General features: G+C 37.5%; 2 protein-coding genes and 1 long non-coding RNA gene across 5 annotated transcripts in view; 2 read left to right on the forward strand and 1 right to left on the reverse strand.

Annotated features, from left to right (window-relative positions):
• nalcn (sodium leak channel, non-selective) overlaps positions 1 to 18198 on the forward strand; it is an 828408-nt gene extending 810210 nt beyond the window's left edge. The window contains exons 42-45 of the mRNA XM_039744792.1: positions 5181 to 5331; positions 7078 to 7227; positions 10998 to 11115; positions 16389 to 18198. Of these exons, the coding sequence (XP_039600726.1) occupies positions 5181 to 5331; positions 7078 to 7227; positions 10998 to 11115; positions 16389 to 16531 (562 nt within the window). The 3' untranslated portion in view covers positions 16532 to 18198. The remainder of the gene's footprint in view (positions 1 to 5180; positions 5332 to 7077; positions 7228 to 10997; positions 11116 to 16388) is intronic.
• Positions 18199 to 28829: 10631 nt separating this feature from the next.
• On the reverse strand, positions 28830 to 242111 carry si:ch211-168k14.2 (phospholipase D1). Of its 3 annotated transcripts, XM_039744794.1 has the most exons (28): positions 242015 to 242111; positions 241112 to 241194; positions 193243 to 193417; positions 185402 to 185535; positions 181211 to 181356; positions 168205 to 168325; positions 161142 to 161207; positions 154264 to 154322; positions 146281 to 146373; positions 142873 to 143025; positions 133235 to 133384; positions 133030 to 133113; positions 132733 to 132814; positions 115249 to 115359; positions 103685 to 103894; positions 83324 to 83567; positions 76824 to 76937; positions 75329 to 75454; positions 71512 to 71630; positions 53990 to 54103; positions 50950 to 51060; positions 50636 to 50721; positions 47920 to 48033; positions 42485 to 42534; positions 39724 to 39858; positions 37651 to 37804; positions 34476 to 34593; positions 28830 to 29482 (listed from the first exon to the last, which is right to left on the reverse strand). In XM_039744794.1, exons 3-28 carry the CDS (start codon positions 193343 to 193345, stop codon positions 29258 to 29260), a joined length of 3222 nt encoding a protein of 1073 aa, XP_039600728.1. In that variant the 5' UTR covers positions 193346 to 193417; positions 241112 to 241194; positions 242015 to 242111; the 3' UTR covers positions 28830 to 29257. The 3 variants fall into 3 exon arrangements, with proteins under 3 accessions (XP_039600728.1, XP_039600727.1, XP_039600729.1); XM_039744793.1 differs by lacking the exon at positions 241112 to 241194 and having other exon boundaries at positions 242015 to 242105; XM_039744795.1 differs by lacking the exons at positions 28830 to 29482; positions 34476 to 34593; positions 37651 to 37804; positions 241112 to 241194 and having other exon boundaries at positions 39742 to 39858; positions 42489 to 42534; positions 242015 to 242109.
• LOC120523463 lies at positions 42542 to 85255 on the forward strand. The gene is made up of 3 exons (XR_005632633.1): positions 42542 to 42674; positions 44548 to 44592; positions 85122 to 85255. It is a non-coding gene; the product is annotated as an uncharacterized LOC120523463 (long non-coding RNA).
• Positions 242112 to 288358: the final 46247 nt, after the last annotated feature.

Raw genomic sequence — 288358 nt, forward strand, 5'->3', positions numbered from 1 at the left:
GATTTAGCATTTTGTAATTTTCAGGATAGAACTGAGGGTGTAGATGTGACTGGACCAGTAGGGTGAAGTGACCATAATATAATACAGTTCTCAGTGTTTTTGGTAAAGTGCAGAGGCAAAGACTAAAATTTTTAAGTTTAACTTCAGTAAGGGAATTTTTGAGTAGATTCACCAAAGACTTAAAGGGATAAACTGGGATAAGCTTTTAAGTGTGGAGACAGCTGAGGAGCAGTCAAACAGGTTTAAAAAATGCGTAATGTAATATAGGACAAGTACATCTCAAAATATGAAATTAGTAGAAAATAAAAAAAGTCCACAGTCGGTGAATAAAGAGTTTAAAAAGAAGTTAAGAGTTATAAGACTAATAACTTTAATGCTAATTGTAGGGCATATGAGAGCATGAAGGCAACCATTAAGACGGATATTAAGAAACCTAAAATGCAGTTAGAGTGGCAAAAGATGACCTAAAGAGAGTCTTTCAGTATTTTAGTAGTAAAATAACAGTCAAGGAGGTGGTGAAGTGTATTTGGAATAGTAAAGGGGAATTAAAATGTAAAGACAAATCACTAAGAACAGATAATATTTATCCTCAAGATCTTAAGGAGGTAGGTGAATACATATATAAACCCTTGATGTACTGTATATTTTTACGAAGTTACTGCGCACTGAGGAAGTTCTGAAGTAGTGGAAAATATTATCCCATTTTATAAAAAGGGTGATTGGGCTGATCCAAGAAACTATACTGTAGGCCCGTAAGCATAACAAGCCATCCATCCATTATCCACCGCTTATCCGAGGTTGGGTCGCAGGGGCAGCAGCCTAAGCATGGAAGCCCAGACTTCACTCTCCTCGGCCGCCTCCTCCAGCTCCTCTGGGAGGACCCCAAGGCATTCCAAGGCCAGCCGGGAGATATAATCCCTCCGGTGTGTCCTGGGTCTGCCCCGTGGCTTTCTCCCAGTGGGGCATGCCCAGAACACCTCCCCATTGAGGCATCCAGGTGGCATCCTAACCAGATGCCCAAACCCCTCAACTCAACTGACTCCTCTCAATGCGGAGGTGCAGCGACTCTACTCCAAGTCTCTCCCGGATAACTGAACTCCTCACCCTATCTTTAAGGGAAAGTCCAGCCACCATGCGGAGAAAACTCATTTCGGCCGCTTGTATCCCTTGATCTTGCTCTTTCGGTCACTACCCAAAGCTCTTGGCCATAGATGAGGGTAGGAACGTAGATTGACTGGTAAATTGACAGCCTCGCCTTTTGGCTCAGCTCTCTCTTCACCACGACGGACTGTTGCAGAGCCCGCATTACTGCAGATGCTGCACTGATCCGTATGTCAACCTCCCACTCCATTCTTCCCTCACTCTTGAACAAGACCCCGAGATACTTGAACTCCTCCACTTGAGGCAGTAATGTGTTCCCAACCTGGAGAGCGCATTCCACCCTTTTCCAGCTGAGAACCATGGCCTCGGATTTAGAGGTGCTGACTTTCATCCTGGCCACTTCACACTCGGCTGCAAACCACTTCAGTGAGAGCTGGAGGTCACTGTCCGATGAAGCCAACAGAACCACGTCATCCGCAAATAGCAGAGACGAGATTCTGAGGTCACCACACCAGACCCCCTCTACTCCTTGGCTAGAAATTTTGTCCATATGACTTATGAACAGAATCGGTGACAAAGGGCAGCCCTGGCGGAGTCCAACCTCAACAGGAAACAAGTCTTGACTTATTACGGGCAATGCGGACCAAGCTCCTGTTCCTCCTGTACAGGGACTGAATGGCTCATAACAACGAGCCTTGTGCCTTGTACTCTTGGAGCACATCCTACAGGATGCTTCGAGGGACACGGTCGAATCCCTCCTCCAAATCCACAAAACACATGTGAACTGGTTGGGCAAACTCCCATGCCTCCTCCAGGATCCTGGCCAGGGTGTAGAGCTGGTCCAGTGTTCCACGGCCAGGATGGAATCCGCATTGTTCTTCTTGAATCTGAGACTCGACCATCAACCGAGCTGTCTTCTCCAGCACCCCTAAATAGACCTTACCGGGGAGGCTGAGGAGTGTGATCCCCCTATAGTTGGAGCACATCCTCCAGTTACCCTTCTTAAAAAGGGGGACCACCATCCCGGTTTGCCAATCCAAAGGCACTGCCCCCAATGTCCATGCGATGTTGCAGAGACGTGTCAACCAGGACAGCCCCACAACATCCAGAGCCTTGAGGAACCCAGGGTGAACCTCGTCCACTTCGGAGCTTTTTAACTACTTCAGTGACCTCGGCCCCTGTTATGGACTAGCACCCCCAGGAGTACTCTGACTCTGCTTCCTTTAAGGAAGACATGCTGGTGGGATTGAGAAGATCCTCGAAATATTCTTTCCACCAGTCAACTGAAGAGGTTCCACATGAGACGTTGGGTATCAAACTAAAAGAGTTGGGAGTTCAGGGTGTAGTATGTACAGAATTGGCTCAGATACAGGAAGCAGAGGGTTATGGTAGGAGGAAAATGATCAGAATTGGATGAAGTTAAGAGTGGTGTCCCTCACGGGACAATGCTAGGCCCACTGCATGTTTAATATATATAAATGATTTGGATATTGAATATAATTAACAAGCTGGTTAAGTTTGGAGATGATACCGAGCTAGGTTGATTGGCAGGTAATCTAGAATTTGTTTAGTCATTACAGAGGGACTGACAGCATACAGACTTGGGCAGATTTGTAAGTAAATGTAAAGTAGCAAATAAAAATGTTAGGTTTGAATACACAATGGGAGGTCTAAAACTTGAAAGCACAGCTTATCAGAAGGATTTAGGAGTCATAGTAAGCTTTTCACAATCAACTTCCACAGTGTTTAGAAGTCATTTAGAAGGCTAACAGCATGTTAGGTTATATACTGTAGCATGACGTGTAGAGTCGAATGCGGCTATGCTTAAGCTTTATAATACTCCTCACCTGATGTACTGTGTAACATTTTGCTCTCCAGGCTACAAAAAGACATAGAAGGGTTAGAAAAGGTCCAGGGAAGAGCAGGTAGGGTGATTACAGGACTAAAGGGGATGAGTTATAAAGAAAGATAAAAAGAGCTGAGCCTTTTCACTTTAAGTAAAAGGAGATTAAGAGGTGACATGACTGAAGTGTTTAAAATTCTTTTTTTTTTTTATTTATTTATTTATTTATTAATTTTATTACAATCAATACATAGCAATCAAGTTTTACAAAAAAAAAAGAATTATGCTAAGAACAGATCGATCCCCACCCTTGAGAGAGAGAGCAAGCCAAACGGTGTAAAATTTAAGGCTTTTAAAAATACCTAAATCAACAAATTCTCTATGCTTTATAAAATCATTTCAAAATATTACTGATTAGATCCTGCCATGTTTTGAAAAAAGTCTGCACAGATCCTCTAGTGTTTAAGTGTTTAAAATTCTGAAGGGAATTAGTACAGTGGATTGAGACTTTAAAATAAGTTCATCAAGAGCTCATTGTCACAGAGGGAAACATATTAAGTGTAAATTTTGCACAAAACAGTTCAAAGTATTTCTCCACACAGAGAACCATACATTGGAATAAGTTACCAAGTAGTGTGGTAGACATAAGGACTTTGTGACTTTCAAAACTTGACTTGATGTTATTTTGGAAGAATTTAGTGAATAGGGCTAGTGAGCCTTGTTGTGTTGAATTACCTGCTCTCATTTAAATTTTTCTGTTTCTAATGTTTTATCTGCTGAGACCGGAAGGGGAGCAGATGAAGGCAGGGTAACCTTCAAGTACAGGCTCTTCATGGCTGAGGGCAGAAATACAAGGACAGGCTAGAGATTTTGTTACACCCAAGTCCTTGAAGTGGTTTCCTGTAAGGTACTCCGCATACTTGTTTGTGTGAAAGTACATTGTGAGTAATTACAACTTACAAGGGTCAGCCTATAAAATAAGTACTGCAGAGCTTTGGTAGTGTTTTTAAGAAGCCAACTCCCATTTTTCCTTTTAATATTGAACTTTTCCAAGTGAATTTTAAAGTTTTCAAGATATGTAGAAGGGCAAAACAGTAATGTAAAGGGAAACAGTGACACCTTGGACTCCTAGTCTTCTGTGAGCCGTCTGAATGCTCTAAATGTGTTTACTTCTGTTTTCTCCCAAACTAGCTGATCTGCATCCCATCCAGGGTTTGTTTTTTTGCCTTGTGACTGATATATCTGGTGCTCTTGCACTTTTCATCTTGTACTGGATAGAAGTGTATTGGGTTGAAGATATGTCTGAGCTGCCATGACAATATTAACTTTGGATATCCCATGGCTACCATATGTGGTACACAAATTATAGAATCTGCCTGTCGGTGTGACTGACAGGCTCACAAGTTCACATTGTTTTAATTTCTTTCCTCTGGGCATTTTATCATATTGAGGAAAAAATGTCAGATATTCTCTGCTGTACTAGGCTTCCAGATGTTTTTTCCTTGCTTATTTTATCTCCATCAGTACTTATGAGGCACTTCAGTGCTTTTCCTAAAACAATCCAGCAACAAAGAGAAAGCAATATAATATTGTTATTTTTTTGTTGAATATGTTGTCAGGATTCCCATTAACTATTTTCAGAGAGCTCATAAGCATGCAATATTTGAATAGGATAAAGAGATTTCAGTGTTCTCAGTTACATTAGTCTTCAGAATTCAAGACACATGTTGTCTAGATCATTCTAAATCCTATGTACTGTTGGAAACTAATATACAGCAGCTTTGTAATACTCTCTGACTTTGGCTTCCTGTCAGGCATGTAATAAGCATGATTAAGATGTTCAGTCCTGAGCTGCAATACGCACACAATCATGTAAATATGTCAGTTTGTCATTTCAAATAAACTGGTTTGGAAGATACTCAATTATATTACATTAAAATCTATTAATAACCGAGAATTAGCAATGTTTCATTTACTGTAGCATAAGAAGACTGAATGTTACCAGATATGTCTTTAAAATGTAGAAAATGCATGAGCCGAAATGTTTTCCATTCAAAAATGTGTCACAGTTCTGTCTCTGAAAAAGCATGGAAAAGCAATTAGTATTTTTCTGACAGGCTTACTTTCATTTGAGTCAATTGCCAATCATTTGACAAGCTAATTGCTTCAAGTGCTTTGCACAGTATGTCTTCTTTTGTTTCTGCATGTATTTACTGGCCCTTGAAATCTATTTTAGCATGCTGTCGTACAGATCAGTGGACATCAGGAAAAGCCTTCAGCTGGAAGAGCTGCTTGCCAGGGAACAGCTGGAATACACGATTGAAGAAGAGGTGGCCAAACAGACGATACGCATGTGGCTGAAAAAGTGCTTAAAACGCATCCGGGCAGTGAGTTTTCCTTTTTGTATACCATTTTCTTCCATTGGTTATTCATTTATGATCAAATGCCCATCACAACATTCACAAAATGGCTCAAAATGAAGACCTCAGTGTAGATAATACTGACATTGTTCAAAGCCATGGTTTATAATGTCACGTTTATTTTCTTCTTTATCAAGTGTACTTTATCAGGCCTGACAGGAGTTGCCCAAGGAGAGTTGAGACTATATCAATATCAATGCCATCTTCACCTCGAGCACAAATCTCCTCTGTTAAAGAAAGTCGTTTCCATCAGTGTAACTTTGACTAAGGAAGGAAGTAGTGCTCTTTTGCTCAAGCTGCTGCAAACTAAGTTCTTTCTTGAAAGATTCATAAATTAATTGTTAAGAAAGCTTTGTTTTTTAGAATGATCGTTTGTACATAAAAATATTTTAAAACAAAACTTGACAGGTAGTGGATTTAAATTGTGGGCTTTGGGACATCCATTTATAAATGACCATCAACCTATACTGATTAAGAGATAAATATTAATTGGCATTATAGAGATGACCGCATTTCAACCTACCAAAGTAATGAACTCATTTCTAAAACTCTAATGTCTTATGGGGAATATTTGGAGTGGACGGGTCCTCATTTTTATAAGATTTTACTTTTATTGTTGTTAAGTTGTTTTCAAACTGGATTAAATTAGCGTGACACATTACCACTTTTAAAGGAAAAACATTGAGAATGGGAAACTTCACACATTATAAAAATTAAATGAATGAAAGAATAAAAAGGACAATCCAACATGGTTTAACCTATTCATAGGGGTTTAAAGGATTTTGAATCTTTTATATCTTCCATTTCAGCCCGCTATAAACACAGGCTAACGTGTTCTCTAAGGGAGTTAAGACCCTTGTCGTAACTTACTGAAGGCAGGCAACATAGGAGCTTTTAGTAAATTTATGAAGGTGGACAATTTTCAGAAGTTGTTCCATTAACTTCTTCACTGAAATTCCTCTACCAGTGTTTTTAATGTGTAGAGATGTCTGATTCAGAGAAAAATGCTGCTTTCCCCTTTGCTTAGGAGAAATACCAATGCTTCTTTGACAAAATGGTATAAAGATAGACTCACGCTGCCTGTTGTTGAAGAACAACATGTCAAAATGCTCATTGCTTCTTCCCACCTACATTTCCAGCTGCACCATTGCAAGCAACATTTGTTCATGTAATATGCTACATCCAGCCCTCATATGCTTGTATTTCTTCATATAATTCCTGAACTCATCCTAGTAGCACTAAGTTAGAGGCCAGAACAAGCCTAGGGCAGGGTCCTAATACCTCATAGGACACGCCAACCCACCCAGAAACTCTTACTCACACTGGGCCAATTTAAAGACATCAGTCAACCAAACCAATAGCTTCTTGGGATGTTGTGTGGAAAACTGGTGAACTCATGCAGGGAGAACAAGACAAACTCTACCAAGAACAAGACCAGGATTTGATTACTGTCCCTTGGAACAGTGAAGCAGCACCACTAGCCACTGCATCACAATGCCACCATTATTTTTACATGTGGTGTACATTAGCTCATCTGAATTAATGGTCCATAAAATATCTAAGAGATAGCATATGTTATGGATGGATTTTATAAAATATTTTAAATGAGGAAGGATGTATTCCTAATGTGACTGTTTTCCACAGCTGAAACAAAAATAATGAGTTTACTCCTCCAGTTGCTTATTTGCTACTTTTGTTTCTCTCTATTTACAGAAACAGCAGCAGTCATGCAGCATTATTCACAGTCTTCGGGAAAGCCAGCAGCAGGAACTGAGTCGTTTCCTTAACCCCCCTAGCATTGAAACAACAAAGCCCAGCGAAGATGTCCATGCAAACAATCAAGACAACCCCTCTCAGCCAGAGGTAAGATTTCTAGTCATAATACAAATGCATGTTTAGAGACAGAATGATTCTTCAACCATATTTGTTTGAAACAAAAAGTGAAATCCAATGTACAGGAGATCTGGCACAAAGAAAATCTGACAAGTTCCTGCAGAGATATAGCCAGTTCACTGTCAAGTTTGAACAAAAGTGAACTAATTACAATTGTCAGTCAGTTACAGCTAATTGCTGTGGAACAGTCACTCAGCTAAAAATCAAGGAAGGCAATTTGTCTAGATAAAAAAGAAAGATTATACCTGTATTATCTTAAAGTGATAAAGTGAGAATGATAATTAACAATGAAATAAACATCATGTGATGTGGGCTACTTCTTTGGCTTCTGTGCTGTCTTCTCGCCATTACATATACAGGGTGACACAGAAAAACAGGAACTTTTGAAATGCATAGTGGCAGCCATGTACAGTTGGCAGCACTCCGGAACAGGGACCGTGAGCTATAAACAATCTCGCCATTTAGTAATTTAGTAATCAATTGCAAGGCAATCAATGGCAGCTGTGCAAGAATTGTTCGGTAACCGCGTCATCTCAAGATTCGGTGACATTCCCTGGCCCTCAAGATCACCGGATTTGTCTGTTTGTGATTTTTTCTTGTGGGGCTACCTTAAGAGTCGGGTCTACACGACTCAGCCAAGGACACTGAATGAATTGAAACAAAGAATTCAAGACGAAAGTCGTGGTATCCCAGCTGAGATGTTGCAGCAATCAATGGGGAACCTCAACAGCAGATTGGAAGAATGCATACGTACAGGAGGACGCCACCAACAGGTCATAATTTTCAGACATTGATAATTTGGATTACTGTCTTTTAAAAAGAAAGTTGTAGTGGTTCAATTGCTGTCAATAACATTTTTTTTGTTGGATTTCTTCTATTTCTATTGGGTTTTTCAAAAGTTCCCGTTTTTCTGTGTCACCCTGTACTAGGGTCCCACCTATTTCGTATTTGGAGAATTCTTTTCACTTTTTGCCAGTTTTGCATGAACTCACTCCTACTTCAGTGATTTCTTTGGTATTCCTTCTCAAAATAAGTCACAAAGCACTCTAAAAACTGATTACTTATGGTGGTGTGTGGAGGGGCACTCCAGTTGCCAAAATGGGCTCCCTTCCAGAGGTGTGGACCCTATATAGCTCATCCTCTTTTATGTAGCCCAGCCTACATTCATTTTAAGTTATAAGTCAAAGAGAAAAAAATAGCCATTTACCTCATTTGAAACATTATTAAAACATTATAAGATAGAGGTTGTTCACAATAATATATCTAGAACACATATACTGTGTGTGTGTGTTCATTCTTGATGTTTAATGTTGTAGCAAAAACATTTCGGATCATTACTAGGCAAATAGGCTTAGTATACTCTAGAGAAAAAGAAAAGTTGAAACCTGCATTGGCATGCCCTGACAATCAAGTCAGCATATAAAACCAGGAGCAATAAAGAAAGATTAAGGCAGTGTTGGACCAAAGTAGTTTTCTTGTACTCAACACAGTACAATTCTCAAATAAACTTTTATTCAGTGGAAATATCTGAAACCCTTATAAACTGGCCTAGCTAATTACAGAATTATGGCAGTCACCAGTTCCATGGTTATGAAATGGAATGTGACTACATCCAAAACTGATAGCTTCAGGATGCTAATGGTTACGCTGCAGTGACCTACAATGTGGCCAGCACTTTTAGTCTAGCCACTGTCTCGCTGTGTTGTCTCGTTTTACCTCCTTCATGTTTAGTCTGACAAACAGTTGCATTGAATGACACCTGCATTTATTTCAAATGTGTCGAAATGTTCATTTTGGTTGTATATCTGTTTATACCATGTCAACTGTCTTACTCTACAGAAAATGTAATTGCTACTCTAATTTAGTATAATTCTGCCACACCATCCAGTAATGCAAACAAACTGCTATTTAGCTACGCTGGACAAATTTCTTCCACTATTCTGAAGACAAAATAGATAATAAAAGTTGAAAGGATGATTACCTGACTCTTCATCACATGCCTTGTATGATGAGAATTTAAGTTGGTAATAATATTAAAACTAATGTCCTAAACCTATGATAGATATCCCCATGACACTGTAATCACAGCATAGGAGGAGAAGAAGAGAATAGCAGATAAGCCCAGCAGTGCATCCATCAATACTGCATTTAGCTACTTAAAAAATACATTTAGAAATGCTTATTACACAAGGTTAAATCCAGAACATATCCGTTCAGTCCTACCCTGAAGGTTGTGATGCATACTGCAGTACTTATAGACATTGTCAGCAGTAAAAGAGGGATACAGCAGTTAATTATTGTGAAATATATTTAAGCAGTAAATAATTATAGCTACCATTATACCCTACATGTACACCCACACATGCACCAGAGTACTGTCCTAGAAAATAAATTCTAGTTGCCAATCACCTCTGAAAGAAAAAAATATAACAATACTTCTTAAATTTCTCGGCCTATTCCTTTTAGATTTCCCTTTGCGTTTATTATAGTCATTTTGCCAATGATCTCTGTAAGAAAATGTTGTAAAAGCATGGAGGGCTGCAGAAGAAGAAATTATAGAATCTTAGTCTTTTTTCTGGCCCATATGTGGATTCTTGTTTCTCTTTGAGTAAACCTTTCTATGTTAGCATTACTCCATTGTCAGGTGCCATTCATCAGATCATTTTCTTCTCATTATATCATTTTCGGGTCACCGATAAATCCTTCCTTGTTTTTACCAACTACACTGTTTGTCAAGCATCACTTCTCTTGTGTCACATGCATTCTTCATCATGCTCCACTCTGCTTCATCTCCATGAATTATATGCTATGATTTATTAAGTTTCACTTGACTTCATCCTTATCAGGTGAATTTTGTATTATGCATTTGTCAGCTCCATTGTTGTGCATCTAACCTACTGTTATTTATCAGTTATCCACTTCTCTTTATTTTGCCTATCTGCTCCACTTCAAGCTAGAGTTTAATATCATAAAGCAGAAGTGATTTTTATTTCTGAGACAAATTCAAAAATAATGACCCAATGTGAGTGATTCCTTTTGGGTTTGTGAATATATGATGGCCTGGCATTGTCTCCAAGGCTTTATCCGAGGAAAGCTACCAAGTACAGAAAAGATTTTGTATTATAAACTACTGTAAGTCAGACTTTCTTCACTGAGCTGATCGATCTAGGTACATTCACAAAAAATAAATCTTGTCTATAAACACAATAGGTACATGCAAAAATACTGAACACAATATTTTGTGTACAAGTGCATAAAATGAAAAAATAAGTTACTTCAGGCACCTTGCATCAAATACAAACCTCTCCTTTATTAATGAGAAGTGACTTATGCAACAGCCAACTTTCCGTGACAATGCAGGACGGGCATGCTGTAAATTTTTGTAAATGATTTTATCAACTTATGAAATGGTAAAGGTATTTTAATAATTTTAGTGCAGATCCTCAGGATGCCCTCAATTTACTTAACACAAATTGCAACCTTCATGCCTTTGGGTATAAATTCCACAAGATACAGTATAATAAAATACTATACAAGAATACTGATTTCCGGAGAGTTTTGCTCCTTGGCAGTATTCACTGACATTTATATTCCTAATATGTGGTTGTAATCTCATCTAAATTTTTTTTTTTTTTTTGTGTCATATTTAAGAAAATCACCACGATATCAACTTCATGTTTTTTTTGATGAATATTTAAGTCTTCGCTTGCAAGATTTAGATGCCTCTTCTTTTGCTTCAGACAAGCAGCCAGCAGCAGTTGCTCAGTCCAACACTTTCAGAGAGAGGTGGACATCGCCAGGACTCTACTGAAATGGGTAAACCGCAGAGGAAGTTTGGACAATGGCGTCTTCCGGCTGGTGAGTGAAAGTATAATTCTATTTCACAATGTAAACTAGTGTTTAAGAAATATATTCTAAAAGCATGCTATATATTGTGTTCTTGAAGATATTAATGTGAGACACTTCTGACAAAAGTAATATATGAACTATATTCAATAAAGGTACACAAGAATTAATGAGTACTTACAGAACATAAGAAATAATATGAGTCAAAGCTTCAAATGTGTTTAGACTTATCAATTGTAAACCTTCTAGCCACTGTCTGGAGCTGCTCCAAACCCAGGAGGATTATGTACCCAGAACAGAGACAAACCATTGCCCTTAAACTCTATCCAACTACATAACTACTCTAAATCTACAACAGAACATGTATTGGAAGATAAATAAGGAATGCAAGTTGTAGTCCTCCCACTATGTGATTTGTATGATCTTTCTTGGGTGATCTTGTGTCCTTACTAACATATTGCTGTTCCAGTGGCCATTAGGTATTTACACAACTAATCCAATGCATATTTGCATAAACCATTTGACTACTGATTAACATATTTAACTAAGTTATGACAAATGTTCTAAGATATTTTTTTCAGGTAAGGAGTTATGAGGTAAGATAGTAACGTAAAGGTGACAAAAGTTTCAAGTTGAGATTGTTAAAATAACTATGTGGGGTTGGAGAGTGGCAACATGTTGCATGTTGAATAGCGCATTCAGGTAAGAATCCAACTGCTCTTTGTGCCCATGACAATACTGACCTTATGAATTAGGTAGGGTAAAATGAAAGGTGACCGCAAATAAAAAGAACAAACCATATGCCACTCTGGGCCTTATTTTATTTAGTCATGCTCTTACTAGCACTTCATAATATCCTCTGCTTTGGACTACTTTCTACATTCCATAGCTCATATTAATAATCTGGCCTATTCCCCTTCCTCAATCCACTCTGTGATCCCCTGTCCTTAATTTAATCCCATCTCCAGACTCACCTAGCCTCATAAAGTCTGACCCAGGTAGTACTCCAAATCCATACAGTTAACAATGTAAATGGCATTTCAGTTTGTTTGTTTTTTAAATTTATTTTTACTTACTGTACTTTTACTTACTAAACTATTGTATAAAGGTGGCTGGAAATAAAACCTTCAAAGTAAATTAATATTATTCAAATCATTCTCTTGACTACTTTTTGATGTCTCCTATTCCTGGTTCAATTTCCTGTCTTGCATATGTAGCTATGGACTTTTTCTTTTCTTATTCTGAGAACATCATCCACATGTTTTGTAACCTGAAGCTGATCAGCATTTCTTCACTTTTTTCTTTATAAATATCAACTTAATCATAAACATGAACATACTGTAAGCACGTGGGCTTTTGCCTCTCATTTCCTTGTCATATATAAGGAAAAAATAAGGATTTAAGGGTTATACATCAAGCAGCTCAATTAAAATTAAGGCAAAAAGGTATGTTCCATTAGCAGTAGTTGCTAGTAGCTACAAGAGAAAGTTAATGGAAAACCAGCAGTCATCTTCCAGGATTTGAATTTCAGACTGTCATGTCTTAGCCATGGAATCTGTACTGTACATTCTTGATTCTTTTGTTTATGTTAATGTTACTGGTAACACTTTACTAGGTACCACAAAAATGCATCTCATTTACTATTATGTAACAAGTTCTTAACATACACATCTTTTGGTCCTCATAGACACTTACAAAGCCTCAGTAAAGTGTTCATTCATCTTTGCAATGTGGCCTACTAACAAAACTTTACTCTGATCTGCAGTGGCTTAACTGAGACACATTTCTGTTGATATTACATATTTAGTAAAAGACATGTGCATCCTTCATATTAACAAGTAATTTTACCATCATGTCAATATACCACACTGCACAGAAATGAATAACCTAGCCACTGATGTTTTATTATTGTTATGAAACCAAAAAAAGCATTCGTCAAGGTATTGCTGTATAAGAGTATATGAGTAATTGATGTATTTTTGCAATACCTAAACTAAAGTCTTACCATGTTAGTTTTGTTGATTATGTGATTTATTCTTTGCTTTTGATTTTGACTATGTATGTAGGCTGCCTGTTTTACATTCTATTTGTTTTGATGGTTGCCCCCAAAGAGACTGGGCCAACTGGTATTCACCTCTAGGAACTGCCCTATGCTTAAAATCAGTAGTGTCTCCCACATTTCTGGGTAATTCAATGTGAATGTGCTCTGATATTGGTGATTTCGTGTGCCTTTTGGAATTTTTTTGATTTTCGACCTGTTTGCTTTGATCGTGCTAATCTGTATTGGGACTTGTTTGATTCGGATTGCCTTCTTGATATGGTGATTGGAATACTTATTTGCGAAAAATAAATCTTTAATTTTTAAAGATTCAATGCTAGCCCATATTTCCACTTGGGGTTTGATATTGATATCCCCCTCTAGTGGGCATTGTTGAAAGTGTTTGGGACTACGTGCTTTGGAACTCTTTACAGCGTGAGACTCCTAGTTCATGACAGAGGCAGTTCATTCCACTGAGTCTGTGAGAAACCCTTCAGATTTATAGGAGGGCAGTTCCTAATGGTGATTGGCAGGTTGCCTTGCCTCTTGGGGGTCCAGCAACAAAATACAAGAAAAAAGTAGAAATATTGTTATACGTTATATACACCCAGAAATGATAATTAGAAATAATTTAACTTATTTTAATTAGATGTATTCATGCATCTCTTCAGAAATACAGTTAAAAGATCAATAAATCAATCTTACTTAGACAGACAGTAGTAGTCAAACATATAGCAAGTTTAGGCAAAGATAGTACACAGCACCTCTAAATTATACATTTAAAGCAAGAGTCACTAACCATGATGAACAACTACATTGAAAGGCATGTGACTATTCAAGGACAAGTTAAATACGTGATAGGCAAGGTGTCTCTCTTTCTTTAAACTGATAGCTTTGGTTAACCAATGTGTTTTCAGACAGCATTGCTACTCAGTGTTGTCTGCTAACACTACAGTGAATATTTTAACAAGCAGGAAGTAATCAATCATGATTTACATTAACACTGTGTCATTTCAAATATGTGAACCAGAAGTAGAGGTCTTTAGTTAAAAAATAATAATAATAAACTATTTAAATAAAGCTAAGAATATCTGTCTGTATGTTCACTTGAGAATAGCTCTACTGAATTACAAGAAATTTGTTATGTATATTCATCTTGGGGGTGGCATGGTGGCGCAGTGGTAGTGCTGCTGCCTCGCAGTTAGGAGACCCGGGTTCGCCTCCCGGATCCTCCCTGCAAGGAGTTTGCATGTTCTCCCCGTGTCTGCGTGGGTTTCCCCCCGGGCACTCCAGTTTCCTCCTACAGTCCAAAGACATGCAGGTTAGGTGGATTGGCAATTCTAAATTGGCCCTAGTGTGTTTGTGTGTGTCCTGCGGTGGGTTGGCACCCTGCCTGGGATTAGTTCCTGTGTTGGCTCCAGCAGACCCCTGTGACCCTGTGTTCAGATTCAGCAGGTTGGATAATGGATGGATGGATATTCATTTTGGTCCCTGTCACAGTGTAGGCAAAATTTTTCTGCCTCCAATATACTTTGGTTTAAGATGGGGGTTTGGACTCACTGGCAACTTTTTTGAGAAATCTCTCTATGTGACACATTACTTTAGGGATAAATTTAAGCTAGACCATCTTAAAAAGTAGTGTATGCATTACCTCAGTACTCACTCCAAGGGTGAACTTGCGGACTTTGACACCTAAATGTTTTTATCAAGAGTACATTCTATCGGATCTAGCCATTCACATTTTGAAGAAAATGTCTGATGTGGCATTCTGAAAGCCAACAACAGCAAAACAACCAATTGAAACCTGTGACTACTACAGGGCGCTCCTGTTGTCCAAACCCCGACACAGACAGACACGGACATAAGTTCAGCGCACATGTTTTTTTTTATTTTCCATGTGGGAAACGCTTTCCCTCGTTTCCCACCTTCACAGCACAGTTCCCAGCACAAATACAGTACATAAAGCACACTTCTTTTCTTCTTTTCTTTCCCTCTCCTTTCTTCTTTTCTGTCCACCTCCACTCCTCCTGGCAAGCTATGTCTTCCACCTCCCGACTCGGGCTTCCTTTATAGGGCATACAGAAGTGCTCCAGGTGCTTGATGACCTGCTTCCAGCAGCACTTCTTCCACACCCAGAAGGGCAATTATTTACCTCAGATGACTTTTATATAAAAATGATCATATATTCAAATTATGTAAAAATGAACTTTATTTCATTTTATTTGTAAAAGTTCCATAAATATAATATCAATATGTATTATAAAATGTAATAAGTGTTTATTTATTTAAGAAATTTAATGAAATGCTGTTTGCTGTTCTACAGTTTTTTTAGTAGTAAACTAACCATCCATCATAGATGGGTAACTCAGCTAGTTAAAAATAAAACTGACTTGGACCATGGATACGGTAAACAGTAAAATTGTTGCCAGTGTAGTGCAGAGTTTTTATGCAGTTGTATGGTTGACATTCAGCTGTCTTCATGGAGTTAAATTTTAAAATATCGGAGGAAGAAACAGTATAAAAAGGAATGAAATAGCTGCAAGCAGCATTGTCCACCTACCATTTATCATTATAGTACATCTCACAAGATTACAAAATAAATAAAATAACAGAAAAAATATTACAATGAAGGAACAATCAGGAGAGAGAAAATAGTTTAAATTAGGTTATATATCATGGGAAATGGTGATTGTTACTATGAACTGATTTCTTTTCCGTAGTCAAATATTTTTTGACATTTAAACAGCACTGAGAAACAAAGGTAATTTGGGAATTTTGATAGCATAGCACAAGCTACAGTATGTACAAGGGAATATCATTAAATATGAGGTTATTGTTGAGGTTGTTTGCTTTCCCTCCAATACTTACCTCAGTTCTGTTAAAACTAACTGTGTTCAAAACTAGTGATCTTCCAACAAGATGTCCTAAACTTGCCTGATTTTGTACACATGTGGAATTATCACAGGATTACCAAAAAAAATAAAATAACTGAAAAGTTCATAAAACTTGAAGATAATTAATACATGTTCACCTATATCTGCTTAAGAAGACCTGCATCCCCCAAAACCATTAGCACATTGCATTCTACATACAGCAAGTTGATGAGACAAAGATCAAAGAAATGGACTGCCAACTGGAAAGAACAAAGGGGATATCATTTTAAAATAATGAGTTCTTTTAAAAATACATTTTGTTGCTTTAAGGTAGACAGTACCTTCAACTATTTTCCTTTCTGTTAAATGTGTAGGTCGCAGCAGCATGAGGTCCATTGTGTGCAAGATGAACCCGGTATCTGATGAAGCCTCATCGGGTTCAGAGGTGAAGAAATGGTGGACACGCCAACTGACAGTGGAGAGTGATGAAAGTGGAGATGATCTCCTGGACATTTAAATACAGACATTAATCAAAGATGTACAATATGATGCGATTCAGGAATTAAAGTTATGTAATGCAATATAAGATGACAAAGTTATTATTTTGAATCTATTTTAAAATGTTTATAATATGCCTTTTTTAAAGTGGCTCTAGTCATTAGTAGCAGTTGCTTACCATGTCAGATTATGTTATTTTTTTCATGTAATATTTCACCAATACCCTGCATCGTCTATGGTATCTTAGTGTGTGTGTGTGTGTGTGTATGTTTTCTGTGAGATTATATGTGTCACGCCCAGGGTCAGACAAATCAAGTGCCATCAACCGAGTTTGACCTGGAACTGATACTGACCTACCTCTTATAATCAGAGCTTTCGTGAAATGGCTTCAGTATTACTTTTTAAAGTTTTCATATTGCCCAAAAGTCTTGAGTCTTACATTTATGTCTACTTTGTGTAAATTCATACATACTATGATCTATAGTCACATTTTAATGTTAGCAGTTTTTTCATTTGTTTGACGACAGTAAAAGATCAAGTGTTTATATTATGTCTAACACACTGAGGCTGCTCCAAAATAATCAATTCTGTTAAATTATAAAGTGTATTGTTTAATATGAGTATCCTTTTTAGAATAATGTAAAGGTGTTAAGCCTTGAATTTTCTTCATCCCAAATAAGCCATTAAACTAATACCATCAATAAAAGATAACATTCTTGATTTCATCACACAATCAGTGTTGTATCTAGCCAAACCTTGTTCTGTCACTTAAATGAGGTCCATTCGGGTTTATTCATTGAAGTTCAATATATTAAAACACTTGTTTGTCAAGCTGTTTCAAATAGCTTAGTGTTAAAGTCAGAGACTGCTGAGGCAGTCTTCGTTTCTATCCTATTAGACTTGCAGAGACAGGCGAGTGCACTGCGTTCATGGGCCTTAATCTCCTTATTGCATTTAAGCAGAATGCACATGCCTGTCCAATTCATTTTCTTGTTAATCATGCCTGTTGTTTTATTTATCAGTTTTATCTTGGGTCTCAACTTCAAAACCCTACTTAGTAGCACTCACTCTGCAAGAATTTCATAATAATCTTTTACATCATTTTTATGGATCATTCATGATTTGCTGAAAAAGTGCTGCTGTAAGTAGACCAACTTTAGTACCAGAGCCAGAAAAACTAAAAAAATCATATGCCTATTGAATCTCTCAACACCGGCACAGCTCATAGACTACAGTATGTAAACATGCCTGACTAATAAAACTGCTTCTAAATGCAGAGCTGGAAATAGGCTGCCTATTGTATTATGATATGGTGGGAGAAATTCAAGAACATCCTGATGAAGACACTCGTGCATCCTTAACTCTCATAGCAGTCACTTGACCTTTTTGCAGTGTCACTGTATAAGTATAAAATGAATCTAACTGACCTATGATACTCCAATCTTCAGTGGGTTTCGTGTTCCCCAAGAATGACGCTACATTTTTCATAAATACTGTGCCATTTATAATAAATACTTCGTAATGCAGGGAGGATATTCCCTTATATATGTTGGGGTATCTTTGAGTGTTTATTTCCTCTTAGTGTTTATGCCTTACATAATAATGTTAAACTGAAATGTTATGAGGGCGGCATGGTGGCACAGTGGGTAGCACTGCTGCCTTGCAGTTAGGATACCTGGGTTCGCTTCCCGGGTCCTCCCTGCGTGGAGTTTGCATGTTCTCCCCGTGTCTGCATGGGTTTTTTTCGGGTGCTCCAGTTTCCTCCCACAGTCCAAAGACATGCAGGTTAGGTGCATTGGTGATTCTAAATTGTCCCTAGTGTGTGTGTGCACCCTGCGGTGGACTGGCGCCCTGCCCAGGGATTGTTTACTGCCATGTGCCCTGTGTTGGCTGGGATTGGCTTTAGCAGACCCCCGTGACCCTGTAGTTAGGATATAGCGGGTTGGAAAATGGATGGATGAAATATTATGAGTTACATTTGAAGCAGAGCCTTGAGAAGGAGCAGCAGCTTGTCTTCTACTTGTGATTACCACTTAGTGTGCAAAAAGAGCAGAGAAAACTTTATAGATTTTCATAAGATCACAGAACTGAAACTACATACATTGATTAGTGATGGCACGGGGTTAAATAAGTCCGAGCAAACATGGCAGTTACGCACCTAGGGCTGATTCTTACTTAGCTACACATGTGGTGTGACACTAGAGGGTGCTGACGCTCCTCTGACCTGACAGACAAACATCCAGGACACCAGGTAAAAGCACAAAAAGGTTTTTTAATTCTTTCCGTTGTGCCTGTAAGCACTCCAACCACCATACACAGGCAAGGAATATTAATAAATACAATAATTATTCTGAACAACAATAATTCACTCCTCCACACCTCCCAGCAAACTCTGTCAACTACCTCCCAACTCTGGCTCGCTTGCTGGGTTCTCAACAGTCCTTTATATAGTCCTTGACCGAGAAGTGCTTCCTTTCTTCCTCCAACATGACTTGCCATCACTTCTGGGTCAAATGGAGGGCTTGAGTTGTCTTCAGCCTGGAAGTACTTCGGGGCTTCTTTCCCCATGACATGGGAATACTTCCGGGCTATAAATGGAAGCAAAAATCCCCCTGTGTCCCTGCAGCGTCTCCTGGCAGCACCCACATTACCCATCAGGGCTGTGAAGCTGAACTCCATATCCCATGGTGCCCTGAGGGAATCTGAGGCACCACTCTGCTGCAGGGCAATTGCCATCTAGCATCCGGGGTGAGGTAGAGTCCAAAAGTAGCTTCCTTCCCCCATTATTCCATTCTTTGGGTGTGCCAAGACAGGCGCCAACCTCCATGACACTTAGTTTGATCAAATTAAATGGAGAATGGTAGATTATTTAAAGACTTTTAAAATTACTTTGTCTATTAACATTTTCCAATACAGTGTTGCAGGGATATTCATCTGGCACCAGGATGGCATCTGCTCAATTTAGCCCACCACAAATTCCCATCACCCTAACACATCTTTAAAGAGTGAGAAAACATTGGTGTAGATGATGAATTATAAAATAGATCAACCAATCACATTGATATAAAGAGAGGATGAACAGTGACCTGGCTGTAACATGAAGTTCCTCAATCTGCAGCACCATTAACTTCTGTGCCACCTCCATATTGTCATCTTTTTTTTCACAGGTCTTGTGTAAATAAAGAGGTTTTATCTTTAAAAATAATATCTCCTAAATCTTATCTCCATGTTCATTAATAATTTTAAAGTCTGTAGTTGATGCTGTCACTCCATAATCAGATCTGCGGTTTGTAAACCACCTAAATGCTACGTAAAGCTATTATATTGGAGCTAAATGTCTATATGCAAAAAACGTCCTAGGGCTGGATTACGAAGACCTTATAGTTTTATCTTAAAATTAATTAAAGTAAAATAGAACTATCATATTGGGATGGGACACATTACCATATATACTCACATATAAATCAGGTCTTGAAACCCGAAAAATTTATCATAAAATTAGACCCAACTTATACATCTTCTTGCTTCCTTCAGTCTCGCGTCAGTTTCTCAGACACATCAAATTTTGTTGCAGTAGCGCAATTACCAATTTCTTTCGGTATTTCAACAACGCTTAATTTAAAATGATATTTTTTTTAATTTTAAACATATTTTCTTCTGATTGAACGCTCCATCATGGATAAGGGATGCTTTTATGTTAAAGGTGTATGAGAGTGGGAGATATAAAAAACACAAAACAGTGCAAACGTTGCTTCAGAATAGTTTGTGTATTACCGTGTGGTCACATAGGCACGATAGCGAGATAGAGAGAGGTTAGGAGCACACACTGATACAGCGCATTGCCACACCCACATAAAAAAAAAGGCAGTACGTTTCCATGGTTACTCTCTCAGGTGGGCGTTAGCATATCATACTCCCTTGGACCAATAGCGTGAGTTTTCCACATTTGACTTATGCGACTGACATTTTAAAATACCAGAAATTATACGGTAAAATCAAGTCCTGGCTTATCCGGGGGAGAACTTATCCGGGAGTATATACGGTAACTAAAAAGCTGTCATGAATCACAAAAATCTTGAATGTTCCTCTTCTGCCATATTTTGTAGGGTTCAGTGAACTCTGCCTACTTGAATCATCTACTAGTTGCGCCACTGAGTATATCATTGGTTTCATCTTATTCATCAGTATTTGATATTTTCTCTTATGTCAAAACTGAGAGTGTGTTTTTGTCTTTTCGGTAGCACACTGGTTAGCACAGCTGCTTACAATTTCAGTCTGCTGCAGTCAATTTCCATGTCTGAATCCTGGTCCAGTTACTGTCTGTGTGGAAGCAGCCCATTCTTCCATATCTACCAGGGTCTTTTTTTGAACTTTTGTTTCTTCTCACACTTCATACATTTAAAGGTGACTCTAAAATGGCCAAGCAAGGGTAAGTGTGGGTGTGTGTCTGTGAATGTGCACTGTGGTGGGCTGATGTGCTGTCCAGGTTTGAGTATTAATTTGTAAGCAAAGCTGCCAAGAGGGGCGCTGGCTCCCCGCCACCTTGCAGTTAGGGAAGGCAGGGTGGGAAAAATTGGGTTTCATAAAGATTTTTATTCAGAATTCAGTGCCGCTTTTCTACTTATGTTATTGCAGACCACTTTTATCTAATTGAATCTGTAAATAATCATCTTTAACTACAGTTCCATTTTCGTTAAAGATGGCAATAACTAGATATGTTTTTGTTTTCAAAAATCAGAAATGAGGGTTTGTTTTACCATTTTTAGTGGTAAATTCACTTGTATGTTACTTGGACTTTAAAATGTGGGAACATCTATAGCTGCTGTCCAAAATGTAGGTTTGGCAGCTTTCAAGAAGAAAAATCAATTTTGTAATTTATAGTTAATTTATTTTTGTGTTTGTCAGTAATAAAGTATATTGCAAAAACATTGTTTGATGGACTTTTATTGCCTTAGGGCCAAAACCTTCCTATTGTTGCTGAAAATGTTCTACATTCCAAATTTTGCTTTCATAGCTGTAGACCAGCGGTGTCAGGCTCAGATCTTGGAGGCTGCAGTTTTTCATTCTGACTACTTTCTTCTTCTTGGTAACCAGTCATTGCTGCATACTTTTTCCTTTGATTTTGATTTACTTGTATAATTGTTGTTGGGTTTTTTTTAACTGGAACACAAGCAATAAGGAGCAACAAAGTGGATCAGCAAATGACCAGCTAATACTGGTGGCTCAAACATTCCTGGAGTGCCACCATATTTACTCCAACCAATTATTATTTCATTCTTTGGCTTGCTAGTGCTCTCATTCTTCAACAACAATAATTTCCAAAGCTGATTTTCACTTTTCTGACTTCAGCAGGTCAGTACTTTTCAGACCTTCACCTTTTACTTTTCAGATATTTTTCGAGACAGATATTTTATGATATGTAAATGGGATCTAAGTTAGTCTGCGTAGTGGAGAGCAAAAAACTGGAACACTGCAGCATACAGTATAGGGTGATACATATTTTGTAGTTTGTCTAAATCGATTTCATTTGAACCATATTTTTTAAATTTTGCATTGCAGTTATTTAGCCCTTAGCTGAAATTCCAAAGTAGGAACTGACTAGCTGGTGCTGGGGGGGTTGAAGACTTTGCATCAATTTACAGTGGGATGCAAAAGTTTGGGCAACCTTGTTAATAAGTCATTATTTTCCTGTATAAATCGTTGGTTGTTACGATAAAAAAATGTCAGTTAAATATATCATATAGGAGACACTTTCAATTGTTTTCAGTTTTAAGGATGTGGGGCTGGGGGTTGCATTATATACTGTATATATTATCGTTACTGTGAATTTTTATATTGAAGCCTTTCGCCAGGATGGTACCTCTGCAAGTTCTTATGGTGCATTGTATCACATGTTTTTGTTGCTGTTTCTCCAATGTCAGAGCCTATGTCCTCCTCTGTGCCTCTCTTCACTACTTGCCTACTGCCTCCTCCTATTCTGTTTCTGTCTCTCAACATGTTTTATTGCACCATGAATGATGCCCCAGTGCTTCTTTACACAGTCACTGGCCTGCTGCTTCATGCTCAAATGAAATCAATCTTAAGACCGCAACTTTATACCGACCCTGTCTCTATTTTAATTCCTCTGCTCAAAACACTGTAAGTAGAAGGTAAGGAAGAGTTCACCTGAGTGTAATTCATGCTTCATTCACCCCGAGGAATGTCATTTGCCAGCTGGACAGCATTACATCATACTGCATATAACCTTTGTGGTTCACTGGGCTTTTGTAAACAGTTGTAAAAGACCTCAAAATTCTTGGGAACGGGTAGGCTCAATCAAACTGTGTGGAAGTCTCAAATAAATCAGCAAAAACAAAAGCACTTGAATCTAAAATTATATTGTCACAATAACACAAATTATTTACAATATTTACAATACCCTTTAAATAAATACATAATAAATAAACACCAAAACTGTATTTACAGATACTCAAACAAGTCCAGTACAGTAATCCCTCCTTGATCGCGGGGGTTGCGTTCCAGAACCCCCCGCGATAGATGAAAATCCGCAAAGTACAAACCATATGTTTGTATGGTTATTTTTATATATTTTAAGCCCTTATAAACTCTCCCACACTGTTAACATTATTAGAGCCCTCTAGACATGAAATAACACCTTTAGTCAAAAGTTTAAACTGTGCTCCATGACAAGACAGAGATGACAGTTCTTTCTCACAATTAAAAGAATGCAAATAGATCTTCTCTTCAAAGGAGTGCGCGCGTCAGGAGCAGAGAATTTCAGAGAGAGAGAGCTCTCGCAAAGAAAAGCAAACAATTAAAAAAATCAATGCGTGCTTTTGTGCTTTTAAGTATGCCAAAGCACCGCGATAAAGCAGCATTTTTTAGAGGAGCGTCCATATCCTCTAGGCAAACAGCCTCTGTGCAAACAGCCCCTCTGCTCACACCCCCTCTGTCATGGAGAGAGAGTGAAAGAGACATAGAAAAGCAAACAATCAAGCACCGTGCGGGAAGCATATCGTACGTCCCTTGTATGAAATCAACTGGGCAAAAAAACTGAGGAAGCATGTACCATAAATTAAAAGACCCATTGTCCACAGAAATTTGTGAACCAGCGAAAAATCCGTGATATATATTTAGAAATGCTTACATTTAAAAACCGCGATAGAGTGAAGCCGCGAAAGTCGAAGCGCGATATAGCGAGGGATCACTGTATAACAAAAGAGGATGATCATTGCAGATCTAAATGATAATTAATTACAGATAATGATGATTTGTGTTTCCTCTGCCAAAAAACAGCTTCCCTGAAAAGAAATAACTGACAGTCCTACAAGCTAATTTTGAAGTGTGTCAGTGAGTCAGAGGTTTGCCACCTCCAGAAGATGACCAGTGCCGAACAGCTAAGACAGTAAAACAAATGCGCTCTACTGTCCTTCACTGATGCTGTAGAACTGGATCTTTGGCACTGAAGTACCATTTTCTGGCTAGGAAATCTTCCTTGTTAGTTGAATTTATATCAAGTAAACAATAAAAAAAATATAAACTACCACACCCACAAAACTCCATCATATCCCACAATTCCCAGCTTTGAAAAACCAATTGGACATCTAAAGAAATATAAACCTTGACATGGACATACTGAACACAATAATAAACCTTCTTTGTGGCACCTTTTGGAATAGAAAGGTGGATTTCAACTTGTTTAAGTAATTATCATTTTTTCCTTCGGCAATGCTGGTAATTAATCCAATAATTCGGTAAGGCTCCTACTTTATTTACCTTACTCGAGGGGGTCTCTGGCTTTTAGACTTATAATAAGATAACTAAAGCACACTTGTTTTAAGGAACAGAATAATACAATACATTAATAAACACAAGGATTATAAAATCATTATAACTGCATATATATACATATACAGTATATTGATACTCTGGATGCAGACAGACTAGACAGATGAACATGTAACATAGAGAGGCTGGTTTTTTTATTTCCTATTCAGATTTCAAATTTATCTTGACACAGATAAATAGTTTTACAATAACAAGTCTTTATGGATATCTAATGTTGTGTTGAGTTGTTACTTTGTTGTTTCTCCAGGTTCAAATGGAAGATTCTTCTTACATTGGAGTACACTCTCTCTTTGCTGTATGATCCTTTGTGGTGTGCAGTGCTTCTTTCAGTTAAGCCCTTTGCTCTGTCATCTGCAACTTCACAGGGAACAACAGCTCTCATTCTGGCACAAGTGCTTAGATGCTGAAGTTCCCTTCTTGAAGAATTGGTTGCTGCTGAGACTTCAATTTTTAGCTGAGCAAAATGGATCGCAGCTCTTAGATTCACAAACAGAAGAGTTTGTCAGCTTCAGGTTCCCAAGGAAGAGCTGCTTGTAGCTTTTTAGTTTCAAAGAGCAGGTTTAGAGGTTTTCAGTCATTTTGGAGAGTGAGAGCAGAGGTCTAGTGGGAGTTACCCCAGAGTTCTCTTGAGAAAGTCACCCAAGAGAGCCAGAGTGTGCACCAAGTGCAGTGGGTATTAACAGAATGTATAACTTCTTCTGATTAGATTAAAGTTAATTTCAGTTACAAACTCAGGGTCTCCTCATAGGTGAGTTCTTCTGTCCATCAGAGATGTTATTCATTGATTTATAGGTTTTTATTCTTCCTTGAATCCATTTCACACTTTCTGTTCCATGAACGCTGCAAATGGGCATTTGGACTCTGATTTGCACCTTTGTTAGCAGATGAAGTCCTGGAAGATCCTGGGACAAGCTGGCATTCAGTTACTTAGTTTGGAATGTAGATGAGGGAAGGCATAGCTGGATGTCTGCTAAATGTGCAGCCTTTATAGGCCTGGTGTGCCACTAAAGCCTAGCAGAATGTATAATGCCCAAAGTGTCCTACACAACACTACACACTTTTCTTTGAATATAATTTCAATTATTTTACACTTTGTTGTTTAATACATTTTTACTTATTGCTATATTGTTACGACACATGAAAGCAATGGGAAGATAAGGGGATTGTAAATCATATTGTGACAATGCAGGTTGGTTGCATGCTCCCATCATCTCTCCGGGAGCCCTTGAACTCTAAACCATAAGTAATGTTACAGATGAGCTTAGCAGTGAGGCAACAACATAGCAAGGGGATGGTGTAAAAGTGTCAAGTGCTTTTATTAAAATAATCAACAAAAACAAGTGCTTCAAAGATTCAAATAAATAATCCATAAAAGCAAGTGCGTGAACGTGGAAGTTAAAATCCATTAGAAAAATCTTCTAAGAACAACGAGGTTAAAACACAATCCAAAGCCCGGTATCTTTTACTTGGCGTCTCTCCTGTTTCTCCCATTTGGGCCCCCCAACAAGAGAGCAGCTGACCTTTTTTCCGCTCAACTGGTCTGGAGGCCTCCCGATCCCTGGCTTCAGTCGCGCACTCATCCCAGACCGAGACTTGGTTTCCTCGACGATCAGGACACTCACGTGAAGGACTTCACCAAACTAGCCTCCCGACTCCCGTTGCCTTCACAGCCTTACATAGCCTGTCGTCTTTCAACTGGTCACTCCAGCTCCTTAATTGCTCAGCTGGAGCGACCACTTCCTCCAGCCCCACCGAGTGTCGGGCAAACACTCCCCTCGTGGGCTCACCTCCCAGCTGACTACTTTCACTCATTCGAGCCTGCTCTTGCTCGCTTGCTAGCTCTCCTTCTCCCTCACACCGGCACTCTCTCCCCACGCTGCTTCCTGCCTTCTCTTGCAAACTCCCGTTCTCTTCTTTCTTTCTACTTAGCTGACTTGCACTTATATATATCAAGAGGGCGAGGTAGCTGTGGCAAATCAGCAGCCCCAAGCACAATCACGGATGTGGATGATTTCTCACCTGTGTACTTCTGTGAGAAACGCCCACATCACGATTCATCCCGGGACCCGCTTCAGCCACACTACCACGGCCCCTCGCTAAGCCGCGAGTGCGGTGATTATTTAAAAGTGGCCCTTTTTGCATGAGCTGTAGACCCACTACACCACACATATATGAATTCTTTTATGAGATGTCAATTCTTATCTAGTCGTGTCAGTCACATCCTAAAAATATGCATGGTCATCATGTCGCTTTGTATGAATAAGTGAGTGTATTAGAAGAGATTATGATAAACTGAAATTTTTGTCATCTGTGGAATTGTTTTCTGTGTTTTGTCCACTGTTGTTGGCCACTGTTTTTTGGCTTTACTTACTTTACTTATTTTACTATTTTACTTACTTTTTCTATTACCCAGTACTGCAAACAAAAAAAGTGAATTTCTGTCGTCATAATTCAAGAAGCTCTTATTAAGAATCGTAGAGATAAAAGTACAGTACTGCTGCCTGCTCCCTTAATGACACACTCACTGCTAGACAACTTACTTCTTTTGCACAGACCTTATATTGTTGTTCTGTTGTGGCTCTCATCCTGGTGGTTGTTTTTTGCCTTTTTAGTATTTTGTCATTGTGATTTTTTGAAAATTATTCTATTCTTGTTGTTAATTTTCTATTAATTTCTTCTGTTAGTTCAGATAGTTTTTAATTCTTTTCTGTTGCAATTCTGTCATTCAGCGTTTGCATGTTTTCCTCTGAGGAGGGACAAGGCCCTTGTTGAATTGCAAACTCCAGACTCATCACAGTTCCTCTCGATTATTTTAGGGACCTGAAGTCCCTGCTTTTGTGCAGTAACATTAACTTTGGTTTATGTTAGTCTTCTCTCTTTAGCTTTGTTAAGTGTGGTTTTGTTTTATTTGCAGTCTTATAATTTCTATGTTCACTTTGCATTGTGGAGTTTTGGGCTTTATCTGCTAATGTAACTTTTTGTGGTTATTTTTGAACTATTCTTTGCATTTATATATTTTGCATTTATATTGCTATGCTTATTTATTGCTAATATTTATGTTTGATATCTTTATATGTTCCTCCATTCCTTGTGTTTTGTGGATTGAACCTCAAGAGTTGGGACAACCCTGAAGAACCACCTTCAGCCCTTATAGTGAGATGTGAGAGATGGTCTCAGCAGTGGTTCATTGAATTTGCTGGACTTTGTGGAGTAAGTTCATCATTGAGAGAATCTCTGTAGTGATTTTTGTGAATTTTTGCTACTGGTTATTAGATTTTGCCATTGGATTATGGATTGTCAATTGTTTGCCTAACATTGCCTTTTTTAGGCATATCCTCTGCACCTATATTTTGGATTTCTGATATTTTTTGGGGTTTTCTATGTATCTTTTTAATAAGTTCTCAATTTATAATTATTTGTGCTGGAACATTTTTCATTTAGCCAGAGCTGTTACTTTAACTTTTCCTAGAGGGGCATTTTCATATAGTTTGGTAAATTTAAGGTATTGTGAATTTTAAAACTCAATTTCTCATTTTGAGCCGGAGTAGGGTGAAGGTTCTGACCTGCTTTATGGGACATTTAGAAGGCCTCATACATTTCTCACCATGTTTGTGACTTCATCATATAACAGTTAAGTAGTTGCTTATTTTGTTTGAACTTGTTATTCATTTTCTTTGTGAATTTTTATTTTTTTTAGTTGCATTCCGAAATGTATTTTATATGTTTGCTTTTGAATTGTAGATTTTTATTGTATTTAGAATTCTTCCATTATTTAATTTTACATATAAATGTTTTATTTTTGTGATTAGTGTTTCTTGAGGGGTTTGCTCCGCTTGTCTGCAATAATTTAACATTATTCAATTTCCCTTCATTATTCTCTAGCTTTTACATTTCTTTTTTTTTTTTAACATTTTTCAGCCCAATGTAAAGATTCCATTAAAAAACAATTTTGGGAACTCTAAAACCCCTGAAACTTGACCCTGCCATCATCTGAAAATGAGAAGCACATAGGAATACACGTGTGTGTATGCCAATTCAGTGGGTGCAATAATTGTGTTACTAATGAACAATGCAGAAATGTGTGTGAAAATGCAAAAATGCTTATGCTAAAATTTCACAAATAACCATTTCATAAATAAAGAGTCATACTTTTACAACATCAGTGTGAACAAATTGTCAAGTGAAAACTGAAAAAAATATAGATGAACAAATACGTATTTGAGGCGGCACAGTGGTTCAATGGCAGTGCTGAAGCATTGCATTAAGGACACCCGGGTCCCCCGTGTGTTGGGTTTACATGTTCTCCTTATGTCTGCATGGGTTTCCTCCCACCGTCCAAAGACACACAAGGTTAAATAAATAGGCAACACTATACTGGCCCTAGTATGGCTGCGGTGTGTGTGTTTGCCCTATCCAGGCTTTTTTCCGTTTTGGTCCGTATGCCAGCTAGGATAGACTCCAGGCCACCGTGCATCTATGGTCTGGATTAAGGAGGTTAGAAAATTACATGACATGACATAATGCATATTTGTTTTTTATTATTATGAAATGCAATACATTCAGATTTGAAAAACATGACACAACAATGGAATTCAAGAGTTCTAATACTGCAAAAACAATGCAGCAGAACTGATGAATAAATTTGGTTTGTATCCCCTTGTATTCAGATAAGAACTGGTAAACAGCTACATACCTAGTGACCCCAGCATACTGCTACATAATGCATGTAACATAATCTTATTTGTAAGTGTTTACATATTTGGTTCCTTTGGAGATACAATGATGTCTTTGTTTGCCTTCACCCTTCAAATTTTGTCATATGGAGACTAAGCACACACTTACAAAGTACACAACAACTGTGGAAGTTGGAGTGCTGTTAGTTATTTAACGACCGCACTTAAGTCCAAAGTTCAACAGGCATCATGCCTTCTTTAGAGTTTATTGAAGGGAAGAGGTTCTCCTCTGACAGAAAAGAAAAAGGAAACTGGACCAGAAAGCCACGGATTTTTCTCAGCTCCTCAAAAGCTTGTAGTGGGTCTTCAGCTGCCATTGAAGGCCGAGACATGTACTCCCGCAGTATTTTATTGTTGAGAACAGCATCAGTAGGGACGCATCTGAAAACCTGTAGGTAGAAAATCCTTGTGTTTAGTGAACTCAAATACTGTGATGATTAGAAGATCTGTCCATCCAAATTGCTAATGGAAGCCAGTTTTGGGGTCATGTCATGGTAGCATTGAATGTAAGTCAAGAATCAACCTGGGATGGGAACCAGCACACTTAAATGATCATTATTGAAGGTCAGGGTATTAAGCTCACTTTTTCTTACATATGATGTTGTCCACAGAAGAATATCCACATAAGCCAGTTTCATTCTTTACAAAAGAATATTGTATTGCTGATATCGTTAAATCATCACGGATGCTTTTACCCATGCATCATTCCATTACAGAGTGGTGGGAGCAGACCCTGATATCAGCAGGCGTACTGAAGGTGATAGGGAATAAGCAACACTGTGCTTAACAGTCAAGTACCCCAGTGTCTCAGCCCCACTGCATGCTGATGAATGAAGCAAAGCACAAGGGCCTGGGCATGGCATGACAAAGCCATAACCAACAATGAAGAGGGCACCTCCAAAGCATCCAAAATGGGTTACACGTACAAGGAGGCGTCAGAGGTATTTCTGCCTGGCACTGACATTTCTGCACAAGAAAAGAGCAAGAATAGATGCTGATCTCAAAGGATAAAACAGACAAAATGCAACACTTGCAGTATTTTCTCAAGGGGCTCTCTAAGGTGCCAGAAGGGTGAAGAGGAGTGAGAGATAGCACAAGGGCAAGTGACAGGGCAAGAAGAACATGAAGCGACCAAATTGGCAAAAGTGCATAGTATGGGAATAAAGAACAGAAAGAAATAATAGCAAGTAGAATTTATTTAAGAACCATCAGTCTCCTGCCCAGAATGTTTTTGTGATTTCATATTGATTAAAAATGTAAAGCTTCAGATTCTTTCTTAAGTATACAGTATATAATGTAGTCAGAAAATAACTACAATGAGAAAGTTACTTACATAAAACAAAAAATAACTGGTGGCATTCCAAAGAGAATGAAGAATATACATATTACAATTTGTAGCATTAACTCCACAAAGGGGGGAAATGAGTTAAATATCTTAAAATAGTCTTTTATTCCTGAGCTGTCGACATCTATCAGGTGTCATCATCAGAGGAAAACGATGACGTACAGTAATATATGGTAATATATAGAAAACGAAAGGGTGGAGTTAGGTGTGTTTAAGAGGGGTGGATTGATAAGGTGGGATAGCCACGATTCACCCAGCTATCTGGCACTCTGAATCTCACTTGCACCAGGTCTCAGTTAAACGTGTGTCTGGTTAAACTGGCATGTGCACATATCAGAGACCGTGGATCCATCCTTCAGAGAGCATTGCAAAGTTCTTGTACAGGTATACATCTTGCGAGTGTTTACAATATATAATAAATGGCCGCAACAAATGGAAAAGTTTAAAGAATCTTCATAACGTATAACAGCAATCTGCTGAGCAGAACCATAAAAAAATAACTAAGGGTTTCTTCTCTGATTTACAGTATAAACAAGGATGGTGGGAAATAATATGATTTCACAGAATGCATTGAATATGGGGAGCCAGAGAAAAAAAAGTAAAAAATGAAATATGAGGAAATAAAAACAAGAAGTTCTACACTGTGAAGGATTTTGAAGGAGTATGCTGCAGTTGAAATTAAAAAAAAGGCACCAGGTTAATTTGTGTGAAAGATAAGAACAGACTTTCTATTGAAGATAAAATAAGTATAAATGTCAAAATTACTACCCAGCAGGATAGTATGATGTGAGGAGCCACAATGGTTAGACTGGTGCATTACCGATCAGAGTATTGATTCTCCTGCTCTGTCACTGCCTGTGTAGAGTTTACTGTATATGTTCTGTTTATGTTTATCCTCAGTGCACTCCAGTTTCTTCTCAAATGCCCTAAAATTGTAGGCACGTTAACAGAGGGTTCTAAACTGAATTTGTAGGTGTGTGTGTGTGTTAATGGGTGCTGCAGTGGACTGGTCTTCTGTCCAAGGTTCTTTTTGACCTCATGTCCGATGCTGCTAGAATGGATTTTGGTCCAACACACAACTCTGAATTGGATTAAGCAAGTTTGATGATGCAGTGTTACAATATGATGTGGCAACGCTGTAACTATCATACATAACGTATTCAATTTGAGCTGTATACATATGGTGTCATTTAGTTTAAGATGGATGAACATAGAGCGGTTGGGAGCATGTGTTGGTAGCGCATTGCCGCACTTACCACACAACAAACCACTTGGATTGGGGCCTGAGTGCAGCAAGGGATACCTCAGCACCTCACTGGAATAGTGTGAGGTTTTTTATGATCCTGCCACCAATCCCCATGTTTCTCCTGCCAGTTAGAGGACCTGCTTGCAGGGCTGGATGCAGGTTAACGTCATTCAGAGGACAAAGCAATTGCAGGTTAATGGCCTTGCTCAAGGGCTCAACAGAGCAGAGTCTCTTCTGGCATTTACAAGATTCAAACCGGCAACCTTCTGATTTCCAGCACAGATCCTTAGCCTCAGAGCCACCACTCTACCTGCAATGGATGAAGTATTGTTCTTAATTTTTTTTTTTTTTGAGTACTTGGGTAAAAGCAGGTTTAACTAATCATTTAGTTTGCTTTTCCCACCTCCTCAGCCCAGCAGACTGAGGCTTGAATTGATGGCTGGAGTTACTAACTCAGGCGTGCTGGAGATGCTTTAAAACAAGGGGGAAATCCATCTGAGGACAGAGGGAAAAGAAAGAAAAGAGCTACTCAGTCTCATTCTTCCTTCCTTAGCTACAATTGTTTTCCATTTTGAATCAAAATTACATGTTTTGTAGGCTAATTTGCATTTTTGAGGGAAATTATATTCTAAGTTCTACACCATGGTGAAGACTTTCTTCTTTTCTTGGAAATTGGATTTTTAACATTTTTTTAACTACTGAGATACATAATTTAAACAAAAACACTGACAACTTAAATAAAATGTCTGGGTGAGATACGGGGACAACATAGCTCTTAGCTAACCAAACAAGCCTGATTAACTGAATGTTCTCTTCTTGTTTCATCAAACATCCTAAGCTCTTGTGTTTTACTGTTTGTTTGTGTTTCTAGCGGTTTCTGATGAACCTATCATCATACACCTCACTGACACCACACATAAAGAAGAGATTTAGCCTAAGACTATCCTTTCATGTTACAAAATTCAGGAGCTGATCATATACTTCATGGAGCAGATCATGCATCCATCTAGTGTATATCACGGAAGATGCTGTTGAGAGGTTAAAAAGCTTTACATTTCTTGGAGTGTCTATCATTGATAACCTGAAGTTGACACATGATACCTCAGCTATTTTAAAGTACACTAACCAATGCCTTTAGCTGTCTGTATAACACATGCTGCTTTAAAAGGGCAAACTGTATTATTAAAGAACTCAGCCAGGCTGCATAGTAATGTGTCTTCACCTCTCATTCTGCCAAATAGTACAAAGCCATCGATTGAGGGACAGCCTCAGGTCATAAATGTCCTCAACAGTCACTTTATCAGACATCAGTGTTTTTAGCTATGGTGAGCCAAAATGTAATTTAGAGATATTTTAAATGGGCTTAGATATCTTCAACTGTAATTAAATTAATTTAACATACTTCCATAAACTGGATTTACAGACTTATTAAAATCTGGACTGGAAAGAAACCAACCAAAAGCAATTTCAATTATTTTTGGATTTTTATTATTAATTTTAATTCAGCACTAACAACATCACTCACTAGGAAATTTTTGCAATATTTTGCATGGACCATAAAGGCATTTGAATCTTTCAATGAAATGTCTACCACTGCTCCCATTCTAAGTCATCCTGATATTTCACTTTCATTTGAAGTCAAAGTAGGTGTGCTATTTTTCCAGCATTTTTAGAATACAGGAAAACTACATCCATGTACCTCTCTCTTGAGAAAAAAAACTAACTCATACTGAAGAAAATTAAATGGCGAATCTAGAATTACTCACCATAAAATTAGACTTTGAAGAATGGTGCCTTTAGTCAGAGGGTTTACATTCTTGATGCATTTAAAATTGACAAACCTACTTAATGCTAGACAGGCTCATTGGCTACTGTATTTTAGTAGACTTGACTTTGTAATGCTCCAGCTTTGCATGCTCCTTCAAAAAATGTTAGGCAATATGAAATTTCAGACACAGCTCCAGGTTAAAAAGATATTGTCCTTTCAGAAGTTTTTAAGATTGCACTGACTCAGTTATAGGGCCTCAACACTATGGAATGATTTGTTTGCTTATATAAGAGATGTTCCCTCATTCTAAATCCAAGCTGAAGACTCACTATTTTAGTATAGCATACTCTGATTAGAGCTGCTCAATAGCTGTGCATATTACATCTCTGTTTGTTAGTCATTTGTACAAAAATAGAATTACAATAATTATAAACCATTACTGACACTCCTTTGTTCTGTATCTCTTCATTTAATCCTGATGTGGCACTTGTTACTCCAGCTCAAAGGAAAAGGCCATCAGCAGTAAATGGCAACTTTGAAATCAAAAGGTTGAAAGGATTGTGTCCTCTTTCCTGACAACCCAGCACAGTCTTATTCTCTGGAATGCCGAGTAGGATATGGACAGCCAGTTGCCCTAGGTTTCCAGACGTTTAAGTTTGTCTTTTGACTTTGTTATAACTGACCGTGGACCCCCCATAGATTTGTTTTTTCAAAGAATGCTATTGATTGGAGTTTTAGGTTCCCTCTCCTCTGTTGTCAGCTAGCCATAGCGCATCGATAATGTTAATAGGCAGATATTACTAGGATCCATTTATATTATTCAGTTTGGAATTCCTTTTTTATTGTGTGTTTAAACTAATCTGCATTTTTATGTGTGTGAATTATATGATTTTCATGAAAAGTGAACAATGATTAAAATACAAGTAGTGTAAAATAAAACAAGCACAAGCTGCAGTCTTCCTTTAACCTAAAGATTATTTACACTATTAGTACAGCCTGTTCAAATGAGTACATAATACTTGCCTTATCATAGACACTAGCGTTCCTTGCAGCAGTAACCATCCAGATCTCCTTATAAAACCTGTCACAAATGGGATCACTTACATCCACACAAAAATCTTCAAGTAATCCTAAAACCAACCTGCAAGATAAAAGTGGTTGGATATGTGAGGGCAGTCAAAACCAATGATAGACATTTCTTATGAGTCATTATTTGCATAATGATATATTGCCTGAATGTTAAATAACACATAGTGTGTAGATAGTGTGTGCTCCAATTGTCTTTTCACACATTTTTTAAATAGTTTTCTTTTTTACACTGGTGTTAGCTCATATTTAAAAACTGACTGCTCAGTCATTTTTTAATGACATACAGTGCATCCGGAAAGTATTCACAGCGCATCACTTTTTCCACATTTTGTTATGTTACAGCCTTATTCCAAAATGGATGAAATTATTTTTTTTCCTCAGAATTCTACACACAACACCCCATAATGACAAAGTGAAAAAAGTTTACTTGAGTTTTTTGGAAATTTATTAAAAATAAAAAAATTGAGAAAGCACATGTACATAAGTATTAACAGTCTTTGCCATGAAGCTCAAAATTGAGCTCAGGTCCATCCTGTTTCCCCTGATCATCCTTGAGATGTTTCTGCAGCTTAATTGGAGTCCACCTGAGGTAAATTCAGTTGATTGGACATGATTTGGAAAGGCACACACCTGTCTATATAAGGTCCCACCGTTGACAGTTCATGTCAGAGCACAAACCAAGCATGAAGTCAAAGGAATTGTCTGCAGACTTCCGAGACAGGATTGTCTCGAGGCACAAATCTGGGGAAGGTTACAGAAAAAGTTCTGCTGCTTTGAAGGTCCCAATGAGCACAGTGGCCTCCATCATCTGTAAGTGGAAGAAGTTCGAAACCACCAGGACTCTTCCTAGAGCTGACTGGCCATCTAAACTGAGTGATCAGGGGAGAAGGGCCTTAGTAAGGGAGGTGACCAAGAACCCAATGGTCACTCTGTCAGAGCTCCAGAGGTCCTCTGTGGTGAGAGGAGAACCTTCCAGAAGGACAACCATCTCTGCAGCAATCCACCAATCAGGCCTGTATGGTAGAGTTACTAGACAGAAGCCACTCCTTAGTAAAAGGCACATGGCAGCCCGCCTAGAGTTTGTCAAAAGGCACCTGAAGGATTCCCAGACCATGAGAAACAAAATTCTCTGGTCTGATGAGACAAAGATTGAACTCTTTGGTGTATGCCAGGCGTCATGTTTGGAGGAAACCAGGCAACGCTCATCAGCAGGCCAATACCATCCCTACAGTGAAGCATGCTGGTTGCAGCATCATGCTGTGGGGATGTTTTTCAGCGGCAGGAACTGGGAGACTAGTCAGGATAAAGGAAAAGATGACTGCTGCAATGTACAGAGACATCCTGGATGAAAACCTGCTCCAGAGTGCTCTTGACCTCAGACTGGGGTGACGGTTCATCTTTGAGCAAGACAACGACCCTAAGCACACAGCCAATATATCAAAGGAGTGGCTTCAGGACAACTCTGCGAATGTCCTTGAGTGGCCCAGCCAGAGCCCAGACTTGAATCCGATTGAACATCTCTGGAGAGATCTTAAAATGGCTGTGCACCGACGCTTCCCATCCAACCTGATGGAGCTTGAGTGGTGCTGCAAAGAGGAATGGGCAAAACTGGCCAAGGATACGTGTGCCAAGCTTGTGGCATCATATTCAAAAATACTTGTGGCTGTAATTGCTGCCAAAGGTACATCGACAAAGTATTGAGCAAAGGCTGTGAATACTTATGTATTTCATGTGATTTCTCAGTTTTTTTTTCATTTTTAATAAATTTGCACAAACCTCAAGTAAACTTTTTTACGTTGTCATTATGGAGTGTTGTGTGTAGAATTCTGAGGAAAAAAATGAATTTAATCCATTTTGGAATAAGGCTGTAACATAACAAAATGTGGAAAAAGTGATGCGCTGTGAGTACTTTCCACTGTAATAGCTAAAGGTCATCCACATCTTTTTTGTTTTTTATTCTCTACTCTATTCTGATCATCAAGGATAATGTTATTGTAAAGTGGGTATTATTTATTCATTCTTTTTCCAAACAATTTTAAGCATTTTAATAGCTTATATCATGTCACCTCTTAATTCCTGTTTACTTAAACTGAAAAGACTTGTTTCTAGCTCATACCAAACAACCCCTGTGACAAAGGATGCTATATCAACGCCTGACCCGACACAGACAGACACGGGAGGCACACTGATAAAACAGATAAATCTTTTTCTTTCTCCAGTAGGCAACACCTTTCCCGTTCCCAAAGGCACAACACAGTCCCATAAACACATCACAGTTCTTTTTCCTCTTTATCTCCTCCACTCCTCTTTCCAGCAAGGTTTGTTTCCCTCCTCCCGACTCTGGCTCCCAGAGGGGTGGCTGCTAGCTCCTTTTATAGACCACCCGGAAGTGCTCCAGGTGTTTGATGACTGATTTCCAGCTGTACGTCCGGGTGTGGTGGAAGAACCGCCCACAAGGGCTCAGGTACCACTGCAGCACCCCATGGTGGCACCCCCGAATCCCAACAGGGTCGTAGAGAACTCCATCTCCCATAGAGCCCTGTGGGAATTTGAGGCACCACTGCTACCCAGGGGGGCTCCCATCTAGTGTCCCGGGGAAGATACTGATCAGTACATGCCTCTTCCCCCGGACCATATACAGAATAAAGTATCTATCTATCTATCTAGAAGAGGCATCCCGGCCAGGCAAGGGCCCCGGCCGTCCACCACACCCCATAATCAGTTTATCTCTGCACTTAATCTGGTATTCATTTATTTATTTATTACAGTACGTGATATTCCAGATGTGGTATCAATAGGGCATAAGTACAACTTCCTTTGATTTCTACTTGGCACACAGTTTTATGTAACCCCACATCCTCTTATCTTTTTGAGTAACTTCTGAATATTCTCAGTTTGTGGATGGTGACGACTGCAACTCTGAAGTCTTCCTCATATGTTGAAAGGACTTCACTTACCTCAGCTTCAATTATAAAAATCATATAAATATACTAACAATTACATCATAGATCTTTATAAAACAACCTTGGATGTAGAAAATTAATGTAAACATAAAGGTTATTTGATACTTTGTTTATTCCAAAAGAGGCAAACAAGTTGACAATAATACCTGAAGCACTTGAGTCTTAGTGAAAGAGCAAATCGTCCAGCTTTGTAGTCTTTGCCATCCATTACAGAGGGCACAAATTCTGTGTCTTCAACTATGACAGCTATCTCGCTATCTCTCTTTCCCAGCATGCTTCTATCATTGATGTTGGCAGACCCTGTTGAAAACATTGGTTATAATTAGCATAGGCTGGCTCTTTTTCCTACTGATTATGCTAATATTATGTACGTGATTCAAATATGAGATTTTTCATTACCATGTCCTACACACACTTTCAACAGGCTGACTTTCATGTTTAGATATTGAATTATATAAATGGAAGGATATTTTCACTTTTATACAGGGTGTAATTATTGGCAAAAAAAGATCCTGACTACATATCATACATAACAGAACAGATTTTCCCCTTATCATTTTGTGTGTGGCTCACCTTGCACAGGACTTGCACTTCTAATTTATTCTTTGTGTGGAGTGCCCTCTGCTGGGCTATTAACAGACTTTTTCTTCACAGACTTCATACTTAAATAAAAAATGCCTTTTCTGCACTCTGTAAAAATCTTTTTTAACTATTTTAAAAGTAACAGTATTTTTTTTTACTTTAATAACAAGAAAAAATAAACATTTTAAAAGCGACCACTATTCATACCAATACAAAAAAATAGGTCCTCAAAATGACTCACAGTTTCATAACCTTATGTCACCTAATGCAAACAATTATCCAGCAAAATATTCATGATAGACAGTAGTTATGATTTCATTAAAGGTCAGAGCCTAGCAGGTTTCCATTGCCAATAGCTGTAGGTTAAGCAACAAATTGCTTTTAATCTTTTTCATGTTGAGCATTAGCTTGTCACCTTCTGACATGCGGAAACTCTTATTGCGTATACTGAATTATTTTTGTAATTGTCAAATACAGCAACAAAATTCACTTAATTACTAGAATGTATGATGACAACATGGGAAACACAATATTTTCTGCACTCAAAAGAAAATAATCTATGGAAGCAAATACTTGATCTTGATATTGTGAAGAAAGTAAAGAAAGCCAAAGAAAACTCATGTAAGCCCTGAGCGTCAGTCAATGTTGGTAATGTCTATTTGTTTTTGCCTTCTCTCGTGCATTTACAGTAAAACAAGTGATGAAGGTGTATATTCGTTGCTAAAAAATGCAAATAGAAAAAGAAAGAAGTGAAGAAAATAGTGCCTTAGTGTGTCTCAAGTCTGAATCATTCATTAAACAGTTGGATAGAGAGCATGGCTGTTAGCCAGACTTGGGGTGGTGACTCAAAGAAATAAACTGATATCAAATTACTAACTTGTCTAAAATTTTAACATGATTTCTTTAATGATTACTTCCTAGAAAAATTCCTTTTCTAATTTGTTAGCTTTTGTGCTATTTTTTAACATATGTAAAGCTACAAAGGTTAGTGCCCTGCTTAAACAGAAGGGCTGGCTGATCCACCTGCCACCACAATAATAAAATCCAATCTACCTTACCACCTCCAAGCTCCTTTAGTTCTTAATCTAAGAGGGTTTATTCCTTTTCTAGTTCTACTTAGAATTACATCTAGGTCCGGAATAGATCTACACTTGCACTAGGGGAAACCAAGTCATAACTCCTTCTAGATGCACTTGATGTCACTGCAGCCCTAGACATAGCTTTGTCCTTTAAGGTCCTTTGACTCCATGACAGCCAAATACCTGCCTGTGTATGAAGAACAGCATTATGCATCTGGCACTATATGCCCGCTAGTGTCCTGTTGGAACCTCCTAGGTGACTCCTTACAATGACCTGTGCGGAGCCTGTCTAAGAAATAGCTGGGATCTAGTACAGAGACATAAGAAACACTAAACTAGTAACAAATAAACTGACATAGTAGCACTTACACTGTGAACTGCTGGTAGTCAGCCCATTGCAACAGCTAGAGAGACAGATAAAGTAGTGACTATAGATACAGTAGATAGATAGATAGATAGATAGATAGATAGATAGATAGATAGATAGATAGATAGATAGATAGATAGATAGATAGATAGATAGATTAGTTTTTACGAGTTTTGTGCCCTCCAATTTACCAATTATGACAGTGTTGTCATCCACAATCATCAGTTTGCTGTGTACGTAGATCAATTCTGTAACTAGCTTGCCATCCAATTCAGCATGAGTTCTCAGGCCACAGAATGAGATGTAGTTTATCCAAAAATCTGCCACTGCAGCAAAGAATACAGCAGATGTCACAGCAGGAATAAGGGAATGACACTCAATGACAGTGATGGCAATTACATGAATTTATTTGTCTTTATTTCAAGCACAGAGCAAACAATGGCCAGTAAACTGTGTACAGAAATTACATTCTCCCTGGTACATGGCTGCAAGCTTGAATGTTGGTGGGCATTTAGTTATTTTAATATGAAGTCAGCTTGATACATTTCATATGTTGTCCCTACTTCAATACACTTAAAATTACAATTACAAAGTTAAATGAGTAATCATCTTATAATACAGTACCTCTTAAATGCCTATTCAACATTTAATGCCTATTCAACACTCTAATGCCTTCAGCTCCTAAATTCAGTACAATGGGTGTCTTTGTAGTGGACAGACTGTCCAGCCTCCCAGCAAGACTAGAGAAGAAGCCTTTTTTTTTCTTTTTATAAATCAAGTTGTAAGATAAATATCTGCCAATTATATACTCATGTGATTTATACTGGATTTTTTTTAATAATTTCTTTGCACTTTGGTATTGACAGTTCCTTCATCACTGCTTAACACTGTGTAAGAGTCCATATACATAGTGCTTCTCCAATTCAGTGTTACTAAAATTGTGCTGTATGAAACTTCAGTTTATAATATACAGAACAGATTTTTACTTTTTGTATCAGCAGGCCCGATTGTACACCAGAAACAGAGTTTAATTTTTGTTTTTGGCTAAAAATTCATATGACTTTTACAAATAAATGTACCACTACCATTAAAATTTGGGCATGATTTTAATCAAGCATATACTCATATATAGTGATAGCAGAGATAATAAATGTGCACATAAGTTAATTGGACAAAATCAGTGAAATTGATGTGAATTAAATCAAATCCATTTATGTGCTAATTATTATAGTAATTTTTCAAATCTGCCTTATTATGAAAGTTTGCGTTACTAAAAGAACAATAAAAGCATGATGCTTACCCAATTGTTTAAGCACAAAATATAACTCATTGCATGTGCGGTCCCTTTTATATTAATTTTTGCAATTTTAAATGAAGGGTGCCGATATTTCTGGAGTTGACTGTATATAATACATATCTACTGTTGTTCCATTTTCTATTTTTATTGACTGTTATATCATATAAACAGGCAAGCTAGTTTAAATTGTTTTCAGATTGCATTATTTATTATTTTGCATTTAAACGACAAAAGACAAAGGTTAAAATGTGTGCTCTTTGTCTCATCTTACAGACTGTGGATAATGCCTAAAGCAACTTAGAGAAGCTGCAGTTAAGTCACTGCCTGCTCATCCCTGCCTAAAACAGATCATTTCTCTAGCATTTAGGCTTTCTTGAAAGAGTACTGGCTGGAGAAACACACATTGATCCGATCGACAGCTAGATAAGATGAGGAACTATCGTCAAATCGGAAAAAGGGTCACAAAGTAAAACTCTAGGAACAAGGGACTCATTAATACAATCCCATTTGCAAGGATTCAAGCATGAAAATATGCACACGCCAATAAAATTCCCTAAGCCCGTAAGAGTAGGACATGTCCTACTTATGGTAGTAGACTAATATTCAGTGTCACACTACTGTGTGGAGGAAGTAAAAACAGATAAAGTAAAAGCATGTTGCTCAGTTTTATATATATATATATATATATATATATATATATATATATATATATATATATATATATATATATATATATATATTGTCAGGGATGCCAGGGGCCATGACCCGGCCGGGACGCCAGGAGGGACCAGAAGAGGGTCAGAGCCCTGCCTGGATCACGTGGGGTTTGCCTTCCGGGTTGCTTTGGGGGCCACGGGTCAAGGGCATGGAAGCCCTTCCCTGTAGGGGCCCGTGGTCACCTTGGAGACTTGTTGCCCCAGCACTTCCACCACACCAGGAAGTGCTGGGGGGAAGACCTTTGGTGTTACCCGGAGGGCTGTCAGGAGGACAGCCGGCACTTCCGCCACGCTGGGGCGTGGCCAACGGAGGAATGCCGGGAACACCTGCTGCTCATCCAGGCACTCTATAAAAGGGGCCGTCCTTCATACATTCGAGGCTAGAGTCGGGTGGAAGGAGGACGAGGCAAGAGGAGCTGTGGAGGCAGCCCGAAGACAAGGCATTGTGGCCAGGACTGTGATTGGTTTGGGGTTTGTGCACGTGACTAGGTCTGAGTGACCACTGGACTGGGTCTTTGTGACCATTATATTAATTGTAAAACTGTAAAATAAACGTGTGGTGGTTTTAAGACAACATGTCCACCTGTCTGTGTCCGGCTAAGTTCACAATATATATATATATATATATATATATATATATATATATATATATATATATATATATATATATATATATATATAAAGGGATGTCTCCTATGGTCTTACAGCAGGAGCAAAAGGCATTAGAGCTTTGCTGCAGAATTAGAAAAATAGAAAGAGCAAAGAGACATCTGAGACTTACTGAAAAATTCTCATTGCGTGTTACAATATGTTTAAACTCCACTTTTTCTACTGCCACTCTTGCTACTTGTCTTTCAGGAAACCATATTTAAATAAATAATATTTATGTTTACACAAAACAGAAACAAACTTCTGAGGACAAGATTAAGGTTTACTTACTCACTCTTTTGAGCCTCTCGATGATTGAATTTTCTCCTCTGCACATTGACCTGAGGATATATAAAAATGAGTGTTTATTTCTGAAGCAGTTGAGGTATCTGCAAATATTTCAGCTTCATTACAGTTTGATCTATGATAGCTCTGCTCAGCAACAGAATGGAAAAGACTACCTGACCTCCATGGACAGCAGGTAATAATTCACATTTTTTGAAAGTTGAAATTACAGAGTAAGCGGCTGATGTGTAGAGACCATGTTTAATTTCTTTCTTGCACTTAAAACCTATTATTCTTTCCTTTCCTTAAAAAAGAAAACAATGTCAAGGATAATAGTTTTTGAGTAAATGAGACAGATAAACCCACACCTTTCTTATTCAGTAGGAACCAACAACAGAAAAAGTATTAAAATTGCAACTTTTCAGTTGTCCTCTTCAGATTTCTGTGCAGTGCATTGCAAAGCTGTATACATTAAAGCTTAAGAAATGACTGATAGATAGCACACTTATTATTTTATTAATGGGAGCTTAGTCAATGAAAATGCATTTGAATAAATGCATTACTTGTAGGGTCAGTGGAATCTCTGCAATAATGGCAAGTGGCATACTGCTCCCCAGTCTCCTAGTATAAGAATGTTCTGTAAAAAAAATAAATCATAAACTCTTCTCAATAATATAAGGTACTGTTAAAATTTTTTACAGCAAGCTCAGTCCTCATGTTCAAATTTTTCCGATTTTTCATTATTTGTTCAGTGCAACTTCTTATTTAGAACAGCATTTATTTATTTTGAGTATGTGAAATTCTCTTTATGCCTGATGCCACTGGCTTTTTTTCCTTGTGGTTTAGGCAGGCCCTTGTACCACACAGTATTTCCAGCAGACGTTTGCTCAGGTGTGCAAACATGTAGCCTGAAACTTTAAGTTCTGCCTCTTGGCCTGAATAATAGACCTCTTTAAGTGATGTTTTGTGACACAATTTAAAAGTTGTGTGAACTTGGCATCATTTTTATGTTTATCATGAGTCATGCAGATTTGATTAGATTAGATAAACTTTATTAATCCCAAAGGCAAATTCACATGAACACAGCAGCAGAAACAGAAAGAACAGAGATAAAGACTCACAGGACAAATAATAGAGCCAATCAATCAATCTACTCTCTATATATAAAATCCTAAACCTAAAAGTGCAACGATTTGTGCAACAATTTTATGCAATTTTTTATGTCACTTTTTTTTCACACTTTAAATTGGGCTTATTTTAAAACCTGCATATATATGTTTGGTATAATTCTTTTCAGAATATATTGACCTTTAATGTGATATTGTTAGATTTTCAGATTCTTATTCCAATTTTAAATTATAAATGAAAAAATACCAAGAACTCACGTCCTGCGAGACGAAACTTTGTGCCAAAGGATTTAACCACAGCCAGGGCAAAAAATAAAAGACAAAGAGTAGGAAAGCTGCTGTACAGGCTTTTAAATGTTTGAAGCGGCGCACGAAATACAGATTACACGGTACAGCAGTAAACCAGTAGCTGATCGAGCAAACGGGAGGAAAAAAACACTGTATTTGTTTCCCAGCGACCGCGTCTCCTTGGTGTGTGTTTAGCACCCCTCTTCACAACGTGAGCGGCAGAGACACAAAGTGGCTGGCACATAAGCGCAGGCTGGGGGGGTTGGTGAGCAAAGTGAGCAGGGGGCGAAAACCCTAGTCAATAAATAAAAAAATAAATGATATTTCTAAATGAATTTAAAGAATACATCAGGAATCACTCAATTGCCTGATAGCCATGAGCACAAAAGACCCCCAGAAGAATGACTCAGTGACTAAAAGTGCTCCAAGACTGTGCCTGCTGGGTGGGATGGAGGGGAGGTGATTTTTTTTATGTACAATATGATTTAGCCCTTTCCCTTCAAACAAAAATTGAACATTTTTAAATAAATTTGAAATTCTGCTTTTTGTGTAGAATAGGTGATATTGACACTGAGATATTTTAATACTGTTCTTTGGTTGTTGTACTGTTTGACAAAATAATATGTTGATAGATCTTCTTGTGATTTTTTATAGCAATTTTATCATCACTGGTGCTGTTTGCCTAACACGTCGTGAAAGGTAACGTCTCTCCTCTGCTCCAATATAGGCCTTGTATGTTCTGCTCTTTAAATGGTTCATAATCTCTATGTCTCACACACACAGACCTCTTGCATGACTTCTCAGGATGGATCTGCCCCTTCTCGCTCTCTTTCTTTCTTTCTTTCTTTCTCTCTCTCCACAGTCCTTGTGGCCCCACTAGAATTTTCACAAAAAACGTCACTGTTTAGGTGTGGGAACATTATTTTTGCTTTTATGAAAAAGATCTACACTTGTATCTGGAAGGTTACCAGTTCAAATCCCTGTTACTGCCAAAAGAGATCCTACTCTGCTGGGCCTTTAAGTAAGACCCTTAAGCAGCCCTTGTTCCAGGGGCGCTGTACAATGGCTAACCCTACTCTCTGACCCCAAGGGGTATGCGAAAACTAAAACATTCCTAATACAAGAAATAAAGAACAAAAAAAAAGTAAATATCTCTTGTTCTTTGATGGATAAGCTATTAAATTATATAACATTTTAGGTATATGTCATGGGTAACGTCAATGTAGTGATGATTTTGTTTGGTACAGCAGTCAGAACTGAAATTAGGCAGACACAGCTTTGAAGATCCCTCAGTAAATCAAATGTCTAAGGATGTAGTGGCACAGCCATAGTCTTATAACCATCAAGTATTCTTGAATTGTCAAGTGTTCATGCCCTCATTTTAACAAAAACAATGACCACACATTGACATGTCAGAGTCTTCTAGTTGCACAACACCACAAGTGACAAAAACACAAGGAAAGGAAGCAAACAAAACTCCCAAAATAAACACAAAAATGGCAAAAGATATGCTGACAGAAATGATTATTATTAAAGAGGAAAGGTTGAAATGACAGTGCTAAAATTTGAGACAAAGAAAGGCATTTATAAGTGTGTCAGAGAACTACAGCTCAGCTAAAGCTTTTTGATGGCTCAGACAAGCACCTCTTCTAGTTCTAGTTCTCATTTCTTTACTTTTTAACAGATGCATCAAAAAACAAACAATCCAATTTGAATTCCTTTGAATTCTTAACTAATTTAAAATAACAAAAGAAGTTTTGAGGTTTGCAGTTTGTAGCAATCCAGCAAGCTATCACTGCTGTCATTGCTTCAAAATGTTAACAGCTTTTTATGTTTTCTAATACATTTCATAAAGCAAGCCAGAAAAATTAAAAGTATGATTCTACTTAATTGCTCATAATAGTAATTTTCTACAACACAGAGTGAACTATTTATTTGTGTATTCTTTTTGCAGCTATGTACAAATTTTTCTTTTTTAAAAATTAAGAAAGACCTTATTAATGTTTAATCAGCGAGAAATAGTTATAGAAATATCCACATATTTATTTTCTAAATAATATAATCATTTCAAAGTTACACTGAATTGCATACATTACTAAGTGAACAATAAGACAAGCAGTACTCGATTTTGTTCAGATCAGTGAGCTCTTCCCATGTCCTTCTGGGAAGCAAAGAAATAAAAATATTTCATATGAAATAATCACTCAATGGTACTGAAATATCCAAATGATTTGGAATTATTCAGGATATTCAAATAATAACTAAAACAACAATAAATTCCAGTTAGATTGTATACTTTTCTAAAATTGTTCCTTGCAAAATTATTTTTTTTCTGATATCAATTGTGTTATGATAAGGTGGGTCAGGATTCTTCCAACCCAATGCAGTGTAAGCTATCACCATACATAATTCACTAGGCAGCAACGCCCCACTGGGTATTATTTCACGTTGAGCTGTTAGAGAATTAGGGAGTCCAAGATGGGCTAATAAATGATCAAAAATTAAGAGTCTAAATAGAAGACATTCCCACATATACCCCTCAGAAGTGTGTGTGCTTCATGATCTCTCTCTGGACCCAATACATTTTAGTCTGAGGTGAGACAGATGAGTGTGCTCTGTAGTTCTGAGTCAACTTTGATCATTTCCTTTCACACAGTCTGAGTTTATTTTATCTAGTGCCAACTTCCATCCATTATCTGAAAATGTAATCAATAGTTCTTATTCCCAATCTTTTTTCAGATTGCCTTGAGATGAGTTCTTCTGTAAACACTAACATGGTCTGGATATATTACTGATGTCTTTCACGGCTAGAAAGTATGTCTGTTGTAGATTTTTGAGGGAAAAGTGTCAAAGATGTCCACGTTTCTTATTGAGAATACACTGACTTCTTTGTAGTAAAAGAATTAAAAAAAAGTTTATATTTCAGGCACAGTGGTCCAAAGGATACAACATACTGTCATTAGAGTAGACTCTTAACATCCTAATGCCGAGTGTATGCAATACATTAAACAGTGCCTACTTTTGAGAGTGTAGTTCTACAAGACTACAGTATGTTGTTGAGGTGCAATTGATAGTACGATCTCAGCCTTCAACTATCTTCTGTGTAGGAACCATAACTGATTTCTGAATTTAAACCAGCACATTTCCACTTTGCTTGAACTAATTAATGGTAATTGGTGTGCAGAGCAAAGTGAGGATTTGTTCAGGATTTTCTTTTCCTTGGTTAGCAATGCCATCCAGATTCAATTCTGTTGAATTCCTTCCATTATTTCATAATACATATAACCCTGCAGCAAAACTGATTGTTAGGCAACGTTATGTTCTCTCTGTACTTTTGGTCTCTGAAGGATTAATTATTTTTACCCATTTATTATTAATAAACAAATAATAATAGTAATAATAATAATTGTGTCCATTTTCTTAAAGAAAGGATATTAATTAATCCTTTAATCAATCCTAACATACTGGAATGCACTAGGAAATAGATAAATTGTTTTGAAGAATTTACCTTAAATAAAAGGTTAAGTGTCTGCATGTCTATCTGTGTGTCCGTCCAGTTGTTACGTCTTGGTCATTCTAACAGATGGTACAACACAAACATTATCAGTAGGAAAATGTTTGCATTTGTCATTTCAATAGATGACACTTCATAAACATTAACAACACTGCTTTTACGAATTCCAAATCCCCAAAAGGATATAACAGAGACAAATGTATTGCATGGTGCATCGAAAGTGTTAATGCTGAGGTCTATGTTGATTGCTTAGATTTCATCCCATGTTAGATGGGCAGCATAGCTAGTATTAATTAATTAAAATAATCTTAATTATCACAGTGAATGTAAAATGAAGACATAGTCACGTAATTTGGCCTTGTAAAATTCCATCAGGTTGTGAAAGATATTTTCAATAGCTCTTTAAATTGTTGGGTATCAATGTAAAATGCTATTAGAGAACATGATATGTAGGAGTATTCATAGAAAATGTGTGTTTATTTGTTTTTATAAGCATATTATAATTACAGTACCTGTAATTAAAATGCATTACAGCCTTGATAGCTTGTCCTCCACCTGTCGAGATATCTCCCTCAAAACCAGGCAATAGTGGCAACACGACATAAACACGGAACCTCTTCTTTTCTCTGTAAACATATTCACAGTTAATGAAACTCATTGTCTTTTAATAGTTTTATTACTTTTTTTTCTGGGCTTCCACTTCTAAAAACATTTTTATCCTTATGTTCACAGTAATGGAAAATACATTTGAATATACATCTTCTATATCCTGCAAATAAAGATTGTGTAAATTTGAATATTTTGTCTCTTTGTTTTACATTTATAGAATGCTAGCTACATAAAATATTATTATCTAAGTCACTTTTTCTAAGTATGTTAAAGCTCATATAGGAGGTTATAACTCAGGTAATGAGGATGGTGATGTTAATTTTTTAAATATCATGATATCTTTGTTTGCAACATAAAGTGTTGAGATATTATAGTGAATATTTAAATTTGAGGCTTACTAAAATTGGTAGCATGGAAGCAGAGCAGGTAGTGTTCTCTTCACTGGAGTGTCTTCTGTGTAAAGTCTGCAGGTTCTCTCATTTCTTTGGGAACTGAGATTTCCTCTCACAGCGTAAAGACATTAATGTGGGTTTTTGGCAAACCTGAACTGGCCAGTGTGGTGGAATGTACACTATTTGTGAGAGCAGCCCCCAGTACACAGTTCATTCCGGGCCCTACTCCTCACCTTGACACAGTCATAAAAAGCAGATCCACAAAAATAATGAATGGGTAAATGTCTTCATAAATTATCCAAATCAATATTAAAATGGAAATTTGAACACAGTTTTACCGTGTATATCTCTCTATTATAAAAAAAAAATCTTGGGGAAGCAGAGTAGGGAGACGAGATGTGATCTTCTCAGAAGACAATTTGAAGTCCCACGAGAGACACTTTAACTTGCTCCCAGCTCTTAAAACAATGACTAGCGACAAGCAAAACACGCAGCTCGCAGCAGATGATCCGACCACTTCTCCTTGTGTGCATTCAGCCACCCTAAACACCCCTCTTCATAACACGAGCAGCAGAGACACGAAGTGGCAAAAAGGACAGCGGCTGTACAGGCTTTAAAATAATGGACGGGCAGTTTGACAACAGCTGCCTCCACTTCACAACGCGAGTAGCGTTATACGTCCTGCGAGAAAGAGATTTAACCACACCCAGGGCCGGAAATAAAGGACAAGTATTGTTTTTACAAAAGTTTTTAAAGTAAAAATGAAAATAATGCATATGTAACAATTCCCATGAAAATAACAATCTCTTTAAATTGTATATTGGGTAAACCAAACACTGGGGTGGGCGAGCGAAGCGAGCAGGGAGCGGAGCCCCCTAGTTACACTCACCTAAAGGATTATTAGGAACACCTGTTCAATTTCTCATTAATGCAATTATCTAATCATCCAATCACATGGCAGTTGCTTCAATGCATCTAGGGGTGTGGTCCTGGTCAAGACAATCTCCTGAACTCCAAACTGAATGTCAGAATGGGAAAGAAAGGTGATTTAAGCAATTTTGAGCGTGGCATGGTTGTTGGTGCCAGATGGGCCAGTCTGTGTATTTCACAATCTGCTCAGCTACTGGGATTTTCACGCACAACCATTTCTAGGGTTTACAAGGAATGGTGTGAAAAGGGAAAAACATCCAGTATGCGGCAGTCCTGTGGGCGAAAATGTCTTGTTGATGCTAGAGGTCAGAGGAGAATGGGCCGACTGATTCAAGCTGATAGAAGAGCAACTTTGACTGAAATAACCACTTGTTACAATAGAGGTATGCAGCAAAGCAGTTGTGAAGCCACAACACACTACAACATGGGCTACAACAGCAGAAGACCCCACCGGGTACCACTCATCTCCACTACAAATAGGAAAAAGAGGCTACAATTTGCACAAGCTCACCAAAATTGGACAGTTTAAGACTGGAAAAATGTTGCCTGGTCTGATGAGTCTCGATTTCTAGTTGAGACATTCAAATGGTAGAGTCAGAATTTGGCATAAACAGAATGAGAACATGGATCCATCATGCCTTGTTACCACTGTGCAGGTTGGTGGTGGTTGTGTAATGGTGTGGGGGTATGTTTTCTTGGCACACTTTAGGCCACTTAGTGCCAATTGGGCATTGTTTAAATGCCACGGGCTACCTGAGCATTGTTTCTGACCATGTCCATCCCTTCATGACCACCATGTACCCATCCTCTGATGGCTACTTCCAGCAGGATAATGCACCATGTCACAAAGCTCGAATCATTTCAAATTGGTTTCTTGAACATGACAATGAGTTCACTGTACTAAAATGGCCCCCACAGTCACCAGATTTCAACCCAATAGAGCATCTTTGGGATGTGGTGGAACGGGAGCTTCGTGCCCTGGATGTGCATTCCACAAATCTCCATCAACTGCAAGATGCTATCCTATCAATATGGGCCAACATTTCTAAAGAATGCTTTCAGCACCTTGTTGAATCAATGCCACGTAGAATTAAGGCAGTTCTGAAGGCGAAAGGGGGTCAAACACCGTATTAGTATGGCGTTCCTAATAATCCTTTAGGTGAGTGTATATTGATGTATTAAAGTTGGATGTATAATAAATACTGTATAATACCGATATGTACTGTAGATAGAAGTAGATTGTTAGGTGATCTTTATAGGACCACAATGCACTTCAATATTTTCAGAAATTTTGCACCTGTATGCTTGCAGGATCCTTTCAACGAGTACATCTCCAATGCCATTATGAATTGTTTTATCTGCACAACTGATGAAAAACTGATTCTGTAATTACAGACATTTTAAGTTACTGATCATTTAAATACTGTGTTAGTCACACAACATAAAATAAACAAATATGATCATACTGAACACAGATACATAAAATGCATTATTCAGAACAAAAGAAATGGAAATTCACATTTTAAAAGGTAATCTTTTTGCACACACTCAATATGCCTTTTCAACATTTCCATCTGTAAAGTATCATAGACATTTTCATGGCTGGCTCACCTCTATGTAAATAAAATACTTGCTCTTCTTAATAGCTGAGATATATGCTAGGTGTATCGATTCCTCATGTGTTTTTGTGCCAACTGACCACTGACCAACTGACCTTAGCACCTAAAGGAAATGAAGAAAAAGCAGAGAAATCAAACCTCTGTATCCTGTAGTTCAGACAAGCTTTGGTTAAAAAAATAACACAAAAAGAAATGAAGATGTTTAAATAGTGTTAATTGCTTGACTCTGTGCCTACAGTATACAGAGCTACCCAGAAAAGCTTGTAAAACATTTCCTGTTAAATTTCTAAGATTTTTTAATAGATTAGCTTGGAAAACTAGATGTATATGCTGCACTCCTCATTTTTCTATAACTTCAAATCCCTCAGCCAGCGAAAAACAAGAGCAACAATCTCATATTTGTACCATTCTGACTCCTGCACTTGCAGCTACTTCTTCACCTCTTTAATTATGTCACCATCCCATGAAGGAATACTGGGTCACAGAGGAAAAAAAAATTAGGGACACAATGAAGAAAAAAAGGTATATTTCGTGATTAAAACTTCTACTACTACTACTGACTTCTTCTAACCCACAGGCATTTAATAACATAGCATGGGAAAGGTGTTATATAAATAAAATGTAATATTATTGTTATTATTATTATAACAGCCTGTTTAAAAGTACACCTGCTCATGCACTAGCAAACTGATTGTTTAGAGTCGCTGCAACAGCAAGCAGAGCATGTTAAATTAACAACAGAATGAGCTGCAGACTGTTTCTGTTAATGCTGACTCGTTATATAGTGTTGCAAACCTTTCGAGGAAAATACAACTCCACATTCAGTGCATTTACATGCACACAGATAACAGAGTTCAGCTCCTAGCTCCTTAATAATCCACATTTACATGTGCAAGTAAACTTTAAACGTTTGTCAAAGTGTTCCAGAAACTGCATAAAAAAGAGTTAAACATCAGCAGCCACAGAGAATCAGAAAATAAGCATGACACCTGCAATAATTTTCTTGTATTTTTTAATATGTTTAGTCAAATTGCATTCTGTAAATTCTTTTCTACCTGGCTGTGTGACTGAGCACAGGGCCCATTTACACATAATTCTTGCCTTACACCCAGTGCTGCTGGAATAATAATAACACAGGTATGTTTACAGGTGAGATATGCATTAGGTTACTCGTTACTTTAAAAAGAAATCAGACTACTTAACTCACATTGCTTCAAACATGTTTACCCTACTACTCTCGAGATTCTGCTACTTAGCTTGGTGCTGTAGCTCATCAACACAAATTTAGCTATTTTTGAAATACTGAGACAGACTATTTCAGCCAGAAGAAGGAATAATTATGTAACGGCACAGACAAGTTACATCAGCCAGCAATGAGTCATCGAAGAGTGAGCTGGCATTACATTACCAGTGGCTTTTCCAACTAGGTAGTCCTTTTAAGGACAGCGAGCCACCTCAAAGAACCATGTAAAGAGAAGAGCATCCATCCATTGTGGCACTCAGCACCGATGCTTCAATACAATCACCTGACCATTTTCCCCTGAAAATGTATTTTGTGGATGTTTCTACCCATGGGCAGGGTTGCCAGGTCATGAAAATACTTCCAGCCCAGTGAATAGCTCTGTTGACAACCTTATTGGAGCTTAGGGGGGGTATATTTTGATGCTGTTAGCAACAGAGAGATATTCTAAGTTTTACATCGTACATTAGCTTTATTAAAAAAAAAAAATGACACTGGCATTTTAAATAGTATGGAAGTGGTCTGGACTAGCTCTTCTTCTGTTTCTTGAACCAGCTTTATCAAACAATGTACGTGCAATTCAAGAAACAATCCTCAATGGGAGACCATGCCTTTGCAGATCTCAGTAATGTGTTAGTATCGCTAGTCACACTAACCCCCACATACCTGAGGGTGTGAGATGCTGGTTCACTTATCCTTAGGCCTACTGTAGTTCCATCTGGGCTACTGGGCATGCTGGGCAGCAAGTGTTTTATAAACCTTTTTCTCAACCTTCATGGTTTCTATTTTATACCAATATTTTCAAGTTTTCTTTGAATGTCATGCACCGTCTCTTATCTCCTGATGGTATGCATCTCATTACAGTTTTAGAATTTCTCTGGTCCAAGAGGCATCATGAAATCCTGCAATTGGTTCAGGCTGTTTCTTGGTTAAATCTGCTCTTTGGCAATTCAGTTGTTAAGTGAGTAATTTGGGAAGTGCCCTCATAGATTTTTGTAGGCTCCACTAAACTGTTTCTGCGAAACTTGTGCTGTGTCCTTCTGGGTTTCATCTTCATAAATTACAATTGATAGAATGATGGTATTACAGAGACTGATCTTTATTTTGGTGTCAATTAGAGATGATCAAATCAAATGTAGAAGTGCTGACATTAACAACTGTTTGCAAGTTCAGCAGTTGACATCAGCCTTGGGGTTATTTGAAGTGCTGGGTGTTCTTGAAAATGTAAGACAATGCTTTAGGGAAAGTTTGCTTAGCTATTGCCCTAGATAGCCCTTGATAATGTGTGTGTGTTTTCTCATCTATTTCCCCAGAAGTAACAGGGTTTGTTAAAATGGGTGCAGCCTCGATCCAAAGAGACACACCTTAGGTAACCATATAACTTTCCTCTTCAGAGAAGATGATTTTTATCTGTGTGAAATGGTAAGTCCCTTTTTTTAGAGTAAATTTAGAGCACTCACCTCATCCTAGGCAGTGTGAGGCACTATATAATAAGGAGGATAGGAGTTGTATTCAGAGTAACACATTTCAAAAGAACACTTATCAAAGTTTAACTAAGACAAGAAAAGTAATTTGGTGCACCAGCCTAAATAATAATAGCCTTCTTTGTTTCATCACAGAGTATCTCCAGAGGTTTCAATATATTGGAGAATATTCACACAAGCATATCTTTGAATAACATTGTATGACTGAAATAAAATCCTAGCTTCATAAATCCTTTGGAGTAAGCATTTAAATATACCCAATAAAAAGGCACGATTCTTAGTGATTTCCATCATAAGTAAATAGTTACCTGCACGCTTGCTTGGGTGGACTTGCTGATCTCAAGGGGAAAGGCCAATGGGGCAGAAAGACTCTTCGGCAGCAGAAAAGGATGACCTGCTGCTCCAGAGCGCTTTTTTGCCAGCTGCAGGCAAAGACATCTCAATTATTATTTTTTAAAATGCTATTGTAAAATTAGAAAAATAAATTAAATCAAGCATCTTATTTTTCATCAATAACACACCTCAAAATGAACTAAAGTAAAATCAAACACAATATTACATTGGAAAAGAATTATTTAAAAATCATTCTATGAGGTACATTTTTAAATGTATTTGACACAGTATGAAGTCCTTTAGTTTAAAATCTAATTGAACTATTTACTTTATGAAATAGTCAGAATATTTGTAATTGATACATTTTATTAAATATTTATTTTAAGCACTGGAGATTGGGTTTACCTTAAAACTCAGTATAGCAATATCAATGTCCATTCTTAGCTACAATTATGCATGCTGTACTTTAGCTGTTTTTCTAGGATAAACCATGTTCCAGTACAATGAAGAGCTCACTTAAATTAAAAAAAAAAAAAACTATAAAATACCACAAGTGAAAAAGGCTAAGGCTAATTTGTCAATCAGGAAAATGAGTAATTTTGCATTTATTTCCGAAATTATTTCAATTGTATATTTCTTGGTTGCAGAGAAAGTCATTTTCCTTAAACAGCTAATCAAGTCTATTCATTTATCTTTTGTCCCGGGTCCTATTTTCCCCGTAGATTTTCTTTTTTTAATTATTTTGTGAATGTGCATTACACCCAGTCAGGAATTAAATATTAGCAATGTATTTCATTAAAAATGGTCTTGAACAGATTAAATTACTAAACAATCAAAGAAAAAAAGGCCTCTAATTGCTTTAAAAAGGGAGCAGAAAGCCAGCTGTATTAGAGAATTATAGCTGTGGTGTCCCGAGCAGAAGCTGCTGCTGGCTAACTGCAGGGGGTGCTAAGTCACAGCTTATTCAGTTCATTCAACTCAAAGTGAAATGCACACTTTTAACAATCAAGTTACATTTAATCACAGATACAGATTTACCCAGATGAGCCATTTTTAAGAATTCACAGACAAAATGACGCAAATGACTTTTTATAGCTGTTGTAAGAATTAAAATGAATTGCTGAATTCCACTCTTGATAATAATTTAAACTTGAGAAAATTACATTTGTGCTTTAATCTCTAGCACACACTGCAATAAAAGAAAACCCTATTGTCAATGAACAGAGTATGTAAGAACTGGTCCACTGATAATAATAGCACTAACTAAAAAAATGAGCATATATTTAAGATATTATCTGAAAAATGTAATGGCACTGAAGTAATGTTCACTTAAAAGATTTAATGGTGCACTTAAATAATGATAATAAAGTAAGAAGCTCAATGGCTAATGGTCATCTTACATTTTTTATATTTGCACATGATGAATATGTGACAGTTGTCCTTTCTAAACAAACTTTACATTTGCCACAGCACAGATTTAGCCTGAGGCTCCCATGATTGTTTACTTAATGCTTATATGTGGGCAAAGAGAAGTCAAAATCTGACATTTTGGGTTTATACAAGAAAAGTTCATTCACTAGGGCTACATGGTAATGCAGTGGACAGAGCTGCAACCTCCTGAATATGAATCCAGCATTCTGTGTTTTCATTTCATGCATGATTGTTCATTGCTTGGAATTTGTGCTTTAACTTTGTTAGTGTGGATTAACTTTTGGAAACTCTGGTTTGCTGGTAAATGTCAAAAATAGGGAAAATATGGAGTTTTAACTGGCATCTCTAAATTTGCCCGATATGACTCTGAGGTGGGTGTGCATGAGTGTGCTCTACATTGGGCTTGTAGTTCGTCCGAGAGTTCAGTACCTTTTCCATGCCTGGCACTGTCAGGATAGACTCTGGACACCTTAGCCTTGATTCGGGTTAATTAGGCTTGAGAATATTATATTAAATTTTACTAATTGACTTAAAAATAAATTATGATAATTAAATATGAATCTAATTATTGATTGCTGGCCGGGTCAGCCTGCATGTCAGCTTGTACCCCCATCTTTTCCCAAGGTGCTGCTGTTACTTTCCACATCACAAAGATATTAGTGTTAATTTAACTGGAAATTGCATTTGGCACACTGGCAGTGAATGTGGCTGTGGAAGTGAGCATGGCTAATCCCTGTTTAACACGTGATGGTGCCAGGGTAGACTCTGACTATTCCCTCAACAATATAAGAAAATGCGTGGACAAAAAAGTACTTCTCAATTACCCATGGATCATGACTAACAGTTGAATAACAGTTGATTGAACACTTTTTGTGTTTTTGTAAGCATTTTTTATAATTATTTTGCAACTTTAATTTCCTGTTTTCTGGATTATACTCATACAAATAGTGGGATGTGCATAGTGACTGGCAGTGTACATGTGCTGGAATGTAACATCATGTGCTAGATTCCTCCGTATGAATGTACCCATATTCAGATTTTTTTTTCCTCTTCAGCCCATCTACATTGCATATTGTTCCTTAAGCTGTTTTTTTCTACTTGAATTATTTGTGCTTTGATTTTTGGATACTGTTTATTGTGACCAGAAGGAATTATTCATGTTCAAGGGCATGTCAAATTAAGAAGGAATAAAAGGTCTGGGGGTCAAAAATGTTTTAGCATAACCAGGAAAAAGGATAGTAGATACACATGCTGAAGTTCATTACCAGAGCACAAAAAACAAAAATGCAAGACAAAATAAGAAACCATAGATTTAGTTCCTAACAATAAATAAAATCCTAATTAGTTGAATCCTAACTATAAACTGATTTCACAAACTGCTATTTGTTTTTTATTTGAATCCAAAAACTTGGGCATCAAGGGCTGTGATCATTTTCATTTACACCGTGTAAATGTCATGATGGCTGGAGGGGTGTCCCTGTGGGGTGGGGTGGTTGGCTTTCAGCCAGAAAAGAAGTCTACAATGGAAGGACAATGGAGGTGTCTGCGTCCCAAAGTTATATTCCCCTTATACGCAAGGTGGCAGCATCCCACTGGTGGGGCACCCACAATAATATCCACAGGGCAGGCTAGGAACAGTAGTCCTATGGACAGCTCTGTTGGGGTTCTTGGGTGCCATGAGGTGCAGCTATAAGGCATCAGTATTACCCCTTTTAAATAGACTTCCACCTAACCCGGAACTGCTTCCAGTGTGCAATGATGTGGCACCGGAAGTACTTCTGGTTCTGGTATAAAAGAAGCTGAGCTTCCTATAAGGGTGAGATTCGGGAAGAATGTGGACAAGATTTCAAGGGAGGTGTGGAAGAAGGTTGTTGTGATATATTATTGTGTAAAAGAATTGAATGAACGATGGAGGTAAAGAATAAATAAAATATTTTATTTGAATCCAGGACTGTGCTGTGTGGGTGTGTCTGAGGAGGTTTGGGGTGCTGTTCCACCACCTACTGGTCACAACCATCAAGAAAGGATGTAATGATAAAATGTAAAGGCCAGTCTTGAGAGTATAAACAGCTCATAGAAATGAAAAACAAGATGACTATATATATGAATAAACAAAGTAATGTCATTTAACAAAATGCATACAAGTATTACCCAAATCAGAGTTGTGCAGTCTATGTTATAACACTGTCTAAGCTACTTACTTTAGGCAGACACTCACATTTGAACATATAGGTCAGGCAGCCAAAACAAGACTTTGAAGAGCTCAGTTTTAGTTTCTCCTTCTAGCGTAACCTTAGGGAATACCAGGGTTTACATGACATGAGTTTGCTAAGGACACTATAGGGTGGTAATTGTCCAGTAGGAAGGGAAAAGACAAAAGGCACCAGGGAATAAACAAACAAAGGAAGAGGAAAAATTCATAGTCAGATGCAAAACAAAAATTCTGCGAACCAGAACGATTAACAAATAACAAACCAAAACTCACAACACAAAATTTGTGCTCCACCTAAAAAAGTTTATAAATAAAGAAGTCTAATGCTGTCTGAGGATTCTTACTTCTAACTTACACTAATGTGAGTTTAGTTCTTTTGTTTTATTCACCCATGGTGAGGATATCAGAATAAGATATTGTTGTTAGATATATATAGCTTCCATTAATTATTGTGAGGAAACGAAAGGACCAGGGGCCTCATGCATAACGGCATGCGTAGAATTCATACTAAAACAACACACTAAAAGTGGAAATGTGCGTATGCACTAAAAAATCCAGATGCATAAATCTGTGTGTTCACCAACTTCCACGTTCTTCCGCTACACAAATCCCAGTCAGCATGAAAAGTAACGCACATGCACATGCCTAATGCCCCACCCAAACTCCTCCCAGAATTACACCTCTTTGAATATGCAAATCAATATAAATAGTCCTTAAGCTCAGCGTTCTGTGAAAAGGCAATGGCAAAAGCACAGGGGAAAATAGAAGAATTCCAGCGAATACCAAGTGGAGTCAAGGAAAAACATACTATTTGTTGGTTTAAATAGTGGTATAAACAACAAAAGGAAGTTGATCGAGTGACATAGGTGTCAGAGAAACACACAAAAGCTCAAGTTCACAAAGTCGTACAGTACCTGAAATAAAAGAAGAAGTTGTCAGATATCAAAGTCGCCGTAAAAAGGCGAGTCGTAGCCCACCGTTTGAGTGTCATATGAAAGCTTATTAGGGTACAGAGAAAAGAAAAAAATAGGGACACAGTGAGAAAAAAAGCTTGAAATGTCAATTTTAATCTCGAAATTTCCACTTTAATCACGTAGTTTATTTTGTCATTAAAGTAGAGCATTATAAACTTCATCTTTAAATCATTTAATTTACTAGTTTCTCAGTTCCCATTGTAACTAAAGTAGCACATTAAATACTTTCTTTTTTATGTGTTCTTCTATGTGTTCTTCTGTGTGTGTGAATCACTACATGCTTTGTAAAAGGGCTTTCTCTTCCTCCGACAGGACACAGAATCCATTACATTCGTGATATTACAGCTCTCTGAATAATTAAAATACTGAGATGTATACCTGATATCATTTTAATGATGACAGGAGTTAAAGCATGTTATTAAACATGGGAACATGGTGGCGCAGTGATACTGACGAGCCGGCACCCTGTCCAGAGATTATTCCTGCCTCCCGCAAGATGCTTGCTGCGCCGTGCATGACCTTCAATGAAATAACTTATTGCAGTAGTACTGTCTCTCTCAAATGTACTAACCTACAATTCCTGTCCTTCCTTGTCTTTCTCCAAGGAACCAATCGCTACACAATCAGCTCTGTAATAGATGTTAAGCCATCTGTAAGCTTAGAAACTAATAAACAATATGCGGTTGATTTCAGTGTATTTATAAAGCCGTGTCAGGGATGTGCATCTAAAAAAGAAAGGGAAACCACACTGGAACAAAAGCACTGCTTTGCAAAACTGAGCAGAGAACTTGCATAAGCCAGGGTTTTAGCTAGTGTGAAAATGTGCGTGGCTTTATGCCAAGTTTAGGTTTTATACATTGCGATTCAAGCGTGGAAACGGGCTTGCGCAACATTTTTGTGCATATATACCGTTTATACATGAGATCTCAGGAGATGATATATGTAGGGAAAAGATCAGTGGAAGCCAGATGTCAAAATGATAATGATCCAAACTAAATATGTAACCAGAAACCAAAGGGCAATACATTAATTAAAAGTATAGCTCAAAGGGAAAGTCAAAAGATCCAGATAAACCAGCATTTATATTTTAGGTCTAGGTGTAAGTCCCTCAGGGGTCCATTGAGATATTTGGTGTGAAGACTGATTATCTTGAATATACCTTTTTTTACCTTTCCTTGCCATTATTGTTTACCTTTTGTTTAGTATAAATACATTCTTTATTTGTGAAGGTTCTTCACATGCCTGTGACTTCTCAAACAAGAGGTTTATGGTTATTCTCTCTCTCTTGGTAACCATACCTGGGTATCATGTCTGTTCATTGCAAAGTATGCACTCTCATATTAGTCAATTTAACGTTGGTTAAGAAATACATAACATACAAACAGAATTGCTAAGACTCTAAACAGAGACATTTGATTAGCAGAACTAGATATTTACAATGTTTGAGGTAATGACTAAAAATATTTGGTACTCTCTGATGCCCTATATTTTGTGACAGATGCCTGCTGCATAACTAGAACTGTTTATCAAGCAAATTTTGTATATGATGTGCATTAAGAAATTAGGCCATCAAAAACATTTAATAAACTTAACTTTCACCATCACTTTTATTATCCCGGTGATGGTCACGGTTAAAGGAACTGGACAGATTGTCCACCATAATCTTCCTGATGTTTTCCAGGAACCAACAGGCCAGTTGAGGAATATAATTCTACTAGTGTTTCCTGGATCTGGTCCTAGGTTTTTTTCTCAGTGGGCCATGCCCTGTAACCTATTGATGGGAGGTGCCCAGTGGATATCCTAACTCCATGACCAAATTACCACCATTGGCTTCTCCCAATCAGAAAAAGAAGAGGGTCTATGCGGAGGTCCTCAGGCATCGATGAGTTCCTCACCCTATTAGGGAAACTGAGTCAAGCAACCCTGTGCTGCTATTTTGCCAATTACACTTGTAATCTAATTCTTCTGGTCACTACCCTGAGCATGTAGCAGTATATGAAAATGGGAATGTAAGCTGACCAGTATGTTAAAGGTTTTTACTTCCTTCTTCAAGAACACAGTCCAATACATTGCTTGTAAAACTGCTGCCTCTGCAAAGACTCATGAAGAAGCCCCCAAAGTACTTGAACTCCTGCAATACGTTTGGAGCAGCTTCTCAAACCTTACCTGAAAAGAACAAGCCTCTTGCCACTCATTTTAAGGAGAGTATCATGAACTAAGCTTTGAATGTGCAAATTTTATTCACACTCCATGATCACCACATGCGGTATAGATTACTGTTAGGATTCTTTACATTTTAAACATTTATTTCTCTATAGAAAAAATTTTCTTCCAACTTCTGAAGGTGGTTTTGGGAAGTTTTAAGCCACGGACATTTAAGTCACTTTTAATTTTCATTCCTAGTAGTGTATCTCAAAGTCATTTTTTATTTTCATTTTGTTGGATGTTTACTACATCACCATTTGTTTTTTTTTGTGGGCTCCACCACTTTGTGATGCCATTGTCTAGACATTAAAGATCGTTCCTAGGGGAATGGCACCAGAGGCTAGTTGACGTTACATCACAAACATGACTGTATAAAAGCTGTTATCAAATAATTAGCTTCACCCAAGACTACTGATAACTAAAGTGTATAGTGCATGTAATTTTGTGTATACAGGTATTTAACACTTTTGAAATTCCTCTTCGACTCAGTGTTCAGGCTCTGGTGTCAGTTATTTTGAATTCTTGGTTAACTATTTTAGGTCTGTTTAAAATTCTAAATCTAAGTTTTCTACTAGAAGAACAATTACAATTTAATGAGGCCAAGGTGACACTATCATCTACAATCCAGAGAAATGAAACTGGAAAACTAATTTTTAATAATTTAAAAAACTAAGTTTTTTGGAAAACTGGATGGTCTTCCAGTTTGGGCTAGGTCTTGTGTATGAAAATCATGAATAGAAAGGATGCACACTTGGTCGAGCCAAATGTTTGAATGAACTTGACTTAACTTCAACACAGTTTTGTGTATAAAAATCGTAGGAACTGAATGACAAGCAGAATCAACGTTTGAATATTGCTACACATGTAAGGGCCTCTTCCATATTTTTCAATCTCTGACACAATCTCCAGCTTTTTCCCCACCAGAGCCAGTTTCTACCACCAAGATCTACTATGCCCAGTTCTATCATACTCTTCCATCTCACTATCATCCTTCCCCTTGTGAGTGGTGAACCTCATGGTAGCTTGAAGTGGATATTTTGGAATTAGCCCAACTGGACTAGCTGCATCACTTAAATGGATTGCATATACAAATGAGAGTGCTTGCTTTAAAAGTGAATCATAAACAGCTAACAGTATTACAATCGGTGGTAGTTTTTGTTTCAACGCTTCATTGTACAATTGGATTACAATTACATCCTTTGGATTACAGTTTTCTCTGGATTTATGTTCTTGTCCTGTGCCCACTTGCTCATGTGATTTTGTCTGGGTTGGAAAACTTCTTCATCTGGGAGCTCTCCCAACTTCAAAGAATCTTCACATACTTCAGCATCATAGTAGGACAAAAGTTTACGTAACTTTCAGGTGGCTGTTAACAGGGGAATTCATTTCATAACTACATCACCATTTTCCGCGTCTGCAAAACTGGATTGGGTCGTAAGTGTTTATTATTTTGTGCTTAGTGTTTTGTTGGATTTCTTCTGAATCTTTAATGTTATTCATTTTTGTCCTTTACTACCACAAATATACACACAAATGTATTATATGAGGCAAAACTTTGTAAAAAGTTGCTGTTCACTAAAGAATTCATAATACAATAATTACAATATGTAAACTACATACTTAATCTGGGCGGCACCACACATTTTTGTCTCAGCAGAAAGCCTCAAACATATGATTTGATTACACATAGATTATTCTATTTCATGTTTCTTGTAACTTTTTGCATCTTATTTAGTACAATAAACTTAGAATATACAGTAATCATGGGCTCAAAACTTATTCATAGATTTTCACATTTGTGGGAGTCTTGCAACCCTATCCCCTTCAAATCACAAGGAATTACTGTATTTATCACTGTAGATATGTTTGATAACAACAAAAGCTTCTCACTACTCACTTGACTCAAATATTAAGTTTCAAACTAAGCATAAAGTTGTTACATATTTCTGAAAATAAAAAATCAAAAGTAATTTTGTAAAATACAGAATTAATCGCTGCAGATATTTTTTCATAACTTAATTGCAGAAGCTACTTCATTATCCTCTGTATTCAGTACTTGAGCATTAATCAGCAATAGCCGGATTTGAAGACAAGTGGAAAATCAAATGTATTTTCTCTTCTTATGCAAAATCCAAGAAGTGGAAGAGACAAAAGCATCATGTAGGGCTTTGGCAGAAGTCTGGTAAACATACCTGTGCAGCTTTAAAAAGTCAACAGAGTGACAGTGGTGGCATGCATAAATTTGAGCTACCATCTCTTTTATGAGGTTCTCACATCTTTGGCATCATTTTTAAATTCTTTGTTGATGGCAGTGTGTTATGTCACACTCTTCACAGTTTCTTGGGTCATTATGAGCTGCCTTTCTCCTTTCTAACTACAGGCTAGTGGTTGCAATGCACTGAACTGCACAGATAACTACATCCATTAAACCTCTAATTGTCATTTATATGTTGGGCATCAGTCAGATCTCTTTCCAGACATGATACAGCCACTGAAGATGCATTTTTATGCCAGGTGTAAATGTAATCCAGCTAAGCTGTATATGAATATAATTTATACACAAAATGCATTTTCAAAGGGGTCTTTGAGAAAACTGACTGTCATTGAAGGCAACATGTCTTTAATATAGATTAAGCAATCTGCTTTAAAATTATAACTTTGACATCCATGCTGTAACTTAATTTTAGTGATTTAAGTATTTTGCTGCTATGTATGATTATTTTCTTTGTTCTTACAGCCATCTTATGGTATCTGTGGCCCCTGGATATGAACCATTGCTTTAGACCATTTTGTAATGGGTAACCTTATAAGGAGCACATATCTCCAGATAACATACAGTATGTCTAAGAATCAGACATGCATATACTGTAAGCTCCCCATATGCTAAGATCACGGTACTTGGAGTAGATTTACTGTACAACAAAAAAATAGATAAAAAAAATAAAAAAACAGAGATCTGCAGAAGCTCTTAAAAAAGGGGATTCAGGATATCCATGGAGAATGAAAGGAACAAAGGTCTTGGAATTCAACACTACATGTCCATATTTGCTTTAGTCATTCTTGGGTTCTGTGATTCACATGGCTTCACTCTGGTAGATCTCAGAACTACAGCCCATATCAACCAAGCGGCAGTTTCACTGACACTTTGTATGTCAGGCCATGGTAGATTGAGGTGCTCGAGCTTGAAACAACAAGGGCTTTGACTGAACCAAGAACATGGAAATACATAATATTCAGCTGCTTAGATCTAGTCATCCCAGATCTTGGATTGTATACCTGACAGCTTTTGGTGTTGGACTGATTTGATGGTTAAGCCATTATAGTAAAAGGGTGGATGATGTGACCGGGCATTGAGTTTACAATATCTATGTGTATTTTTACTTTAGTAGTACTACTGTTTTGTATGTTTTATATTTTAAAGATTACAATGCTTGTAAAGCTAGGCAATAAGTGACTGAGTGAGTACATTGTTTTTCCTTACAAAATATTTAATTACAAGAGAAAGCTTTGGCCCTTATTTTATCTATTATTTTCTACTGCTACTGTAATTCACAATAAAAAGGAATGGCTGAGCTGAATAATTGTAAGTGTGCCAGTACATTAAATCTGTATGAATTCTTATTTTCATGCTTTTACATGTTGCTGAGTTTTTTTACATCCAAAGTAACCGTGCACTCTTGACGCATAATGCCACTCAAGCAGAAATACTTAAATCTGGTGCTCATTTATGACCAATGAAGTTTATTTGTGTCTCTGGTGATATCACTTGCTGCTTGCTCAGAGAGTATATCATTGTGATAATAAAGATAAAACATACAAAAGAAAGGCAAAGGACTGAAACTTTCTATTTGAGTTTTGTAACATTGCTAAACTTTAAGAAAAAGGCATCAAAAGAAAAATATTCTCTATAGCATGAAATCAATGACATTGCTCTCAGGCACATGCCACTTTGTTAGTGAATCTGTGGCACAAGAAATCCCTGCAATCAATAATTTCAGTTTTATCATTAAAAAAAATATTTACAAGCCATATGTCAGTTATGACAAACAGTCATGGGCAGTGTGTACAGTATTTCTGCAATGAATTCCTAATTGATTACTGTTTTTGAAGTTATTGTTACATTGTACATAGAGCAGTTTCATCGGAACTTTAAATCTGTTTTAGAAATCTTTTAATTTCAATCCAGGTTAGTCAAATAACCTAGTAAAAAAGTGTAAGGACACAAATTGACAAGTACCATGATGAGCGTGGGAGTTATTTACATTTATCTAAAGGTAAAACCAGGATTTGTTGTTTTTCATGAACTAATATTATAGTCAATTGCTGTTTTTTAATGTACAGTATGCCAGATGCACTGTTGATCACATTGTGTGTTTCTGTATTTAAAATAATCAATGAAGAGACCGATTATACATAAAAGTACCTTTGTTTTGAAACATTGATTGCTTTTTAGTCTGTTTGTGTTTTAATTTAAATTATCTAAAAGAACCAACACATAAACATTGAAAAAATTATTTCCTGATAGTGGAAGCAGTGAAAGTTTAATTTACTACTGCAGTAAATTTCCTTTCGCTTAATTGACACATCCACTTTATTGTATTTCTAATCCAATGATGTAACAATCGAACAATTGCCAGTTTTATCAATGTAATTTTGTGGTGGCCAAACCTTGTTTCAATAAAAAAACTTACTTCTGTACACAGATTGATTTCTTTGTCAAATTATTTGCAGCATATTAACATTTATTATTAAGCTTATTACTACTTTTCTTTCTTTCTACTCTTTTAGGTGGCATGGAGCCCTTAATGCTGGATACAGAGTTCATATGCAATTACTGCATTGGTGGATTTTGCAAATTTTCCACATTTGTAATTAATTTAGATTTTTTTGGCATTGTCTTATTGTTGGCTCTTACATATGGTGGAATACCTTATCACTGTGGATATGGTGGGTTCCCCGGTATGAGGTTATTAAGTACATAAGGGTGGAATTGTCAAGGTTTCATCAAGCATCAAGCACATGCTGCCTAAGCCATCGCAAAAAGCTTCAGAGACTTTCCTGTACAGACCTCGCGGTTCAGAAACAGTTTCATCCCAAGAACTTTAAATGCACTCAATCAATTGCTCCTTGTAGAACTGTCTTTACTTATAAGTACAATCACCTCACTGTAAACTTGCACTACAGTTATAATATTGCACAACCTGCGCCACTTTATAAAGCTCATATTTACATATGATGACAATATCATTATTAAGATGAAATGCAGCAAAATATGTTGATTATATTATACAGGTAAAAATTTAATTTCATTTAAATATTCTGTATTGTTAATGATTAAACATGTGAGGACATGGTGCCGCAGCACTAGCAAGTTGTGAGTGCTGGCGTGACACTGGAAGGATAGACGGACAGAATAATTAAACACGTACTATGAAGATATTTCAATGTTCCTTAAAAGTTTTGAAGAATCATCGTTGTAAGCTTACAGATGGCTTAACGTCTATTACTGAGCTGATTGTGTGGCGATTGGGTATTTGGGTAAAGAAAAGTAAGGACAGGAATTGGAGGTTAGTACGTTTGAAAGAGACAGCACTGGTACAATAAATTATTTCATCGAAGGTCACGCATGGCGCAGCAGCATCTTCTGTGAGACATGAACAATCACTATGCCATTGTGTTCCCATGTTTAATAACATGCTTTTATTCCAATCATTATGAAAATTGTATCACCTATACATCTCAGTATTTTAATTATTCAGAGAGCTGTAATATCATGAATGTAATGGATTCTGTGTCTTGTCGGAGAAAGAGAAAGAACGGAAGCACGTAGTGATTCACACACATAGAGCACATAGAAGATCAAATAAAAATCAAAGCATTTAACGTGCTACTTTAGTTACGATGGGATTTGAGAAACTAGTAAATTAAATGATTTTAAGATGAAGTTTATGATGTTCTACTTTAATGACAAAATAAACTACATGATTAAAGTGGAAATTTCATGATTAAAGTTGACATTTCGTGCTTTTTTCCCACTGTGTGCTTATTTTTTTTCTCTGTACCCTAATAAGCTTTCATATGACACTCAGACAGTGGGCTACAACTCGCCTTTTCACAGTTACTTTGATATGTGACTTCTTTTTTATTTTGGCACTGTGAGACTTTGTGAACTTGAGCTTTCTCCGACACGCTATGTCACTCAATCAACTTCCTTTTGTTGATTATACCACTGTTTAAACCAACAAATAGTATGTTTTTCCTTTGCCTCCACTTGGTGTTTGCTGAAATTCTTATATTTTCCCCCATGCTTTTCCCATTGTCTTTTCACAGAACAATGAGCTTAAGGGTGATTTATATTGATTTGCATATTCAAAGAGGCATAATTCTGGGAGGAATTGGGGCGGAACAGCAGACGCATGCAAGTACGTTACTTTTCACACTGACTGGGATTTATGTAGCGGAAGAACGTGGAAGTTGGAATACGCACAGATTCCTGCATCTGTATTTTTGCTGTGCATAAGTACATTTTAGCTTTTGTGCTTACGTCATGTTATAGTACGAATTCTACGCATGGCGTTATGCATGAGGCCCCAGGCCTCCTTTGTCTATCTGAAAAAGGCCTTACTCGAGTGGGCTTAATCCGAGCTCCACTGGCTGGCCTCAGGCTTCACAGCCTTAATAATGGGACTAAGCCTCAAAATTACACTTAAATATCCGAAACATATAGCAGAAGTTCAAGAAGAAAATGGATGACTACAAACACATTGTTTGTATAAAAGAGGGTAAACAAAGGATCTTTTTAAATAAGGAATTTATTCATAAAAAACAGGAAGTACTTAAATAAGCAAAAAAAAAAATGGAAATCCCTAAAAGGACATTCCACAACAAAAACGACACAATACACAGTCCAGAGGAATCATCCAAGAATAGAAGGCAAGTATAATGGATAACAAAACAAACAAAAAAAAAACAGAAAATCCAACAATAAAACAGTACTCACAAATACTCCAGTGTAAATGAATGATCTCTAGCTCCTGAGCCTTCTCAGCCAGCTTAAATATTCAGAAGGAGGTGGTGAAGTTAAGGATGCCCCTGGGGCCCCACCCACAAACAATAAAGAACATAAGAACATTTAAACTGACTGTACACAATGACAGAATTACAATTGAAATTGACAGAAATAACATAGACACGAAAAACAATAACCCAAAATTAACAAAAGCAAGAACACATCATACAATACACTGAATTCATAATGTTCTGCCCTTACAAAGGCCTCTAGTGTAGTGCTACTAAATTTTGTGTTTTTTTAACCCTTGGTGGTCTCTCTTGATTTTAATATTTTTGCCTTGTGCTATTGGGTGTCTTTGCCTGTAATTGTTTGCCTCATCATTTATTTTACCTCATCAAACCTGCTTTATTGTTGGCTTGACCTGATCAATAATTTACAGAATTTATCATGAACATGTTAGTGTTTGCAGAATTTGAATAGTTACAAATTTATTTCTGAATGCTTAAAAAAATGATTTTCCAGTAATTTTAATAGAGGTGAAATGAACTTTTTGTTTTTGTGCCTTAAGAGCCCTTAAGAGGACCTTAAAGAAAACCATGAGCAGCTTATCATTCTGGTGATGTTAATAAAATACTAGCAAAAACAGCACAAGCATCAACATACAATTGTGATGCAAATAACCCACTTCCATAATAAAATGTATATCATTCCAGTTCCCGAATTTAAGATATCATGGGAGCATCTGGAACCAGTTAAACTTTAAACCAGGGCGGGACAACAGTGCATCTCAGGCACACATACTACATGTCCTCAGTTTGGAGATGGCATCTAAAATAACATGCATTTTTTTGCAGCTTGAGCAGAAACTGGAAATTCCACAAATACATAATCATTCACTGCAGGTCACTGGAGTCTTCTGCAGCACAAAGTTCATAGCCAGTGTCCCACCTTACTTTAAAAGTAAATATTAACCAGTCATAGCCCTGCTTTACATCGTACTATTTTATAGATAATGTAATGGTTATTAACATCAGTTTAAGTGTCTTCTATTTGTGGCAGAGGCCTTCTAGACCACCTGTACTATTCATTACATGCAGGGGAGCATGTAGTGTTCTAACAGTGTTTTGAAAACTTGAGTCATGGATATTGAAGAAAAAAAATGCACAAAATACTTTGTTTTAAATTAGCATGTAAATCTTGTATATTCTCGACAAGGTATGGTAACCAGTTTATAAAAGTGAGCTAAATTAGCAAAGTTTTTGTTTACATGTTACTTGTCACATTACCTTGAGGTGCTTTCATATCCTCATAATAATGCAGGTAAGGGGCAGGGTGTGTTGAGGCTTTGTGGGATATGTTTTTTATAGTTTTTACTAATTAGATTATAGGCTATGGAAAATCCAATGCTTTCAGTAACTGATTTGTCATTATGCCATGTTACCGTGGAAACTAAAGTAATTGTGAAAAAATCACAGCACACAAAAAAACAAAATCTTCTAGTGAACATACAGCCATAATTATTTTGTTTTTATTTTCTTTTTACATTGTTCTAAATGTATTGCAGCAGACCGATAATACAGGCACATTAAGCCCATTTAGAAAAAGAACAGACTGATGAAACTCCAAACATTCTAACTGAAATCTTTTTCCTTTGACTCTTCATTAAATAAATCAGCAACCAATCATAGAAAGGAAAATGCTTGCAAATATTTTATTTCAATTCACTCTCAACACAAAAGGAGAACAATTTGTGTTTACTATGGCTATAGCTAAAAGAAGTCACTATTAAAATTAATGTTCTAGCCAAAAAGTATATATTTTTAAAATATTTCTTATTTTTCATTGTTAATGTCATATTTTTATGCCAAATGCGAATAAGAATGTTTCTAAAAGAAGGGGAGCCTATACCTTTAAAATAATCCGGAGTGCTGTCCCCTTTAGAAGCAGAAATGTTTAGGGCAGATGCCAAATTCCTTTGCTGCCCTGTATGCCATGTAAGAGGGACTGTGACATTATTCTACCCCCAGATCACAGAAGGCATTTGACAAGATGTTAATGAGAGATGATGAGGTGGGCATTGCGAAAGTTACATGTGGATGGATAGTTAGTGGCTGTGGTGATGTCGATGTATGAGGGAACACGAAGAGTGATCCGCACAACAGATAGGGAATAATGAACGATTTCAGAGTAAGGTTGGGCAGCACCACAGATTGGTTCTGAGTCCATTGCTTTTCATGATAGTGATGAAGCAGATGACAAGAGAAGTGCATGAAGTAATGGTATGCAAAATCTTGTATGCCTATGATTTTGTTTTAATAGCAAAAAGTAAAGTGAAATACAAGCACAAGATGTTGAAATGGAAAGCTAGCTAGGATGCAGAATACCTCAAGGTATGTGCAGGAAAGATCAAGGTTATGGTTGAAGAGGAAAGTTTAGAAAGCATGGAAGTGGTGGGTGCATGACCATGTGGCATATATATTAAATGTTCTGACAGAAATGTACTCCAGTGCTCCAATTGAATTAAAAATGTAGTGGCATGAAAGGTAGTCTGTAGGCAGTAAGTGTCACTTTTGCTTGTAGAAAGTGTGTGGGAGGCTGCAGCATCCTGATGTAGCAAGGGTAAATTTAGATATTGGCATTGGTGTTGTTTAGGAGTGCAGACGGAGGTGATGTCACAGAAGAGAATTATCAGAGTGAAGAGAGAGAGAGAATCCAGAGTTGTCCACCATTGTGACTTTGAGGGGAGCATCTCTTACATGGATGGGTGAAATTTATGAAAGGTGTCTATGGAGTAGTATGCTGTATTGGGTTGTGATTTTATCAATGAAAGTGAAACATAAAATAAAGCTGGAAAACTGTGATGAGGATGATAAGGTGGATGTGTGGTGTGTAATTAGGTAATAGGAAGATAAATCCTTAAGAGAAAGTTTTGGCATGGAGGTGTGTTATGCTGAGGAGAAACTTACTAAGGTAGCGTTAGGTATGGTGAGTGAAAGGCCTTGATTGATTGAATAAAGAGGTTCACCAAGATGTAGATAAAGGGGTTGTACCACTGAGGGAAGCCAAAAAAATATGGTAGGAGTGATGTCAGATGATATAAAAACTCTGGGTCTTGATGTAAAGGATGGGTCAGGGTGGTGGAGAAAAAGAAGTCTGTAAGCAACAGACTAATCTGCATAAAACCTGGAAAATGACCATTAAACTAGTAATGATGATGATGTTGATGATAATAATGTTACCCCTAATTGAGGCTTTACATTTTTGGAATCAACTAATGTTACCCCACATGGCGATGCGATTATCAACCTATTTTTGCCGCCCTCTTTATCCATTAAAGTCACAAAATGCTTTTTTCTACCCAGACCATTTTGGTCAGAGGATAGTATGCAACACTAGATGAAACTTTAGTTCAAAGCAGGACACACTCACAAACATCCCCATGCTGGCTTACTTTATGGTCAGCCTAATATAAATGCCTTTGGAATATGGAAGGAACAAAAAGTACATCAAGAAAATTCACATGGATACTGTGAGAACTTATAAATTATGTGATTCAAGCTCCATTCGTTGGAGCTGTAAAATAACAGGTTTAAAAACAGAGCCACCCTGTCACATCACAGTGATACTATGTAACAGTCAAATTATACCATTGTGTTTTCTTACCTTGGTGAAGTTCCAGCGCTGAATAAAATGCCTTGCAACATCTCTGGCTGCTTTGCCATGTACCACCACTCCAATGTCATGCCATGGCATTCGTGGAGTTTTATACCTATCAATAAAATCTTGGAGAGAAAACAGACCCATTCAAGTAATTCATCAACAGTATTAAGGTTTGGACTTTCCAAGCTTCAATATAACATTTTGTAGCACAGAAAAATCAACTGTAATTGGTTCAAAATGTTAAGGTTTGAGTTTTCTACATTGAACACAATTTGATTAATTTGCTGAAGTGTCTATATGGTGATGTACCTGGTGTTGTTTTGACTTCATGTCTATGGCACAAATAGCTTTACTAACTGATCAAGATCAAATTTGTTGATTTTATTACAGTCTATGAACTATTTTAATTTTAAACAAAACTTGTTCAGAGTAACTTAAGATTTGATGAACACAAACATTATATTTCAGCCATGGTTCCTCCCATGGATGGTGTTCAGATGCTTGTCTTCTTCTGTTCATTTTTGGATTCTTTTGTTGTATTATTTTGATGTTTCTTCATCTGCATTATTCTTAGTATTTGATTTTGTCTATTTATGTATGCCTCGATTACATTCCTTGTGTTTTGTGGGTGGTTCCTCAAGAGGTGGGGCCACCAGTTAATCACTGCAAGGTACTGTCTCAGTCCTATAAGCAGCTTATTCAAATGCGCTTTTGAGTTTGTGAGCCTTTTTTATTTCTACTGTTCTTTCTGTGATTATTGGATTTTTGACTTCATGCTCTGTTTTTGACTTTGTTTCTGGATTCTGTATTGAGATTTTGATAACTTGGATTACCTTACATTTCAGGCAACTTGTACTCCTCAGAGCTTGTTCTTTTTTTCAGAGCATTCTTGTAAGAAATAAATCTTTTTATTTTAGAAAGATTCTATATTTATCCTCATTGCTAGCTGGGATTTAACAGTAATATTCCTGTTAAGTGGGCATTTTTGGAGGTTTTTGGGACGTTCAAGAATCATAATAACATGTGTTTTTATTACAATAAGTGGCCATTAAAATGCCTGCTGCAAATATGCTATCAAAAGTTTAAAATAAATTACACATTATCTTTGAAGTTTCCAATTGCTTTTGGACTTCCTCCATTTATCACCGAGAAATATTCTGCCAGGTACAGCTCTGTTGACTATTTTGTGGATAAAACTATTCAAATAAACGTGGTTAAGAAAAAAAAAGTTTTTTGAATTTTAAACTACTTTTGACCACATAGAAAATAATCATATCAGCAGTGAGAAGACCTGGCACAACCCCTTCACAATACAGCATCTACTGTATTTCTTAAAGTTATAGACATTTATTACTTTTGTCAACTGAGCAGAAGCTCTTTTGCTATTCGTAAACTTGAATTATGGAATGGATGTGATGACAAGTACAGATAAGTCAGCATGAACCCTGATTTATTTTATCTTACACATGTATGTGAGGAGTTTATAAATTATCCCTGGCTTTGCTAGTTCTTGATTTAACAAAAATTGAAATGTTATATTGTTTTGCTTGTTGACTTTTCAATTTTTAATCTAATTTAGCATTAATGTGAATTATCTTCTGCATAACCAAGGATATGTATGTTCTCTCTGCAATAAGCTAGTGCTTTACAGTCTAAAAGATTCTGCCTTGCTGCCATGATTCACTCTGTTTTACTGGGTATACGCTAAGGGCATTGAGGGAGTAAGGAGAGCAGATTGATTTATCACATTTTATTATTATTACCTTTGCTAAGATAAGGGCCATAAAATACTTATTCCAAAATAACTACATGAAACCACGGATTTGGTGAGTGGGTGGTTTCAGTGGGTGCAAATCCAGTTTTTATTTTCATTGTTTCTTTTTTTGGTTCATTTGTTGACAATGTGGGCATTATTATTCTGCATTTATTTTTGTTAATCCTTCATTTTTTTGCTCAATGTCAATTAGAAATTGATCATGAAAAAAAGGAACAATAGACTTTAGCACAATTTTTGACAACCTGTCACCCTACCTGCTGCAAATGTTATTTGGCCTATTGTATTGTATATATGTAAACCAGCTTTAGTTGTGAGTGTTGTGACTAGGTGTTTGTGGTGGTCTGCTCAGATATTAAGGGATTAGGTTGCTTGATTTTGTAAAGTGAGAACAGACTGCATGTAGATGAATTAGTAATCATGGACCACAGTGGATAAGAGGGAAATCTTCACTGTGTAAGAGGATCTTTGAAAAAGTGGTTGAACTTCATGAAGGAGAAGGCAAATCCCTGCATCTAGCACCCTTGCCTTCCTATCCTGCTTGGTGGATCAACCATCAGGCTGTCTTGGCTCCCTTTCAGATATGCAACAGCTTGCTGTCCTCCTTGTGAGGTCTGAAAGCTAGGGCTTGTACAACGATCTCAGGATGCCTCATGATGTGTCTTTGATTTCTGTTACGGATGGTCTAGAAGACAGCATGAAGTAACCACACATAGGAAGTTGCCTGATAATGTCTAACTAAATGATACACCCTATGAGGTCTTCAAGAATCAAACTAAAACAGTTGTTTCTGGTCAGATGACTCAAAAGAGACCTTTAAAAGGGTCTACTGAAAGAAAGATTGCGAGTTGTTGTTCAGATGTAACCAAGGAATGACACCTAATTTGTTTACAATGGAACTAAGCCCACAGGGCAAAATAATTGGAAATGGAAACTTTCCATTAAAAAAAACTATTTGAATTGCGTTACAATAACATGATAAACACCAAGAAAGCCATTTTCTTTTATCTCTGAAATGCCGAGGCTGCAATCATTCAAACACTAGGATACTGACTGCCACCATCTCTTCTAAGCAGAATGAGATGACCAATAGTGAGAGAGTGGTGTTAACCACTGCACTACCATTCCCCCTTCTGTATTAATAATAATTAATAAATAATTGCATTTTTGCAATGTAGCAAAAGCATTTTTTGATATATTTTGCATACTGGAGTGTTAATCAGCAACATATCAAAGAGACGGGTATATCATTTGTTATACTGCTAGATTATAACGTATGTTTTCTAAGATTTTTCCGGCAAGGAAGACAGAAGTTTCAAAGTAGTTATACTTACTAATTAAGATGCCTGAGAATTAAGACATGTTACACATAACAACCCTATAAACCTACCATTCTCTTTTGTCGGTGTTTGGTGTGGCCTCTAGCAGTCACACTATTATATGAGAGTCTGTCTGCGGGCTGAAACATGCAGGGTCTGTCTTGTCTTGTTTATTATGTTACAAAGTCGTTGATTTGGACTGGAGTGTGAGAATACAGTCACTTTCTATGAACACCTTACCTGGCCTTTATGGTGGCATCGACAAACGATTATGACATTGAGTATTTTTTGATGAATGATTGGAGAATAGATATATGTGGAATATGTTCTGTGTTTTTCTCCTGATGGCTGTTATGTTAGTGTGATTCTGAATGGAGTGAAACGGTCTAAGTTCATGTTGAAAAAAAAGTAAAATGTTAAATAATTAAAAAAATGTTTAATAAGAATGCATTATCTTTTATTCTAATTTGATTTGCATCCTAATGTTACACAAAAATTGTTAGAACCATATTATACTATATATTCTTCACACTAAGTAATCTCCTTTTTTGAATGGACAAACTCACCTAGATAACTACAGCTAGCAGGACTTAGAAGCTAGCTAGTATCCTTTTACAAATGGAATTATGAGACTCAACAGATACCAAATCTCTTTCCAGATTCCAAAAAGTTTGGTTATTTTAGTTTTGTAGCTAAGCTTTACAAATATCAATAAAAATTACCATACCATCAAAAGGTTTATTCAGCTCCACCCAGTCTTTGAGAATGAAGTTACAATAGTCTTTGCCGTGCCAGATTCTTGCCTCCCCAAACAACTCCTTGTTGCTTATATGACTTCTTATGGAGCTGTTATCTAAAAAGAAATGTTATAGTTCAAAGGTGAGCCATGTCTGAAAAGACTTTTTTTCATTTCAGACTTTTCAAGCAGCAGGCTAGCTGGTGTCAAGGACCAATACTGACTGAGTACACAAAATGGCACCATAATTTGTACTGTAAAGCTTAATAAACTCACATCCTGACTGACATTAAAATGCTACATGGTTTGAATAATTTGAGTAGTGCTAATATCACAGCAGGCTCTTGAAATGGAATAAAGAGAAAAACAATGCTTTTAAAATAAAAGCCAAGACTGTCATTTCATTTTTAATAAAGTGTGATGATATGACCTATGATTTTGCTGTCTTAATACAATGATGTACTGTATAAAGTATATAAAGTTTTTTAAACTCTCATTTGAAGTATCAAATAAAATTTTCACTTTTTTAGGTATTTATGAATTAGAATTCTTCATTGATAATCTCTTTATTTTTTGGTGTCTATTCAGCATATGCTCCCTCACAAACACAGCAACAACCATCCACAGTGGGTCAACTGTGAGCCCCCCTGTTAAGCCACCATTCGTGTTTTGGTGATGTTGAAAGAAACTATAGACAGAGGACAGTGACACTCTCAAAACTGAATGCCTTTCCAGGAAAAAAATGACCATTTCATAATACAGGCAATGTTAAAAATTGTTCTTGTACATATCACATTGGATAAATAAATGGTAATTAAGACGTTAGAATAAGAATTAACATGTTGTGAAGATATAAAGTATTTAGTTTGGGTTTGTCTGTTTCTTCCTAATTATTAATTGCAATATTAAAGAGCCAGGCAAATAAGAGATTTTTTTTTAGCTTCTAAGTAAAAACAAAACTGTATTTCAGATATAATGGCACACCTTTGCAGTTTCAAATGACTGTTTAGAATTTGTATGTCCTCACTGTGTGTATATAGTTCTCTTTGGGAATGCTAGCATTATCTCTCATCCAAGACACACACAGGTTAGTTTGACTGGCAGCTTTAAACTAGCAGTAAGGGGTGCAAGGGTGGATGAGCCCTGTTATGGGCTGGCATCCTGCCTGTGGTTGGTTGATGTTCTGTACCAGAAACTGCCAGCCAGGGATCAGGTCCCTTATGACACTACAACCAAATATGTCTGTGCAGACAATGGATAAAGTAATAGATATATTCATTTGTAAATTATGTGGAAAGACTGTAAATATTTAACTACCCAACAGCAATTTTTAAATGGATAGCATTTCATTATCAATATAACCTTCTTAAACCCCATTGAGCATTAGGTGGGAATCAACCCTATGTGGAGCGCAAGTACATCAACCTTTCTTTATTTTATAATTTTAAGTTACACCTTTTAGGCTTAAACATTTGATGTTACTTACCATGAGGCAGAGTCAATGAACACTGAGTTTGAAAGGAACCTGAGTCACTGGATAGGTAAGAAAGGCTCTTAGTGCGAAATTCATGCTGATGTGATTTACCAGCGCTGCAAGGATCTGAACACAAAAATAAAACATGCATTTTAGAATTTAATGTTGTAAGTATATTTTAATATCATACTGAAAATATGAAATTCATTAAGAGCTGAAGCACACATCTGCAGAAAACTTGATCAGCGATAAATGCATAAATGTGTAATAATAAATGCATAATATGTATAATAAATGCATAATGTGTAAAAAAAATGCATAATGTGTATAATAAAAGCATAATTTCCACTGCTGTCCTCAAGTAAGTGATTCACCCTTTACCTGAAAAAATGTTGCTGGATCTACTTTATCAATGCCTTTAAGGATTTTAAATACCTGGATTAGGTCCCCATGCAGTCTACTCTGCTTGAGACTCAAGGGTCATTTTGTTACTGCTGCCCTTCACAAATTTCCTGCCATGATACAAACAATTCTAAGCTTATTTTTGGTTGTATGGCTATGAACTAGCTGTGCTACCCATCTAAGATGGGTTGAAATCTATGTCGTCGGCAAAGACCTCGGTGTTAACATTTGCATTGCACCATGCAATGTGTACACCTCTGTTATATGCCATTTGATACAGGATTTGTAAAAACAGTGTTAATGTTTGTGATGTGACATCTATTGAAATAACAACTGCCAGGAAGATATGGAAAAAGATGATCCACTGTGGCAACCCCTAACGGGAGCAGTCGATTGAAGAAGAAGAATGCATTTTACAGTATTACTAAAAATGCTTGCAATGCGCCACCTGTTGGAATGACAGAGATATAGCAACTGGACAGACACACAAACATTTATCCTTTTATTATGTTGGAAAATGTGATACTTCTTAAATGGCTAGAATACAAATGATATAAGCTAGGTGGCATGATTGCTTTAACTGAAGAAGACTGCATTAAATCAGTGACTTAAGTGTTGTGTAGTGAACAGAAAATTGTATGTATTAGCACAGTTGAAGATTTTAGCATACATTCCAGCTGTGGTTGTGATCTTCCGGCATACAGTTATACACTTCATTTTATGGAGGGCCATAAACCCCATTATCACAGCATTGAGGACACATATCAGCAGACCAAAAACCATCATGAACACCAGACAGACAGTGTTAGCTAGCCAAGGCTGCATAGCCACCAAACCAGATGAACTAGGTCTTAATTTTTCCTGGTTCTTTTTGCGGTATATAGTATCTAAGTTTACTTTAAAATGTATGTGTTATTATCAGTGGTTAACAACCAAATACATCTGATTATAACATGTGTGAGAATGTTTACATTGTTTCTCATAAATGAAATGTAATTACATAAATGTAATTACTTAAATATACACAAAAACTGCTGACGTATATACACAAAAGCGTACAATATAATGCATTTCAAGAGGAGCAACTGATCATGATGGCATGCTCAAAGTATCAAGTGTATGAGGAAAATACAACATTCTGTGCTGGCTTTTTATTATATACTACTGGCAGTACAAAGCATAGTTCTCAGATGCACTTACTGAAACCGAAATTGCACAGAAGAAGGAATGGATCTGTGGAGCATGCTCATTAAAAGCTTCTTCATACAATCATTTTATTAACACACTTGTTCTGCTTTGTTACAATGTGTGCAGGGGCTTATCACTGGAGATTCTGTGCAAGATGTCAACCAAGGGCATAGTCATGGTCGCACACACTCACAATCGCACTTACTCTACTTTAAATAGACCTGCTGTACCTAGTAATCTGTCCGGTATTAGGCTTAATCTGTGGCCAAATACTTTTATTCTCTTTCTTGTTGAAAATGCAATAACCACCTGCTGAGTGCATTTACAGTTGTTTGACTAGATGTTGAAGTTTATTCACAAGATGGTCAATAGTTTGCTCATTCCTAAGGTATTTTTATGTAATGCAGTATAAAGGGTAAGGCTCTACACTTTATATCACAAGGTATTCAGTTCAACTACTGCCTTGAGTAACCCTTAGCACATTTACCATCCAAATGTTAACACTTATATTTTATCCTGATCCTGTAAGTGATACTGGGCAAAGGTGTTAGCTAAAAATATACAACCAAAGTACCATTTATTCCAAGAGGTGTCTATTATGTGTTTTTGGGCACTGCATATGTTTCAAACTGATTAAAGCAGATTTTCAGGACCTTTGACACCTTCCTTTCAAGCATTTGTGTGTTGCAAATATTTCACAATTTCTAAGAATGAGAATGTATTTTTATTTACTTTCTTTTTTTTTCCCCCATCAGAGTTCAAATTTTCCATTGGCCTAGTTACTGGTTATTAACCCTTTGTTAGGTGACTTGAAATTTCCAACAGCGTTCAGAATAAAAGGAAGCTTACAATATCGATTTTCTGCCAATTTGATTATAATACTATTTAATGTGTAAAACTGTTTCTATGATTTTGATCTTAGAGATACAACACGCCAAGAGTCATGCCATAAGAAAGTCAAATTCTATCACCCTAGGATGTGAATGAAGTGACAGGTGTTCATTCTTTAGTTTGTTTTTTCACTGAAATGCAGCTATACTACACAGTCAAATGCAACTTCAGGTTTTTGTTGTTGTCCTTGTCCCTATTCATCTTCTATATTCACTTTATTATATTTTCATATCTGTTTAAGGAAGATACTGTAAAAGTAGGTGTCTCACACTACAATGGAAAGTCAACTTTACCTATTTTCCTAATTCTTAATTTAAAGCATTTATTATTTTTCAGTTCCACAATGTCTGACTTCCTTCATCCTTAATGTATGGATTTTGATTTTGTCTCAGTTAATTTCAATTGATTTTGCTCACCTCACATGTATGACATTTCCTTCATTAATCTAGACCCAGTTCATCAATATGAGATTGATACATACTCTTTAGACACACTGTATATAGAGGTCAATGCTCTGATTTGTTATTTCTTTGTTTTTACTATTCTTAACTTCCACCTTATATGAACAATCAGGTCTATAGATGAAAAACTCAAAGGTCTAATGATCCTTAAATGGTAACTTCTAATAATCCAAAGGTGGCAGTGTAGTTGTACATTGTCCTGGGTGCAATGTTCAGTCGCTTTTAAATTGAAGTGTTCTCTTTTCACACTGAAGAATCTATTTCCTTCTTATATGGTTTTTCCCTATAATGCATAACTATGGCTTGAAGCAACAATAATTTTTATTTTGAACAGGTTTCCTCCCTTTTAATTGCGTTTTCAGTCATTTTTAGGTGAGTTTGCACATAGTGGACAAAAGCACATATTGTAAAAGCCCCTGTCTGGCTGTTTCTCTGTTTTCATGAAGCAACTTTGCCACCCATAGACCAATTTTGTTGAGATTTAGCATAATTATTTTTCAAAGAAATTTGTCAAGACAGTTCGATTTTTTGCTTTGATATCTTGAACAGATCGCACTTTGTGAAGTTTTACAACTTTATAATTTCCCACTGGAAAGCATTGGTGAATTTGCAAACTTGTCCATCTTAAAATTGAATTTTCAATTTTAGACCCAGATAAACTCTAACAACAGCGGTGGGCTGGTGCCCTACCCGGGATTTGTTTCTGCCTTGTGTTGGCTGGGATTGGCTCCAGCAGACCCCCGTGACCCTGTATTAGGATATAGCAGGTTGGATAATGACTGACTCACTGACTAAACTGTAATAAATGCAGCAAGCCCCTGATGTTCTTGCCCATCATATACCATTTGCATTCCCATTATAAAATAAATTAGTTCCTTTCCAAGTTCGCACTTATGTATAGAATTTTAACAGGTGAGTGTGTTTTAACTAATATTAATAGCTAGACAGGGAACTTATTTCAGTTCATTTTCTCCATTCATAGGTTAATATTGATACTGAGTTTATCCTAGTATTGTTCATTTTGTATTAATAGATATTTTCCAATTGCTAATTATTATGAGATACTACTCTATTGGATATAATTTTTAAAATTCTATGTTTAAGAAAATTGAACAGCAGTCACAGTCCCTTCACCATTAACTCACATCAATCAATATCATTTTCACATCACTTGAATTGCAGTCTGTTGTATATGAAAGCTATTCAGCCACCACAAGCCTATTTGTGCTCTGTTTTTAACTTTAATGTGTAAAGTGCTGTTAAAAAGCTCATATAGTCTACTAACACATGTAATTGTATTATATTAGCTCTGTTACTTTTGGATATGGTTACAAAACTATTTCATAAACAAAAATGTAATAACTGACTCTTGGATGAAGTAAATAAAAATTTGAAATGCTCCAACTCCAACTTACATACCAGATAAAGAACTCACCGAACAGACATGAATGTTAAGCCATGCATATATTGCCTAACTTGCCTAACATGAAGATTACTGAGTTCAAAACCTAAAAAAAAAAAATTCATTTTAATAGATGCTTATAAAATCTAAAGATGACTTAAATTACTGCAAACCTAAAATAGTGTTCACTTGAGGTGTTCATTCAGTTAGACCACTGCTTGACACAGTAGAATTCAGAATGACAGAAAAAGAGCTCATCAAATTCCGTTTTCATTATTTCACGACTAATGAGCTAATGCAAATTAGTTGATTTCATTTATTTAATTTAATTATGTAAGACAAAAATGAAAAACCTTAGTAGCAGTAGTAGCAGTAGAATTGTCACAATTACAGTCAGTACACATTTGACTAACATGCAGAAAAGTGTCAGAAGAAAGAAGAATGTATTGGAATACAGAAAATTCATTTTATAGAAAAGCTGGACCCTTTAAGAGTAACCACCTTTTTTACAGAGGAAAAAACTTGGTCAGTAGGTCAGAATCTCCAGCTATTTAGTAGATTTTTTTTTACAGTTTGGTACATATATATATATATATACCAGTAATGGTGCACTGCACGGAATACACTTGACTTGAGCTTTCATAGTTTTCATCCTCCCTCTCTGTTTGCTCAGAGGTTGTTGCTCTTGCTGCTTCCTAAGTAGCTCTTCTTTTCTCCACCCTAGTGGCCCACTTCTTCTCTTCTTTCGTTGGCATATGTTTTCACGTTAAAACTGATTAAGTCAGTTTTTGTGTTTCAATTACTTAGTACATTTTCCTTAATTTTTCACTTCAGTCATTCTGCCTCAAGAATGATTTAAGATAAGAAGAGGTAGAAGAAGTGATGTCTGCCCTGCTGGCCACTGCTACAATAAAATAAAAATAAAAAGAGGAATAACCATGGAGGTCAATCATCACCACGAAAGCGGATAGTAGACGTCACGTAGTATATGTGTACCAAACTTCAGGTCAATAGATCAAATGGTTTGTGAGAGGTAGAGGTGATTTAACATCCTGGACAGACAAACGAACAGCCACAGTAGAGTATTATACGTATATAAAGATATATATATGTACATTCTCTGTATTTTTAAATGAAAATGTAGCAGTGTGGGCAGACAGTGTGGACCATACTATTTTTCATGTTTGTTTGTTACCTTTCCTGTTTTAATATGAAGAGTTCCTCCTAAAAACTAGGTCCAGTACCAGCAGTACTAGCTATCATATTAGGATCACGGCATAGACTTCTAGCCTGACTACTGTAAGATTGTCATGCAGCATTTCATAATTGCAGCTACAGAGATCCAGTGTGTCAAGTTCAAATTCCACGTCTGGTCATTATCTGCGTGTGGAATCTACATGATCTCTCTGTGTCTGTCTGGGTTTTCCATACATTCCTTTGTGAATGTTGGTATGTACATGAGTGGAGCAGTAAGGCCAGATCTACAATAAGAGTGGTTTGGGTATGAATCCTGGGGCCCCTGCTCGCTAAGGCAACTTTGCCTATGCAAGGGGGAAAAAACACCTAAAAACAAGAAAAGTTAATGTTTTCACTAACAGGTACTCACAGCAACATGCTGTGCAGCACCCACCTCTACCCCACTTTGATCATCATGATTATAAACCTTTAAATTTAATAAATCTTTATTAAAATATTTAATAAATATTTATAAAGATACAATATATACTATATTAACTTATTGGCGTAGAATTATATTTCTCATCATTTTGATTGTACATTTTATTTTCTCTGGCTCTGTTTTCATCAAGGTAGGATGCAAGAGAAGCCCACACACATCATAAAAGAACAAACACACATAAAGGTAATGAGTACTAGAAAAACTGTACCAGTTGGAATATATCCTATATAGATATAGATATACAGTACATTGATATGTAAACACATTTTCTGCAAAATAGGCTTTTGTCTGAGTGATCACAAGAAAAAATATAAGAATCACAATCCTAGTGAATCATATCTAGGTTTACATAAATTAAAGAATAAATAATTTAAACACTGTACTGGTATTACTGGAACAAAAATACTTCAGGATTCTACATGGACTGAAAGTCCAATCAGTCATGCAGCAGTAATGTTCTTACAGACTAAATAATGGAGTGTAGACTTACTAGATTCAGGAATGCTGGAGCTAAAACTATAATTCTCTTCTGTACTGTTTTCCTCAGAATGCTTGGTTTGAAACTTGTGTCTCTGTAGATTATGATTGCAGCTTTCTTCTTTCAAGGATTTGTCATTGTCTCTTGTGATTCTATCAGATCGTTTTGTGTTGTTCCATCTCACTAGATCTTTGAGTTCATAGTTGCTCTCAGCATCAAGTCCTCCTTCTTCTTCTTCAACTATAACTGCTGATTGCTGTTGAAAATCATTATGGCATTCCAAGTTATATAACAGTTGAAGATAGGTATGTGACAAAATCTTAAGTATAGAATATTTTTTAAATTATTGATTGTACTGATTAATAAAGACAGCACCACATTTTTGTCACTGCCATGTTGTACATGAAATGTTTCTATTGGCCTTCAGGTAAAGTGTGCAATGCTATATTGTTTTTGCCTTGATAATGTTTGGTTTTATTATGAAGGTAGGCTGTTGGATTTGCCTAAATTATCCTAAATGTAGGGAATAACATGTGCACTCCCACAAGATGATTTGATAGGGGCGCCTTTTAACTCATATTTCAGAATCAGGCATTAGTCAGGAAAGCTTGACAGAGCACCAGCGCATGACAGGCCAGACTTCAGCACACACTCACAAATGCTCACGCCAGACCAGTTTAGGGATAACAGTCAGCCTACCCATAAGCCTTTGCACAAACAAAAAATAAAGCAGCTATGGAAAACGCTTTAACATACAGATGAAAAAATTCACATTTTTAAAATAAGGCACCATGAAAATCCCAGCACTGTTAGGCAGAAACTCTCTACCATGGTAATTTATCTCTGTGTGTCAAACCTGAATATTAATAAACCCTATAATCCCCAAATACATTTCACCTGCATTTACTCTTCTCCTATTGTGCCTATGTTGGCTTCTATTAAAAATTATACTGTATTTTATCACTAAACATGAAATTCATGCATACCATAATAGGAATGCAATTACAGCCAATGTATCTTTATGTCACATTTGTTCAAACTTTGAATTCTTAATGGGAACTCTTATCTGTCAACTTTCCACATATTCTCATACAAAACTATTTGAATGCTTGTTAAGTATCATGATCAAGTCTTAATAAAAAAAAAACAGAAAGCTTTTCAGTCAAAAGTTTTAATATAATAAATAATTTTCTCATCTAAGTTAATCTGCTTACAGTCACATCAGAGAACATTAATTAGAGGTTTTATACACAGCATTGTACCAGCACACTTTGTTGCATTCCCACCTTGCTTGAACATCTATTTACAGAAAGGCCCTGATGGTACCTTCTAGCAGTCCCAAGATTCACCTACTATATGGTTATCTTTTTCTAATAAAACCACTTGTTAAAATCATAATTTTCAAAAATATTTTAGGAGATACCCTCCTGATCGCAGCTAAGGCCCACTGTTATAATTTTCGCTTCAGATACTACCCCATGCACATTGACCGGAATGGTAATAGATAGATAGATCTTTATTTGTCGCCAGGGGAAATTTGGCTTTTTACAGACACTCTTTAACTAAATAAATATCTACTTTCAATTGATAAAAATAAGGGAATCTAATTAACAAAATAAATGCCCTTTGTTATGGTTAAGCCTAACCTTAAGTTTAGTTTTTGTTCATTTGATATTTGAGTTGTTTGTCGTGTTTCTTGTTTTTATTTAATTTTTGTGGTTATTGCATTTTTAAAAAATTGCTTAATTATGTTTTGTATTTCACTTTGAAAGCATTCATTGTGTTTTGTGTGTGTAACCCCAACTGGCAGGGCCACAGCTAAAGGACCACCCTGAGCTTATATATTGTGAGGCAGAGGAACAGATCCTTCAGTGGTTCATTGAAGTTCTCAAAGTGTATTTGTAAGTATTTGATTTTTTCTGGTTTCTTGGATTTTTTTTTCACTTTTGTTCTTGGCTTTGATTTTTGGATTATGTTTTTTGTCTTGTCTGCCCTGAGTTGCCTTTTAGGCAAATCCCTTTTGTATTATTTTCTTGCCCTTTGACATTTTGTGCTTTTTTGTGACTTACAAAGAAATATTTTTATCTAAAAGGATTATTATTTGCGTTGTCCTTAAGTGAGACATTTGTATGGTTCCTCTCTCTTGAAGGGCATTTTTGATATATTGAGATCCAGGACTACATTTTAGGCTTGTGCAGATCAAAGCCTGCCTATTGAATCTGAGGCCTAGTTGCAGAATTGAGGCCTGGTTCTGGGCCTTTTAGGGGCCTCATATCCTTTTTGCAATACTATTTTGTTCAAGACAATGACATTAATATTTATTCATGCATCTTTCCAATGTTATATTTCAGCCAAGATTCCTCCCCTGGCTGGGGTTAAAAGTCTTGTTTGATGTCTTTTTTGTTTATTTTTGTGCCATTTATTTGTGTTAATGTTGCTTTTGTTGATTATGTGCATAGTTCATTGTTTTTGATATTGTCTATAAGCCTCCTGTGTAGTGTTCAATGTGCTTTGTGGGTAGTCCTGCGCCACCACCACCTACTCAAAGCATCATGATGCTCCAACATTGATGGACTGAAAGCCAGAAGTCTACGTGACCATCATCATCAAATCCTTCCATGAAAACTCTAAATACAAAGAGGACTGTTTCATTTATGTTAGGTAGATTGCCCAGAGGGGACTGGGCGGTCTCATGGTCTGGAATCCCTGCAGATTTTATTTTTTTTCTCCAGCCGTCTGGAGTTTTTTTTGTTTTTTACGTCCACCCTGGCCATCGGACCTTACTTATTCTATGTTAATTAATGTTGACTTATTTTATTTTCTTACTGTGTCTTTTATTTTTCTATTCATTTTGTAAAGCACTTTGAGCTACATTTTTTGTATGAAAATGTGCTCTATAAATAAATGTTATTGTTGTTGTCCTCCTAGAGGCAGGGCCAACTGCTAATCACCACCGGGAACTTCCCTCTGCCCTGTAAATTCGTAGGGTCTTCTTCAGTTCCTGGCAGTTCATTTTGTAGGTGCTAGGGTGTTGATGAATTTACTTATGTTTCACTGAATTATTAAGTTTCTGGATTTTTTAACCTTGTTGCTCTGTTTTAACTATGTTTCCGAATATTATAATTGAAACTTGTTTGCAACGGATTGCCTTAGTGTTTTGGGGCAATTCCTTTGCTTCTTGTGCACCACAGAGCTTCTTTGTTATTGAAGAGCATTTTGTAAATAAAGTTTTACTTTTATAAAGATTTGGTACTGGCCCTTATTACTAGCCTGGGTTTGACAGTACTATCCCTCCTCTCTAGTGGGTATTTCTCGGAGTGTTTTTTGGGACTTATTGGGATGTATGTATCCATAAATATTCTGCATGATTAAAAAATGAATGAAATTTCAGCAAAGCATTTATAGAACACATGAAAGCTGCTCATATACACACAGGCGAACCCAGGAAAGTAAAGGTCTACTATAATTCTCAGAAATGAAGTCAGTTAACCAAATGTTAAAGTAAAGCTACAAAATTGCTAGTTAATCTTGCAAATGTCATACTGGCCTGAAGTACAAGGTGTCCATGTTAATGCTAATGAAACAATTACAAGATCCTCAGGCAACTAGGTTGATTATTACACAGAACTTTGTTTTGCAATGTTAGCTATTTGAAAGGTTTTGGAAATTGTCCATATTCTGAAACATGGAAACTCCTACAATCAGGGAATTCAGACCTTTCCCTGGTGATTTGTGTAAAAGAGGTTTATGTAGACAAGTGAGGATGAATCATAGATTTGTGGCTGGTTCCTGGTTAGTCTGCTGATGCTAGTACTGTCACTGTCAACATGAGACAAAAGAATTTGAAAAAGTGTACTTAGTTTGATATAATGAGCGGCATCCTAAACATAGAGTCATCAAACTACAGTATTATTAATTTACAGCATATGCTAATGCCAGTTTCCCATTTTGTACTGTAACTTGCTACTTATTTTTTTAGTTATGTGCAGCTACACCTTTCAATCAATGCATGTTATGTGTTCTCTGTGTGATAAAGAAAATGCCAAAAGAAGGAAAGGAAGCTTACAAAGCTAAAGTAGAAAACAAACTCAGAATAACATGAAGGATGTCTGGAATGGACTGGACATAATTATTGGACTCAAGCAATCCAGGGCTTAGGTGCTAGAAGGGGCTGTGGACAAAGTTAATACCCTGAACCAATTTTTAATAGATTTTCCCACCAACTGTCACTTTCTTTCAATTGGCCAGTCTGCTTGCACCATCCCTACTACATCAACATTTGTCAACTGGAATAGCCAGTGACAAGCCCACCAGTAACCATCAATGTGGACTGTCCATAACTGAAGGTTAAATAAGGAGACAACTGAGGAAGCTACACACAGGAAAAGATGCGAGATCGGAAGAGTCAGTACTTGAGTTCTTAAGGCCTGTGCTGACCAGCTTTGTGGTTTCCCCTATCACCTATTCAGTTTCTCCTTAAGGCTTCAGAAATCGCAACTGCTATGGAAAAAATTTTGCACTGTTCCAATTTCAAAGGAGGCATGTACCTCTTCACCTATTGACCACAGACCAGTGGCACTTGCATCTCACATCACGACGACCTTTGAGAGACTTGTCCTGGACTATATGAGTCCTCATGTAGTAGACCACCCGGACCCACTGCAGTTTGCCTATTGGACAAAGATTGGAGTGGAGGTTGCAATTATCTGTCTGCTCCACAAAGCTTATTCTCACCTGAGCAAAGCCAGCAGCACTGTGAAGGTAATCTTTTTTGTTTTATTCAGTGCCTTTAATACCATCCAGCCATCCCTGTTAAGAGGTAAGGTCAGAGATATGCAGGTGGCTGAGCCTATGGTGTTCTGGATAATGAAGTATCTGTCAGGTAGACTGCAGTTTGTGAGACTCAAGGACTGTGTTTCTGATACAGATGTGAGCAACACTGGAGCACCACAAGGAACAGTTCTGTCTCCATTTCTCTTCACTCTGTACACTTCTGACTATAAATACAGTATAAAACCAGGTCATGTCACTTATGGGGTGTATTGATAAAAGGGATAAGACAGAGTATAGGAGTCAGATGGAGAACTTTGTTTACTGGTGTAAAGAGAATTGTCTGGATCTTAACATCAGCAAAACCAAGGAACTGGTTATTGACTTTCACCATACCAAGAGCCTCTATGTCTGCTCACTATTCAAGAAGTGAAAGTAGAGGTGGTCCACACCTTCAAGTACTTAGAGGTACACATTAAAAAATAGGTTGGACTGCTCTCAGAACACATATAAGAAAGGGCAGAGCAGGCTCTTTTTCTTAAGGAGACTGTGTTCCTTTAATGTAGGAAGTGACATCCACCACATCTTCTGTAACTCTGTGACGTCCAGTGCGATTTTTTTACTCTGTAGTGTGCTGGACTGGTAACATCACTTCAAGAGAGTCCCATTAAAACAACAGGCAAGCTCAGTTATACAACACTCTCTGGGCTCCCTGGAGGTCATAGCAGAGGAGAGAATTAAAACAAAACTGAGAACACACTAACCCTGAGGACTTTAAGCCAATGAATTATTCGGCAGAAATGTATCAAGAAAGGCTAATGGGGCTCCTTTACATCAACAGCAATACACCTACTTAATGCTTCACTGTGACTGTGACAACCAAGTCAGAACTTTTCTTTCTTTTTAATTTTCTTGCTTTATACTTATTTTGGTGTGTGCTCAGACCAACATGTGTGTGCGTATGTGTGCGTATTTATTTATTTATTTGCTTACTTATTTATCTACCTATTCATTATTTATTTTTTTATTTAAACAGCTTCAGTAAAAAGCCAACTTTCCCCCTGGGGACTAGTAAACTAGTCTATCTATCTATGCACTTAGATAATGTTAAGCTGTGTCCTCTAACACAAAAGAACAATAGATTGAAGCAAAATTCAACATTAGAAAAAAAAAACAGGTGTCAAATTTCTGTAAGAAGCTGTACATAAAAGAATTAATTTATCATGAGGGCCAGAGCCTATGTGGGAGGCTTTGGGTGCAAGACAGGAACTGACCCATGATGGGACAACAGTCATCACGGGACACAATTATGTTTGCGTACCCTCACATTTACTCATACGTAGATGGCTAGTAGCCTATGTAGTCAACAGTGCCTCCTTTTAACTTTTAAACTCTGGACTCTAAATCCCATTTTAAACACACACTTGTGTATATTTCTAAATGACTGTTACAGACTAATTTTACTCTACTTTTACTGACTTGAACCTTTTATCTTTTAGATCATTCTTTTACAATCTTAAAAACAGATTGTTACAAATGTTTTTTTTTTATTTTTTATTTATTAGACCTGGGCTAATTAGGATAATAATGGACAATCAGCCTGAGAATTATTCTGGTAATTATTGCCAATTCCACACAAAGTGAGTAAGTATGGGATGCATGCTGCACATAAAAGTAAGAGCAGAGCAAGGAGAGCAGAGAAGAGAACAATAAAATGAGAACCCAAAGAAACTGGCAAACCTTTGTAGACTGAACAACAGTCTGAAGCAACTCTCCACCTAGGCCTGAAAGACTTATCTTCCATTAGCTGTATTTTCTACATCAGTATTTTTTAATAAGCCTTTTTTCCAATGAACTTCATAACCTTATAAGTCTCTTTACAAACAGATTTTTTTATTTTTGCTACCATCAGTTTTATTGTGTTTTTAATAATTTTATTTCATAATACAGTATTCATTTTATACTGTTTGATTGGGTCAAGGTATGTTGTTGAGATCACCTGGTGTTGGTGATTGCCATAATCCCACAGAAGTTAGCAGCTGAGGAAAAGACATTTTCCAACAGTAGCAGTGCAGTGAGCGGGCACCTGCTTTGATGATTGGCATAAGTGTAACTTAAGTGTCTGATCTGCTTGTGCTAAACTAATAAGTCTCTTTGCTTAAAGCAGCTGTCTACATGCAGTTACGGTTGTATACATGGGACGCTACATAACAGCTAAGGCAAATTTCCACAACTATACTTCAACAAGCACATACTAGACAGCAAAGAAAAAAACACAAAGACACAGGGAGAATATTTCAATTTTGTACTTTAAATTATAGAACATGAAATATTTACACATCTTACTGATAGTGTGTACAGTTCGCATAAAGTTTTGTTTCTCTTTGATTCCTTACCAGAACTTTTCATGTAGCTGTGAGGTGGCAGTATTGTCCAATTCCCTATTATACACATCTTAGAAAAGTAAAAACTGATCTTACCTGCAGACTAATTCATTCATTGATTCAAACACCACAAGACTTATCTATTAGTACCTGTATTTATGATAACTAATGTGTAATGGTTCATAGAAGATCACAGCTTCTATTTGAAAATGGCAAATGTCAAAACAGTATCCTCCTGATATGCATAATTTAATTATGTCAAAGATCACTATGCTTCTTAAGAGAATTTTAAAGGTTATCCTGATTGCTGTAACTGTTTCATGTAAATTACAACTGAAAGTACTGGGCTGTTTTAACAGAAGAGCATGAAAGTATTGAATATAATTAGATATTTCTAATTAATTACAGAAAACAAGTACCAAGAAATATATAAGAAAGTTTATGGAAATACAAAGTAATTTACATGTGGGTCTTTAGGCAATTAGCAAACTCACTCATCCATTAAGAAAGTTCATGTTTAATATAATCCTTGGAGTATCACAATTCTCACATGACACTATCCAGAATTTTAACCAGCAAAAAAAAAAAAAAAATCAATAAATAAATAGTGCATTTGTTTGTTTGTATTTAAGCAATATTTCGTTTGTTTTGCATTAAATCTATTATAATTTTCTTCTGAAAATGCACATTTCTAATAAAAGTTAAATTCCACTATATGTTTTAAATGGTTAATATGGTTTAGGATCACATTAGCCAAAGCCCCAGTACAGCTATTAAAGAGATATTGTAGTGAATGTCTAGTGTCTGGCCTTAGACATTATGTTTGCTCATTTCAGTTTGCTGGATGTGAAGATGATACAATGAGACTCCAAGTGCTTTCCTTAAAACATTAAATACCACTAGAAATGGAAAACCCATTTTAATTTGCTGTGGTTCCAAAAGTAGATTAGTGTACCTTTGTGGAATTAGAAAGACACAAAATGCCACAGTACTTGATTGAGCAGTGCCTATGGGAACTGAAAGTTTATCCATCTTTTTTGAAAGCAGTTGAACAACACCCACATAATGGATGACAAGCAGTTCTGAATCAATTGTACCTTACTTTTGCTCTCGCTGTGATACTTTGTGCTCTCCATCTTCAGGAGAACAGCATTTCTGGATCATTTGTATACAGAATGTTAAAAAGAGCAGCACTAGATACCAAGAGAAAAGTACCTTTAACATTGCCAAACTCCTACTTTGTACGCCTGCACTTTATCTGTTCTGCTCAATCTTTCCTTTAATGATTGCTTCTATTAATTTACCTGTGCTACACATGATATTTGCTGGCCTATAGTTACTAGGGTTGTTATAATCATCTTTTTCATACTATGGGACAAATCTGCTAGCTTCCTGTCTTTATGGATTTGAGCAGCATCCAGTGATCTATGAACGATACATCTTGTTTATATATTTAATCACTAACTTTCTTAAGAACTTTAAGATTAAATGGTATCTATTTATAGAGATGTACTTATTTTTTTTATTATTTAGTATATTAAATATGTTACATCTATGTTGCTTTATTTTAACAATATATCTGTGGCATCATTTTAGCATTATTTTATAGTTCATTTCTCTTGTGCACACTTCTGTTTCCCTATGCTGTGGTCATGTTGCTTATTGTTGTTGCCAGTCACATGGTTGAGTATTGTCAATACACACAACGCCATCACAGATTTTCTATATGTTTATGTTTTGTTTAATTTGCGATTACCCATTCTTATCATTAGTTTTTTTATTGGGAAATCAATTTAAGAGTTTCTTAAAATGTAGAATGTAGTGATGGTAATTATTTTGTACAACTGTACCTGTAGTAGTTTAATAGTTGAAATATTTTCATTTCTTTTAAATCAGTATATCCTTTAAACTGTATATGTTGCAACAGGCACTGCTGAGCTTGGTTGGCCAGAGCTGCACAGCATGTGATGTCAGTTTTTTCATTCTGCGCCACACATTTCCTGGTCCTCAAAGCTTGCAAAGAATTTAAACAAAACTATCTTTGTTGGTGTTATATTTCTTTGTGATTTCTAGTATTAGACTCCTTGCTTTGTTTTCTGACTAAGATTCCTGGTTAACGTTTTCATTACAATTGACAGTCCGACTGATTTCCCATTTCCAACTTTTGGCTTAGTACATGTCTATCTCCTTGTCAACTCTATCCTGTTTTCAGCTTTCTTTTGATCGCAGTACAATATACAAGATGGAGTCACACATTTCCAGGTATCCAAGCTTGTGTATTAGTGAATAAAAAAGCAAATATCTTCAGCAGTATTAGTTTTTTTTAGGGATGTACTTTTAAATTATGGTTACAAATTTTGCTCTTGCTTTTTGATTAACGTTCTGTTTTTGCTCTCTGGAATTTTTATCCTTTTTTGCTTCAGAACCTCTTGCTTTATTCCTTTTCCTTAAACACTTTGAAACATCACCTGGTCAATATCTCTTCTTAAAAAGTTGACCCCTGGACAGAATGGATACATCTAGGCATTAGAGATTTCATTAAGATGAATACAAAAGATCTTGTGGAAAGATTTTTTTATATTTGCATTACTCTGCACCATAGGAAAATGGTGGACGAATAATCCTTTAAATGCCCCTTGTTGAATTTTCTCGCTCTGAGAGTGAGTGCACAGTTTTGTTCTGATGCGATTTACAGAAGATTTTACCAATTTTGTGCACATAGACTAGATGCATCTTACTGTTAAACACATGTTGAAACCTTTATCTTCACATAATGTCATAAGACAGAAGTATACCGAGTCAATATCATCAGAAAGTATTAAGAACGTATATCTGCAGAATGTTGTCAAGTGCAAGGATTAAACCTTGAAGATGCAAAGTATTGCCCTAGAAAAAGTAACACATTTGTGAAATAACACAGTCATAACTGTAAAATTTGGGAACTGAAATTAAAAAAACATACATTGTGGAAATAAGCTTTAGTTGTACTATGGGAAAACAAAACTTATTAATAAGAACAATAGTATGTGGCTCATACTAAGCTGGGGAATTTATCGTTCTAGGTTTTGCAAGAAGTAATTCACCAGCTGGTGGTTAATTTTGGAACTGCAAGAGCTGTAAAAAAGGACACTTAAAAAATAAGGTGCCATGCCATTACTTCGGTTTGGGGGTTGAGGTGTGCATTTATGAGGTAAGAAGCAATTAAAAAATGCCACATGAATGTATGACAACTGTATTAGTGGCACTGTAGTGATAAATAGAAGGAAGTGACAAAGTGAACCTATTCAATGTCCCAGCGTTGGGCCTTGCACAGCTTTTAAATAGGTACTCAAATTGGTGGTAGGCCCATTAGCTACACCTTTGCAAAATTATAATGGTAGCACTGGAATGCAACTAAGTTTAAAGGAATGACGATAAGAGGAGTCATTAAAACGCAAGAGATAAAGACCAGGGTCGTCATGTATAAATGGTGTATACAAACAAAAATGTTGTGTATGCCTGTTTCTACGCTCACATCACAATGTATAAAAACGAAACCTGCCGTAAAGCCATGTACATTCTCACGGCAGCACAATCTATTGCATATGCATGTTTTCTGCAAGGTTTTACAAACTGACATCTCCCAGCATTAAAGCAGTGCTATTGCTCCTGTGTGGTTTCCTTTCTTTTTTAGATTCACATCCCTGACACGGCTTTGTCAAATACACTGAAATTAACCGCATATCGTTTATAAATTTAAGGCATCTGATTGTAATCAACCTGCAACAACATAATAGACCACGGAATGGCCAAACTATTCCAAATACCATAGCTGCTTTAGCGTTGTTACTCTCAGTGCACCACTCAGAGTATGTTAACCCACTGTTTCTGAGTGTGGAATCACAGCTGTACAGTAGCTGGTCGGAAAGCTTTATGGCAGATTGTGTCGAGAGCGCAGAGGATTACTGGGATTCAGCATTTAGCCCTGGAGAACATTTATAGTACACGCTGCCTCAGCCATGCCACAGTCTATTTGAACCTCTTCCAGTCAGCAAAGACTTCAGAGCCTTTGCTGTAGGGACCTCGCAGTTCAGAAACAGTTTCATCCCAAGAGCTATAAATGCACTTAGTCAGTCCATCAAGTGCTCCTGGTAGAACTGTTTGTACTCAGAATTACAATTACCTCACTGTAAACTTGCACTACAGTTGTAATATTGCACAACCTGAGCCACTTTATGAACCATTTGAACTATCTGCACTATATGTACATGTATATTGTACTTATGCTTTCATATTGTATTTTTTCATTTTTAATCATATTATTATTATTATTAGTTATTATTATTAGTTTATGGAGGATTTGCATATTGAATCTCATTGTACCATACAATAACAATTGTAACAATACAATTCAATTCAATAAAAGTTTCTTAAGTCGATTTAGCTTCCCAAGTACTATATTCTTGGAGCTCTTGATATCATTTTTAAGATGAAATGCATTAAAGTATGTATATTACATTATACAGATAAAATGTAGCTTAATTTTTAATAAAGTATACTGTTAATAATTAAACATGTGGGCAAGGTTGCACAGCAATAGCGATGAGCTGGCACCCCTTCCAGGGATTGGTCCTGCCTAGCGCTGTATGCTTGCTGGGACTGGTGCAAAATGAAAAAAAAAATGCAACATTTAGATTGGAATATGTCAAACTGAGATAATATGGTCTTTATACTGTTACATAATTTATGTAAGCTACAAAGTTTCCAGGATTGCTATCCATGGCAATTGTCAATGGAAAAAGTCTACCACAGAACCCAAGGTGGCAACAGAAATAAATTAACTATGAATTAATTTATAAATAAATAAAAACACAAAGACAATCACATTATAACACCACTCCTTTTGTCTTGGCATCACAAGGGAAAGGAATGAAGTGAAACAAAGAACAATTATAAAATCAGTAAAAGAAAGCAGGCCATGGCCTTCACCTGACTGCTGCTTATGTATTTTTACTGCTTGCTTTGTGAGCCTAAGAACAGTGCAATAACTTTAAAAATGTTTATATATGTTCACCTGCTTCTCTACGTTTTTTCTGTTCACTACACCACATGACCATGTCTTAAAGCCAAGATGCTGTTTTCCTCCCTATTAATACTTTAGTCTTTTGTGTTTTGTTTCGCAAATGCCACTGTCCAAACTGTATTTAGTTAAATTACCTTACTTATTAGAATATGTGTTTTGTCATTGTTCCCTTTCAGAATAAAAGTTTTCACATTTTTTTATACTTATTTTAATTAAATTAATGATAAAGATTCAACTTTATTGCCATTGTACAGGTACAATGCAATGCAGTTAACACATGCCCCTTGAGGTCAGAGCATAGAGTCAGCTATTGTACAGTGCCCCTGGAGAAGTTGCCGTTAAGTAGTGAGGACACTGATGAATTACTTACAACTTATGCCTGGCCAGATATATCCATCTCTCCCTGCACTGCCACCTTCTGAACACACTTTAAAGAAAATACAAATTCCTTCTGCCTTCTGCCAACTCTCACCCCTTTACATGCTCAAAATTGATACAATGAAACTGGAAAAAAAGATGAAAAAATTCTGAAAAAAGTATTATACTTCCCATACTGGCTGCCAAAACAAAGTTTGAAGAGCAAATACTGCAAATAAAATGTAAACTTGCATGAAGGCAAGAAAAGCACAAGCATAAACTTTCCAAAATCAATAAAGAAGAACATTCTGTATCTCACCCAAGGCAACAGTCAATAGCCAAAAGTCAGTGTTCAATAGCCAAAAACATACCAACTAGCTACATCACTACCTGGAATTACAACTGCACTCTACAGATAAAGGTTAAAATAGTTCAATCATTGGTTAAGCTAAGCTTTAACAATGCAGAACATTTACGAGAAGAAATACCTTATGATAGTACTTTCTGTCATCTCAGTTAGCACAAACCACATGGATGGAACCCGAGCAAAACCATGACACCTCATTTACTACTCTACTATTCATCAGATAACATTGTAGCATTCAGTGTTGCCATGATAGTTGTAGCACTCGAGGAACCTGTTTATTATTTATTACATTTCTTTGGGATGTTTGTTAAGATTGTTTATTTAATTTAACTCTTTCCACTTATTTAACCATTTTGTGAAGCTTGGGTAGCAGCAGTTACATTGTTGTTAACAAAAGCATCTCTTAGGCACTTGTGATGTCATTGCCAGAAAAATCTGTCTGTTCTCCAGTGCTACATACGTCTGCAAGTGCAGACACAGTGTTGTAATGTGGACTAGTGAAAATGCACTTTTTCAAAAAAATATTACTTGATTGGGTCCTGTTCATTACATCGTCCCATTACCCGAATGGTCACCCTTCGTGGATGAAAGGCCATATTCCATCATAGTGGATACAGAAGAATTTCTTTCCATGTTGCCTGTTTTGTTGCTTACCTGTATGTATCTGAATTGCATTTTTTACAATTTTAATTCTGCATAATGTGCTAAAGGCAAATAATTTATCATTCTCTACAGTTTTGTGATAAATCCTGTGGCTACCACCTCTTCAGAATTTTTCTGCCAATGCATGTATGACCAGTGGGATGAAGTCTGTTTTACATGTGTAAATACAAAGGGAGAATGTGGAGTTGACATTGCAGCTTTGGCATTGGTTTGTTTTTGCTTTGTGACTCTGTTTTGTGTAAATATCCTGCTTTTGACTTCTGCTTTATTTATATAGATCTGTTTTTGGTTTGTTGTGTATTAGATGTGTTTATTATTTTTATGTTTTATTTTATTTTTACAGGTATTTTTGCTCTTTTGTTCTTGCCCTTCTTTTTCTGTGTTCTTCAAATAAATCCTTAATTATAAAGAAACTTTGTATTATTTGCCTTGCATTAGAGGTTTTCAAGAGTTTTCCTCTTATCCATTCTGGACATTTTTAAAAGCCTTAGCTTATGCAGGCTGTATGCCTGGCATTTGAGTTTGGGGTTAGGCTGCTAGTGGTAGGCTTACTTGGGGGTCAAGATCTGCAAAGAGTCTATTTCTAGCTTTTATTTTTTTAAGGCTTGTATCACCTTTTTGAAATCTGTGTGTGTGGCAGGTTCATAACAATTATAGAATATATTCAATTATGTGAAATATGTAACAGGAATATACTGTATATATATAACAGGAAAAAAGGCAGAGAAGCAGGTGAAGGTCTATAAACGTATCGTTTACAATGGATACCACCCCATGACAGACCCTGGAGTGATGGTTCAATGGATCTTATAACCAACCTCTCAACTTGACAATGAAAAACAATATTAATAATTGTTAATAGACTTTCTTAGGTTGCTTCTTTTATTCCATTGACAAAACCACTCTCAGTTATAGTTTTTTTCTTGCTATATACTGGTGATGACCAAAACTTTTGACATTTGAATGTCAGTACAGGTTCAAGCTCTTGTCTAATACATCACCTCACACTCCATTACTTGGAACATTTACACAATCTTAAAAGCAAAGTGGAGATTAGTGAGGAGAAAGGTTTTTAAGGCTATAGACTTCCAACAAAAATATTCTTATAGAAAAGTTTCTTCAGACTTTACGGTGAGTCAAAATATGTGGCTTGCTATATGGAATGTCCATCTGAGAGTTCCATCCAAAACTTACGAAATTGTCTCTTCTCAGTCACTTTAAAATCAACCCCATTTTCCATGTGTCTATGTTTAAAGTCCATATCCAATCACCACCATCCACTACTATATTATTAACTCTGCTGTTTGAGACTTGCAATATACATGGTGAGTCAAAATTATGTTAACATTTTAATGGCAGAAACAATTTGTTCACAAAGCATACTTGATATGTTCAAGATGATTTACAGGAATGTCTCAACCTGTTGGGCATCATGTTTAACACATGTACCATATGTGGCACATAAATTGTCTACAAAAATCTCTATATATAATCTTCATTTGGATCTTGATCTTTGTTTGTCCGCGAATGAAATAGAAGAAGAAGCACTTGATGGCAGTAGAGAGACAGCTAAAACATAGGCATTGCATTAAGAATCTCCTCCAGGCTTATACTACTGAAGACTGCAGTACTCCAGTCACACCTCAAAACACAGACATTCAAACTAAACAAATTGTTGTGCTTTAACTAAAGAGATCTTCATTTAGATCTTGATCTTTGTTTGTCCGCGAATTCCACGCATGCGTAGACCACCTTCCAGTTTAGTACGTTGTTGTTACTCACAGATATCAACAATGTGCTGGAATAACGAAAGAGGTGGTGGACAGTGTTACGCTGGTTAGCTCCTGAGGCCAGGTTAGAAAATTAGATTGCCGAAGATAAAAGGTACGTGCCTACGTAACATATGAATGAAAGAAAGACAGTGGGTAAAATGAATGACAACGTAACAGCACGTTCCGGAAATTATTATTGTTACGTTGTAGCCGACGAGTGTCGCGCGTCTCACAGTTGTACCGTGGCTTGCTCACATGTCAGTGAAGTGATCCCTATTTATGCTTTAAAGAGCCTGGATACCTATGTGCCCCCCTTTTATAACAATTGCTCCGTGTATATTGCCTTACTCTTTGGATTGCCACAAAGCAACCTGCGAGATTGGAGAAAGGTTGAGAAGAGATCGTGAGAAGAAACGACAGCGTCGTGAAAATGAGACGGACTGTGAACGGACAGAAGCAGAAATGCTCCTACACCACCACATAATTACGATTCGGACAGTGATTCCGAGTAGGCCGTTCCTATCGAATCAATATCCAAGGATTTTCTTTTGTAATTTTGTTTCCCTTATAAAAAATCATAATGATGTGCGATGAAGGGCCCAGTTCACGACTGGCAGCCTCGTTTAAACAGGGAGACCTTCACAGACAACTTTAACACGCGCAACGTAGTTGGGCGCACATGGCTAGTTGTATAAAAGTATATACATTGCAGTACCATTAGTGCTAACATAATTTTTACTCACACTGTATATAATTTATATATAATATATAATTTATTACACTGGAAAGGATTTGGTCTAAATTAACATTATTATTCGATAATAGACACAGCTGTTCATGCTCCTTGTGCTATTTTTCATAAAGTAAAGGAAGAAAAGGGGAAAAGTGAATCCCAACACAGGCTTAAATAAAGTTTAATTGATTTCTTGGCTAATATATTAATTCTACAATACAACAAAAAATACTGGGCAAAATTCTTTAAACAATAAAAAAAAGACTAGGCCAAGAAATTCAAAAATGCAATTAGGGCTAAAAATCCAAGAATGCCCAAAATAACAAACGTTTTAAAATACAAGAAACAAAAACTCCAATATAAAAAAGCAAATACTTGCTGAAAGCCAGGAATTGCGAAATGTTAAAATACATAAGGCCTAAAAGTTCAACACTCTTGCATAGAAAAGACCCAAAACACTATAGACCAAAATAAAAACAAAGAATTTGTGGAATAAAAAATGTTTTTCACAGAATATGTGGAATAAGTGCATATGAACAACTAGCTAAATTAAGTTAAATCAATAGCTCAATAATTATTCAGCAACTATAGATGGCTACAACAAGCCCCATTTCTTAACAGGATGCACCTTTTATTTCAAATATAAATGTATCCATTATATTGCACTTTCCATGCCAAGTTAAATTTCACTAAATCAGCAAACACTTTACCAACTTTGAAGAGTAACAAAAAAAATAAGGGACGTCTTGCAGGACAATTCAAACTTCATCACAAAACACACTTATACCCTAAAAAAATTGGGAATAAATCCAACATTTTTCTATAAGCCAATCTTGTCAGTATTCAGCAAGGGCCAAAGTTAAGGCTGACCATCTCCACTTCTTATAGAGCTGCAAATCTGGTCTTTAATGTATGACATCAAATGTTGAGAATTTTATATTCAGTAATTAAAGAAAAACACATCTTTAATTGTCAAGTTATATAGCTGATAGTGTTTTATTCCACTCTTTGTGAATTTATAATTATTTTCTTGTTATTTTATTTGCTTATAATTGTTTTTTTGGGTCCAACATGGCCAATTCCTCCTAACAGCTTGTTGTGATGTGATGCATGGCTGTGCGCACATGGTGTACTTTTGACAACTGGGGCAGTGTGTCAGTGATTCACTGAGAAAACCAAAGACACATGGAATAAGTTACTAATAAGTTATTAACTTACTAAGATGTGTGTCAGACTGGAGAACTTTAGGGACCTTCAAACCTCATCTTGATGTTATTTTAGAAGAATTAAGTGGATAGGACTGGCAAACTTTGGTTGGCTAAATAGCCTGTTCTTGTCTAAATTGTTCTTATGTTCCAGTGTGGTGTTGGCAGCCATTTTGGAACCCTAAAAGTAATCTTGTATGGTGAATTTGTCAGATTTATTTTGGGAAATATAAGTTTAATTGCCTGTTATTGGGATTATTCTTTCATAATTACAAAAGCGGAAATAACAGGAATTTATACTTTTTTTATTTTTCTGCTGCTTGATATTGGTATCCTAACAGTCTCTAAATGACCCTATATATAAAAGCTCAGCTCTGTCTGTCCGTAACACATATCATCATATCCTTGTCATATTTTATACTTTATGATTCATTTGTACTAAAAGGAAGATCATAGACATGCCAGTTAAGTGAACTGGTGATAATAAATTGGCCCAAGTGTGTGGTTGGAGTGTGTGTCTGCATGTGTGTGTATGTGTGTTTGCCCTCCGATGGATCTGTGCCCTGTCCAGAGTCTGATCCTGCCTTGCATCTTATGCTAGTTTGAATAGGCTTCAGTAACCCCTACAGCCCTTTTGAGGACTAAGTGGGTTAGAAAATGACTAACTGACTAAATGGAAGATAGCAAAAATGAGTGCCAAGAACAAACAATTCAGTATGTTGCAACATTTAAGCAAATATGCCATTTAAGAGGTGACAAATAATAAAAGATATTTAACACCTAATACAGTATACATATTTTTTAAAAAGGCACAATTTTGGTAATTTAAAAAACTGTTTCTTCAGTAACCTAAAATATAAATAATGTAAAAGTTTGTTATTTATTGCCAGATCAGACATCTACAGATTAATTGGTATTTTTGATCTGAACTGGTGTGATTGAGTATGGGTGTGCTGTCATATCATCCAGCATGAATTACTGCAATGCACCTGATGCTGCTGGGGTGAGTTCCAGCCCCCTGTGATGCTATAATAGAGAACAAGACTTTAACAAAAGCAATATAAATGGATGGCATCACTTTATTGCAGTGTATAACTATTACCTGCCATCACAGGGTGAATGGATCGTAATAATGAAATCTTTATGCCTTAAACAGTATGTACAGCAGTGTTTTTACTTCATGAAGAGCTGCTGTTCACTTCCTAAGCTCTGACTTGCTAAAAAGAATTAATTGGAAGTCTTGCATCTGCACTTGATTACTGTATATATAATATGTATTCATTATATTCCGCAGTACATTTGAGGTGTTTGTAAAAATATATTATATATAGGTATAGATATATTAAAATATAGATATAGATAGATAGATAGATAGATAGATAGATAGATAGATAGATAGATAGATAGATAGATAGATATTTAGAAATGACATGTCATTTTTGTTTAATATCTGTAGAAACAATTACCCTTTTCAGAATGCAGATTTCACTTTCATTACAAAAACTAATTCTTCCTTGCTGAACAATATTTTAAAAATATATATATTTTAGACTCAACATTCAGACAAACAGCAGCTCTTCCCAAGGTCCCTCCAGATTTTGGACATCTATGCATGACTCATGACCCTCTCACTAGATAAAGCCTTGGATTTATGTTGTCACCAATAGAAGGGTTAAAGAGGCAATTGTGCTTAAAGTTACCAATAAAACCCCATTGGTGCTCAATTAAGAAAGGCAAGTGTCTCTTTTCTGGCACAGAAATACTGGTTCCAGGCTCTGAAGCCAAAAGAGTTATGAGTCACCAGGATCATTGATGTATTTAGTCTGACCTAGCTCATCTCCAAATGGCCACCGGGAAATGAAGAGTGGAAGCTGTGACACTTGCCAGATGGGCGACACATGAGTGTCAGATGGGTCACATGACAGAGAAACACACATTAGCTATGCAAAATGAATGTACCAAACCTTATACTATGAAGGTGTTCATAAAAAATGACTTGTAGCCATTTTTTATGTCTTACGATTAGGTTCACTCTAACATCTGGTATACAAAATAGGTACATTTATCACATTGCTTTTTTATTTATATTTCTGTTACTTTTTCTTATTTTTTAAAGTTGCAGTACTTGGATTAACCACATAATGGCAGCAAATGATAAGAGCTAAACCTCTTTTTATATATGATTTCACTGAACTTAGTGAACTATGCACTAGGTGTGTTCACACACACCATGCATAGCAGTAGATTTGACACATGTAATGTTGTGCCTGGCACGAAAAAGTGTTGTTTGGGCTAGTCAGGTCTGTTAAGTGGCAAGCGTCAGAAGCCAAAATGTTGAAACACTCACAGTGCTTACTGAAAATCAATTCAAAATGCCATGTGAGTACAAAGATTTTGCAACTGAACAGTAAGGCCTAGAAATATTACGAGTTTCTCAGAAGTAGATTTTCTAAGGGTATCAGAAAAAGTGGCACAGAAGCTTACAGGATTCCCAAAATCTTAACAGTATCAGCTGGTGATCAAAATAAAGATTATGGTATAGATGAGGCCCTTCTACGTAGCAGAGATCAGAACATCCAGATGCACTATGGACACCTACCCCTTTAAGGGTGATGGTCAGGCTGTGGTTATCAGAGGGCATTGTGAGTAAGCTGACTTGGAAAGCAAATCCAAACTATTGGTTAAAAGGTTCTTAGCCAGTTTAGAGACAGAATGTGAATTTGGCAAAGTTATGCTGGCAGGAAATTGTATAAGCAGAGAAATGTGAAAGACCAAATCTAAGGTGAACCATACCACTTGAGAAAAAGTACACAAAGCACCAGATATTAAAAAGAATACTGCTTAGTTTTTTGATAATTTGGTGCTTTGCATGTTACTGGCTTTGTTCATTTTTCTTCTGTTTTATTAGTTTAATGAAACTTTTATTTTAATATTTAAAATTCTTGTAGGCTGCAAATATTTTGAAGCTGAAATGACTTCTGTTCTTCTGCACATAGTAAGTAAATGTTAATTATTCCTACTAACATCAAAAAATACACGGTGACGATTAAAATGACCAACCCTGGTAAGTTTAGGCGAGAGTACAGGACTGGGCTGTGGACTTCTCCGAACACTGCCAACATCAGTGAGACGGTGCTGATGATCATCCCATCTGCCATAAGCAAGGTCAATGCCTCCAAGAAAAGCGATTGACTGGTCAATTATGACTGTTTTCTCATGATGAGCCCACAGTAATGCTGTAGATGGGACATGATCAGGGTGTCGGATTACCTATAAGAGAAATGGTGAGATCATTAACATGTAATCAATGTTACATTAAGAAATGACAAATGTTAAAAATGCTTTTTATGCATTACAAAATGATTTAACAATATATATATATATATAATAATTGAAACAAAGTCCTCAATAACTGTTGCTAAACTTTCAAGGCCAAAATAGATGTCTGTGCTTCTTTCTACCTGTTTGAGTTTTGGGATCTCTGCTTCCAATTTTTGCATATTCTATACATTCATGGATTTTTTTACACACATCTTAATAGATTTTATCATTATAACAGTGACATAATGATGGTGCAATCTTGTTATTTGGTTTTGTCACGGACAACATTTTTTGTGCTAGTTTATCATGACTATGGCCTTATTTTTCATGGCAATGACATCCATTGCTAGTTTCAGACATCATCTTTATGCGTGACTTCATCACGCAATTCCTATTTAAGATGGTTTTACAGCATTTACTTTATTCTTGTAATTGTAACTTTTCTAAACAGTTTCTTGGTCTCTACAAATACTTCAGGGTTTTGGAGGCCAGGAATCCAGTTGTTAAGTTTATTACTTGTTTTATTATGTTTTTAACAATGTTAAAAATCAAATGTATTCTCCATTATTGCCACCTTGTTTTACTTATTGCCACCACTATTTTGAGACGTTTCTGTTGATGATCGCCATGCTGTTGCTAAGTAAGGTCAACCTGGAGCATATGGTTTCTCACATTACCTTGTCAAATGTATAAATAATCCATAAAACTTTGGTATGAGTACCTGGACAGTAAGAGTGTTTTTCTGTCTACCAGTATAAGGCCTCTGTCAGCCTCTATGGTTATTACCTGTCCTTTTTTGGTGCCATCTCCTAATCGCATTGCCTCCTTCAATAACCTAATATCATGATATTGTCATAAATTATTTCTAATAATTTGCACATCAGCAACCAACCTGTCAGTGAGTGGAAGGGCAGGTCCACAGCTTAAGAAACAGGGGCCCGTTTTTGAATGAATAAATCATGGATCCACTCACACTGCGGAGGTGTGAGCAATCTGTTGAGAAGACAGCTTGTATCTGGGTTGGTGCGAGGCGGTCAACTGTCCATGTGTTGCCTTGCCCAATTGTTTCATTATCAGCAGCAATCAGATGATCACACCAGCAACCGCTCTCCAGCATATAAAAGGGGAGCACAGGATCAGAAAGGGATCGGAAATCAAAAGAAATGAAACGAAAACAAAAGGAGGTTGAAGATGGAGAGAGGGAAGGCCAGAGATGGAGAGATCCAGTGCGAGTGAGCGGATGAGAGGTGGAGAAGGCAGGCAGCAGGCAGCCGGGAGGAAAGTCCCTAGGGGAGCGTGTGACCAGCACTTGTGGGCTGATGGCTACTTCAGCTGGGACCTGACAGCTGGCCAGCAGAAGTGTTGCTCGGTTGGAGCGACTCACCAAAGAGTGGCAGCACAAGTTGCAGGTGATTGAGAGGCCAAGAGAGGAGTCCTGTGGGTGGTGCCATAGAATGAAGGAGCGCAAGCCTGACAGCGGGAGTCGTATGCTTGATGTAGTGCCCTGCCAGGAGCCAGAGAAGGCTACTAGGAGCAGCATAGAAGGGTGTCTGAACAGCAGATTAGGCACCACCTTGGCTTCAAGGACCCATTAAAGTTAAGCCAAGAAGCCGTCAGCTTTTTAAGGAGTGGACCCGGGCTCTTGGTTTTTAAGGACAGTTTCCTGCCATGTTTTAACCTCATTTTAAAGGATTATTTAATGTATTGTTTTAACCTCCACTTATCACCTCCTTTCTATGGATTATTTTTTATTGAACTTTTTGAAACGGAACAATTTTTGAACACTATTTTTTTTTTATTTGTTTAAACATAAAAGCACTGGAGCACTTTTTACACCTTCCCCTTGCTTGGTGTGATGTCCTCATTTGCCTGGCTCATCCGGTCATGTCTCTCAACAGTGTTGGACTCAATAGGCTCCTGGTGCAATCAGGTAGTGTGGAGCCAAAATTCACCATCACATTTGGTGGCAGCTGTGGGATGAGCCGAGGCAGTGAGGACTGAAGAAGGAAACGGCAAGAGGGACAGGTGCCTGTCTGTAAAGAACCCATGGGACTCAAGCCAGAAGAGTACTTTAAGAACTGAACTTTTTAATGGACATTTATTTATTGTTGATTTTTAGTTCTTGTTTCTTTTAATGTCTTGGTTTTTAAATGGAACCTTTGGTTTTATGAATGGGTTTTAGTGCCTTTATTTTTAGAGCAGTGTAGGGCCAAGCCCGCAGACCTGTGTCACCAGTTGCAGTGGGTTGTTTAAGGCATGGAGTCTTTCAGTGCAGCTGGTGGTTAAAGGGGGAGGGTATGTGGTATAGTGGATCTGCGGCTTAGAAAACGAGGGCTCTTTTAATAAACATGTTAAGTGCTTTTATGCTTTCTTGCTGTGGATTGAAGTTTCGAGGAGTAAATGTACTGAACTGTAAAAATACTTTCACTTGATGTGTGTTGTCTATTTCCCACAAAAAGTGAGAATCATAGAAAATAAAACTGACTTAAACAAGAAAAGCAAGTGTTTAAAATAGTGCTCATGGAAACAATATTTTGACAACAGTGTTGTAGTTTGTGTAACAATACGGGAGAAATCCAATTCATGAGTCTGATGGCTGACCCAGAAAAAACACAGGAGCAAAACCAAAACAGTCACTTAAGGTATAGATTACATATATTAGGCAGAAACCAAGAAAGCCTTCAAATTTTACAACTGGAAAAAGACTAAATATATGTAACCACAAAGTAGCTACAGAAAATAACATTATAATGACGATTTACATATATACAATTGAAAAGTTGCTTAATCCTTCTGAAAATCATGAAGACCTTGGGCCTCATGTATAAACGGTGCATATGCACAAAAATGTTACTTACAAGCGTTTTCACGCTCAAATTGCGATGTATAAAACCTAAACTTGGCGTAAATCCACGTACATTTCTACGGTAGCTCATACCCTGGAGTATGCAAGTTCTGCGCTCGGTTTTGCAGATTGGCAGCACCCAGCGTCAAAGCATTGCAACTATTCCAGTGTGGTTTCCCTTTCTTTTTTAAATCTACATCCCTGACGTGGCTTTATGAATACACTGAAATTAACCGCATATTGTTTATTACTTTAATGCATCTGATTGTAATTAACCTGTAACAATATAATGGTCCACAGAATTGTGAAACTATTTTAAATACAATAGCTGCTTTAGCGATTTTACTCTCACTGCACCTTCTTCTTCTTTCAGCTACTCCTGTTAGGGGTTGCCACAGCGGATCATCTTATTCCATATTACTCACTGCACCACTGTATCTGAGTGGGGAATCACAGCCGTACAGCAGCTGATTGGAAATAGAATTATCGGTATACAGCATCAAGCACATGCTGCCTCAGCCATGCTGTCTATTGAACTGCTCTTTTACGGCAAACGCTTCAGAGCCTTTCTTCTCGGTTCAGAAACAGTTTCATAACAAGAACTATAAACGCACTCAATCAGTCCATCAAGTGCTCCTTGTAGAACTGTTTGTACTTATAAGTACAATTACCTCACTGTAAACTTGTGATACAGTTATAATATTGCACAACCTGAGCCACTTTATAAAACGTGTATTTACATATGATGACTATATCATTTTTAAGATGAAATACAGGAAAATAAAACTTAACTAACTTAATTTAAATAATCTATATTGTTAATAATTAAACATGTGAGGACACAGTGTCGCAGTGCCCATTCACGGATTGTTCCAGCCTCACACTGTATTCTTCTTGGGACTGGTGCGACACTGGATGGATAGAATAATTTAACATGTAATACGAAGATATTTCAATGCTCCTTAAAAGTTTTGAAGAATAGGCGTTCTAAGCTTACAGATGGCTTAACGTTACATAGCTGATTGTGTGGTGATTGGGTATTTGGTGAGAGAAAAGTAAAGGATGCCTATTCTTCAAAACTTTTAAGGAACATTGAAATATCTTCGTATTACATGTTAAATTATTCTATATAAGTTAGTGCATTTGAAAGAGACAGTACTGTGGCAATAAATTATTTCATCGAAGGTAGCACACGGCACAGCAAGCATCTTGTGTGAGACATGAACTATCACTGCGCCACCGTGTTCCCATGTTTAATAACATGCTTTAACTCCTATCATCATGAAAATATCAAGTATACATCTCAGTATTTCAATTATTCAGAGAGCTGTAATATTACGAATGTAATGGATTCTGTGTCCTGTCGGAGGAAGAGAAAGCTAGTTTAAGAAGCACGTAGTGATTCACACACATAGAGCACAAAGAAGATCAAATACAAAACAAAGCCATACTCAGTGTGATCCTCCTTCCATGTTCTTTTTTTTTGCAACTAGCCATGATTACATGAACGGTAAAAAAGTAAGAGCGAAGCGAGGGTGACATATTCAGTCAGGCAGGCGACAGCTCAATAGCTCAAATTTGGATATAAGTAGGTTCTATTTAGTCGACAGAAATATCTTTGGTAGGAATGTAAGTTGAATTTACTCTTTAAATTTCTATTATGAAGAAAAATTTATGCAATGCTGACTAAATTTACCTTTCAATCCTACCAAAAATATTTCTGTCGACTAAATAAAAATTACTTGTATTTAAAATTTAAAAAGAACTTGAAGAGATACGATAGTTCATAATACCCACGCAGCACTACAGTAAGTGCACGTAAGAGCAGGAGTCATCCGTTTTTTTTTCCATTTTTCTTCCTCAATGGATTCTGGCACCCCCAGTAACAGCTGCTCGCACCCCAAAGGAGTTATATATCAGTTGATGGAACTGAGGCGCACGGATAATCCGTATGACAGAGTGATTGAACTGTTTTTGAGGAAAGAGAGGAGGATGGGTTTTGTTTACAAATAATCCACATTTTTGGTGAGCTAAATGTTGTGATTCTATTTGCGATGCAGCGGCTCTTTATACTGTATTTCTGCATATTAAGATGGTTTTTATAACCATAAATTAGTTTTTGAGGGGCGAGTTGATTCAGACGGAGCAGTACTGAAGGTCTAGGTGTGAGATGCGCGGTCCGCCAATGGACCAGATGATACGTAAATTTAATGAACATTACAACCCGAAAATAAACAAAACTGTAGAGAGGCCCATGATTAAATTAACGGTAAAAAAGTAAGAGCGAAGTGACGGTGACTTATTGAGGCAGGCATGCTAGAGCACAATAGCACAGGGCTCGATGTAGTGCACGTTAAGTCGATCTAAAATGCGTGCTCAGATTCGAAAAAATATATCTTTTCAAGTTCTATTTGGATATAAGTAGGTTCTATTTAGTCGACAGAAATATCTTTGATAGGAATGTAAGTTGAATTTAGCCTTTACATTTCTATGGTGAAGAAAAATTTCTGCAATGATAACTAAATTTAACTTACATTCCTACCAAAGATATTTCTGTCGACTAAATAAAAATTACTTATATTTAAAATTTAAATTGAACTTGAACAGATACGATAGTTCATAATGGCCACGCAGCACTAAGTGCACATAAGAGCGGAAGTCATCTGTTTTAACAAGCAGCGTATTGCACTGATACAAAATAGCCTGCCCATTTAATTATTTAGGAATGGATAGATAAATTAAGAATTTGTACAAATAATGGTTTTCTGTTTTCTTCCTCGATGGATTCTGGCACCCCCAGCAACAGCTGCTCACACCCCAAAGGGTGTAATATATATATGTGTGTGTGTATATGTATGTGTGAATATATGTGGATATATACAGTGGTACCTTGGTATACTTCCTTAATCCATTCCAGATCCTTGGACTTATACCAAACAGGACTTATACCAAACAAATTTTTCCCATAAGAAATAATGGGAAAATTATTACTTCGTTCCCATGAAAAAAAAATCCTATTGTTATTGGCATATTATACATTGATGGGGTTGTATAAAATAATTTAAACACTGCTTAATACTAAAATACATAAATACAAAAGCAATTAGATGAAATAAATAAAAATGACTTGTCCGATAACAATGAGTTTAATTTTACTGCACAACAAAGGAGAGCGTTACAGCTCTTCCAAAGGAGCCTCTTCAGGCAAATGTGAAGCACTGCCGTTGTTCTTCTTCTGGCAGTCTTCAATCGAAATCCCTAAAGCAGATTCTATCCAGACTACGGCCTTATTACATCCACTTACAACTCGCTTTGCACCCTGGTTAAAAGGACACTGCGGTCGTAGATCTTATATTCCTTTCCTACTTTTTAAATAAAAAGAATCGTAGCCTTCAACAAATCCAAAACGTTTACCTTTTCGGCAATCATTAACATCTTCTGTTTGCGCTTGGGCATGGCCCCTGAAGCAGTAGCAGATCGTTTTGGAGCCATAATGAATGGCTTGACTATGCACAAAGATAAACACAAAAGAGCACAAAAGTTAACTCTTTACACAGCGAAACACGTTGATGCTGAATGAGCGAGACGAGACTTCCTGGTTAACACTGCATTCAGCACGCAGGAACTTAACTGTGTGCTCTGATTGGTTAGCTTCTCAGTCAGGAGAAATTAACTGCATGCTCTGATTGGTTAGCTTCTCAGTCATCCGCCAATAGCATCCCTTGTATGAAATCAACTGGGCAAACCAACTGAGGAAGTATGTACAGGAAGTAAAAAGACACATTGTCCACAGAACCCGCGAAGCAGCGAAAAATCCGCGTTATATATGTAGTTATGCTTTCATATAAAATCCACGATAGAGTGAAGCTGCGAAAGTCGAAGCGCGATATAGTGCGGGATTACTGTACAGGTTAAAACTTTTTTTTTTGAAGGCGCGCGCCCGGTATACACACGTGTTGTTCTAGCACACGAGTCGTATTCCAAACAAAGGTCGTATACCAAGCAAAATATTTCACCTCTAAACATGACGTATACCAAGTTGGACTTATTCCAAAGCAGTTGTATACCGAGGTACCACTGTGTGTATATAGTATATATATATATATATATATATATATATATGTATATATGTATCTGTGTATATATATATATATATATATATAATCTACATATATACATATACATATATATATATATATACACAGATACATGTATACATATATATATATATACACATATATTCACACATACATATACACACACACACACACATATATATATATACAGTGGTGTGAAAAACTACTTGCCCCTTTCCTGATTTCTTATTCTTTTGCATGTTTGTCACAAAAATGTTTCTGATCATCAAACACATTTAACCATTAGTCAAATATAACACAAGTAAACACAAAATGCAGTTTTTAAATGATGGTTTTTATTATTTAGGGAGAAAAAATCCAAACCTATATGGCCCTGTGTGAAAAGTAATTGCCCCTGAACCTAATAACAGGTTGGGCCACCCTTAGCAGCAATAACTGCAATCAAGTGTTTGCGATAACTTGCAATGAGTCTTTTACAGCTCTGGAGGAATTTTGGCCCACTCATCTTTGCAGAATTGTTGTAATTCAGCTTTATTTGAGGGTTTTCTAGCATGAACTGCCTTTTTAAGGTCATGCCATAGCATGTCAATTGGATTCAGGTGAGGACTTTGACTAGGCCACTCCAAAGTCTTCATTTTGATTTTCTTCAGCCATTCAGAGGTGGATTTGCTGGTGTGTTTTGGGTCATTGTCCTGTTGCAGTACCCAAGATCACTTCAGCTTGAGTTGACGAAAAGATGGCCGGACAGTCTCCTTTTTTGGTAGACAGTAGAATTCATGGTTCCATCTATCACAGCAAGCCTTCCAGGTCCTGAAGCAGCAAAACAACCCCAGACCATCACACTACCACCACCATATTTTACTGTTGGTATGATGTTCTTTTTCTGAAATGCTGCGTTCCTTTTACACCAGATGTAACGGGACATTTGCCTTCCAAAAAGTTCAACTTTTGTCTCATCAGTCCACAAGGTATTTTCCCAAAAGTCTTGGCAATCATTGAGATGTTTCTTAGCAAAATTGAGACGAGCCCTAATGTTCTTTTTGCTTAACAGTGGTTTGCGTCTTGGAAATCTGCCATGCAGGCCGTTTTTTCCCAGTCTTTTCTTATGGTGGAGTCGTGAACACTGACCTTAATTGAGGCAAGTGAGGCCTGCAGTTCTTTAGACGTTGTCCTGGGGTCTTTTGCGACCTCTCGGATGAGTCGTCTCTGCGCTCTTGGGGTAATTTTGGTCGGCCGGCCACTCCTGGGAAGGTTCACCACTGTTCCATGTTTTTGCCATTTGTGGATCATGGCTCTCACTGTGGTTCACTGGAGTCCCAAAGCTTTAGAAATGGCTTTATAACCTTTACCAGACTGATAGATCTCAATTACTTCTGTTCTCATTTGTTCCTGAATTTCTTTGGATCTTGGCATGATGTCTAGCTTTTGAGGTGCTTTTGGTCTACTTCTCTGTGTCAGGCAGCTCCTATTTAAATGATTTCTTGATTGAAACAGGTGTGGCAGTAATCAGGCCTGGGGGTGGCTACGGAAATTGAACTCAGGTGTGATACACCACAGTTAGGTTATTTTTTAACAAGGGGGCAATTACTTTTTCACACAGGGCCATGTAGGTTTGGATTTTTTTTCTCCCTAAATAATAAAAACCATCATTTAAAAACTGCATTTTGTGTTTACTTGTGTTATATTTGACTAATGGTTAAATGTGTTTGATGATCAGAAACATTTGGTGTGACAAACATGCAAAAGAATAAGAAATCAGGAAGGGGGCAAATAGTTTTTCACACCACTGTATATATGGTTCACCGACAAAAGCGCGATAGACATATGAGCGCCGACAAAACCGCTAACTGGTTTTCGACAAAGGCCAAGAGAGTTGGATGCGTACGTGTGCATTATGTACACATTATGTGCTAGGTTATAACTGTTATAACTGCTGATGGCATGCCGCGAACAGATAACTCAGTCGAGGGTTGGCATAACGCGTCGTATATAAAGCGGAATTACCAGCAGTCAGGCAGCCAGCAAGTCTAAATACACTCAACTATCAAGACGTCTAGCTTCAATTCTTAGAGATTAAAGTTGACATTTCATGATTTTTTTCACACTGTATGCCAATTTTTTTTTCTCTGTACCCTAACAAGCTTTCATGACATTCAGACGGTGGGCTACGACTCGCCTTTTCACGCCGACTTTGATATGTGACAACTTCTTTTTTATTTTGGGCACTGTGCGACTTTGTGAACTTGAGCTTTTGAGTTTCTTTAGTTGTTTATACCACTGTTTAAACCAAGAGTTCCCAAACTTTTTTCGGCCGCAGACCCCTTCACCAAAAACTTTTAAAACTGTCGAACCCCTAGTCATTTACTTTACTTACTCAAATTAATAAATTTGTACAGTACTCAATATTAAATATTTCACTAGATATCAAACTTTTCATTTTAATCACTTGTAATTAATGATTAAAAAAAAAGATAAAACGACTACAGAAATGGCATTATCTTGTGCAACATTTAATATCAAAACCTGCACTAACGAAAATTAAAGCAAAAAAATACAAGCAGAGTTTTTTTTACATTTTTGACATTTATGAAATAAATATGTACGACTATATGTAAGACTATATGACCATGAGACATCATGTGCAGCTATATATATCAATGCAAGGCATTACAGCAACAGAAGTACAAAATGTTACAAGTGGTGACATCACTGAGAAAAACATAAAAATAAGAAATGGCAAAATTACAAAATGGTACACCAAACTTCTAATCTAATTCCAGACAGTGCTCTCTCCTATGCTGTAGAACCTAAATACGTGTTTTAGGTTTTCTCTGGATAGCAACTAACCAGCATACTGCCTAAAAATAAAGTTTTGATAGGTCCAGATTCAGAAGTATCTATATTTATATACATTTCGGCCTTTTCTGCCTTTCATTACGAAAAAGCTAATGTATGATCCTGGAAACAATCCTGAATATATATATTGCAACCAGTGATTAATATGTGAGTAGCACTCAAAAAACAGAAAATTGTATCCAGTATGTAATCCAGAATGGTAGCGCTAACTAGAAGTAAGTGTATTTAAGACAGATTACAAAAAATGTTTCTTTAGACAGGAAGAAGTTTGAATCTGAAGAAGAATCTGTCATCTTGTTAATGTAAGTTACCTTTTATTATGTGGCACATTAACAAGTTAGTAAGCCTGGTGAAATTCTAGTACACATTTATTCACAAATCTTTCATTTTTATAGTATCTGGTGAAATCTGTCTAGACATAAGCAGAGGTTTCTTAATGATGGATGGTAAAGAACATAATTTAAGTTCTGGTATTGGCAATATTTGACTTGAAGCTCGTTCATCTTCTTAACCAAAGTCAATAGTATTCTAAGTATAATGTTGCCGATTAGATACACAAACTGAGAGTATCTAGTTGCAAACATTGAATGGAGCATTTCCAAAGCAGAACAATAGCAGAACTTTGCCAATGGACATTTCAAACACAAATTTGCCAAAACATTATGCTATGAATAAAAGTGCAGAAAATCAGCCAGCTATAAGGCAAAAACACTAATTCAAGCAGAGGTTTCAGATCAGAATCTACTTTCCCTGAGGTAGTACATGTTGATCCAAATATTCCTCACCTAAGAAACACCTAAGCCAAACGTTCACACAGCGATGCTTATGGATAGAATTATGAAACTGAATAAAGTTTCTAATAGTGCTGAGAGAGAACAGGGCAATTATCACATACAAGCACTTCTAGGATACTAGAAAATACAATTTTTTCACTGACTTCATAAAGTGATGCCCTGAGAAGTACTGCTCCCAGTATCAGGACACAGTCATATTTTTTTTTAATTTCTTCAACAATAATAGGTTAGCGCAGATGGGATTAAGTTAATGGTAAATTTCAAATAAATAGTAGAAATTATTTCTTTAATCAGAAGATCACAGTTATAGCACATGTAATGAGTTTACCTAATAGTCTGGTGGAAAATACCTTAAACATCTTAAAATCTTAATAAAGAATTATTTAAAAAATAAAGACAAAACAGACTGTGAAATTCTTATTTCCATTTGTCATCACTAATGGATATTGTCTGCAGGTGTTTCAAACATTTCCAAACTGCCAAAACATAGAACTGTATAGCCTCAAATAAGCATACCAGATGCACCATCCTCCCACACCACCATCTTTAGGTGACTGCAATATACACATTTTACATAAAGTAGCTTAAATATAAAGTTTATGGGGAGCCAGTGACGCTCCTGCCAGTTCTTCTCACCTCCCACTATACAAAGAACACGTACAGCCAAGTCTGAGAGAGACAGATTCATAAAATTAAAGGAAAAAAACACACCTTAATATTAGGATGAAGTCCCATGAGGGTTTTCTTAGTGTATTCACTATTGAGACCAAGAACAACTTCGACTTCTTTATACAAAAGAACAAATATTCGTACACCCTGTTCCTGTTAAAAATAAATAAAAAACAAAACATGGCATATCAGTTAAATGTATGTTGTATTAACTGATAAAACCAATCTTTACAATGTGTACATAATAGTAATATTAAAATGAACATAATTGTGTTTGATTTCCTGTTGGTAGTGTTAAACCAAATAATGCAACATTTTTTGTTTGAAAAATAAACACAGTACATATTCTATTTACATGAGCTTTCAATTAAAAGAATACTCAACCAAAAATGAATTATTTTTTTATATAACTTACCCTGTGTACTTTGCAGCAGTCATCAAGAAAAAAATGTAATCTCATGTTTTAATGTAATGCATAGAGAAACATGTTTATTATATAATAGAAGCCATAAGTGGCCAATGTTGTACAACGGCAATGTGGAATATGTATACGATAAATACACAAAATATCCTGCATTACTCATGTTACATGAGTATATATAATATATACACATATATATATATATATATATATATATATATATATATACTGTATAACTATTTTGCTAAAATATTATTAAGTGCATACTTAACGAATCAGTGCACATCATAAACAGGAAACCTAAAGGCTTATGGGAGTCACTTTTTGAATTGAAGACAGGACTTTTGACCAACCAATGTTGTGAGGGGTAGATCATCACAAGTAGCCTGAGATATTTTTTTCACATTGTTTGGGATCCTGCTGTCAAACAAGACAAGAGCCCCAGTGTCACAATTTCTTGGCTTTTGTATGTTATATTTTTCATTGTTATTAGTAAGATTACTGTCTTATAAATTTATTTTTGTGATGCTTCAGTGATATTATTGCTTGTATGGTTACACTAATTTTGTATTATCGTTGGATTATACTTGCCACCATTTTGTGCATTTCAACATTCTAAAAATAAATGAATCCAGGATCAAATTAAATAATCAAATTCTTCATACTTCAAAACCTCTAACTAGCAAAAAAATTAAGAAAATACACAAAAGCCCTAGAAAATTCAAACAGTTTTCATAAAGATAACATATGTGTAAGTGCTCTGTTATTTTACCTATTATGATATATACCTGTAATTCCCTTATATATTTTCAAATGTTTTATAATGATATTATTTAATGAATAGCAATATCTTTCACCCACAGCTGCTCACAAAATCAACAATTTTCAGAGAAGCGGGGCAAGGTTGAATATAGACAATGAACTCTAAATGTGAAATCAACAATGCAAATAAAAAAGTAAGTAGACCACTTTATAGGATGCCAACCACTAACACTCAAACTCAAAAACCAGTGAGAGTGCACATAGCATCAGTGACTGCTGCAGTATGACACACAAATGCAGAAAGTGAGACACTAGGCTTGTCTTTCTCTTGAAGGAATCCTTTAGAGATGTCAGGTTTCAGGAAATTATGGGGTTCTTGAGTTGTTTTTACTTTTGGCTATTTTAGCATTTTTTTCAATGTGTCACAATTGTAGTTGTTTAAGGCCTATCTGCTTTTTAAGATAACTGAGCATATTTCAAGTAATGTAAAGATTTAATGCCATGTCACATTATACCACATTTCCAGGGACTTTCCATTACAGACTTCATTTACATAATCTTAGCAAGTCAAAGGCAGTTGCAGTGAGCTCCTGTGACCACTGGCCATGTAATAGGACATACCTATCAACTCAGGTAAACTAGTCTGCAACTCACTTGATTTTGAGGTTTGATTTTGTCTTAAATCATAGGGGCAGGGTCTGTGAGTATGAGAGATGACAGTTCAGCCTGAAGTACAATGTGTAAAATGAAGGAATGAGAAATAAAGAACACAGGTGTTTTGGACCTCACGAACAGAAGCTTATATGACTGTCTTGTTTTAAGATCCACGACAAAGTGGAAAAATTCTGAAAAAAAGACATAAATAATGACTGAACTAGCCATACCTTTAAACCCTTTGTTTGGATTCTGGCTCCATCAGGCAGCACATTATTGGCTGTCAGAGAAAGGGGAGCGCTTTTGATACTTTGAAAATGTGGAACTGTCCTGGAAAGTCATCACGCAGTCCATAATTTGACATGATCAGATATTTCTATTTGTATACATTAACACGTTCCTGGAACAAGATCAACAACTTTAGTCTTGTATACCCTTGATTATAAGTCATGTAATGTGACATTGGCTTAGCAAAATGAAATCAACTGCTAAGCTATAGTATGTGAGCTGTGCTTCTCTGCTGCTGCTTTACCTCTTCCAGTCTTTGTCTTTTTTAGCAGGGCTAAAGGAGCTTGGAACAGCTATTCATTCCTTTGACAAACCTGATTATTTTAATAAATTGTGGGTGCTGTCAGAAAAACAGACCACCCTGGCCCACAAGTGAAAGCTCAGTGTAGGAACCAAATAAAGCTAGATATTGACTGGAGAAACTTAGTTGCAAAATATTGAAGTTGACTTGTGAAGGTGTGGCTATCAGTTTGAAAAATGTGTAAATTAAGCCATGATCTGAACACAAGAATAAGGGTATTAGGTAACACCTCAAAAAACAATTCCTGGCAAGTTCTTTTATACTAAAGGTGTTTTTTATTACTCAAATCCTCTATCAAATGTAGTACAGGAAGCTAAACCTTTGAGCTGTCATGTTTTGAAATAATAAATAGAGTACTTAATCATTATAATGCTTTCCTAGACAATAGTAAGTGTGAAGCTTATGATACATGTAAATGGAAACAGAATTACATAATAGTAAATATTACTTGTACAAAGAAATGTATATTTTAATCATGTGTTATTGAAAAGCTCATGTGTGGGTCAAAGGTTAAGCAACAACAAATAGAATCTAAACAATTTGCAGCAAGAATTTCAGATATAAACAATGTGATTTTGTAAGATTTAGAGATCATCTGGTGAGTAGACAGGGTAGAGAGAAAAGTATGAATCTGGTTCATCACTAGTGTAAAGCTCTATCAATATACCACGATGAGAATTAAAGCATGCAACCCGAAAAATAAGATGTCTATGTGGGTCTTGAAAATGAATAGCGCTAGTCTGAGAATCGAGAGCTATGGCTGCTCCACCCAGTAAGATAGTTCCCATGTGTTGCTCTTGAAGGAACTGAGAGAAGTGGCTCATTTGGAGCTTTGTTTATATGTAGTTGATGAACTTAATTATGATTTATAGTACCAGATGATTGATTGTTATAGGCACAATATATACAAAACGACACAAAGCAACAATCAGACAAATATTAGATAGGGAGACTATACCAACAATGATTACTCCTGTACAAGAGTGGGAATGATTTTGTTTTAAGTACTGAATATACAGTAAAACATTTAACTTCTGAGAGAACTTATCATAATCACCATGAACAAGCATATTTGCTGAGGGTGATGTTAGAGCCTGGGCACAGATACAGTATATGACATACAGAGAAGCTAGTACTGAAATAATAAGACAAGATGAGGAACTGCCTGTAGATGAGGAAGAAGTCCTTAACACTAGAATCCCTGAACCCTATGAAAAAACTTGTAATCCCAGGCCACCTTAAATTCCTTCGCACCTCTCCTCATCAGCATCTTCTTTTGTTTTGTGAATGTGTTGGATCAGCACAAGCAGCAAGCAGCCTGCTGTCCCATCCTCCCAGCTTAAGGCCTTTTATCTGCGTGTGAGGTGCCTGGGATTGTAGAGGGTAAATAATACATCATAATTTGGAATACATAAATTTCATGTGTGTTCCATGTCTACAATAATCTGTGTAAATGTAGGATGACAGGAAATGCGAGGCAGGAATTGTTAGACACATAGCTAAAACACAAACTTTTTCATATTTTAGCAATAATTGACAAAATGTAGACATGAAGTGTATAATGTGTGAAGACTGAAGTCCAAATATCAAATAAACACTTTCACAAAAGGTACAAGTATAACAAAAAAAGTGCACTGTTATTCGTTTGTTATATCACGTCTTTATTTGAAAACTAATACAGTCAGATCATGTTGGGGGTTTGGGGTATTGCATGAATGTGACTGAGAGAATAAAACCATACATTTACATTGGCTGTTACAGATTAAAATCAAATGTATGTTTTTATTATATAATAGTAATAAAAATAGCAGCTTATTACTCAAAATGGTGAGTACTGGAGTACATAGGAATCTAATCAGCAATGTCTTGATTATGAGTTAGCAGTTCTTACTGCTGCACCACCCAACCAGTCAGGTCAGCACTGCACCCTAAGCCAGTTATATTCTTGAATAAACGCATGCTTGTTTTGTTATACTTGTACCTTTTGTGAAAGTGTTTATTTCATATTTGGACTTCATTCTTCACACATTATACACATCATGTCTACATTTTATCAATTATTACTAAAACATGAAAAATTGTAGCGGTGCTACATAGTAATAGTGTATTCGATGTATGTGCTGAGGGCGTGTTGTTTCCATCATCCCGTTTACTGTCCATTTTGTGTACATCAGTGAATGTGGTCCCTTTAAGTGCAGAATTGACGGATGAGGGAGAGAGACCGCAGCCCCAGGATGGAAAGCAGCTGTTTACATTTCAGTTACATCCGGCTCATCACTATTTAAACGATCAGTAGGGAAAGAGGAAAAAAGGAGGAAGGAGAGAGGGAGATTTCATTAATGACAATTGATCATCATTTCCTGCTATTTTTCACATTGCGCCTTGTACCCAGTTTGCTTCTCATTACGCCGGATTCACGACAGCTCAATCATCGCCAGAAACCCCAGGGTTGGACATTATTATCCACCATACACCGAGGAAGCACGGTGAGATTGTTCCATTTTTATTGGGTAGATTCAAATGCATCCATATTTTCTTGATCAGTCATCTATATTCAGGACAGTAATTTACCCGGACTCAAGTTCACGTTCATTGACATTCCAGTATTCATCCATTATTGTTATTTGTGTTTTGTGTTTGTTATGCATTGCATTGGCAAGGTAGGGTTTGTAATTGGATATATGGTGTTCACACTTTACCGCTTTGGTGGAGGGATATACAAATATATTCTACGCTGGGGATTTGCATTATTGTTTTTTTCATTGTGTTTCATTTAATATATTTATACTCTTATTTTACATATCTGCTTTTGTTTGTTTGTGTTTAACCATCAATTGAGGGGAAAATATTATTTGTTAGAGGTACGGCTTGGTATAAGTAGGTTCAGCTCAGCAATTTATCCAGGCCACAGGTTTTGGTAGTGTAGCAGCTGGCTGAGTAAGGGGTTGGCCGTTACAAAATGTTTCTGTTTAAGCTATGTGTTCAACAATTCCTGCCTCGTATTTCCTGTAATCCTATATTTACACAGATGGTTGTATACACGGAACACAATGAAATGTGTGTATTCCAAATGACAATATATTATTTACCTTAAACAACTCCAGGCACCTCACACCCAGATAAACACACTTCAGCTCTGAGAATCTTCTTTGCAAATTGAGCTACATCTGTGGAGGAATGTGATAGCAGGCTGCTTGCTGCTTGTGCTGAGCGACACATTTACAAAACAAAATACGTTAATGGAGAAGTGCGAAGGGATTTAAGGTGGCCCGGGATTAAGAGGTATCTTAGGCTTCAGGGATTCTAGTGTTAAATTAAGGACACTTAAAGGAAATAGGAAGAAAGGAAAATGAAATAAGAACTGTAGGGCCTATTGCAGTAACAGAAACTGCAGTAATGGCAGGAGGAAATTTAAAAGCTTTGGTAGTAATTCATGTAATCATAACTTAAAAGGCAGACTATCCTAGAGACTTTGTACAAGTTTTAGAAATGACTTATGTAAAGGCATCAAATGGCATGGCAGATAAGAGTTACAGTAGTATTACTTTTCTCTTGAGGAGTACAGATGTGTACGGATTAACAGAACAGGAGTCCAGTCAGACTTCTAATGCTGCTGTTGAAATTATAAACGGAATAACAGTTGGTATAGTGCAAACATACAGCTAGTGTACTGGAGAAGGCAGGCAAAAGAATGAGGAAATAAAACTAGAAAATGTATATTGAATAACTGAATATTGATAGAATTTTGGAAAATTTATGTGAAGAGAATAAAGGAACTCTAGGAGGTACCCAGGAACAAACAGCAGAACAAAGACAGGTTATAAACAGACCTGATACACCATATTAGTATAGTGAAACCCTTGATAGTAAAATAGAGGAAAAATATGACGAAGGAGGCTTTCTTGTGCTCTTAGGGCATAATTTAGCTTCAGGTGAAAGCTATAGATGACTTATAACAGTTAACTAGTTTCAATTTGAGCTGACATAAAATATTTAAATATTGAATCTTGACAAACTATTTATGTAAAGGAAGACATACAGTATAACAATTCAGGAAGAAACACATGCATAGAGAAAGATTTTTACTTAATATGATATATGTGAGGATGTTGACTATGCACTAATTTCATTAACGTTAAAGCTAGAAATACTGACATCTGAGAACAGAGGAATGAGACAGTAATGACCAGGGTAAGACAGTTTCTGTGGCTCTGATATAAATCTTGTCGTGCATGCACTTTCCAAAAATGATGCTTATTGATTAAAAGAACAGATTCACTACAATCACCTTATGGTCATGAAACTCAATGAAAAAGCGCAGGGTGTGGATTAGAGTTTCTTCCTAGAGAGTATATTAATGTTTTGACTCGCCAGGGCCTTACCCCCTTTTCATTATATATTTTTTTTAATTCATGAGCACCAGTTCATCCATACTATTTCCCTGACTTTAGTCCTTCCCTTTAACAGAGGGATAGGTCCTGCAACTGAAAAAGCAAAAGATGCCAGTCTTCAGATGGTCCTGTCTGATTTCACAGAAAATGAAGTTTCAGTTTAGCACATACAGCTTCCCTCAAGGTGAATTTTGCAGCAATAGAGTAGTTAATCACAGCTGGATCTTTTCTGGGCTGATGTTCACCATTTTCTTTCTTTTAGGTGGCAGCCATATGCTCAGGCCAATGTATTTTAGCAGCAGGGAAGTACCTTTGAAGTGCTTGCTGCTGCCTTTCAGCACTCTGTACCAGAGTAAATTTTGTTATGCTTTTCCACATATGATGCAAAAATATATACAGCATAAATTTTGCTTGTGAAGAATTACTATTTATTTTAAGACATTTTTAGGAAAAAAAAGTTAATGTTTTGCTGGCATAAATAATTTTGCTGATCACTAGTCAAGGCCTTGAACACTGGTCCTCAGTGGAAAAATGTGCTGGGCATAGTTCATCAGCACTCCATAGGTGTAACTGTGATCCGACAATTATGCTTTCTGGTCAATGAAGTCTGTTACAGGGAATAAAGGGACTACAATTTTGTTTTACACTCAAGCAAAGAATTGATGTGCCCATTCTAATTGAGAGAAGTCTGTCTGCATTCAAAATCACTGAAACAGGCAGTCATCTGCTATTTTTATTGATTGTTAGCAGATATAAGCAATTGTAACATAGGGAAAGTATCTGCATACACATTGTCATGTTTCTCATTTTCTGAATTGTATCATGGAGCTTCTTAAGGTCTAAGGCTTTGAGCTGTGGGTATATCATGGTAGTCTAAAAACCTTCTGTTAGATAAATAGCCATTACTGCTTCAGAGCACTCCCCCAACTACAGTTTAATTATGTAAATTCTAGTCTGCCCTTAGTTTATCTTTTTGTTTGATTAATCTGGCAACAAGAGAATTCTCATTTCCCCCAGAGAGACATAAAAATGTTTACTTCTCTACCTGTCAGATGTATAAAAATCATTTTTTTCATCCTCTTTCTCAGTTTCTATTCCTTTACAGCTGTCTAAGCTCTGCTCCCTTTCCTATACACCTTCATGGAATTTTACCTCAACAAGCTTGCAAACACCCAAGGCTCAGTTGATGATTCTGTAGCAGTCTAAGAGGTGCTTAAAGGATTTATCTTTATTATTGTGTTTTCCTCACATCAAACCCATGCTGAGCTCTGTAACATCAGTGAACTAGAATCTAAGTTGTCATTTTTTGAAAGATCACATCAACTGGTGGTGAATAACGGACATGGGTTGCAGACTGATAATGTTAGAACTGAGCTCAGGCAGAATTTCAAACCCATCACACCGCGCCTTGTTTTATATTAGACACCATGCCTAGCAAATTACTTGCATTAAAACTCCAAGGGTACTACTAATTTATCTCTATTCTTACCATTAAATCCAAATTAGTGTCAATATCTACTTGCATAAAAATAAGGGCTGGTTTAAGGGTACATTACATTTATAGACAGACTCGCATTGGCCAAAGTGACAAAAAACAAACATCCAAAACAGAGTTCCTTAAAAATTCAGTGCAGTCATGATCACATAAGAATTATTTGGTGCATGATTGTAGCAGAGATGGCTCTTTTACTTGTTTTTGTTTTGTTCTGGAGCTCCTAATAGCTCTCTCCCAGATGTGAAAGTGCTTCTTCATGGGCTGCTCCCTCATGCATCTCAGTTAATGAAAAACATATTTCTCTCTTGGATGACTCCATTTCCTTACCTGAACTCAAGGAGGTTCTATATTTCAAGAGTTCAGTGACGGATATGGGATTGAATAGACTTCCTCAAAAATATATCTCACGTCTCTATGATATGATTAAAGAGGCTATGTTTTCTGGGAATCTAAATCTGAGGGTTAATCTGGTGGTCACTTTGCTGTTTTTAAAAGAGGTCAAGAACATCCCCCAAGACAGCAACACTTGTGACAATTCCAAAATGGCAAATAAAATGTTGCAATTAAATTTTTATAGTTATAATAGCAAAATAAAAGATAAGGTGCTGATCCAAATAAATTCTACAAGGATAAAAACTCATAAAGAGCCAAAAAAAAAATGAAATAGCAATGAAAGCCAAAGTAAAAATTAAATTAAGAAGTGTTATACAACAAGAAATACATCATCCATCTATTATCCAACCCGCTATATCCTAACTACAGGGTCACGGGGGTCTGCTGGAGCCAATCCCTGCCAACACAGGGCGCAAGGCAGGAAACAAACCCCGGGCAGGGTGCCAGCCCATCACAGGGCATGCACACACACACATTGGGGACAATTTAGGATTGCCAATGCACCTAACCTGCATGTCTTTGGACTGTGAGAGGAAACCCACGCAGACACAGGGAGAACATGCAAACTCCACGCAGGGAGGACCCGGGAAGCGAATCCGGGTCTCCAAACTGCGAGGCAGCAGCACGACCCACTGTGCCACCCAGAAATGCATATTTATTTAAATTTATTTTATTAAATAAACAATGTTTCAAAGACTAAATATGAATCCAAACCAAAATCAAAGGAACCAATAATCCATGACAAAAAGAAATATTTAAAAAATATGGACACAGTAAAGAAAAATGCTTGCATCAAACATCCTAAAATAGATGAACCAAAAAAGATCAAAAGCCAAATCTTTAATGCAAAAATTGACAAGTAGAAACAGAGGCAAATATATATATATACTGTATATATAAAAAAAACCACAAACAACAATTCAAAAGACCAATCAAATTTACAAGGTATCCAGAAAATCGAATATGGACCTAAACAACATGAGCAGGATTGCTTATCTGAGGCACCTCAGGGCTTTAAATACGCCCACACCAAAGAAAGCAGCTGCAGCATTAGAAGGTTATGTTCCCTTGAGCTCAGCAGAACAAGTAACAACAAAAACAAAAAACCAAAGGAAAACTTCAAAATGACAAATGACCAAAAATACTAAGGTAAAAAAACTATTCAGTGTAACAAGATAGAAAGCAAAATTCAATAACGGAAACCTTAAAAACAGATAAAAAGCCAGGGAGGAAACCCCAGCTGAATGATTACAGCATGTAGATGACATTGTTAAGTAAATATTAATATTAGCTGTGCCATGAAATGTATGTAGTGCAACATGCAATGCATATGTCTCTGATATGTGCAATTTGCTATAGGATTTATAAAACTAGTGTTAATGTTTGTGATGTGTCATCTGTTGGAATGACAGAGACATAGAAACCAGATGGACAAACAGACAGATACAGTACATAAACACTTATCCCTTTATTAAAATGGATACTGGGAAAAAAGATAATATGAGGACAATGCAGCATGCTTATGTAGGCATCAAGTTTGCATCTTTTTGATTTGATCTGTAAATGGCTGATAGTACTTAGTCTTTAGTGAAAGAATGAAGTATTGTCATTATTAATGAACAAGTCATATTTAGTTAAATTTAAATGTAGTAACTGAGAAAAGAAACATAGAAAAAAAGAAATTTCAAAACCAAAAATCAGTCCTGCCTTTTGCTAACACCTAAATCAGAAACAAAAATTCAGATTTAAAAAATCTAAGTGCAGAGTAAGTATAGTAAAAGTCAAGAAATAAAGCTAAGTACACACCACTTTTTGTTTTTAAGCAAAAGAAGAACTCAAGCAAAATGACAGTTTTTATTGGCTAACTAAAACGATTACAATATGCAAGCTTTCGAGGCAACTTGGGCCCCTTCTTCAGGCAAGATCTTAGCATTAGAATGAAGGAGTACATTCTGGAAAAACCATGATGTCACTCTGCCCCTTCCACTCCTGCATCTACATAAGGTTACCTGATCCTGTCGGCCCCATCAGAACAAACCTTGGAATAATGAAGTGAGGACCTCTAAGAAAATATGTCCTATGTCATTATTGACATCATAGGAAATCTTTTTTTTTTTTAATCTTGTCTTTGCCTAACATCATTGGACAAATATACAGAAACACCTACAATGCCCCAACTCTTCTTCTCTTTATGATGTGTCTTTTTACAGTGACGGAGTCAACAGGATTTTCCTGAGGAATATGACAGACAAGGTGAACATTGCTACCATTGTGCAACAGCTCGATGAACAGATCATGCAACTCTCAGTACAGTTCACCGTCCAGGATATTGGCTTTGCAGAAGGTGAGGCACAGAGCAACATGGAAGTGGCAATACAGCGGGAGTACAACTTGGGACCTTCTCAGGTATTTATACCTATGCAAAAAACTGATGATATTGAGGCTTATTTGTTAATCTTTCAACAAACGGCAGTCCCCCATAGCCAAAACTGTGGGCACACATAATCACCCCATTCTTTACGAGTGAAGCCCAAAGAGCTTATTGTAATATAGATGTCGCTGTAGTGTTTGATTATGAAGCCCTGAAAAAGAAATACTAGCACGTTATGTAGTAACACAGGATGTCTGAGAATAGAAATGGGCACAATCCTTCAACACCTTGGGAAGAATAGTCTGTTGGGTCCGGCCGGAAGACAATTCAAAAGAACAGATCATGGAAGTTACAGCCTGTGATTTTTTAAATTATTGCTCTGAGTAAATCTAATGTGAGATTGGTGTGATGACAAAGTTGTAGAAATCTGGAAAAGCTCATTGTTATTGAAAGGGGCAGCACTACCATGGATGGGGATCTTGGAGAAGACAGAAGGAAACCCTGGCCACAATGCCTAAGTCAGCCTGAGATACAGCAAAGTAAAGGGAACATCATGGTGCACGCAAAGAAGTCTCCATCCAGTTTTCCTGCTGCAAGTGTGTGGATCCTGGGCAACTGCCCCCACTTAGACAAACCCATGGAGTGCTGAAGGACCTAGAGAAAACGGTATTGTGATTTGGAAGTGACCAACTGAATTTTATTTGGAGTCTGTTAAATTCAGTGGGACAGTGGTGTTAGCTCTAATTGATTCTGGAAGGAACATTCCCATTGTTGCATGCTGATTACAACAACTGCTAAAGAAAATGATAAGCCTCACCTGTATACATGGAAAGGCCTGACAATATCCACTCTATATCATTTTAAGGACAAGAAAAAAAGCTCAGATTGGTTGTTCATCCAGCTCTCACATATGTAATACTAATAGGATAGGACTGCATAAAACCTGAACAAATAGATGATCAATGTTAAAAGCCAGCAATTCCAAACCCAGAACATCCAGTTGCCGGTTCTCAGGCACACATGCTCACTCCATATAAGGTGTTCTGCATGGCCAAAAGCTGTAGGAGTACAATGTGATGGGATCCCCATGGAAACCTCTCCTCATGAATCATCAACTCTGGTGAATGCCCTTCCTGAAGCTGACACATTTGATGACCATCCTACCAACCCTTTACAAAGCCTACAATTCCAGTTTAGATGATTTCCTGAAGCACATCTGTAATGAGGTTATCTCTGTGAACAGTTCGTCCATCTCACATTCCAGACCACAGGGACTCTACTTTATAATCAAAAATTATGTATTATATCGAGTAGCAGAACACCAAGGCGGCAACACATACTAGCCCTTTGCCGGTACCATGTGAGTCAGCACAGTCTTATCTGATGGGTGGTCATTTAGGCCCAGAAAAGACACTGGTGTGTATTAAATTATGCTTTAATTGGTTAAATATCAATGAAGAAGTAAAGCACTTGTCAATTAAGGTAGATAGTGCCACTGGTACCTTTGCCGATTATTGATATTCCATTTGAGCAGATAGGCATGGACATTGTTGGACCTCTTGAGCCCTCCATTTGGGTCACAGATATATACTGGTGCTCGTGAACTATGCCACCTGATATCCAGGAGCCACCCCACTGTGTCTGACTCCAAAACCATTTATCAGGAGTTGTTAGAGGTGCTCGCACGGGTCTGGGTTCGTAAAGAACTCCTTACAGATCAAGGTATCCCTTTCATGTGCAAATTTTTAAAGACCTCACCACCCTACTTTGTTTAAAGTACATAAAAACTTTGATGCACTATACACAGGCACATGGTTTGGTTGAAAGGTTTAATGAAACATTAAAACAAATGTTAATAAAGATTGATGTGTGAAGACAGGCAGGACTGGGATCATCTTATGTCATTCATTCTTTTTGCCTATAAAGTGGTGCTGCAGGCTTCCAAAGGTTTTTTCACATTCACTCTACTGTACAGGAAGCAGCTGAGGGTTGTTTTGGACTTGGTCAAGGAGGAATGGGAAGAACAAGATTATCAGCCCATTATTGTATTGGAATATATTGTATAGTTGCACTAGCAAATCATATAGAAGCAGCTAAGCAGGCACAGGCTTAGCAATACGATTGTGCGGCTACCCTCCATAAATTCCAGCTAGAGGAGCATGTCATGGTACTAGTTACCACCTCTCAATCTAAATTCTTGGCACATTGGTTGGATCCTTAAGAGATTAAAGAAGGCAAAGGATTATTGGATAACATGGTAAGCTGCCCCAAGACCAAAGAGCCTAACTGTATGAAACTATAGCATGGATGAGTGATGTTGTCCATAGCAAACCAGGGTGGACCAACTTGATTATGCACAGCGTCATCATGGAACCAGGAGTAATCCACCCTTATGGGATACCTGAGACAAGATTAAATGAGTTTAAGCAGAAAGTTAGGAAAGTATTACTATTTGGGGCTATAAAGCTGAGTAATGACCCCTGGCCCAGTCCCATTGCGCATGTGCCCAAGTCCAACAGATCATGGCAGTTCTGCAATGACTTCAAACAGGTCTCTCAGTTAGATGCATACCTGATACCCCAGTCTCACAATCTGATTAAAATGTTTGGCCACGCTTGTTTCCTAAAAATGGATATGACTAAGGGGTATTGACAGATACCACCACACCCAAAAAGTAAAGAGAAAACTGTGTTTAGCATTCCTAGTGGCCACAGGTGGTATCATGTTCTATCCTTTGGGCTGCAAGGGGCCCCAGAAACTTTCCAGTATCTGGTGGACAGACTGCCATTGCTCAATCAAACCTTTAGTGCTGCCTATCTGGATAACATTGCCATTTTTCCAGCATGTTAAAGGAACATCTGCAGCATGTCCTGGCCATGCTTCACACATTCCTAGCTACAGGTCTCCACATCATCCCTCCTTTGACCTGAAAGAAGCTAACACCTAGGTTATGTGATGATACAAGGCAAAATCACACCTCAGTGAAGAAAAATTACTGCCTTCCATAGTTGGCTCAGCCAAAAAATAAAAGACAAGTGCAATCTTCCTTAAGGTTAAGTCAAGTCAAGTCAAGTTGGGGAGCATGCACTGGTACAGTGCGTTGCCGCACCCACTGCACAACAAAACAACTTGAGATCCCGGTTTGCAACCCCCCAGGCAGACACGCGGTCCAGTCCCACCCTCCGGAAATGACCCTCTATCTGTAGCAGCCAGGTGTTACGTGGGTGACCCCTTGGCCTGGTCCAGCCACTTGTGTCTCCAACAATAAGGATCTTACGAGCAGGATCACCATCGTGGAAACGCACCACATGGCTGTAATGCCGTAATTGATGCTCCCTCACAATGCAGGTAATGTGCCTTATTTGGGACTCCAAGAGCAACCTCTCCATCGACACAAAGTCAAACCAACGGTACCCAAGGATTTCCGGAGAAACACAGTACCAAAGGAGTCCAGTCTTCATCTCATGTCATTGGATAGCATCCATGTCTCGCAACCATATAACAAGACAGGAAGCACCAGGCGCTCATGTATAAATGGTGCGTACGCATAGAAATGTTGCGTAAGAACTTTTCCACGTTCAAATCGTGATGTATAAAACCTACACTTGGCGTAAAGCCACGCACTTTTCCATCCTCATACCTTGTCGTATGCAAGTTCTCCGCTCGGTTTTGCAGATTGGCAGGACACAGCGTCAAAGCAATGCTCCTGTTCCTGTGTGGTTACTCCTTATTTTCCTGAGGCGGCTTTATAAATACACTGAAACTAACCGCATATTGTTTATTAGTGTAATGCATCTGATTGTAATTAACTTGTAACAATATAATGGTCCATGGAATAGCCATAGTATTCCAATTACCATAACTGCTTTAGTGTTGTTACTCTCACTGCACCACCTTCTTCTTCTTCTTCTTCTTTCAACTGCTCCCGTTAGGAGTTGCCACAGCGGATCATCTTTTTTCATATTACTCTCACTGCACCACTCTGAGTATTTATATCACTGTATCTGAGTGGGGAATCACAGCAGCAGCTGATCAGGAAGAGAATTATCAGTATACAGCATCAAGCACACGCTACCTCAGAACGGCAAAACATTTCAAAGCCTTTCCTGTACAGACCTCGCGGTTCAGAAACAGTTTCATCCCAAGAACTTTAAACGCACTCAATCAAGTGCTCCTTGTAGAACTGTTTGTACTTATAAGTACAATTACCTCACTGTAAACTTGCACTACAGTTATAATATTACACAACCTACGCCACTTTATAAAGCGCTTATTTACATATGATGACGATATCATTTTTAAGAGGAAATTCAGCAAAATATGTTTATTATATTATACAGATAAAACTTTAACTTCATTTAAATCATCTATATTCTTCACTGGGACTGGCGTGAAGGATAGAATAATTAAACATGAACTACGAAGATAGTTCAATGTTCCTTAAACATTTTGAAGAATCAGCGCTCTAAGCTTACAGATGGCTTAACGCCTATTACAGAGCTGATTGTGTGGCGATTGGTTACTTGGAGAAAGAAAAGCAAGGACTGCAGTGGCGGCCACGCCAATATATATTGAATATAAAACAGAAAGAGAAAATAACGACACAGCTAAAAACGCAGGGACAAATTTCGACAAAAGTTAAACGCTTGTGTCATGAGCACGAGGCGGCTATGCAGTGTCCGCAACGGACGTGGCCATCCACCGTGCATAAGATACCATATTGACATTGGCGGGCGAAAGGGCCACCGATTCTTTCTAGAGCCTAGAGCCGCCCATGAGTACTGCTGCAATAAATTATTTCATCGAAGGTCGCACACAATCACTGCGCAGTGAAATCCATGTTTAATAACGTGCTTTAACTCCTATCATCATGAAAATTATATTACGTATACATCTCAGTATTTTAGTTATTCAGAGAGCCGTAATATCACGAATGTAATGGATTCTGTGTCCTGTCGGAGGAAGAGAACCGGTTTAAGAAACAAGTAGTGATTCACACACATAGAGCACATAAAGGATCACATACAAAACAAAACATTTAACGTGCTATACTTTAATTACGATGTGATTTGAGAAACTGGTTAATTAAATGATTTTAAGATGAATTTTATGATGTTCTACTTTAATGACAAAATAAACTACGTGATTAAAGCAAAAATGTCGAGATTGAAGTTGACATTTTGTGCTTTTTCCCCACTGTGTGCCTTTTTTCTCTGTACCCTAATAAGCTTTCATATGACACTCAGACAGTGGGCTACAACTCGCCTTTTCATGGCGACTTTGACATGTGACTTCTTTTTTATTTCTGGCACTGTGCGACTTTGTGAACGTGAGCTTTCAAGTTTCTCCAACATGCTATGTCACTCGATCAACTTCCTTTTGTTGATTATACCACGGCTTATTTGAACAAATAGTATGTTTTTACTTTGCCTCCACTTGGTATTCACTGAAATTCTTATATTTCCCCCCGTGCTTTTTCCATTGTCTTTTCACAGAAGGCTGAGCTTAAGGGCGATTTATATTGATTTGCATATTCAAAGAGGCGTAATTCTGGGAGGAGTTGGGGCATTACATGAAGCGTGTGCACAAGCGTTACTTTTCACGCTGACCGGGATTTATGTAGCGGAAGAACGTGGAAGTTGAAGTACGCACAGATTCCTGCATCTGGATTTTTCTGTGCGTAAGCACATTTTGGCTTTTGTGCTTACGCCATGTTTTAGTGAGAATTCTACGCACGGCGTTATACATGAGGCCCCAGGACTCTAAAGACTTGGACTGCCCTTTTGCAGAGATATCGGGAGCGTCACACACCCCTTTCCAGCAAGCTCATGACCCCACATGCTCTCCTAATCTGTCTACTGACTTCATAGGAAGAGTCAACAGAGACATGAATGTCACTGCCAAGGTAAGTAAACCTCTCAACAAGGTCAACACTCTCTCCGCAAACAGACACACTGCTGATGGCTGTGCCCAAGAGGTCATTAAAGGCATGGATCTTGGTTTTTATCCAGGACACTCGCAAGCCCAGACACTCAGACTCCTCACTCAGTTTCTCAAACACCCCGATCAGAGCTTCCATTGACTCTGCGAAGATCACAGCATCGTCAGCAAAATCAAAATTCGTGAAACCTTGCCCAACACCCAGTCCATACAAGCACTGAACAGAGTAGGAGCAAAAACACACCCCTGACGAACCCCAGAATCAGCTGGGAAAAACACAGAGGTCCTGCCTCCACTCTGGACAACACTCACAGTACCAGTGTACAGGCCGGCCATGATATTCAGCAATCTCGAGGGGATCCTGCAAACCCTTAGGATGTCCCACAGGACAGCTCGATCAACTGAGTCGAATGCTTTGCAAAAATCGACAAAGGCTGCAAAGAAATGTGAAAGCAGTGACAAATAAAATATATACAGTAAAACAAAAATGCTTTGTGAAAAATAACTTACAGCTTTGCGTTTTAGAACACAGTCTAGCCTCCAAGCATTTCCATCCACCACTGGCCTCTTAAGGAAGATCTCTGGACTTAACCTGACTCAAGTAAAACAATAGTTAAATGATTAATGGTTCAGGGTACATGTAAGAAACTCATGATTGCTTTAGAGCTTACATTAGAAAAAAACAATATGACATAGTACTTAATAATGGTAAAAATGAAAGAGAGTGAAATAAACTATGTCACTTAAAAAATTGTAGCTTAAACACACGGGACAGGAAAAATGGTAAGACTATAGTGTTTATCATACCACCAATCGGTGATAAATATTTCTTCTTTTGCCACTTCAAGAGCATTAGCAATCATATCAAAGTAGCCAGCAGCATTAACAAACCTGTAGAAAGAATTTTAAAACCTGTAACATACATCATAGCATTAATATAAATACATTTCTAGCCATCATTTAAGTTTATTTAAATTGGTTATGTAAAAGGTCTAAAATAAAATATGCTCACCAGTGCGCCAACGTGTTTTCTCTGATAGGAACAAATGATCCATGTCTGTTATTCTGCATAAAATCCTTACCATGACTGTGTGCAAACTCATGAATGCACTGTCCCCACCATCTTGCTTGTCTGTAGGTTGGACATTTGATAGCAAGCACCCTAATGGTAAATATGGCAGAGAAGACTATCAACAATGCATCAATTTGAATCAGTGCATTGTGTATAATCAGGAAGCCTGCTGAAGAAAACTGAAATAATTTAAATAAAATCCTAAAATTAGAAATATTGGACTCAATTTTTCATTACATGACTTTGCAACAAAATACTGTAAAAGAATTGTAAAATAATTCACTTGTGGCCCATCATTAAGGTTTTGCCTAAGTGTCAGAGCAGGATGCCTTCCCTGAAACTAACCCTCTCTCTTTTAAGGGGAGAACAGGAGAAGTTAGGTGTGACAGAAATGAGAATGTTGACATGGATGTGTAGAGTTGCAAAAAAGGACAGAATAAGAAATGAGATAATGAGAGGTACAACAAAAGTACAAGAAATACATAAGAAAGTACAGGAAAGAAGGATGAATTGTATGGACATATAATGATGAGAGACAATGAATATGTGAGCAAAAGAGCAATGGGAATGGTAGTAAGGGGGGAGAGAAAGCAAGGAGGCCAAAGCAGAAGTGGATGGATAAAGCAAAAGAAGATCTGAAGAAAAAGGCCTGGACTGGCAAGGAGGTGCATGAACTAGCTGTTTTCAGAAGGTTGATCAAGCACAACTGACCCCATATAAAAGTTGGAAAAGATGAAGAGGAAGAAGAAGAAGTTAATTTGCAGCCCATGTGTTATACTTTACTAATGTAGAGTATGAATTTTGGGCGATTTTACAAATGGATGTGACAAAATTTTAAAATGTATGGCAAGGAATTACTAGCTCATTCTTACCTAATATATCCTTTTGGGTGTTTTTTACAAGAAGGGTGTTCATGCATGTCTACTTTGGACAGCATATGTATTTTTATTTTAGAGATGCCCATCTGAGCTGGGGCAGTTTCTGCATTACATTGAGCTCAGTGTTATTTTCTTGGAGTTATTTCAGGACTTTCTAAGCCTTATGATGTGTAGCATATGAAACAGGTTGTCCACAGATAGGTACATGACTAATATGAATTGGAAATACCTGTAATAGTCTTTTTACTATATGGCAATAAGTTTCACTTAAGGCTCCTTTACTCATATTAAAGGATCTAATGTGTAACATGAAATGAAACCTAAAAATGCATGCCTTTAAACCCCCATAGGCAGCAGGATGAATTCTTGAATGCATGAGACTTTCTTCCAATCCCAGTTCCAAAAATGAGCTGGGCTTCATCGCTTCCAGATCTTTGATATTCACTATTTATGTCCAGCACAATCACTCCTTAATCCAGGAGTGGAGTTTAATTAACTGGTAGAGTCTCGCCAGCTTTGTGTTGTTGAGTTATTTTCTACATTAATGCTGCAGGTAGGCACAAAATGTTTTCCATTATGGCACTCATTATCACTTAGTGGAGCCCCAGAGTCATAGAAATGGATTTGTGGTCCTTTCTGGACTGATAATTTTTTTCTGGTCTCTCCAGGAGTTTGTTTTAATCATGTGCTTGTTGAATCTTTGTGCTAGTAACTTAACTCCAAAACATGCAAAACAACTGAGGTTCATGTTGAGTGGGGCTGGCTGTAATCAAGCCTGTCTATATTCAATCAGCTTGCTTAAATTATTCCTTTAATTGATTTAATAAAGGGGCAATTACTTTTTCATTGAGTGCCAGATGGTGCTGATTACATTTCTCAACTAGATAAATGAAATAAATGAAACAGAAATGTATTTTTTTTTAATATCTAATATTAGATTTTAGTGGAAGGCCTGGAAACAGTTTGTATCAAAAATTTGCAACAACACAAGAAACTGGTGTAGGTGCCAATTAGATGGACTGGCATTCAGACAGGGAGGAAGAGTAAATCCTTACAGCATGAAAGGAGCTGCAACCTAGCTGGGATTGGTAGCAATCCTTATTCCACCAGTTGGGGTGAAAAGATAATGAATGAACTGGGCAAACATGGATCCCAGAGGCAGTTTGTTTCCACACATGGTAGGTGGCGGTGTCCATCCAGGGTGGTCCCAGTTAGGACTCCCGCAGGGTTACATGGAAGTTGGAGTGTAGATGATCAGCCCTGTCAGGGTCATTGGATGCCAAAAGAGGATCCTGCTGGGGAAGACTGCCCTGGTTTCCATATGACCCAGAAGTACTCCAAATGACTACTGCTCTAACACAGAAGGCATTCCCAGGTCCAATTTAAAAGAAGCCTGCCACATCTCCTCAGGGAGTCAGAGTTGGGAGGCAGAGTGCAAAAACTCACCTGGTGGAGGGAAGGAGTGGATAACATAAGAATTGTGTACATTCTTGAGTTGGTCTAGAGAATTTTCATTTGTTAAATAAAATTATTTATTTGAAACCATAGCTGTGCTGGGTGCTATTGTGCCTGTAGCTTTGGGTTCAGTGGTGCCCCATTGAGGTTACACTGGAAAGAGACAAATACTTTTTTCATTGAACTATAAAATTCCATACAAAGCAGACTACAGTATGCTGTTTGGTTAGAGTGATAGTGATCCATTTGTTGTAATCTGTTCCTTTAAAGGCATATACAGTATTGCAAAAGGCTGGCCTCACATTACAAAGCTTTTCCAGCAACCATAGCCTTCATTTACATAATCCTGAGTCTGTGACCTACCATTGGGTTTGATGATGACCCTAGCGGCTCAATCGTAGCACTCTGTGACATGCCATGAAAAAATAAAGTAGTTTTGATTTTGTTTTAAGCTTCTGTGTGCATGAGAACTGATAGAGAATGAGCACTCAATCAGAACTACAATACACATAATGCAGTTGCAAGGAAAGAAGAAAAATGGGTGTTCTGGACCAGAGGAGAGGTTTGTCTCCCCGATGTCTTGTATTTGTTGCATGATGACATAATGGAAAAATAAAAAACAAACAGGGATTGCTGTTGTATTTACCATACCCGGAAAATATTCTTGTAGCCATTGTTGCTATCAGGTAGCATTTTAACTGTGTATCAAAATGCAGCCATCTGCTGTACTTTGTGAAAATCTGATATTGTGCTGAAAAGTCATGGAGGAATCATGCAATCTGTTATGCCCTTGTATTAGCCATGTAATATGACATTCTCAAGGCTTCATAATCCACCATCTGCAGTCATTAGGCCATTACATAGATAAACAGATATTTTATTAATCCCAAAATGAAACTGTACTTTTACAGTGGCCTAAAAAATAATCTGAGTGTGATACAGAACAAACAATTATACAAGGATACACTTATAATGAGCTAAATAGTATGCATTCACTTATAATCAACTAAAATTTGTTTCTGTGATGATTATGGTTAGAGACAAGTGTTCTCCTTCAGTTGTATGTTTTGAAGAAAATAACAGACAAATTATTGAAAGGAATATTTGACCATGTCAGCCAGAGCTGATGGCTGATTCCATGAAATGATGATAAATACTACTTTGAAGTGTCAGATATAGAGAGAGACAGAGAGAGAGACCAGAAATAGTAATGGTTGGAGTGAGCAATAGACAGTAAATAACTTCAAGGCTAGTGCCAGAAGAAAAATTTCTACATTAGAGTAATTTCAATTCTGATTGCAACTGCCAAATAAGATCAACAGTGAAAGATACTTTGAATGGCTAACTGACATTTGACACTGACCAGAATTTTGGGGAGCTGTATTTTTCCTTACCTCTAGGTTCCTTAACTTTGTGATCTTGTTGTTTTCTTTGTGTCTACATTTATTAGAGTCAGTATTCATTTCTGTTGTGTATTTGTATGTTCAGTAACAAATTAAATTTATATTGATCTTGATTGACATTCCTGTTTTTGGTAATTTCCAGTAGAATGTTAGTGGGTGGGATTTTAGAAGGAAAAAGGAAGTTCTTAAAAAAAGGTATTTTGTCTGTTACTGCGAGAACCTAATGAGAAACTGACATGATTTTACAGTTATTAAAAGCTATAGTTAAGAATCATTTATCAATGTCTGTGTGTCGTCAATCGATTTTATAATTTCCATATTTCAAAAAGGCATTGAAAGAGACTATTATCTGTAATGAAGTAAATAGTTATTGCATTTGTGTTATTAGCATTGCATGGTATTTGTATATATGTGTTTAATAGCTGTGATCACTTAATATGTTCAAGATCTATTTAACATTACCATATTTTAAATAACAAATAACCAATGTTTGGCCAAATACTGTAATATGCTATAAAGTCCGACAGTACCTTTTAAAAAGGACTCCAGGATAGTTTGCTGTTAGAATAGAATAATGTTACTGTTTTCCAGGTTGAATTTGTCTGAAAATAAAATGACTGCTGAGTGCACTTTGGGTAGAGTGGTTGCTCGTGAAATCAAAATAGTGAAACATCTGCAGTGTTGCATATGTGGCATCGATTCATGCCTGAGGCTGCCTAAAGAAGTGGCGGCAGCAGCTTTCATGAACCTCAGTCACAACAGTTCACCTCTCTGGCTGCTTCAGTTTGTACTAGGTAAGTTACATGATCTTTGTAACTGGAAAAATACAAGAATGTAAGCAACTTACTATGACTTATATAGAAATAAATGGAGGAGGAAACAAGGACTATTAAGTGTGGCTCAGTGACATGCTATGAATACAGTGAATACACAATATTTACATTATGCTAGAAAAAAACTCATGGCTACTTTAACTGCAGACCATAATGATTCAATCATTTGTTAGATACCATAATTTACTGGTAAAGCACTACAGTGTCCTTCTATTTATCATGGTCTGATGCAGTCAATAATTTTAGCTTGAGAGTTCAACTGAGTGTTTCACTCTGTACTTGGTACTTATTTAACAAATATTATGTTTAAGAAATTTAAAGCATAGAGCTACAGCTACATTTCACATCCAAAATCTAACAATTGGACATCAATTGATATCATTTTTGCAAATCTTTTGTTAAAGTGTGTTGTCACTAATTTATTTATAAGACACATTTCTAAATGAGAAAAGAAGTGCAGACCCTCTTAAGTTACATGGTTGAGAAAAAATTGATTGTAGAAAAGATGTGTTAGGGAAAAAACTTTTTGATGGATAAGATAAATATTAGATTAGATTAGATAAACTCAAAAGCATGCAGCAGCAGAATCATGAAAAGCAGAAAAGACCACCACAGGTGCTTCTTAGCATTCCTTTGTGGAATAAGCCTGTGGCTAAAATTGCTCCAAGTGAGCGCCTTCTGGAGGGGATGGAGGGGATTTTTCAAAATGGCATCAAATTTTACCATCGTCCTCTTTTCCATAACATCTTTCACTGTGTCCAGGGTTTGCCCTGTTATGGAGCAGGGTTTCCTGATAAGTTTGTTCAGATGTTGTGCTTCTTTAGAGTTCAGGATTCTTCCCCAGGAGATCACAGCTTAGAACACCACACTGGCTACTATTTACTCGTAGAACATTTCCAGCAACTTGCTGCAGACATTAAAAGACTTGAGTCTTCTTAGCAAGTGCAGTCTGCTCTGGTTCTTCTTGTACAGTGCCACTGTGTTGTCTGACAAGTCCAGTTTGTTGATATTGTGAACCCCTAGGTACTTGAAGCTCTGCATATAAGCTCTGCATATAAGCTCTGCTTATTCATTGGAAAAAAATGTTTTAATGAGAATTTTTTTTTGATAATTTAAATTCTTTATGCTGTATGTTACATAGTATATATACAAACTGACTACATATTGGCAGATCACTAGACTGATATCTCACTCTCTAGTCAAAAATCAGTCTCTGAGGCATTGCAGAGTCAGAAATGCACATGTTCTGCAACATCCCCAAAGCCTCTTTGGCATTCTGTCTTCTTTGCACTTGTTTACTTAAAGTTGTATAAAAAACATTATGATCCTATTTGAGGCGAGTTTACATTGCATACCTGAAGCCCCAAACATTCTTCAAATTTGTCTATGAGTGTCTTCATCGCACTACTTATAAGTAGGACATTTTTTCATTAATAATAGATGTAGAGGAGACAACTATCATCTTACATATGGGCAGAAACTTTCTATAATATCGGTAATGGCAGCAGGAGAAGACTTTTCAGAGTAAACAGTTATAACAAATGTGGTCAATTGTGTACAAGAAGAGAGAACTAGCGCTTCACACCTGGGTACAAAGGTAATGTGGGGAAAGTAAAATACTATCAATCCCTTTTTCTGAGTAGAATCTTAGTTACAACATGAACATTACCAGTGCAAGTATTTAGGAAAAGTAAAGGAAGGAGAGGAGCATTACACTCACAGCAATGAAACAATTACAAATGTAAAAACTCAATGCCCATTAGCATGAGAAACAGCACTTCCAGTGCTAAGTTAATGCACACTTATGTAGGTTTGTGAACGCATTGTTACACGTATAATGGCTGTAATGTTTTAATAGTATGACCTGGATGGCACACATTTAGAAAGCACATAGCATCAGGCCATCAAAAGATGTCATCTTCCACATTGGTCTGCCTAATCCAATGTATGCACTACTTGAACTGTATATGCCCAGAGAGCTGTGCAAAAATGAACTCACTTTGTGTATGTCCATATGATGTGACCCAGAAATCTATGAACTACGCACTATTATTATGGCCGAGTCTCATCAGAGTCTTCCTGGAGATACATATCCAGCTGTGAACTTGTACATACATTTAAAAGATCAGAGGATCACTGTAAGAAATTAAATCATTTAATTGAGAGGGAAAGCAGAGTGGTAATTATTTTATCAAGAGATGAACTGTACTCTGAAAAGTTTAATTGATCTCTTCTCTACATTCACGGTGAGGGGTTGGTTTGGAGAGGGCCATCATCACTGATGTGTTTTTCATTTTAATGTTGACAGTAGAAATGTATGTTTTTTTTACCTATTATTTTACTGTTTTTACTATAGTATGTGTGGTAAATTAATAATTTCTACAATAAGTATAAAGCAACAAAAATTAAAGTAGCTGTACTGTAGCTACTATATGTCTTTACATTGGTATCTATTTAAAAACATTTGAGCTCTTCATTTTAAAACAGGTTAATAACCTGTGGAATGATGCAGTGATTGTGAAATTAGTTAGAATAACAATCTGCATCCGTGTCGGTCCCCAAGACGTAACTTGAAAACCACTGGTTTAGTGCATTTTTCATCTGAAACTGAATTTGTGTTCATATACTTCTCAATAAATTAATGAATGCCCTGATGCTTTGTAGTGAAATCATGCAGCAGCAAACATACCTATCTTTTTAATATTTGACACAAAAACAAATATGTTGTAGATTGGGATTGACGAACTATTTAATAATTCTTTCAATATGTAATACTACGATTGCTATTATACATATTTTATTACCTTTAACTTTCAGTCATTTTTGTTGATTTTACAGTAACACTTCAAAAGTCGGGTTTTAAGGACTTGCTATGTTTTCTCTATCGGTCATATATTGCTATGTAACACAAACACTTTATTAAGATCTAGGAACATGGAAAGCGTCATGTATAAATTAAAGTTATTAGTAAAAATAATAATAATAATAATCAGGTCTTGATACATAGCAAAAAGTGATTAAAATGTGCACTAAAGATAGCCCCTATTGTAAAATGCAACCCATGCTTTGCAAGTTGTAGCAACTTTGTTAAAAACTTTAGTTTACTTATCCATGACATTATGATTCTTGATCTTTAAAAATATTTCTAAATGAAATTCATTATCCTATATGCGTTTTTATTTATTTTTTAATTTTTTTTTTACCTTTAGTTTAGGATTTAAGATTTAGGAAATCACCTTAGTTTTCTAATAGAACTAGTTTTATTATTGTTGATAAATTTTACCATTTTAGTATCTTCTTTATCTCCTTTGATTCCATTTTCTTTAACAAATGCCACCATTTTCATTCAGCATGACAAAGATGATGCTAGCAGCGGGACTCAGAAGTTGCATCAGATTGCTTCATCAGTGTGACCGATATATAAATCTCTGTCACAGTAGATTCTGTATCCGAAATTATGGATATTTTCTGTATACTAAGATTTATTGTATTTTCTTTGGCATTTTGACCTCATCTTTATTCCATTTTGACTTTTGGCAATTAAAAAAAAAAACTTTATGACGGCATTGATCTCCCTGTTGTGACATTTGCTTTGCCTTCTCAGTAACAATTCATTCCCTGATTCTGCTCTGTCCCTTTGTCTGCACCTCTTTACAGTGATGTCAGAAAAATAATAACGCTGTTATTAATGATATATAAATCTTTCACTAACTATGGTATAACAATAATAGATTATCATTACAAATAAGACTCTATGATTTCAGTATGTTAATGTATTTTTTTATTGTTTTATATCATGTTAAAACTCTTAATATCTGCTAATAATGTAAACTAAAGTGTTACTGGAATTTTTATACAGCAGTAAATGACCAATAGATACATTTAGGTAGCCCCTGTTCTAAAGTGTTAACAATTTTCTTTGGTCCATAAACATGCAAACACTGTACAGCACAACCTGAAGCGACTAAAATACTGTGAACTGCACGACATTCTCATCTCAGTGTCAATAATAACAAGAGGCTGGCTGTTCTGTAGCGACTGTCCTGGAGTATAGCCTAAATGTTTTGTGTAATACAGTTCATTGAAAAATTATCAATCCTAGATACTTTGATTTCAGTAAGAATTTGCCAGAACATCTAATCCTTTTAAAAACTGATGTTCAATGATTCTAATAGACACTTCAACCTCAGCAGTGCAGATATTAATGAAGCAATCAGTGACAATAATTTTAGAGTGTACTGGACTTGTTATTTCATTCACTACTAATTATTATCGATTTAATAATAATTGCACAACTTCACAATATCTGTGTTATTTGTTTGCTCATAAATTTACTGGATTATGCCTCACACTTCCCACACACTCAGATGCCCAGTGGCTAACACTAATACTGCATGTGGAGAGTGGGGTTTGGATGAAATTTTGTTACAGCTGAGACCAGGTGTCCTGTCTTATATTGTTGTTTGGAGGAAAGCCACCTTATTAAAATATGCCTGCAATTGAAAATCTAGACAGGGAGAGGTCACAACACGAAAATTGTTATTAAAAATAGCTGGGACCCAAATAGATGGTGCTGCCTTTTTCTTGCTAGTATACCTTGTCAGCTAAATACTAGGCTTCCACGTCATTCTATTACAGTTTTCAACATCTTCATTTGTAATCATGTATTTCCTTAAAATATACCGTGCTGTTTTGAGATTTTCTTCAAAATGGCCTAAATTATTGCTAGTTTCAATAAAGTCTTTTCTAAACTGTTTTACCATATTGACTTTTGCATTAAGAGAATGTTTTGTGAATCTACATTTTGAGGAGCAGAGTCTCAACCCCTCCAAAGTAACTGTCTAAGGACTAACCATTTTTACTAAATAGTAGCTTAAGTTAACAGTAAAATAAATTTAAAAATTAATAGCATTTTCATTACATTTTCCATTTAATAGTAACCACCATATCCATTGTCAATATCTAAAGCATTCTTACAGGTAAAGTGATTTGGAAATATTAAAATTTACCTTGAAAGATTCTCAATAGTCACTCCATGCTTAATATTTGTTTCTTTAGTTCCAATTTTAATGAAAAATCCCTTGTCATAGAGAATTACAGCACCAACCTGACCATTCTCAGGTCTCACGTAAGCAATAAAGGAGTCTTTGACAATCAGCCATCTGAAAATTAAGGAAATAATACATAAAGATATGATCAAAGCTTTGGAAGTGAAAGTTTAGTCATAAATAAATCACACTTAATGCATTCAATTAAGTCTTAAAGTGTGTTTTGAATGATTTTCTGCTTCAATCAATAATGATGTTTTCAGGACACGATAAATCAAACTGCAAATTTCACCTGCAACAGGTCTCCCAAAACTTATTTAGAGTTACACAATATGAAATGAAAGTAGGCAAAAGAACTTTGGTGCATAACTTTTAAAGAAATATCACTACATTAAAATATTAATTAATTGCTTTAATTTTACATTGCATTTTAAAAACAAAATCAAAAACACCATTTCTGATATCTGTTCTGTCTGAAATTTTTCATTGCAAATGTGGAGAAACGTACTAAGGTAATTGGCAGTTTTAAACACACCCAATATGAAAGCATGAATATGCCCTGTGAAGGACTGGCACCCCAATAGGCACTAATGTCTGCCTTGCATCCAGTGCCACCGGATTCAGCATCAAGACCCTAATGTCAGAAACAAGTGCAACTAATGAATGGGTGGAGGGATGAAAGAGTCTGAAATCATCAAAGTGTAAGTGTACTGAACTGCAGCTCATTTTGAATTTGAACCCCATAGACAATAAAACATGATGTAAAATCAATAAATAAAATATTTATAATCAATAAATAAAATAATATAAAACTATTTTGTTATAAGACATTAATTAAATTGCTTCATTAAATCGAGTGGGATTCTTATTATCCAGTAACAATATAGTGATTAATTGAATTAATACGATACAAACTATAAAATATTATTCAACATAAAATTGGAAATAAACCAGTATGTCTGTTCTGGTATGGGCTATTGACTGTGTCATTATTTATAGGGACACTTTCATTCTAATTATTTTTGACAATTTTATTATTATTTTTGAATCCCATTTTAAATCAGTACAGATCCTCGCTTTAGTGACATTTTTCAAGGTTGTCATCTATTTTGTTTAAGGCTTAGGCAAGTAATTACCAGTCATATAGTTCATTGACACCTGATGTCACAGCATAGTTTGTATAAATCATTGCATTTGTTACTTTGACTTTTGACTCATTGTTTTTATTCCGATTTGATGCTGGTGTTATTGACTTCCTAGTTATGACACTTTATTTTCAAATCTTCTGTTGGTTTTCCTCTTATTATTTGCTGAAAGAGTTTTCGCATTCTATTGTGCTGGCAACTAACAACCCCAAAACCAGATGCAATAATCACAACCTGCACAGTATATTCTGTAAAAAGCAAACACTACTGACCATCCCAGTGCTTTCATCACAGTTTCTGGGGACTTTAACCATGTTTCACTTTCCTCCACCCTCACCAATTTTATCAGTTTGTGGACTATATACAACAAGAGAAAACAGGATCCTGGATTTGTTATATATCAATGTTAAAGAGGCATATAACTCTTTGGCTTGCCACCTTTAGGTCGATCAAACCATAATTTAATACAGCTCATACCTGCATATAAACCCATTGTCTAACATTTGCAAGCCTTTTAATAGTAAGCACACTGATGAATATAACATTGAAGTAGCAGCTCTGCTTTAATATTTATTGCTGTTTGCAGCTCTGCCTGGCACTATTGATAACTCATTGTCAGTATATGTCAGTATATATGGAAACAATTTAAGGCGTAAACCCCAAAGAAATAAGATGAATTGAAACTCTGTTAGCCATTTGTAGAGAAATACAAGTATCGCAATATTTTTAAACCATTACTAACACTCCTCTATTCTGTTTGTTTTCTCAGTATTTGGATGTAGCACTTGATGTCACTGCTCTACTGCCAAGTTGTAAACATCTCAGATAAAGGAGCGTTGGAATATTTGGATGAAAATATTCTCTCATCAGATCAGATGGCCACCACAGACTGCACTATAGAAATACCAGGAGGAGGTAGGTGATTAGTTGGCCAAGGTCTCCAGGATTTGTCTTTGACTTGCTCTTGTACAATTTTAATCTCCACCATTGTCGTCTGGCCATAGTTCATCAATTAATTCATGAACAGATATTGTTTGGTTTCCATTTATTTTTAGTCAGCTTGTTCTCTCTGTGTTTTAACAAATTTGCATTTATATGTAAATCAGTTCTGTCTTTAGTAATAAGTATAATATATACTTTTATTTTACATGAGAATTGTTCACAGCACTGTGCAGCAGTGCTCCCGTGGTAAGAACTCCATTTTTCAGCAGCCCTAAAGGGGATCACCATCACTGGATGACTGAAGCGGGAATAGGGGATACTGGGAATGAGAAAGGCCATCGGGAAAGTTGAAAAGGGGGCCCGGCAGAGCAACAGGGGATCTGTGTTTTTGTGTAACTGTGTCTACTGAAAAGTGAACTGTACCCTGGATCGTCTTCCGTTAGAATGAATGGACTGTCTTGTGCATGCCTGTCCTGAGCATAGTGGTGGATTATATGTTGTGTGTCTTCAAAAGGAGTGCTCCTGTAAATCTCACCCCTTGCTGCTCAGGACTACTGGTAGGACTGTTTCATTCCTTTATTACAGAAGCTGTTCCCAGGATTGTCATCTTCACACCAAACAATTTCATCTGCTTTTACTGCATTGGACTGTATAAGGACATTGTCGTGTTAAAATTGTATCGTCTTAGGTGAAGGGGAGGTTTGTCTGATTGTTGTTGTTTGTATTGAACTTTCCATTTAATATATTAGTTATTCATTTGTTGATTTCATGTCTCTGCCTGTGAGTGTGTGCAGGTCGGGCCAAGGCTGGGTTCGTTTCTGGAATTCCCATCGAAAAAATAAATAAATCACTGTCCTATCGACAGTGTGAATCTTGGTGGCACCAGACCAACTATGTATCTGTTCTCAGTGAAGAGTGCTATGCAGAATATAAATTGTGTTATATTATTGTAAATAAAAATGGTAAAAGAAAGTTAAGTGTTTAAAAATATAAAAAACAAACGCAATTCTGAATTTCTTCTTAATGCAAATAACATACTAGAGTACTTTTTCTGAATACAAAAGATTAAAACTAAAAAGCTCAGGTAAACAATTAGATTGATGAGACATAATCATCTGACTTGACACTTTCCACCTTAGCCAGAACAGGCTATACATTAGCAAGTGCTTTTATGGAATAATGCTGTATATTTTTTAATTGTTTATGTGTTTTAATAATTCATAATTGTTTAAAAAATTACATCTTTTACAAATATCTTCAACTGATTAATTCCTTTTCACACCTTTTTGACCATCTATAGCAGATGCTATTGGAACCACAGCAATAGCAGACAGGAATTTTATTCCCCCCAGATTTCTTCAGTATTGGGCCTTCTCTGGTGAAAAAAAGAATAGAATTAGGATTTTATATTTGATTGTTTTTGGACAATTCATTTAATTTTTTTGAATTTTGCCATACAATTATGATGTTATGAGAGTATAAACATTTTTGTATATTTAAATATAGCTTTTTATTATTATACCCATTTTAAAACCATAAATAAACAAGAGGAATTTTGCTAAAAGAAACATTTTCAGTGGCACAGTGGTGAGTGTCGCTGACCCCTAGCTTCCGAAGCTTGGTTCAAATCTTGGTTGGGTCACTGCCTGTGTGAAGTTTGCTCATTCTCCTTTTGTCTTTGTTGGCTGACTGACATTCTCAAATTTCGCAAATCTTCCTATGCAAGGAACAGTTTTCTAACATTGAGTTCAGTGGTCACATGCTGTGAATCAAATATTTAGTATTTTTTCATATTTTGCTTAGCTTACCATTATTTAATCACAGGGTGGTCATATCATTATTTTAGAATTGATTGCTGTCATTAGGGCATGTGTCATTCGTGACATGGTTTTACCCACTTATTTAAGGGGCTTGCAATTTCTAAGTATCTGCATTTTATCACCATTATCAACCATTTTGATCTTTATTATTTTGTTATAAAATTTATATTGAATAATTATTCAAATCAAACACAACCATGAAAACATTACTACATATAAAAACAACCACCCCATGACAACCCCTAAGAGCCTCGTGTAGTAGAAGTTAATCTCAGAGGAAAGAAGGAAAAGAGGCAAAAATAAAGAAATAATGAAATCAGGTAACTCAGCTCCTATCCAATCAATCTGTACTCTGGATTGCTGATCAGAAATATTGGAGCTGGTTTCAAAGTCAACTTTATTGGCATATCAACCATATACAAGTATACAGATAGACGAAGTTCAAAGTCCACAGTATAACAACATGAAGTGCAAATAATAAATAAAAAATAGAATTAAAATTTAAAATTAAAACACAAACAAGACAAGACATTGTGCAAAGACAAGACAAAGAAGTAGCAGCAATAGTGACGTGTAGTAAGCAATATGAACATTGATGCAATGCATGGTGTTTGCAATCTAGATACATAAATATAGTCAATAGATATGTAATATAATAAATAAATAATAGATATAGATAATACAGAAATTATCAGTGGATGATAATAGTAGTTTAAGACAGGTCAGAATGTTTCACAGCAGAATGATATCAAGAGTGTCAAATATTTAAAGGTCAGTATGAGATTTTCAGTTCTTTCCTACATGCACACTAGTCTTTTCAGGAAAGTGTTTTTAGAGGTGGTTGAGGCAGTGTGGAAGATCCCAGGGGGCAGCATGTTGTTAAGGAGTCCGACAGCTTGGGGGTAAAAACTATCCTGCAGCCTGGCAGATCTGGCTTTGATGTTGCAGTATCTTCTCTTTGTTGGCAGAAGTGTGAAAAGTCCATGTGAGGGGTGTAAAATTAAAATTAAATTCTTTGCATTTATATAGCGCTTTTCTCACTACTCAAAGCGCTCAGCAATTGCAGGTTAAGGGCCTTGATCAAGGGCCCAACAGAGCAGAGTCCCTATTGACATTTACGAGATTCGAACCGGCAACCTTACGATTGCCAGTACAGATACCTAGCCTCAGAGGGATCTGTAAGGGACCTGTAAGGGGTCCTGCACAATGCTACAGGCCTTGTGGACACTGCATTTGTAATATATGTCCTGTAGTGAAGGGAGAGGCACCCCAATAATATTCTCTGCTGTCTTTATTATCCTTTGCAGGCACTTGCGGTCGGATATGTTGCAGTTGCCCTACCAGACAGTGATGCAGCTGGTCAGAACACTCTCAATTGTGCCTCTGTAGAACATAGTGAGGATGGAAGGGGGAAGATGTGCTCGCTTCAGCCGCCTCAGGAAGTGTAGCCTCTGCTGGGCTTTCTTGATTAGTGATGAGGTGGTATGCGTCCTCGTAAGTTCCTAAGTTATGTGCATACCGAGGAACTTGGTACACCTAACAGTCTCCATATCTAAACCGTTGATGTGGAATGGGATGTGGGCAGGATGTGATTTTCTGAAGTACACAATTATCTCTTTTGTCTTTTCAGCATTGAGAGATAGATTGTTATCTTCACACCATGCAGACATCCATTCCACCTCATCTCTGTATGCTGTTTCATCATCCCTGCTTATCAATTCCATCCATCCATCCTCTTCCGCTTATCCGAGGTCGGGTCGCGGGGGTAGCAGCTTAAGCAGAGAGGCCCAGACTTCCCTCTCCCCGGCCACTTCTTCCAGCTCTTCGGGAGAATCCCAAAGGCGTTCCCAGGCCAGCCGGGAGACATAGTCCCTCCAGCGTGTCCTGGGTCTTCCCCGGGGCCTCCTCCCGGTTGGACGTGCCCGGAACACCTCACCAGGGAGGCGTCCAGGAGGCATCCTGATCAGATGCCCGAGCCACCTCATCTGACTCCTCTCGATGCGGAGGAGCAGCGGCTCTACTCTGAGCCCCTCCCGGATGACTGAGCTTCTCACCCTATCTTTAAGGGAAAGCCCAGACACCCTGCGGAGGAAACTCATTTCAGCCGCTTGTATTCGCGATCTCGTTCTTTCGGTCACTACCCATAGCTCATGACCATAGGTGAGGGTAGGAGCGTAGATCGACTGGTAAATTGAGAGCTTTGCCTTACGGCTCAGCTCCTTTTCACCACGACAGACCGATGCAGAGCCGCATCACTGCGGATGCCGCACCGATCCGCCTGTCGATCTCACGCTCCATTCTTCCCTCACTCGTGAACAAGACCCCGAGATACTTGAACTCCTCCACTTGGGGCAGGATCTCTCCCCAACCCTGAGAGGGCACTCCACCCTTTTCCGGCTGAGGACCATGCTCTCAGATTTGGAGGTGCTGATTCTCATCCCAGCCGCTTCACACTCAGCTGCGAACCGATCCAGAGAGCTGAAGATCACGGCCTGATGAAGCAAACAGGACAACATCATCTGCAAAAGCAGTGACCCAATCCTGAGTCCACCAAACCGGACCCCTTCAACACCCTGGCTGCGCCTAGAAATTCTGTCCATAAAAGTTATGAACAGAATCGGTGACAAAGGGCAGCCCTGGCGGAGTCCAACTCTCACTGGAAACGGGCACGACTTACTGCGGCAATGCGGACCAAGCTCTGACACCGGTTGTACAGAGACCGAACAGCTCTTATCAGGGGTCCGGTACCCCATACTCCCGAGCACCCCACAGGATTCCCGAGGGACACGGTCAATGCCTTTTCCAAGTCCACAAAACACATGTAGACCGGTCGGGCAAACTCCCATGCACCCTCCAGGACTCTGCTAAGGGTGAAGAGCTGGTCCACTGTTCCGACCAGGACGAAAACCACACTGTTCCTCCTGAATCCGAGGTTCACTATCCGACGGACCCTCCTCTCCAGAACCCCGAATAGACTTTTCCAGGGAGGCTGAGGAGTGTGATCCCTCTATAGTTGGAACACACCCTCCGTCCCCTTTTAAAGAGGGGACCACCACCCCGGTCTGCCAATCCAGAGGCACTGTCCCGATGTCCATGCGATGTTGCAGAGACGTGTCAACCAAGACAGTCCTACAACATCCAGAGCCTTAAGGAACTCGGCGATCTCATCCACCCCGGGGCCCTGCCACCAAGGAGTTTTTGACCACCTCGGTGACTTCAGTCCCAGAGATGGGAGAGCCCACCTCAGAGTCCCCAGGCTCTGCTTCCTCATTGGAAGGCATGTTAGTGGGATTGAGGAGGTCTTCGAAGTAGCGCACGTCAGCAGCGCACCATCCCCACCATATACGGTGTTCACACTGCACTGCTTCCCCCTCCTGAGACGCCGGACGGTGGACCAGAATCTCCTCGAAGCCGTCCGAAAGTGTTCTCCATGGCCTCTCCAAACTCCTCCCATGCCCGAGTTTTTGCCTCAGCAACAACCAAGCCGCGTTCGCTTGGCCTGCGGTACCTATCAGCTGCCTCCAGAGACCCACAGGACAAAAAGTCCTATAGGACTCCTTCTTCAGCTTGACGGCATCCCTCACCGCGGTGTCCACCAACGGGTTCGGGATTGCCGCCACGACAGGCACCACCACCTTGCGGCCACAGCTCCGTCAGCCGCCTCAACAATAGAGGCACGGAACATGGCCCATTCGACTCAATGTCCCCACCTCCCTCGGGACGTGGTTGAAGTTCTGCCGGAGGTGGGAGTTGAAGCTACTTCTGACAGGGGACTCTGCCAGCCGTTCCCAGCAGACCCTCACAACACGCTTGGGCCTACCAGGTCTGACCGCATCTTCCCCACCATCGAAGCCAACTCACCACCAGGTGGTGATCAGTTGACAGCTCCGCCCCTCTCTTCACCCGAGTTTCCAAGACATATGGCCGCAAGTCCGACGACACGACCACAAAGTCGATCATCGACCTGAGGCCTAGGGTGTCCTGGTGCCAAGTGCACATATGAACACCCTTATGCTTGAACATGGTGTTCGTTATGGACAATCCATGACGAGCACAGAAGTCCAATAACAAAACACCGCCGGGTTCAGATCGGGGCCATTCCTCCCAATCACGCCCTTCCAGGTCTCACTGTCATTGCCCACGTGAGCATTGAAGTCTCCCAGCAAAACGAGGGAATCCCAGAAGGTATGCCCTCTAGCAACCCTCCAGAGACTCCAAAAGGGTGGATACTCCAAACTGCTGTTGGTGCATACGCACAAACAACAGTCAGGACCCTTCCCCACCCGGCGGAGGGAGGCCACCCTCTCGCCCACCGGGTAAACCCCAATGCACAGGCTCCAGTGGGGGCAATAAGTATGCCCACACCTGCTCGGCTCCTCTCACCGGGGGCAACTCCAGAGTGGTAGAGAGTCCAGCCCCTCTCAAGAAGATTGGTTCCAGAGTCCAAGCTGTGCGTCGAGGTGAGTCCGACTATATCTAGCCGGAACCTCTCGACCTCGCGCACTAGCTAAGGCTCCTTCCCCTTCAGAGAGGTGACATTCCACGTCCCAAGAGCCAGTTTCTGTAGCCGAGGATCAGACCGCCAAGGTCCCCACCTTCGGCCACCACCCAACCTCCTTGGCCCCTCCCATAGGTGGTGAGCCCATGGGGAGGAGGATCCACGTTACCTCTTCGGGCTGTGCCCGCCGAGCCCCATGGGTGCAGGCCCGGCCACCAGGCACTCGCCAACGAGCCCCACCTCCAGGCCTGGCTCCAGAGGGGGCCCGTGACCAGCGTCCGGCAAGGGAAAACGTCGTCCAAAGGTTTTGCTCATCATTGGAGGTTTGTTGAACCGCTCTTTGTCTCATCCCTCACCTAGGACCAGTTTGCCTTGGGTGGTTCTACCAGGCATAAAGCCCCGGACAACATAGCTCCTAGGATCATTGGGACACGCAAACCCCTCCACCATGATAAGGTGACGGTTCAAGGAGGAGCTATAAATTCCAGCACCGTTATATTCTCCGCAAACTTGATGTTGTGGTTGGTGTTGTGGGTGGCTGTGTAGTCGTGAGTCAGCAGGGTGAAGAGCAGTGGACTAAGCATACAATTCTAGTAGCAGATATTTCAAGAGGGTAGAAAGAAGAATTCCAGAAAAGGACCGAAAGCTTCGGCTAGGTTTGAAAAAGTTGTGCCCAAAGAGAAAAATCTGTCCAGAAACTAAAAAGTAGAAACTTCCAGGAGAAGGAAAACATGAGGAGCGAAAGATATGCCACAGGAAACGGCTGAAGAAAAAAATTGTGACACAGCTTGCCAAAAGACTTTAGGATATTCCCAATACATAAATAAGAAAGTATATGGTGGTTTAGAAGAACAAAGAAAATAAAGAAGATCATTAGAAAGACCCATAGCAAATCATTTACATGGTGTGCTAAACAATGAACATACACATTTGAACTGATGATTTGAGTTTTTTAGATGTGAAAGTAATGTATTTTGAAAATCAGATCTAAGTCAAGGGGAATAGACATAGCAAGATCACATTACTTAATCAGCTGAATGGGCAAGGGCTTGGTGGGAGCTTTGCATAAAATGGAGTAGGCTGAAATTTGCTGTAGTATTTTTTGTTGTTAATACGCTGTGTGCGCAAGGGGCATTGTTTACCAAATGTTTCCTGAAAATTTCGTTGTGGACAGCTTTTTTTCCCAGTATCCCATGATGATTTGTGAAGCCAGTGTGAAATTTCAGAGCTGTAGCAGCCCGTGAGACAGCACCTCGAGTGTATAATATTAATACAGTACTGGGCTAAAACTTAACAGAAAACTTATAAATACATTTAAACACAAAACTTTAAACATATTGGTGTATTCATGTCTTAAAAATAATATCTTTTTGCATGTGACCTTTGTGCAACACATGAGCCTACACCTTTAACAGTGTTAGCCAGAGTCCTGTACAATTGATGTAAACAGGAAGGATTGAAGAATCCACAAGCATTTTGTGCATTTGGTAGCACTGGCAGTGAAAAAAATTGTACTTTTTAGTTTGATAGAGGCAACTACCTGCTTAAGAATTTGTGGGCTCCAAACCTTAGTGAATTCATGATTCCTGTCTGCCACTGTATGCAAGAAATGTACTGTTTTGTTATTGAATTGTATTAATTTTATCTGAGGAACGTGTGGTGTTGTATTGGTTAGCACTATTGCCTCACAGCTCCAGTTACATGGTTGGCCACAATAATCATCTCAGTATAGATGGTAGATGTCACACGTGTGTGCATAGGGGTCATTTTAAGGGCTCTGGAAATGGCAATTTTCCATCACTTCGGGGTTTGGCACTCTGTAATAATGCCTTTTCTTTACCCCTCTCTGCAGAATAGAAGATCAATGGCTTTCCTACCACTGACATCACTTCCAGTGCCCATCCGCCTGAAACCGCTTCTTCTAGCAGAAAAACATCATAACCAGAAGAATATCTTTGGCAGTCAGAACCAGACTCCTGTCTGAAAAGACATATCTTCCATGTTGTTATATTGTTTTTCCCTTTTGAGATTCCAGTTACTGTATATGGGTTTGTCTACAGGTACTCCAACCCCCCTTTCTGTGTGCTTTGTTTATTACATAGACTCATCCCTAGACCTCAGGGATACTTAAAAGACCATTGCACTATTATAATCCACTCAAAACTAGTTCAGTTCCTCCTTCCTCATTGACTTCGAAACATTTCACTGAGTTCGAAGAAGTTCCCAAGCACTGGTACGATTTCACCAAACTTGAGAAGTGAATTCAGTGAGGTTCATTTAATAATATTGACAAAACATGTTTCTTCTTAAAAAACAGATGGAGAAAGAATGTTAAAAGAAGGCAAGAGAAAAGCAATGAAGATGTAGAAATACTACAGAACAACACACTGGAGTTGGGGATAAAAAAAAGAGAATGATGGAATAGGAAATATGGACCTCAGTGACTGAACATTTCTGAAACCCTGAGCCATCAAAAATATCTTCAAGGGAAAATAATGACACCATGCTCCACCTAACCTGGGAATGACTTAGGATTACTGCTACAAAGACGGGGGTTTGCCTTGGGGGGTATCTATATGTTTATATACATTGATCTTTTCTTCTTTTTTTGAAAGCCAAAATGTGTCCTGACACCTGCCATGCACCTGATAAATTAGATTTATAATTTTCTGATTTTGTGAAGGATGACATAGTGGCCTGCTGTCATAGACTCGGGCCCTGCTTTTGCCCTGGTTACTATCTGTATATCAAATGTGTGATCATGAGTACTGGTACTTCAGTTTCCTCTTACATTCTAAAACGCACATTTCAGGTTAACTGGCCCTATGTAATTTATTGTGGTAACTCATACCCAATGCCAGCTCCCTGTTGCTTTGTGTTAGAGAAAATGTAGTCAGATCATTCTTAAGAATTGAACAGAAAAAGGGGACAATATCCATTTACTTACATCCCTTTTGGTCCTAGGTCTTGAATAAAAGACATTTGGCTCACTTCCAGGAACTCAAGCTGAAATGCACATGTAAAAGATAAAAGTCACTTTAAATATAAGGTTACCTTCAGTTTTACAGTAAGTTTCAAAACATGTCTAGTATGTTAGTTAGTGAGTAAAGGAATATAATAGACTAATTATAAAAACTGAAATCATTAATCTCCAATTCTGACTTCTAATTCTAATTTTTAGGAATGAGGAAGTCACATTGTATAACAGCCTATGGACATGTGTTATCATTGTCTTTGTTGTTTAGGTATTTAACTCTTGATAATTTTATCTTAGCATGGCACCCTCACATATAGAGGGACCTGGAGCCTCATGTATAAACGGTGCGTACGCACAGAAATGTTGCGTACGAACGTTTCCACATTCAAATCACGATGTATAAAACCTAAACTTGGCGTAAAGCCATGCACATTTCCACAGTACCTCATACCCTGTCATACACAAGTTCTCCGCTCAGTTTTGCAGACTGGCGGCAACCAGCATCAAAGCAATGCTACTGTTCCTGTGTGGTTTATCTTTCTTTTTCAGATCCACATCCCTGACGCAACTTTATAAATACACTGAAATTAACAACATATTGTTTATTAGTTTAATGCATCTGATTGTAATTATCCTGTAACAATATAATGGTCCACAGAATGGTCAAACTATTCTAAATACCATAGCTGCTTTAGCGTTGTTACTCTCACTGCACCTTCTTCTTCTTCTTTTAGCTGCTCCCGTTAGGGGTTGCCACAGTGGATCATCTTTTTCCATATTACTCTCACTGCATCACTCGGAGCAGCTGATTGGAAAGAGAATTATCGGTATACAGCATAAAGCACCAAATGCCTCAGCCATGCTTCCTATTTGAACTGCTTCTCACACGGCAAACGCTTCAAAACCTTTACTGTGCGGACCTCGCGGTTCAGAAACAGTTTCATTCCAAGAGCTCTAAACGCAGTCAATCAGTCCATCAACTGCTACTTGTAGAACTGTTTGTACTTATAAGTACTGTAATGACCCGGCAGTCAGCGCTGGCGGCATGGTGCATTGTGGGTAATTCTGTAACGTTCACTGTTTGCGCTGGGCAAGCAAGGCAGTCGATTTCCTTTTGTATTGGGAATCTATATGTGTATTGTGTTGCAGTTGCTTGGGGGGTTTGGGACATTTGTAGCCCAAGTATAAGAAGTGTAACAGCTACCATCAATGAGAAAGATGTCTTCAGAAATGACCTTGGCAATGGCCTTGCAATATGTTGAGCTTTGTTTCTGACTATCTGCTTTAATAAAGAGATACAAAAGGACAGAGCTGTGTGTTGCTAGATTTCATCTATGCAATTATTACGGAGACACTCGGAGTCGTGCGGTGTATGGGACACGAGTGTTCGCCTACTTAATGAGCTGGGTACAGCTGTGTGCATGACGCTGGCATTCCGCTAGCCGATAGCTTGGGGGAAGTGCACGGCAGAGTTCGGCTCCGAAAACTTCAATACTCAACCACGGGTTGCTACAGTACTATCACCTCACTGTAAACTTGCAATACAATTATAATATTGCACAACCTGAGCCACCTTATAAAGCACGTATTTACGTATGATGACGATATCATTTTTAAGATGAAATGTAGCAAAACATGTTTATTATATTATACAGATAAAACTTTAACTTTATTTAAATAATTTATATTGTTAATAATTAAAGGGTACGCTAGCAAGGATCTGGCGCTCTGTTCACGGATTGTTCCTGCCTCGCACTGTATGCTTCACTGGGACTGGCATGAAGGACAGAATAATTTAATATGTACTACGAAGATATTTCAATGTTCCTTAAAAATTTTGAAGAATCGGTGTTATAAGCTTGCAGATGGCTTAACGTCTATTACATAGCTGATTGTGTGGTGATTGGATATTTGGAGAAAGAAAAGTAAGAACAGGAATTGGAGGTTAGTACGTTTGAAAGAGACAGTATTGCTGCAATTAATAATTTTATCGAAGGTCGCACACAATCACTGTGCCACTGTGTTCCCATGCTTAATAACATGCTTTAACTCCTGTCATCATGAAAATGATATCGCATATACATCTCAGTATTTTAGTTATTCAGAGAGCTGTAATATCATGAATGCAATGGATTCTGTGTCCTGTCGGAGGTAGAGAAAGCCGGTTTAAGAAGCAAGTAGTGATTCACACACAGAGCACATATGAGATCAAATACAAAACAAAGCATTTAACGTCCTACTTTAGTTACGATGGAATTTGAGAAACTACTAAATTAAATAATTTTAAGATTAAGTTTATGATGTTCTACTTTAATGACAAAATAAACTACATGATTAAAGTGGAAATTTAGAGATTAAAGTTGACATTTCGTGCTTTTTCCCCACTGTGTGCCTTTCTTTTTTTTTACCCTAATAAGTTTTCATATGACATTCAGACAGTGGGCTACAACTTGTCTTTTCACGGCGACTTTGATATGCGACTTCTTTTTTATTTTGGGCACTTTATGAACTTGAGCTTTCCAGTTTCTGCAACACGCTATGTCACTCAATCAGCTTCCTTTTCTTGTTTATACCACTGTTTAAACCAACAAATAGTACGTTTTTCCTTGCCTCCACTTGGTATTCAGTGAAGTTGTTAAGTTTTTCCTTGTGTTTTTGCCATTATCTTTTCACAGAACACTGAGCTTAAGGGCTATTTAAATTGATTTGCATATTCAAAGAGGCGTAATTCTGGGGGGAGTTGGGGCGGGACAGCAGGCGCGTGCATGTGCATTACTTTTCACACTGATCGGGATTTATGTAGCAGAAGAACATGGAAGTTTGTGTATGCACAGATTCCTGCATCTGGATTTTTCTGTGCGTACACACATTCCCGCTTTTGTGCTTATACCATGTTATAGTGTGAGTTCTACGCACGCCATTATACATGAGGCCCCTGGTTTTGAACCCCACACCTTGTATGGTGTTTGCACTTTCTCCTTATTTCTGAAACATCCTCTTCCCACATCTCAAAGATGTAAATGTTAAGTGAAATAGCAATTAAAATTTGGCCTAGTGTCCAAGAGTGGATGTGCTTGAGTGGTCCAGGTGATGGACTTGTGTACTATCCAAGGCTTTTATCTGTCTTATACCTGAAGTAGGTTCAATGGGTTTGAAAATGTTTTTGTAGAAAGTAAAAGCAAATGGATGAAATGGTCTGACCCATGGCGAAGGCAATAAAGTCAGGTAAGTAGGATGCATCATAACTAGTGATGAGCAAAAAAGTCGAATTTCATTTTGTATGCAATTTCACAATTTGAAACATGAAACTCAGTAAAAAAAAACAATTTTTGAAGGTTTTTTAGTGAAGAAAATTAGGAATATTGCTCACTAAATCATTGTTCAGACTTCTATGTTTATATGCATCATATCTATAGCTGTATAATTTATGTAAAATCAGATCACTATGGAGCAAAACATTCCATTTTTGTTTCCAGTATCTTGATCAGGCAGATGAGGCTGGGATTATATGCTTCGAATGACTGCAGTTTCCAAGACTGGCAAAGCAGACATTGTACTACCAGAACAGGGACAACATACTGTATGTTTTACCTCTCAATAAGATGTATGCTTAAAACAGGAAGTACACTTGTCTTCGGGTTTGTTTTCAGTAGAGAATCTTATTTAAAACACTAAATCACAGACAAACACATGTGGAATTATCACAACAAAATGCTTCCAGACAGGACTTTTCCAGTGTCAATGGCATGACATTTGCAGTCATGCAGTAAAATTCTTTCTGATGCAACACTAATTTTCCCTTCAAATTTAATTCACAAATTGATCTCTCGTTGCTAATCGTAGTAGCAGTGGTTTAAGGGCAACGAACCAGCTGCTAGCCTTGCCAATTTATGAAACTAAACAGACTTCAATCTTGGGAAGGGACAAGTCCCTGAGCCCTTACAGCTCAAAGTCACAGAGCAATGGATGGATAGTGTCATCAAGGCAAGAATAATGTTTGTGAAGAACAGTGCATTAATGACTGAGTTCCTATATAATTACTGAAATGCTGACAATGGAGTGCTAGGTAAATTTGAGCTACTTAAGAGAAAACACAGGGCCCACAGGAAACACCAGCCCAGTATCATTTGATTTAAAGAAACATTTAAGAAAGCTTTAGTAATGATTAGCAGTATACAGACAATAGCTTATATTGTGAATTTATTACTCTTTCCTAAAATAGGTTTTTCTTCCCACATATCAAAGACATGGAAGTGGGAGGATTGCAGGCAGTGAAACCTGTTAGTGATGGCTGGCTTCTGGCCAAGTATTGAGGAGTGCTTATGGAAACAAGTGCATATATTGGATCTAAGGAACAGAAAATTGAAGAAGCTCACGATGGAGGGGGTGAAACCTGATGCAGCTACCAAACTCTGAAGTGAACAAAAATGATGAAGACTTCTGCATGCTAGGTGAGTGCTGATAGTGTTTGGTTCTTTGCATATATGAGGTGTTACTCTCTTTGCTCTTTTCCAGGCTGGTAAGGACCATCGTGGGATACTGGAGATATGTCAACAATGTGCCGAAGAGCCCCTAATAACTGGAGTATAGCATCTTGATCTTTATGAGATTCCCTAGAGGACATTATCTGTGGACACCATTAGTGTGAAAGATGCTAAGTGACAACAAGATTGGGTTGTAGTCAGGGTGGGAGCTGATTGGTGATTTTCACATTGTACTTTTGGAACATACTATTGTACTTGCTATTTTAGTTTCACCTGACTTGGTTGTATTTTGTTATTATTTTTATATAAATATAAATGTCATTTGTATTTATTTAAAAGCCATGTTTATTGTTTATACTTGAAATTTTTAGTACTCTATTACTCTATAATAACTCTGCAGGTCCAATTATAATACATTTTAAAGAGGAACTTTCTTAACAGAGTTATGAATCCCATTTTTATGTACACACTTATCAAAAAATCTTTGTATTTCTCCCTCTCTCACTTTCTTCATACACAAAAAAGAAAAAAGCTTTTTTCATGAAACTGAGGCTGTAGTGATTTACTGGCTTGCTCTTCTGTACTCTTTTTTTTTTTAAAGTATCCTGTTACTCAGTAGTTTGACTTTTGTCTCAACATTCAGATCAATGTCACATTTCAGTGTAACGTAAGAAAATGGATGGATCGATTTTAAGTTTTCATTTGTTGTAAAAAATGAGCAGGCTGCAATAATGTAACTTGTTCAATTGTGCATGTGTTGTAATCTTCCTGTACAAGAAAGGTATAGATGTAAGACACAGTTTAGGCACTTCATCTGGTGAACTGCTGCTCTCTGAATGCTTTTGTTATTTGCACCATTCTAAGTAAACTCTAGAAACTGTTGTGTGTAAAAATCCCACAAGATCAGCAATTAAAGAAATACTCAAACCAACCTGTCTGGCACCAACAATCATGCCACAGTCAAAACCACTGATATCACTTTTTTTTTCTTCCATTCTGGTGTTTGATGTGAATATTAACTGATGCTCCTGACCTGTATCTGCATGGTTTTCACGCATTACACCACTTTCTGGCTGATTAGATAATTGCATGGATAAGCAGGTGTGGAAGTGTTCCTAATAATTTGTGTAGTGGGTGTATCATATTGTATAATATTATTGACTCTTGTAAAATCTGAAATCATAATTTGTTGCTTTTACAATCCAAATAAATGCAAATTTATCTGGAGATTTAATTGGTCCTGCATGTGTGAATGTGCATGTGTAATGCAAGAGACTGTCATGATCTCCAGCACTGGTTCCTTCTTTGTACTTGAAGCAGCAACAAAATTCTCAACAAAATATTTTCAATAAGTGCCTTCATTGCTATTTTTATACAAACCAATGAAAGGATTCACTTTAGTTCATAATTACATTACCCTATTTCTTTTTATGTTGGAATTTCACCCACCTTTCATGCACGCCAAGTAAAGAAGTGGCTTTGTTTTCAATTTAGCTCACACCATCTATACAAGTTTCACTTGACAAATGACAGTTTACAATAGCTAGCTTATTTAACTCTTCTCACATTTTAAAGGAATGTTTAGAATGAGGGAAACAACCTGTTACTAAGGATTGAAATGTCAAAATGACAAAAAAAAAACTATTAAAGAGCATAGCTGAGCATTGGTTATGTTTATTAACACATATCCTGGAATGGACTTAAATATGTTTCTTTACAAATGAAAATGAATAGACTCAAGTGCAAATAATTTTCAGTATTAAAGTGAAGGTGACAAGACATGTCTGTATTCTTATCATCAAGGATTATGTTAATAGCAGTTGTTGAGTAAGAAATTGGAGAATAAACACTTAATGGTTATGCTTAGGACATAAAATCATTGCTGAGATTTCTATAGTAAGATTAAGCAAATTCAGATTTGGCACATTGTAAGTAGTAAAAACAAAACCATGACATGTTCAGGTAAACTAGGAGTCCAGCTGGTTAATAAATTGGTTAGAACAAAAACCAGAAGGCACATTTCTACTCCAGTAAACGTGATATTGCATGGCACATGCTCACAATATAATGTGGCAAGAGATTATTGGTATCTATCAGACTTGTTTTTATTATTTGTCATCAGGACAAAAAAATTAAACAGATTATGACAGTTGAATCTTTTTTTCTTTGAATAAAGAAAATGACTAATTAGGAATAAGGCACAAATTGACAAATGGTGGCAGCCTCATACAAGGACAGCAAAATATGACTAGTATCAGATCTGAGCCTAGGGAAGCTACCAAAAGAAGCAAGTCTCATTTACATTTTGACCAAAGTCCATAGAGAATATTTAAAAGTAAAAAAAAAATGATAAAGTTTTCATACGGCAGCAGGATGATTACGGTAAATTGTTCTTTTCAGCAGATTCTTCAGGTAGTCTTCTAACTGCATCTAAAAACAACAAAAAAATTAGTCAAGCAACATCTAAAATATACAGTAATTCCGTTGATGTAATCAGCCCATAAAGATGTGCTCTCCTGTTGAAACTACATAGCCTTAATTTACAAAACCGGTATATGAACATTTCTCTTCTGCATAACAATTCATGTCCTTTTGCACTGAAGGAGCTTAGTGCTTACAGCGATAGCCTTCAGGAGGTAAAGATAGTCCAAAAATCAACTTAATCTAAAGGCTAGTGCTATATTGATACAAAGTAATATAATGCTCTAAATGTCTCCTTAGGTTGTCTCAAATTTTAAAATAAATATATGAAAAGCAAACAATATAAAAAAATATTTGAATCAAGAACCAAAGACTTTCTAACAAGCAGGCCCTTAGGTTATTTAAATTTAGTCTTGAATTATGCTTAGTATCGTAGCCCTAAAGGCCCAAAACACAACCAAAAACTGAAAATGTAAACAAAAAAAGATTCACAATAAATAAACAGTAATTTATTAATTTTATTAGGGCCACCAGCAACACACCCAGCATGGCACGGCTCACAAACACCCACCCACAGCTCCACCACAGATCTCACAGAAAGCACAACAGTTGAAAGCACAGTGAAGAATGAGGAGCTTATGTTGAGTCTAAAACTCATCAACATATGGCCAGTCCTTAGGCCATGTAATATCACTGTCAAAGCCTCTCTTGAGGTCCATGAGACTACAAGCATGCTGGATTCCTTGTGTACTCGCAGCCAACACAGACCAGCGAGAGATGGTTCTCTAAAACCAGAAGCTATACCTAGAACAACTGGAGGCACATGTAGATAACATCACCGATAGTTTCACTAATCAGGATGTGACTGTACATGACCTCATCAATGCCACGGCCACCTGAGTATCCAGCAAGGCAGCTGTGTGGGTGTAGTTTCTTGAACAGTTCTTAGCACAGTGCATACTGTGCCTAGAGGCTAGGATGGACAAAAACATACAGTGGGAGATACCAGAGAGCTGGCCTGCTGTTTCAGAGCCACTGGGGTAGCTGGCCTTCATAACGAGGGTTTGGAATAACTAGGAAGTGTTGTCCTTTGTCCATTGCTCTGTCACAGATGGAGTTTCCTAAGCCCAGCCCTCAGTGTGCGTCCGTAATGTTGATTTTGTAGATGAAGTCAACTTGTTTCTGGAGCCTCATCCATTGAGTGGTACGGGGCAGCTGGAATTCCTAAATGTGGTACTCAGAGGTCCAACTTGTTCTCGCTAGTTGCCAAATGGCACAAATGTAGCTCCTGGAATTAATTTCACACTTAGTATCAGTAGCGCTTTCATGTATCTGTCATGACTGGAATATGAGTTGCCTGGAGTAAAGCCCCTACCTCTGGAAAGAAGGCTCATAGATATCTTTGTTGGCCTAACTTGAATTATTATTTCACTCAAATGGTTGATTAGTTCAACCCTGTAAAGAAGGGTATTCTCAAACAGCAGGAACTTGTTCAAACCTTAGCTAGCAGATGGCCCTCTGTGTGGATGGACAAACTGGATTGAGCTGATGTGTTATGTTATCACAGCCACACTGCTGACCAAGTCCAAGTAAGCCACACAGCATAAACAGCATCACAACAGAGAGGGACAATATTGAAGAGATGGTCGTTATAACTCTAGGAAGACTTTTCCAGTTTAAAGTCATATCCCTTATACTTGAGCATCATTCCAAACAGATAGAGGAACATGTATTCCGTGGACTCCTCAGAAAGATGTGTCTTGTCTCTATCAGTTACATCATTGTGTTCTCTCTGTCTGTCCAACAAAATTTAAAGGACTTAACATTGGGAAATATAGATTTCTTCATGACCAACTGACCCTATTTTGCTATGTAGTGTCAGAGGATGGGGTCACAGTTAATCCGAGGAAGATGAAGGCTATCGTGGACAACCTAATATCCCAGGAGGCTAAAAGACTCAAATGTTTCCCACAGATTGGTCTGTGGTTCCACAAGTTCATCCCAAGGTTCGGAGACATTAAAACTCCATTATTATAGTTGCTAAAGAAGGGGTCACCATGGAATTAGTCTCAGACATGCCAAGACTCCTTTGACTCTTGACATAGCATTATTTTTCAGGATCACACAGATCCAAGTGACCTCAAACAGATCAGTGGAGGAAAGAGTTGTAGAATATGCATCAAAATCTCTAAAGGGCACCAAGTACAACTATTCCATCACCGAGAATGAGTATCTTGCTGTCATGTGGGCCATCAGGAAGTGGCACCATTTCCCTGAGGTGTTAATGTTTGAAATCTACTTACCACAGGGCTTTCAACTTCCAAAAGACTAAGTTTAGGCTAACCATTTTTTTTCAATGTGTATTAAAAGTGCTGTAAAAACATTGTCCCAGATATGCTGTCCTGTGTACATGGGCCAGCACTCATGGTATATGCATTAATGGCCTTGAACCCTTGGCCTGATCATCCCCTGAATATGCTGGGCATAGATCACCCTCAAGCAGTATATTAGGGATCGAGATCGGGCTTGGAGAGTGATCTGACTGCATAAATTATAAGGAACTACAGGGGCGCTATACTGCTAAGTACCAATGAAAGTTGAGGATTTTTATGATCAGCTGGTGGTTTATGAAACTCAAGGGCCCTATTTCCTACAGTACTACCACAACTGCTTGATCACCGTGGACGTTTAAAAACCTTTAATTAAAGATCTTAGAAGTGACATGGTGGACAACAGTTTAAAAGGACATCTTGGTCCCATGTTCAAATTTGTACTGTATGTCAGATGTATATGTCCTCACCTAGCCCATCACCAAAACAACACAAGGAGCCTCATGTATAAACAGTGCGTACGCACAAAAATGTTGCGTAAGCTCGTTCAAATCGCAATGTTTAAAACCTAAACTTAGTGTAAAGCCACACACATTTCCACAGTAGTTAAATGCTTGGCGTACGCAAGTTCTCCGCTCGGTTTTGCAAATTGGCGGCACCCAGTGTCAAAGCAGTGCTACTGTTCCAGTGTGGTTTTCCTTTCTTTTTTAGATCCACATTTCTGACACGGCTTTATAAATACACTGAACTTAACTGCATATTGTTATTAATTTAATGCATCTGATTGTAATTAACCTGTAACAATATAATGATCCACAGAATGGTCAAACTATTCTAAATACCGTAGCTGCTTTAGTGTTGTTACTCTCACTGCACATTCTTCTTCTTCTGTCAGCTGATCCTGTTAGGAGTTGCCACAGCGGATCATCTTTTTCCATATTACTCTCACTGCACCACACGGAGTATTTATATCACTGTATCTGAGTGGGAAATCACAGCTCTACAGCAGCTGATTGGAAAGAGAATTATCGGTATACAGCATCAAGCATGCTGCTTCAGCCATGCTGTCTATTGAACTGCTCTCATACGGCAAATGCTTCAGAGCTTTTCCTCGCGGTTCAGAAACAGTTTTATCCCAAGAACTATAAATGCACTCAATCAGTCCATCAAGTACTCCTTGTAGAACGTTTTGTACTTATAAGTACAATTACCTCACTGTAAACTTGCGATACAGTTATAATATTGCACAACCTGAGCCACTTTATAAATTACATATTTACATATGATGACAATATCATTTTTAAGAGGAAAATGCAGCAAAATATGTTTATTATATTATACAGATAAAACTTTAACTTCATTTAAATAATATATATTGTTAATAATTAAACATGTGAGGACACAATGCCGTAGTACTAGCAAGGAGCTAGCGCTCCGTTCACAAATTGTTCCTGCCTCACGCTGTATTCTTGCTGGGGCTGGCGCAACATGTGAAGGATAGATGGATAGAATAATTAAACATGTACTACAAAGATATTTCAATGTTCCTTAAAAGTTTTGAAGAATTAGCATTCTAAGCATACAGATGGCTTAACGTCTATTACAGAGCTGAGTGTGTGGTGATTGGGTATTTGGAGAAAGAAAAGTAAGGACAGGAATTGGGGGTTAGTATGCTTGAAAGAGACAGTACTGCTGCAATAAATTATTTCATCGAAAGTCGCAAGCATGCACAGTAAGCATGTTGCGTGAGGCATGAACAATCACTTCACCACTGTCTTCCCATTTTTAACAACATGATTTAACTCCTATCATCATGAAAATGATATGAAGTATAAATCTCAGTATTTTAATTATTCAGAGAGCTGTAATATCACGAATTTAATGGATTCTGTGTCCTGTCAAAGAACAGAAAGCCTGTTTAAGAAGCATGTAGTGATTCACACACACAGAGCACATAGAAGATCTAAATACAAAACAAAGCATTTAACATGCTACTTTAGTTACGATGGGATTTGTACCCTAATAAGCTTTCATATGACACTCAAACGGTGGGCTACGACTCACCTTTACACGGTGACTTTGATATCTGACAACTTTTTTATTTCGGGCACTGTACGGCTTTGTGAACTTGAGCTTTTGAGTTTCTCCGACACTCTATGTCACTCAATCAACCTCCTTTTGTTGTTTATACCGCTGTTTAAACCAACAAATAGTAAGTTTTTCCTTGCCTCCATTTGGTATTCGCTGAAATTCTTTTATTTCTCCATGTGCTTTTGCCATTGGCTTTTCACAGAATGCTGAGCTTAAGGGCTATTTATATTGATTTGCATATTCAAAGAGGCATAATTCTGGGAGGAGTTTGGGGAGTGGCAGCAGGCACGTGCATGTGTGTTACTTTTTACGCTAACTGGGATTTATGGAGCGGAAGAACATGAAAGTTGGCAAATGCACAGATTTATGCATGTGGATTTTTTTGTGCATATGCACTTTTCTGCTTTTGTCCTTACGTCATGTTTTAGTGTGAATTCTACGCATGGCATTATGCATGAGGCCCCAGGGCAACGCCTAGGCATGGACCTAGTGGCATAATTTCGAACTGGAAAGGACAGAAAAATCTTCCTGATGGTGATTGTGGAGACTATTTTACCTGATGAGTAGAGCTATTACCATTGGCTAATTCCACAGATAAGAAGGTGTTCTCCACTATTAAGGGCATAGCTACTGATGGGAGCCTGCAGTTTATTAACTCAGTTATTGGGGACTTCTAGAAGTAGTTGGGGGTGGACCACCATAAGACCACAGCATACTACACACAGTCTAATCACACTGAATGGACGAACTGGACCTTTTAAGCAATGCTTGCATCCTTCTTCAGAGATATCAGAGAGTGGACAAAGTGGCTATTTGGACTCTGATTTGCATTGAATACAACTGAGCACAAGATTACAGTTAACACCCCTGTACTGTTAGCTGTACTCAAACAGATTTCTCTTCTGCTAGAATAGATATTTGGTCATTACCCACCCAAACCAAACACATCATTACATCAGCAACTTCAGACCTTCTGGTCCATATCACAAACAGTGGAAGAGTGGATGATGGCAACCCAGACCAGACAATTTCTTTGTACAGCCAGAGACACTAGCCTGATCAATTCTCGGATGGTGAGAAAGACTGGATCAGGACACATCCTCTCAGCAAATCCTCTGAAAAATAAATGGCTTAACTGACTCCTGGTTCGGCCCAGCCACTATTTAAAAAAAAAATAGGTCCACTGACCTATACAGTAGCATGTGAGTGGCCAGGGAGTAAGGAATGCAGCAGAGCTACCTGAAAAGGACTCCAAATCTCAGCAGCCATTGGGATCCCTTCACCACTGGGCTCTTTTGAGGTTTTGTGCAGGGGGTGCTAAGAATCTGCCTATTAAGGCAAATGATCTAAAAGGACTCCAAATGTTTTTTTTCTGTGTTCACTTTTTCTGTTGCTTTTGGATTACAGTACTGTTCACCCTCAAGGATTACAGATATTACTGGATTTGTGTGCACTTTTTCCGAAGTGTTGTTCATGGGTATTTGGTGTTCTTGGGGATTGCTGCTGAAGCACGCTCCTTTCATCACAAGATTTCATTGGACAAAGACACCATATGGTAGGACAAAATACATGTGTTTCTAAAATACTGTTTGATCGCTTGGACATTTATTCATCATCTCCACTTCATCTGGTAATCCAGATTGAGTATGTCCATCTGTTAGCATTTAGTTAATTGTGTGGTTGCCATTGAATGGTTATCAGGAGAGAGTTTTTGGATAGGTGTGTTTGTGTTTATGTGTGTAAGTTATTTGTCAATTGTGTTGCAATGCTGCCATTAAATTTATTCAGGTAGGTTACTGCGTACTTCCATTATCTGTATTTTTGTTTTGTTGATTATTACTTAACACATTCATCTGGGATTTTACATAAACTCAGTGTGAATTTTTTCTGTGTTTGGGTATGTGTGTGTGTTCCAGGCCAGGCTGGGTGTACTCCTTAATAAAATAAATACATTTCTTTTTATTTACTGTGAATTTGAGTCACCCATGACTGCTACAAATACTGTACATCAAACAATTTTCCCCATCAGCATTTCATGCTTTAAAAATACATAAATACAGGGATGTCCTCTGACTTGCAGGATTATGGTAACACATTAGTGCATGCACACAGGAGCAACAAACTAAAATGACTTCACTGACAGAATGTACATATTTGTTTCTGCTGTCACACAGGTAAGTCTATGGATCACCCTCAGGGCTCGTCTAAGGTATGTGATACAACCCTGGGTTGAAATGGGGCGTCATCATTAATCAAGTCCTGTCCTGTTCCAGCTACAGCAACAAGAAGAAACCCAGTGAGGGCACCTGAATCCGTCACTTCGGGTCTCCTGCCTATAAGTCTGTGAGCTGAGCAAAACACAAGACAGAGGTCCTGCTTAACTGACCTACTTGAAAGGGACAGAAAGCCTGAAGTCCAATACTGTACGATACGATATCGTATGTTTCAAAATTCATTTATTCTATAATGAGTGAATAGGTGTGATATAATTGCATTACCACATCGCTGTGTAGCATTTAATTACATTTCTTTCGTTTCAATAAAGCACAAAGATAATTTATGATAAACCATTTTTAGGGAATTACTTTTCTGCTGGCCAGCTGCTCTTCCTTCACCATGGCATCTGGTCTTCTCGGTAATGTAGGTATATGCCCACCTTGATAGCTCCTTTTTTGACCTATAAAAGATCGCCTCCTTACTGTATGGCTGGAAGAGAAATAAAAGAGCAGTATCATGGTAAGTGCTATCATGACAAAGAACAGATACTCTGAATCAAATATGTAGTTTATACTATATACTGTAAATAATCAGTACTTCAATGCTGATCTTTAAAGGGCTTCACATTTTATATATATATATATGTACTCTGTTCTATATTTATATATTTACACAAAGATTTAGTTTGTAATTGGACACATATATACAAATATTTAGTCTATACAAGGAAAGGCACACTTCACATAGAAGACACTGTGAAAATAATGTTTGAGCTGTAAGACAAGTCCCATGTAAAAATACAAACAAATAGCTCTAAAGCTCAGACACAAGATTCTTTAATTTACCCAAGAACTATTTATAGAAAAGCAGGTAAGAGAAGAAGTGTTAAAGACAACTATATTAAAAAGCAGAAAAGAGAAGAAGTGTTAAAGACAACTATATTAAAAAGCAGAAAAGAAAAGAGAAGAAGTGTTAAAGACAACTACACTGTATATTTGACTAATGTTTTGTTAACAGCCTTTCCATAAAGTGACAAAAGTTACAGAAAACACACTCTGTTGATGACTCTGGGTCTATTCGTGTGGTTTAACATTGGATTGCTTTCTTTTTGTAGTCCATCCGCCTTTTGCACCATTTCTCTGAATCAAGTCACCTGGATAGGGTCAAAGGGCCAGTAGACAATATATTTTCCAATGTTCCCATTTACATAGTTAGTTCACTAATTCTTGTTCAGATGATGATGATGATCATGATAAATTCCTTGTCTATGCAGTGGCTCATGTGTGTAAAGTTAAAACAGTGCTACATTCAATCATTTATTTACCTAACACATAATAATAATGTAGCAAACCCTGTGATCTGGGGATAGACAGTGATCACTGTTCCTCCTGTGTGTTGTAAAAGGCAACTAAAAGAGGTTGGCATTAGGAAGGGCATCTGCCAATAAGAATATTTGCTCCAACACCTCTGTTGACAGAGACAGCTGGCAGATAAAACTGACATAATAATAATAATAATGAACTTTATAAACCACGTAAAACATTGTTCCTCAATTAAATTAATTATATTTCCATGATTTGTATGATTTTTTAATGATGCCGAAGAATAAGGATGAAGCTGTACTCAGATAAAACTACCAAAACGTCTATGTATACATTATGGATCCATCTTTTGCCTGCTATTGATTTCTGTTTTTCTCTGCCATTAACTTTTACTGATAAATCTCATTTAACTAAAACACATAACTTTTAGTCAAGTCCTTTAAATTCTGGGCTAACGCAATTAAAATAAAAAAAAAAACAAGTTTGCATTTCATCATTGCTCCTCTGTTTTCATAGTCATTGAAAAGAACAGAATGTTTTGTATAGTTTTGAAAAAAATGTATTTCATAATGAATGAAGTTCACAAAATTACATGATGCAGAATAAAATGCAATTTATGTACATACTGTAAATGTCACATACATGTGTTTGGGCAACATCTTGAGGGCTTATCTAATGGTAAGTTAAGGGATGCCACTGTTCCCTAATGCTTCTAATTCTCTCTCCCCTACAGTTCAGACAACTGGAACCATCAGTGGTGTTACATGGTTCTCTTGCTCTGCTTCTTCCAGTCTGGCTTCTTCTTAAGAGGTTCCACCAAAATTTTGAATCAGTCTATATATTGACTCCAGTCTGAAAAGACATATTGATATTTTGCAACATATGGGGTATGTCTAAACAGTAGAATTTAACAGAAGATGATATCACATAATATGCTTTGCATTTGTTTAGAGTCCTGGAGACCTCAGCCATTAAGCTGCCTCCCCTGTTTGGCCATTCCAAAGCTGAAACAGCGCTGGCCCAGCCAATCTGATGAAAGGACCCCTCTACCCCATGATTCCTGCAATCCTCCATCAGGGATGACTTTACCTTAGGCAACCAAAATAACATGAATACAAAATATGCATAGCATGCAACATATAATGGAGATATAATTATATAAAATATGTATTTGCAAGTATTATATAGTGTATATAGATACAGTTTATTATATTACAATAAAAGCAGGTCTTGGGTGATGGCGGTGTGGACTTATGGCAGTTCTGCAAATATGAGCAAACACATCAAACCCCAAGTTTTACTTTTTGCTGAATTTACATACATTTACATCTAGTGACTTCTGTTTTTTAACTTTCAAAAAAAAGAAAACTAGTTTTCACACAGATGAATATGTAGCAACCCTCATTAACCATGAGGAAGAGTATTGACCAGTATGGACTTTGCCACCATTTTTAATTATTTAGTGCTTTTGTGTGCACATGTTGCTTCATGAAACTTGAATTCATATTGACACAGTAAGCTCAGTCACAGATAAGAAGCTCAATTGGAAGCTGGCTGTTTAGCTGGAGTGGTAGAATCTACTCCAGCGTCCTAGGTATGCATCTGAGCCATCTCACGGAGCTTTTGCTGCTCAGAAGGGTAGGTGATGATCACAGGAAGAGCTGCACAATAAGCTCTTTCACAGGTAAGCAGTCTGATAGGTACAGTAGATGTTCATTTAGCTGATGGGAGGCAAAACTTGCTCTTCTGGACTTGATCAAGCGTGAACCATCAGTTAGTCATGAGTTTTCTTGCCATTATTATGCCTTTCTCAACTCTACAAATGACTCTGTTATCATCAAAAAGTGAAGAATGTTTAAACATAAGGTTAATTTTTTGGTTAAATTATTTATGTTCTGCGATTTAAGGTAAAGCAATATTGCCTCTTTGTCATTTTATTAATAAGTCTGAAACATTTTTCCATAAAGAAAATAATAAAAAATTTTATATTTTTACCAAGATTTTAATTATTAGACATTTAAATTGCAAGTTCTGACTTACATATATAATCAGGTTATGAACTTTAGGAGGAATGAAACTCATTTCTAACCTGAAGGCTACCTGTTCATATGATTGGCTCTTTAGCAACTTTACAACTTGTCAATAGTCCTGTATCAAGAAGAAGTGAGAAAAGTGACTGCACAGGATGGTTGAGGTCTTTAAATGTAATGCTCGATTTTCTTATGCAGCTAGGTGTTAGTAATAACTCTGTGCTGCCTTCAATACCTTCTGCTGTGCTTTACGTTCCTGAGTCAAGCAGGTATGGCAACAGGATGTGAGGACAGACTGCACAGTGCACCAGTAGAAGTTTGTGAGATGATGAAATGCAATCTGCCCTCAGACAGCTAAGAAAGTAGAGGAGCTGATAAGCCTTTTTTTACAAGAGACAAATCAGTTTTTGTCAGTTTGTCAGTGATAGTCATTCCAAGAAATTTAAAGCTGCTCAGTCTTTCAACAGGATCCCCTCGAATGTAGATGAAAATGTGGTCTGCCTTCCACTTTCTGAAGTGTATGACCAAAAACTCAAATTTGAAATACAAAATGTAAAACAAAAGGACAGATCAGGAACTGCAAAATATTCATCAAAGTTTCCACAAGATTAATCAAAAATGCCACAATCCATAAAATGGAAAATCCAAAGAACTAAGCACTATTCAAAACCATGGAATCAAAAACAAAACGTTCAGAAGACCATAAATATTAAGCCAAATAACATGTTTATTGTGACAGGGTTTTGAGGATGACCCCCCGGCCTATTCTAATACATCAGATTGGTAGTATCCCATTGTATTTTAGCTAGGATTCCCCTGGCTCAGGATCAAATCTTTTTTTTTTTGTCATTTTTGTTTATACTTGAGCCATTTATTTATGTTAATGTGATTAATTGTTTACTTTATTCCCAATACTTTAGTATTAAGTTCCTTGTATTTGTGGGAGGTTCCCCAAGAGGCAGGGCAAACTGCCCATCATAAAGATGGGGGCAACCTACAGTTCCTTGCAGTTCTTTTCGAATGCATTTGGGAGTTTGTGAGTGATTATTGTGTATCTTTCTGTACTTTGTGATTCAGTGGATTTTTTTGGCCTTTTTGCTCTGTTCTTGGCTACTCTTTGGATTTTGTATTGGGACTTTGTTTGCATTGCCTTGTACTATCTTTGCCTTTTTACCTTTTGTGTTCCACAGAGCCTCTTGTTATTATAAAGGATTTTTGTAAAGTAGAAATCTTTTTATATATAAATATTCTATGTTTGCCTTTGTTACAAGCCAGGTTTGACGGTTTCTTTAGTGGGCATTTTAGGGATATTTTGGGATCTTTTGCTTGTGAACTGTCAAGATTCATAACACATCCACAGGTCTCTCAAATAGTCCTCAAGTGACTGTAGCCCTAATGGCTGCTGTTATATTTGAAGACAATAAGTTTCAAAAACTCTTGAAAAATTCAAAAAGGCTAAAGGATTAAAGACCAAAAAAATGACTAAAATGGCAAAGCCAAAAGAAGGAGAGGGGAACTGCTAAAACCCCTAGTATAAATAAGCAAAACCTTAATAATTTAATTTCATTTATTAAATAAAGAAAATAATTCAACCAAAAAACACAAAGGGCACAAGATGTCTCAATAAAAATAATGTGAAAATTATAAAACAAAGCTATATTTCAAAATTAAACACTAAAAAGTAATTATTGATTTCATAAAGCAAACAGTAAGCATAATTTCACAAAGAAGGCCACAAAACCAAGAGTTATTCAACAACAAAAGACCAAACAAAAAAAGCAGTCAAAAATGGACAAAATGTTTATATTGCTAAATGCATAAAGACACTATTTTGCATATAAGCAAACGGTACTTTCACCTACACAGGGTGTTGTGGAGGCTTTCATTTACTTCAGTGGTACAAAGTGCTCCTTCAACACATAAACGGTGGCTTGTCTTAATATTAAGACCTGTGCTTGGCCTAGGAATTTTAAGCTCCTGGACTTTAATGGTAGCCCAGTTTTACTGGTGTCATACATGTGCGCATGGGAGGCAGCTAAAGGGCCTGAATGAGATTAATTCCACACCAGACCAGGGGATGGCAAAGTGCATTACTCATTCTCTCTCTTCTCTGCAGACCAGTTACAGGAAATCTCTGCCAGGCACCAATGACGCCACTTCCATTTTCCTATCGCAATGATGTCATTTCTGGTTCCAGCCCCAAAGATGACATCACTTCTGGTCAAGGCCTCGATGACGTCACTTCCTGTTCCAGCCCCAGTTAGCTCGTCACTTCCACTCTCTATGATATCACTTTCAGTTCCGGCCCCTATGATGACATCATTTCCTTAACTCTCGTTTAAGGACGCCATCTTTGTGCCAGAGAATCAGTTCTGTCATGGACTCGAACCTGTACACACTGTACTTGCTTAAACTCAATTTGCAGCCAGGGAATATATGGGTGGACTGCCCCAAACCTTTGTGATGTCTCCAGTCATTTCTTGTGACACTGGGTATATGGAGGACCCATGATAGAAACCCTGCATATAGAAAAAATATCATTTTTGTGTTGGAAATCTGTAAGCACCAGCTCATTTTGGGTCAGCCCCAGCTGAATTAGCACAACCATTAAAGTAACTGGGCCAATAGTGCTAATTGTGGCATATGGCAATATGCAAAATAGCCTCTCTTACTGTATATTCTCATAATGCCAATGCCGATCAGCTCCTACACAAACAACCTTTTTACTTTGACTGTACTCAGAAGCCAATGACTTTATTTATGGGCAGTGGATTTATTTGTGAGCTCAGTAGTCCTGCTGGCATGATCTTTTTTGTTTTTTTTAGAGACAGGAGGATGGTTTGCTCTGACCACATAAATAACTAAGGAGATAATAAAATCACTGTTAGAAGCTGCCCACTTTCCCTTATCTTTCCACCTCCACAATCAAGTCTGTGAGTCCTATATAAGTACCAAATTAGAATTTCACAGTTCTAGTGCAATTTGATATATACTTGAAAAAGAGGGATGTTAAAGTCTTCTTTTGATACTGCCACTGAGTATTAGAAGTATATAGGCATGTCCTATAGATTACAAAACAACATATTTACGTCAGATTTGTGATGGTCTATGTAGATCATATATATGCAAGAGGTTTAAATGTGTAAACTTCAGACCAGTGGTGTAGGTGCAAAAGCAATCCAAGTGTTTTGGTGTAAAAGCAAGTCATTTACAGCAGTGAATTAACATCAAATTCCATGTGAACATTGGTAAAAGTGTTGTTGAAATGTTGGGGCTCCTGAAAGTGGCATATAGTGAGGAAGCTATGGAAAAGTCAAGTGTCTTTGAGTAACATGAGAGGTTCAAGAAAGGGCGAGAAGATAAGAATGACAACACTAGAAGTGGCTCATCTATCCTGACAATGCCCTAGGCTATGATGTGCTCAGTGTTCATGAATTCATGGCTAAGAAATCAATTACCAAATTGTAACATCCACCCTTTTCACCTAACTCAGCCCCTTGTGACTTCTGTCTTCCCAAAAATAAAAACTGCCATGAAAGGACAAAGATTTTCAGACATTTTGTACATCCAGAGTAACATGACAAAGGAATTGAAGGATATTTCAGAAACAGTATTCCAGGTATGTTTCCAGCAACGGTGATATCACCTAACTATGGAATGGAGTTTACATCAAATGTGACAATTGCCACTAGAGCACAGATACACATTTATTTCTATACAGGTTCACTCTGGAAATTAAACTGCCATACCTCATATTCATCCATTTCCCAACCCGCTGAATCCGAATACAGGGCCACGGGGGTCCGCTGGAGCCAATCCCAGCCAACACAGGGCACAAGGCAGGAACCAATCCTGGGCAGGGTGCCAACCCACCGCAGGACACACACAAACACACCAGGGCCAATTTAGAATCACCAATCCACCTAACCTGCATGTCTTTGGATTGTGGGAGGAAACCGGGCGCCGGAGGAAACCCGCAGACAGGGGAGAACATGCAAACTCCTCAGCGAGGACCAGGTCGGGTCTCCTAACTGCGAGGCAGCAGCGCTACCACTGCGCCACCGTGCCACCCATACCTCATATTTCATAGTTTTATTGCCTTGATGCAATCTCAGTATGATTTTGTTTTTCTCCGGCACAAATTGCTTTTAATATCAGTGTGTTTGAGTCTTAAAAGGGTGTTAGGTCCTATCCAAGGCATAAGCATTCTTTGGACTTTCTGAACTAATGTACACTTTTAAGAAAATCAAAGCACCACTGCAGATGAAAACATCCTAACTACTGTGTTGGCTAGAGGGTTTGGCTTTCTACTAAACTTCTCAGACTCCAAGTGTATGTAGAGTAGGCCCATATCACACAGGCAGCCTCTAACAGACATACTGTACTGTAGCAATGCTCAGACTACAGAAAGTTACAGAACTTAATTGGCTAACATTTTTTTACAACTGCTGAACAGATAATTCCCATCATTAACAAAAATACTAATCCATTTTGTATAATGGATACTATAATGTATAAAATATTGCACATAAAGGTTTTTCCCTACTTTTAAAGCAGTGATTTTCACTATGAAAACTGCCTAACTGGGTTGTTTTATTGAATTATTTGTGCAGTGATTCACTTAAGAAGTAAAGGTCACGCCCAAATGAAAAGTGAAAAGAAAGTCAGAGACACAGTCTTTTGGCTGTTTAGCTTTCATTGGGTGTCTAACTGAAAAGTAAAAAATAGGTTATATATTGCACACCACTGTATATAGAGCAGTTGAAGGAAGGAACAAAGCTGGAAATATAAAAGAAGAGAAAGACAAGAGAAGGTGCAAAAAGCATCCATTAAAGAAAATGAAAGAAAAGATTAAAAAATTTGTCATAAACGAGTAGTCTCTTTTTTTTTATTTAGTCCAACACCTCCAAATAAATTAACTATATACATGCCCATGCCCAGTCAAGAGTATCATTTGATTTTTGGTGATCAAACATTTATGTAATTGAAAAGATGCAAAAATAGAAATTAACATTTAGAACCACTTTTGAAAGAATAAGACTTTCAAAAAAGGGAAGAAATAGCCCTATGAGGAAGATGTTAAGAAATGGTTAAATAGCAAGAATACCACAGAATTTGACAAATCAGGAAATAACATCACACCAAAAATTTTCCACCGGTAACCTGCAATGCACATTCCTACCAAGTAATCTTAATATTGGAGTTGATGACCCATTAACCTGGGATGCAAAAAAGTTAAAAAAAGGTTCAGGTTGTAAGTAGAAGATCTCCAGAAATTGTCAGAAAACTATCAGTTAAAAACTTTCTATCGAGAGGTTAGAATACCGCAATGGTACTCAAGAAAATATCATCCACTATATATACTGTAAGTAGAGCTAAGAACATAAGAGTGTTGAAAAGGGAAAGATACAGGGTGAGAAATGAATATCAGCAGACAGAATCAAGGAAGATGCATTAGAAATGAAGGAGTAGAAGAAGCAATGTGATAGCGGTATTTAAAGTTAATAATGGGAATGTGGGCCAGTCACTAGTCTCATAGCAAAGTTTTTATGAGGCATTAGATAAGAGGTATGCACATTTAAACTGGGGATTGTTGGAAGAAAGAGTGATATTTTGAAAATGATATTTTATTATATAGTACTGGAGGAAAGAAGGTCATGATGGCAAATTTAATCAACAGGTGAAAGTTTATAGGCTGCAAAACAGCATATGATATAAAAATTGGTTTTGAGTATGGAAAGAAAATAAGAAAAAGCAAAAAGAGAATGGGTAGGAAAACAAGACCATAATGGAAATCTACCTGTATTAAGGACTGACCTTAGCAGTAGGTGAAAGAAGGAAAGTAGAAGAAGAAGGAATGAGAAACCTGCATTTTACAGACAGGAATATCTGGAGCTCAGAGGTGTCAAGGGTATATCCAAGGTTACTAATACTCAAAGTAGTCTAAAGTGAAAAAGAGATTGAACATCCAACAATCATAGGGTCATGGAGTACAACAGTGCCAGTTCAGAAATGTACCATTTGTCTTTCATTCCAAATCCATGTCTCAAGAGAGAAGGGGACCATAACTAGGAAGTTGAGACTTTATTTTGAGAAATATTAAGGAGATAAGTGAAAGGGAACTGGGGAGAAACAAATCTAAGTTTAGCAGGTGAGATATGATGGAGTATGAAGGGTGCATACCCAATGGAATAATTTTAAATCTGTCATGGGTTACAATGATGTGCTTAATGGAGAATTTTCCAAGAGAAAATGGGAAAGAAGAGATCTGCCTTCAGTCCAACATTTAATAAACAGAAATATGAAGTATGGTGTTAACAAAGTGAAAAACAATATTCATTTTAATAATAACCAAAAAAGAAAGGAAAAATATGTTGAAATATGGGGGATGGAAGAGAGGGCTAACTGCAGTGTATATTTAAATTGAGAAAACTAGATCTGTACCAACAACTTTAAATTTAGAAATTGTTACGGCTCAGTGCTCTCAAAAATGGAAAAGGTGTGAGACTTCCAAAACTGAGCCTGAACTACAGGCCAGGAACATAACTTGCCAGCTGAAAAATTAGACTCACCCCAGAGGAACCTAACCCTGGGAAACTGGGTGGTTCTGGTCTGTTAGTCCACAGATAATGAGAGCTTACAAAGTGCTTAGGAATACCCCAGAATACTGAAATATTTTACAATGGAGAGGAAACACTGAATGTAAGATAAATCCAAAACAAGGTTCTTTATAAAATAAGGTTTATTAACAAAAAATATCAAAATGCTGAAAAGAGAAAAAAAGGCAAAAGGAGTTGCCAGCATGGCAATTTGAAAGTAAACAACAGAGACAGAAAGAGTCAACGAAAACAAATAAAGAACAACATTAACATAAACAATGGTAATCACTGAATAACAAATGAACAAAAGAAACATACAAAATTACTTTAAACACAAACCAAGGGAGGAAATAATTATTACAGAAACAGCCAAAAGGAATTAAGGATATAAAAAAATCTAAGGAGGCAACGTGAAGAAAAATTGAATGCCATTAGCGTACAAATGTATTTTTGGGGGCAACCTTTGCAATATTTTAAAAAGAATGATGAATTTAAGTTTACAAAGACAAAGGTTAGACTTTCAATAGAAATAATAAGAAGCAAATGAAGTGAAGGGCTGCCTTGTCTGGCACTTTGATGAACATGTAAGGGTTGAGATATATCACAAATGCAAAATATGACTGTTAAAAGGGATAACTAATTCTGTCCCATACCACATCAGACCTAGAGAATGGCAAAGAAAGGCCCAGTTTATACAGTCCAAACCCTTCTCTTAATCTAATGACAGAAGGGCAGCTGGAGAGGGTGAAGTTGGATCGCCATCAGTAATATAAAGCAAATATCACATATAGACTACAGTAGAACAAGACTGTATAAAACTGGTCTGTTCAGGATTAATTAATTTGTGGAAGATGGTATATAAATACCAGGCATGTTTTGCCCACAGCTTTGAATTTCCGTTCTTTAAAAAAGTTAAGCATCCATCCAGTAATGCCTAATTTTAATGTAGACAAGCCACCAAGGCTATCAGGAGTGAAAAACTGTTATATTTCAGCCAGGATTCCTCCCTGTCTGGTGTTCAAATTACTTTTTATTGTCATTTTTGTTTAATTTTTATTAGTTTTTTTATGTTAATATTGTTACTTATGCTTGTTATTTGCATTATTCTGTATTTTTTTAGTTTTGTGTATTATTTAATTTCCGTATGTCTATGCTTGTTATGTTCCTTGTATTTTGTGGGTGGATTCTCATCTGTTTGTCTCTGTCACTGGAGTAAACTCATCCCAAGGCACAGAAAACAAGCAGTTCCTTGTTGTTCGTTGAATGGTAATTAGTGGTGTAGGTGATGTCCTGTATCAAGATGAATTCATATGTGTTTTGTTTTATTACTTCTTTTGTTTAAGTTATTTCGCATGTTCTTGTGTTATTTTTATTGGTTTCATATGTGATTATGTATTGGTGTACAGTCTCTTTCAATGCATGTTCCATGTTCTTTTTGGGTAGAACACCAAGAGTTGGGCCAGTTGTCCATCTCTGTTTAGGACAGTGGTTCTCAAACTGTGGGGTGGGCCCCCCTAGGGATGTGCGAAATAACAAAAAGGGGGGCGCGAAGATGTAAAAAACAGAAAACAAGAATCGAAAATATGAAAAATACATCTATTGAAACCAAAACAAATTAACTTAAACTACATTCTGATGCTAGAAAAATAAATATAGAGTTAGATTAATGTTGATAAAAGTTAAGTAGGTATAATAAAATATGTATCTATGATACTGTATATCATTAATTAAAAAAGAACAAATTGCTATTAGTGAGCTCCTTTCAAAAAAACATTAGAGGGGGCATGATTAAAACTGCTATGAAAACTCGGGTCGCAAATATGTAAAGGTTGAGAAACGCTGGTTTAGGGACTGCCCCCAGCCCAGTAAAGGAGGAGAAGGCAGGCAGTTTAGTGGGAATACTAGCAAAGCTGATTGGAATTGTTAGGTACTGTTCCTTGTTTCTGGATTTGCTGGCTTTTTTGACTTTTTTTGGCATACTTTTTGTGATATTTGTAATTTTACTCCAGTGGGTTTTCTTGTTTGAAAAAGTAAATAATTTCAGAGATTAAGTTATGAATCTGATTTTCAGAGACATGCATCCTTGTGTGTTTCACACTAGCCAGAAATTAATTCCCATGGGGGACATCAGATGCAGGTGTACTTGTACACACATCCACACATATCCACATGCCTTACATTAGGCCAATTACATTAGGTGTTAGCTTCCTACAAGTTTGTTGTGGTTACAACAAATTTAAAACAAATTAAATTATAAATGTATATGTGAAGTATAAGAGTTGCTATATGAAGATGCAAAGAAAAAAAAGTAACATGTTATTTAACCATATGAAACAAATTATGAGGAAATGATGCTCCCCAATAAAATTCATTTTTCAGCAAATAATGAATAATACCTTGTTGTGAAGTTTTGCATACAAGTTTTGTATGTCTTTATTTGTAACTTAGGCAAAGCAATGAAATATTAGTGTTACATTATTGATAATAACAGCAATGGTTTGATGGTTTAAGAACCCCTTCCCCCCTTTTAGGAATTAGTCTCTTTGAATTTTATGATAGGGTTGGGGTGGGTAGTGCCTCAAACAAATTTGTTAAGTGTTTCTCTGCTAAGGTCTCTCTGTCAACCCCCACACAAAGCCAGGCTGCCTAACTGCCAAGCTTTACCTTAAAATATGGTTTGGGGTGTAGGTGTGAAGATGTTTTATTCCCCCATTGGTCTGAAGTATGGCTGTTTGTAACTGGCTTGTATCAGAAGCCTTTAAGTACCATGATGTCCTATTGGCTCTAGGGGTTGAACAGAAAACCTATAAATTTGCTCACCCCTTCACTCTCTCTCTCTCTTTCCAAACTAACGAATGACCATCTCACACCATGAACTGAAAAGGACAAAACAATGGAGAGCACAGCTCGGCAGCCATATTGAGACAGGTATGTGGCCTGTTCTGAAGAAAGCTGACCACAAAATGATGCCTTAACTAGAGACATTTTTAAGTAACTAACAAGTCTGTGTGCCACCTGAAACTACAGATCACAATTTAATCAGGCTGCATGGATGCCAATATTCAAATGTACTTTGCATATTGTTATTATTTATGAATATTATCAATAATACATTGTTTAAATTGTAACTTAACTTCTGTTTGTCGTTTACTACACCTAATTGCCTGAGGTTATAGATGTAGGAGGGAAGATGGGGAAAAGTTATATACTATAATGCCTTATAAACAGTGGTAAGTCTGAGATTTGAGGCGTTCTGACAGAGGCTACATATTAATAATACAATAGGGCAAAGTAGAGTAATATAATACTCTACCAAGACAAAAAAACACCTAAATAGAAAAGGGCTGCCTCTTTTATTCACAAAACCATGCAGGATATTATTCAGGTTATGAATTTGAGCAAAGTCGACAAAAGAATACTTACTTTCTAGTTGGCAGGGGTATTTTAAGCAATGCTTTGAATTTAAGAAGATCTTGGTGTAGTGCCTGGAAATGTTTGAAACGTCGTTTAATTTTCCAAGTAAAGTCTCCATGGGTCAGCTCAACTGTGTAGAGGTTTGGATTAAAAACCTAAATAGTGCAAAATTAATAACAACAATTGTTATATTACTTTGTAGCAGTTCTGGGGCACTAAGGGTTATAATGATTTAACAGTATTTAATTTATTTTAAGGAGTAAGCCAGGGCACCAGAACAAGGGCACCACCCAGCCTGGTCCAACTCAGACACCCCCTCCCACACTAAGATAAAATAGCCTAAAATATATTCAGAAATCAATTTACAATCCCAAGTAAATGTACAACCATTTACAAGAATCCAACCCAGTTTCCAACAATGGCAATCCACAATAAATTACTAATAAACCTAAACACATTCCAAAAACATAGTCCAGATTACCAGATGTTGATGGTCTAAAAATGCCTAATTGAACACCTTTTTAGAAAAATGTTAACCTAGTTCCACTGTATTGTCAGATGGCTGGAGATAATTTAATGTAAAGAGTATGTGTCCTTCTGATGACAATGAAGAAATAACATAAATACAAGAAATACAAGTGGACTGGGCTTTCATCATCCTCCCCTTCATTTGTTCAGTTATTGACTAAATAAATTCTAATTATTGATGAACTGGTGTATCTTGTTTGAGTAGGTTGTGACCTATAGTTTATTCTAGATAGCTGGTTAAATGGCAAGGGCTAACAATTTAGTGTTTCCCCCCCGTAATCTCATGACCCACCACATTCATTGTGAACTAGAGCTCAGGCAGCCTTTTATTCCATTCCTGATGGTGTTCTCTGACAAAGGATGCAGTAATTTTAGGGTTTGGTTCACCCGCTCAGTGTGATTAGATTGGGTTTGACACATCTAGTCTTCCTTTACTGTTTCTAAAAGACTTCAGTAACTTACCTGATAAACTACAGACTCCTGTTGGTTACAGTGATTTTTATAATTCCTTCTTTCATTTGGAAGGGTGGATCAGACCTTCTTTGCTGTGATACTGGCCATTGGGAATACCTGTCAAAAGACTCCATGACCACTGTCAGAATGGGCCTCCTATGCTTGCTGGCAGAGAACAGTTTTATGAGGCCACAACTAAGCACTCCCCTGGTGATGTCACAGTGGACTGGAGCTATTGGCATAATTTTAATTTCTCCTTAGGGACACATAATTATATATCTGCTTATATTCAACTATCTATCTATTGACATGGAACCAGATATCCTTGTGAAGTGTCTGTCATCATGGCACTTCTGAATAATGTATTTATTCTCCCAAGGTTGTGACCAATTGGGCTATCATGGTTATATTACAGATGTTCAGGCACATGCATCTTGGGAACCACCCACTGATAACAGCAAACCTATGTTGTTATAGCACCCATCAGAGTTCCTTATGCACAGCCTTTTCTCTACATACAGGACTTGGGAATTGAGACTTAAACATGTCCTGCGTGCTTAGGTGAAAATCATGCCAAGGATTAGAGGAAGGTACCGCACATACAGTACCATGAACACAGGCCCACGTACCTTGGACAATCTTGGACAACTGAGCAACATTTGCATAACCCTTCCGATAGCACACTTTGAATGTATACTAGTGGAACTATAACATCCATCTTGTTAGCCTAGATGTGGTATTTGAGCAATCAAAAGCCCAAGTCAGAGATCTGTGGTCCATGTACATTTCAAATGTTGTCCCATCAAAGAAATGTCGCCACTTCTCAACAGCTCACACAACTGTGAGGCGTTCATTGTTGGTAATGCAATAGTTATGCATGGCACCATTTTAATTATCTTGAAGTGTAAGTTACTCTAATAATCTTTCCACTTCCTGATCCATTTGGTAACTCTCATCTGTGTGTTTCTCAAATGTAATAGATAGATTTGGTTTTTCCAAGACTGGAGACGATGCCAAAGCTCTTTTCAATGCATTGAAGCAGTCTTGGCATGCTTGAGACCACTTCCAAGATGACCCCTTTAACCACAGATGTAACAATGGTGTTGTGGAGTTGGAATAAATTTGTGGAACCACTCAGCCATCCCCAGGAACCACTGGAGACATTATACCTTATGAGACACTGGGTAAACCATGTCTTTGGGTCAACCTTCATCCCACCCATTGACACCACATGGTCAAGGAACCTAAGCTGACGATGGAGAAATCTACACTTCTTAATAGATAACGAAAGATGACATACCTTACCTTTTTCACCATGGCACCATCCCATCTGCTAGAAAGAATTTAATTTGTGCAAAATCTCTAAGTATCTCATGAATGCACTTTAAGCTTTCCACCAACTTACATTTCATTAATGTAAAACTGCTGCCAGTATCTACGAAGGCACCAGCAGTGACAACTTGTACCTGAGAGGGACAGGATAACATGTACTATAGTGACATTGACGCAGGGTCCAGCTGTGGCTTTCCTTCATAGTTTAGTACAGGGTGCCTCCCAAAGCATGCCACCCTATGAGGTCTGCAAAAACCTTAATGGCAGCGCAGTCCTTTTCCACTCAGGACCACAGATTTAGCAGCATATCAGATGATGTCACCACCCTCTAAATGTAATAGCCAAACAAGAACAAACATCTCAAGAACATGTCAAAATGTCTCCTCCTTGCTTATATGATGCCACCACTTAAGACACAAACTACCAAATTTAAAAACAAGGTTCCTGAATTTCAATGATGTTCATTACAATGTACAGAAGTTCTCTGCCAACAGTGTCTGGTAAACATTACAAAGGAAGGCATGCATTTCAGCAAGAGTGAGATAAACCACTGATTGTTGCATTAAGGAATCCCTGCAGCTCCACATCACTCAATGCATGCAGCTCCACGAACAGGTCAACTTCTAACCCTAATCTACAAAACAGAGCAGCAATGAAAATGTGTTCCCCATACTTCATTGCAGGGATCAACTGCTTCAGTGGCTGTGAAAAGGTCGCACCAGCTCTCCTGCATCTGCCTCCAGTCTTCCTCCTCTGTTGTATCCTCCAGGCACTGTATGTACCGCACAAATTATTTTTCAAGAGGTCGAACCCTTACAGGCACATCAACAGATACTTGGGCAGCTGTTGCATCAATGAGGTCATACACAGTCTTATCACTATTGTTAAAACCCTGAATCATGTTGTTGACACGTGCCTCCAGATGTTCTAGGTGCACTCTCAGGTCTTGCAGAACTTGTGCCTCGCTGCTCTTTTTTGGCTTCAGGCTGCAGATGCACACCGAGGCTTGTGGCCTCATTAACCTCAGGAGGATCTCTGAGTGATACATGGGATACTTTTGGAACCAGTCTCAAGTCCATGAGTGGAGCATTCACCTCAAGCTCCTTACCCTTCCCTAGGCTTTCAATAGACATGACAACTCGCCAAAATCTAAGCTGCTGAGCTACTAACATTTATTTAGATTTGTTTTTAATGGGGCAGCATGGACACCACCCAGCCTGGTCTGACTTGCACACCTCCAAAAAGACACAACACACTTAGGTAAAATAATGTAAAAATGTATTCAAAATACTATTTAGAACCCAAATCTAAAACTATTTACAAGAAGCTATCCTAATAACTCACAACAGTGACACAACAAAATGCTAACAAACACCAGCACAGTTCAAAAACAAAGTCCTGATTACCAGATGAACTTGATGGAGAGGTATGGAAAAATCCCCAGGAGAGAAACCCTTTGTTATCCTTGTCCCTCCGCATCATCAAATGTCAAGTGATGATCAAATGGAAGGTGCACATGCTCCTTATAATGATAACTCAAAATAAACAATTAACAACTCCAACTAACAATTCAGACAATGAACAAAGAACTTAAATCCAGGAAAGAACTGTAATTCTAAGTGTGATGGTTTCATAATCCACAAAAAAGTAAAAGGAAAATGGCTTGTTGCAGGTTTGATATACAAAAGAAAAATGAGATTACTCTTCTGTAAGACTAACATTCTTTTATAACTTGCATCACCCCAAAGCACTCAGGTGATGCACTGAATCGAGTGCATGCTAAGAATTGACATATGTTTCAGGGAGCACTGCCTCAGGCTAAACTTTAACACTATAGTCATAAACACATTCAGATGAACAGATAAATAAATATACAGAATGACTTACCCTTGCACTCGAAGTAAATCTTTCTACATCTGTTACACGTACAAAAATGGGAACATTCTCTAGGAAGATTCTGCATTCTGGTGACTTGAATGGAAGAAAAGTATATATTGCACTGAAGGGAATTACATTTTGTTCTGAAAAATAGAGAATATAAATACTCAATCAAAAATGTTTGTAGCAGCCATTCATACCTGCATCAATTTCCCACTATCAAGCTATGCATTTAGTGGTTAAAAGTTGAAACAGAGATCTCCATTACTATACTCTTCATTACATCTCTGTCTTTGATCAGGTTACTCAGATTCTTCATAGTTGCTGTTCACAATTCATGGTATTATGTGAGAACTGGTATATAGATATATCTGTAAACCAAGAATTGTAACCCAAACATTTACCTTCTGCTTCGCCAACATAGTCCAGTACAGTCACCAGAGTACTGCAGTCTTGGCCCTAATACACTGATTAATTTCACACACCTTCATGTCCTCACATATAAACAATGCCACAAGGTACCTCAATGTCTCTGCTCTGGCCTGTTGTTCAAGTTACACAAGAAAATACATCCCTTCTTAAACAGGGAGAGATGATAGTCTTTGATTTGAGTTTGATGCTGACTCTCATTTTGTCTGCTTCTCCCAGAGTAAACATCAAAAACAGCCAACAGTACCTTTCTTTGACATTAATACAAAGAAGTGAAATGGGCATCAAACCATTTTTGGAAATGTGCCCAGTAAAGAGAAACACAAATACAAGAAAAAGCATGAAGTCACAAAACAAGTTAGTATTCAGGAACATGAGAAAGCCACAAACAAATGCCAAAATAGAGCTCTATAATGAGCTAATTAGTTACAAAGACTAAGAAGCAGAAGAAGAGGACAAGGAGGGGAAAGAAAAGGGTACATTAATGGTAAGAGTGGGAACACTGAATGTTGGGACAATGACTAGGAAAGGAAGAGAGTTGGCAGATTTGATGGAAAGGAGAAGAGTAGAATTGTATGTGCAAGATGCAAAGGGAATAAGGCAAGAAAATATGAAGAGGCCTGGAGTACATTAGAGTAAATAAGCAAGGGAGAAATGGTGTAGGTATAGTAGTATCCAAACAGCTAAAAGATAGTCTTGTTAATTTAAGTAGGGGGAATTATAGGGTGATGAGTGTCAAATTTGACCTTGGTGAGACTGTAGTTAATGTCATTTGTGCATATGCTCCACTAGTGGGTTGTGAGGAAGAGGAGAAGAGTGGTTTCTGGGCACAAATTGGTGAAGAGCTTAGATCAGTACAAGATGGAGAAAAGGTGATTGTTGGAGGTTATCTAAAGAGGCATGTGGGAAAAAGTAGAGAAATGACAGAGATGGTACATGGAGCGTGGGGAGTATTGGAAAGACATGAGAAGGGGAGAATATAGTAGATTTTTCCATGAAATCTGATTTGGTAATAGTTAATACATTACTTTCAAAAGAAAGTAAATCGGCTTGTGATTTAAAGTAGTGATGGAAGGGAAAGCCAAATAGGTCTACTAATGTATAGAAGATCTCATGTGAAAGAAAGAATTGTAAGGTCATAGATGGAGAATCTGTGACAGTGCAGCATAAAGAAGGTGATGGACTGGGAGATCAGAATCAGTAGAAGAATAAAACCAGATCAAGTGGCTCCAAGTATAAAGTGGTAGAGATTAAAAGAGGAAGAGCTTAAGAACAGGTTTAGGGAGAAAGCTTTAAATGAAGTGCAGTCATTTAAGAGTGTGGAGGAATGATGGGAGAAGAATAGCAAAGTTGTATTAGGAGTAGGTGAATAGGTTTTGAGTAGGATGACAGGAAGGAAAATACCTCTGGATTAAGAGACATGATGGTGGAATGGAGAGGTGCAGGATGTAAAACACATTAAGAAGGAGGCAAAGAAGAAATTGTAGCAATCAAGGAAGAAGGAAGATAGATAGACAAACAATGACACAAAGAGGCCAATGACAAGAGCCAAGGCACATGCTTTGGAGGAGGTTTATGAAAAATTGGAGACAAAAGAGGGAGAGAGAATGATTTTTAGAATAGCAAAAGCTAGGAACAAGACTAGGAAGGATTTTAGCCAGTTAAACCTGAAGAAAGATGAGCAAGATGTAGTCTTAAATGAGCATGATATGTAGAATCAAGAATAGATGGAAGATGTACTTTGAAAAGCTGTTGAATGAAAACAATTCAAGTTTAGGGTTTGGGGGTGGAGTCCCAAATGAAGGACTAGAAGCAAAAATAAGTAGGAAGGAAGTAAAGGAGGCACAGACAAGAATGAAAAATTGGAAAGGATTGATGAAATACTAGCAAAACCGTGGAAGAGTGTAAGAAAAGTGTGGAGGTGTAATACAGAAGATCTGTAAATAGGACAGAATACCAGAGAAGTGGAGGATCAGTGAGATTGTACCCATTTATAAGGAGAATGGCGATATTCAGGATTGTGGAAACTATAGAAGTATAAAGCTGATGTGACTCACGATGAACATTTGAGAAAGGGTTATATAGAGAATACTTAGGGAGAAGACAACCATGAGCAGTTTGGTTTTATGCCAGGGAGAGGATCAACAGATGCAGGCTTTACATTGAGAAAAACAGAAAGGTTTTCATATGGTGTTTATTTATTTGGTGATGGCTTATGATAGAGTACTACATCAAGAGGTCGGAAGGTGCATATGAGAGAAATGAGTAACAGAGAAATATGTAAGCATTGTCTAGGATATGCATGAGGGAGTGAGGAGGTCAAAAGCAATGTTGGGGTAACAGACAAGAGCCCAATTACAGTAAGTCTGCACCAGGGATCTTCTTTAAGTCCTTACCTCTTTGATTTGGTTATGGGTATCTTGAGTCATGGAATAAAATACCAATTCCCTTGGTGCATGGGTTTTGGTGTAGCACCAAAAAAGAAGTGGAGAGGAAGTTGGAAGAATGGAGAAGGGCTTTGGAAGATAAAGGGTTAAAGATAAATAGGAAGACAGAATATATGAGATTTAATGCTGATCAGGATTGGGACATTAACCTGCAGAGGGAGCTACTGAAAAGAGTGGACAAATTTAAATATCTAGGATCATTGCTAGCCTGAGATGAAAAACTAGATGCATAACCCATAGAGTACAGAATGAATGGAACAATTGGATGAAGATATCAGGAGTTTTGTGTGATCAAAGAATTAATTAAGGTTTTTAAGACAGTCGTAAGACCAGCAATGATGTATGGGGCTGAGACATGGGCAGTAAAGGGAGAACAAGAGAAGAAGTTAGATGTGGCAGAAATGAGAATGTTGACATGGAAGTGTGGGGATACAAAAAGGACTGCATAAAAAAATGAGACAATCAGAGGTACAACAAAAGAGGGAGAAGAATCTAAAAATGTACAGTAAAGTAGGTTGAAGTGGTTTGGACATGTAATGAGGACAGACAATGAATATGTGGGCAAAAGAGTAATGGGAAAAGAAGTACAGGGGAACAGAAAGTGAGGGAGGCCAAAGCAGAGGTAGGTGGATGAAGTAAAAGAAGATCTGAAGGAGCAGGTCTTGATTGATGAGGGAAGAAGAAGAATTAGCTACAAAGACTAAGAAAAGTTGTTCTTATTCAATCAATAAAGAGCTTAATGGATAGCAGAAAGGTAGAAATATGACAAACTCATTACAAATTTCTTTTAGGCTTAGGAAGGTTCTCAGAAATTATCATTGGACTGCTCTACGGTATTAAAAAGTTCATGCACCTCCTCTACCCTTGCTAGGAACATCCTCTGAACCACATCCAAGTTGGAGTTATTAATACCATTAATTATTGACACACATAGACAGGGAAAAAATTGCTTAAGCCCTTAGCATTCTTTTGTATAAAGTGATATTTCTTATTTTAGGACAAAACCAAAAAACAATTAAACTGCAGTTACTGACAAAAATAAAAAAGTGAAGAAAGTTTAATCAATAGTTTGAGCAAATAAACAAACTCAAGCCCAAACTAATACATCATCACAGTTTTTTGTATGTTTATTTAAAAGGTGGAATGTGTTCTCATTGAGTCCATATCTCAGCTGGGATTTCTGGAGTTTGCACAAGTTCTCTGGTATACCTTCCACATTTTAAAGACATGTACAGTATAACAGGTTTATTGGATGAACTCTAAATTCACCCTGTATGACTGTATGATAGCCTAGTGACTCCATCAGGGGTTTACATTGATAGACTTTGGCTACTTTGCTGATTTTAACAAGTAACAAAATGTACACATGACGTAACATTTAGGTGTGTTCAGAGACTCGGGTAACGATTTTGAAAGCTGCTGCATTTTACAAATTTCTAGTCGCTTATTAAAGAGTTAGTAATCACTATTTTGTTTATCAAATATTTTTATAATAGCAAGTGATATTAAAATATAAATAAAATAGAATAAATAGAATGTAAGGGCATGGGTTAGTAGGTTATATAAAAATATGTTTTATATTACCATTTTACAATATCATTAGTGTAATTAAAAATGTAGCTCAAATAGGGTTGTGCTTGCTGAAATGTGATGGTCAGTGCAATGTTTTTTCACTGAGGTGTGCTGGGCTGGTAACATCACATCAAAAGATGCCCATCAAACCAATACGCTGATTAAAAGGGCAGGCTCAGTTATGACATGCACTCTGGACCCTTCAGGATGTAGTAACAAAGGAGTAAATTAAAACAAAACTGAGTGCCATTATGAATAATGGCTGCATATCTATCTATCTATCTATCTATCTATCTATCTATCTATTTATCTATCTATCTATCTATCTATCTATCTGTCTGTCTGTCTGTCTGTCTGTCTAAATAGTTTTCATAGACAGCAAAGTCCAACTTGAGTGATGAATAAGTGGCATCAGTTGTGGTTGTATTTTTAGTTGTTGGTTATGAAGGGTCTGTCACTATTTGAAGTTCATGTTTCAAAGTACCCAATAGAGATAAAAAAAAAATCTCTTTTGAAGGCTCAAGCTAAAATTATTGACAGCATGTATTCATGACAGATAAAATATCATTGTATTGCTTCGGCAACTAATTATAATTTTAGCCAAATACTGAATCATTGAGATTCACACAAGTGCAAGACCACCTTTACAGGCAACCAAGCAGGTACTCCAGGATTTTACCATTAAGGTCAGCTGTCTAATGAGTAAATATGCAAAATATATAAGAAGAAGTGACCTTTCTCATGGCCAATTTGAAACATTAAACTCATCCATAATTGATGTTGCACAGAATGTTTTAAGAAAGCCAAGTCTGAAAATTCTCTGTTGCTTTTCAAAGGGAGGTTTTGCAATTTTATAACTTTTTAAAGAGCATTATATTCAACATATCTCAATGGAAATGGATCTTTCCTCAGAAACATCCTTGAAGAATAAGATTTCAACAAAATCTGTCCATTGGGAACCAGATTGTTTTAAGCAGATAGACATGGTAACTGAAACGAGATGCTTTCCATGTTATATGTGAATGCACCTAAAAAAGGATTCAGCTGGTTTAGGAAGTTTTTCGTTTAAGCAAAACTGAAAGAAACTGAAACAAAATTTACCGTTTTCTTATTAAAAAAATATTTTACTGCTCTAACTATCATAATTGCATGGAAATTGATTTCATGAAGCTCTCAGAAGTAAACATTTGTGTATACTTATAGTGTAAGAATAACAGTCATCATCATTCTAAACAAGAAACTTAACGGAACACTCAGACATACTCGTGAAACAAGGTCAGCATGTTGCGTACATTTCTTAGCTTTTAGGTAAGTACATTAATGAAATTGCCCAACAATGAGCAATTTTTGGTAAATTTGCTTTGGATCAGAATTAATAGCATCTTGCACTGCCTTGAAGTATGCCACTACAGCTTTTCATAAAGATGAGTTAATTCATTATCACAGAATTGAGAACACATTGCAGTACTTTGGGTGCCCCACATGAAATAGTTTCTTAGCAACAGCGAGGCAGCAGTAGCAGGAGCGTCGCCAACTACACCAGCAACTTTCAAGCCACAGAGACAGCAGCTTTCATTTGCAAATGATCTTCTAATCTGCCTTTTACCAATAGTGTTTGTTTAATTAGGTGACTCGGCAAAGCTGATGAAATGGGCAGAGCAATTGCCTATTGGTGGAATCTGCAGTGTGTATTAAAAATAATTAGTAATTAACACGCGGCTATCATTTATTCCTGAAATAGCTGTGCCTGCTCTTCTTTTGTTTTATATATATATATATATATTATATATATATATATATATTATGCTTGCATTTTTACACATTTAAAGAAATATTTGGCTTTTCTTAGAAAAAGATTATTACTTAATGTTGGACTTTAGCTGAGAATTATTTTAAGCACATTTTTACGCTGTAATACAAGGCCCTTTCCAAGTGTAAACATGCAAAGCAATAAAGCTGAAGATAAGGTGAAAAACTGATTTATATAACAGTTTTTAACTATAATCCTCCTCAGTGTTCCAGTTACAAACAAAAACGAGGTATACAGAATAGCTGTATTATTTATTGCAATCATCTTGGTTATCGACCAATAAATAATAAAAAGAAAGCTGCCACCTTGTGTTTCAGCCTTTGAACCCTTTCTCTGAAACACAGTTCTTCACCCACTCAGTCTAACTAATTTTATTTCAGCCTTTTAAAACATGAGGTATTCTGATTTTTCCTGTTTAAAACAATTTTTAATGGATTTTTTAAAATGCCAACCTTCAGGGAGGTCTGATCACATTTTGATAAGGACTAGCTCTGTATGCTCAGCACTGTGATTGCATTTCTGCACTGATAATATCCACATATATGAAGCGAAAACTACTGCCTAATCTTGTGTGTATAGGACGCAGGGTGCAGGACAGGGTTGGAAGCTGTTAGAATGCAGGAAAAAAACCATAAAAAAGGAAAATAAATTGCTCTGATGCTGATTTATACAAAAGGATGAAAAAATCTTTCTCTCTATTAATCTTATTGTTGAAAAAATCAGGAGGCATTTAGCAGATGATGAAGTATATCTTGAATGGATATATGACCTTTGAGATGCTGAAATAACTGATCTGCAGGATTGCATTTGAAGGACAGCAGGATAGCAATTCAAGTCGCCAGCTGGAAAACTACACTATTCCTGTCCTTGAATGTCTTATAGGCATTGATCCACCCTCCTCCTACACCACATAAAGACCCATGGAAAATTATTTGAATGCTTATTCTGCTTCACATAAAATGTTACCGTGTAGGTGTTCTCTTTTCTAAGGTCACTGCCTGTTGGGCAGGCATAGTTTTGCCCTGAAACCCCAGTGTCAGTGTTATGGTGTTCCATTAAGTCATTAACCACCTATTAGGTTCCTGTGCTGTCAAGCTAGTGAGAGCCAGGGCGGGGTGTAAAAGGACACACTGGATTAGATGACAAAGTAATGGATCTGCTCCCTATTCCGGCACCTTTGAATATTAGATCAAAGCAATCCTGCTGTAAAAGAGAAGGGAGAAAAGAAGGCATAAATAAAAAAAGTGCAGCAACTATTGTAGTCAAAGTAAATTCTAAAGTGAGTGAATGAAATGCTTGTGCATCATTGAGTCTCAGAAAAAAGACTAAATAAAGAGATGAAATTATGTTTGGTTGGTATGAACTGAAATTCATCTAAATCAATTTATTTTTTACCAAACAGAAGACTAGTAACTTCTAGAGCAACCTCTGTCATCACTGTCAATCGTTAAGATGTACGGCAAGCTCCACTTGCACTTTTCAGCATCATTGTGAAAGGTTAATAAACCACAATAGCCTATTGCTTCTTTACAATACAATTTGTTTCCGTTAACCTAATAAGAGCAATAAGCTTTCCACATAGAGATTTTTACCTAATGTTTCTCCGTCATAGATATCTGGCTTCCTGCCCACTTCCAGCTCATCCACATCAACCTGGAGGTCGTACTGTTTGAAGTCTCCCCCAAACTGGCTCATTGTGGATTTCTAGGTTTTTATTTTACCTTGTCAGATGCCTTTAAACTTCTTTCATTCTAGTATTTGATTAATCTGTGATTGAAGGAAAAATCAAAGGTTAGGTATATGACAGATGTTAAATGTTTTTTTTCATACTGTTCACACAGTGATTAGCATTACTGCCTCATAGCATTACAGTTTTGGTCTTTCACCCTACTAATTGTACCTAATTTCCTTGTGTCTGTCAGGGTTTTCCCAAGGTATTATTTCCCTCCCGCATCCCAAAACATCCATATTCTGTTAACTGGTAATCCTGTGTGGACATTAGTGGTGAGCGAACCCCCATTGAATACACTTTGCCTCAAGTTCAACAAAATCATAGAAATGTTTGGTAACTTTCCCGAATTCAGTGAAATGCATTGAAGTCAATGGGGAAGGAGAAACTGAACTGGTATTGAGTGGATTGCAATGCTGCAATGGTGTTTTAAGTGTCTCTGATGACTAGGGAAATGTCTACCAATTATGCTGGACCAATTATTGTGGCCAAAAATGTGACATGAGCTGTGAGGCAGCAGTTCTAACCGCTTTGCCACCATGACTCGTTGAGATAAAATTAACAGAATTAAATATCAGAACAGTAAAGTTTTTTGCAGATAGAATCCACTAAGACATGCCTCCCCACAGATTCTATAGCAGGTACGCAGGTACTTGACACCCTAGAACCAAAAAGTACAGTTTCTCTGATGTTTACTTGTTCACTGCCGCTGCTACCAACTACATAGCACTCTGGGTAATACTATTAAAGGGGTATTGTGTATTGCACATGGTCACATACAAGTCCATGCAAAAAGACATTACCTTTAAAACCACAATATACAAACTTATTTACAGTTTCCTTTTGCATGTATGTTACACATTTAAATCTATTTGCAAGTTTTCCACTGATTTTTACCCCACTACTAGGATCATTGTTATTTACTTGGGTGCTATCTCATTCAGCATTGGCTGCTATAGTTCTGTGATGTCATGTGTGATATAAACACAAATCAGACATCATAAAAAGATTTGGGGCAGCCACCCGTATAATATTCCTAGCTGCAAAAGGTTTGTAGAATTGAACAGAGATGTTCACAACACTGAGCCCAAAACAGTGACGCCGGCTGGACCGGAAGTGGCGTCATCGAAGGGCGGTACCCGGAAGTGACTCATCTAGGAGGCTGGGCGTCATCTGGCCTGGAAGTGACGCAATTGAGGAGGTGGGACCCAGAAGAGACGTCTTCTAAGATACCGGAACCTGGTAGAATTTCTCAGGAAAGGTCTGCAGGGAACTGAGAAAGACAGTCAGTGCACCCCACCCTCCCCTGGTCGGATGTGGTATTGACATTACTTAAGCCCTTCAGCTGTCTCCTACTCGCACGTGTGTGACAAGGCCCTCCCCTCAGCCCAGACCCATCGGGTTGGGCGACCTACACCGAGAGGTCGTTAGCACAAGAGAGGGCATCAGCGTTGGTATGGAGAGAGCCCTTACGATTAATGAGCGAAAACTTGTAAGGTTGTAGATCAAGAAACCACCTAGTGACCCATGGATTTGACTCTTTGTGAAGGGCCATCCACTGTAAAGGAGCATGATCCGACACTAGAGTGAATTGCCGGCCCAAGAGGTAGTACCTTAACTGTGTAATCACCCATTTAATTGCCAGGGCTTCCCTTTCCACCGCCGCATACCTGGACTCTCAATCAAGCAATTTCTGGCTCAGGTACATAATGGGGTGTTCAACACCATTGACACTTTGGCTCAACACGGCACCGAGGCCTGTGTCCGAAGCGTCCGTCTGGAGAATGAACGGGAGAGAAAAATTAGGAGCGATCAACACTGGTGGTGAAGTAAGAGCCTGTTTTAAGTCACAGAACGTAGCTTCCGTCTTGTCAGTCCATACCACGTTGTTAGGAGCTCTTCTCTTCGTCAAATCAGTCAAGGGCTCTGCTCTCTCAGAAAACCGAGGTACAAACTGGCTTTAGTACCCAGCTAATCTGAGAAATGCTTGGGCTTGCCGCTTGGTTCGTGGATGGGACCATTTTAAAATGGCATCAACTTTTCAACACTGTAGCTTCATGGTGCCCCGACCCACCAGGTAGCCCAAATATTTAGTGTCTTTCAGTTCGAAGAAACATTTCTTTGGATTGATTCGGAGCCCAGCTTCTCCAAGTGTCCACAACACCATTCTGACCTGCTGTACGTGTTCCTTCCATGCGCTGGAATAGATGACAACGTCATCCAGATAGGCAGCACTATACGCATTATGGGGACGGAGCACTTCGTCCACCAGACATTGGAAAGTCGCAGGAGCTCCGTGTAACTCGAATGGAAGGACACGATATTGCCAATATCCGCTAGGGGTGCTAAACAGCGTCTTCACCTTTGCGGAATCCGTTAAAGGAATCTGCCGGTACCCTTTTGTCATGTCAAGTGTGGTCAAGAATCTTGCTTGGCCCAGCCTTTTGAGGAGGTCATCCACGCGAGGCATGGGATAAGCATCAAATTGGGAGACTTGGTTAAGCTGACGGAAGTCATTGCAAAACATCCAACTGCCATCTGGCTTACTAACCAAAACAATTGGACTGACCAGGGACTAAAACTTTCCTCTATCACTCCTAGTTCCAGCATTCGCTTGATTTCCAGCTCCACTTCTAATTTCCCTGTCTCCGGGAGTCTATAGGGGCGCTCTCGGACGATAACTCCAGGCTCATTCACTATGTCATGCGCAATCAGAGAGGTCCTTCCGGGTTTCTCACTTACCACCTCTGGAACGGACAGGATAGCTGACTTCAGCTGCTGTCTCTGTTTGAAAGTTAATTTCTCACCAAAATTAAGGTTGTCTATTTGAGCAAAGAATGAGCGTGGCTGAATGGAGCAGGGATCGAGATCCCTATCCTTCCATGGCTTCAGCAGGTTTACATGATAAATCCACTCACTTGGTCGATGATTAGGTTGTTTCACCAAATAGTCGACAAGTCCTTTCCTCTCCTTAATTTCATAACGGCCTTGCCAATGGGCGAGTAATTTGGAATGGGAGTTGGGAACCAACAACATGACACGATCCCCCTGTTGGAATTCTTGGAGTGTCATGCTACGATCATATTAACGGGCCTGTGCTGCTTGCTCCTCTTCCATATGACTTTTCAGAACAGGCTGAATTTTTCCAAATCTGTTGCATAATTGTGTGATATATTCCAATATATTTGTAGAGGGAAGAGCCTCTCCTTCCCAACCTTCTTTCAAAATATCTAATATACCCCGGGGTTGTTGACCGTATAATAATTCAAAAGATGAGAACCCCGTAGAGGCTTGTGGGACTTCTCGGTATTCAAATAGAACGAGTGGGAGGACTTGATCCCAATTCCTCCCATCCCCGCTGACCACCTTGCGAAGCATCTGCTTGAGAGTCTGGTTAAATCTCTCTACTAGACTGTTGGTTTGAGGATGATGCACAGCAGTCTTTAAGTGCTTTATTTTCAGTAATTTGCCCGCTTCACTGAACGTTTCCGAGGTAAAAGGTGTCCCCTGGTCTGTTAGGACTTCTTTAGGGATGCCACTCATGCAAAGACCCTTATTAGTTCCTGTGCAATTGCTTTGGATGTAGCTGAGCACAAAGGAACAGCTTCCAGGTATCGGGTCACATAATCCACAAGGACTAATATTTATTTGTGTCCTCGGGCTGAGGGTTCTATGGGTCCCACTATATCGACCCCTATTCTTTCAAAGGGAGCATCAATTAGGGGAAGGGGAACGAGAGGACCACAGTCCTTTCTAGGAATTTGGCTTAATTGACACTCCGGACAAGAAGTACAAAAACAGTGAACCTCCTCATTACTATTCCTGCCAACAACAGTTTGAGTTCGCTCTAAGGTTTTTTTGGTGCCTAAATGGCCGCCAAGGAGGTGAAAATGTGCCAACTCACAAACCTGCAGCCGGAAGGTTCGTGGGATTAACAACAACTTCCAGACTTCCCCCTCATGCTCGGCAACCTGATATAATAAGTCATTCTCTAATACGAAGTGAGGTCCTTGTGGCATGGACTGATGTGTGCGTTGGCCATTAACGAGAACAACTGCATTTTTTGCAAATTTAAGGGAGTCATCATTCCATTGCTCCCTTTTAAAAGAAGCCGGTGTTTCTCTAAATTGAAAATGAATTTGGGAGAGAGGATCTGGGTTGACCTCAAGGGGTGGAGATTCGTCCCGAACCATCAAGGCGTGTGTGGATGATGTTTCCACCTGCGATGGTCCCAGAGTCTCTCTGTCCTCCTCACAGACTTCCGGATTTCTCTCGGCCGGCTGAGTACACAGCGTGGAGACAGCTTCAGATGAATCATTCTTATGTATAACTAGGCCCAAGTGTGGATTGGGTGTAGTCTGTAGCTCACCACATTTATTATTAGACTAGTCCCGCCCTAGAATTACTGGAAAAGGTGGATCAGTGAGGACTGCTACAGGGAATTTTTTTATTGACTCTCCTTGAGAAATAAAAAATAGGGCGGATTTATAGGTACGGACGTCTCCGTGAATACATTTTATACTGGTTTTTACTTTCATCCATTGTCTCGGTAAGACATATCGACGATCAACAATAGAAATGTTGTTGCCGGAGTCGAACAATACATCGAGTTTGTACCCATTTATGACTACTTGTCCCGTATGTGAAACCATCAGCGGATTAGCAAGGTCACACAAACCGTCCTCCATCCTTCTCCTACATTCCGCCTCGCTCCTGGATAGGTTGTCCGCCAAGCAATCTGGGGACTTCAGAACAGGCTCTGATGTATGTGGAAGAGACCTATAGTGTAGGACGTAATCCCTAGGGAATCCACTAGAGGACTGTTCTGCTCTCCCAAATTTCGAGGCTGGATTATGTTTTTTTATGAGCTGTATCAGCTTCTCCATGGAATGGAATTCTCCCCAGACCAGCTGGGCAAAGTGCTGGGGAAGTCCTTGTAAAAATATAAAGCAGGCTATTTGCTGTGCTATTTAGAATGGGGTTAAATCAAATGGCCTTAGCCAAAATGACACCTGTTCCCAGAGGGCCATAGCTTGCCCCTGAACTGATCCCTTAGGATCAAATTTCCACATTTTTATTCTCCTTGCCTTCTGGTCTGGGGTTAACCCATTTTTAGCTGGTTCCTTGGTCCCAATGGGCAGCTCAGCTCTCGTCCGAGAGAGCATAATAAGCCCTTTTTGTTTCATCCCCAGAAACCAGCCCACGTCTGTATGTCTCCCCTACACTCTCCTTCTGGTAAGATACTAGCCCGGGGTTGCACTTAAGGAGCAGAGCCTGCACCGAGTCTTTCCTGACCACCCGACATACTCCCCACCCAGAAACTCGGCCCCGATACTTTCCTACCTGGCTGAAGTTTAGGTCCTGTCCCGGTTTCTTCTGGGACGATATCCTGCCAGCTACGCCACTGTGATATACACACAGACCAGACATCACAAAAGGTTTGGGGCAGCCACCCGTATAATATCCCTAGCTGCAAAAGGTTTGTAGAATTGAACAGAGATGTTCACAACACTGGGTCCAAAACAGAACTGATTCCATGGTGGTAAAATGGCGGCTTTAAAGACCCATACAGGAAGTGACGTCATCAAGGGGGCATGTCCCAGAAGTGATGCCGTCTGGACTAGAAGTGACGCCATCGAAGGCCTGGTACACGGAAGTGACACCATCGAGGTGCCTGTACCGGAAGTGACAACATTGAGGGCGCGGGACCCGGAAGTGATGTCTTCTAAGGTACTGGAACCTGGTAGAATTTCTCGGTAAAGGTCTGCAGGGAACTGAGAAAGACAGTCAGTGCACCCCGTCCTTGACTTTCAGAAGGCATTTGATAAGGTGCCATATGAAAAGTTGGACATCAAACTGAAAGAAGTTGGAGTTCAGTGTGATATTTGTAGATGCATGTAGAATTGTCTCAGACACAAATAGAAGAGGGTTATGGTGTGAGGAACCTTATCAGAATTGGCTGATGTTAAGTGCAATATACCACAGGGGTCAGTGCTGGGGCCGCTGCTATTTTCAATATATATAAATGATTTGATTAGGAATATAAGTAATGAGCTGGTGAAGTTTTCAGATGATTCCAAGATAGGTGGATTGGCAGATAATTTGGAATCTGTTAAATCATTACAGAAGGACTTGGACAGCATACAGGCTTGGGCAGATTTGTGGCAGATGAAATTGAATGTCGTTAAATATAAGATATTACACAAAGGAAGTAAAGATGTTAGGTTTGAATACACAATGGGAGGTCTGAAAATGGAGAGTACACCTTAGCAGAATGATTTAGTAGTCATAGTGGACTCGAAGCTATCAATTTCCTGACAGCATACAAAAGCCATTAAGAAGGCAAATAGAATGTTAGGATATATAGCACGGTGTGTAGAGTACAAGTCCAAGGAGGTTCTTCTCAAGCTTTATAATGCACCGGTGAGGCCTCAACTGGAGTACTGTGTGCAGTTTTGGTCTTCAGGCTACAAAAAGTACATAGCAGTACTAGAAAAGGTCCAGAGAAGAGCGACTAGGCTGATTCAAGGGCTACAGGGGTTGAATTATGAAGAAAGATTGAAAGAGCTGAGCCTTTTCAGTTTAAGCAAAAGAAGATTAAAAGGTGGCATGACTGAAGTTTAAAATTATGAAGTGATTTAGTGCAGTGGATTGAGACTGTTATTTTAAAATGAGTTCATCAAGAACACAGGAACACAGCTGGAAACTTGCTAAGGGTAAATTTGACAAAAACATTAGGAAGTTTTTCTTTACACATATAACCATAGAATCTTGGAATCAGTTACCAAGTAGCCTGGTAGACAGTAAGACTTTAGGGTCTTTCAAAACTAGTCTTGTTTTTTAAAATAAGTAAGTGGACAGGAATGAAGAGCTTTGTTAGGCTGAATGGACTGTTCTCATCTAGATTGTTGTATTGTTCTAATATTCTAACCGATGTGATAAAATTGGAAAAATTAATTCCTAGCAATAAAAAAATGCTTATGACGCTTTCTAGACTAGCATACATCATTAGGTTCCTCTGTAGTTTTGCAGAAATTTCTATTGATTGTGTCATGATTTGTCTCCAGAACCTGTGTGCTAACATTACTCTCATCTCTCTCTCTTTTTTTTTTTAAACAGATTGAATATATTATTGCTAACCAGAAAATGATCTGGCCAAATTCGCAGTGAAAACTTAATAAGGTTAAATCACACTGCATACATGAATTTGAAAGCTTTATATCTGCCATTCCAGGGCATGTGTTCATATGAGAATAACATAGAAATGAAGAGAATAAGAAAGTGGGGCTATGTAGATTTTTTGTGTCTTGTGTTACTTTTTTATGGCAATTTCACATAATTTTTGTTAATATCCAAATCTAATTATTTTGTTCCTCATATTTAACTGTAACAATTATTTATTTGGTCACTGTTTCTATTGATATACATATACTGTATATATATATATATATATATATATATATATATATATATATATATATATATATATATATATACACCATATTTACACGTGTACCATGCACACATTTTTTCCCAAAAATTAGCATTACAAAATCAGGTGTGCGTCATACACGAAGAAATGTAATTCTGCAATGTTTACTTCTTCTGCTTGGGCTCGATCGCGTTCTCGCTCTTTCTCTTGCTCTTGTTTTTGATTCAGTTTGGCATCGTCATGGATAGTAGTAAGCATTTATGCTCATTCACGGTGAGAGAGAAACTAAAAGTGATTTTGGAAGCAGAGAAAATAGGAAATCGGGCAGCAGGTTGCACGTATAGTGTTCCAGAGTCATGTGTTCAAGATTGGCGACGTAAGAAAGAAAAACTTTCATCATGCAACAAAAACAGAAGGCATTTCACGGAAAATGTGCCCTAAACACTTCCTATACAATCACAACGCGTGTTGTACACGGGGCAAAACGATTTTTGCGTTTTTCTTTGTAAAAATTAGGGTGCGCGTCTTACATGAGGGCACGTGGTACACAAGTAAAAACGGTATATATATATTCCAGTTCGGTGCAAAGAAGATTCTTCATGTCATCAGTTCGCCTGGACACTTCTCAATTATGCGGGGATTTTTCGGGTGATTTTCTATAATAAACTTAATAAGTTATAGCAAAATGAAAATTCCATAATTAGATCTGGACCACCCTATATATATTTACTCAATAACAAAATGTTAAGGAATTTGTGTCAAGATCAATCTCTGATCAATCTGGTTAAAATGTTAGTTCAAGGTATGGTGGTTCACAGCATGATTTTAATTTGCCTCCAAAACAGAATTTGGTTGGCATCATCTGTACATCACAGGCAAGAAGATCTGAAGTCATCATATGGAGGAACCCTGAAGTATTTTCCAAGGAAGTCTGAGAATGAGTTATGAAAGACTTCTTGTTTTATCAGAACAATTACGCATAGCATACAAAAAAAATTTAGAATAGCTTAGAAACAAAATAGTATTCTGGACTGGTGAAGGAATGACAGGACCCAAAATGCATTGAGAATAACAGTCACAACTGAAATTGCCATTCTTTATGTAGCTAGAGGAAACTTAATTTTGTATAGAAAAATTAGCAGAGACTGACATGTTGAAATATTCAAAGGAGGAGAATCCAGAATTTTTAAATAAATGATGGTTGTTTTAAGTAAGCCTTCATTTGTGATGTTAGAGTTTCTCATTTTACTTTACTTTAGACCCATAAAATGTTAGTTGCAAGGAATCTGACATTGTGATGATCATATAACTAAAACAACACTACAAACATATATCATAAGACATCAGCAATCACTATTCAACAACAGTCTCCAAAGTGCCAACTTAATATAAATTCAGTTAAACATATTCATCAAAATAGTGTAGAAGACTATTAGGGTCACCATGTTAAGTTCATGCATCTCACAGACTGTGCAAAGTACTATGATGAAATCTTACAATTTTATATTTTTCCTGAAATACTGTTAAAGAAAAGCTAGGTTTAAAACATCTCTCTATGACACTGAATAAGATTTCATGAATAAAGGAATCAGTATAGACATTTAAAAGAAGTCTGGGAGAGCTCCTACAAATGTTACAAAACAAATTAGAGTAAGCTTGAGAAGCCTTGCAATACAGTCTATTCAGAAATATATCTGTGATCTGTTTAACAAATGTAGGTTTTGTCTTTTAATAACAGAGTATAAATTTATTTTTACTGAAAGCTGTAAGACTATATTTCTTGATATAACAAATACGACTCTAATTTGGATTTGCTGTTTTATTTGCTCCAGAGCTAATAAATGTAGGTAATTTCTGAAAAAAAAAAAAAAGGATACATCTCTACAGTACAGAAAGGTACACTACTGGAGGATAGCCTAATGGTCCTGATGGTCCTGTTTCATGGCTGAAGCACTTGCCCTTGCGCCTTGAAGTACACATCACAGTCTCTAGTGTGAGGCCTGCCAGACATTACAATTCCCAGAAGACGTCTGAAGAGAAGTCATGCCTGAGAGGAATTCATCTTAAATGGAATCCTGCAAGCTCTGACTAAAGCTATCTAACAATGGCATTTGCTACTTTGGTCACAAAGGACATCCTCCAGGGTGCATGCGATTGTGTTTGGCCATGTATGTTCTGCCATATTAGGACTCAACTTATCTAGATTATGTGCTCCAGTTCACCTTTTCCCAGACTGTCAAAACTCGAACCAGTTATGTTAGAACTCTTTAGGTCTATTGTCAAATAACAAGTACAAATAATAGAAAAAATGCTTTGCATTATATTTCACTTTTTTGCTACACAATTTCAGAGGTTTTGTTAAGCAGAGATATTTGTGCCTCCCTTTCTTGTACCATACAGGGGATAATTAACTGTAAATAAAATTAACATTAAATACTGGAATTCATACAGAATGTTTCTCATGCATGTTGTCATTTGCATCAACTAGAATAACTTCAACAAATCTGTTTTTAACAAAACAAAGGTATGTTTTCATTGATCCAATCATTTGTTTTTTTATACGCACTTTTTACTTTGTGAGGAAGAGCAAATTTCAGCAGCAGACGTCACTAAACAGAAAACTAAACTAGATATGAAACTTTGGCTGTATATACTGTATAAATGTTCATACTCTTGATCACTGTTGTACAGTAATAGAAATTTTATAAATTTGAAGAATGGTTACGTTTTAGCTGACTCTTGAATTGAACAGCTTTGGTCTGTACAGTTCATGTATTTTAGTTAGATTTTTGTCCTCAATTGCTTCCTAATTGTAACTTCCATGAATTGTAAGTATTATGGACATTTGTATTCTGAATATTAGAGCACTGGGTCTATGAGGTGACAGCTCTACGCACTGTGCCACTGTGAGGCCCTATGCATTAAATAACTAAGTAAATCATATTGGTGGTTTAGCGGATAGCACTGTCACTGTTGTTTCTGATTGTTATCTGTGTGAAATCTTTATCCTTACAAATCTTTCTAGACGTGCAGGCTAGATTAACTGGCATTCGTAAAAACTGGCCCTGTATATTTGTGTGGGTGTGAAATAAGAATAATGTGTAAATGACACAAAGACAACAACCCGCTGTGGGATTTGAACCCAACGTCCTGGATCTATGAAGTGGCAGGGGTATCCACTTTACTGTTACAACAGCTTTGTGTTGAACTAAATTCAGTTAGATGTATTGTTTATAAAATTATAATCTTAAATGTGACATTAATACTTATAAATCTTGCATTCTCATGTGTTCATGTGACATTTCTAACTAGACATCATAAATACCTGTTAAACTCTCATTAAGAAACATTAGTTCACAGGACAAAAAGATATAATTTTAATTCTTTATACATTTTTTGTTTAATTTTATATTCACCTAAACAACAAACACTATCAACTGAATTTACACTTGTAAGAAAATATATTCACTTTAATATAACATTATAAAAAGTCTTGTGAAAATTTGCAACTATAATTTTTAAATTTGTTTAAAATATCTAAACTATCCCAGTATAAATCTGAATTAAAAGCACACTACCTCTGCCTTGTGCACGAAAGAAGCTGACATTTCAGCAAACCACAAAAACCATGGGATCGTTGCCCATAAGCGTAAATTACACTAGAAGAGTGTACATTATTGCCACTATAAAATAACACTTGATTTGGAAATGAATTAACATTGTCTGGTGTAAGATATGAAAAAACAACACTCATAAGTCAACTCTTCACTACAACACTGTGTAGACAACTCTGTCCATCTGTAATTAGTACTTTAGCTAAATGGGAATTAACTCTTGTTCTGCATCCTTATACCATAATTTTGTTTATGAAAAGAGATTTGTTACATAATGCAGCAATTACCATATAAGACATTAACTGCACTTTTACACCAGACCTGCAACTGCCACCTGCAGCTATAGATGTTTTTATTATTGTAATTGAAACTCATAAAAATTAATATAATTATATTGTCACAAAATTTTTTTTACATTTAGATGTTATATTTATATTTTTCTATAAAACGTTCATTATTTATGTAATGTTGCTATAATTATACTATTTACAGCATATCAGGGCATTCCACACACCTTAAGAATCACAATATGGCTTTTGGGTCTTACAAAAGCAATGCTGTAATTTGTTTTACATTTTTTATTTCAATTTCGATTTTTAATATAAAACATACAAATTGTACTAGAACTGTAAAATTAGTCAAAAATTAAGATCTAGATGGTTTTATTAAAATACATATATTTATACTTTATTGTTAATAATTTAACTTTTAACATAGTAGTGTATTTACAAAGCATGACATCCATATGATTCAAGCAAATTTGCTTAAAAGATGTCAGTGGAAAGTGCAGCTGCAAAATGAATGTGTCACATGAAAACACAACCCTGTACAAAAATGGAATTGTAAGAGGATACAGAGTGACATCATCAAACAGAAAACAACATGGGGCACAGGTCACACAGAAAACAACCCAGACAAAAATAAAAACAAACAAACAAATAAACAAAGCCAGTGGACAACAGATTACATGTGCTGAACCTCACCTGACTTAATACCGCACAGCAAGGGACACCAGTTGACTGCTATCCACAGGAGCCAACAGTTAATAATTAACATATAGGGCTAAACTAAACTCAGTTTCTCTTTTACCCCTTTTGAAGTTGCAGCAAAAATATAATGCAGATGGCCGTAATATTTATGTTTAATTACATCTTGATTTCCAGCATTGTTTGTCAAGGCAGCGTCCATATAAAGTATGGAATGTTTTAGCTTTAGGTCAGTGGCGGTTTATAATGTGGGACGCTGAGGCGCCGCAGTAAACCCAACCCACAAAAAAATATTTTAAAAACTCTACTGAAATTAATTAGGTAATGCAAAATAATCATGAAATAAATGTGTTTATTTGCACAACGTGACTGGTGTCCGCACATATCAACATTCACTAAAAATTGGTCCGGACTTGTACTTGTTTAATTTGTGTGTGAATACCTATACTCTCTGAGAGAAGGGCGCTGGCCAAATGAGTGTATGTAAGTTCTTGATATTTTGGCAAGCAGGTGACGTGAGACTGCCCTTTAACTGGCTGCTTTCAGATTTTTCTGGGGATGCAGCTCTCTCACACATTTATTGGAAGCAAATTAGTATTGTTTTAGGTTTTTTTAATCAAATTCGATTGGAGAATCATCAACACACTATTTCAAGTTCATATCAATGGTTCAAACTTCAAACCCGCTATTAACAAGATGAGCAAGTGCAACTGTAGGGAGAGCGCAACTTCAAGTGGAACTTCAGAAATCAAAGAAAATTTGGTTATTTTTTTTAATAAAATACCCCTTCATAAATCATTTACTTGAAAAAAAAAAGAAGATAAAGGAATGTGGACCAGACTGACCTGACTTAAGAATTCAACAGCAGGAAAGTGATCACGAACAATCTTACACATAGATTGTTTTGCACACAGGTTCTGCAGGTGTTCTAGACCGGTCTGAGGATGATAGGTCTACCTGGAGAAGCTGGCATAAAAGGAGCTCCACGATCGCCATGTTAGAGCACTCTGGGCATGTCTTCTGGCTGCTAGAGTCCATCTGCTCTGGGTGTGTGGTCACCAGTGAGCCTCACATGGCTGGTGGATAGTGGGCATGTGGGTTGCCTCTGAGGCAGAGTGGGGCGGACAAAGGGGCAAAGCAGCTTGGAGATGCCACCAAAGTGCTCATTAAATGCCATGTCTGCAAACGCTGATCTTGGAGATCCCTTTTTACCAGCTTCTCTGGTAGTCCCGCTTCTTCAGGCATGAGTTATACTGTACAGTATATGTGTTTGTGGTTAGTAAGACAGTGGCATGTCTTGGGATGATTTTGGTTATAAAAAGTGTGCCACTGCATATAAAAAGTTTTGCAAATACTGTTCTAGACAATAGTATGAGGCTAAACCTTTTTTGGCAGGCTTAGTGAAATAACTCAATTCAATCAGAACGAAACTGAGAAGTTTCAGGCCTAAAGGAAAGGAAGGCAACATTTAAGTTCAAGGAAATCTAGGTATCCTGATCGCAAAAGCAGGATAAGATTTAGGCTGGACTTGTCCTGTTGGTAAAGTACAAGACAGGTTGGAGTTGCGAGTTATGTTTTAAGATAGGTTTTGTGGATCTTGCAATAATAATATCTGTCTGGGTGAGGTAAGCCTGGCAAAATTGCGTAGGACCAGGCAGACTGGCAGCAGATGTACAATAAAATCAAAAACAAAACACAATTACTCAAGTTACAACTAAAATAAGGGAATAAAATAAGTATTCAAAATTGTCAATAACAGCAGAACAATGTTTTCCACTCATACATACTGGACTTATGTTATGGATGTGTTATCAAACAGACAGAAGTCCATGTTGTTGGAAGATTGTGGAGGTGGGGCTCTGAACATTATAGTGTGGGTTTTGGCAGAACGGGGAACTGGGCAAGTTGGCAGAGGATTTGGCAATTTAGAGACAGATGAAGTATAAAATTTGGTGCACCTGTTCCTTTCCACATCTATAAGTATAGGTACCCTAGTACTACACACATCTATAGAGAAAGTTATGGGAAGAATATGGGAACTGTGGATGTCATAGACTGAAGTTTTGAAGCACTGCAGAAATGGGAAAGCTGGCATCAGATTGGGCAGCATGGTGGAAAGGGTATAATACATTTTATAATACATTTTAGCCTGGATTTGTCCTATGGGTCTGGTACTGGACAGACCAAGATGTGCATTGACACTATGATGAGGAACATAAGAGCATGTGGAATGGCCAGTTAGACTGATAGATAGATATGAAAGGCACTATATAATACACAGATTTGAAAGGCAATATATAATAGATAAGTGCTGCTTCAGTTTGTCCCCCCAAAATCTACACCTCGACCACTGTATGTACAGTAAATAAACACTGCTGACAATGAAAACACTCTTTAAATTTGTAAACTTAGTTTGATTTTATTTTCCATATATTTCACTTATAATATATAATATATTTTTTGTATTTATTTTATACAATTATTCTAATGCTGCTGCAACCCTGTATTGAAATATGCAGGTTTGTGAAGAAATTCATGTTAATTTGTTCAAAGGTTTTTAGGGCTGTTTAATTAGAGATCATCATTGCCTTTAAAATTCATTTATTTTGGTTTATTTTTTATTATTTAAATTGTATAGTACATGTCATCTCTTGTGTTTAGTGTTTGTTTCTGCCTTTCCGTTGATTCTGCTGAGAGCTATTGGGAATGGATGGATGAGGATATATCTTATTGCATTCTTGTTCAGATTTATTACTAGTTTTACTTTAAAAGCACAGATAAATATAAATACTGAAATGATAAACACTGTACTGTAAATGATGACTAATGATAGGAGACTATGCAGTCCATTAAGCTCAGTTGGTTAAGCCAATTATGACAGAAGATACAGATGGAGAAATAGAGTCTGCCTACCCAGGCAAAAAGCAGTTATAGACGAAGTGCTTTCTGACTATGGTCTGGATTAAAGACTTCCCCTTCATTCACGTGAGTCGAAGTTGGGAGCGGAGGTGAGCAAGGAGAAATAACAGGAAGGTGAAAGGTATTCATTGTTATTTTGATTACACTGGCCCGTAAATAAGTGTTGTGTGATATAAAAGAAGTCTATTTTGAACAATATTCGAAGTTGTGGTATTCTGGGGTTTGGGGTGTAAAGCGCCTCTAATGTCTGCATGGAAATGTTTTTTCTGTATACTAGAGAGCAGACAACCCTACACCGATGCAAAGATTTCTGAATTCCTAGCTGGAGAGACAGAGAGAACGGTGACAGGAAGAGAATTCCAGAGGAGACAATGCCTAATGGCATTTAAAGGCCACATTTTTGCTAGATAGGAACATATCTTGTATTTATCATTTATCCACTTGATTTCTGGTTGATTTTAGGGTTTTTATATTATTAAATATTAATATCCCATATACAGTGGTGTGAAAAACTATTTGCCCCTTCCTGATTTCTTATTCTTTTGCATGTTTGTCACACAAAATGTTTCTGATCATCAAACACATTTAACCATTAGTCAAATATAACACAAGTAAACACAAAATGCAGTTTTAAATGATGATTTTATTATTTAGGAGAAAAAAATCCAAACCTACATGGCCCTGTGTGAAAAGTAATTGCCCCTGAACCTAATAACTGGTTGGGCCACCCTTAGCAGCAATAACTGCAATCAAGCATTTGCGACAACTTGCAATGAGTCTTTTATAGCTCTGGAGGAATTTTGGCCCACTCATCTTTGCAGAATTGTTGTAATTCAGCTTTATTTGAGGGTTTTCTAGCATGAACCGCCTTTTTAAGGTCATGCCATAGCATCTCAATTGGATTCAGGTCAGGACTTTGACTAGGCCACTCCAAAGTCTTCATTTTGTTTTTCTTCAGCCATTCAGAGGTGGATTTGCTGGTGTGTTTTGGGTCATTGTCCTGTTGCAGCACCCAAGATCGCTTCAGCTTGAGTTGACGAACAGATGGCGGACATTCTCCTTTTTTTGGTAGACAGTAGAATTCATGGTTCCATCTATCACAGCAAGCCTTCCAGGTCCTGAAGCAGCAAAACAACCCCAGATCATCACAGTACTACCACCATATTTTACTGTTGGTATGATGTTCTTTTCTGAAATGCTGTGTTCCTTTTACGCCAGATGTAACGGACATTTGCCTTCCAAAAGTTCAACTTTTTCTCATCAGTCCACAAGGTATTTTCCCAAAAGTCTTGGCAATCATTGAGATGTTTCTTAGCAAAATTGAGACGAGCCCTAATGTTCTTTTTGCTTAACAGTGGTTTGCGTCTTGGAAATCTGCCATGCAGGCCATTTTGCCCAGTCTCTTTCTTATGGTGGAGTCGTGAACACTGACCTTAATTGAGGCAAGTGAGGCCTGCAGTTCTTTAGACGTTGTCCTGGGGTCTTTGTGACCTCTCGGATGAGTCGCCTCTGCGCTTTGGGGTAATTTTGGTCGGCCGGCCACTCCTGGGAAGGTTCACCACTGTTCCATGTTTTTGCCATTTGTGGATAATGGCTCTCACTGTGGTTCGCTGGAGTCCCAAAGCTTTAGAAATGGCTTTATAACCTTTACCAGACTGATAGATCTCAATTACTTCTCTTCTCATTTGTTCCTGAATTTCTTTGGATCTTGGCATGATGTCTAGCTTTTGAGGTGCTTTTGGTCTACTTCTCTGTTTCAGGCAGCTCCTATTTAAGTGATTTCTTGATTGAAACAGGTGTGGCAGTAATCAGGCCTGGGGTGGCTACGAAATTGAACTCAGGTGTGATACACCACAGTTAGGTTATTTTTTAACAAGGGGCAATTACTTTTTCACACAGGGCCATGTAGGTTTGGATTTTTTTCTCCCTAAATAATAAAACCATCATTTAAAAACTGCATTTTGTGTTTACTTGTGTTATATTTGACTAATGGTTAAATGTGTTTGATGATCAGAAACATTTTGTGTGACAAACATGCAAAAGAATAAGAAATCAGGAAGGGGCAAATAGTTTTTCACACCACTGTAGCTTTATTTGTATGCATAAATAATTCTACTTTAGACATATTTTATTCAAATTTAGCACACAATGATCTATCATAAGCATCTTGGACTTGAGCCACATGCTAAAAATAAGTTAACATACAGTATAGAAAAAGAAGAAATTCGAGCAGGTTCAAGTAAAAAATAATTTAAAGCAAACAAAAGAATTTCAGATTATGTGAGTTAAGAACCAGCAGAAAATGTAAAGTTTTCACTTGTTTAAGTAAATTACTAATTATAGTTACCAGAACTGTGCTGCTGTATAGAGTTCAAGTGACCAGAGCTGACACACGACAAATGCATGGCATCGCTTTGTCACCAAATGTATCTGACATAGATGGCTGTAAACAGTCAGCACATTAAGAGCTGCTCTGTGAGAAGATCATCACAAATTAAATGGTCATCACAAAGGAAAAAAAGAGAGCCTCTCTGTTAATGAGAGAGATAAATGGTGGGGAGGAGAGAATAAGGTGAGTCAGTAAAATGGGAACTAAACAGAATATAACTGAAAAATACAGGAGTGCACAAGGAGCCTTAGTGATAAGGTATAGTACATCATTTTTATGCAAACTACTGCAATCATAGTGAATCTTACTTTGTGGTTAGTTGGTTTACAGTCTGTCTGGTAATATTCTTTCTCAATCTTAGTATGCTAATCCTTTCTACTCTTTAATTCCTTTCATGACATGTCAGTAAGATTGTCTTTCCTTTTCATAGTTTGACGATTGCTGGTGCAGTAACACTATTGCCTCGTAGCTTCCTGAGCACTGAGTTCCAGATCTGGCCTAGGCACTGTGTCTATGAAGTTTGTATAATTTTCCAATGTGTTTCAAACAGAAAAGGGCACTCTTGTGGCATCTCCACACGTGTGTAATAATCCAGGTAAATCTAAAAACCTGTTAAAAATGAAACATAATAGTGACAGAAATCAACACAAATCTAAAAAAAAACCCTATGAGCCTGTTGCCGCAGTTATTTATAAACACTGTTTACTGCTCATTTACTTGTCTCCCTCTCCAGTACCACCACACGATCACATCTTTTTCTATTACATGACCGTGGCCTTTGTTCTAGTCTTCCTCGACTCCAGACTTAACTGGGCCTACTGCATGAGGTAGTTTTCAACCCCATTCAAAAGCCACTTCTGACCAAGACCTGGAATCACTCCTGAAGTTGGAATGGCCCTTCTTTGGACACAGTGACAGAGCTACCTCAGTTACAGCTAAAGTTCTGTAATCTTTAGCTTTCAGCAGCCCTTAAACAGCTGGTCTTTCAGACAGATCCTTGGCTAAATTTTATGAAGGAACCACACAATAAAACCCACTCCAGACAGGGACCTTGTTATACTGCCTAGCAGATGAATGAAACAGATACCTAGTCTTTTGGAAAATCTAATTAGCATCTGTTTTGTTGCCTGTCATTTACTATTATAAAGTCAGGAAGAAAACAAATGAGGGCTAAAACCAGAATAAACAAGATGACTAAAAGAAAAATGATTAATTGGAATATTCAGCTTTAATCCAAAGGAAAAACAAACTCTGAAAACTGTAAGTAATTAATGCCAAAATATTCCCAAAAAGCAATGGAATTCCCTCTTCAGTGGTTTCTTCTTGGGGATTAGAAAAACACATTCACTGCTTCCCCCAACAGTCTCATCTACATGGACGAAACACAGGTTTTAAACAGTCTTCCCCGTCAGCTTTGACCCTTTTATAGTTACAGTTTCAAAAACAGAACTAAATTATGTTGATAAATTCAAAAACATGAACAATAAAGAATATTCAACAGAAATTATAATTAACTTTAACCAACAGAACAATATAAATCATAAAATTCAAATTCAATCACTCTGTGTTTCCTAGGATCCTATAACAACCCAGAACTCCCTGGGCCAACTGTTCAGCCAGAAGTCTGCAGAACTGAAGTGCTGGAAAATGGGACACAATAAATAAATAAATTTAAAATGTAACAATGCCATCTTATATATAAACATCTACTTGTGGAAGTGTGTATCTGTCTGTCCTGCCCAGAAATCTGAGGCAGCTCAGAAGTGCGAGGCTACAGCATGAAGCTCAAAGAGCCAGCAAGACGGCCCCAAGTTAACGTGCTAGAAGAACAAAGAAGTACGAAGCTACAGCATAAAGCTGAAAGAAATCAACTCTGTCGCCAAAGTGAAACTGCCAAGGAAAGACAAACAAGAGAGAAGCTCTCTTAGCTGCTGATAGACAAGGAGGGTGAGCACGACTCTGCATTTAAATTTTTCTCTGAGGATTAAAATATTTTTTAGGAGCCTGAGCTTTTAACAGCACAGGCTTACACAACTAATAATAAATGTTAGGTTTGACTGCTTAAAAAGAGATATTTGTATATGTGAAGACAACTTCCATTCATCCTTATGCTTTCCAAACCTGCTTATCTTGAGCAAGGTCAGGTCAGTCTTTACATTTACACAAATATTGAATGATCATGCTATATAAGCACAAAATAACTATATACAAAGGTAATTTTCCTCAAAAGATAAGCATACCGATTCTCCATTGTGAAGAGACTTAGTTCTGGGGGCTTCTGGGGGGAACAGTACAGAGGAACCACTTTCTTTCTCTGGATAGACAATCATAGTATAAGACATTTTGTGTGTCTTAGCATCTTTATCTGTTGTTCCTACTTATATCAATTCCAGATTAATGGTACTTGTCTTTCTACTCTACAATGTGAAGGGCCTCCCTTTTTGCCAGTTCCTCTCCCTCTGTAGTTTGGCACTTTACTGAAGACTGGCCCTTGTCCACTTTGGTGGTGCCCATATCCATATCAACAACTTGCCAATAGGGAAACCCATCACACTGGACTTTGTTCAGGGATTTCTGTTATCTCTCAAAACCCCAAACACATGTGTCTTTTAGAGTGTGCCAGTCCAACTGCACAGTGATGGGCTGTGAGCACAGGTCTCTCTAGAGGACATTGTGTCCTCATGCCACAGTCATCTGTTTTTGACAGTTTTGGTTAAAAACACACATAACAGTAGCCAGCTGGAGGTGATTTTGTAGGGCTCTGACAGTGCTCCTCCTGTTCATTTTCAAACAAAGCAGCAGCTACCGGTCCTACTGCTGGGTTGATGCCCTTCTATGGCACTGTCCACCTCTCCTCATGTAACAGCCCATCTCCTGGTATCTCACAGCACATTAAACCTTCTTGCGATGGCACGTGTGGTTGTACCATCGTAAAGGAGCTGGACTACTTCCGCAATGTGAATTGGCCGCAGATACCACCTCATGTTACTAGTAGTGACAAGGACACCAGCAAAACTAGAGAAGAATCAGTCAGTAAGAATAAAGAGAGAGCAATTGTCTGTGGCCACCACCTGCAAAACCATTCCATTTTAGGGGGTTGTCTTGCTTTTGCCTATCCAGTGCATTTGCTGTCACTTCATTTATACCAAACATGTAGATGATTCAAAATCACTTATGCTTCCTAACTGGACAGATTGGTTTTAGATTGTCACTTATGCTTCCTAACTGGACAGAATGGTTTTAGACTGTCATGATTAAGTTTTCCTTTAATTTTATTAATCAATGTATATCACTCTACCTATTGTTTTACCTGAGGAATAACTGCTATGTATATCAAGTCAGAACTGATTGTTTTGTCATTTATAGAAAGAATACAGACCTGGCAATACCCGCCATTAATCTGGATATTGCTCATCTTTCATTTCCAAAAGCAATTTAGACAAGTTAACAGAAATTTAAGACTGAATTTGAAATTTGCCTGCATCACTTTTCTTGCATTGCAGCATGTACTGCTTTTAATTGGGTCATCTACTAGAGAATTTTCAAGAGTTTTATAATTTTATTTAAGGGAAGCTGCCAGAATTAAAAATAGGGTTATCATAAACATCAATAACATGTTGAAATAAATAACATACTCTGCAAATATTTATTAAAAGCTAACTGAAGGTTAACTTAAATCAAATAAAATTGCCATCATTAACATTAAATAATGATAGAAAGAGGCACGTCTGATATCGTATCACCAGCTCTACAAAGTCTTTAAATAGTGTGGCTCTCATCAAGATAATGTAACTCTTCCTTTGCTGAGCCTGCTATTTAGAAAAGGAAGGGCAAAAAGGTTTTGGGTGTGTAGGCACCAATCCTATGCGATGCCAATCAAACAGAGAAAACACTTTGAGACGCATTGAATGGAAAACACTCTGCCTTCTCTCATTTAACAGAAAACACACTTTTTACAAACAGTAATCAGAGATATGGATGGTCACCTGCTTTAACCTGCAAATCTCATATCTCACTGTAATAAACATTATTAAGTGTTAAGTGTCTCGCTAATACCTTAGCCTTTCTCCAGTTACAGGGCCTCCGTCTTTCTGCTCGATTTCAAATGTGAAGTCCCTGCCCATGCTTTTGAGAAGATTGTAATGGCATCAAGTTTTGTTGAAGATAAGTTACATTTTCTTTCCTTTTTTATTTTTAGCTGAAAATCTTTAAAGCTATTTCTACTTCTTCAAGAGTCAAGCATGCCCTGAAAAAGATCTGTTTGGCCGTTCATTTGTGTAGCTTGGAACACTAAACCCTTGCAGGGTGAATTAATATACATGTCTTTGGAATAAGGAAATAAACTGGACTACCTGGAGAATTAAAATAAGGAAAACACAAACTTCTCACTGAGAGTTGAAAGGTCAGGATTTAATCCCAGTTCTCTGGGTCTGTGAGACTACAGAAGTTAACAAAGTACCTGACATTATTTAATTTATGGTAGGTCTATTTGTAAAACATAGATTGCCTATAATATCAGTAAATGGAGAAATCACATGTGCAACAATTACATCTTCCTCTAGAATCAAATAAATAAATATTGTTGTGATCAGAGATTGCATATTTACAATGAGTGTGATACACTGAAATCTTCTTCAGGTTTGCTTACTATGATGCACCTGAGGGTGCTGGAGTATGGCCAGCTTTCATCAGCTATAAAGTGGATTTGGAAAATCCATGGATATTTACAGTGGTGTGAAAAACTATTTGCCCCCTTCCTGATTTCTTATTCTTTTGCATGTTTGTCACACAAAATGTTTCTGATCATCAAACACATTTAACCATTAGTCAAATATAACACAAGTAAACACAAAATGCAGTTTTGAAATGATGGTTTTTATTATTTAGGGAAAAAAAATCCAAACCTACATGGCCCTGTGTGAAAAAGTAATTGCCCCCTGAACCTAATAACTGGTTGGGCCACCCTTAGCAGCAATAACTGCAATCAAGCGTTTGCGATAACTTGCAATGAGTCTTTTACAGCGCTCTGGAGGAATTTTGGCCCACTCATCTTTGCAGAATTGTTGTAATTCAGCTTTATTTGAGGGTTTTCTAGCATGAACCGCCTTTTTAAGGTCATACCATAGCATCTCAATTGGATTCAGGTCAGGACTTTGACTAGGCCACTCCAAAGTCTTCATTTTGTTTTTCTTCAGCCATTCAGAGGTGGATTTGCTGGTGTGTTTTGGGTCATTGTCCTGTTGCAGCACCCAAGATCGCTTTAGCTTGAGTTGACAAACAGATGGCTGGACATTCTCCTTCGGGATTTTTTGGTAGACAGTAGAATTCATGGTTCCATCTATCACAGCAAGCCTTCCAGGTCCCGAAGCAGCAAAACAACCCCAGATCAACACAGTACCACCACCATATTTTACTGTTGGTATGATGTTCTTTTTCTGAAATGCTGTGTTCCTTTTACGCCAGATGTAACAGGACATTTGCCTTCCAAAAAGTTCAACTTTTGTCTCATCAGTCCACAAGGTGTTTTCCCAAAAGTCTTGGCAATCATTGAGATGTTTCTTAGCAAAATTGAGACGAGCCCTAATGTTCTTTTGCTTAACAGTGGTTTGCGTCTTGGAAATCTGCCATGCAGGCCGTTTTTGCCCAGTCTCTTTCTTATGGTGGAGTCGTGAACACTGACCTTAATTGAGGCAAGTGAGGCCTGCAGTTCTTTAGACGTTGTCCTGGGGTCTTTTGTGACTTCTCGGATGAGTTGTCTCTGAGCTCTTGGGGTAATTTTGGTCGGCCGGCCACTCCTGGGAAGGTTCACCACTGTTCCATGTTTTTGCCATTTGTGAATAATGCCTCTCACTGTGGTTCGCTGGAGTCCCAAAGCTTTAGAAATGGCTTTATAACCTTTACCAGACTGATAGATCTCAATTACTTCTCTTCTCATTTGTTCCTGAATTTCTTTGGATCTTGGCATGATGTCTAGCTTTTGAGGTGCTTTTGGTCTACTTCTCTGTGTCAGGCAGCTCCTATTTAAGTGATTTCTTGATTGAAACAGGTGTGGCAGTAATCAGGCCTGGGTATGGCTACGTAAATTGAACTCAGGTTAGGTTATTTTTTAACAAGGGGGCAATTACTTTTTCACACAGGGTCATGTAGGCTTGGATTTTTTTTCTCCCTAAATAATAAAAACCATCATTTAAAAACTGCATTTTGTGTTTACTTGTGTTATATTTGACTAATGGTTAAATGTGTTTGATGATCAGAAACATTTTGTGTGACAAACATGCAAAAGAATAAGAAATCAGGAAGGGGGCAAGTAGTTTTTCACACCACTGTATACTGAGAACCCAGTTTATTAGAAACCTAATAAGTGACTGCTCATTCAGTAATATTCATATTGTATTCGCTGCACAGAACAATAGCAGTTGTAAGAATAAAGACCACAAGACATTGTGAAGGTTTGGGGCAGCCACCCGTATAATTATTCCTGACTGCAAAACTTCTTAATCATCAGATCCATGTTCACACGACTCAGTCCAAAACAGAACTAACTCAATATTAACAAGATGGCGGCTTTAAAGGCCATTACAGGTAATGATGTCATCAGGACCGGAACCGGACGTGACGTCATTGGCTGCCTCAGAGCTGGGTGGAATTTCCCTAGAATGGTCTGTGAGAGATCGAGAGAGAGAATTAGTGCACTTCGCCACCCCCTTGTCCGGCGTGGAATTACATGTATTTTAGCCTTTTAGTTGTTTCCTAAACACGCGTGTGTGACACAGTTTAAAGTAAGATGGAATGAGAAGATAGATTGTAACTGTAATAAAAAGCCAAGATCATAACTGGAAGAGTAGGAATTCAATAAACAAAGGCCAGGATGTGAGGCAAAATTGTTGATCTAGAAACATTGCAAGCGTTATGAACTTGAGAGTCCCAAAGCACAAAAGTCCCAAACAATGATTCAAAATGCCCACTGGGTGGAAATTTGCTTCAAACTGTAGCTAGAAACAAAAAGGGCAATAAAGAATCTTTATAAAATAAAATATAAAATAAAATGATATACTGTATTTTAACAAAAGCGTTGTAGAAAAAAACAAGCTCTGAAGAGCACAAAGGCACACAAGCAATGACTTTCAACAGCAACCAAAGTTCCTATACAAGTGATCCAAGATTGGTGTAATAAAACAGAACAAAATTTCTGCTGGAGCCAATCCCAGCCAACACAGGACGCAAGGCAGGAATCAACCCCGGCTAGGGCGCCAGCCCACCGCAGGACATAAAAAGACATACAGACATAAAAAGACATAAAATGGCATTTTCAACACCAGCCAGGGGCTGAAATATGCAGCCAAAATAATCAAAGTCCAGAATGAATCCATAAAACATAAATCTTTAACAAAAACAAGTTTTTCCAGCTTGGAAGTATATGCCACTGACCTCTATACCATCAAAGTGAAGTTGTCATATGTCACACACTCACCGTCTTCCTGCCTAGCAACAGACAGGCAACCCTGTGTCACAAACAGCAAAGGCATTACCCATATAACAAAATGGCGATGTGGGCAGATATATTCCAAAAATAACAGATTAAAAAAACATTCTAATTAAATTTTTTGACCACTAAAACCTCCCAAATGATACCTCCATTAGTTTTAGAAGCCAAGGAAAAGACAAGATTGAAAGAGGGTTGTCAGCTAATAGCTGGATATGCCTGTTTGTGTTTTGTGTATAATTCTAAGGATGAGTGGACAGAATTTGAAGTTAATTTGGCTTTGAATGAAACATAATGGTGGCCACTGGACTTATTAGCATGAATGTTATCACATGTCTGAGATTTTTGTAACCAACAATGTCAAGGATGCGCACTAAAAATACATACTCAATGGATGGTCCTGTGCTTAGAGGCAAAGAGTTAACAAAATGGGCCAACAGAAGTCAATGAAAAGCTAAATGTAACAGCAATTCCTGAAGGCATCTCAAAATGCAAAGCCTGTCAAACATTGTCACAAATGAGGTATGATAGCCAATGATACAATCAAATGCCACTCCTGTCAACAAAAACAAAAAAGAAAAAATAAGGACTGGCAATGGGTAATAAGAGTTAGAAAAACCTTTGTCTATTCTGCTGAATCACAGTTCCTGATTATTAATTCCATTGGAAGGACAAGGATATGCTGAAAACTCCATTAGTCAATGAATCCTTCCTGCCGCAGGTCAACAATGCTTGCAATGCAATGCTGTGATGTTAATACACATGTAGTCCAACGTGTGACTGTCACAGGATATTTTAGTATTTTTGCAAATTTTGTGCATTATGGCAGCACTATAAATCTCTTTTTCAGCAAGATAATGCACCATATCATATTCATTGAACATCTTTGAATGATTTCAGGCACCTGGCATTAGACTTAGCTTAATTCAGTGGGATACACAGTCACCATAACTCAATTTAGTAAAGAATATGTGGGATGAGTTGCAACGAGTTATGTGGTACAGAGATTATCATCAGGTAATTTGTTAAATCTGTTGGAGATACGGGACAGGTTAAGGATCAGCATATATTGTATTTATTACAACTTTAAAAGCTATTGCCATGCCTTGTTCCAATGAGGTTGTACTAAAGGCATGTGTTGATTATGTAAGTGTATACTCAAGTAAATATATGTTTTAATGAATACATCTGTCTTTATCTCATTTATTCATCACTCAGGTTGTCAGAAGTATATTTTAGTTAAAAAATTAATGTCATTTATACATTGTTTTGTTAATGGTACATTCATGAGAATTGTTTCATTAATCAAATGATAGTGAACAGGTATGGCTAAATAATTGTATGCAAATACAATTATATTTAAATTAATAATCAATAATTAAAACAACATTTATATTTATAGATTGGTAATCAATTAAAAGCTAATGAAAAAATATCAGATTAGTCTAATATAAGAAAATACCCTATTAGTACAGGTAAGGATAGTGTGAAAGAGACAAGAGATGCATTATAGTATAATCTGACATGCACAAAGTTCATTTCACTTTTAATAAAACAGACCAGAGTCTTACCCTTATCACTTAATCACTGCCCAGTTTCACACTCATTAATTTATGCAGAAGTTGACCTAGATTTCAAGTTATTCATAAACATCAGATTTCCATGTCTGTATTAACTAATTTAAATGAACTTATTAGTAAATTTATATGGCAAAAGCAAACGTGCAGTCAATTTACAGCAATCTTAGTTATGTTATACATAAGATGTACCAAGAGGAGTATTTATTCCAGTGGTTCCCAGCTCTTTCTCTGATTCCAATGTAACCATGCCATTTTGAATTGAAGACAACACTTCTGACCAACGAATGATGAGGAGAGGTGTGTCTTCAATTCAAAAAGTCATTCCCATGAGGCTTTAGTTTCCTGTTTATTATGTGCTCAGAAGTATACATTTAACACTATTTTAGCAAAAAAAAAAGCATGTGCTTTGCACATTTTGGGTGTACAACTATTGTGATTTGTGTTCTTAATTTTTTTTAAACTTTCATGAGGAGCTTTTGGGATTTCATGGTGTCTAATCTGGTGTTTCTGAGGTCAGGGAATTTGATTAAGGTATTTATTTAATCCGATTTTGGTTTCTAAGTTGTAAATTTATAGCATTTTATCACAATGCATTATTGTTACTGTCATGTCAACCATTGCTGAGGCAATGCCCAAGAAGTCCCCAGGAGCGTGCTCCCTTAACATCATTGGCATGACCCTTTAAAAAGGTCATTTATGAGCTGTTCAGGGTATCAGTGTATTTGATAAAACAGTAAGACTTAATGTGCGCATATCTGTATTATCATTCTTGGTTTTCTGACTTACCTTCTGGATTATGATTCTAATTCATGTATCACATTTCTGGCTTGGCAAATGATCAGTTTGTCTCTTAAGTTTTGACCCCGGAGTGTACTGCGTCGTATTCTTGTTAAATCTTCTCATCCCAACATAAAACTCATTCTGCTCCAGCAGAATGACTGAATAAAAGACATGTGGGTTATGCAACATGAGTAACATGAGATTTTTAAAAAAAAAATTCTCATAGATGTTCTTCACATTGTTTGCTGTTGTGTAGAACTGGTCATTGCTGGCTTCTATTATATCTTAATCTTTTTTCTCTCCATTCTGCATGAAAGCACGAAATTAAAAACTGTTCTCAGTCATCACTACAGACTACATGGTAAGTAACATTTAAAAATAGATTTGGTGGAGTGTTCTTTAAAACATTTGTTGTTGTTACCAATCTTAATTCTTGGAGTATGTTTATCATTGTCAACGCATTATTTTTGAGTTTTATAATATTAGTCTATTTTTACTGTTACCACTCTGATGTCATTGCATTGCATTTTGAGATTTCATTGTAAGATTTTCAGTTCATATGAGATTTCATGGCCGCACCATATGACATCTTCACACATTGGGTATTTAAGATGGCAGCACTGTACGCTGTGTATCCTAGCTTTAGGATAAAATCAAAACAATCTTTGATGCGTGTGATCGTACTTCTTTTTGGTTAGGGAGTTGTTGAGTTTTGTTACAGTTTTTTCTGACTACCATTTTTGACTTTTCTTTTCGATTAATTAATCACCTAGTTTAAATTTTCTGGCTTTTTTTGATGTTTGACTCTTCCTAAGACATTTGCCTCAACCCCACACAAGAAGGCCTCCTGATCTTATCCTCAAATACAATTATTATTTCAGGTCATCAGTCTACCTGAAAATAAGTTATTGTATATGCTGGAGGAGAAAATGAGAATATCTCCCACAGTCTGACCAGTAGTGCCACGAGGAAGAGAGTTATAGTTATTTTTCTTGGGCTCCATCCCTCACTTTACTTTTTTTCCAGTTGTTTACACTTATTTCCTTTGTATTTCTAAATTGTTCTGTTGCTTTCTGCAATTGATTTCTTTTACTACATATTTGGTATCTTTATGAATTCTTGTTTCTGCTAATTATTTATTGATTTTCTTGTATTAGTTTTGAAAGTGCTCTTTGTCTTTATTTTTTCCTTTTCCTGTCCATGTGGAGTCCGAGGGTTGGAGTTTCTCAGAGCTGAAGGATGTCAGCTAACTGGACTGCTACCTAAAGTCCCTATTTAAAAAGTTAGATGGCCCCATGCTAATAGCTAGGGCTTTGAGAAAGGACCTCTTTGTTGCTGATTCCCTTTTTCTCTCATTACTTAATAGGTTTATGTTGCCTTTTGTGTATTATGCTCTTTGCTTTCTATATTTTGGATTTTGTAGTTTTTAAGCCTATTTTGGCTCTTTATGTTCCTAACCCCTATTTCCAATACACCATATTAACCCATATTTTAAACTGGACTAACAGCAATGCAAATGCATAAATTAGTAAAAATCACCTCAGCAGTTTTTGATGTGATTGGCAAGCCAACAAACAAAAAGACATATTTATATAAATACTGTAATGTGGCCTATGTTCTTTGTTGGGTTTTTTTTTTTATAAATTTGGCCTTATTTTCTTTACTGTATTTTTAAATACTAGGCTTCTTTATGTATCAAGATTTATATTTATAAATCGATTCAATTAAGATGTTGTTTTGAAAATCATGGTTTCTTTTACCCTATATAAATCCTAACAAAATATATTCAAAGCCTATATTTCCAAAGTTCCAGTTTTGATAAGTGACACTAGACACACGAGATACAAAATATATATACACAAGCAATTTGAAAATTATGCTGCAACCGCAACAGATAGAAGCTGATGTAATATTTGGGATGGCTTGTGGGTAGTTTGATCACAAACAGAGCAGAGCTCTGCCATTAGTCTAGTTGAAACCAAGGTAAAATGAACATGGACGTTCCAGTGCATGATTGCACCATTGTTAAACAATGTGCTGTAGTGAGATTTCTTTTGGGCAGTGAAAACTGCTTAAATTCAGCAAAGGATGTTGAAATTGTGAACAGCATGACTCAGGTTATGAATAGGTAGAAAGGGTTAAAGTGGGAAAAACAAGTGTAAACGATGAAGCTCGATTAACTATCAACATCACTTACACAAGCCTACATCGATATGGACAAATCTCAAGGAACAAGAAATTATGGACTGCAGCAAGGGAACCCAAATATTATAAATGATCCCAGTGGTACAAGTCTGTGATCTCTGAAGGACAGATGCAAAAAAGAAGGAAGACAGAGTGCCAATGTGCATAAAATGGTTGCTCAAACTCTAGTCTTTATATGTGAGAACTATTTAAATACAGAAGGGGGCATAGATGAATCTCAGCATTCCGCATTGAATCACAACAAAGTTGCTAGAATATTGCCTAAAATAAATGTCAGTGAATATGAAAGAGAAACCGTGTGCTGTGTGCAATGCTAACCAATGCCAAAAGTACCAAATGCAAATTCTTTAACAAAAATAATTGATATATTAAGAGAAAAGTTAGATAAGAGGGTGATAGTGAAGGGGAGAATAGTAACAAAAGTAACAAACAAAAAATAGAATTAAAATGCTATCATCTCACTGGTCAGGTCTTTAGTCCTCATGTGCTTAGTGGAAAGCTGGTCTATATGCGCAATATTCAAAATTCTGTATGAGAAACATAAGAACTCTCCCAATCAACTACAAAAACTTTCTTGTCTTCTCTCACTTCACCTACACTATATTAATTTCCTCCCAACGGACCTACCAATAGAGCCACCGTAGGTTTACATCTCTGGCAAACAAACACTTCCAGCTGCATCAGCTCTCTCTATATCACTGAGTCTCATTGATTGTTTAAAGGGTTAGGCACATTTAGTATTTTTTGGCTTTGCCCGTCCTATGTAATAGGACAAGGGTTGAGCCTGTTCCATGGACAATCCTGTGCTGCCTTCTGATGATTTGATGGCATTTCCACATTCCTGTCCAGGTCCCCAATAACCACCTTGTTGTCAGTGGGCTAGTCATCACTGGCATACAGATGTGTAGGGCTACCCTTAAATGGTTGTATCAAAACCACAATTCTCTCTCTCTCTCAGAACTTCAGAGAAGACTACCTTGTCAGTTCTGCTCCTCATCCTGGCACCTACTGTACCTCCTTGAATTTGGATAGTAGAACTGAAGGACTACCCTTATATATGTCATTTGTTCTAACATGGACAATGACAACTGAATCCACCCCTGCTCTGGCTAAGAGGCTATTTACTCTTCCAGGGAGGTCCCCCACCTGTGCACCCGGAAATGGTTTTGAGGTGGCCCATTGTGGCTCCTCATCCCTGACTACCACCTCAGAATCATCAGAGACACCGTCCAGCTCCAGAAGGACCTGAAAACGGTTTGACATTTCTAATTCTGGGGTTGATGCCTCCAAATATTGTGCACCCTTTACCTTATGCCTTCTGACTGTGACCCACCTATCTCTACCTGTCTGGTCTGGAATTTCCTCCTTCACCACCTTAGGGGTGCACACTATCTCTCTAAGCACCTTAGGGGTGCACACTATCTCTCTAAAGGACACCTGGGCCAGGTCCGTCAATACTCTACAACTCTGGCCAGCCAACTGCTCCTCCAGTTCAGCGATCCTGAGCTTGAGTGCTGGATCTGCTGGCATCTCCTGCAGATGTAGCCCTCATAGACAAATGGCTGCAAGCCATCATCTAAAAAGTGAGCACAAGAAGATACTTCCCATTACAGAAGGATGGTTTCTTAAGTAAAACATAAACAGAGTACTTGAATAAATATTCAGTGAATACATGAACTTTATAACCAGCACAAGCAAAGTAGATTCTGTCCAGGCTATGGAACAGTAAACTGACTCTTTGCCATTACATGGACATTTAAGGAGTTTGGGCAGTTTTGTGAACAAGATTTTAACTGTTACATTTTTGTTTTGTTTGTCTCATGTCTTTTATCACATGACAATGATTTACTGTGTTGAAGTACTTTCAGCAGAAAAGAATGATTTCCTTTTACCACAGTTTTAAAGTTGAACCTTTCTTTCTTTAGATAGCAAAACGAAAATTGACTCCAGTAACAATGACCACCAAAAATGATGTTAGTGAATAAAATCACCTTAATATATTAGTGCATTAGTATTCTGAAGCATTACTATATTATCAATTGTATCACATTTTCTCTACACATGGAATTATGTTACATCCTGGTTTGGAAAAATAAAAGAACCTTTAATGGTATTATTTCCTAACATATTAACCTATTAATTAATCTTTAAAGCACATCTGACCATACAAAGTGAAATGTCAGCCATTGTTTTTAACTGCGAGTGGCTAGTTAATTGCTGGACATCTCTAGATTTTTTCATTGAAGATGATTTCTTTGTGTGAATTCTCAATTATTAATTATTGTATGAGGCACATTAATACATAATTAAATTTTGGCGCTTATTTTGTACCACAATTAATATATTATAAAGGTTATGCAGACCTTAATACAGTTAATTAAGTTTGATATACCTTTAGCCTCAAATGTCATTTAATATTGACAGTTTTGTTTTTGGTATCTTAGACGAAAGTGTCCTTTTAGAAGTACTTTTAATTTAGTCTTACATGCAGTGTATAGTGACATTACCACTCTGCATACAGAAAAAGTGTATCTCTCTGGTCTCTGTTTGAAGATTGCGGAAAAGGGAAAATACTCCATTCAGCTAAATCATTTGTATTATAACTTTAGAGTTTGGTGTTGTCAGGAAAAATGTTGCTAGATTATTTTTTGATTTTTGGTTAAGAATTAATCATTACTGTCCCATTTTGGTTTCACAATGATCTCACAGTTCTTCATTCTCATGAATGAAATTTGTGATGACTCTTTGTTTGGCAACATTATAGCTCCAACAATTTAAGACATTGATGCGGGGACTCCATTGTCCAAGTTTTAGATTAAAAAAAAACAAACCTCTCTCCAGTCATTAAGATAAAGAAATTCTAGGTAACCATGATTATGCTTGTTTGTTTAGTCTCTTGATTTTTCCTGATGTTTCAAGCTTTAAAAATAATTTTCAGTTTCTATTCTGGGCTTAATGTTTGCTCATTTTTTGACCTCTCATTTGTTTAGCATTTACAGGCTTAATCTCCCTGTTGACATAAAAATCCATAATTTCTAAGTATTTAGGATCCTCTGTATTTCCATTTAGCATTAACATTTATTTAGGAACATTCCTGTACGACACTATCCACAGGTCAATTGTCACTGGTCTTCTGTCTCCTGTTTTTTAGGATTTTTTTTTTTCATTTTGCCCACCATTGTATTTGTGTTCCTGTGATTCTTAACATTCAGTCTTGTTTTGACAGTACTGGTATATCATTTTTTTGGCCTCTTGGAATATTCAACCTGAGTGCTGAACATCTCCAACTAGTTTCTTGTGCCCTTTCTCTGACCCTTATGGATCAGAAGGTATCTAATTCAATATCTGCTCTGTTGAAGAGATCATAGTTGATATTTCTGAGCAATGTCCAGAGAAGGCTATCTAAAATGATACAGGTTTTCTAAGAGGCTATTTGAAGGAGGTATTTAGAGTGATTTTAAATACCAATAGTACTCTGTCTATTCCTCTGTGTCACTTTTCTGACTACTTAGATTTTGAAACACCCTTTCAACAATCATGGAAAGGCTGGCAAAAAGTTTACAAATATGAGGAACCCAATCAGCCCAGTTTACTTAACTAATATTTAAGTTTTCACAATATGTCACCCAGGAACTTTTTTAAAATTCCTGAGGTTTCCACTTCATGTATATTACTCAGTAGTGTGCTTTAGATTATTGTACGCCTTTGTTTTAAGAAAAGTGTCAAATGAATAAGTAGTGCATGTCTCTTATAGGGACCAATTTTGAGGGCACATGGAAGAAAGTATTCAAATGTGATACAGGTTTATGTATTCCTCTGTCATCACATGAACAGAAGTCCCTGGTCCAGAAGAAGAATTGAGACCTCCCAACATGCCTCCGCTCTTTCAGTCTTCTGCCATATATACATATATACTGACACCTTAGGGACCAAGCGGAAATGAGTTTCTACAGCTGCACCATACTCTTTTTATTCAGTTTTTAACTTTTGTCCTATCAATAGAAGTTAACATGTGTGTAAATGAGAGGGAGGTCAGTGGAATGGTGAGGATGCAGGGAGTAGAATTGGCAAAGGTGGATGAGTTTAAATACTTGGGATCAACAGTACAGAGTAATGGGGATTGTGGAGGAGAGGTGAAAAAAAGAGTGGAGGTAGGGTGGAATGGGTGGAGAAGAGTGTCAGGAGTAATTTGTGACAGACGGGTATCAACAACAGTGAAAGGGAAGGTCTACAGGACGGTAGTGAGACCAGCTATGTTATATTGGTTGGAGATGGTGGCACTGACCAGAAAGCAGGAGACAGAGCTGGAGGTGACAGAATTACAGATGCTAAGATTTGCACAGGGTGTGATGAGGATGGATAAGATTAGAAATGAGTACATTAGAGAGTCGGCTCAAGTTGGACAGTTGGGAGCCAAAGTCAGAGAGGCAAGATTGCGTTGGTTTGGACATGTGCAGAGAAGAGGTGCTGACTATTTTGGGATAGAGCTGCCAGGTAAAAGGAAAAGAGGAAGGCCTAAGAGAAGGTTGATGGATGTGGTGAGAGAGGACATGCAGTTGATGGGTGTAACAGAACAAGATGCTGAGGACAGGAAGATATGGAAAAAGATGTCCCACTGTGGCAACCCCTAACGGGAGCAGCCGGAAGAAGAAGAAGAAGAAGAATAGCAGTTAAACGTTTGGTACTCCAACTCTCTCTATGACTTGTTATTCTAATTTCAGAAATGCTTCCTTGTTTATTTCTTGAATACACTTCTTTAAATATATCATTAAACATTTCAATGCAATAGCAATTCTGGATTAAGTTTAGCTACATATATATTTTAAGACTTTTTAACACCTGCATTAGACCTCCAAATAGCCCTTTCTGCTCAAGACTAAGGAGATTAATTCCCTTATCCTTTCATTGTAGGACATATCCTTTAATCTGGAGATGTAATTAATTTATTTTGTCTGCACAACCTACAAGTATATTGCTTTCCTGTACTGTTATGATTAGAAGTGCACAGAGTAGTATGGCCCCACTTATATTTTTGAAAGTCTGAGAGTAACATATCTTGATTTAAGTTCAACAGTGTTTACAATATACAGGTAATTTGCCCACTTATGTTATTATAAAAATTTCAAATATACAGCAGAAGGCAGTCAGTTGTCGCTGTTATAAATGTTTGGCCTCGTCTGATAATAACTTCCTAGATACTCTTCTAAAAGTTTGATATAATCCTTTCATAATGAATTGCCCTCAACCCCTGTTGAGAAGTATAAGTTCTGTCTGGTTTTGGGGGGTTTTCTTCTCAAAAAATGACCTTATATGGTCCTTATAATCTCTGGCTTTTCCTCAAATGTCCTTTGATGGTCACAATAGCCTTTTGCTGTCTCTGGACATTTAATAATAATAATAATAATAATAATAATAATAATAATAATAATAATAATAATAATAATTCTTTGCATTTCCCCTTTCAAAGTGCAGGGTTCTCACAAACTGTCACACTATACCAAATTGAAAGGGCATACAAGTAGTCCCATTGGTGATTATTATAAGTATTAAGCCCAGTTCTAGTACCCTTTAAAGGTATACTTGTCCTTTTTTAAAACTCAATTGAGGAAAATGTACTGTTTTAGCTGCAGGTTCACAGATCAAGCAGAAAGATCAACTAATCCTGCCAGCTAAGCAGTTGTGAGAACACCTCCTGGGGCTAGCCCAGCTTGTTTAGAAAAAAAAGGCTTACATTTACCAAACTTTGAAAATAAGTGGAAGAATGAACACAAGGTGAACACTGTAAAACAAAACAAACACAAACTAAAGGATTACTGACCCATTCTGCCCACTTTTCTGAGCAATCTCTTCTCAGCTCCCATTTCAATTCACTGTAGTCAGAGTTCCTGAATCACAGTTAGGTTATTGCCCCAGTCCACTCCCTGACTCCAGACCCCCTGGGGCTCTGGAAGATGCAAATTCAGCATAGACATGTCAGCCTGAGATCTGAACCCAGGACTCTGGAATTGAGAGTACTAACACCTGTTTTTCTGTTGCATTCATTTTGATAGATTTATGGTTTTTTTTTTTTTACCCTGACTGAGTTTTTATTCATTAAACTTGTGTCTTTTAATAATTTGTAGAACCGTTTAAAAATTATTTCTGTCAGGTAACTCTCCTTGAGCATGTCCACAATGGGAAAATGGATATCGTTGCTGTGCTTATTTTAAGTAAACCATATAAATGAAACAATAACCACAGATAGAACACAAATATCAAAAAAGGTAATAAAACAAAAACAAAATTCTTTACCGATCAGTGCAGCAGCGTGTCTCTTCCGTTTAGATTTTGCACTACAACATTACCCAGCCTGTCTTTTTCCTTTTTGCTCTAGTAACTCTTGCCTTTCTCCAGTCAGTGAAATTGTGCCCGGACTTTCCTCAAGATTCTATATTCATTAAGCCTCTGACAAAAGTCATCAGGGAAAGTATTCTTATTTTGATTTCTATGGCAAGCCTCTGAATTACTTTCATGATCAGGACATATTTATTTATCAAGGACTTAAAATTGATACTGTAAATCAACCTTCAAATTTTCTGCATTAAAGGGCAGTGTCAGGGGCAATATGATATCAGTTTTCACTTTAGAGGTTGTGAGACCTCTTGACAGTTTTGAATGTTATAGATTTTAATTTCATTTTTTTCTTTGCAATACTCGTCACATGCTTGCAAGGGCTCCTGGTCATGCCTATTATATTGCCATGGATTACAGTAGCACCTTGGTGCTCCATGCTTTCTGATTGGTCAGATTCCTTGGTTTCACAGATCAATCCAGGGTTCAGTCCAGTTACCTACTGATTAAATATGGCTGCACTACTGAGATCCAGTATCCTTTGGTAGATGACTTCAAGTAAAAAAATATTTCTTTTTGTGTTATAGTTAGCAGCAAAAATTGGGCAGTTTACACTTAAGGTTTTTGATTTTTCTTGAAATGATTTCTGTTTTTGTGTCTTCGTGCTAATGTGATTTGATTTAGATGGTCACATTAATCTTTGGGACCTTGACCTTATCAGACAGCCTTCTATGGTCTCCCTTGGTGCTCCCAGACATTTTAAACCTAAGGTACCAATCCAATTGAGGGTTCATCTTACATTAATAGTCCCTTTTCCCCACAATGAAGCACAGAGATGAGGTGTCTAATCTCTATCAGTGCAATTCTCTCTCTCCTTTAGATCTTTTTGTTACTGCCTCTTGGTGGTTCTCTTGGCCTTAGAAACTCCTTGAAAATCGAGCAATCCTTCACAATATATACTCTGTTATATAAACTAAAATAAATGCCATAAAAACCTTGGTGCATTATTTACCTGAAATTAAAACTTTTTTTTTGGCCAGGATTTCAATATATTTCCACAGGCTATTTTACATGACCGTGGCTTCTAAAACCCCATCTCCAACTGTTGAATCTAAGCTTATCTGGAGGCAAAGTAAGGACCAGTAAAATAATACTAATACAATCTTTCAGATGTAAAACAGCCTGTAATAAAATGTTCAAGATAAAACTGTTCTTTTATATGAACATATCGGTATTACTTTCACGATCATTTAGTATCTTTTTGCAAGCTAAAATGATCCTCATTTTGACATAATTTAATAACGATGATAATAAACAGCAACACAATAGACTGCAGTTTTCTCCTCATTATTTTCCTTGTACTGCATACAGTAAAAGTTCTTTCTTTGGGATGCAGAGCTAGTAATTTTGAAATGTAATGGTAATTAAACAATTAATTTTATGAACAAAGAATCTTTTTGTTCAGTTCTGTACTGAAAAGCCTGCTTATGAAAGATAGTTATAATTAGGCTGATATAAACAAATAGAGTTTATTCATATTTCATTATGCACATAAAACATAATTACTGTGTTGAGGAAGGTAGACCTGCAGAAAGGCAAATCATTGTTGGCAAGAAAAAGAATGTATTCAGATATAGACATCTTTATTTGATACTATCTGATTTACTTAGTGCTGCATGGAATAATAATATTTGTGTGTATGTGAACATGGATATAAATCTAGAATATTCATCAATTTGTGTAATGTCCATAAAATACTTTAAATGCCAATCCTGACAATGCCTATTGTGTGTGATCATGTGTGACCTCTCAAAGAAATATGTCAAATTTTAAGAAAATAGTCATACCAATAAAATAACTTTTAAAGTTACCTTTGCAACAATTAAATCTAATATTGTGCAACAAAAACAAACTGATATTTACATGTAAAACATGGTTTGACTAAAAAGTGACATTAACATTTTTTAGATTTACTTTTTTGGCCAACATCTTTATCCAATATAGATATATATTATTTGAGATATGATTCGTTACAGGGGCGGCACGGTGGCGCAGTGGTAGCGCTGCTGCCTCGCAGTTAGGAGACCCGGATTCGCTTCCCAGGTCCTCCCTGCGTGGAGTTTGCATGTTCTCCCCGTGTCTGCGTGGGTTTCCTCCGGGCGCTCCAGTTTCCTCCCACAGTCCAAAAACATGCAGATTAGGTGGATTGGCGATTCTAAATTGGCCCTAGTGTGTGCTTGGAGTGTGGGTGTGTTTGTGTGTGTCCTGCGGTGGGTTGGCACCCTGCCCAGGATTGGTTCCTGCCTTGTGCCCTGTGTTGGCTGGGATTGGCTCCAGCAGACCCCTGTGACCCTGTATTCGGATTCAGCGGGTTAGAAAATGGATGGATGGATGATTCGTTACATTTCCGCTGTTTTTCCAGTTGGAACACAGGTTGGTAAAGTGACTTGTTCATGGTGGCATGGTGTCAGTAGCAGGATTTGAACCCACAACCTCACTGTTTGAAGGTCTAAAACCTTAATCTCTACAGGGTAAATGTGGAGATGTTACTCAGGATATCTCAGACAATTATGTTCAATCAAGTCTTAAAACAGCAGAACACAAATGCATTTGTGAAATTTGTGGGAAAAAAACACAAGCAGTCAGAGCTACTGCCTTACAGACAGAGTATCTTGCATTTGAGTCCTGTGCCAAGTTACTGTGCTTTACTGTGTTTGTGGGGTTTGATTGTTCTTCCTATGTCTATGTGGATTTTCCTCTGTTTTCGCCAGTTTTCCTTTCACATATGTAAAGACAGACAGTTGAGGATAATTTACAGCTGTAAACTGACCCGTGAATGTGTGCACAAATGGGCACTGCAATTGGACTGGTGTTTTTTTAAGGGTTGGTCCCTGTCTTCCATGCAGTGCTGCTTGAAAAGGCTCAGGTTCCCAGTTACCTTGAATTGGATTAGGCAGATTTGTGAATGTCACATCATGTTATTGTGTAGCAGGTCCACAGCTCAGATTGAAAAGGACAGTTTTTTTAATAGATAATCACCATACTCGCAGCTTAAAGAGAGGGCATGGTGGTGTGGCCGGAGCGGTTACTGGGAACTTCGTGATGTGGGCGGTCCTCGCTTAAGTGCACAGATGAGGAGTTGTCCTCATCCATAATTGATGCCATGAGCTGCTAATCGGCACACCTGATCCATGTGCCCATTATATATAACAGGAGCATGAGTGTGAAGGAAAGAAAAAAGAAAGAAAGAAAGAGGAAAAGAATGAAGGTTAAGGGAGAAGAAGGCAGTTGGAAGCAAGGGAGGCAGTGTGTGCGTAAGAGAGAGATGGAGAGAACAAGCGAGCACTGACTCTCTGATGTTTGCAGGCAGCTGAGAGAGGCGAGCCCTAGTAGAGTGTTTGGTTGATATCTGGGGGCTGACAGTAATGGTCGCTCCTACTGAGCAATGGAGAGGAGCAGGAGTGACCGGGAGAAGGTTGGCTCACCGCAGCAAAGGCAGTGGGAGTCGGAGATTTGGAGTGGAACCCCAGCGTGAGCGTCCTGGCCATTGGGGGAAGCCAAGTCTCATCTAAAAGTTCTGTGCATGGCTACTACAGCTCTGTGATGTCACACTGGATGCACAAAGCATCACAGGGCTCTAGGAAAATTTCCAGGAAAATATTCCACGAACAATACAACATGCTCTGCAAAAAATAAAAGCTTTGGCAAATTTCACTAATCAACATCTTTTTGCTTTTTATTAAAGAAAAGAGGCCATCTGGAAATTGTCTTCTGGGACTGAATGCAAACTGCATGAACCCACCCAGTCACTAATTCTTTGTATTGCTTATATTTTCTGTTTGTTTTGATGTAAACAAATATACATTTTAAGCACAAGCTTAAATCTGTGTTTTTGTCTGATTGCTATTAATGTAGCAAAGAACCTACAATTTCCAATTCTTGTCTAATTCTGGTCACTTACTGGCATGAGCTGATACTCATGTGAAGCTCACTATTGATGGTAAAACTGGGATTGAAGTAAAGGTTTGGAAGTAAATGACAGCCCAAACAAGCAAGCAGACTGCCATTAAAAGTACCTCTGTATAAACAGACGAGGTACACCATGGACAGTGAGACAGGTAAGAGGTTAAAGGTTACAGGTAATAGCCATATTGAGTCATCCCTCACCTATCACAGCGGTTACGTTCCAGAACTTCCCCACAAAAGGTGAAAATCCGCAAAGTAAAAACCATATGTTTATATGGTTATTTTTATATATTTTATGCCCTTATAAACTCTCCCACACTCTTATAAACATTTCCCGCACATTTATCCAGCATAAACCCTTTGTATTCTCTTAGATATTAGGTAAGATTCGTTGAAATTATGTATGCAAACACACTGTTTATATACTGTACAGTAAAACCTAAATATTATAGATAAGATATCGAGCATCTACATGTTATGTTACAGCCATTGCGATAGACAGGTCACCAGCAATAAATATGTACAATGCAAGAAAATGCACAAAGTTAACTCTTTACACAGTGAAACACGTTGATGCTGAATGAGCGAGACAAGACTTCATGGTTAATGCAGGGGAATCGAATTCGGTGCTCCATTGCTGAGCCAATCAGCACACAGGAATTTAACTGCGTGTTCTGATTGGGTAGCCATCCACCAATAGCATCCCTTGTATGTAATTAACTGGGCAAACCAACTGAGGAAGCATTAACCATGTAAGATATGCTTACATATAAAATGCGATAGAGTGAAGCTGCGAAAGTTGAAGCGCAATATAGCGAAGGATTACTGTAGCTGGTTTTGATATTTCCTCCTATCTCCATTAATGAAAGAACTTAACAGGTTAGTTGGTACCTTTTATGTTAGGTGCAGCTGATAACACAGTAAAACACTTTACATACACCATTTTTAACAAAATTTGATAATTCTTCAAAAAAAACTTTTTTACTTTCATTGCCTTTTATATTATCATCTCAAAAAACAGGAAACTGCATTATGTTCTGTTCTCAGAAAAAAATGGAATCTATCTTTTAACAAAGCAGATTTAAAGTGCAAACTAGCAATGCCCTTTAGACTTAAGTTCTATCCTCATCATTACAGGATTATAAGAACTGAGGCTGTTTCCAGAAGGAGCCAGCCTTAGTCAAGACAACAGTCTGTCACAAGACATAGGCGCATACACACTTACACATTCATTTCTGAGAAAACAACTTGCATATGCCAACTAACTTAATACTCATGTATTTAGGATGTGGACAGAAATTGGCATGCAGAAATTAATTGGACTAGGTATCAATTTCAGCTGCACAGAGGTGTAAGACTGTAGATCTAACCACTATGCGGTCATTTAACTAAAGAGTCATTCAGGTCAATTCACTATTTTTTCATTACAAAGGGCAAATTAGTACACAGGCACAGTATACAATAAAATAGATTCAATCTGACATGGTGCTGGGCTATAAATAAAATATCATGGATAAAGGGAGCATAAAAAGATAAAACAGAACGTGGGTCTGGCAAATCTCTTTAAAGAGGAGAAGTCAAGAGATTGTAGGAGGGAATTTTCTTTAGATACAAATGTAGAAAAGTATCCAACTGGAACAGTATGCTGTGTGTGATACAGTGTAATGAATGGGGTGCTGAAAAAGATAGAAAACTATAAGTTTAGTGCAAGCATGTACCCAGGACACTAGTAGGAAGGTGACTCAGCAGAAATTAAGGATGTCTTGTCCTTTGATTAATAGGTTGTTTTTGAGGGAAAGGTGGAGGCCTTGGTCAATTTCCCCAAAATGGCAGATATCAGTATAGGGCAACCATGTAGTATGGATGCAATTATGCAATCTATTATGAGAACAGATACTGGGGTGTCTGGCCCTTGCCTGCGTATTAGGGCTAGGGGTTGCAGAGAAACCTTGGACCTATAGAGGAAGTCATTGAGGAAAGCTTCATTACTTTAAAAAAGAAGTTCCTGATTGTTGTAGTCTGAAGTCAGGAATATAATGCAAGGAGTTGAGGCCTCCAAAAATAAAGTAAGGAGGCTCACTTGTAAGCCCAGAAGAGAGTCACACCAGACCAGCTTACCCCAGAAAACTTTTTGCAAGCTTCATCCTGGCTAGGCGCAACATGGGGGAAAAACTGCTTTAACGGTTCAAAGTATACAGAAATGTTCTATAATATATTAAAAATGCTCCACAAGAATGGTTATAACCTTAAACCCCTAGTTTGTAAATAGCAGGTCAACAAAGAATCTTTATTAAACAAATATTAATCAGCAAAAAATTGAAAAAAAAAATCAACATTCTCAAAAAATCAAAAAGGAGGCAAAATGGTAATCTATAGCAAGTCCCAATACCAATCAAAAAATCAAAAATCATAGAAGCAAAATTCAAAAATCCAGCAAAGCAATTGAAAGGCAATACTCACTAAACAGAATTCTCAAAATTATTTTAAAGAGTATATAATAAATCCCAAGGAACTCTGCTTCATCCCTGGAAAAGGTCCCTTACATGCAAGGTTATTATAGTTAATGAAAACTAAAATCAAAACTGAAACTATTATTAAAAAAACATTTTCATAAACTGAAATAAAATAACAAAATCAAAATGAAAAACTAAAACTAAACGAAACAAAGTAGCGGGAAAGACTAACTGAAATAAAATAATAATTTACTAAAATAATTATATAATAGTTAGTTTTAGTAATAGTAATAGTAATAATTAGTTTTCATTTTTGAATGAATATTCTTGCTGTTAGTTTTAACCCTTATAAATTTTAACTCGAGCTGTCCGGATATATTCATCCATTAAACGGTGGCTGTTGACGAAGGGTGGGTGTTCACAAAGCATTTGCGGTGACAGAGCGAGCTGAATATGGGCGCATAAAGTGTGTGGAATAGACATACGCGCTGCTTTTCTTTGCGCTTTTTGCATATCAAGATTTGGTCAACAAAACCTTTACTATATGGACAGAAAAATCACGAGTGAGTAACGTTTCAGTTTATTTCTCAGGTGCCTGCTTTTTGTTAACAGTAATTCACCTGCCATTTTGCACACCAAGCATACAAAGTATAGAGAAAGTATAGTAATCATGAAAAAAATTTGATCTCGAGATTTTGATGAATATTGAGGTTTTAGACCTCCCCAAGTCCAAAAATACAGTTTTTTGGAATCATGTATGTGTGTGTGCATAAACACGATAACTCAAAAATGCAACTAGATAGATGGATGAAATTTGACATGTGGTCGGTTGTTACACCAAAATTGCAGATCTCTATTAACATTTGGGCCAAATCCATCAACTGGAAGTGGTACTTTACCTGAACACATACTCAATTTTTTTTTATTCATGCAGCTGCAGAGTCTGATTTATTCAACTTTACTTTTATAATAATTGTTCAATATATTATTAATTGGATTTGATTTGTTGTTGATGGTTCTTTAATGTACATAATATAATCAGTCTTGCGGTTTATTCCTCAAATATCTATCCCCATATCTGAGTACACGAGAAAGTCTAGGGAGACCACTCCCGATTTTTGAAAATAAAACAGCTTGATCAAGAGACTGACAAGGTCAGCACCTTGTTACTGACTTTTGCTTTAAAAACGTCATTAAACAACAAAGTGATACAACCCTTGTAAAATTCCTGAGCTAGCAACGTCTCTACTGAACTACAGGAGGGTAGGCGAAGAGAGTCTGCCAAGTAGTAAAAAGCTAAACATATTAATGTTTTTTTTGTATTTATTCTATATTTATTAATTTATCTTTTTTTAGTTAATATTCACAGCTCAAAATACCTGATATTGTGAAAATAATCCAGTAGCAGAATTATGTTTTAAAATATCTGTCCGCATTTTTTCAATGTTTCTGTCTCTCTCAAAATAGATAGTTGAAATGTCATATTCTTTTTGGTCTTAACATCAGCCACATCATACATATTGCATACCAGGGATTTTTCCTGCCTTGCAAAGCCCCCTAGTATTAAAAATGACAAAATTGTGTAAAATTGCTCATATTCAGTACCTGGTTTTGATTATGCTTATTTTTATCAGACAAAAACAAAACCAAATAGTAAACTGTGTTGTGTAGTGTAATAAGCTTCCACATTAAACTCATATTATATCCAAACCTGTTAAGTGTACAGTTCTGTCTCATTGTGACACAAAAACTAAACTCCATGTAGCTTTTTAACCGTATTGCCCTCATGTATTACTATATTTTCTAAACTTATACATCTATGCAAAACTTATTTGTACATAGATGTTCTTTCAAACACATATATGAATCTTGTCATTTGATAAAATGCTTAATCACCATATTGGTTCTAAACCACAAGATGGTTTTAAAAGGGAAGAGTTCAAATCAACTCAAGTTGGGGAGCATGCACTGGTACAGTGCGTTGCCGCACCCACTACACAACAAACAACTCAGGATCCCAGTTTGCAACCCCCCAGGCAGACACGTGGTCCAGTCCCACCCTCCAGAAATGACCCTCTGTCTGCCGCAGCCAGGTATTACGTGGGTGACCCATTGGCCTGGTCCAACCACTCGGGTCCCCAACAATGAGGATCTTATGAGCCGGATCACCTTTGGTGAAACGCACCACATGGTCGTAGTGCTGTAACTTACGCTCCCTCATAATGCAGGTAATGTGCTTCATTCGGGACTTCATGAGCAACTGCTCAATCGACACAAAGTCAAACTAACGGCACCCAAGGATCTTCCGGAGAGACACAGTACCAAAGGAGTCCAGTCTTCGTCTCAGGTCACTGAATAGTGTCCATGTCTCGCAACCATATAGCAAGACAGGAAGCACCAGGACTCTAAAGATTTGAACCTTCATCTTTTTGCATAGATATCGGGAGCGCCACACACACATAAAAAAAACAAACTTCACTGTGATCCACAGAAACATGAGATAGCTGATAGGAATGATTTTTGAATTTGTTATAGATTTTATTTGACGTGTAAGCCTTTTATTAGACAACATAACATAAGGAATCTTTATTCCACTGGTAAACTCTCTGGCTCTTCTAATGAATTCAGCATTGATAATAAGTACAAAAGTAACAGTCAACTAGTGTGTATGGGTTTCCAACCTTAAAAATATATGTTTTAATGGATAAATATTGCAAATAATTAGAGATAATAAAGGACAATCATATAAAAAATATCAGTAAGATACCCCATTACAAACACATATACTGTATATTAAAAATGAACATTCACTACATATCAGCAGATAGCTTTGAACATCTTTGTTGAGTTTTTGCTCAAGATCACAGATAAGACAATAGCAAATATAACTTTCAATCTACCTCTAGAGTCAAAAAAGCATTCTAATACAAGAAACAGGAAAAAGACAACATTTGAAATGGACAAAGGGCTTCTGCAATACTTTTCCTGCAATGGTCAACATCAGTTTGGGCCTTTTGCTAACATAATGCCATTAAGAAAGAGGGACAGCAGAGCCATTGAGCCATGTCGTTCAGAAAAAAAGGTGTTGATAGTAAAGAGTTTATCTGTTAGATTCATCAGCTAATACAGGGGTCCCCACACCACTGTTTGGGGGGAATGGGTGAGATAGCATTTCAAAGGGTGCAAAAAAGAAGAAGGCTGCATTACGATTCACCAAAATTGAGTGAGGTGTGTTGTCTGACCTTATCATGGTACAATCTGTGTCTTGCAGTGTGCCGTCATTTGTAGGTTATTTATTAGTCAGTGCTCCTGTTCCATAATTTGAAAAGAATCAAGCATTGCACATTGAATTGTTACCTGTTGTCAGAGACGGCTGGGGAGACGACCCGGCCGGGACGCCCAGGAGGACCGGAGGAGGGCTTGCACCTTCCCCAGACCATGTGGGGGTGACGGCCCTGGTTGCTTTGGGGACCATGGGTTGGGAGCTTGGAAGCTCAGCCCTGTTGGGACCAGTGGTCATCGCCAGGGAGCATCCCTATGCCTTTGGAGCCCTGGACCTCAGCACTTACGCCACACCCAGAAGTGCTGGGGGGAAGAAGACTGGGGACACCCGGAGTGCTTCCAGGTGCACAGCCGGCACTTCCGCCACACAGGGGAGTGTCCGCGGAGGAGGGTCGGGAAGCACCTTGAGCCCATCCGGGCTTGCATAAAAGGGGCTGCCTCCCTCCATTTAAAGGGCTGGAGTAGGGTGGAAGAGGACAGAGCTCAGAGGAGAGGAGTAGAGGCAGACCAGAGACAGGAAATGCATTGTGTGAAGGCCTGGACTTGAAGGGGTGATTGGTGCTGCGGCACTGGGTTTTGTGCTCACTTATTGTATAAATAATTATGAATAAATGAGTGTGTGATGAAACCATCATGTCTACCTGTCTGTGTCCAGACTGTACCCCACACTGTGAATGAGCTGTAGAAATACATATTCTCACAGGTTCCTTGATGTGGGCGGAGGTTTTGTAACATTTTTCTAAGAGTATAGAATCTGGACCTTGCAAAGATATGTAGAGAAGGGTAAGGTCAAGTATTGATTTCTGTGCAAGCCCTGATCATGAAGTGTCACTGATTTTGAGGTTTGATTGATGTTTTTGCCAGGGGGACAGGGTAATTGACTGAACTGGATGCGACACCTGCTGCTTAAATTTATCTCTCGTGCTGACTATCCTGGCAGTAGTGTAGCGATTTTAACTTGCAGTACAACTGTTTTTGAACGGCAGTGCAGGCATTATTAGAGGACAAAACTCATTAATTGTGTTTCATTGCTTAGCAGTACAGGGGTCTCAGTCTCCCTAACTCCTCGATCATTGATCGTGTCATTGCCTCACAGCACTTGATGCTTCACAGGATACCCCAACCCCTGGATCGGCAAAAGAGTCTAAGCTTCATGGGGGACACATTTACAAGATCATTAAAATTTATAACGGTAAACTGCTGAATTTATATTTAAATTTTTTGAGCTAATACTTTTTTTCTTTATTTTGGAGTTAAATTACTTCACCTGCAGTACTGTATGCAATTCAATTTGTGGCTAAAAAATTTGAAATTTCACTTCTTCATCTTCAAAATGAAATGTTACTTTTGTGTTTACATAAATCAAACATTTTCTAGGGGTGCAAGGCATAGAAAAGGTTGGGAAACGACTGACCAAATGGGAGATGTAAAAGACGTAGCTCATGAGAGATGCCAGATAAACCTGAGAGAAGTATTGTATTAATCTGTGATTTGCAAAATCACATAATAGCATGCATATTGACATAACTGAATTTAAAAAAGGATGACTTTTTTTTGTTTGGTGCCAAAGACAGCAAAAAGCTTTTCACTGTTCCAGTTAATAAAAGATATGAATAGCATAGCTGGAGATTGTCAATATAATGACATTGTATAGATACAGGCTGTATACTATCATGGAGGAGACAGAAGACAGCCATAATACTTAGACGATCTTCACAGACCATGCTAGCATATTATAGCTGATAAATCTGAATTGCCTATATGTATAAACTTGTGTAACTTGAGTTAAAGAGGTGGAAAACATTGCATGTTTGTTCATTAACAACAAAAAATTACTTCTTGAGAATATTAGTTGACCAAGATTATCTAAGCATAAAATAGTCAAAATAGTAACAGTCTTTAAAGACAGCCTCCAAACCTGTAATAGCAGGGAGTCTGAATGCTATTCTGGCCTCCCTGATTCAGCAGCAGAGAGGATAAAATCCTGTTTCTTATCACAATATGATTAGATACAAGATAGGATCCATCTCTGGATTGGGTACCAGTCCTTCACACAGCCTGCTCACACCCACACCCACACTGACACAGAGGTAAGTTAGAATTGGCATTTAAGATAAAGAAGATGTTAACTTACAATGGAATAACATCAGCCTTGAAAATCTTAATCATTATATTGTAGTATGAGGGCTGAGTGCCATCTTCTTACAGGTCTGGTAAAAAGTCTCCGTGTTGAGTTTATTTAATTTTTTTAACAATATTGATTGGCAGAAAAAGCCATAATTAATCAGCAGCAACATGGTGGAAAGTACTAACCATTGTTGGACAGGACCCCAATCCATGCACTTGCTTGCACCCACTCATGCTGGGCCACTTGCCAATTAACCTAGTATGCACATCTTTGGATTAAATGAAAATAAAATCAATATGAGGTGTGTTAAGATGGACAATTTGGCACAGCTAAACAGAAAGAATCTGCATTCTGAATACTGCCTACTCTTTTCAGAAAATTAAAGTAAGTGTTATGTTCAAAACTGAAAGAATTGTGACTTCTAAACTTTTAGGTCTTTGAGAGAATGAAGTTCAGGAAATGTTTTAAAATGAAATAATACATTTCAAATATAGATCCACAAAAAACTTAACTGAAAATAATTTCAACTACAATAACTACACAATTTTTTTTATATCTACAGTAGATAACTGTGTATCAAGCATCCTTTGAAAAATGCTTTAAGGAAACCAAAGGAAAAATAAAATCATGCAACATGATTTCCGAAAATGAGAGGACACACACAATACTTTCTTAGTTAAAATTAGATTTGCATAAAATCATTTTTGTATATTTTTCATATACAACATAACTAAATTGTTTTGTTTTCATTTTTACTTGACATTAAAAACTTTTTAAGTAAATGTTGAATTTAATCATAATTAAACTTCCATTTTTTCTTGAAACAAACATGCACATCTTGATAATTATTCAGACATGACTCTCCTGCTCCAGTTTGAAATGTTAACTTAATATTTAGAGATAGCATAGATACAAGTTAACATAACAAAACAGTAAGTTCAATGAAATGTTTTAAACAGCAACCATTTTAATTATAAATCTGTGATGAACTGTTCTCATGACTATATATTTACACCTACAGGCTTTCCCTTAACAATATAAGGTTTTAATAAAATTGAGAACTTGCACATTAAAGAGATGTTGCTTACCTGTTCCCTTGGCAAAAGAAAAATCCCGTCACCAGAACTTGGAACTCCCTTAGAGATCTGATGTCCTCCCCTGCAAAATGAACATAAATCTGCACTTCTCAGTTTCCAAACTTCCTGTTTCTCATACAGTAGATTCAACCTCACAGAGTGGTTGTTTCTATGACAACCATGATACTCATCTTAATTTCATATCAATATCAGGGTCAGTACAGGGTGTGGAAAGGAATTTCTTACATCTGTTGTTGCATGAATACATGGTATCTGGAGAAAATATATAACCCTTTCCAAAAAGAAATCAGATATATATCCAAATGCCAGCTTATTATTTTTCCCCAGTCTCCCCCTGCTTGTCAGCCTTACAGCATTTATTTTTCATTTTTTATTTGCAAACTGAAGGCAGCAGCTAATCATGGTGATGTCAGGTCTCATTAAATTCTTTGCTTCCCCTTTGAATACTTTGTGACGGGATTGGCTTTGGGATCAACTCTGTGGTATTTATGTTACAGAGCAGAGGTCACTGATGGGTGATATGTGATGCGTCAGCGGTCCAAGGACCAAGTCTGACAATTCCCAGCAGGATTATAAGCTCATATATTACAATATTAACCCAATTGTTTCCAATGAAATGACATCCCTGCAGATTTTGTGCTGCCAGAGCAATGCAAAAGTTGGTGTGTTGTTGTGTTTAGTGTAGATCTGTTGCAATAACATCCTCCTTTTTACAATCCCACTATATCAAGTTCAGCATTGTACGATACATTTGACATATTTTGAATTTATATTTTTGAAAGTGTTGGATTACCAAACCCAGAAAAGCCTGAAAAACTGCAATAGGCCTGTCAGTCACATCTGCAATAAATGAATGTTAGAAAATTGTTATCTTATATTAAAACATGTTTTGTCTTAACTAAAAAATTGTATGTACTGCAAGGCATCATATATGTTCCAAAATGCTATCTCAACAAAATGATGTTGTCATGGGGGTGCACCTTTCAACATATAGCAACATACATCTGATTATCTGTTTATGTACAAACATTGTTCATGCTAGCTTCTAAACTGTCTCTGATAACATTAGGTATAACTGAGTGGCAACAGACGCTCCAGTGTTACATAGTTCTTGCCTAACAGAATGTTGTATTTAATCCCTACAGAAGCTGATTCTCAAAATTGTTTACACGTAGGTGTGCAGTTTTAGGGCTAAACATCAGTCTTGTACTATGAAAAAGTCTCTTGCATACTGCGTAGGCAAGCAGGGTGAGTTAAGTTTTAGTGACAACTTGCACACCACATTGTTTAATTCTTTTTTTTTATTATTTATTTATTTATTAATTTTATTACAATCCATACATAGCAATCAAGTTTTTACAAAAAAAAAAATTATGTTAAGAACAGATCGATCCCCACCCTTGAGAGAGAGAGCAAGCCAAACGGTGTAAAATTTAAGGCTTGTAAAAATACCTAAATTAATAAATTCTCTGTGCTTTATAAACTTATTTTAAAATATTACTGATTAGATCCTGCCATGTTTTGAAAAAAGTCTGTACGGATCCTCTAACTGAGTATTTGATTTTTTCCAATTTCAAATAGTATAACACATCGGTTTCCCACTGACTTAAAAGAGGAGAGTTTGGGTTCTTCCAGTTTATCAGAATAAGTCTGCGTGCCAACAGTGTAGTGAATGCAATCACAATTAGTTTGTCCTTCTCCACTTTATTACATTTACATTGTTTAATTCTTGGTCCTTGATTGCAAGATGGCCCTTGATTGCACACTACACACATGCTTCACCTTTTCCTCAAAAGCACAATGTCACTAACCACACCAGGTTATATTTTTGTGAAATAATGTAATAAATGTATTTTTTGAGTGGCATGAATAAGTTTCCAAACACTACAACTGACCAGTCAGGTAAAAAACAACTGTAACTTAGGTCACTTACATTTATATGATTTTTCAGGTTGGAGAGATGTAGTAGGCCATTGTACCATGTTAGCTATTATGGATGCAATAAGAAGTCAATCAAAATGATATCTGTACTGTACTGAGATCCAAGAAGAGGAGGAATATTATCATAATTACAGTGGAGTCATAAAGAAACAATTAACATTGGCCACACAATAAAAAAAAAAGTAACGCGTTTATTTGTATTCAAAAATATTTCTTACATGGATATTACAAAAAGAAAATAGTGGGAAACAAAAATATTGTTAAAATAATGCCCCCTCTATCCATTTTCCAAACCTACTTATCCTGAACAGTGCTGGGGGCAATCAAAGAGCACAAGGCAGGAACAACCTCTGGCAGTCGATTGAAGAGTACATGTACACACACGCCAGGAGACAATTTAGCATCACCAGTCCATCTAACCTGCATGTCTTTGAACTGTGGAAGGAAACTAAAGCACCCAAAGGAAACCCACCCCAATATGCAAAGAACATGTGGAGAGCTCCTGAGGCTTAAACCTAAAACAATTATCATCAATCAAATGATTGAATCTAAACAGAAGTAGATTTCTGAAGTATATCACTGCCAGTGGAAATACGTAGTGTAAGATTTAGTTAAGAAGAGAGAGAGAAATTGTTGGCATGCAACTTAAGGATATGAGTATTTTTGAGAAAATGATATGAAAGGCGACTTAACATTGATAGATAGATAGATAGATAGATAGATAGATAGATAGATAGATAGATAGATAGATAGATAGATAGATAGATAGATAGATAGATACTTTAGTCAGTTAGGGAATGAAATAGTTAAAAAATTAATTGATCAATGCAGTTTATTTACCTTGTCTTAAAATAAGCTTTTTTAAATAATGTTTTTCAAACAGTTTAATACACAGTTGTTATTTAATAATTCATTCAACTGACTTAAAAAAAAATCAAAACTATTCCTAAAAAATGTTTTGGTTTTTTTTGCATCTTATATGGGTGATAACTCTTGTAGAATATTTTGCCAAACAGACCAGTTTGAAATGGTTAACTGAGTGACATCATATATACTGCTGAACTTAACCTTTTTTCTATCTTCTGGTATGTTTTTCTTTTTGGTTTTCAGTGTTCTAACAAACACACCCTTCACACTACCAGTAGACATTTCATAAACCTGTTAAAAACAGTGCAACAAGACTAATCTTTTCTCACTAAAACACATTAAAAACTTAATGTAAAATCTTTTTACACCTCTGTTACAGATTTACGTTCAGTGCATGCAATTAGGCAACCAAGCAGTTGATCATGGTCACTGAAACTAACATGAAACACTGGCACAGTTCTATATGTATATACTGTATATATATATATATATATATATATATATATATATATATATATATATATATATATATATATACTCCTACCCAATTCACTTGCTTGTCATAATACACAGAAAATAGTCACAATACAATAAAAAAAAAAGAGTGACTCACCCCAGACATGTACAAGACCCATAGTTTAAGAAACACTGTTCTACACTGTTGTTTCTGTTTTTTTTTCATTGTTGCAAGGGAAGTGTAGGGCAGCATTGTGGCACAGTGGTAGTGCTACTGCCTCGCAGTAAGGAGACCTGGGTTGGCTTCCTGGGTCCTCCCAGCATGGAGTTTGCATGTACTCCCCGTGTCTGCATGGGTTTCCTCCGGGTCTCCTCCCACAGTCCAAAGATATGCAGGTTAGGTACATTGGCGATCCTAAATTGTGTTTGGTGTGTGGGTGTGTGTGTGTCCTGCAGTGGGCAGGCACCCTGCCTGGGATTTGTTCCTTGCCTTGCACCCTGTGTCAGCTGGTATTGGCTCCAGCAAACCCCTGTGACTTTAAAACGTAAAAAGGTGCCTAGAAGTTTAGAAAAGAAGGGGTGAAATACAATTAGAGATTTGAAATGGGTATGCTGATGAATTGTTTTTTAAGAAGTGCAAATATTCTTGAAAATCAGGATCTGGCAACCTATCAACATTGTTGACTGTATTCCATCCTTTCATTTATTTTCTAGCTCCATTTAAAGGTCACACTTAAAGATAATTGTTTAACCAATTGCAAAAACCCTAAAACCCTAACACTGTTCCAGCCAAGTCCCACTGGGCAGAGACCTTGTGGCAGACCCAGGACATGCTGGAGGGCTAATATCTCTCAGCTGCCTTGGGAATTCCTCAGGAAAATGGAATCTGTAGCTGGAGACAGGAAAGTCTGAGCTGACCCGCTTTCACCTATTACAGCTGTGACACTCACCAGGAAAAACAGTTCAGAAGATGAAGTAAGATAGGATGAGACCCTCACATGTACCGTTTTCATTCTCAAGGGGTCAATTTATTTTTTTAATCAAACATTTAAAGGAATACTCCATCCAGAAATATTTTGGTATATCCTTATTCCATGTGTTTTGTAGTAATGAGTAAGAAATATTTTTAATCTCACTACTTCTTTGAGAACATAGATAAATAAGTTTATGATATAATACAAGACAATGGTTACCAATTCCAAACAATGGTAAATAATATGAAAAATGTTGTATGTTGTACATGTCAGTTATCCAATTGTTTGCTCAAAATAGATGCATGTTTTGTCAAAATATTGGTAAATAGATCACTTGGAAAAAATCAGCACACAATTTTCGCCAATGAATGGACAGGGGGGCATTTGCATGTTGCAAGCAAATGGCCGAAAAACTGACGTGCATTATGAGTATTTTTTTTTAATTGGCTAGCATTGAGTACCTGATCACGATTGGCTTGAATTATATAATAAACTTTTTTTATTTTCATTCTCCATGAAAACGTGTTATTACATCTTTTTTCTTAGTCAACTCTACAAACTATATGGGGTAAGTAACATATAAAGAATATATCATTTTTGGATGGAGGTTTTCTTTAAATATTTGGGATGTGGGAGATCTGGACAAGAAACATGCTATTGCATTTGGGCTAAATGTTCAAATTACATATAAAGCCTAGATTTGAACCTTGAACTCTGGAACTGAGAGGTAGCTGCATTAAAGAATGCATCATCATCCCTCCATCCATCCATCCATCCTCTTCAGCTTATCCGAAATTGGGTCAAGGGGGCAGCAGCTGGAGCAGAGATGCCCAGACTTCCCTCTCCCTGACCACTTCTACTAGCTCTTCTGGGGGAATTCCAAGGCGTTCCCAGGCCAGCCGAGAGACATAGTCCCTCAAGTGTGTCCTGGGTGTTCCCCGGGGCCTCCTCCTCTTCCTCTTCCTTAGCCTACCATAGTTATATTTTTAAATAATGTTATCTGGAAAATCTTTCAAATTTAATTAAAAGTTATAATTTTTCTTTAATTTTATTTTTGTTTTCTTTTGTTTATTTTTGTAGTTTAGTCAGAAAACTTTGGCTAGTAAGCTTTGTAGATTTTTTGTGCAGAAAATAATTGTTAAGTAATAAAAATTCTACATATCTCTGATAGTTACGAGGTTTTAAAAGATAAAAGAAACATAATTGTGCCTACAATGCTGTAACTTATCTAGCATATTGATGCCACCCTGAAAGGACTTTAGTTTTTGGAAAATTTCCATGTCTGTTTTCTTATGCTTGTGTTATTCACAACTATGCAAACAGATATTCTCTGCATCAGAATTGTAGCAATTGATGAAGTCTTTCTGTTTTCAGAAAAAGAGATACCATATCTGTCCTCACAATACATACTACACATACACTACTTCACGAAAAGCATTGTTCGCAGAAGCAATAATGGAGGGCTGGTAAAGATTCAGAAAATTTCAAAACTTAATTCCCTAAAGTGTGGAGTGCAAGTGCTGTTGTTTCCCACCAGGAAAAATAAGCATAAACCAGTCACAGGTTTTTTGAAAGAAAAATCGCATTATATCCCACATTAGGATAATATCATTGCATGTCTTAGCCTTGTCAAGGTTTGGACCTGGCAAAACATTAAAAAAAAAAACCAAGCAAACTGGAATGCCATTTGCTATCACTGTATGGTTTGTATTACTCAGAGAAATTTGCTAAAGTTCTGCCTGTGACTCACGGCTGGAGGTGATGATCCTGCTGAAATAAATCTAAATTTGTCAAAAACAGCATGAGCTGAATAAATGCCTTCATTTAATTACAGAAAAAAATTTGAAAAATATAAAAATGTTTGATGAATGCAAGCAATAAGAAACTGCATTAATGTGTATGCACATACATTATACGCCATTAGGTATCAGGATGAAATCCTTGGACCCATTGTCAGACCCTATGCTGGTACAGTGGCTCCTGGTGCACGACAATTCCTGGCCTCATGTGGTGAGAGTATGCAGGCAGTTCCTGGAGGATGAAGGAATTGATACCATTGACTGGCCACCACACTTTCCTGACCTAAATCCAATAGAACACCTCTAAGACATTATGTTTTGGTCCATCCAATGCCACCAGGTTGCACCTCAGACTGTCCAGGAGCTCAGTGATACCCTGGTCCAGATCTGGGAGGAGATCCCCCACAACACCATCTGTCATCTCATTAGAAGCATGCACCGATGTTGTCAGGCATGTATACAAGAACACAGGGGCCATACAAAGTGCTGCGTACAATTTTGAGTTGCTGCAATTAAATTTTGTCAAAATGGACTAGCCTGCCACATAATTTTTTCACTCTGATTTTTGGGGCATCTTTGAATTCAGGGCTCTGTAGGTTGATCATTTTCATATCCATCAAACGATGTGGCATCCTTTCGTTCCTAACACATTACCCAGTCAATATCAGTATAGATATCCAGGAGGATTTCTTTTTCCCATTGAGATCTGATGTGTTTTCAAAGTGTTCCTTTAATTTTTTTGAGCAGTTTATATTATTTCTATGTATATGTATCATTTGTGTTTTTAATGCAGTGACTTCATGTTTTGTTTTAAACAAACATTTACAATGGTGTACTGCACATTTATCTTATATGTTAAGTTAAAATTCAAGTTTATTGTCATGTGCACAGTAAGGAAACATGTTTTCCTGTACAATGAAATTCTTTCTTTGCTGTTCACACCAAATGACAAAACCAACGTATAAAGATAAACATAAATAATAAGTAGCAGATAGATAATAAGTAACAGAGGCAGCATAAAATATAAAAACAGAATAGAAGTATAAAGTGTAATGTGCAGGTAGGTGTGTGATGAACAAGTCAGATAGATACAGTTGCGTGAGGTAGACAGAATGAGGTGCACCATGGTTAAAAACTCCAGTCAGTTATTTAGGAGTCTAATGGCCTTGGAAAAGAAAGAGTTCTTTAGCCTGGAAGTCCTGCATTTCATACTCCTATACCTCCTGCCTAAGGGTAGAAATGTGAACAGTTTGTGTTGGGGGTGGGTGGGGTCCCTCAGGATCGAGGCAGTTCTCCTGCTGACTCTGCAGTTGTAGATGCTCTGCAGAGAGGACAAGGGGGTTCTGGTGATCTTCTCAGCAGTCTTTACCACTCTCTGCAAGCGTTTTCAGGCCATAGCAGTAGTGTTGCCGTACCACTCAGCTATTTGGAAATTTACCTCTAACCATAAATAAAAACCTTTTTTTAAATATATAAAATCATAACATTTACAAAGGAGATAAACCTGTTTGGTCTTTCAAGTTGTTTTTGGTCCGTTGCCAAGCTGTCCAAATATTGTATTCCAGTACTTTTTCTAATGGTTTCTGTTTCAGCTCCATAAGCTGGTGTTCCAGAATCCCCTCTTTGCATAACAACTGATTTCTGGTCTCTATTTTAAATATTCTTCTACTTAATTTCTTCTGGTATGAGTAATCTCAAGCAGTTTTCTAATACTTATTGAGGCTCATGCCTTATGTTCTGCACTCAGCTTTTGAATCCACAGATTCTGTGTATCAATTCAAACTTCAGCATGGCAAAGGAAAAGAACAGCAAAATCATTCAACTACATTCCTAGTCTAATCAGTTGGTTCCACGAATACAGTGTCCTTTGCCAAACACTTCTGGGAAGTATTAGGGTAATGTACTGCTTATATGCATGTATCTGCTGAATATAATATACCCATATATATTCAGAAAAAAGTCAGTCTTCATTAACAGTGGAAACTTACAAAGGCCTTATGATAGGTTAGAAATAGCCCCCAATCCTGAATGGAATTAAGCAGGTTTGAGAATGTTATGATATGGAAGTTACATTATAGATCCACGGTTCTCAGACTATGGTCTTGGTATACAACCCCCAGAAATCTGTATGTTTTAAAGTAATACATTTTTTTCCAGTTTTTAACTGTTAAGTATTGGACTCCTATTAGGTAAAACTAAAAGTGGTATCTCTTATCTGCCAAAAAAGCTTGCACTTATGGGTATTAAAAAAGTCCATGTGTGTCTTCATTTTTATTATAAACTAGCTGTGTAAGCCTGTGCTGTAAAAAGCCCAGGGTCCTAGAAACTATTGAAATCGTCAGAACAAAAACTGAAATATAGAGATGTTAGGTAACTGAAAAGAACTACTCTGGGCATCTCTCTCCTAGGAGGATTCGTTTTACCAACATGCTTGCATCACTTGTGTATTAGTGGTGGGAGAAAAAGTAAAAGGGATACCGTTTTGACGATGTTAGCGGCTAAGCAACTTTGTCTTTCTTCTGAGGTTTTGCTGACATGCTGGCCCCGCTTGTATTGTTAGCAGCTAAGCAAGTTTTCTGTTTCTTCGTAGGTGGAGCCTTTATCCCGACTCATTTCCGGGCCAGACACCCACACACACACTTGCATGCATAGACATTTATATATTTTTCTCATGAATTAATTTTTTATTGTGAACAATAGTTTGGTCTAATATGGAATAAAGATTAAAAATCCTAAAACCTAAACTTTTAATTTACAATTACAAAAATAAACAGTTCAGAGTTTGAATTGAATTTGTGGAAGAGACAGGGATTTCCACCTGAAAAAGCAAATGGGGATATTGTACTGTCTTTGTGGGATCTTAGCATTGGGTTTATAAAGAATGTTATATTAATTATGGACCACCCAATTTATCATACCATGTGAATTGTCACATGTGTGCTTGGCAACTTAAGGGCTTGTCTTATTGTAATTCCATCCTGAGTTGAGGGTTGGCGCTGTTACCTAATGTTTCTCATTCTTTCTCCCCTACAGATTAGACAACCAGCAGTTCAAATGACTTCACTTCCAGGTCACGATCCCTTAACCCTGCTCTTTCCGGTCTGGCTTGATTTTAAGGGGCATTGCCGCCATTTGGAGTTGGTTGTAATTCGACTACCATCTGCAAAAGTCCTTGTTGCTATTTTTCCAACTGTTTTCATTTTTTTCCACCAGTTATATCGATTTTGCCTCCAAAGTGCCCCAAAACTTTATCTTGTCTTGTCTCCAGTTTTACAGCATGTACATATATTCATTTACAGTTTCTGTCTACTAACTGAAAAATAAACACTGCTTTAAACCAATGCCTTTGCCACATACATTAGTGAATAACACAACAATTCCATATATTTTAGTTTGCATAGACTCTTTAAATCTGCTTTTATCAAACAAACTTTTCAAATGAACCTTGTCAGAAAGTTACATGTTAAGTTTTGTGGCATTTGCTGTTGTGAGATTGCATCAGCGTATGCAGGAGACATTAGCAAGATAATAACACTTGTACTAGACTAATGTTTATTTGACAAGTCAAATTAACTCCAATTTCAAATGTTACAAACTTTTGAGGTTTCAGTTTTCCAAATCTTTCCCTGAGGCTATAAATATGAATAAAATGCATTATTATTATTATTATTATTATTATTATTATTATTATGTTGATTTGGAGAAGGCTTATGATAGTCCCACATCAAGAGGTCTGGAGGTGCTTGAGAGAGAAAGGAGTGCCAGAGTAGTATGTGAGGTTTGTCCAGGATAATTATGAGGGAGTGAGGACTGAGGTTAAAAGCAGTGTTGGTGCAACAGACAAGATCCCAGTTAGAGTAGGTCTGCACCTGGGATCTTCTCTGAGTCCTTACCTTTTTGATCTGGTTATGGATGTGTTGAATCATGGGATAAAACAACAACAACATTTGTTTATATAGCACATTTTCATATAAATTATGCAGCTCAAAGTGTTTTACATGATGAACAAAGTAAAATAAATAAAAATTAGAATAAGGGAACACTAATTAACATGTCCGATGGCCAGGGAGGACAGAAAAAAAACTCCAGACGGCCGGAGAAAAAAATAAAATCTGCACGGGCTCCAGGCCACGAGGCTGCCCAGCTCCCTCTAGGCACTCTACCTAACATAAATGACCTCAATCAGTCCTCATGGTATTCAGGGTTCTCATTGAAGAACTTGATGATGACGGTCATGTGGACTTCTGGCCTTTAATCCATCAAAGACCAATCCCTCTAGTGCATGCTTTGTGCTGATGATACTGTGTTGTGTAGCACCAGAAAAAAGGAAGTGGAGTGAAAGTTAGAATAATGAAGAGGAGCTTTGGAAGATAGAGGACTGAAGAAAAATTGGAAGAAGAATATATGAGGTTTATTAATGGTCAGAACTAAGAAATCAGCATGCTGGGTGAGCTATTGAAAAGAGTGGATAAATTTAAATATCTAGGATCAGTGGTAGCCCGAGATGGAAAATTAGAAGCAAAGATAACCCACAGAGTGCAGTGCAGATGGAACAATTGGAAGAATGTATTAGGAATATTGTGTGATTGACAAATTAAGGCGAAGGTTAAAAGTAAGGTTTTTAAGACAGTAGTAAGACCCGCAAGGATGTCTGAAGCCGAGACATGGGAAGTAAAAGAAGCACAATAAAAGATGTTAGATGTGGCAGAAATGAGAATGTTGAGATGGATGTGTGGAGTTAAAAAAGGGACAGAATAAGAAATAAGACAAGCAGAGGTTCATCAGAAGTGTGAGAAACATCTAAGAAAGCACGAGAAAGTAGGTTGAAGTGGTATGGACATGTGATGAGGACAGACAATGAATATGTTGGCAAAAGAGTGATGGGAATGGAAGTACAAGAGTAGTAGAAAGCAGGGGAGGCCAGAGCGTAGGTGGATGAATAAAGTAAAAAAACATCTTGAAGGAAAAGGGTCTTACTGGGAAGGTGGTGCAGGACAGAGCTGGTTGGAGAAGGCTGATCAAGCACATCAACCCATCACAGAAGTGAGAAAAGAAGAAGAAGAAGAAGAAGAAGATGGATATTATTATTTTTTTCTTGTCTTCTTAGAGAGTCAAGGCTGAGGGTTGTCAAGAGGCAGGGCCTGTTAAAGCCCATTGTGACACTTCTTGTGTGATTTTGGGCTATACGGAAAAATAAATTGTATTGTATTGTAATATTATTATTATCATTATTATGAACTCAAGCTTGTCAACTGAAGATTATTATTATTTCATAATACCTATAGAACAGCACGTTATGTTATTTTCAGGCTGCCTCACATAACTGACCAGATTCTGAACTGAACAACAATAATTACTCATAATTAGAGACTGTTCCATTTGCTCTCCTACTATCCAAACACCCATCATTTGTGTGTTTGCTGTGTTAGGGACGTTTTAGTTGTTACACTAACGAGCATTACTTTGATTTTAAAAACACAATGAACAACAAAAACACAGTATTTGCTGATTTGTTTTCAGCAATTTAGTATTCTGTTTTAGAAGCTCTGGTAACTGCATGCCTCCATGTTTATGTTGTTCTGTTAACGAATTACACATGCTTTACAATATTACAATCTGAGCCAAACAAATGACTGGGCAAAGTGGACATTTTTAAATGTTAGCTAAAACCATTTTATTTTGGAATGTACATACAGAGTAGCTCTTTTCACAACCATTGTAGGCAGACAAGATAGGCACCTACTCCCAAAGATCTTCAGCTGGATAAGTTCCTTATAAAAGGGATGGATGAATGGACCCACAACTGTAGCCATTTTCATTACAATCAGAGGATGAATGTGCACCCACAGTACATTTATCAGGGATATGAATATTGTTGTATTCAAATGTGATTAATCTAGCCATTATTTCAACTCCCACATTCAAATGGGCAACACTATAAGTTAAAATGACTGTAACTGACATCTGATTAGTCACTTCATCATGCTCTCAAATCAGATACAAATCAGGTATTTTCTATTTATAAATCAATATTATAAATGGATAAAAGGAATAAGGAAAGTTTTGTTTAATTGCCTTGAAAATGCAATAGAATTTGAGCACTTTAAGTTAAACCATACAAAATTTTTAAGTAACAGGCACAATTCTTGCAATCCTATGCCAAAATTTAAGCCATCTAGCTGCATATGAATTCAAATAAAAATAAGGTCAATTTACATGCAGCATCTTCGAAAATAAACTTTTTTTGTATCTGTTTCCCACTCTGTGCTGTTTGTAGTAATGGCTGAGAAAAATGTTTAATCTCATGTTTTCACTGAGAATGGATATAACAAAATTCCTGATATTATCAAATGGATACAAATTTGTACAACGATAAATACTACCAAAAAATTTACCAAATTACTTGTGGTGCATAATCCAAATCTCAGGTAACCAGTCAACACAACATTCTAAGCATATACTGGATCTATTTTTATCTAATTATAAAGTAAAATGTTTTTTGGGAAGTCCTCTTGAACACCAGGGGCCTCATGTATAAACGGTGCGTACGCACAGAAATGTTGCGTAAGAACTTTTCCACGTTCAAATCATGATGTATAAAACCTACACTTGGCGTAAAGCCATGCACTTTTCCACGGTACCTCATGCCTTGTCGTACGCAAGTTCTCCGCTCGGTTTTGCAGACTGGCGGCACCCAGCGTCAAAGCCATGGTGCTGTTCCTGTGTGGTTACTCATTATTTTCCGGACGCGGCTTTATAAATACACCGAAACTAACCGCATATTGTTTGTTAGCGTAATGCATCTGATTGTAATTAACTTGTAAAAATAAAATGGTCCAGGGAACAGCCATAGTATTCCAAATACCATAACTGCTTTAGTGTTGTTACTCTCACTTCTTCTTCTTGTTCTTCTTCTTTCAGCTCCTCCCGTTAGGAGTTGCCACAGCGGATCATCTTTTTCCATATTTCTTTCACTGCACCACTCTGAGTATTTATATCACTGTATCTGAGTGTGAATCACAGCAGCAGCTGATCGGAAAGAGAATTATCGGTATACGGCATTAAGCACATGCTGTCTCAGCCACTGCAAAACGTTTTAAAGCCTTTCCTGTACAGACCTAGCGGTTCAGAAACCGTTTCATCCCAAGAACTTTAAATGCACTCAATCAATTGCACCTTGTAGAACTGTTTGTACTTATAAGTACAATCACCCCACTGTAAACTTGCACTATAGTTATAATATCGCACAACCTGAGCCACTTTATATAAAGCGTGTATTTACATATGATGACGATATCATTTTTAAGATGAAATGCAGCAAAATATGTTTATTAAATTATACATATAAAACTTTAACTTCATTTAAATAATCTATATTCTTCACTGGGAGTGTCATTAAGGATAGAATAATTAAACATGTACTACGAAGATATTTCAATGTTCCTTAAACGTTTTGAAGAATCGGTAGCTAAGCTTACAGATGGCTTAACTTCTATTACAGAGCTGATTGTGTGGCGATCGGTTACTTGGGGAAAGAAAAGCAAGGACTCTTGGGGCTACGCCAATATATATTGAATATAAAACAGAAAGAAAATAACAACACAGCTAAAAACGCAGCGACAAATTTCGGCAAAAGTTAAATGCTTGTGTCATGAGCACGAGGCAGCTAAGCAGTGTCTGCAACGGACGTAGCCATCCACTGTGCATAAGCTACTTTACTGACATTGGCGGGCGAAGGAGCCACCGATTCTTCCTCTGCCCAGTGCCACCACAAGCCTAGAGCCGCCCCTGAGTACTGCTGCAATAAATTATTTCATCGAAGTGAAAAACATGTTTAATAACGTGCTTTAACCCCTATCATCATGAAAATGATATCACGTATACATCTCAGTATTTTAGTTATTCAGAGAGCTGTAATATCACGAATGTAATGGATTCTGTGTCCAGTTGGAGGAAGAGAGCCGGTTTAAGAAGCAAGTAGTGTTTCACACACATAGGCACATAGAAGATCAAATACAAAACAAAGCATTTAACGTGCTACTTTAATTACGATGTGATTTGAGAAACTGGTTAATTAAACGATTTTAAGATGAAGTTTATGATGTTCTACTTTAATGACAAAATAAACTACGTGATTAAAGTGGAAATGTCGAGATTGAAGTTGACATTTCGTGCTTTTTCCCCTCTGTGTGCCTTTTTTTCTCTTTACCCTAATAAACTTTCATATGACACTCAGACAGTGGGCTTACAACTCTTCTTTTCACGGCAACTTTGATATGTGACTTCTTTTTTATTTCTGGCACTGTGCGATTTTGTGAACATGAGCTTTCAAGTTTCTCCAACACGCTATGTCACTCGATCAACTTCATTCTGTTGATTATACCGCGGTTTATTTGAACAAATAGTATGTTTTTCCTTTGCCTCCACTTGGTATTCACTGAAATTCTTATATTTCCCCCGTGCTTTTCCCATTGTCTTTTCACAGAAGGCTGCGCTTAAGGGCGATTTATATTGATTTGCATATTCAAAGAGGCGTAATTCTGGGAGGAATTGGGGCATTACATAAAGCGCGTGCACGAGCGTTAGTTTTCATGCTGGTCGGGATTTATGTAGCGGAAGAACGTGGAAGTTTGAGTACGCACAGATTCCTGCATCTGGATTTTTCTGTGCGTAAGCACATTTCGGCTTTTGTGCTTATGCTATGTTATAGTGTTATAGTTCTACGCACGGGGTTACATGAGGCCCCAGATGTGTGTCCAAATGATAATTTTTAAAATGAGGACCTGCATAATCCTTCATTCATTGGATCCGGTCCAGTAATAGATCATTCATTGTCTGCCATCAGAGGCATCATCCATCACAATGCACTAAGTGGAGAATTTTACACCTCTATACGTAGCAGCGCTTCTTGATGCATAACTGCAACTGTGACAGCTTCTGTCTCGCTCTTCCATAGTGGGGATCTCCATCTTGCTCTTTTCTTTTTTTGGTGTTTTCTCATATGACACCCAATACTTCTTCATTTACTTCTAGTGGTATGCATATCACAGGTAGCGAATAACTATTATAGATCATATTAAGGCCAGGTTTATACTTCACGCAATGCGTGCTCCAGTGGACGCTACCGCTATGCAAGTGTTGTACTGTTTTTACTTGCACACGTGCTCTACGCAAATCTGGAAGATTCCACCAGGTGACAGTAAGAAATGTCACCATGGTTAGATAATGTTTGGCTTTGCTGTGTTGTGTATTGCCAGAAACTTCCAATAAATAAAAGTGCATTTTTAAATAAGATTTAAAGGTAGCAAGTGAAGGAGCCTGCCTAACGTGCAACGGCAAATCATGCCAGAGTTTTGGAGCTCCAAATTAAAAAGCCCAATCACTTCAGAGTTAGCATTGTGCCTTAAGACCACATAAACGCATCTGGTCTGCTGACCTCAGAGAGCGAGACGGTACAGAAGGGTGCAGCAGTTCCGACAAACAAAATGGAGCACAACCATCAAAGGATTTAAAAACAAATACAAGGATCTTAAAATGAATTTGGAAACGAACCAGAAGCTAATGAAGGGAAGCCAAAATCGGGGTAACGTGCTCATGTGCCAGAAAGAAATCGAGCAGCGACACTTTGCACCAGCTGTAGGCGAGCAATGGAGGCCTGGCTAATTCCAAAAAGAAGCGTATTGCAGTAATCTAGACGAGAGGTTATAAAAGCATGTATCACTGTTTCAATTGTGAGGACACCTTGCCACAATATCTCTGAAAAGGATGTTTAATGATTACATCCATCAATCCGGGGATGTGCCCATTCCAGCAAACATCGGGTGCAAGATAGAAACAAAATCCCTGGATGGGGCATCAGCTCATCGCAAGATGAACACAAGCATACACATACACTTGCGTCATTTTAGTGCCACCAAATCCACAAACCTTCATGTCATTGGAAGGAAACCGGAGCACACTATAGAAAACATGCAGCTCAGGCAGGGAACACCAGCAACGTGACTCCCAGCGTGACAACAGTTCTACCACTCTGCCTCTGTGCCGCCCCCATATGTGTAATTATTAACAGTATTCATTAAACAAAGTTAATGATTTATCTGTAAAATATAACATACATACTTTAATGCATTTTTTCATGAAAGTGATATCAAATATAAATCTAAGGATTCTAAATATACAGAGAGTTGGAAGACCATAAATTTAATGTGTTATGCGTGGTGATCTATTGCAGCTTGCCGCTGCTGTCAGGTCAGGAGAAAGCCCCAGAAACATGTGGTGATTAACAACTAGGTCAGTTTTAAGATGACATTTACGATGGTCTACTTTAATAATAAAATAAACTACGAGGTTAAAGTGGACATTTAAGATGAAAGCCACAATTTCCACTTTATTCACTAAATTTTGTCCTTAATTTTTTCTCTGTGGCTCAAATATGCTGCTGTACATTCTGATGCTGTTGTAAAGGTGCAAAACAAAAAAAAAAGATGGCACAGAAGACGGTATGTTGAGACTTTTAAAACGTATTGTGTCATTACAATCAGGAATATGCAATGCTTGAATATAAAAGCACCACAAATGTATTTGTATGTCTGCATTTTGCTTCACCACATTGAACCATTCATCAAACATTGAAACATGCACATCAATCCCGGAGGACCCTCAAAGTGGCTTACTGTCACATGCAGATAGTAAACAGTGACTTTTATCACATTGTGCCCCCCGACTTTTTGCTGGTACTGCAACCCCCGCACGTGTCATTTTAATTTCTGAGGACGTGCTCAGAGTACGTGTCAAATGAACACTGGAAACACATGACAGCCATGATGCGTGCGGGTACGCGTTCTGAGCGTGAAGTATAACCAAGCCCTAAGAGGAATACTCCACTTCATATAGTATTTGTGTTTGGATGTTATTTAATGATGAAAAGAATCAATTCAGAGGACTGAATCCTTAAAAACAGGGCTATTAAAATGAAGGAAAAAGAATTTAATTAGCACTGAAAACTAATTAGGAAAAGGGTTAGAATGAAAACCTTCACCTACTGCAGCCTTCCAGGCCTGGAGTTCGACACCCATGCCATAGGGGAACCAACTAAAAGAACCAGCCTAATGAAGGTTCCAGAAAGAACTTTTATTTAGATCCAGAATAGGTTCCATAAATAATCATGAATCGATAACTAATTTGAGAAATCACTTCTTGATTTTTATAAACTCTTATTGCATCACCATGCAATAATGTATATCACTTCATCTCTCTTGCTGCATACAATTACTCAGGCTAAGTTCAGTTTTTTAATCTGTTGATATCCTGCTAAATAGCCTATTATGCATTCAATATTTCTGCTTTGGGACCCTTTTCAAAGCCCAAAGAACCAATCCCATATGCAAAGAACCATTCCCAGCATAAATTGTTCTTTGTTAAGCAAAGGTTCATTGAGGAACCATATAACCCAGTAAAGTGCCATTAAACAACTGTTTTAAGAGTGCAGTTACTCAACACATCTGATTCGTGCAAGGACAATGTCCCTAATTATCAAGTGGTGTGGCTCTTTCATTTGTCCGTGACAACCACAATTCCAGGAGTAGCATAGTATTATTATTAGTTGCCATAGATTAAGGGAAATATGTGAAAATATGATACTTTATGTGTAAAACAATGCAGGAAAGACAACTAAAAATATACCACACTAAAATTCAACCATTTCATTTCAGAACTGAACATATTTTTCAAATCTGCCTATTACATTTGTGGAGTGTATCTTTTTAATAACAAATTTTAAACAGGAAAACATTGTAGAATATAGTGTAAAATAAGACAGCTTCATGAGCTGAAAAAAATAGATTGAAAATAAATGGTCCTATGTACATATTCGCTTTACCCACCTGTACTAATGAAAGAGTTTCTAAGTTTTACTTCATGTATTGTCAAAGCAGCTGAAAATTGTGATTGTGAATTCCATATCTTTCACTGTAATAAAAAATGCACAGAGCTTCTTGTTAGTGATGCATGGACTTTGGTATTAAGTATCATTGTACCTGAAAATGATGCAGACTAAATTATCAGAATTTAAAGCATTTGCACAACATGATGGAATAAACCACTGTACCATGGCAATTTATAACCTCACGTTTAATTTTCAGGTGCAGCATATGATCCAGAAGACAACTAAGGAGGTGTCAAAGATTGCTCCAGGCACTGCAGACATGCATTGTCCATTTCTTCTTCTCCCAACACAGCATGTGGAAAAAAACCTGTAGAACACTTAATGAACCATAGACATGCCCTGAATCAGCTGTACTTGGATTTTGTGGGCAACATACATGACAAAACTGTGTACAGTAGAAGTAATCAGTAGAAAAAGACAGGTAGTTTAAGAGGCAACAAAATAGGTTTTGTTCTGAGCTCAATGATTTTATTCTCAAGAAATACATTTGTGATGCCAAAGGAGACAAGACTATATAGCCTTAGTGTATTTTGAAGGGGGTGCACACACACTGGTTTAAGATTATTTTATTTTGTAGCCATTTGTGAGAATACAAACACACATTCATGCCTCAAAATAGGCATTGATGGACAAAGCAGTCAAATATCAGGGATAAAGAGTGCCTTGCTTGACTTTTACTCTGGTTTAACTTCACATATACCTGTATAAGCGCAGTTATGGGAAAAAAAAACATCATCGTAAGTGTAAGTATCGCTGTTACAAAAAAATCAGGAACATAATCAAATTTCTTGTCTATTGTTGATTTCTCAGCTTTTTATCTGTACTCAGGTGCCCTGGTATGGAAAAAATGTCCAAAGGTTGAATAGAATTTTCTGAATAACACTCCTATTTTAAGACAGACAAACAGTGGACCAGTAGGGTGTGTAGGTAGCTATTTTATATTATCTTATTAAAAGCCTTTTAAAAATAGTCCATTAAACACTATATTTGCTGCGGATACAAACGTTCATCTCTTCTTTCTGTAACCATAATTTTCTGGCAAGTTCTTGTTATATAAAAGTTTTTTGTGGTTAACCTGCAATTTACATCTGAAAGGGATATAATATAGCTTAAAACTGATCCTTTGGTAAAGTCTGGATTTACCAATATGTTTTTTCTATCACAAGCTAAAATATATATGTATATATCTATACTAATAAAAGGCACTCACTCACTCACTCACTCACTCACTCATCACTAATTCTCCAACTTCCCGTGTAGGTAGAAGGCTGAAATTTGGCAGGCTTATTCCTTACAGCTTACTTACAAAAGTTAAGCAGGTTTCATTTCAAAATTCTACACGTAACGGTCATAACGGTCGACAACTTCCTCCATGTTGAACTTTCTTATTTATGGTCCCATCTTCACGAAATTTGGTAGGCTTCCCTGCGCTAACCGAAACCAATGTCGTACTTATTTCGAAGGTATGACGCCACTGTCGGCCACCATATTGAACTTTCCAACGTCACTAATTTTCCAACTTTCCGTGTAGGTAGAAGGCTGACCCCATCTTCATGAAATTTGGTAGGTGGCTTCCCTGTGCTAACCAAAACCGAGGTACGTACTTATTTCAGTGGTATGATGTCACTTTTGGCCACCATATTGAAGTTTCCAATGTCACTAATTCTCCAACTTCTCATGTAGGTAGAAGACTGAAATTTGGCAGGCTCATTCCTTACAGATTAGTTACAAAAGTTAAGCAGGTTTCATCTCGAAATTCTACGCGTACCGGTCATAACGGTCGACAATGTCCGCCATGTTGAACTTTCTTATTTATGGCCCCATCCTCACGAAATTTGTTAGGCGGCTTCCCTGCGCTAACCGAAACCGATGTACGTACTTATTTCGGTGGTATGATGCCACTGTCGGCTGCCATATTGAAATTTTCAATGGTCTTTGTTACTTATGGGCCCATCTTCAAGAAATTTGGTACGTGGGTTCCCAACGCTAACTGAATCCTACTTACATACATATATACATCTATAGCCTGCAGCTCGGTCACCGTGTGAGGTATCGTTGGGTCCCCCATCCCAACGCCTCCCACGTTGTAGGCTGCCTGCCTATATAAGGCCGTCCGTCACTCCAGTCCCTACATTCCCTTCCTTGCTTCGCCACGGGATTCACGTCTCCCTGCTGATAACTACAGCCTTTTTATTTAATCCACGGCTTCTCCACTGTTTTATTGTTCATTTATTATGATTACAGTTATTGTGTAGGTATTTTAGACTTACTTTACATTGTTTAGGTACCCATTTCCTTTATCATTCCAACTGTACCCCCATTAACATGTCTATTGAGGTGATCACCATCGATCAAAAAACTGTCACTTACCGAGTGGTTTCCATGCCCGGAGATAGGACCTACCTTTTCCATTCTCTTTGTTACATATTGCACGGCCATATCAGGCTCACTCTTGATATCCGGAGGAACATTGTGTCTTATGTATTGAATGACTGGGACAGGTTCAAGGTGTGGACTGATGACGGTACAGGAGATAATTATACTACACTGGAGCACTATAAGAGTGAAATGCTTAGGCCCTTCACCTATGCATCTGCATGTGAGTTGATGGTTGCCGCTGAATTGTTCGGTTGTCGCTTTCAAGTGTGCCAAAATGGCCAAATATTTTACACCTTTCGACAACGGCCAATGCCTCTTAAACATCTTAGATTGACAGGTGACGATTTCAGTAGTGGACACTTTGATGTTTATGAATGTTTAAACTCTCAAAAGCTGGATGTGAAGTTTTCGATGAAACCGGTTGTATACTTACAATGCTTGACAGATGCCGAATGTCTCTTCAACACAAGTCCTACAAATACTGTCGTAATTGAAACAAACCATGAAACTAATGCTCAAGTGTAAGCTCAGCGCACAGCTTGGTCATATTACAACCGGAGGGCTGAACTCACAATGTGGTATATAAAGAGATCCTTAACAAATAATTATTGGTATATTATCCCTCAGTTTAAAAAGGTTTAATTTTCTTCTTAATAAAAATTTGAAGGCAGTACTTCTCCGCTGTGAAGCACAGGTATTTTGCTAGTATATATATATAGTCACACACGTGTGATTGAGAGACAGCTAAAGGGCCTAAATAATAGTAACTCCACACCAGACCAGGGGGCAGTGAGGTGCACTTACTTTCTTTCTCATTCTCTTGCAGAAATCCAGAGGAAATCCTGCACATTTACGGCACATCTTATGACGTCACTTCCAGTTCCCACACCTCTGATGACATCACTTCTGTTTCAGGCCCCTTGTGATAATGTCACTTTCCAGCACCTTTCATGATGTCACTTCCAATTCCACCGCCTATGATGACGTCACCTCTGGTTCCGGGCCTTCGATGACGTCACTTCCAATTCTAGGGCCTTTGATGATGTCACTTCCAATTCAGGATCCTTTGACGACGTCACTTCTGGTCTCGGTAAATAAAGCCGCCATCTTTGGCAACCAGCATCAGTTCTGTTTTGGACTTGTGAACATCTCACCACTATTTAGCCATTTGCAGCCAGGGAATATTACATGGGTGGCTGACCCAAAACTTTTCTTGATGTCTTCTTATCGTTTTTTTGACAATATATATAAAAATCTATGTGACAATATGTGATTACCCAAAATCCCAAATATCTGGCCTCATAAAAATTTCAGGCATAAATTATACTATTTCTGCACATTACGCTGTCCAATGTTTTTCCACTCCTGCAGCAGAAGACACTGTCACATGCATGTACTTGTGGAACAACCTAAAGGCTTAGGTGAATGTAATTTGTTGCAGAGACATGAAGGGGCACTGTCTAATAATGTTCTCACTTCTCCTACCCCTTCTGCAGAAAGGAAGATTGACACCTCTCCCATTCTGATGTCACTTCCAGGGTTAGGCCACCTGGACCCACCTCTTCCTCCCAGAATTCCACATAAGAGGAAATGACGCCATTTTGGGTAGACTATCTGAAATTTAATGAAATCTCATCTTTGTGCTCTAACACGCATTATATTTTATGACTTTTGCATACTAAAATATACATTCCCCAGACGTTTATCTTCTGCCTTTTGTCTCTTTACAACACATTACTTAGAAGTATTGTATTGTCATCACAACATGAGCTATTTATATTCTGAATATGTCTATTATGATTCTCTTGCTCCACTTAATAGGAAAGAGTAAGGCCTTCAAAAATAGCCCATAAAACTGGTCTAAAGGTGATTGTTGCTGCAGAAAGAAGAAAGATGAAAATGGAGGAATCTTAAATTGAAATATAGGCTTTGTGATATATGCAGGCCAAAGACCACAAAAGTGTTACCTTGGACATTGAAAGTCTTCAAACCCTTACTAAAATTTCAGCTGTTGCTGATGTAAAGGCTGAATTAAGATAAAACATGTCAGAGTTTTTTTCACATTTGATAGGGTCAAGTCCCAGTTGATTCTCTGCCAAATGTCAGAACTGAAAAACATAAGACAAAATTAGGTATAGGTATTAGTTTACAGGTTCAAAAAGTATTATTAGAGAAAAAAATCTCATTAGGTGGGAACACTATAGATTCTTCAATAGGAAGCCAAGAGGCAAAATATGAAGAGCCAAACCTAGATCATATAGTTTATTGAACAAATACCTAAACATAATATCTTAAATCAGTAATGGATAAACTTGATCAGAAAGTAAGAGTGCAGAGTTTCAGACAAGGTTTTTACTAGTACATATATATTTTGTGATGATCCACATTTAACCTCATTTATGTATGTATGTATGTATGTATGTATGTATGTATGTATTGTGACAGATTGGGGGCGCTCTCGAACCCTTGAACCCCTGTCCACGACTCCAGACACCAGGTAAAAGTCCAATCCTTGACTTTATTTAAATGCCACAGTGCACAAAGCACACTCTCCACCACAATACTCATATAAATCACAATAATCACTAATAAACAATCCTCCAACTCCCAGATGCATTGCCACCCTTCCACCGAGCTCAGCTCTCCGTCTGGGAGCTCCCATAGTTCTTTTATATATCCTGACCCGGAAGTGTTACAATCCCCAGTCCATGTGACTCTCAATCCCTTCCAGGCCAGGTACAAGTCCTTTTCTTCACCCCGGAAGCCTGTCATTCCCCTTGTCCACGTGTGCTTCCGGGGCGTAGGGAAAATACCAATTATTCCTCCCTGCAGCATCTCCTAGTGGCCCCCATGGCATCCAGCAGGGCTGCATATAAAAACTACAATGTCCATGATGCCCTGCTGGTCTTCTGGGGACCTCCATACTGCAAGGAGGACTCCACCTGGCAGCTTGGGGGTATTGGCCGGGATAAACGGCCGGCCATTCACCACAGTATTCCCCTCCCAGCAACGAATTATAATTCAGAGCGACCTGCCCCGAGAGCGAAGTCTTCCGCCAAGTGGACGTTCCGGTCGAGCCTTGACTGATCTGTATCTCTTGTTCCCTGGAGAATCTAGGGGGAATATTAGTCCACATTGACAGCTTGTCCCCCTCTCTCCAAGGACAGTTTTGCCAAATATGGCCCAACCTTCGGCACCCATAACACTGCCTCTCTCCTCCTGGTATTCTCCCCCTGCGGGACTGAAAACAGTTTGGAAATGTTAGGTCCGCCCCTTTTTTTGCTGGGAAAGAACCCCCTGCCGCCTTTAACGGTGCTTTTTCCTCTTTTCCTTTCTTGTCAGGAGACCCCCGTTTTATTTTCGGGATCTCCTGTTTGCTTTGGGGGTTTTCCACAGTCTGAGCCTCTTTGTTTAATAAAAAGAGACCCTTTACTGTCTGCACCCCTTTTGATTTACAAAAGACCGGTGGCGGCGTCTTTAGGACCGGCTTGCTCCGGGAGCCAGCACTATCCAGCTGCCCTGGCACGATCGATCCTTCCTCCGACCGGTCTGTCATCATAGCAACCTCAGTTGTAGGGTACGCCGTGTATTGGCACCCGCTACTCATTAAAAGCGGGCACAGATTACACTGCGTCCCTATTACTTGTTTTACGGTACCGGCTTGGCTCACCTGTACCGCCGTATTCGTCATCTCGGGAGGCTCCCCACCAAATCACCGCAAGTAGGCCCTTACCTTCTCTAATGGCTCTCTGGCTGCTGCTCCCAACTCCTCGATGATCTTTTCAATGGTTTTCAGGACCTGTAAGAAACTATTTACAGGCTCAACTAAATGTTCGAGTTCCCGCAAGTCAATATTATTGTTTACTTTGGCCGGCAGAAGACTCACTTCCCTGTTCATCTTACCTGCCGACTGAGAGCCAATGAGCACGTCCGCTTCTGGCACGTGCTCTGGAGTGTCTCACGGAGGCTTCTGGGATTTGGAGTCCTTAGAGAGTCGGGTTGCCTCTTTCGGCAGGCTGTGGTCTGTTTTATTTAATTTTGTAACATCCCGACTAGCCATTTCCCGACCCTCCTTACCTTTTTGTGGGGTGAGCGGTGCCTCGCTCGCCTCCCCCTTCCCCTTTGGAATGTCCAAGTCCCTTACTTTGGGATTGAAGGCGCAAACAGTGGGACGCGGACCTCCTCCTTCCCAGCTAGCAGCGGGTTTGTTGCCGTGTCCCTCATCGGCTATCGTCATGCGGAAGTCATCTCCTATGTGCTCTGGCTTCGACAGGAGCAGGCCATCGTCTTCGGGGCAGTTTCCTTTTTCCCTCAGAGCCTCCAGGTGATCATCTCCGAGGTATATGCACGGAACAAAGTGAGTTATAATAAATGGGTTTTCGATATCGTTCCCGGCACGTACCTCAGAGCGATCGTTGGTCCCTGGAGGTTTCTCCTGACTTGTAAGGCCGCTCCGTGACTCCTCCCAAGCGTCGGCCATTGCACCTAAGGCTCTCCCGCTGGCATTGTCGCTCTGCTTACCCTTCCTCTTCCCCATTTTGGACTTGGATTTTTTGGGTTACGACGATAATGTGGTGAGTCCTGATGCCGTTGTCTTCTCGGGGTTCTCTACAGGTCCTCCGCAATAGACGCTGGAGTTTCCTGCCGAATACGCCACTGTGACAGATAGGGGGCGCTCTCGAACCCTTGAACCCCTGTCCACGACTCCAGACACCAGGTAAAAGTCCAATCCTTGACTTTATTTAAATGCCACAGTGCACAAAGCACACTCTCCACCACAATACTCATATAAATCACAATAATCACTAATAAACAATCCTCCAACTCCCAGACGTGTTGCCACCCTTCCACCCAGCTCAGCTCGCCGTCTGGGAGCTCCCATAGTCCTTTTATATATCCTGACCCAGAAGTGTTCCAATCCCCAGTCCATGTGACTCTCAATCCCTTCCGGGTCAGGTACAAGTCCTTTTCTTCACCCCGGAAGCCTGTCATTCTCTTTGTCCATGTGTGCTTCCGGGGCGTAGGGAAAATACCCATTATTCCTCCCTGCAGCGTCTCCTAGTGGCCCCCATGGCATCCAGCAGGGCTGCGTATAAAAATAACAATGTCCATGATGCCCTGCTGGTCTTCTGGGATCCTCCATACTGCAAGGAGGGCTCCACCTGGTGTCTTGGGGGTATTGTCCAGGATAAATGGCCGTCCATTCACCACAGTATGTATGTATGTATATATGTATTTATTTATTTATTTCAATATGCAAAAGACATTTTACTTTTTGTTTTTTGGAATTTACAGTAGTGCAGTTATATGAAGCATTTCTAGGTGGATCCTGTATTCAACACGTCCATAGAATATTAGCAATTTTAGAAGCAGATACATTAACTTTCATTTACATTTCTTCTTTATTTTCCTTTTTTTTGGAACACAATCATTCTACTGCTTAATTGTACACAAAATTGTGTCTCATTCTTTATTTGTTTTGTTTCTTTAATAAAGTAAAATAAAAACACACATTATAAAAAAAACAACACTAACACACAATTTCTCTGTACAACTAATCAGAAGGGCTATAATCTTGCACATACCAATTATTGACAGACAAGGAAATATGTGGCAGGAAAGACAGAGAGGATGAATTAGTTATTGCTTTGAGAAAAATGTGCTTAGAGCCCGGCTTTTAAAAACATGGCCCCTGTAACTTCATACATGACTAAACTGTGAAATGGAATAACATATTAAATGTTCAATTCTGCTCACATCAAACCACAACTAAAACACAGAACTAACTCCAAAGAAAGTCATAAAAAAAATAAGTTTTAAAAAAATATGTCTTGCACAGCCAATATTCTGACTCTTATGGATCTCGTTCCATAATCCATTTCTCTTGCTAGAAATACATCAAATTACCAAATAATTAAACAGGACACCTAATAAAGTACTTTAAGTAGAGAAAAAAGCACTATACAAATGTAAACAATAATAATATTTACTATTATTATTATTATATTTATTATTAACCCAGCCCACAGGGGATGCACTTTGTGTTTCTTTGTGCTAGTCCCAAGCCTGGAAAAATGGGGAGGGTTACGTCAGGAAGGGCATCTGGTGTAAAATTTTGCCAGATCAATATGCAGACGATACAAATTTTCATACCAGATTGGTCGAGGCTCGGGTTAACAACGACCGCCACCAGTACCGTTAGCGAACAGGGTACTGGCGGAAATTGGGGTACTGTTGGCCGACGAAAGTGAAGAAGAGGGGGGTGACATGTTTGAAGACAGGAAGAAAGGAGGAAGGTATAGGGAGTGGAACTGAGGGTAGGAACTTTGTAGGAACTTTGAAGGTGGCAGTATAACTTGTAAGGGGAGAGAGTTAGCTGATGTGATGGACAGAAGGAAGGTTGATATATTGTGCATGCAAGAAACTAAATGGAAGGGGAGTAAGGCCAGGTGAATCAGAAGTGGATTCAAATTGTTCTATCATGATGTGGATGGAAGGAGAAATGGGGTAAGGGTTATTCTGAGGAACTGTATGTCAAGAGTGTTTTGGAGGTGAAAAGAGTGTCAGACAGAGTAATGATTATGAAGCTGGAAACTGAAGGTGTGATGATGAATGTTGTCAGTGTATATTGAGTGTTCGATGGATGAGAAAGAAGATTTCTGGAGTGAGTTGGATGAGGCGATGGACAGTGTACCCAAGGGACAGAAAGTGGTTATTGGAGCGGATTTCAATGGACATGTTGGTGAAGAAAACAGAGGAGATGAGGAGGTGATGGGTAGGTATGGTGTCAAGGAGAGGAATGAAGAAGGTCAGAGGATAGCGGATTTTGCAAAAAAGATGGACCTGGCTGTGGTGAATACGTATTTCAAGAAGAGGCAGGAATGTAGGGTGACGTACAAGAGTGGAGGAAGATGCACACTGGTAGATTGTATTCCATGCAGAAGAGTCAATCTGAAGGAGATTAAAGACTGCAAAGTAGTGGCAGGGGAAAATGTAGTTAGGCAGCATAGGATGGTGTTCTATAGGATGATGTTGTAGATCAAGAAAAGTAGGAGGAGAGGGAGGGCAGAGCAAAGGATCAAATGGTGGAAGTTGAAAAAGGAAGACTGCAAGGTTGAGTTTAGGGAGGAGGTATGACAGGCACTGGGGGGAAGTGAAAAGTTGCCAGACAGCTGGGCAACTGCAGCAGAAGTAGTAAGAATGACAGAAAGAAGGATGCTTGGCATGACATCTGGACAGAGGAAGGATGAAAAGAAATCCTGGTGGTAGAATGGGGAAGTACAGGAGAGCATACAGAGGAAGAGGATGGCAAAGAAGAAGTGTCAGAGAGATGCATAAAGTAGATAAGAGTACAAGGAGATACAGTGCAAGATGAACACAGAGGTGGTAAAGGCTAAAGACAAGGCGTATGATGAGTTGTATGAGAGACTGGACACTATGGAGGGAGAAAAGAACCTGAACCTATTGGCTAAACAGAGGGACTGAGCTGAGAAAGATGTGCAGCAGGTTAGGGTGATAAAGGATAAAGATGGAAACATACTCACAACTTTGAAAGGCTTATGAATGAAGATAATGAGAGAGAGAGAAGGTTGAATGATGTGGAGATAGTAAATCAGGAACTGCAACGGATTAGGATGGAGGAAGCAGGAACAGCTATGAAAAGGATGAAGAATAGAAAAGCCATTGTTCCAGATGATATACCTGTGGAAGCATGGAGGTGTTTAGGAGAGATAGCAGTGGAGTTTTTAACCAGATTGTTTAATGGAATCTTGGGAAGTGAGAGGATGCCTGAGGAGTGGAGAAGAAGTGTACTGGTACCGATTTTTAAGAATAAGGGGGATGTGTAGAGCAGTAGTAACTACAGGGGGATAAAATTGATGAGCCACAGCATGAAGTTATGGGAAAGAGTAGTGAAAGCTAGATTAAGAAGGGAGGTGATGATTAGTGAGCAGCAGTATGGTTTCATGCCAAGAAAGAACACCACAGATGCAATGTTTGCTCTGAGGATGTTGATGGAGAAGTATAGAGAAGCCCAGAAGGGGGTGGAATGCGTCTTTGAGAACCTGGAGAAAGCATATGACAGGGTGCCTCGAGAGGAGTTGTGGTATTGTATGAGGAAGTCGGGAGTGGCAGAGAAGTATGTAAGAGTTGTACAGGATATGTACAAGGGAAGTGTGACTGTGGTGAAAACTGCAGTAGGAATGAAGGATGCATTCAACATGGAGGTGGGATTACATCAGGGATCAGCTCTGAGCCCTTTCTTATTTGCAATGGTGATAGACAGGTTGACAGACGAGATTAGGCCAGAGTCCCCTTGGACTATGATGATTGCTGATGACATTGTGATGTCTAGCAAGAGTAGGGAGCAGGTCGAGGAGACCCTGTAGAGTTGGAGGCTTGCTCTAGAGAGTAAAGGAATGAAGGTCAGTAAGAACAAGACAGAATACATGTGTGTGAATGAGAGGGAGGTCAGAGGAATGCAGTGGATGCAGGGAGTAGAGTTGGTGAAAATGGATGAGTTTAAATACTTGGGATCAACAATTCAGAGTAATGGGGATTGTGGAAGAGAGTTGAAAAAGAGAGTGCAAGCAGGGTGGAATGGGTGAAGAAAAATGTCAGGAGTAATTTGTGACAGATGGGTACCATCAAGAGTGAAAGAGAAGGTCTACAGGACAGTAGTGAGACCATCTATATTGTATGGTTTAGAGACAGTGGCACTGACCAGAAAGTAGGAGACAGAGCTGGAGGTGGTAGAGTTAAAGATGTTAAGATTTGCACGGGGTGTGATGAAGATGGACAGGATTAGAAATGAGTACATTAGAGGGTCAGCTCAAGTTGGAAGGTTGAGAGACAAAGGTAGAGAAGTGAGATTGCGTTGGTTTGGACATGTGCAAAGGAGAGATGCTGGGTATATTGGGAAAAGGATGTTAAGGATAGAGTTGCCAGGCAAGAGGAAAAGAGGAAGGCCTAAAAGAAGGTTTATGGATGTCATGAGAGAGGACATGCAGGTGGTGGATGTAGCAGAACAAGATGCAGAAGACAGGACGATATGCAAGAAGATGGTCCACTGTGGCAACCCTTAACAAGAGCAGCCGAAAGAATTCTTCTTCTTCTTCTTCTTCATTATTATTATTAATAACAATAATAATAATAAAACAGGTCTCTGAAACACAAGAGAAAACTGGAAGACCAAAGGAAAGACCTTCATGAACACAAAGAATGTGAAAATTTCATATATTAACCATAGCAGAAGCAATTTCTAAAAAGGAACAGTAAACTTTATAGATTGTATTAACTTGAACAACAGTAACTGTGTGACACAGAGATGATGCAATTCCATGATGAAACCCACTGAAAGCCTGCTGAGGTTTTTCAGAAAACAGGATGTAGCTTTATGAGACTGGTAAGATACAAGTAAACAGCTATAAGAACAAATAAAATATTAAGAAAAATGTTTTGAAAGGAGATTATTCTTTTCTGATGTGTCACAAGTCAAAAAAGTGAAGTAAAAAAATAATTTCTAGAGTAATCTATTTTCCCTGTAACTTGAAGTTAGATTGAAAAACGTAGTTCAATTAAACTCAAAATTGTATATCTATCACATTTTTTCCTGACTCACATTATTCAAAATGTATCTGGGTCAGTACCATAATTATGAGCAAGGTCATCAGTCACTAACTACATACACTGGGAAACATTTTGGAAATATGTGATGCATAAACAATACTAGAATAAAATATTTTCTTATTTTTCATACAGCCTTGAATCACAATAATCCGAAATCTACTTGTAGTGTTTGGCGTAACATCTAACAGGACATTGCTGTTTAATGAAGTATAACGTGAATATTTATACTAGAATGCTATCTTATCTTGCTCAACTGAAAGAATCCTAACCCACCTACCACAACACAATGGAAAAAGATGGCCTATTTTAGTTAAAATTGGAAAAATCTAATTCAGTTTACAAGGAATAGTCCAAAAGTCATTTAGAATCTGGCAGACATGGATTAAAAAGCTTCACTCTCTTACTAAAGCTTTAATAGGAAAGGTCATAACTGAAAATAATAACTTACAAAATACGTCTAACATTTTAACGTTGTTGACAGATGATTAAACAAACCAGTCACTAAATTACCCATTTTATGCCGAATCACTTTGCAATTCTGAGAAATTATGCATTTTAAAATCTGTACCTGCTTTTCATCCTCTGGTTAACAGTGGCTGAAACTAATTATTACAGACCTGGGTAGGAGTTAATTCTTGACATGGCAAGAGTCCATTATACTCATAAGCCATGCTATTCAGGAAAAAAACACCCATACCACACCACACACAAACAGTAACCTGGCCTTCTGGAGTTCCAACACAGTAGTTGTAACTATTATGCCATCATACTTTGCTCCTGAGTAATTTAATAAACCAAGCAGAGGTAACCATGTCAACACATTTTGATTAAATAAATAATAATAAATCCAAATAATTAAGCAGAATATTTTCAGAAACACAAGAAGTGTTACAGGTTGATAGTGGATTTTGTCTTAAAAATAGTTACTGAAATTACTTTACTCAATTATGGCATTTTACCACTACACTAATCAAATGTCAGAGTGCCTGCCTTGAGCTGAAAGTTTTTGGGACCCTTAATTGGGTTAAGCAGTTTTAAAAATGTTTTGTTATTGTAACATGAGCCAACAATATATTTTGGTAAAATTTATGGTTAACATTGCTAAATAACATTTTCATAACTCATTACTAAGTGTCATCTAACAAAAGTTTTTATAATGAAAAGATACATGGCTTCATACTACTGTTCTCTTGCTCCCAATAATACTGACACTACGTGAATTTGGGAAATGGAATGATGGGGGAATGCACAGTTTTGAGGAAACAGAAAGTCGTGGGTTATGTTTGACTGTTTAAAAATGTTTAAGTAAGTGGGAATGCACTTCCAGGTGGGCATCTACGTTTTTATTTTTAGCACATGATAGATTGGTGACTTTTATTTTACATTCTCTTAAGCAGCCTGGGACAGCTTAGTGACATAATGGTTGACTACAGAATTAGGTGTGTAACAATTGATGCAAGAGTAATATATAGTATACTTTCTAATGAAAATAAAGGCATCAACTCTTAAAAACACAGAATTTCATACTGTCTTACTGACTTGAATCACATTCTTGTGTGGTTTTCTAAAACACCTTGAGATGGTGTTGTTGTGATGTGGGATTTTGCATATAACTTGATAAATGTTTTGTATGTCTATTATAATTTAGGCAAACCAATGTAATTTAGTGTTACTTTGGTGAGAGGTATTCGTGTTTGTCCCCAACCCCCTTTAACGACTGTCTCTTTGTAATTTTATGACAGGATTTCGGGGGATGTGTCTTAAACCAGTTTGATGAGTGTTTTTCTGATAAAGTCTTTCTCCCATCCCCCACACAAAGCCAGAATGTTTAACATATGGTCTTGGGGGGTCAGGTGTTAAGATGTTCTATTTCACCCATTGGCCTGAGATATGGCTGTTTGGAATTGGCTTGTCTCAGAGGCCTTTAAGTACCATGATGTCCTATTGGTTCTAGGAATTGGAGAGAACATCTATAAATGTACTTGCTCAACCACATTCTCTCTCTCTTACCAACATATGATGAAAGAAGCATCTCTCTTGCTAACCTGTGATGATGAAGACAACACAATGAAGAGCACAGCTCAGCAGCCATATTGAACAGACATGTGGCTGAAAGCTGAGCACCAAAGATGATTTAACTAGAGACATTTTAGGTAACTACAAGTCTGTGTGCCACCTGAGCTACACATCACCATTTTATCAGGTTGTATGGTTGCCAATATTCAAATGTACTTTGAATTTTGTTATTATTTATGAATATTATCAGTAATACATTATTTTATGTGTAACTTAACTCCTGCTTGTCTTTTTACTACATCTAATTGCCTGAGGTTATAGATATAGAAGGAAAGGTGGGGATAAGTTATATACAGTGGTAAGTGTGTGAGATTAGGCATTCTAAGACTACATATTAATAATACAATAGAGGAAAGTAGAGCAATATATATATTACTCTACCAAGATAAAACAGGTGTGCTCTATGAAAGATTCTATAGAAAAATCAGGATTTATTTTCTCTTATCGTCAGTATATTTTGAAATGTATAGTTCAGTTTGTAAGCAGAAATCAGCTTTTTAATTATGGCATCCACATTGACATGGAGCGAGATGAGCCTTTTCATAATGTCTAAGAAACAAAAGGCCATGGCTCCAGCAGACCCCCAAGACCCTGTGTTAGGATATAGTGGGTTGGATAATGGATGGATGGATGGATGGATGGATATTGTCCATCCATCCATTTTCAAACATGCTTCAGTCTGAGCAGGGCTGTGGGGGAGCTGGAACCTATCCCAGAAAGCACATGTTGCAAGGCAGAAACAATCCTTGGACAGGACACCAGCCCATCGCTGGGCAAACATACTCACACGCAAGCACACACCATGTAACCAGCATGTCTTTGAACTGTAGGAGGAAACCCGGGGAGCAAATGCAGACACAGGGAGAACACACAAAAACCACACAGGGTAAACACCTAATATTATAATAATGCTAATGACAATTTAATATGTAGCCACTGTAAAATACAAACAGGAGATTTATTCTTTAGCAAATATTCCTGATATTAAACAAATGTAAAAAAATGACAAAAATACTCATATTGAATATGTTCGTTCTACAAGTATAAATTTCAATAAACTAAAGTAAACTAAACCATAGATGTCCAACAAAATCCAAGGGCCACAAAATCCAAAGTGCTCCCTGGAAAATATACGAAACACTGAATTTTAGAGTCTTGCTATTCTTTTTAAAGGGACAGTTGTAAGACGCTTTTTTGGACTTTTTATGGGCAATTTAGTCCCACCTCTCTTGTGTTGAGCTCTATTGCTTAATTCACTTTGGTCCAGTTGTTTGTGGCATCCTTCCCCTTGCTGTTTTCAGAATGTCTTGGAACATGCTTGCCGTTACTGTCCCTCTTATGCCTACATTGGCATTCAGAGCTCTCTGGGTTTCAGTGTGGGTTTCTCTCATGTGTAGCTGGCACCCAGACTTCTCCCTACTTTTATCATATCATTGCCTTTTCTGCATGTGGAAGCTTCTTGCCAGTCAGATAGACCTTCTCAGTTTTATGTTGGTGTACAATATTTTCTTTTTTTAAAGAAAGGTTTCTTTAATGGATTTTGCAGATAGGATTTTTTTGTAAATTGGATGCTTTACAGAGCTTATTACATTTTCAATCAGCAAATAAATTCAAAATTATGCACATTTAAAAAAACTTTTTTTTTTGACAAAAACAGATATTTTAACAGATACATTAATTGAAAATAAGTAAAGTACACGATAATAAATTACAATAGCTCTCAGGATGGTTGTCATCCAGAATTTATTTTGTCATTAAATTTTTAAAAAGACTAACTGCAACTGTGAATAGAATGAAAAGTGCATACAAGGAATTTATTGACAAATGTTTTTTGCTGCTTACAGCTAATGCAACAATCAATCATTTTATACTAACACAAACATATTTAAATCATCAGATTTAAAAAAGGTTTTTACAAATAAAAAAGTGATGAATTAAAACCCCACTATTTAGAAGTGAAACATGAGAAATATGAAAGCAGCATGGTGAACATGATTATATTTCTTAGTGTTTTGAGATCTCTTGAACAGAAACTATAAAAATGTAGAAAGCATGACTGTCATTGTAAAATGATAGTTATAAAAATGTGAGAAGTTTCCCACTGCAATAAGCTGATAGCTGGCTCAAAGGCTAAATGTTCACCTGAGGTTCCAATCAAAGCCCATTTTCACTACCCCACTTTCTTTAGATTTTCTTTAAAAAATCGCCATCCAGAATTTCAGGGAGCATGGCTAATTTTATGACCGTAAGACCTTTAGCCGCAAATTAGCACTACCTTAAGCACATTTGAGCATTAATACTGTAAGTGTTCCCACTGAATACAGAACAATTACTACTTAAGAGTAAAGTATTTTATTCACTGGAAGAACACACAGTAATTTAATCATGCTGTCTAATCTTCACAGCAAAAGAAAAGTGCAATCAGAATGATGCAAAGTATAATATGCTTGGTTTACTAATTTTGAGTTTTATTGTCCTCTGGGGGGAAAAGGCCATTTCCAGTAACTACCATTTGTCTTTTAAACAAAACCACAGAATATAGATGCAAAAGGAAAACATGCTAGCTGCTGAACAGCAGCAATGCCAAATCGCAGGCACTTCACATTTTAAAATATACATGGGAGGCAACAGTTCTAAATAAAATGTGTTTTCCTTTCCCAACAGCAAATAAAAAGTCATTCAGATGTTTGATTAAAAGCAGCTCCAACAAAAGAAGCATAGGGTGGTTATGATTGCTATTTCTTGTGATTATGAGAGTGGAAAAAAGCTGTCTTTTCATTATTTCCTTTATTTTTCTTGTCTTGAATATGGTTTTAGCTCTTATTACCTGATCAACGACCCATTATTCCATGAAAAGACCACTTTGTTAAAAGTTCTTATTTTGAAATGCTACCTTGATTCAGCAGTAACTTTGCAAATGAAATACTGTATACTGTAAATATGAAAATTCACATATGTACTCAAAATCAATGTCAAGCTGTATAATTGTTTTAACAAATAAAACACAAAGCAAAAAAATTAGGTATCGGAAAAAACCTGTTCTGCATGTATTTTTTTAAATTATGTATAATACAATTTAATGTGTTGTTTTTTTTTCCTCAGGCAGTTACATCACAACTTGATCCACATCTGTTACATGGTCCTGGAGAAGCTTCAAATGTATTAAAGAAAAACAGAAACAAATTATTAATAATTTTAAATATGTGATAGCTTCATATTATTTTTGTGCTACTGTTTACTCCACCATCTATTCCTTGGAAGATAGCACCCTTGTATGCTTGGACATAGTGGATAGGCGGACGGAGCTACCATTTGGAGTTCATTCAATGCCATTTTCTAGAAATAAATTTGAAGTGGTTTAAAATTGGAAAAAAAAAAACTCTTACTAGGACACTGTTCAACCTACAAGGCCAGAAGAGCAGGAATAATTGATGAGTAGGGAGTACTTTGGATATTTTACATATACAGTATAGAGACTTTAGCATTGTTCCTTTCTTCTCTTGGCACAACACAACAATTCATCAAAACTAAGTATGTCCACACTACTACATTTTAATTTAAAAATGCAGACATTAGTTTACGTTTTTGTCTTTCTTACACACTACCCCGGTGTTTTTAAACCCCAAAACTGGAGACTTTTGAAACTGTCCTCAACAACAGTACTTTTCTGAAAATACTGACTCAGCGTTACAGTGTAGATGGGGGAAAATGGAGGATTTTAAAAACACAGATTTTAATCACGCTCTGATTGGTTTATGCTTATTACGTGGCTGTCCCCGGATTGGATCCTACTAATTACCTTTGCTCACCTACTTGTGTGTTACTCATAATAACAATTCTACCTCATCGTCAGTTTAAGCAAAACAAACTTTTTTTTTGTCTTTCATTTTGGGTATTGCTGTTCACTTAATATAAGTGTAAGCTTCAAATTAATGTCTAGCATGTTTCCTCCTCTTACCATTCATCTGCACATGCCCGTTGTAGGCCAACAGTTATATAATATGCAATTTTTGGTCAGTTTAGTGAGGGTACAGATACTTACATAAATGATGTGAAGACACTACTACAGACAGAAATTGTTTTTGTTTAAAAATGACATTTTAAAATTAAAACATAGTAGTCTGCACATAGTTTTCGAACTCAGCCTCTATTTTGGAGCTGATCCCAAGTCCAGATAAATGCGAAGCGTTGGCGCCCAGAGACGTTTACATGATTAATACTTGAGAAGTTTAGTCAAAAATAGCGACCTCATATAATAATGGGAATACCTGAGGAAGAAGAAGAGTGTAGGCATAGTTTTGCAAAAATAAACTTTTTTTGTAAGTTATGTTAACTCATTGGACAAGAACCTGAAAGTAGATAACTGGAGATTTAGTGCTATTTACAGCAGCACAAAAAGCAGAAACAGTGAAAAATAAACAAATACCTCAACTTCATAAAAGCATTGCTAATCAAAGGCAAAAACATCCAAGGAAAATGAACTGGAATGTCCAACAACTGACCCATAGCTGGACTTAATGGTCAGAAGTACAAAACTATGGTATCCAGGTAATGATCAAATAGTTGAAGAAATCATTTACAAAGGTCTGCTGCTTTTAAAATGTAGTTGTAAACTTATCCATTACCAGTAGTTGGCATGGATCAACAACATTTTCAAATTTAATCTCTGCAAAGGACACCTGCATTAATTTTAGTGGAAAAAAACATTCTGAAAATAAGTCAATCATTAGTCCACTCCAAGAGAGACCAACTACCATCATGAATACTGACAAAGTGTGAAAGACTTACTAATGGCATATCAAGATGATTACTAAATTTAGCAAATGAAAAAGAAATATTCTTCCAGTGTCTCTGTAGGTTTTTTACTGGGTACTCTAGTTTTCCTCCAACATCTCCAAAGACATGCATGTTAGATTGTTTGACAATTCTAAATTGACCTTGTGTGAGTGCAAGGATGAGCATGAGCATAAATGGACTTTCCAATTGACCAGCACTGTGTCCAGGGCTTGTTCTTACTGTGCACAAGATGTTTCTAGGATTGATTCAGTCCCACATTACTCTGAATAGGTTTAAGTGTGTGACAATTTTATGCTATGTTATACAATATAAATAACTTGTGTAACAAAGTATGCTAGGTTAAAATAATGATTTAATGCTGAAACCACTGGGGCAACAGTAAGACACAGGAGAAAAATATATATAGGAAAGTGTAATTCTGAAACAATATTAACTTTCACTTACAAACTGATGACACTCAGCTATATTTACCCGTAAAACCAAATGATACTTCTTTCGCAGCAGAGTGGATAGTAAAAAATATATTTTTAAAATTGGCTTTAAATTGAATAAATAACTTGTCTCTTACTGGATAGTTATTTCTGCAAACAGTAAGCAAATACTGGAATCTGTTAATGGGAAAGGTTTGAATCCACATGAAATGTACTTATTATTTTTGACATTGATCTGACCTTTAGTTGTCACATTTTCATACTAAGGCCTGCTTTCCTCAGTTTTACATTATTGCCAAATTAAGGTAGTTTCTTAATGTGCATAATACAGAAAATACAGAAAATCTAGTGTATCCATTTGTATCAAACATAATTGAATACTTTAATGCTTTATTGTTAAAATTGTTGGATTACTATTCTACAGTTAACCACTACATTAAGCATAATTAGAAAGAGGAAAGTATGGCAGTGTAAAACAGTTTTCAGATCTTCACATCTAGTTATATTTAGAGTCAATATTAACATTGAATTCAAATAAAATCAAAAGATGTTATTTTTCTTCCGGTCAATAAAATAATATAAAATAAACACACAACATCATATTTAAGAAACAGATTTTTTAGAAGAAGATACAATACTATTTCTGTGGTAACAGATAATTTATAGTAATAAACAATAATTTTTGATATTACTTATGTATTTTTATAATTATTGCTCTTCATATATTTTGTGTACGAAAAATAAATAAGATCAAGGTAACAGACATGACTTAAACTACAACACCACAAATGTGCAGCCTAACATGCTACCATCTGTACTATTCTGCAAACACCATAGACCAGAACTAAGATTGTTGTTTTTGACTATTAAATGTTTTCATGATTTAACAACTTTTTCTTTGATGTTAGATTTTTGTAGGCCTTGGTGCCATGATATTAATACATTAGTGAAATCTTTCCATAGGTTGTCTGCAAATTGCCAAGTTGGTCATTCAATCAGGGACATGTAGCATTATTCTTCTTTTTTTATACCAGTTCTGTAAAATGGGAAATTATAAGGCTTTACACATAAATATGTTCCAGACAATAATTTCCTAACGAAATGTACTATTCACAATACACAGATCATTTTTGTTTTACCTTGTACCTTTGTTAGATTTAGCAATCTTAATTTTAATTTCTATTGATTTCAAGGATTATTTATATGACTGGGATAATGCAGCTAGTACTCTGTATTAGAGGTCTGCAGTCCCATGGAAGTGCCACAGAACCTGCCTCAAATATTTGCTGCGCAGGACAAAAATTTAAGAGTATTAAGTAACATGGGGAATTATACCTTATTCCTATGGTTGGAGTGCAGGTAATCTTTCAAGAAAATTCTTGCAGAATAAATCAATATAAGTATGTACAATTTATATATAGTGACGTGTGAGTCATTGTGAGGGTCGTGGTAATGTTAGTGGTCAAGTAATGCTGTTCCCTGCATTTACAATGTTTCTTGCATCACCAATTGACGGCAGGAGCTCATAGCGTGACTGCGATCTTTTCGGATTTGTTTATGCAGTGAGCTGCTCCAGTGCTGGGAGCACGTGGTTGCCCTAGCAACCGATAGGCTGTCTTCCATAGACACAGCAACCGCATTTTGGGATGCTCTTTGGGGTGTCATCCCATTAGGGGGAGCCCCAAAACAGTTTAGAAACCTTACAATATATATATTGATAGTAGATGGGAGCAGGTGGAAAGAGGATGGAATTTTGTCAAGAGTGCCCTGGAGCAGGATGTAATTATGGTGGCAGTGGTAGGATCAGGACCAAAAAATCTCTAATTTGTATTTTTATTTTTTTTATTTTGTATAAGGAATAATCAACAGTGTGGAGATCATAAAACCTTACAATTACTCAAAGTTCAATATGGAATCCATGCATAATGCCGTTATTGTTTATTTGGGATGCACTACTGTCCAAATGAAACAGACAACAAATAGCCATTTTATGTGGTCTTGGCATGTAATTAAGATAGATACCCCAGGCACTAAGTACCTTTCATAAGAAGGTACACCAAGCATGGTGCACTTGGGAAAGATGTAGGATAGATCTACAACACACTGGAGGTGACTATAGAGTTATTTCCCATGGTGCATGGCCTGCTGAAAACAGGGACAAGGAAATGCTTTTTCTTTTACTATATTCTATGTCACTCCGAGCTGTAGTACCTGAGATTCAAGACACTTTTTCTCTGTTTTTTCAGACTTGTCTTAGACTTTGGGATATTAGTACTTAGGCTTATCTCAGACTTGGCAATTAGTCTCAAGACTGACTTCCTTTTCTAAATATATTTTTACTTGTATGTTTCATTTGTTTCTTTTTGCTTCTGTGTTAAGTGGCATGTTCATATCAGGATTCCATTAGTATGTCTATGAGACCAATTTCTTTGTACAGTTTATCTTTAGTCATTTTTTCTTATTACACATTAGAACCCTGGTTAAAAATGACCTGATTAATACTATCTAACATTTTGAATTAATGTTGTTCTCTTTTTCGTTGCAAATAAATTCTTATTGTAAACTTTCATGTGTACTGTCGTTAGAGCTGAATGCGCACAACAGCACACACACATGCACACAGCACTGATCTCTATGAAAACAAGAGAATCATTTGGACTTGTTTAGGACTAGAACATTTGCACAAACATTAGTGACAATTAGGCTAAAATGTGGTAGCTGCCTAGGGCTTTGATTTCAGGTTAACGTCTTGGTCTGCTTTATGAAACTTTTGAGAATTCAACTATACCGACCTCAGACGAGCAGAACAATGCCCTCTTGATTAAGCTCCCACCATTAACCAAGGCTTCATTTGTTTCAGATGGCCAGAGTCCCTACCAGTGCAAATTTGTTTGGTTGAAAACACATTTTGTTCTTGGGATTTGCATATCATAAATACTTACAAAAAACTAGTGTATATTGATTCAGAACTCTTTTTCTAAGTAAATATTAAGAATATTGTCCATTGCTGGATAGATTCTTTAGTAATAAGTTTTGTGGTTCTTTAAGGAAATAATGAACTTGGTGTACTTCTGTCACCAAGGCAGAATTCATATACTCGAGTTAGCAGACTATGGAAAAGGCTGCCATTTGGCACTTGTATGTTTTAAGATGGCAAAATATGTATTTTAATATTTCATTGTCTTCAGTTTTGCAGATTAAAAGAACAAAATAATCAAACTGTCCACAATCTGTTTTACTGATCTAAATTAACAATGGTTCTTTTTCAAAACTTCATGTGAATGGGTTCTTTTGGAACCAAAAATGGTTCCCTTATGGCACCACTCTGAAGAACCACTGTGGTACCTTTATTTTTTAAATTTGATCATTCATATGCAAGTGCCCCTGGAAAATGCATAGTTGCACATTTTGGTGAAAACAAGGCATGGTCCATGAGCAATGCACTGAAACCCTTCTGTCCATACCCCAGAGGTTATCTTCAACATTGTAGAGCATCTAAAAGGAAGTCCTCATAAATTGGCTCAAAGATTATCACAACAGACAGAATGCAGTCTTTTTTTTAATATGTCACAGCACAAAAAACTTTGTATCAATGCCAGTGGTGACCACTTAGTATGACCTTTCAAATGGTCTGTACCAATAGTCTCTTGATAATAACAATAAAATAACAAAGTAACATTTGAAATGCCATATCAGGTCAGGTTGGGGAGCATGCACTGGTACAGTGCACCCACCATATGATGAAACAGCTCAGGATCCTGGTTGGCAATCCCACCCTCTGGAAATGACTTTCTTTCTGCCACAGCCAGGTGTTACGTGGGCGTCCCCTTGGCCTGGTCCAACAACTCAGGTCCTCAACAATGAGGATTCTGTGAGCCGGATCACACTCAGGGAATTGTGCCACATGGCCATATTGCTATAACTGATGCTCCCTCAAAATGCAGATAATGTGCCTCATTCAGGACTCTAAGAGCAACCGCTCATTGGACACAAAGTCAAACCAGCAGTACCCAAGGATTCTCTGAAGAGAAACAGTACTAAAGAAGTCCAGTCTTCGTCTCAGGTCACTGGATAGCGTCTATGTCTCGCAAACATATAGCAAGACGGGAAGCAGTAAGACTCTAAAGACTTGGACCTTTGTCGTTTTGAATAGATATTGGGAGCGTGACACACCCCTTTATAGTGACCTCATGACCCCCATGCTATCCCAGTCCATCTACTGACTTCATAGGAAGAGTCACCAGAGATATGAATGTCATTGCTGAGGTAAGTAAACCTCTCGACAAGGTCGACACTCTCTCCGCAGACAGACACACTGCTGATGGCTGTGCCTAGGAGGTCATCATTAAAGGCTTGGATCTTGGTTCTTATACAAGACACTGGCAAGCCCAGACAGTCAGACTCCTCACTCAGTTTCTCGAGAACCCCAATTAGAGCCTCCATTGACTCCACAAAAATCACAGCATCATCAGCAAAGTGAAGATCAGTGAATGTTTCTTCGCTAAAAGATACCCCACAGTCACTTGACTACACGACCTTGACCAACGCCCACTCCATGCAAGCATTGAACAGAGTATGAGCAAGAACACACCCCCGACGAAACCCAGAATCAACTGGGAAAAACGCAGAGGTTCTACCTCCACTCTGCACAGCCCTCATAGTACCAGTGTACATACTGGTCAAGATATCCAGCAATCTTGAGGGGATCCTGCAAAGTCTCAGAATGTCCCACAGGGCAGCTCGATCAACTGAGTCAAATGCTTTACGAAAATCAACAAAGGCTGCAAAGAAACTCTGCCAATATTTGCATTTGCACTCCATGAGCACCCTCAGTGCCAGGATACAGTTGATGGTAGACTTCTTAGGCGTTAATCCAGACTGCTCCAGTTGCTGGTAGGTGAGCAAGTAATAATAGATCCTATTGAGGATGAACCTAGCAAGGACCTTACCTGGCACCGAGATCAATCTTAACCCCCTTTAGTTGCCGCAATCCAGGTAATCACCCTTTCCTTTCGAGATAGGGACAACAAGTCCCGTTTTCCTGTTAGTTGGGATGATACCAGTCTCCCAAATGGAAGCAAATATTGCTTGGAATGCTAGGAGGACAGCCTTACCACCAGGCTGGAGAAGTTCACTCCGGATACCACAGATCCCTACAGCCTTCTCTACTTCCTGAGATTGGGTGATTCACAGCCAATTGGAGGATCAGCCTCAAGAACCGTGGACCCAGAAATATACAATGTCCTAGCCAGAGGATCAGTTTTAAACAGCTGCTCGAAATAGTCAGCCCAGCGGGTCACATCTGCAGTGTCATTCATAAGGACCATTCCATCAGCCACTCTGACTACATTATTTGTTATTTATTAATTACTAATAAGACTGTTAATTCCATTAACACTAAGACAGGACTGCTTTTTTACACCAATCTTTACATAACCTATTGTGTAAGATTTGTAGAGCTGGTGAGTGACAATTGTTGGTCAAGTATGCAAATAGGAATTCAGTTAAACTAAACATGCCACATTACATTCTTTGTTAAATCAAAACCTTACCTTTTGCAAAAGGAAAAAACACTGTTGGCCTCCTGTGTGCAGTTACTAAACTCACAATAGCAAACAGCACTGTCATTATTTACGAAGATAACAATTAGCAATGGTTTAGTGGGTTATTATAAGGGAATGGTGTAGTGGTGTTGTAAACAAAAAGGTTGCAAAACACTTGCTGTATTTGGCAGGATTTGTATTATGGAGTGTGTAGTGGTGCTGTGCAGAAAAGGTGGGGTTGAGTGGAGAGGTCAGCTGACCTCACCATGAAAGTTTAGTATGCAGTGCTTAGAAGCGATCTCTGTGTGGTTGAGACTAGGATTTCTCCTTAGCTCTTGCTGCAAGGGGCTACTGCGGAGGGACAGGTGTCATAAATTCATGGCTGGCCATGGACATTACCATTAGAAATGTCACAAGAAGTGATTCTAACTCATTACCAAAGTTCCAAAAATGTAACGGTACTAGCTTTTTTACAGAATTGATAGTGCAGAGAAAGTGGGTACCATACCCATGCATTATTACGTGACTGCATGTAGATTAATTACTTTGGATAACAGAATAATACATGAGAAAAACTGTAAGTAAAACATCATATGGAAATTTCTCACAGTGGTGATGATACAACACAATATCAATACATGCCAGAAAGAAAAATTCAGAAGCCATGTCTGGGAAGTGCTTTGAATTTGGGGCAGGAAAACTACAGCATGTGATTGATGGAATTGTACTTTTTATTAAAAAAAGAGGAAATATACACACGCATATCCTCTTATTATTGCCACTTTTATCTCATTGTGGAGTTAGTTCATTAACAGAGTTGTGCATGCTTTGAAAACAAAACAATGTTACCAATCATATGAGGTGTAATTGTTTAACTTGCCATACATTTGTATAAGGAGATAAAAAGATAACAAGATTAATTGTTTTTAGTAGTGTCCCACACAGTCCCAATAAATGAACAGAGTCTTCACATGCATTCTCTGACTGTAATGAGCACAACCATCCATTTTCTAACTGGTGTACACATTTCAGGGGACTGGCAGTGCTAACAACAGTTGCAGCAAGAAAACACTGAGGCAGGATTCAAACAAAGTGGTTATTAAGTTTTTCTACACTGGGCTGCTCCATTTGTTAATGCCACAATAAAATTTTACTTAGTGTTTCAAAGATTTGAAGGACAAGGCACATCATCCTATTATTAAAACATGTTCTGTGTTAACAGAAACACATACACGTAACTGTCAAAATGCAGTTAGCACAAGGAAAACAGCATGCTTTATTACTAAATAAAAATCTGCAAACACTGAGTTTTTGTCATTAATTTAATTAGGTATACCAGAAATATTATGTAACTAAGTGTACTTTTCTGTATACAATATTTGTAGGGTTTTTTTTTTCAAACCATAGGATAATATGACTACGGGGCAGTGTATTGTAGTCTTTAAGGCTTTGGACCTATGACCTCAAACCCTGAGGTTCTGGGTTCAAATCCTGGTACTGACATTGTGTGACCATGAGCAAGTCACTTTACCGATCTGTGCTCCAATTGGAAAAACAACAGAAATATAACCAATCATATCTCAAAATCTGTAAGTCATCTTAGGTAACGGTGTTGACTAAATAAGTAAATCTAAAGAATGTCAATGCCACTTTTTAGATGTAAATATCACTGTTGGTTTTCAATAAATATTTTGTTTTTGTTGCACAACAGTAGATAATGTGAAATTTGATTATTATCATGATTAAATGTTTATGTGTTTATGATTTTCATATGTTTAGACCATTCATTGAAATACAGTATTTCATTTCTTGTTTTTCTTCAGCTATGTGTAAAGTTTGCAGATGTAATTGTATTAGCAAAGTAGTCCTTTAAGTGGAAATACATGTGTCACCACCCTATGTATTACACCGATGTGAAAAGTGAAGAGCATTAGCTTCAAGCATTGCAGTATAATTTCTGTTGCCTGTTATTTGTCAAATATTCACTTTACATTTCACAATATGATGATGTCTTTTCTTTCCTGTCCAGGACACCACCCTGTCTTCATTCATCCATTCACTCTAATGGTTACTAGGCCTACCAATCATTTCTGCTATGTCCTTCATTTGTATAAAGCATGCTATTAGTGCATCTCTGAGTATGTAAATATCATCAAATAATGTGTTGGCTAATTTTCATTTTTCTATAACATCACCAAATTTCAATCATATCTATACTAATAAAAGGCAAAGCCCTCACTGACTGACTGACTGACTCATCACTGATTCTCCAACTTCCCGTGTAGGTAGAAGGCTGAAATTTGGCAGGCTTGTTCCTTATAGCTTACTTAAAAAAGTAAAGCAGGTTTCATTTCGAAATTCTATGTGTAACGGTCATAACTGGAACCTTCTTACATACATATATACAGCCATAGCCTGCAGCTCGGTGTCGTGTGAGGCAGAGTTGCGTCGACCCATCATCACGCCTCCCACGTAATTGAGTGCCTGCCCATATAAGGCCATCCATCAGCAGCAATCCAATAGACACGCTGCCGCTAAATATTCGCGGGTGAAGGACTGTGCTTATGCAAACAAAGATGAGATGGTCAGGGATAGACTAGTGTTTGGCACAAACTCAGCGAAAGTGCGAGAGAAACTTTTAAGTGCCGGGTCTTAGCTAACATTAAATAAAGCCGTGGACATCGCAAGACCGCATGAGATAGCACAAGCACAGCTGAGAACCTTCGATGCATGTACTCTGAGCGGCTCACGTGAACTGACTGTGAACGCAGTACGCAGAGAACAAGCAAGAACTCCAAAGAGCACTGAACAAAAAATGCATTGCGCAATTGAGAAGGCAGCAAAAGAATATGAAGAGAGTGACGCATACAAGCATATTCATAAGTGCAGCTACTGGAAACAAAGCACGGTGTAAACCTTAAGTTTAAATTAAGTTCATAGACACGCTGCCGCTGGCGCTTGTCATGCCTACGATGAATACGATATTTGCGAGATACAAGTTTAATGAGAAGACACAGGGTATAAACGAGACTTTTGATCACTTTGTAATGGAGTTAAAATTGCTGGTGAAGGACTGTGCTTATGCAAACGAAGATGAGATGGTTAGGGATAAAATAGAGGGATAAAGAGAGAGAAATTTTTTTACATTCGTAGACACGCTGACGCTAAATATTCGCAGGCAAATCCACAACTTAATACCGGGAATGCCTGTTAAACATCTTAGATTCACGAGTACCGATTTGGGTAGTGATCACTTTGATCAATGAAACCTGTTATCTTTACAATGGTTGACAATGAAGATGAGATGGTCAGGGATAGACAAACACAGAATATAACTTGAACACAACACATCCTCCAAATACGAACCTGATTGAAACAAATAATGATAATCAAATCCTTGATGACAGCAAAACTCATAACAGTCACAAAACAATTACATTGACAATCATGTTACGTTATTTTTAAAATATTTCCTTTTCTTTTTCATAACTTCTTTAACAC

Source organism: Polypterus senegalus, chromosome 2 (assembly GCF_016835505.1).
Source record: "Polypterus senegalus isolate Bchr_013 chromosome 2, ASM1683550v1, whole genome shotgun sequence".
Taxonomy (NCBI): domain Eukaryota; kingdom Metazoa; phylum Chordata; class Cladistia; order Polypteriformes; family Polypteridae; genus Polypterus; species Polypterus senegalus.

Coding starts and splice junctions, on each gene's coding strand:
- si:ch211-168k14.2 (XM_039744794.1), bottom strand. CDS start 193,345: ATGAGCCAGTTTGGGGGAGACTTCAAACAGTACGACCTCCAGGTTGAT. Junction 168,326..181,210: donor ATACCCCTGCCAACTAGAAA/GTAAGTATTCTT, acceptor TTTCTCTTCCAG/CCATACAGTAAGGAGGCGAT. Junction 37,805..39,723: donor TGACAACACTGTCATAATTG/GTAAATTGGAGG, acceptor TGTTTTCAACAG/GGTCTGCCAACATCAATGAT.